Source organism: Somniosus microcephalus, chromosome 7 (genome assembly GCF_052327205.1).
Source record: "Somniosus microcephalus isolate GS21.2 chromosome 7, FLI_Smic_1.0, whole genome shotgun sequence".
Lineage (NCBI taxonomy): Eukaryota > Metazoa > Chordata > Chondrichthyes > Squaliformes > Somniosidae > Somniosus > Somniosus microcephalus.
In genome coordinates, this window is record NC_140993.1 from 248,578,150 (window position 1) to 248,805,079 (window position 226,930).

The window sequence follows — 226,930 nt, forward strand, 5'->3', positions numbered from 1 at the left end:
ATGAATCGATGAGACTACGAGCGGCTATTCTCACACATACCCTTGAAAGAGACATCCATTGTCTTGAAGACGTATATGGGGCAAAAAAGTATACCCCAGAGGGAAAATAAGGGTGCCTGTCGAATACAACGGCAAGGAAATACAGAAATTGTATCTGTACATACTGCAAGATGGTGGACCACCGTTATTGGGACGTGAATGGATCAGAAAGATAAGTTTAGACTGGCACTCCATTCAGGCACTGACTGTGGCCGGTAAAAAGGATGACGACGTCACACCTGGACGATTGTCAAAAATCTTAGCTAACGCCAAAGAGGTATTTCAACAAGAACTGGGAACTCTTAAAGGCGTAACCGCCTCGATAAAAATAGAAGAGAATGCAATTCCCAAGTTTTTCAAAGCAAGACCGGTACCATATGCAATTCGCCCAGCCGTCGAGGCAGAGCTGGAGAATCTGGAGAATGCAGGCGTGTTATCTAAGGTAGACTGGAGCGAGTGGGCGACACCCATCGTTCCTGTCATGAAGAAAACGTTAAACAATAAGTCTGAGGAGCCAAGGAAGGTTCGCATCTGTGGGGACTTCAAGGTGACGGTGAACCCAGTCCTTCACACAGTACAATATCCTCTCCCGAGGATAGAAGATATTTTCGCCTCACTATCTGGAGGGAAGCGTTTTACAAAAATTGACCTAGCACAAGCATATTTGCAGATGGAGGTTGAAGAATCCTCTAGGAAGTATCTCACGATAAACACTCACAAAGGTCTTTACCAGTATAATCGACTGGTATTCGGAGTAGCATCAGCTCCGGCGATATGGCAAAGAGCGATGGAACAAGTCCTGCAAGGGATTCTGGGGACTCAGTGTTACTTGGACGACATCCTAGTGACAGGTGAAGATGACAGTGAACACCTTGCCAACCTAGAGCAGGTGCTCACTAGACTAAGAGAACATGGGCTATGAGCCAATCGCCCCAAGTGCGAGTTTTTTAAGAAACAGATATCGTATTGTGGCCACGTGATTGATGAAAAGGGGTTACATAAGTCCCCTGACAAAATTGAAGCGGTAGTTAAGGCTCCAGCGCCTGAAAATGTGTCGCAACTGAGGTCATTCCTCGGATTGGTGAATTACTACCATAAGTTTTTGCCGAATTTGTCCACAATTCTGCACCCACTGAATGCCCTACTACAAACTGGAGTAGCATGGAAATGGAGCGATGAATGTAAGCGGGCCTTTCAGAAGAGTAAAGACCTAATCACTTCAAGAGAAGTATTGGCTCACTACAACCCATCACTACCGATAAGACTGGCGTGTGATGCGTCTCCCTACAGCATTGGAGCGGTACTGTCACATAAATTCCTTGATGGTTCAGAAAGGCCGATAGCTTTTGCGTCACGCTCGTTAACTTCAGCCGAGCGTAACTACGCCCAGATTGACAGAGAGGCCCTCAGCCTGGTGTGGGGGGTGAAGAAGTTCAATCACTACCTGCACGGTCAGAAATTTACTCTACTAACTGATCATCAACCTCTTGTCTCCATTTTCAACCCTCAGAAGGGCGTCCCGATAATGACAGCACAACGGCTACAGAGGTGGTCCCTTTTCCTAGGGGCACACCAATATGACATCGAGTACAAAGGAACTAAACAGCATGGGAATGCTGATGGATTGTCGCGCCTACCGTTGCCGATGGTGGAAGAAGCACCTGCAGTGGGTCCAGTGGAGATATTCCACTCGACCATAGTCGAATGTCTACCTGTGACGAATGCAAACATAGAAAAGGAAACACGAAATGACCCGACACTCTCCTGGGTCTATGATTTAACGGTGAAGGGATGGCCAGCACATGGCAAACCACTGTTGCCAGCATTTTCGCCGAGAAGAGAACAGCTGTCAGTGTGCAGAGGAACCTTGATGTGTGGATCCAGAGTAGTAATTCCACCCAAATTGAAGGATCGAGTGCTCAATGAGCTTCATGAGGGTCATCTGGGAGGGGTAAAAATGAAGAACTTAGCCAGAGCGTTTGTCTGGTGGCCGGGAATCGATAGAGAAATCGAAGAGATGACCAAGAGCTGTACAGGATGCCAGAAGGTCCAAAACGCCCCACCACAAGCCCCTCTACATCCATGGGAGTGGCCCTCATCTCCATGGCAAAGGGTGCACATTAATTTTGCTGGTCCATTTATGGACTCGATGTTTTTAATTGCGGTGGATGCACATTCAAAGTGGCCAGAGGTAATAAAAATGTCCTCAACCACCACAGAAAAAACTATCACAGTCTTACGAACCATATTCGCCAGAACAGATTTGCTCCGACAATGGACCACAGTTTGTGTCTGAAGAGTTCCGGAGGTTCTTAAAGAACAATGGTGTTAAGCATTACACATCTGCCCCATATCATCCAGCCACCAATGGATTGGCTGAGAGGTTCGTTCAAACATTCAAGAAGGCTATCAAGGCAATGTGTAATGAAGACATACCCCTACAACACAAGGTGGATAACTTCTTGTTTGCCACCGGAATGCGACACATGCGGTTACCAACCAAACTCCAGCCATGATGTTCTTCAATCGAAGACTACGATGCCGCTTGGATTTGGTTAAACCAAACATCAGAAGAGATGTGGAGAACAGGCAGTTTCAGAATATGAATGAAAGGCCGACCAGGAGTTTTAAGATAGGTCAACCAGTTTTGGCCCGGGACTACCGCACAGAGAAATGGCAGCCAGGAACGATCTGTACACGGCAAGGACCTCTAATGTATACCGTGGACGTTGGAGAGAGCATTGTAAGACGCCATGCTGACCAGATTCTAGAGTCACTGGAAAACATCAATTCCACACCACGATCCGATACACCTGGTGATGAAACCGAAGTACCAATTGCATCTACCTCAGAATCGGGAATATTGGAAGCAGACGAACCCAACAACGACGTTGATTCCGAATCAACTCTGCCAGAAGAACCTGATACCCCAAAGAGGCGTTATCCAGACAGAATCAGGAAGCCTCCTCAAAGACTGAACTTATAATTGCTTAACTTCAGCTAATGTATATGACAACTGTAATTGTAAATATGTTATTTAATTATTAATCGAATGTTATGTACCGTTTAGCTAAAAGGGGAGGAATTGTAGTGTATGTACTTTGCAGAAGGAACTATATTCTGCAGCCCCTGTATACTGCAGTACCAGTAGTGACCACCCCTGTATATAAGCCTGTGTAGTAACTTTGCATAGTTAGTTCCAGTTTGTCCCCACTCAGTAAAGACCTGTTATAACCAACTCCTGCAGTCCGTGTCTCAATTACACACGGACATAATAAGCACAGCTGTAGAAGCTATTCACAACAGTGAAAATTTCTTCCAGTAAGAAGGTTATCAAGGAAGAATCGAGATTCTTAAGGATGAAAATGGAGTTGAAACTGAGGAAGAAAATAGTTAGCTCACTAAAGATTACCAGAAGAGACTAGCAGCAGACTGCAAATTAGAGGAAGCTCTATATGAATATAGAGAAGGTCCCATTGTACTGGAAACAAGCCAATGTAATATCTATTAACAAATTAATTACAGATCCATTAGCCTTACTTTGGAATTGATCATTCGGAGCAAAGTTGAGGAGTACCTTTATGAAAATAATCTAGAAAATGACAGTCAGCATGGTTTCAGATAGGTCATATCCTGTCACACCAGGAAGTGAAATTCGAAGTCGATAATGGAAAGCTCCACAAAAGAATAACTCCAAAAATGTGTGGCTTTTTCCACCAGCGTAAGTGTGGCAGAGGACGCAACGGTGACCTCTGCTCCTGATCCCACCAGAGTATCAGGGATGGGGGGGCAGGCCACCTCATTTACATGAGTTTGTCATGTGCCAGTGCAACTATGGGTGCATCTTGGAAACCAAACAGAGGAAGGGGGCAGGAAAAGCGATGGTGGCCAGTTGTTAGTGCAGCAGCCGGCATCACTAGAAATTTTAGTTATTTCTTCGGGCCCAGTTTTTAAGGGGTGGGGGGCAATTTCAACGACAGAGCAGCAGATGTTATTGGGGGTCCAAGCCAGACCACCTCCACCAACGAGCACGATTCTACGCTAGGTTCATCCTAGCATTCCGGGAATTCTGCGGTCGGGAAGTCCATGCCGAGGAAATCCACAGTGCAGGAATTCCCTCCCCCAATCTTGTCCCTTCTGATGTCAGAGGTCATGTTTGAGGCAGACGGACTGTCCAATGGGGTGAGGGTAAATTCCACCATGGCCCAGATCTGCCTTGGGATAAGGGAAGAACATTCTTGTGTCCATGTAGATCCTATTATTGCAAAATTGCTAGTCTGACTGCGAGAATAGCATTGAAGAGACTGTAATAACCAACACTTTTAATTCACCTAAATTGAGTACATCATTAAATCTAGCTGTAGGATATGAACCATCACCCAGTTACATTGTTTGCTTAGACTATAGAAAATAATGTGCTGTACTAACATAATAGAAGCTTGAATCTCTTTCTCTGGCTGATGCAGTGGGCTGGGTTATTCATGAGAGAGAGCAGGAAACGTACAGACTGCAGGAAGTTTTGATCCTTCACTCATAGTGAAACCATTTGTTGGCGTGTTTTATGCTTTGCAACACCAGATGCCACTGTAAGCTCTAATTTAAAATCCTCCATCTCCAAAAATGTAAGTGATATACGTCAGCGTTCATTCTTTGTCACTCAGACTTGGAACTCCCTACTTAACAGTATTTTGGGAGTACCCTCACCACAAGGACTACAGCGGTTCAAGAAAAAGGGCCACCACCCCCTTCTCAAGGGCAACCAGGTATGGGCAATAAATGCCAACAACACCCACATGTCAAGAATTAACGACAAAAATCTTTCGTAGTGATGGTAGCATAAGACCAAAGAAGGTGTACACTTTGAGGGCCTCACAGATCTTGCAGCTGGTTACGATTGTTCGCCCCGCTCTTCCTCACCATCCTCATCTTCCTGCTTTGCTTCCTCCGCAGGTGGTTCTAAGTGTTGGCTCCTTTGCAGGGCAAAGTTATGGGGCAGGATTTTCATTCAGGGGTCGGGAAGGAGGCGGGACTACAACTTTCGGTGTTGTAGTCCCGCCTCCATCGAGATGCGGCCAATCCACGCGATTTTAACTTGATTGACCTTGTTGAGCCCGCCCAGCGGGCTCAGCAGGCCAATTAAGGGCCACCTGGCAACAGGTGACGTCACAGACTGAAATTTCATCTGTCACGAGGTTTTGACAGATGAAATATCAGCGTTTCACAGCTGTTTGAAGCTGTCAAACACTGACAGTCTTACTTCTAACGTGAGTCCTTCTCCACTGACTCAGTTAGAAATCTCTCCTGCACAGTAAGCTGAAGGCTGTCACTTTTGACAGTTCGCAGCCATTCTGCTTTCTGTGCCGGTTAGATGAGGGACTCCCGAGACCGAAAGGAAGGAAGGCTGAAAAGGTAAGAAAAGGTATGTAAAACTTATTTAATCACTTTAGACACACCAAACACACTTACCTTTGCACTCATGCACACATCACTCACCTGAACACCGACATCTCGACCCCTCCAAGTCCTTCAACCCGACAGCCCGCCTCCTCTAACTTGGCGTGGTTTGGAGCCGCAGGGAATCCCACACTTCAACATCAAAAATAGGGATTAGGCTAAAAACTGCCTGTTAACTACCTGTTAACAGGCAGTTAATTGGCACTAATCCCTTCACGCCTCGGGTAGGCGGGTCCCAGTGCGGGGCGGGTACCCGCCTCCTTTGAAACTGGCATGGAGGCGGGTTTGGGTGCGGGATGGGGTCGGGACCCCTGATTTCGGGATTTTAACCCCCCCGCACGCCTCCAATCCCGACTCCACGGCCCAATGAAAATCCTGCCCATGGAGTTTGCAACAGACCACTGCAAATTTGAGGACTGTCGGGGCCTGTAGTGCAGAACTCCTCCAGAACGGTCCAGGCAGCGGAATCTCTGTATCAGAAGGCAGATGGCTTGTTCGATCAGAGCTTTGCTGGACACACAACTCTGATTATAGTGCTCCACAGGTTCTGTACCCGGGTTCCTGACAGTAACAACATAAAGCTAATGTAACTCAAGAGGAAAATCCTGCCTACCATGTATGGCCCTGAAATTCCATTTTCACCATTTCGCTGGGGGTCCAACCGGTCTCCTGGCGGAGTTGCAGCCGGAGGACTGAGAGAGCCCCCTTGGAATTTCAGGGCCAATGTAAATATCACTGATTCCCAGGCGCACAATTAACTATTCTGGTTGCATAAGCCTGCAAGGAGAATTGAAAGCAAGAAGTAAAACGTGACTGTAATTCAATTTATCCTTCTGCTTTTAGATTTAGAAAGAAATCTTCCATGGGCATAAGTAGATGCCAAGAAACGTTAGTAACATCTGACTGAACTGAAAGCACAACCTATTATATTTACATAATAACAGATGTAGATGTGTTTCTAACACAATTTAACAGGTGTGATTATACTTGCGACACTCTGTTGAAGAACTGTGCATGGTTAACTAGCTTTTTTGCCACCAGTTTTTTTATCTCCCCCTCAGCCTTTCTCCTTTCCCGAAGGCATTGGGGGAAGAATTTCCATGGTGGTGGGGGCGAGGTTTCCAATCTCCCATCATTATTTCAGCGGAATATTGGAGGAAGCCCAAGAGAAACAGCGTAAATAGCTTTTTACCTACGTTACGCCGGAACAGCGGGCGAACCTGCAGGGAAACACCAGGCGATTAACTCCTTGCTGGCGTTCTGTACATTGCCAAAGGGACCGCTCTTCACATGACAGCCAGAGCCCAAAAGGCCGGACAATCACAGGGGAGGATCAGAGCAGAGCTCACTCCTGTCCCCACCAGCCAACAATACACATGCACTTCCAACAAGTATTGCTGGATAGTAATAACAAGCAGGAACCTCTGGTTTCCCCCCACCCTTCCCTTGCCCGAGGGCACCCAGGTCAATTTTAGCAAGCCCTACCGTCCCCCTTTGTTAAATCTCAAGAGTTTAATAACCTTGCTTGTATAACAATTAAAAGAGTACGCAGGAGACAGAGTTCAGTTAACAGCCATCTTTCCAGAGGATCTTCTCCACTTCTTGCACTCTATTTCCCATTGTGCATTGCACATCACAACTACGGTAAGCTATGTGGGACAATTCAAATACAACATTCAAAATACACAACATCTCCTCCCCTCTTACATTAGATGTCCCAATAGAACCACAAAATTTAAAAACACAATAATAATTCAAAATTTTTAAAACACAATTAAACACAGATAAAGGATAAGCCTCTGAACTATAAGTTCAAACGTATAGGGGGCCGCCGCTCTCTGGTAGGATACCGGCGGTCAACCTGGCTCTCCAGTTCATTGTCTCTCACAGGTGACGTCAACACAGGTGTAGGCGGCTGAGGTGCCTGTATACAGGTCTCCCTTGCTGATGAGATAGGGGCTGAAGCGGCTGCTTCCTCAGAAGGTGAGCCCCTCGGTGTAGAAGGCGGATGACCCACAGCGTCACTCAAGGCAGATAAACTGCTGTTGGTGGTTCAGTGGGTGTTGCTGCACTTCGTAGAAGCTGATCGGTGTGTCTCTTCCAGACAATGTCCTCGGGTGTCTGTACAGTGTAGGATACTGGACCAGTCTGTGCAATGACAGTAGCAGGAACCCACTTAGGTCCACCACTGCAGTTCCGTGCCAACACATGTTCACCTGGACTGAAGACTCTGTCTTTGGAGCGTTGTTCACGTCGCTTGATCTGCTTGTCCTGCTGATACTGTACCACGTCTTTCACCTTTGGCGGTTTCAGCAGGTCAAAGTTGGTTCGTAGCTCTCTTTTGAGCAGTAGAGTGGCAGGTGATGCTTTTGTGGTCGCATTTGGTGTGTTCCTGTAACTCAACAGGAAACTATTCAGGCGCTGATGAAGCATTCCTTGGCCTTGCGATGCCTTTAGAGAGTGTTTCATGGTCTGAACAAACCTCTCAGCTAGACCATTGGTCGCAGGGTGGTATGGTGCAGCCCTGATATGTTGTACGCCATTCACCTGCAGGAATGTAGCCATTTCTTGTGACACCCACTGTGGACCGTTGTCTGAGACAAGTTGCATCGGAGATCCAAATTGGCTGAACACCTCACCTAACTTCTCGATGGTCTTCTCAGCGGTGGTGGACCTCATTATAACAACCTCTGGCCACTTACTGTGCGCGTCAACAGCCACCAGGAACATTCTCTCCTCGAATGGACCTGCAAAGTCTACATGAATGCGGTGCCATGCTTCCTCCGGAAAGTCCCAGGGGTGAAGAGGTGCAAGCTGTGGCACATTACGAACTCTCTGACATGAGGAACAGGTTTTAGCTTTGTCCTCAATCTGTCCATCCATACCCGGCCACCAGAAGTAGCTCCTCGCTATTTCTTTCATACGAACCATTCCGCAGTGTCCGGAGTGTAGTTGCTGTAACACTGGTTTCCGTAGCGATGGTGGAATAACCACTCTCCTCCCCCACAGCAAACATCCAGACTGCACCGACAGTTCGTTTCTCCTTAAGAGATATGGTTTCAGGTTTGGGTCATCGCTGTCAAGCTTGCCCCTGATGATAATGTCCAGCACTGCAGACAACACTGGGTCATTTCTGGTGTTTCGTTGGACCTGTGTCGAAGTAACAGGTGCGTTCTCCACCTGCCTAAAATAGCAGATGTCCATGCTACGCGTCATAGGCTTGGTGACAGGCAGCGGCAACCTGGAAAGACCGTCGGCGTTGCCGTGCAGGTCAGACTTACAATATCTAATGTCAAATGTGTGTGCAGACAACAGCAGCACCCACCTTTGCATTCTGCTCGCAGCAAGTGACGGAATCCCTGTATGTGGCCCGAAGATGGTCGTGAGAGGGCGGTGATCTGTTAGTAGGGTGAACTGTCTCCCGTACAAATATTGGTGAAACTTGCGAACGCCAAAAACGATGCTCAGTGCTTCTCGTTCTATTTGGGCGTAGTTAGTTTCAGCTCTGTTCAATGTCCTAGATGCGAATGCTATCGGCTTCTCTTCTCCGTTTGGCATGATATGAGAAACGACCGCTTCCACACCATATGACAATGCATCGCAAGCTAACTGTATTGGTAATGAAGGGTTAAAGTGCGTCAAAGCCTCTGACTTCAGGAGCGTGTCCTTTGCTGTCATGAACGCCTCCTGGCACTTGTTAGTCCATTCCCACTTCTTGTCTTTACATAGCAACCAATGCAGCGGCCTCAGCATCGAGGCTAGGTTCGGTATGAACCGTCCATAGTAGCTCAGTAACCCTAAAAAAGAACGCAGCTGGCTGATATTTTCAGGTGCTGGGGCATCCACGATTGCCTTGGTCTTGGACGGTGCCTTGTGAAGGCCTGTGGCATCGATCACATGACCGAGGTACTCAACTGATGCCTGAAAAAAATCGCATTTATCCCTGCGAACTCTGAGTCCGTAATCCCTCAGTCTCTGTAGCGTTGCATCCAAGTTACGCAGATGGTCTTGGTCATCACACCCAGTAACTAAGATATCATCTAAGTAGCACTGGACTCCAGGCAATCCACTAAGGATCTGGTCCATAGCACGTTGGAAAAGCACTGGAGCTGATGTAATTCCAAAAGGAAGTCGACGATACCTAAATAGGCCCTTGTGCGTCACAATAGTCAGCATTTCTCGTGATGCATTCGCACCCGTACGACCAGATTTAGGAACAGCTTCTTTCCCAGGGCTGTCATCCTACTGAACTCCACAAATAAACACTAAAGCCTGCACATCTGCCGATGCACTTTATTATGGTCATATTTATGCTAATATATATGTACAAATGTATGTTGAAATGTTTAAGTGTCCTAATCCAAATTGTACACTCTCGGGAGCCGCAAGCCTACATTTCGTTGTACTGCACTTGTGCACTAACAATGACAATAAAAGTTGATTTGATTTGATTTGATTTGATTTGACAGAGGTCGATTGTACTAAACTTCTGGCCCCCAGCAAGTCCCGCAAACAAATCATCAATATGGGGAAGCGGATATTGCTCCACTGACAATACAGGGTTAACAGTTACTTTAAAATCTCCACATATCCTAACTCCACCCCCTTTCTTGAGCACTGGTACGATGGGCGTTGCCCATTCACTCACGCTGACTGGTTCTAGTACTCCGCTTTCAACTAGGGCTTCTAAGTCAGCCTCGACTTTTGGTCTGATGGCATAAGGTGCGGGTCGTGCCTTCATGAACTTGGGTTTGCTATCCTGCTTAATACGAAGCTTCACAGTAATATCTTTCATGCTACCCAGTTCTCCATTAAAGACTTCTGCATGTTTCTTTAAGATGGCGGGTAAGCCTGGATCATTGTGTGACATCATGTGGACTGACGACCAGTCTAATTTTATTTTCTCCATCCACGAATGTCCCAGCAGGGAGGGGTAGTCTCCTTTAACTACGTAGAGTGGTAACTTCCTAGTTTGTCCATTCAACTGAACTGTGACGTCAGTGATACCTCTCACGGTTACTCTTTCACCGGTATATGTCTTCAACGCTATGTTAGCTGGCTGAAGTGGAAGGTGCTTTAATGTCTTTTTGTAGACTGTCTCTGACATAAGAGATACTGCTGCCCTGGTATCGATCTGCATTCGCACAGGCTGCCCCTCTAGCAAGGGTGAGACCCAGTAGCCATGCGAATCCCCAGCTACAGTCAGCACGTTCAGTAATAGTTCCTCCTCTGAAGTGTCACTTGCCTCTGTTTTGCCCTGTTCTACAGAGCGGACATGCTTCCTTGTCTTTTGTCTGAATGTTTTTTTTCTTCCTTCCGTCTTTGACGTTTTCTCTGTGTCCTTTTTATTTCTGCATGCGCGTTGAATATGTCCCTTTTTACCACAGCTGTGGCAATCCATGTCCACACACCAGCATGCAGACGCAAGATGCCCCGTTTTGCCACAACGGAAGCATGGCCCTTGGCTCTCTGTTCTTACTTTGTGCACTTTTTCTGTTGCACCCAACTGTTGAGCTTCCTTAGCTGCCAATTCCATGGAAATACTGATTTCAATGGCCTTTTGTAGAGTCAGATTACTCTCCGTTAATAGTCTCTTCCGTATGGCTTCAGTTCTCATACCACACACTAGCCTGTCTCTTATAGTATCATTTAGCACATCATTAAACTCACAGTGCTCTGATAGTCTTTTTAGTGCAGCTATAAACATGGTCGTTGTTTCTCCTTCTTCCTGGTTACGCCTGTGGAACTTGAACCTCTCAGCTATGACTAGGGGTTTGGGTGAAAAATGCCCTTTTAGTATCTCCACAATTTCGCTATATTGTTTAGTCCCTGGTTTATCTGGATGCACTAAAGTACGCAAAAGATTGAAAGTCTTTGGTCCCATCACACTTAACAATGTAGGTACTACTTTATTCCCTCCAATGTCATTTGCTTGTGTGAAGTATTCAAATCGTTCTGTGTATGAGCTCCATTGTTCGACATTCTCATCAAATGGTCCAATGTTACTGATAGTTCCAGCCATTTTCCTTCTCTCAGGCTCCTAATTATCATTCACTAAGGATCCTTCCAATGTTGAACTCAACTAAAATCACTATCAGTTATTTAGTGCTTCAATTCACAGATCGTTTCACAGTTGAATAAATGTCCTTCCCGATTTACTCACTGCTTTCCCTCCCTTTCCTCAAGTCATTAGTACCTTATACACCGTCTCGTCTTCCCGCCATTTCAAGCTCCTTTATCCTCGAGCCAGCCTCACTTTAATTAACTTTCCACGGCAAAAATAACAGTTTTAAACACGTAAAACCCGACTATCTTCCGCACAGCAGAGCCACGTAAGTTCAGACGTCCTCGTCACCACTTTTGTTAAATCTCAAGAGTTTAATAACCTTGCTTGTATAATAATTAAAAGAGTACGCAGGAGACAGAGTTCAGTTAACAGCCATCTTTCCAGAGAATCTTCTCCACTTCATGCACTCTATTTCCCATAGCGCATTGCACATCACAACTACGGTAAGCTATGTGGGACAATTCAAATACACCATTGAAAATACACAACACCCTTGAGATCAGTCAACTCAACACAGACCAGGGCCTGAGCCCAGGATCTTGTTATACAATAAGGCTCGGCTGTCTTAACCAGCAGAGTAATTAAGGGGCCCATCACTGTTTTCTTTGCAAATGATTGCAGCTGATCAAGCTTTTTTCCTAATCTCATCCCAGGAGATATTTATAAATAACCTGGAGTTTAACTGTTTATATTGTAGCGATAGACTTAGATCCTCTGGCGCACAGTCAGGAAAAACTCTTTCCCCCCGTGACACCTGTGTATGTTTGATTTTGGTTGTGCTGGAAACGGAGCTGCCATTCCCTCTGGTTGTGTGCGCGGTGCTGGTGTAAATGTTTCCTGTCCTGTTCTGTGCCCCTGCCCCACCACCCTCACCACACACACACACACACCATCAGGGACTTCTCATTAACTGGACATGCAAAAGTTTGAACTGGCGTAGTTACTTTCGCTTTTCCCTCTCTTTCCTGAAGGCACTCATTCCCGTATTGTAGTAAGGTTCCACATACAGCAAAGGCTATGGGCCCCGACAACATCCCAGCTGTCGTGCTGAAGACTTGTGCTCCAGAACTAACCGTGCGTCTAGCCAAGCTGTTCCAGTACAGCTACAACACTGGCATCTATCTGACAATGTGGAAAACTGCCCAGATATGTCCTGTCCACAAAAAGCAGGACAAATCCAATCCGGCCAATTTCCATCCCATCAGTCTACTCTCAATCATCAGCAAAGTGATGGAAGGTGTCATCGACAGTGCTATCAAGCGGCATTACTCACCAATAACCTGCTCACTGATGCTCAGTTTGGGTTCTACCAAGACCACTCAGTTCTGACCTCATTACATCCTTGGTCCAAACATGGACAAAGGAGCTGAATTCCAGAGGTGAGGTGAGATGAGAGTGACTGCCCTTGACATCAAGGCAGCATTTGACCGAATGTGGCATCAAGGAGCACTAGTAAAACTGAAGTCAATGGGAATCGGGGGGGAAACTCTCCACTGGCTGGAGCCATACCTAGCACAAAGGAAGATGGTTGTGGTGGTTGGAGGCCAATCATCACAGCCCCAGGACATCGCTGCAGGAGTTAATCAGGGCAGTGTCATATGCCCAACCATCTTCAGCTGCTTCATCAATGACTTTCCCTCCAACGTAATGTCAGAAATGGGGATGTTCGCTGATGACTGCAGTATTCAGTGCCATTCACAACTCCTCAGATAATGAAGCAGTCCATGTCTGCGTGCAACAAGACCTGGATGACGTTCAGGCTTGGGCTGATAAGTGGCAGGTAACATTCGCGCCACACAAGTGCCAGGCAATGACTATCTCCAAAAAGCGAGAGTCTAACCACTGCCCCTTGACATTCAACGGAATTACCATCGCCAAATCCCCCACCATCAACATCCTCAGGGTCACCATTGACTAGAAACTTAACTGGACCAGCCACATAAATACTGTGGCAACAAGAGTAGGTCAGAGACTAGATATTCTGCGGCGAGTGTCTCACCTCTTGACTCCCCAAAGCCTTCCCGCCATCTACAAGGCACAAGTAAGGAGTGTGATGGAATACTCTCCACTTGCCTGGATGAGTGCAGCTCCAACAACACTCAAGAAACTCGACCCCATCCAGGACAAAGCAACCCGCTTGATTGGCACCCCCTCCACCACCGGCGTATCGTGGCTGCAGTGTGTATCATCTACAAGATGCACTGCAGCAACTCGCCAAGGCTTCTTCGGCAACACGACAGAAACCCTCAAACTCTTCTACCTAGAACTACAAGGGCAGCAGGCGCATGGGAACACCACCACCTCCAAGTTCCCCTCCAAGTCGCACACCATTCTGACTTAGAAGTATATCGCCAATCCTTCATCGTCGCTGGGTCAAAATCCTTCATCTCCCTCCCTAACAGCACTGTGGGGGTACCTTCACCACACGGACTGCAGTGGTTCAAGAAGGCAGCTCACCACCAATTTCTCAAGGGCAGTTAGAGATGGACAATAAATGCTGGCCTTGCCATCTACGCCCACATCCCATAAACGAATAAAAAAAAAGCAATTGTCTTCCCATATCTCATCCACCATTCACATGTGACTTTTGACAGTGAATGTTGGCAGCCTTGCCAACTGTGGAAGGCATCACAGCCAAGCCTCAATCTGCCTCACCTGTTATAGTTGTGCACTTCCAGCAGAGAGCACTGCATAGCAATCAACAGCAGGAGTCCTATCCGTTTTCGCCCTTTCCTGAACCAGGGACAGTGTAGCTAATTCTAGCACCCCTATCACTGGTCTCGTTAACGCACAGTAATTTTCAGATTCCCACTGACATTCTGTATTCTAGCCTCCAAACAGGGTAAATTCAGAGGACCAGTAGGCAAAACACACTGCACCAGTGCGATGTTCCCATTTCCAGCATTGTAACCTGTGCTAGTTGTTTCTGCAGGAGTTCTGATACCTGAGTTGGGAACTGGCTTGAAGTTATGAGACTTACAATATGAAGCAGCTAAACTACTATCAGTAGAAATGGTGTATTCGCATCATTTTGACTGTGTGCCTATTCAGCTCTCTCACACGATTAAAGTAACTTCTCCAAGTCGGGAGCTTGATGTCATCATGAACATTTACTGTTTAAACCAACACATTCGCTTGAGTGCCACAAGTACGGGTGAAGATTTGAGTCCTGCTCTGCTCATTTTCCAATCTGAGTTGCATTGAGTAGGGAGGTGCCAAGCAAAGACCAGGACATCTTCCAACCTGGAGGCGGGAAAATTAAATCAGAGGGTCGTGTGTGAGTGGTCTCTGGCACCATGGGATGCCACCTGCCTCGGGATTGCCATCTGCCTCGAGATGCCACCTGCCTCGGGTTTGCCACCTGCCTCGGGATTGCCACCTGCCTCGAGAATGCCACCTGCCTCGGGATTGCCATCTGCCTCGAGATGCCACCTGCCTCGAGATGCCACCTGCCTCGGGATTGCCACCTGCCTCGAGAATGCCACCTGCCTCGAGATGCCACCTGCCTCGGGATTGCCATCTGCCTCGAGATGCCACCTGCCTCGGGTTTGCCACCTGCCTCGGGATTGCCACCTGCCTCGAGAATGCCACCTGCCTCGGGTTTGCCACCTGCCTCGAGAATGCCACCTGCCTCGGGATTGCCACCTGCCTCGGGATTGCCATCTGCCTCGAGATGCCACCTGCCTCGGGATTGCCACCTGCCTCGGGATTGCCACCTGCCTCGGGATTGCCATCTGCCTCGAGATGCCACCTGCCTCGGGATTGCCACCTGCCTCGGGATTGCCACCTGCCTCGGGATTGCCACCTGCCTCGAGATGCCACCTGCCTTGGGATTGCCACCTGCCTCGAGATGCCACCTGCCTCGGGATTGCCACCTGCCTCGGGATTGCCATCTGCCTCGAGATGCCACCTGCCTCGGGATTGCCACCTGCCTCGGGATTGCCACCTGCCTCAAGATTGCCACCTGCCTCGGGATTGCCAACTGCCTCGAGATACCACCTGTCTCGGGATTGTCACTTGTCCATTTTCTGACCCAAAAGCTCATTTTTTGAGCATGCTCTCTTTTTTAATACATTAGGCAATACATGTCTACTCTTCTGTTATTTCTGATATTGGAGACCTGGCTCAAAAAAGGACAGGTTTGGGTACTAAATATTCCTGGATATAAGGTGCTCAGTGAAGAAAAAAAAGGAGGTGGGGTGGCAGCATTGATTAAGGAGAATATTACAGTGTTGGAGAGAGAGGGTGTCCTGGACGGGTCAAGGACAGACTCTATTTGGTTAGAGTTAAGGAACCATAGAGGTGCCATTACACTACTGGGTGTATTCTGTAGGCCACCAACTAGTGGGAAGCATATAGATTTGCAGGGAATTTACAGAGAGGTGCAAGAACTATAGCGTAGTGATAAAAGGGGACTTTAACTATCCTAATATAGACTGGGATAGTAATAGTGTAAAGGGCAGAGAGGGGGAAGAATTTCTTAAGTGTGTTCAGGAGAACTTCCTTGACCAGTATGTTTCCAGCCCAAAGAGGAAGGAGGCATTGCTGGATCTCGTTCTGGGAATGAGGTAGGTCAAGTAGAGCAAATGTCAGTAGGAGAACATTAAGGGAACAGTGATCATAGTATTATAAGGTTTAGGCTAGCAATGGAAAAGGACAGGAAGCAATCTAGAGTGAAAATACTTAATTGGAGGCGGGCCAATTGCAATTGCAGGTAAATTGGAATCAAAGATTGGCAGGCAAACTGTAATCTGCCTTTAAAGAGGAGATGGTTCAGGTACAGTCAAGGTACATTCCCACAAGGGGGAAAGGTAGGGCAACGAAAGCCAGAGCTCCCTGGATGACAAAAGAGATAGAGAAGCAAAAAAACAGGGCATATGACAGATGTCAGGTTGAGAATACAAGTGAGAACCAGGTTGAATACAGAAAGTCTAAAGGGGAAGTGAAAAAGGAAATAAGAGGGGCAAAGAGAGAGTATGAGAATAGACTGACAGCTAACATAAAAGGGATTCCAAAAGTCTTCTATAGGCATATAAATAATAAACAGGTAGTAAGAGGAGGAGTGTGGCCGATTACGGACAAAAATTGAGACCTATGCATGGAGGCAGAGTGTATGGCTGAGGTACTAAATGAGTACTTTGTATCTGTCTTTACCAAGGAAGAAGATGCTGCCAAAGTCATAGTGAAAGAGGAGGTCGTTGAGATACTGGATGGGATAAAAATAGATAAAGAGGAGGTACGAGAAAGGCTGGCTGTACTTAAAGTAGATAAGTCACCAGGACCGGATGGGATGCATCCTCAGATACTGAGGGAAGTAAAAATGGAAATTGCAGAGATACTGGCCATAATCTTCCAATTCTCCTTAGGTATGGGAGTGGTGCCAGAGGACTGGAGAATTGCAAATATTACACTCTTGTTCAAAAAAGGGTGTAAAGGGTACAATTCTAAAGGGGGGTAAGGATAAACCCAACAACAACAGGCCAATCAGTTTAACCTCGGTAGTGGGGAAGCTTTCAGAAATGATAATCCGGGACAAAATTAACAGTCAGTTGGACAAGTGTGGATTAATTAAGGAAAGCCAGCACGGATTTGTTAAAGCCATATCGTGTTTAACTAACTTGATTGAGTTTTTTGATGAGACAACAGAGAGGGTTGATGAGGGCAATGCGGTTGATGTGGTGTACATGGACTTCCAAAAGGCGTTTGATATAAGGCCACATAATAGGCTTGCCAGCAAAGTTGAAGCCCATGGAATAAAAGGGACAGTGGCAGCATGGATACGGAATTGGCTAAGTGACAGGAAACAGAGAGTAGTGGTGAATGGTTGTTTTTCAGACTGGAGGAAGGTATACAGTGGTGTTCCCCAGGGGTCGGTACTAGGACCACTGCTTTTCTTGATATATATTAATGACTTGGACTCGGGTGTACAGGGCACAATTTCAAAATTTACAGATGACACAAAACTTGGAAGTATAGTAAACAGTGAGGAGGATAGTGATAGACTTCAAGAAGATAGACAGGCTGGTGGAATGGGCAGACATATGGCAGATGAAATTTAACGCAGAAAAGTGCAAAGTGATACATTTTGGTAGGAAGATCGAGGAGAGGCAATATAAACTAAAGGGTATAATTCTAAAGGGGGTGCATGAACAGAGAAACCTGAGGATATAGTGGGGGGGAGGTTCCTAGAGAGCAAATAATAAAAATGACAACAGAGAAGGTCATAGACTTAGGTAGCAGTGTGGAAATTAAAAACCAGAGCGTGTCAGGAAGGGGCAGAAGGTATGGAGTAAAAGGTAAAGTAATAAAAAGGGCAAAAGCAGGAACTAAGTGTCACAAAACATATTTGAAAGTTCTCTATCTGAATGCACGTAGCATTCGTAACAAAATAGACGAGTTAATGGCACAAATAACTACATATGGGTATGATCTTGTGGCCATTACAGAAACATGGATGCAGGGTGACAATGCCTGGGAATTAAACATACCAGGTTATTTAACGATCAGGAAGGACAGGTAGGAAGGAAGGGGAGGTGGGGTGGCTATGTTAATAAAGGAAGGAATCACTGTAATACAGAGAAATGATATTGGGTCAAAAGATCAGGATAATGAAACAGTTTGGGTGGAGGTAAGGAATAATAAGGGGAAAAAAACACTGGTGGGCGTAGTCTATAGGTCTCCGAACAGTTGCAACTCTGTTGGACGGAGTATCAATCAGGAAATAGTTGAGGCTTGTAATAAGGGAGCATGTATAATTATGGGGGATTTTAACTATCATATTAATTGGACAAATCAAATTGGGCAGGGCTGCCTTGCGGATGAGTTCATTGAGTGTATTAGGAATGGGTTTCTTGAGCAGTATGTAACTGAACCGACCAGGGGGCAAGCAACCTTAGATCTGGTCCTGTGTAACGAGACAGGATTAATTAAAAATGTCCTAGTAAAGGATCCCCTTGGAATGAGTGATCATAACATGCTTGAATTCCATATTCAATTAGAGGGTGAGAAGGTTGGATCTCAAACAAGTGTGCTAAGCTTGAATAAAGGAGACTATGAAGGTATGAGAGTGGAATTGAGTAGAGTGGATTGGGAAAATAGATTAAAGGGTAAGACGATACATGATCAGTGGTTTACATTTAAGGAGTTATTTTACAACTTCCAAAAAAAATATATTCCACTGAGAAGAAAAGGGTGTAAAAGAAAAGACAGCCATCCGTGGCTAAGTAAAGAAATTAAGGATAGTATTCGACTAAAAACAAGGGCATATAAGGTAGCCAAATCTAGTGGGAGGATCGAGGATTGGGAAAACTTTAAAAGACAGCAAAAAATAACAAAAAGATTGATTAAGAAAGGGAAGATAGATTATGAAAGTAAATTAGCAAAAAATATAAAAACAGATAGTAAGAGTTTTTATAGTTATATAAAAAGAAAAAGGGTGGCTAAAGTAAATGTTGGTCCCTTAGAGGATGAGACCGGGAAATTAATGGTGGGAAATATGGAGATGGCAAAAACACTGAATGAATATTTTGTATCAGTCTTTACAGTAGAAGACACTAAGAATATCCCAACACTGGACAAACAGGGGGCTCGAGGGGGGTAGGAGCTAAACACGATCAAAATCACTAAGGAAGTGGTACTCGGTAAAATAATGGGACTCAAGGCGGATAAATCACCTGGACCTGATGGCTTACATCCTAGGGTCTTGAGGGAAGTGGCGGTAGGGATTGTGGATGCATTGGTAATAATTTTCCAAAACTCCCTGGACTCAGCAAAGGTCCCGGCAGACTGGAAAACTGCTAATGTAACGCCCTTATTTAAAAAGGGCAGTAGACAGAAGGCTGGAAACTATAGACCGGTTAGCCTAACATCTGTGGTAGGCAAAATATTGGAGTCCATTATTAAGGAGACAGTAACAGGACATTTGGATAATCATAATTTAATAGGACAAAGTCAGCATGGTTTTATAAAGGGGAAGTCATGTTTGCCAAATTTGCTGGAGTTCTTTGAGGAAGTAACATATAGGGTGGATAAAGGGGAATCAGTGGACGTAGTGTATTTAGACTTCCAAAAGGCATTTGACAAGGTGCCACACAAAAGATTATTGCTTAAGATAAAAAATCACGGGATTGGGGGTAATATTCTGGCATGGATAGAGGATTGGCTATCTAACAGAAGGCAGAGAGTTGGGATAAATGGTTCATTCTCGGACTGGCAATCAGTAACTAGTGGTGTTCCACAGGGGTCAGTGCTGGGTCCCCAACTCTTTACAATCTATATTAACGATTTGGAAGAGGGGACCGAGTGTAACATATCAAAGTTTGCAGATGATACTAAGATGGGAGGGAAAGTAGTGAGTGAGGAGGACATAAAAAACCTGCAAGGGGACATAGACAGGCTAAGTAAGTGGGCAGAGATTTGGCAGATGGAATACAATACTGGAAAGTGTGAGGTTATGCACTTTGGCAGGAAAAATCGTAGAGCAAGTTATTATCTTAATGGCAAGAAACTGGAAAGTACTGAAGTACAAAGGGATCTGGGGGTCCTGGTGCACGAAACTCAAAAGGTTAGTATGCAGGTGCAGCAAGTGATTAAGAAGGCCAATGGAATGTTGGCTTTCATTGCTAGGGGGATAGAATATAAAAATAGGGAGGTATTGCTTCAGTTGTACAAGGTATTGGTGAGACCGCACCTGGAATACTGCATACAGTTTTGGTGTCCATACTTAAGAAAAGACATACTTGCTCTCGAGTCAGTACAAAGAAGGTTCACTCAGTTAATCCCGGGGATGAGGGGATGGACATATGAGGAGAGGTTGAGTAGATTGGGACTCTACTCATTGGAGTTCAGAAGAATGAGAGGCGATCTTATTGAAACATATAAGATTGTGAAGGGGTTGGATCGGATGGATGCGGGGAGGATGTTCCCGATGATGGGTGAAACTAGAACTAGGGGGCATAGTCTTAGAATAAGGGGCTGCTCTTTCAAAACTGAGATGAGGAGGAACTACTTCACTCAGAGGGTGGTAGGTCCATGGAATATGCTGCCCCAAAAAGCTGTAGAAGCTACATCATTACATAAATTTAAAACAGAAATAGACAGTTTCCTAGAAGTAAAGGGAATAAAGGGTTATGGGGAGCGGGCAGGAATTTGGACATGAGTCTAGGTTCGGATCGGTCATGGCCCTGTGGGTAGCGGAGCGGGCCCAGGAGCCGTGTAGCCTGGTCCTGCTCCTATTTCGTGTGTCTAATTCTGTTAGATTCAGGAGATGGTTCTGTGATAGTAGATTGGCGGTTAGGATCAGATCAGCCATGATCTTATTGAATGGCGGAGCGGGCTCGAGGGGCCGATTGGCCTACTCCTGCTCCTATTTCTTATGTTCTTATGTTCTTATATGTGTGCACAAATCGTTGAAGGTGGCAGGATAGGTTGAGAAAGCGGTTAAAAAAGCATACAGGATCCTGGGCTTCATAAATAGAGGCATAGAGAACAAAAGCAAGGAAGTTATGATGAACCTTTATAAAAAAACTGGTTCAGCCTCAACTGGAGTATTGTGTCCAATTCTGGGCACTGCACTTTAGGAAGGATGTGAAGGCCTTAGAGAGGGTTCAGAAAAGATTTACGAGAATGATTCCAGGGATGAGGGACTTCAGTTACGTGGATAGACTGGAGAAGCTGGGGTTGTTCTCCTTAGAGTAGAGAAGGTTGAGAGGAGATTTGATAGAGGTGTTCAAAATCATGAGGGGTCTGGACAGAGTAGATAGAGAGAAACTGTTCCCATTGGCAGAAGGGTCGAGAACCAGAGGACACAGATTTAAGGCGATAGGCAGAAAAACCAAAGGCAACATGAGGAAAAACTTTTTTTACTCAGCGAGTGGTTAGGATCTGGAATGCACTGCCTGAAAGGGTGCTGGAGTCAGACTCAATCATGGCTTTCAAAAGGGAATTAGACAAGTACCTGAGGGAATAAAATTTGCAGGGCCACTGGGAAAGGGCGGGGGAGTGGGACTAGCTGAAGTGCTCTTGCAGAGAGCCTGCACAGACTCGATGGGCCGAATAGCCTCCTTTTGTGCTGTAATCATTCTATGATTCTATGATCCAGCAGTTTTTAAACTCAGTTTAGGTCAGGACCTGCTGTACCCAGGTACCGATCACCTTCTGAGCCATTCCGCCAGACTACCTCCGGAGTTAGGGCGGGCGTCCACCATAATGGCCATGGAAATTTGGCCCCAAAACACCTTTTCCCTAATCACCACCCCAGCCTCATCCCCAGCTCATTCTCTGACTGCTTTGGATCTAACTAAAACTGCCTGTGCTACTGACATCTCCAAACAGCTGGTTAGAGGTGTCTTTGACCAGGGTCTTGGCGAAGGCTGGATGCTTGCCCTTGTGGTTCCAAAAATCAGGCCAGGCAAACATTAAGGGGATGAAAATACAACAATCAAAGTGGGAACATATTTGAATGCCCGATAAAAATCAATAAAATACTTGTCAGCCAGTGGCTCAGTTGGTAGCACTCGCGCCTCTGATTCAAAAGATTGCGGGTTCAAGTCCCACTCCAGGGTCTGTGCCTCTCAGCACTGAGGGAGTGCTGCACTGTCGGAGGTGCCGTCTTCCAGATGAGACGTTAAACTGAGACCCTGCCTGCTCTCTCGGGTGGACATAAAGGATCTCATGACACTAATTCGAAGATGAGCAGGAGGAGTTCTCCTCCGTGTCCTGGCCAATATTTGTCCCACAAACAACATCACTAAAACAGATTATCTAGTCATTATTACATTGCTGTTTGTGGGAGCTTGCTGTGCGCAAATTGTCTGCTCTGTTTCCTGCATTACAACAATGACTACACGTCAAAAAGTATTTCATTGGGTGTAAAGTGCTCTGGGATATCCTGAGGTTGTGAAATGTGCTGAATCCTAACTCCAAAAAACGGGTGGGTTGGGCTCGTGTTGGTCACTTGGAAAACAGTGACAGGATCGGACAAAGTCAACATGGATTTACAAAAGGTAAATCGTGCTTGACTAATCTACTGGAATTTTTTGAGGATGTAACTGGTAGAATAGATAAGGGAGAACCAGTGGATGTGGTGTATTTGGACTTTCAGAAGACTTTTGATAAGGTCCTGCATAAGAGATTAGCGTGTAAAGTTAAAGCACATGGGATTGGGGGCAAGGTACTGACTTGGATAGAGAACTGGCTGGCAGACAGTAAGCAAAGAGTTGGAATAAACGGCTCTTTTTCCGAGTGGCAGGCAGTGACTAGTGAGGTACCGCAGGGATCGGTGCTAGGACCCCACCTATTCACAATATATATTAATGATGATCTAGACGAGGGAACTAGATGTAATATCTCCAAATTTGCAGATGACACAAAGCTGGGTGGGCATGTATGCTGTGAGGAGGATGCAGAGAAACTCCAGTATGATTTGGACAGGTTGGGTGATTGGGCAGATGCATGGCAGATGCAGTATAATGTGGATAAATGCCAGGTTATCCACTTTGGTGGCAAAAACAGGAAGGCAGATTATTATCTGAACGGCAATAGATTGGGAGAAGAGGAAGTGCAACGAGACCTGGGTGTCCTTGTGCACCAATCGCTGAAGGTAAGCATGCAGGTGCAGCAGGCAGTTAAGAAGGCAAATGGTATGTTGGCCTTCGTAGCGAGAGGATTCGAGTACAGGAACAAGGATGTCTTGCTGCAGTTGTACAGGGCCTTGGTGAGATCACACCTTGAGTATTGTGTGCAGTTTTGGTCGCCTTATCTGAGGAAGGATGTTCTTGCCATGAAAGGAGTTCAGTGAAGATTCACCAGGCTGATACCTGGGATGGCAGGAATGACATATGAGGAGAGATTGGGTCGATTGGGCTTATACTCACTGGAGTTTAGAAGATTGAGAGGGGATCTCATTGAAACTTATAAAATTCTAACAGGACTAGACAGACTAGATGCAGGAAGGATGTTCCCAATGGCGGGGGAGTCCAGAACCAGGGGTCACAGTCTAAAGATAAGGGGTAAGCCATTTAGGACAGAGATGAGGAGGAATTTCTTCACCCAGAGAGTGGTGAACCTGTGGAATTCTCTACCACAGAAGGCAGTTGAGGCCAATTCATTAAATATATTCAAGAAGGAGTTAGATATATTGCTAAAGGGATCAAGGGAGATGGAGAGAAGGCAGGAACAGGGTACTGAATTTGGATGATCAGCCATGATCTCATTTAATGGTGGAGCAGGCTCGAGGGGCCGAATGGCCTACTCCTGCTCCTATCTTCTATATGTTTCTATGTTTCTATGTGACAGACGTTAAAATGCAAAAATTCTGAAACATTCTATTTTTAACCACGTGGCTGAGTTTCGCAGGCCTCGAGAAACCCAGCTGCTTAAAGGAGGTGGGAAGGGCTGAATCCACAAGGTGAGTCATCTTTTCGTTGTTCCTTTTGAGGAACTGTGTGAAATAGAGGCAGTCTGACTGGCCGTGTCAACTCTCCTTCCATGGCTGTAACCATCTTTAGCCCAGCCGATAGGGTGGGTAGTCCTATATGGCGGGAGAGTTTTATGGGCTCCCACAACCCATACAATGAGGGTGGGCCACCCACACTCACCGGACGTGAGTATCCTGCTGGATGTCAACCCAGAATTCAAAGCCGGAGCTCAGACTCCACTCGCCGGGACTGTCTGGAGTGGGGTTTGAACGCTGCACCTTCTGACTCAAGAGGCAGGAATGCTCCCACTGCACCAAAGGCTCACTCCTCGTAAGGTGACTGCCTCTACAGCACTGCTTGTGGGCCAGGAGGAGCAGGAATATTTCCTCCACACCCAGATAGCTACCCAGTAAACCCCCTCCACCCCCACAATCTGTCTGCTCCCCCCTGACCACCATCTGCCCCCAATTCCGACCACTATCTGCCCCTGGACCACCATCAGACTACCCCTACAATCGGGACCCCTCAGACCACTATTGGACCTCCCCCCACCACAATTGAGACCCCCCAGACCACCATCAGACTACCCCTACAATCAGGACGCCCCCCCAGACCACCATCGGACCCCCCCCATAATAAGGATGCCCCCAGACCACTATCAGAACCCTCCACCATGTAATCAGGACGCCCCCCAAGACCACCATCAGACGCCCCCCCCCATAATCGGGATGCCCCCAGACCACTATCAGAACCATCCGCTGCGTAATCGGGAATCCCCCCCAGACCACCATCAGACCCCACCCACACTGCGATCTGGAACCCTCGCCACAATCTGGAACCCTCCCCTCGCGATCCAGAACCCCCCCTCCCCACACCATGATTCGGACCCCCCTCTCTCACTCCCCCAATACACCTAGCTGCTCTCATAGGCTTGTGAAGCAGGCTTCCCACCCAGGCTTCCAGCCTGTCAGTCAGACTGCCTGTGGGCGGGAACCCCACTTAAAGGGGCCTTGTAGTTAAATTCTGGAGGACATTTGGGAAACTCATTCTTCCGGATTTTCTGACCTCACAGAACTCGCCTCCAGGCTAAAATTCAGGCCAAAGTGTTAAAATACAGAACTATTTGGCCCAGATTTTACGGTGGTAATAACTGCGAAACTGTCACCATTCGCCGTCATTACTCCTCTGAAACTGACAGGAAGTTCAGGATTTAGCGCTTGCGCAGATAAACGCGGGAATCCAGGAGTTGCAGCCAGTCGTTCCCTGCTCCACCACAGGTCCTGTTGATTACCACCTACCGCCCTCCCTCAGCTGATGAACCAGTACTCCTCCATGTTGAACACCACGTGGAAGAAGCACTGAGAGTAGCAAGGGCACAGAATGTACTCTGGGTGGGGGACTTCAATGTCCATCACCAAGAGTGGCTCGGCAGCACCACTACTGACCGAGCTGGCCAAGTCTTGAAGGACATAGCTGCCAGAGTGGGCCTGCGGCAGGTGGTGAGAGAACCAACACGAGGGAAAAACGTACTTTACCTCACCCTCACCAATCTACCTGTCGGCGATGCATCTGTCCATGACAGCATTGGTAGCAGTGGCCACCGCACAGTCCTTGTGGAGACGAAGTCCCGTTTTCACACTGAGGACACCCTCCATCGTGTTGTGTGGCACTTGTGGTATCTTGAGGTGGCCATAGATGGAGACGGACACCGGTTAACTCCGTAACATGGTTTAATCAACACTTGCACATAAAAGCTTCTGCCATGAGGCAGCAAAAACAAAGAGTACAACCAGTACAGATCAGACTTAACTCAGGAGAGCCATTGCCACAGCACCACCTGGTGGATCAGGTTACTCATAACCTCCCAGGTTACTACACTCCTCCCCCCTTAAGATTGCCGTATGCAATTCTTAAACAATAACCCTTACTAGGTACTACATTTTAATTAACCAGTATGCTCTAACCATGGTTAACCCCTGACTAATTTAACAGGTTTGTATAAGTCTTTCTGGTTGCTTGCGAATCCTTTGTGAACGTCTTAATTCCACTTGTGGTGGATTCTCAGATTCATTCGCACTTGAGATTGGAGTAGTCTCTGATGTTGGTTTTACTCTGTCCCGCTGTGGCCTGGCAGTACCAGTGTCCACTGGCACCTTATAAGCCGTGCTGGGTCCTGGAACAGCCTCCTCTACTGCCCTTTGTTCCATCTGAGGCAGTTCCCCCTGCTGCCGGCTGAAAAGCTGATCCACATGCCGACAAACCCCTCGACCATCCCCTAGTAACACGGAGTACAACACAGGTCCTGTAATGTCCTGGATTAGTCCTGGTATCCATTTAGGTCCATAACCGAAGTTCCGGGTGTACACAGAGTCCCCTATGGCGAAATGGCGAGCTTTAGTATGTTTGTCATGGATACGCTTTTTGGTTTGTTTGTTTTGTCTCAACCTTGCTTTTGAGATCTGGGTGTATCAGGTCTAACGTGCACCGCAACTTTCTTCCCATCATCAACTCAGCCGGAGAAAGCCCCGTGGTAGCTTGGGGTGTTATACGATAACTAAACAAGGCTCTATTGAGCTTGGTCTCCAGGGTGTCACCTGAGCTCTTCCTCATAAGCTCCTTAAAAGTCTGCACGGCTCGCTCGGCTAACCCATTTGAGGCTGGGTGATATGGAGCCGAGGTGACATGTGTGATTCCATTCCTTACCATGAATTCTTTGCTCCCTTCACTAACAAAACACTGTGCATTGTCGGATACAATCATTTCTGGAATACCATGCGTGCTGAAGCTGTTCCTGAGACAATTCAGTGTGGCATCAGTTGTTGCAGAGCTCACTGGATAAACGTCGATCCACTTTGAGTGAGCGTCAACCAGCACCAAAAACATTTTGCCCATAAAAGGTCCCGCATAGTCTATGTGAATTCTCCTCCAGGGTTTGCTGGGCCACTCCCAGGGATGGAGTGGTGCCCCGGCAGGTGCTTTCCTCTGTTCCTGACATATAGTGCATGACTTTACCTTTGACTCAATTTCAGCATCCAAGTTAGGCCACCACAGGTAGCTCCTAGCCAGTCCTTTCATTCTAGTCATTCCTGGGTGCGATTGATGCAACTGTTCCATCAAAGTAGAGCATCCCCGCTCTGGGACTATGATGCGTGCTCCCCATAGCACACATCCATCTTGGACACTGAGCTCGTGCTGTCTCTGTCTGTACGGCGCGAACTCCGGTCCCTCACAGTGATCTGGCCAGCCTTTCAACACATACTCACGGACCCTTGACAGAACGGGGTCCTTGGCTGTCCAGCCCTGGATTTGCGCTGAAGTCATCAGGGGACTGATCTCCTGATCCAGCATCAGGACATGCTCCTCAGGGGAAGTACTGCGAGGAGATTTTGAGAGGGGCAGGCGGCTGAGAGCATCCGCGTTCCCGTTTTCCTTGCCGGCTCTGTACGTGATCACATATTCATAGGCTCTTAGTATTACTGCCCATCTCATTATTCTCTGTGATGCCATTTGAGGCACCGCTTTCATCTCATTCAGTAAGCTAATAAGAGGCTTGTGGTCAGTACTGATTACAAACTTCCTCCCATATATGTACTTATGGAATTTCTTTACTCCAAATATAATGGCCAACCCCTCTTTATCAAGCTGTGAATAGTTCTTTTCTGCAGCTGTGAGCGTGCGTGAAACAAACCCGGTGGGCCTTTCCGCTCCATCTGGCATGCGGTGGGCCAACACTGCCCCCACTCCATAGGGTGATGCATCGCAGGACATTATCAGCTCCTTCTTCTCATCGTAATGCACCAACACCCTGCTGGACTGAAGTAGCTCCTTTGACTGCTGAAACGCTTTCGCTTGCTCTGGCCCCCAACGCCATGGCTCCTCCTTTCTCAGCAGTTTGTGCAGGGGTGCCAGCAGCATCGATAAGTTTGGAAGAAACCGGTTATAATAATTCAGGAGCCCTAGATAGGCTTTCAGTTCAGTCACTGAGGTGGGTGCAGGTGCATCCTGCACTGCCCGCACTTTCCCTGGTAATGGAGGGAGGCCTGTGGCATCCACCCGATGTCCCAGGAATGTAACTTCCTTCTCCATGAAACTACACTTACTCCGTTTCAGGCATAGCCCCGCCTCTTCCAGCCGCTGTAGCACTTTGTCCAGTGTTTTTAAGTGATCCTGATCGTCACTTCCTGTTAGCAGAATATTATCTAAGTACACGGCCACCTTTGGAATGCCCTGCAGAATGCCCTCCATCGTCCGTTGGAATATTGCTGGGCTAGAACTGACACCAAATGGTAACCTGGCATACGTGAACAGCCCCTTGTGCGTGTTCACCGTGACAAACTTTTTTGATTCTTCATCTAGCAATATCTGCTGATACGCATGACTCATGTCCAGTTTGCTGAATCTTTCTCCCCCAGCGAGCGATGTTAACATGTCCTCCATTCTTGGAATGGGGTACTGTTCCAGTGATGATACTCTGTTCACTGTTAACTTATAGTCACCACACACCCTTATGTTACCGTCGAGCTTCAATACCGGGACTATTGGTGCCGCCCAGTCTGAAAATTTCACTGGTTCTATTACTTTGTCCCTTAGCAGGCGATCTAGTTCCGCCTCAACCTTGGTTTTCATTGCAAAAGGTACTGACCTTGGTTTAAAGAAACGAGGCGTGGCATCACTGGCTACATGAATCTTGGCTGTGGCTCCCCTTAAGGTGCCCAGTTCGTCCTTGAACACTAACTCATGCTTCATCAGCATTTCTTGCAGTGCCTCTGTACTGTCCTCCATTTTATTCATTGCCTGCCAGTACACACTCAACTCACTGATCCACCCTCGCCCTAACAGGTTTGGCCCTGACCCTGCTACCACTACCACCGTAAGCTCTTTGGTGACTCCTTTGTGTTCCACTTGTACTTTGGCCGCCCCCAAAATGTCCACCTTCTGTCCTGTGTAGGTTTTGAGACTAATGGGGCATGTACCTAGCTCTGGTACTTTTGCTTCCCCCCATAGCTTGGCGTACTCAGTCTGCGACATTATGGTTACACTACATCCGGTGTCAATCTCAAACTTTACTTGACCTCCGTTCACTATCAAATACTGAGTGAGAGGGGGTATGTTGGGCTTGAAGTGTCTATACTGTATACAGTGAAAACCTCCTCACTAGACTCACTAGACTCTTCCTCCTCTTGTATGTAATTTGCCCGCTTTGTGTACTTCTCCCTCCCCCCTTTTGCATGCTTTGCCCCTTTAGCACTGCTTCTCTCACTCACTGCCCTTTTACAGACTTTCTTTAAGTGCCCTATTTTTCCACAATTGTGGCACTTTGCCTTTGCAAACCTGCAGTCCTTTGCATAATGGCTCGTCCCGCCACATCGGTAGCAATCCCCAACCCCGACTGGTGGACTTTTCGCGCCAGCTTCCATCTTGAAAACAGCTCCTCCCACTGGTTTACTCCATTTCTCCTTGCTCATACTGTTTAAGTCCTTAATGTCCTTGTTAGCTGTCTCCATGGCTTGTGCTTTTTTAAGTGCCGTCTCAAACGTTAATCCTTCTTCTGACAGCAACCTTTGCTGTATGCTGTCGTCGTTAACTCCGCATACTAGTCTGTCCCTTAACATGACTGTGAGCACATTTCCAAAATTACAGTCCTGTGCGAGCTTCCGAAGCTCCTCCACATACTCAGTAACGCTTTCTTCCGGCCTCCTAATCCTCAAATTGAATTTCCATCTCTGTACTATTTCATTAGGTTTCGGATTGAAATGATTCTTTAGTAGACTCACCAACTCGTCAAAAGCTTTTTCTCCTGGCCGCTCCGGGCTCAGCAGATTCCTCATCCGTGTATAGGTTTGCGCTCCCACACATCTCAGTAAAATGGCCCTTTTCTTTTCAGCACTGTCCACCTCATTTGCCATAAAGAAATGGCTCAGTATTTCAATATACTCCTCCCAAGACTGCGACTTGCTGTCAAAAGGTGCCACAGAGCCTACCGTTCCTGCCATCCTTGGAGTCCGGTCACTTCAGCCAAAAAATCAAACTCCGTTTCGACTCCCGTGGCCTAGCCTCGTGCTTTTCCGACCAGTTTGCTAACCAACCCGAGCACCTCTTCCGAATACTCCCTAACTATGACTGATCCACCAAAACTTTTCTGTCCTTTATTCTCGTCGCCATATGTGGTATCTTGAGGTGGCCATAGATGGAGACGGACACCGGTTAACTCCGTAACATTGTTTAATCAACACTTGCACATAAAAGCTTCTGCCATGAGGCAGCAAAAACAAAGAGTACAACCAGTACAGATCAGACTTAACTCAGGAGAGCCATTGCCACAGCACCACCTGGTGGATCAGGTTACTCATAACCTCCCAGGTTACTACAGCACTAAATGGGTTAGATTCAGAACAGATCTAGCAGCTCAAAATTGGGCATCCATGTGGCACTGTGGGCCATCTGCAGCAGCAGAATTGTATACTACAACAATCTGTAACCTCATGGCCCGGCATATCCCTCACTCTACCATTACCATCAACCCAGGGGACCAACCCTGGTTCAATGAGGAGTGCAGAAGAGCATGCCAGGAGCAGCAGCAGATGTACTTAAAAATGAAGTGCCAACCTGGTGAAGCTACAACACAGGACTACATGCATGCTAAACAGCAGAAGCAGTATGCTACAGGCAGAGCTAAGTGATCCCACAACCAACGGATCAGATCAAAGCTCTGTAGTCCTGCCATATCCGGCCGTGAATAGTGGTGGAAAATTAAACAACTAACGGGAGGAGGAGGCTCCATGAATATTTCCATCCTCAATGAATGAGCCCAGCACATGAGCGCAAAGGACAAGGCATTTGCAACCATCTTCAATCAGAAGTGACAAGTGGGTGATCCATCTCGGCCTCCTCCTGAAGTCCCCACCATCACAGTCTTCAGCCAACTCGATTCACTCCACGTGATATCAAGAAACAGCTGAGCACACTGAATACAGCATAGGCTATGGGCCCTGAAAACATCCCAGCTGTAGTACTTAAGACTTGTGATCCAAAACTTGGCACGCCTCTAGCCAAGCTGTTCCAGTACAGCTACAACACTGGCATCTACCCAACAGTATGGAAAATTGCCCAGGTAAGTCCTTTCCACAAAAGCAGGACAAATCTAATCCGGCCAATTACCATCTCATCAGCCTACTCTCGATCATCAGCAAAATGATAGAAGGTGTCATCGACCATGTTATTAAGCGGCAGTAGTCAGCAATAACCTGCTCACCAATGTTCAGTTTGGGTTCCACCGGGACCACTCGGCTCGAGACCTCATTACAACCTTGGCCCAAACATGGACAAAAGAGCTGAATTGTAGAGGTGAGGTGAGAGTGACTGCCCTTGACATCAAGGCAACATTTGACCCAGTGTGGCATCAAGCAGCCCTAGTAAAACTGAAGTCAATGGGAATCAGGGAGAAAACTCTCCACTGGTTGGAGTAAGACCTGGCACAGAGGAATATGGTTGTGGTTGTGGAGGCCAATCATCTCAGCTCCAGGACATCGCTGCAGGAGTTCCTCAGGGCAGTATCCTAGGCCCAAACATCTTCAGCTGCTTCATCAATGAACTTCCCCCAATCATAAAGTCAGAAATGGGGATGTTTGCTGATGATCAACAACAACAACAACTTGTATTTATATAGCGCCTTTAATGTAGTAAAACATCCCAAGCCGCTTCACAGGAGTGTTATAAGACAGAAAAAAGAACACTGAGCCACATAAGGAGAAATTAGGGCAGGTGACCAAAAGCTTGGTCAAAGAAGTAGGTTTTAAGCAGCGTCTTAAAGAAGGAAGGAGAGGTAGAGAGACGGAAAGGTTTAGGAGGGATTTGAAAACAAGGATGAGAATTTTAAAATCGAGGCATTGCTTATCTGAGAGCCAATGTCGGTCAATGAGGGGTGATGGGTGAACGGGACTTGGTGCAAGTTAGGACACGGGCAGCTGAGTTTTCGATCACCTCAAGTTTACGTAGGGTGGAATGTGGGAGGCCAACCAGGAGTGCATTGGAATAGTCATGTCTAGAGGTAACAAAGGTATGGATGAGGGTTTCAGCAGCGGATGAGCTGAGGTGAGGGCGGAGACAGGCGATGTTACAGAGGTGGAAATAGGCATTCTTAGTTATGCTGTGGATATGTGGTCGGAATCTCATTTCAGGGTCAAATATGACACCATGGTTGCAAACAGTGTGGTTCAGCCTCAGATAGATGTTAGGGAGAGGGATAGAGTCAATGGCTAGAGTTCTATTCACAAATCCTCGGATAATGAAGCAGTCCATGACCGCATGCTGCAAGATCTGGACAACATTCAGGCTTGTGTTGACAAGTTTCAAGTAAAGTTCGCGCCACACAAGTGCTAGGCAATGACCATCCCCAACGAACGTCTAGCCACCGCCCCTTGACATTCAACAGCATTACCATCGCTGAAACCCCCACCATCAACCTCCTGGGGGGTCACCATTGACCAGAAACTTAACTGGACCAGCCACATAAAAACTGTGGCTACAAGAGCAGGTCAGAGGCTGGGTATACTGTAGTGAGTGTCTCACCTCCTGACTCCCCAAAGCCTTTCCAGCATCTACAAGGCACAAGTAAGGAGTGTGATAGAATACTTGCCTGGATGAGTGCAGCTCCAACAACACTCAAGTAGCTCGACACCATCCAGGACAAATCAGCCTGCTTGATTGGCACCACATCCACCACCTTAAACATTCACTCCTTCCACCACCGGCGTACAGTGGCTGCAGTGTGTACCATCTACAAGATGCACTGCAGCAACTCGCCAAGGCTTCTTCGGCAGCACCTCCCAAACCCGCGACCTCTACCACCTAGAAGGGCAGCAGGCGCATGGGAACACCACCACCTCCAAGTTCCCCTCCAAGTCATGCATCATCCTGACTTGGAAATATATCGATGTTTCTTCATCATCGCTGTGTCAAAATCCTGGAACTCCGTTCCTAACAGCACTGTGGGAGTACCTTCACCTCATGGACCGCAGCGGTACAAGAAGGCGGCTCACCACCACCTTCTCAAGGGCAATTAGGAATGGGCAATAAATGGTGGTCTTGCCAGCGACGTCCACATCCCATGAATGAATCATAAAAAAGGTTGCACTGTGGAACACCCCAGAATAGGCAATCAATTAAAATCACACTTAAGGATGAAAACTTCTCCTATTACACTGGACTATCTTTGTTAAACCGCGTTCCCCACCCCGCGCCCCCTACCCCACCCCACCCCCCATAACCCATCCCACCCCCCCATCACCTCCCAAAAAAGTTAAGCCTTGTTGAACGAGGTGTAGTTGGGTTTTTAATGGCGTATTGACTGTTGAACAACAGTTCTGGCCTCGAGAAACTAATTTTATATTTGTGGTATGTCAAATTTTTCCATTAATATGATTAAGAATTACATGGTTTTTAAAATAATCATTTTTTTAAGTTTGTTTTTGATATTTCAGCTTCTATCTTAATTCTATGTGTATGTCCCAATCTTTATTTCATTCTCTGTATAGTTTATAAGAAGTAAATTAGAATCTGTGCATTTTACTTCCTGGTTTGCTGTCTGTGAGAATTCTTCAATGTGATTGGCTGCTTATCCTGCTTGATGACATCACTGTTGCGGGGCACTGGAGATTCGCTTGATTTGGCGCCAGATTCAAACAAAGGTCAGGAGAGCTGAAATTCAGGCCACAGAGATCGCTAGATCTTTGTAGGCAGCTTTCTTTGAGGTCAGCGGTGAGCGCCGTCGCTTCGCTGCTGACTGCAAATTCTGTTCTTTTTGAAGTGACCTTTCTGTGCAAGCAAGTATTTCATATTCTCGTCATACTTTTTTCAAGTTTACTGAACAATTTTCTCACTCAATGTATGTTTCAGGTGAATTCTTTTCATCTTTTTTCACTAAAACCATTGCAAATGGAACATAAGCACATATCTTATCATGCATGTGGATCGACCCTGAATCATTAATTAATGCTGGGAGCTTCAAAGTGTAAAGCTCAGCAGATCTCGCTGTAACCAAGCTCAATGCTGGATAACCTTCCATCATAATAAGTCTGAGAGATTAGGAGCAGCATTACTGAGGATAGACCATCCTTCACTAATCCCTGTACAGTGATCACATCCTCTGAATTGGTTTCTTACCTTATATATTACACTCTTGCTGAGTAGATGATGAATTTTCTACAACTTTTGATACACTTGAGAGGAGATCATTTAAAGCATGCTCCAGTGCAAAAGTATTTTATTTGCAGAAATGTCATTTCCTATTTGTAAAATAGGACAGTTTAAGACGACTAAAAAGCTCAGGGAATTGTATTTATGTTGGCTAGATTTTCATAAATGCAAAATTAAGAAACAAATATTTTCAACAGAAAGAGTAAGGGTCGGGATTAAAAAGAAAAATACGTGTAATAAATTTAATACACGCACGGTTCCACAGAGATGAAAAAGGCAATATTTTCTTTAAAGTATAACTGAAGTGTGAGTATATTGTATTAGTTATACATGTTTCAAGCACTTATGATGTTTGGTCTATCCAATAATGTTATTTCATTTTCATAAGCAAATCATCTTGGTTGTTAGGTTTGTAACAAAAAAAAACCCTTCCCTAAGCCATTTAGAAGCTGAAATGCTTCTTTCCGTGGAAATTGCAAAACAGACCCTTTATACAACAGGCATGCGCAACAACTTGCATTTATATAATGGGGTAGAGTTTCCGCTTTGGGCGGAATCAGTGATCTGGACGCAAATTGCGCCCAAAATTGTGCCCATTTTGAGAAGTGTTTTTTTCTTCAAGTTCCCGCTCAAACTCATTTGGATATCGCCAAATGCAAAATCTGCCATGAAGCAGCGTTTTAAGACGTAATTTAAAAAAAATTGCTTTGAAAAGTTTTGAAAAGTATTCTTTGATATATTTAAGATTGGTAACTTGGTTTGATTAATACAGCCGAAAATGGGTTTATCACAAAAAATATGCACTTTTAATCAGTGTCAATCCACCACCTGTGAGTAACCTGATCCTAAATTACTGAAAATGACTTTTTAAAAATATATATATATTTTTTTAATTCATTCATTGAATCTGGGCATCGCTGGCAAGGCCAGCATTTATTAACCATCCCTAACTGCCCTGAGAAGGTGGTGGTGAGTCCAGGTGTTGTTGCATGCGGGCATGGACTGCTTCATTATCTGAGGAGTTGTGAATGGCGCTGAACACTGTGCGGTCATCAGCGAATATCCCCATTTCTGACCTTATGTTGGAGGGAAGGTCATTGATGAAGCAGCTGAAGATGGTTGGGCCTAGGACACTGCCTTGTCCTACAGAACCATTTTCCAGTTATATTGGTGTACAGTAGCCAGTTTCTTAGTAAATCAAAAAAAGTTTCATTCAAAAGCTTTTAATTAACCAAGGGGCATGACCAGCTTTGTGGGCGGGGCCTGCTTTTAGCGCAATGCTTTTTAAACTAGCGCAAAAGATTGCGGAAACTCTACTTATGCCTAACTTGCGCTTAAAATTCTGCGGTCTTTTGCGCCGGTTATGTCGATTTCTGGCGATGTGCGCCGAAAAAAACAGCGCAACCTAGCAGAAACTCTAACCCAGTGCACGTAGGACAGGAGGCTGCCAAGGAGCACGTTAGAATAGTTGAGCCTGGAGGTGACAAAGGCATGGATGTTGTCACAGGCAGAGTGATATCTCTCTGGCCTTATTATAGATTTAATTGCCGCTCTGCTGTAATCCTTGCTGCCAATTATAATTTGTACTCCATGGAATTAATACATTTTCAAACTGATTTTTGAAAATAGCCAACAAGATCTGACTCTCCAAAAGATTCCTCTATCTCAACCATGGGTTAAACTCATTCGATGCTGCTAAAGGGTTAATGATTCGGCTTTAATGAGTATGATACCAACACGGGGTGTTAGCAGGCTATTTGACTGTGTGGTGGGATGAGGATCGGGTATCAGAGCTGAGCCTGATCCTATCCTCACACAACATATGCACTTTCCTACACGGGTCACTAGATGGCGATCAGGAACAATGACCCCAGCTGATGCCTCTGTGCCCTCCCCCGCCGCCATTCCACCAGGACTCGGAGGTCAATTGCGGTGCCTTGCTCCAATCTTAACGCAGATGAGTTAACTCAGCTCAGACAGGGGAATTAATCCCGGTTCAAACCCCTCTCCAGCAGGGATTTGAGCACATAATCTAGGCTGACACTTCAGTGCGGTACTGAGTAGTGATATTCTTAAGTTGTCATACACTTGTGTGGAAACAATTCCACATATATCCTTGACCGTGGGAGCTTTTCTCTTCTTTACACTGGGCTGCAATACACGGTGCTCTAGAATTCCATCGACCTCATCCTTCACGCAAACTCCGATTCACCGGTGACAACAAAATGATTACAATGAAATCTGTGAATGTAAACCAAGCATTTCAACACAGAGAAATCATAAATCCAGGCAATAATTCATATCTCACACCGGAGGCAGAAGGTGATGCAATAAGAACAGCTTGTATTTATATCGCGTCTTTAACAGAGTAAAATGTCCCAAGGTGCTTCACAGGAGCGTTATCAAAATAGATTTGACACCGAGCCACATAAGGAGATATTAGGGCAAGGCTTGGTCAAAGAGGTAGGTTTTAAGGTGCATCTTAAAGGAGGAAAAAGAGGTAGTGAGGCGGAGAGGTTTAGGGAGGGAATACCAGAGCTTACGGCCTAGGCAACTGAAGGCACGGCCACCAATGGTGGAGCGATTAAAAACAGGAATGTTCAAGAGGCCAGAATTGGAGGAGCACAGATATCTCGGGGGGTTTCGGGGGCTGGAGGAGATTACAGATATAGGGAGGGGCGAAACCATGGAGGGATTTGAAAACAAGCATGAGCGTTTTAAAATTGAGCCGTTGCTTAACTGGGAGTCAATGTAGGTCAGCGAGCACAGGGGTGATGGGTGAACAGGACTTGGTGCGAGTTAGGACACGGGCAGCAGAGTTTTGGATGACCTCAAGTTTACGTAGGGTAGAATGTGGGAGGCCAGCCAGGAGTGCGTTGGAATAGTCAAGTCTAGAGGTAACAAAGGCATGGATGAGGGTTTCAGCAGCAGATGTGCTGAGGAAAGGGCGGAGACGGGCGATGTTACGGAGGTGGAAATAGGCGGTCTTAGTTATGGCGCGGATATGTGGTCGGAAGCTCATTTCAGGGTCAAATGTGACACCAAGGTTGCGAACAGTGTGGTTCAGCCTCAGACAGATGTTAGGGAGAGGGATGGAGTCGGTGGCTCGGGAACGGAGTTTGTGGCGGGGACTGAAAACAATGGCTTCGGTCTTCCCAATATTTAGTTGGATGATATTTCTGCTCATCCAGAACTGGATGTCGAACAAGCATTCTGACAATTTAGAGACAGTGGAGGGGTTGAGAGAAGTGGTGGTGAGATAGGGCTAGGTGTCATCAGCCTACATGTGGAAACTGACGCTGTGTTTTCGGATGATGTCGCCAAGGGGCAGCATGTAGATGAGAAATAGGAGGGGGCCAAGGATAGATCCTTGGGGGACACCAGAGGTAACGATGTGGGAGTGGGAAGAGAAGCCATTGTAGGTGATTCTCTGGCTACGATTAGATAGATAAGAATGGAACCAGGTGAGTGCGGTCCCACCCAGCTGGACGATGGTGGAGAAGCGTTGGAGGAGGCTGGAGTGGTCAACCGTGTCAAAGGCTGCAGACAGGTCGAGAAGGACGAAGGGGGATAGTTTACCATTGTCACAGTCAATAGGATGTCATTTGTGATTTTGATAAGAGCCACTTTGGTACTGTAGCGGGGCGGAAACCTGATTGGAGGGATTCAAACATGGAGTTCCAGGAAAGATGAGCACGGATTTGGGAGGCGACAACACGTTCAAGGACTTTGGAGAGGAATGGGAGCTTGGAGATGGGGTGGTAGTTTGCAAGGACGGAGGGGTCATGGGTTGTTTTTTTGAGGAGAGGGGTGATGACGGCAGCTGTAAAGGAGAGGGGGACAGTACCTGAGGAGACAGAATCGTTAACAATATCAGCTAACATGGGAGCCAGAAAAGGAAGTCAGGTGGTCAGCAGTTTAGTGGGAATAGAGTCGAGGGAGCAGGAAGTGGGTCTCATGAACAAGATGAGTGCGGAGAGGTCATGAGGAGAGATTGGAGAGAAACTAGAGAAAGATGTAAGTTCATGGCTAGGGCGGGGGGGAACCTTAGAGGAAGATTGGCCCGGTGGGCTACGGGAAGGGAAGGGAAGGAAGTGGCAGAGGCAGCTAATCGGCTGATCAATTGAACAAAAGCAGGAACATCTCCCTCCCAACCTAACATTTCAAATTCAGCTGCAGTTGGTAAAAGACAAAGATAGTAATCCCATTTCTACAATACAGTAAAGTAAGAGAAATTTTGAAATCACAGAGACTTGTTAATGCACAAAGAAACACATTTACGCCAACTGCATACTATGAACCCATGACCCAGCTATTGTAATAAGGTTCGAACCCATTTGGGGTGGAGTTTTACTCGGAGTGGGTTTCTGGCGGGAGAGTGTTCGGACGAGTTAATTCCCTGCCTATCAGCAGCAGCAGGAGGCCGTAGGCCAGGATAATTTAAATCCCATCCTGGAACAGGTGGGGAGAGGGCGCAGAGCGGCTGTCTGCTTGCAGGTAAGTGGAGGGAAGGGGTTTCGGGAGGGTCTTCTGAAAGGGAAGTGGGTGGGGAAGGGGTGGCTGGGGCAGAGGAGGCCACGACTTTCCACGTAGGGTCTAGGGGAGCACTCCTGCTCCTCCTGGCTCTTAGAAGGAAGGTTTTCCACTTAACCTTTTGGGCCTCTTCTTCCTTCTTTACAGCTTCACCTGGCACAAGCCTGCATTAAAATGCAATCAAGGTGCTATTGACATAATAGGACTTCAATTTGCAGAGAGTCACGAGGCCCCCCTTCGGCGGGCGCATGAGCCAAGTTAGCATCTCAGGTGGCGGGAACTGGGTGAATTCTGAGTGGCTAAGGAATGCCCAGTGTCTGCTGGGCGGGTAGAGTTAAAAATACACCTTGTTTTCATTCATGTGCAACTTTGTTTCTGACTCTCTATTTCCTGCCCAAGTGCATCCTCTTTTCCTTTGTGCCGTTCACCTTTAAAAGTTTTTGTGCATATATAGTGTTTCTTTCATTCATTCTCAGGATGTGGGCATCGCTGACAAGGCTAGCATTTATTGCCCATCCCAATTCCTGCCGAAATTGCTTCAATGTCTATACCAGGGATAGGGGAGTGGCGTGTCATCATCATTTCTTGGTTGCTGCTGCAAATTTGATTGGCACCAAAACCAACGATTTGGATTGTGAGCGGCGGCAGGAAACTGGGAGCGGCGAGTATTTAAAGAGGCCCCAGAGACCAGGTAGGCCTCAGAGCGGCGCGAGCGGTGGCGGGAAACTCGGAGCGGCGAGTATTTAAAGAGGCCCCAGAGACCAGGTAGGCCTCAGAGCGTACTAATCTCCAGTCTCAGAGAGGGAGAGAAGTAAAAAGTAATTGAAGTGTGACGTCACCAGAAAGCAGGTAAGTGATTGGTTGGTGAGTATTTCTCTATTTTTAAACTTTAACTCTGTGGTTTATAGTTTCTAAAGTCGCTGTGGTGTAGCGGGGACTGTTTGTAAACCAGGGCCCTTAAATATACCATTTAACTGTAGTGTAATTGGTGGGATTGATTTGATTTAATTTAATTGCAATTAATTCAAGGGTAAGCCATGGCAGGACAGCCCGGTGCCGTGGTATGCTCCTCCTGCGCTATGTGGGAACTCAGGGACACTTCCTGTGTCCCTAACAACGATGTGTGCAGGAAGTGTGTCCAGCTGCAGCTACTGGCAGACCGCATTGCAGTGCTGGAGCTGCAATTGGATACATACTGGACCATTCGCGAGGCTGAGGACGGCGTGGATATCACGTTTGATCAGTTAGTCACACCGCAGGCAAAGGTTGGACAGGCAGAAAGGGAACAGGTGACCAACAGACAGAGTACTAGGCACAGGCAGGTAGTGCAGGGGTCCCCTGTGGACATCCCCCTCTCAAACAGATACACCACTTTGAGTACTGTTGGGGGGGATGGCTTATCAGAGGAAGGCAGCAGCAGCCAACTTCCTGGCACCAGGAGTGGCTCTGCTGCACAGGACGGGAGGAAAAAGAGGGATAGAGCTATAGTAATAGGGGATTCTATTGTAAGGGGAATAGATAGGCGTTTCTGCGGCCGCAAATGAGACTCCAGGATGGTGTGTTGCCTCCCTGGTGCAAGGGTCAAGGATGTTTCAGAGCGGCTGCAGAACATCTTGGAAGGGGAGGATGAACAGCCAGTTGTCGTGGTGCATATAGGTACCAACGATATAGGTAAAAAATGGGATGAGGTCCTAAAAGCTGAATATAGGGAGTTAGGAGGTAAATTAAAAAATAGGACCTCAAAGGTAGTAATCTCAGGATTGCTACCAGTGCCACATGCTAGTCAGAGTAGAAATAGAAGGATATTTCAGATGAATACGTGGCTAGAGGAATGGTGCAAGGGGGAGGGATTCAAATTCCTGGGACATTGGAACCAGTTCTGCGGGAGGTGGGACCAGTGCAAACCGGACGGTTTGCACCTGGGCAGGGCCGGGACCGATCTCCTAGGGGGAGTGTTTGCTAGTGCTCTGGGGGAGGGTTTAAACTAAAATGGCAGGGGGCTGGGAACCTGAGCAGGGGTACAGAGGAAAGGGAAACAAGGATAAAAGCAAAAGATAGGAAGAAGAAAAACAAAAGTGGCAGTCAGAGAAATCAACGGTTTAAATCAAACATGGCCACAGTAAATAATAATTCTAATAGGTCTAAGAGCGTTAAAAAAACAAGCCTGAAGGCTTTGTGTCTTAATGCGAAGAGCATTCGTAATAAGGTGGATGAATTAGCTGCGCAAATAGAGGTAAATGAATATGATTTGATTGGGATTACGGAAACATGGCTCCAGGGTGGCCAAGGCTGGGTACTCAACATCCAGGGGTATTCAATATTCAGGAAAGATAGGCAAAAGGAAAGGGAGGTGGGGTAGCATTGCTGGTTAAAGAAGGGATTAACACAATTGTAAGGAAGGATATTAGCTCTGATGATGTGGAATCTGTATGGGTAGAACTGAGAAATACCAAGGAGCAGAAAACGTTAGTGGGAGTGGTATATAGACCTCCAAACAGTAATGCAGAGGTTGGGGATGGCATTAAAAGGGAAATTAGAGAAGCGTGCAATAAGGGCACAGCAGTCATCATGGGTGACTTTAATCTACATATAGATTGGGCTAACCAAATTAGTAACAATACTGTGGAGGAGGAATTCCTGGAGTGTTTAAGGGATGGTTTCCTGGACCAATATGTCGAGGAACTAACGAGAGATCAGGCCATCTTAGACTGGGTATTATGTAACGAGAAAGGATTAATTAGCAATCTTGTTGTACGAGGCCCCTTGGGGTGGAGCGATCATAATATGATCGAATTCTTCATTAAGATGGAGAATGAAGTAGTTGACTCAGAGACTAGGGTCCTGAATTTAAATAAAGGAAACTACGATGGTCTGAGGCGCAAGTTGGGTAGGATTGATTGGGGAATGTCACTCAAAGGGTTGATGGTGGATAGGCAATGGCAAACATTCAAATACCGCATGGATGAACTACAGAATTTGTTCATCCCAGTGGCATAAAAATAAAACAAAAAAGGTGACTCAACTGTGGCTAACAAGGGAAATTAGGGATAGCATAAGATCCAAGGAGAGGACATATAAATTGGCCAGAAAAAGCAGTAAACCTGAGGATTGGAGCAGTTTAGGATTCAACAAAGGAGGACAAAGGGATTAATTAAAAAAGGGAAAATAGAATATGAGAGTAAGCTTCCAGGGAACATAAAAACTGACTGTAAAAGCTTTTATAGCTATGTGAAGAGAAAAAGATTGGTGAAGTCAAGCGAAGGTCCCTTGCAGTCAGAATCAGGGGAATTTATAATGGGGAACAAAGAAATGGCAGACCAATTAAATACATATTTTGGTTCTGTCTTCACAAAGGAGGACACAAATAACCTCCCAGAGATGTCAGGGAACATAGGGTCTTATGAAAGGGAGGAACTGAAAGAAATCAGTATTTGTAGGGAAATGGTGTTAGGGAAATTGACGGGATTGAAGGCCGATAAATCCCCAGGGCCTGATAATCCACATCCTAGGGTACTTAAGGAAGTGGCCCCAGAAATAGTAGATGCATTGCTGATCATCTTCCAACATTCGATGGAATCTGGAACAGTACCCATGGATTGGAGGGTAGCTAATGTTACCCCACTATTCAAAAAAGGTGGTAGAGAGAAAACGGGGAATTATAGACCGGTAAGCCTGACATCAGTAGTGGGGAAAATGCTAGAGTCCATTATAAAAGATGTAATAGCAGAGCACTTGGAAAACAGTGACAGGATCGGACAAAGTCAACATGGATTTACAAAAGGTAAATCGTGCTTGACTAATCTACTGGAATTTTTTGAGGATATAACTAGTAAAATAGATAAGGGCGAACCAGTGGATGTGGTGTATTTGGATTTTAAGAAGGCTTTCGATAAGGTCCCGCATAAGAGATTAGCGTGTAAAGTTAAGGCATATGGGATTGGCGGCAAGGTATTGACTTGGATAGAGAACTGTTTGGCAGACAGAAAGCAAAGAGTTGGAATAAACGGCTCTTTTTCCGAGTGGCAGGCAGTGACTAGTGGGGTATCGCAGAGATCGGTGCTAGGACCCCAGCTATTCACAATATATATTAATGATCTAGACAAGGGAACTAGATGTAATATCTCCAAATTTGCAGACGACACAAAGCTGGGTGGGCGTATGTGCTGTGAGGAGGATGTCGAGAAACTCCAGTACGATTTGGACAGGTTGGGTGATAGTGCAGAAGCATGGCAGATGCAATATAACGTGGATAAATGTGAGGTTATCCACTTTGGTGGCAAAAACAGGAAGGCAGATTATTATCTGAATGGCAATAGATTGGGAGAAGGGGAAGTGCAACGAGACCTGGGCGTCCTTGTGCACCAATCGCTGAAGGTAAGCATGCAGGTGCAGCAGGCAGTTAAGAAGGCAAATGGTATGTTGGCCTTCGTAGCAAGATGTTGAATGACTTTTTACTCCATCTACACTGCACTGACAGATAAGACGATAGATTTCAAAGTGCAAATAAAATTGCAGACTTTATTGTTGCATAAAAAGTGCACAAACAAGGAAAGGGAGTGCACAGTTTTACTTGCATTAAAGCGTGACAAATCACAAGGTTGCAAGCACAGTGAACTGAGATATTTTGTGCAGTAATGACTCAGCATCTTCCAATTTTTTTAATCGCTTGCATTTTACACTGAGAAACAACAGTGAGCTTCCCTTATAAACAACCTCAGTACATTGTAAATGCAGTGGCGATTTAGCTAGCAGAAGTCTTATTTAAGATTGTCCCTCATGATCTATAAATAAAATTGATTAAATGAAAGAAAACTTTTCAAATTCACATCAGTGAATTCTTTGAATTAATCTTCTGACAAAAGGTCATCGAGCTGAAACGTTAACTCTGTTTCTCTCTCCACAGATGCTGCCTGACCTGCTGAGTGTTCCCAGCATTTTCTGTTTTTACTTCCAGTTTCCAGCATCCGCAGCATTTTGCTCTTGTCTCTGAATTAACCGCCCACTTCATATGGACTGAAGGAAAGGCGTTTAAAGAATTACACTGTTTCTCATCCAGAAGGATCATAGCATATTTGCAGATGGTGCCCTTGAAGTGCTGATGCATGCAGTGAGCCACAGGAGATTTACCCTCATTGACACTTATGAGAACCATCTCCTTGGAGGGAATAACTGGCAGAGTGATTGTTCTCCACAACACTTGGAGAATCTGGCTGGAAATGAGGAAGAAAATGGCAGAGCTGAGTAAAGGTGCCACAGTAACGGTACCTGGTAGACTTCTGCAACAAGCTTCTGAGCCAAATATGTCCGTCATATTGCAGGAATGACATATGAGGAGAGATTGGGTCGATTGGGATTGTACTCACTGGAGTTTAGAAGAATGAGAGGGGATCTCATTGAAACATATAAAATTCTAACAGGACTAGACAGACTAGATGCAGGAAGGATGTTCCCGATGGTCGGGGAGTCCAGAACCAGGGGTCACAGTCTAAGGATAAGGGGTAAGCTATTTAGGACAGAGATGAGGAATTTCTTCACCCAGAGAGTGGTGAACCTGTGGAATTCTCTACCACAGAAGGCAGTAGAGGCCAATTCATTAAATATATTCAGGAAGGAGTTGGATGTATTTCTTAAGGCTAAAGGGATCAAGGGGTATGGGGAGAAAGCAGGGACCTGGTACTGAATTTGGATGATCAGCCATGATCACATTGAATGGCGGAGCAGGCTCGAGGGGCCGAATGGCCTACTCCTGCTCCTGTCTTCTATGTTTCTATGTTAAAGCCATCCAGAATTCAATTTCTGATAAGTAGAAGGCATTAGGGTGAACACTTTAGTCATGGTAAACTGGACCAAAATTATTGACAGGGGAGGCGGCCTGGAGAAGGGAGGAGATCAGGAGAGGGCAGGCAATGGTCTACAGATTTTTCTATTGGTTGCAGTGTAAGGGAGATTAATCTTTAATACCTGGAGACTCCAGGACCAACCTGGAGAGTTGACAACCCTCAGGAAGCCTTGTCCATTTTAAGGGCTGGGTCTCAATTGCATGCTGCTGCTGAACAGGGGTCGATCTGCAGCTTGCCAACTCTGGACCAGTGCCATATCAGGCGGTCTGGAAGCTGAGCTGGTGGGCATGCATGCAGGTGGGTTAAAGTTGATGGGGTGGGTGGGGAGGGGGAACCAGTTGTTAAGTGGGGTGAGTCTGGCCCAGCAGTGTATTCTTGTGGAGTCCAGAGGAGCACTCCTGCTGCTGCTGCTGGCCCCACAGAAATCATTCTGAACTCACCTTTTTGGGCCATTTCTGTTTCACCTCTCCGACTCTCCTGAGGATGTTTGCCCCTTTAAGCTGCGGCAGGCATTTAAAGCCTCTGACACACCCAAATTCCAAAAGGGTGAGGTCCTAATCAGAGGAATTTGCAATGGCTGGACCTTGCTTGCATTACTCAACTCATTCTGGTCATTATCACCTTGCTGTTTGTGGAAGCTTGCTGTGCACAAATTGGCTGCTGTGTTTCCCACATTACAACAGTGACTACACTCCAAAAGTACTTCATTGGCTGTAAAGCGCTTTGAGACGTCCAGTGGTCGTGAAAGGCGCTATATAAATGCAAGTCTTTCTTTCACGCTGACCCCAGTAATTATACAGGGTCAACAGCTTTTACCTATAGAACGGCTTGGTTTATGTAAATTTAGCCACGGTAGTTGTATATTCACAGAATCACAGAATCACAGAATCCCCACAATGCAGATAGAGGCCATTTCGGCCCATCGAGCCTGCACCGACACATATCCCACCCGATCCCCGTAACCCCACGTATTTAATCCCCCTAACACTAAGGGTCAATTTATCATAGCCAATCAACCTAACCCGCACATCTTTGGACTGTGGGAGGAAACCGGAGCACCCGGATAAACATTATAATAGGAAATCTATATAGATATTTTTAGGATTAATTTAATATGGTCAATATTCTCTAATTTTATCCATTAGCACTTTAAATTATGCAGGAATGTTATTTCAAATGGCTGAAAATGAAGCAGTTTTTTTGCATTCTGGGTTTACGATCCTCCAGGGTTCTAATCCACAAAAGAATGCCAGTGTACGTTTTGGTCATTTTGAAATCCGCTTCAATGCACATTCCCTTGAAGCTCAGTTTCATCCCTAAGAGCGTCTAAAACAAAAGGCAATTCGTTCAAATCATTTCCCCCTGTGCAAAAGGATTGAGATAATTTAGTTCAGGAAGCACCATAAATTACTGCGAATATGCCCGCAGACCGTTTTCACCCCAGACTATCACTCCGTCCATTATTCTGTGCTGATAAATACACGTCTGGCCAATTTCAGCAAGTCCACTGCCTGAAAAAAATATCACCTCGTCTATTAGCACATCTGTATCATTATTACCGGACTCAAACATGTATCCGGCAACCATTTGCAAGTCACTGTTTGCTGCCATTAATCTACCTGCAGTTTGGTGATGCAGTGGGACTGATGTTGTGTGGGATTCATGTTGTAGGTTTATTGTGGTTTGCAAGCTGAAGCTGAGCGCTTGTCACGTCATCACAGGCAAAAGGCCTTCGGGTTCAGGTTACAGCTGCACCCAGTCCAGCTCCTGGTGTGTTAAATATCGGCGTTCTGCAACAACTTTATTGGACCAATACAGAGATGAAAACCAATATTTTGGTGCACTGTAGAGACAGCGAAATGTGCTTATGTTGATCTTTTGCGTAAAATAGAATTCAGAAAATCAGAGTGCTGAGTTAGTAACTTTAGAGTGTCGGAGGGTTGGGGAATGAAAAGTTCCTGTGAAGTTCCTGATATGGGTAAAGAAGGAGGTGATGTAGATATCTCTTGCATTGGTGGTTCAGTGGTAGAATTCTCGCCTGCCACGCGGGAGGCCCGGGTTCGATTCCCGGCCAATGCAATTATGTATTTTTATTTAAAAATAACCCGTGTTGGACTGTTGTACAAATTTCCTACACTGTACGACACCAGATTTACTTATATTTTTTAAGCTTCTGGCCATGCATAAAGTTATTACTCTATATTATTGGCAGATGAAATTCAACCCAGAAAAATGCGAAATGATACATTCTGGTAGAAAGAATGAGAAGAGGAAATATAAATTAAAGGGTACAATCCTAAAGGGGGTGCATGAATTGAGAGACCAAGGGGTATATGTGCACAAATCGTTGAAGGTGGCAGGGCAGGTTGAGAAAGCAGTTAAAAAAAGCTTACAGGATCCTGGGCTTCATGAACAGAGAATACAGTACAAAAGCGTGGAAATTATGATGAACTTGTATAAAACACTGGTTCGGCCTCAACTGGAGTATTGTGTTCAATTCAGGGCACCACACTTTAGGAAGGACGTGAAGGCCTTAGAGAGGGTGCAGAAAAGATTTACGAGAATGATTCCAGGGATGAGGGACTTCAGTTACATAGACTGGAGAAGCTGGGGTTGTTCTCCTTAGAGTAGAAAAGGTTGAGAGGAGATTTGATAGAGTTGTTCAAAATCACAGAATCACAGAAACCCCACAGTGCAGATAGAGGCCATTTCGGCCCATCGAGCCTGCACCGACACATATCCCACCCGATCCCCGTAACCCCACGTATTTAATCCCCCTAACACTAAGGGTCAATTTATCATGGCCAATCAACCTAACCCGCACATCTTTGGACTGTGGGAGGAAACCGGAGCACCCGGAGAAAACCCACGCAAACACGGGGAGAATGTGCAAACTCCACACAGACAGTCGCCCGAGGCCGGATTCGAACCCGGGTCCCTGGCGCTGTGAGGCAACAGTGCTAACTACTATGCCACCGTAATCATGAGGGGTCTGGACAGAGTAGAGAGAAACTGTTCCTGTTGGCAGAGGAGTCGGGAACCAGAGGACACAGATTTAAGGTGATTGGCAAAAGAACATAAGGCGACATGAGGAAAAACTTTTTTACTCAGCGAGTGGTTAGGATTTGGAATGCACTGCCTGAAAGGGTGGTGGAGTCAGACTCAATCGTGGCTTTCAAAAGGGAGTTGGACAAAAGAAAACATTTGCAGGGCTACGGGGAAAGGGCAGGGGAATGGGACTCGCTGAGGTGCTCTTGCAGAGAACCAGCACGGGCTCAACAGGCCAAATGGCCTTCTTCTGTGCTGTAACAATGCTATGATTCTATTATTCTATTCTTCTCTAGCACAGTCCAGAAGATGATAAAGTGCTTGGCATGCTGATTGCTCCCTTGGCAACGGATCTTCAATATGTAACCGAGGCAAAGATAAAAGGCCTGATTTTGCGATCCCAAACAAAATTGTGGTCCACATGCCCGTGGTACGGGGTTAGGCCATGCCGAATTTTACAATGCAAGGCTGCACAATGAAGATATCATGACTGTTCCCTTTGCAATCTCAGACTTGCCTCCGAATTTGAATAGGCCGGATGCACAGGAGAACCTGGCCTGGAGCACACTTGGCAGCGCAGTGTAAAATCTGGAGAGGCAGCAGCTCTTAAAAAGCTGCAGCTCATCATAAAGAGCGGAAGTTGTGGAAGAGGCAGTAAAGTTGACTCGTCGTTCACACTGGCACAGCAGAGACACCTGGTGAAACTGCTCCCTTTGATGTTATGGAGATAGAGGTCCTGCTGCAGCGAGTGCACCAAAGGAAGGTGGCCCTCTTTGGGGGCTGAAGGTCCCCCTCAGAAAATGCACAAGTGCAAGCTGCATGGAGCAAAATTGTTAATGGTGTAGATGCTCCCTCTACCTTGCTGTAGATGAGGAAGAGTTTGTTATCAGGAGCAAGGCGAATGTGCTGCTCACTTTTGCATATCTTTCTTGTGGGTTCCCATCAAACATGGCACACCTTCTGGGAAATAACATTTCAAACATTGTGCACACCCATTTCTACACACCTTTTCATTGTTTTCCCATAATACACAGAACACTTTTCTTGAAGGTAGAGGTGGCAGCTGAAACATCTCTGCTGTTAGGGGGTTTCTCAGTGGGGTCAACAGCCACGGGTAGAGAAGTTGGCCCTGTTCCACCCAGTGTTTCTTCTCCTTCAAATAACGTGGGCAGCATGGAAGGCTGCACAATGAAGGAAGCATGGCTTAAAGGCCACTAATTGGTCATGGAATTGATATGAAGAGCTTTTCCTCTTCATGAAGGCCATAGGGTTGCTATGAAGAAGTCTGATGCCCATGTGCATACCATTTGTGATGAAAGCATTGCCCCTTGCAAGCAAAGCAGTGGTCACCTTGCTGCAGACTGCCTGGTGTGGCAGACATCTCCTGGGTTGGCTTGGAAGATTTGCACTGTGTCAACTTCCACGGGAGGAGCCGTCCCTGATTCAGATGTTGTAAACCAGCCCGCAGCAGAGGGCGGTCTTGTGACACAGACGTGCCGAGTACAGGCCTTCTCTGACCTGTCCAGGTCAGGGTTCCAGGGTAGTGGCAAATATGACCAAAACGCCTCAGGGGCCATTGCACTGCATTTATTGGCTGCTCACAAGCTCCGCTGATGCAGTATGTTTGGAACCTCCAAGGGAACACCCATCCATCATCACCTTTTTGTAGGTTGCCACATTCATTGGCAGTAATCAGTAGATTAAAGAAGAAATATATTGGCAGGGGAAAAAAATAGGACATGCAGCAAAACCAATGAATGCACGGAGCAAAATGCAGCAAATGGTACAGGAAAACACTTTTAAAAAAAAGCCTATCTTCTCCCTTTAAGACGATCCGAATACTTCCATACACCCAGTTTTTATGGGTTAGGCACGTGCTCTGGTCACCCAATAAAGAAAAAGTTGGAGATGCAAACCTTATAAAACAATTTTAATATTTAAATGAGGCTGCCACGCCAATAGCACAGCCTAATTATTTGCCCTGACATTGCCTATCAGAAAGTCAGCCTCCCCACACATTAGGTATGTGAATTTTTTAACCCACACTTACTGCTTGTAAGGCCTGCTGCTGGTGGGGGGGCACACCAGATTTCTTAGGTCTCCAACAGCTACCTCTGTGATTTATCTTTAAGTATTTCTTAAAGTTACGATAGATACCATACTTAAGTCAGAATCATTCTCACCTTGTTATTAGAACATTAGAACACTTTTAAATACTAAATTGATTTTTCATAAAGTTACAAAAGCGACTATGTCATTGAAAAATTGGTGTTTTGCGATTCATTTTTATTATTAATAGAAGTATTTTAGAATACCTCTGGGGAAACTGGGTAATGTAACATTATTCAACCTTCCCATATCATATATACAGCACAGAAACAGGCCATTTGGCCCAATGAGTCCATGCCGGCAAAAGCTAATGTCAGAAGTTGGATTTAAACCCACACCCCTAGAAAGGGAGCAGAATTCACCAACTTTTTGCAAGGTAAGGATTAGTAGCCCTTGAATCTGGCACCTTAGACCACTCGGCCATCCTGACAACTGAAAACTGACAACATAGTGGATTGGCCCGAATGTCTCTTGCAACTGGCATATTGTCCTCTACATCTTTCTCATTGTGTTGCTGCTCCTCTGCCCGGCTCCCTCTGAATCACTCGTGCACCTTCCTCTTCATCCTGCAGGTAGGGTTGCTAACTCTGGTTGACCGTATTCCTGAATGTTTCATCACATGACCTCCTGCCTCCAACAGCCCCGCCCCCACGCTCCCACCACTGGCCCCCCCCCCCGACATGTCCATCCTTGTGGTGCACCACCTTCTTAGGCCAATTGGAAAACAAACAGGCTCTTTGTTACCTAATTGGATGATTCTTGACGGTCGGTCAAACAGCCCATTTATCCCATCTCCAATATTTTTATGACTAATAAATGAAAGTGTTCAAAGATAATGAAAAAAAAAAAACAATTTTTTTTCTCCTGGGTTGTTCGTAGAAGTGTCCTGGAGATGAATCTTTCATTCCAGGTGACTCCGGGACAATAGTGGAGGGTTGGCGACCCTACCTCCAGGACCTCCTTTAACCGCTGTTGTCCCCAGATTTTGTCACAGTGCTCGTTAGGAAGACTTTTCCACGTTAATTTTTCATTGAATTTCTTCTAGCAAATAGACAAGTACAGGGGAGACCTTTTCCTGCTTTGGTTGTGCTATGGTCTACCCTACATTCTAAACACACTATGGATTTTAGCCAGCATCAGACACTTTAGTAGTGATGAAAGCTGCTTGCGATAGCTCCAAAATGCTTAGTAGATGCTACACGGCAACTGGGAAATGCTCCTATTGAAAGCCATGTTATTATGACGAGCATATTGTGATTGTTGCCCATTAATTGGAATCAGCAGGCAGCAAACAAAGAGACTGCTGCAAACTGATATCATGGGATGGCTGATATGTCAAATAAATGACACCAGCAATTTTCAGCCTGTGAGTGGCGTAGTAATTCCTGTGGAGTAATATCCTTGGCCTTCACCTTACCACACTCTCAGTGATTGATTTCTTTTGTCCTATGCGACTGTAATAAATGCATCTGTGATTAATTGAGTCAGGAATGAGAACTGACTCCACAGAAAGAAATTATTTGTGGGCCCAAAAAAACCCCTAAATCACAACCTAAATAAAAGTATCAGAAATAATCACCAGATTGCTTTAAAATATACTGAAATGCATCCATCTATTAACCATATTGTTATGATTTGCCCTTTAGCGAATAATCCATTTTATTTTACTCTTAGACCAAAATGCAAACCATTGACCAGTACTACTGCCCTGCAATTGATATCAATATGCAACCGAAGAGAGATTGTTGTTAACTGAAATCATGCATCATAGGTAGCTGATATGTCAAATAAATAGCCAAATTTCATTTTTCTTTATATACGTTCCTAAATTCAATCAGCTGTGAACAAATCACATATCTCATTGAAACATATTAAATTCTTAGAGAGCTTGACAGGGTAGATGCTGAGAGGATGTTTCCCCTGGCTGGGGAGTCTAGAACCAGGGGTCACAGTCTCAGAATAAGGGGTCGGCCATTTAGGACTGAGATGAGGAGAAATTTCTTCACTCAAAGGGTTGTGAACCTTTGGAATTCTCTACCCCAAAGGGCTCTGGGTGCTCAGTCGTTAAGTATATTCAAGAATGAGATCGATAGATTTTTGAACTCTAGGGGAACCAAGCGATATGGGGATAGGGCGGGAAAGTGGAGTTGAGGTAGAAGATCAGCCATGATCTTATTGAATGGTGGAGCAGGCTTGAGGGGCCATATGGCCTAGTCCTGCTCCTAATTCTTATCTTCTTATGTTCTTAATCTTCTGGTTCAAAAATAAAATAGTAATCAGAAATTTGACGGTCGAGTTTGACCTTTGGGCAACTGATTGGCGGAGTGCATTAGTCAGCTGGTCATCTCCCATTCCAGCGGCAGCGAGACCCCCCCGCAATTTTGATAGCCCGGCTTCATTTAAATTTGGCAGGCGAGCTGCAGGAAGCCAAACAGGCTCGCTGGATTGAAGCTTCAAGATCAGGCCAGGGCAATCGCCAGCACGGTAAGTTGGGGGGGGTGGGGGGGTGCGGGGGGGTTTGCGATCGCGAAGGTTGGGGATCCCGGGGCAGCAGCGGCACACAGAATGCTCCTCCGGGGCGCACAAAAATAATTCGACACTTACCTTTGGCGAGCTTTTTCGCCCATGGAACTGGTCGGAGCCTGCCTGCCACACAATCCAACTAGTTCATACCTAAAATGCCGATTGGGGTCCTATTTATGTCACAGGACCCCGATTTCCACATTAAAAGGGGCCGATTGCCTGAAACAGGCGAGCACTTTGGACACCCGCCATTGGGCCCCTTTCAAAATGGAGTTCCTTAGATATTACATACCAGAATATATATGACTGCAAAACATAGGGCTTTTCTTATAATTACAATTTTTTTGATACACTAAGTAAAATATTAAATGTAAAGGCTAGATTTTCCAATCAGCAGAAATGTTCTTGCTGACACATGTGGGAGAGCGAAAACCTTGCCTTTCCGATTTCACTGGGTCCCTGGTCATAACGCGCACCTTGCAGTTTTCCAATTCGTATTGGTTGTCAGAGTACTTTCTGTGAGAGAGTTTCGTTAGACATGTACACTTAGTATCAATGAAGGTGTTGCAATGCTGCTCTCAATTTTTCATTTTCTTAGGGCGGAGGTCCTGTCCAGCATTTAATGCTCTCATCGAAATTGGGCATACGGCAACATTGAGGAAGGTCAACTGAACTATTCACAGCTGCCATTATGTCACAAATTGGTTCTGGTACACCTACCCGATAAAGACTGAAGAAACTGCCTCCACAGGCAGTCGAGGGCCGATTCCCTGATTAGGCACTCCCAGCGAGGAATGACGCTTGCACGGAATATTAGTCGGGAATTGCAGGCATGCAGCTTCTAAATGAATGAATCCTAAACCAGGCACTGTGCGCTTGCGATTTCCCGTTTCTCTCCTAGAGCGCCCAATCAGCCCTCCTCGAACAACTGTTGTGCTTCTGCCACCTGCCTGGTATCGGGGTCATCTGCCACCAGCATCAGGTGATTTGCCATCCTCTCTTGTACCAACCAAGTGAGACGTACATTGTTCGGGAGAGCCAGACTTCCATTTCCTTTCCCACTGAATAACAGCAGCAACATGACACAGTTGGCCAATGTCACCACTCCACACAAAATGCAGGGGGTTACTGATCACATCCACGTGGTCATCCTACAGAGCTCCTGTGTGTCAGTAATTGAGAATGCATCATGCAGTAAGAAAGAGCGACTCCGTCAAACATCAGATGAGAGACACCCTCTGCATTGTCATACACCTACACCCAGCCGCCTAAAGTCAAGAAAGAGCTCCATGAACAGTGTTGTTCCATTACAATCAACCTCATCTGAAGCCCGCATCGCCTTGTGGAAAGACCGGCTCGCCAGTCTTGAACAACCCCCAGCGATGGAAATTTTACTTGATGAAAGCCTTCACCCAGGAGCTAATTGCAACTGAGCAACCTGGAAGTGCCTTAACAGACTTAGGACCGGTGTAGGTTGCTCAAAGGTGTCACTAAGCAAATGGGGATATTCAACCAGCCCGACAACTTGTGAATGTGGAACTGAGGCACAGACTATGCAACATCTCCTGCAATGCCCATCGTTAGAGGAACCCTGCACTGTTGCAGATCTTGCTGAATTCAACAACAAGGCACAAAAATGTGTCCAGTTCTGGCTGGGCTATGTATAGACTGTCCGTGGACACGATAAGAAGAAGAAGCTAGGGTGTGTTGGCAGGATCTCTTGTTTGATGCACCTTTAAGTTTTTAATGTGAAAACAGGTCTAATATTATATATATAAATAAAATCATAGAATCTTACAGCATAGAAGGAGGCCATTTGGTCCATCGTGCCTGAGCCGGCTCTTTGAAAGAGCTATCCAATTAGTCCCACTTCCCCGCTCTTTCCCCATAGCTCTGCAAATTCATAAAAATATATGCTACGCTGCTGTAAGGTCATATATGTCAAACATTCAAATAGCTGTATGGCTGCATGACACCACTGGAGGGCTGAACAGAACGAGGATAACAGGTTCCAAGGACACACTTTGTGACGGACATATTTGGCACAGAAGCTTGTTGCAGAAGTCTACCAGGTACCGTTACTGTGGCACCTTTACTCAGCTCTGCCATTTTCTTCCTCGTTTCCAGCCAGATTCTCCAAGTGTTGTGGAGAACAATCACTCTGCCAGTTATTCCCTCCAAGGAGATGGTTCTCATAAGTGTCAATGAGGGTAAATCTCCTGTGGCTCACTGCATGCATCAGCACTTCAAGGGCACCATCTGCAAATATGCTATGATCCTTCTGGATGAGAAACAGTGTAATTCTTTAAACGCCTTTCCTTCAGTCCATATGAAGTGGGCGGTTAATTCAGAGACAAGAGCAAAATGCTGCGGATGCTGGAAACCGGAAGTAAAAACAGAAAATGCTGGGAACACTCAGCAGGTCAGGCAGCATCTGTGGAGAGAGAAACAGAGTTAACGTTTCAGCTCGATGACCTTTCGTCAGAAGATTAATTCAAAGAATTCACTGATGTGAATTTGAAAAGTTTTCTTTCATTTAATCAATTTTATTTATAGATCATGAGGGACAATCTTAAATAAGACTTCAGCTAGCTAAATCGCCACTGCATTTACAATGTACTGAGGTTGTTTATAAGGGAAGCTCACTGTTGCTTCTCAGTGTAAAATGCAAGCGATTAAAAAAATTGGAAGATGCTGAGTCATTACTGCACAAAATATCTCAGTTCACTGTGCTTGCAACCTTGTGATTTGTCACGCTTTAATACAAGTAAAACTGCACTCCCTTTCCTTGTTTGTGCACTTTTTATGCAACAATAAAGTCTGCAATTTTATTTGCACTTCGAAATCTATCGTCTTATCTGTCAGTGCAGTGTAGATGGAGTAAAAAGTCATTCAACATCTTGCTGCTGCCACAGTTTAAGTCGTTGCAGAAGTGCTCAGAAATCCCACCTTCATTCGTGTGGGGTCCCAGGAAAAGTCCCTCTGCACAGGCAGGCACTTGCCATACATACTAAATTGGGGCCAGATTGAAAGGTGCAGCAGAAACAAAGTCATTCACAGTTTATTAAATTAATGGGTGAAAAATCAGCTGGGCTCCATTACAGACGTTCTCCCTGCCTGATTTTCCTTTATCTGAGGAAAGAAAGACCTCAGAATGTCCCAAAGCGCTTTACAGCCAGTCGAGTACTTTTGAAGTGTAGTCACTGTTGTAATCTACTCTCGTCAGGCAATGGTATACACACAAGAACGAAAAGGGAAATTCTGCCCCAGTGCATCTTAAAACTACAAACTCTTCAAAAAAAAACTTCTGTTAGATCAGCAGTGGAATAACTAAAGAGTGACCAACTGCGCAATTCTTACAGTCTCAGTGTTTAGTTCTTTTTTTTTATTCGTATACGGGATGTGGGCGTCGCTGGCAAGGCCAGCATTTATTGCTCATCCCTAATTGCCCTTGAGAAGGTGGTGGTGAGTCGCCTTCTTGAATCGCTGCAGTCCGTGTGGTGATGGTACTCCCACAGTGCTGTTAGGGAGGGAGTTCCAGGATTTTGACCCAGCGATGATGAAGGATCGGCGATATAATTCTAAGTGAGGATGGTGTCTGACTTGGAGGGGAACTTGGAGGTGGTGGTGTTCCCATGCACCTGCTGCCCTTGTCCTTCTAGGTGGAAGAGGTTGCGGGTTTGGGAGGTGCTGCTGAAGAAGCCTTGGTGAGTTGCTGCAGTGCATCTTGTAGATGGTACACACTGCAGCCACGGTACGCCAGCGGTGGAGGGGGTGAATGTTTAAGGTGGTGGATGGGGTGTCAATCAAGCGGGCTGCTTTGTCCTGGATGGTGTCGAGCTTCTTGAGTGTTGTTGGAGCTGCACTCATCCAGGCAAGTGGAGAGTATTCCATCACACTCTTGACTTGTGCCTTGTAGATGGTAGAAAGGCTTATAGTGAGAGACTGTATTTAATTTAATATGAACACTGTTGGATTGACATTTTTAGTGTTGGTAACACTGTTAGCACAAAACCACGGACAAATAGAGAACAGTGTCCAGAGTAGATTATATTGATGGCTCGCCGATTAACCGACAGAATTTCTACCTGCTATACAGACAGGCCTTGATCCAATTGAAAGCCAATACACTTCATTTGCTCATTTAAAAATTTTTCCCCACATTCAACCATATAAACTGTTTAACCGGGAGGCAGCTTATCTTGCAATTTGAATAATCATTTATTTAGGTTTTTTTTCCTAACTGCATCTTGAATTGTTTTATGATGCACATTTTAGAACTAGATAATTAACTTATGTCTTGCTGAGTTTTTTAAAGTTAGATTTTTCTCCCCTTTATTGAGATTTCCTGCTGTTTTTGCACTGTTCCCCCACTTGTTGTGTGGCCTGCTGCCAAACCTCTGGCTATACGTCCTGTCACCTGCCACTTGGAAGCACACGAGAACTTGGGGTAACATATCCTCCAATATTACCTGTCTCTGTAGGGACCACCTCTCTGTGACAGCTCATCCGAGATGGAGGAAAATGGATTCAAAAGCCTCCATCCTACCGACCCATGATGCATTACATCAGTAATGAACATGCTCTGTCACTGGACTGTCTCGATGCTCTGTCACTAGACTTTTTTGCCATCCCATTCTGTGACTTTCACGTTATGTACTTGCTCAGGATTTTACCACTGGACGTGAAATTATCTGCATTGTTTTTGCAGAACCTAGTAAAGCTGATGTAATCCTGTTATGTGCATTAGTGGGGAGATTGAAGTTGGCAACGACAAATGATATTATTGCTTATGTCTATTCCAATGCGATCCCAGAATTGGTTTTAAGGTACATGGTTTCAATGCACACTTAATATGCTTGTACACTATGAATACAAAAATCTGCTTGCAGTCAATCCCAGCATAAGTGCCATGACTGACTTGCTGTCAGAATATCCAGAGTTTGGGGAGATTGCACCCATATTACTAGGGGGTGTCAGTTGCCACAGTGGCCACATTCCAAGTGCCCAGCCGGAGCAGAGGGGAGAGGAGAGACAACGCTGGCTGGCTACTCTTTGCTGTGTTGGTGCCACCAGTACAAGGGCAGTTTTGAGGGGGCACATTGACCCCATTGCATGGAGAGCTGATTCACCCAGTGATGCCATCTTTATATTGGGGGTCTTAGACCCTAAATACCAGTCGCCAAGGATACCCCAGGCTGGAGCTAAGGAAATTACTGATGTGGGAATTCCCTATCCCCTAGCCATCCCAACCCCACCCCATCCCCTGCTAAGTCATCTCAAACAATATCAAATAAAAGTATTACATGAAAATAAGCACAGATGTGGGGCTTTAAAAAGGGGATTGAATATATAAATATTTTAATTCATTTACCTATCTGGAAATTAAAAATCTTAGGTCTGCTCACCTTGATTCCGATTATTCACCCACCCTCCAACTGTGCTTCACCTGAAGACCACACTTGGTTTTGAGCCTCCCCCCTCCCCATGTGCTACACCACAGGAGAGTGACCTATTGTAAATAAATATACTGTATCATATTGTTGGATGTAAATTGATATGATTCTCCCTCTGGAATCTCACATTCACCTCATCGGTCGGGATTTTCCTCGAAGCTGCTCCCGCTCCGTCGCCTTAACTTTTGTGCAAGCCGGGTTTCCGCCGCACTTCCGGCAAAGTTACGGGGCAAAGCGGGAGCAGCTCTAGTAAGCATCCTGCATAGTCTCTTTTGACAAATATGTATGTAATGTACCTAGATTTCTGATACTGCTGCAAGTATGACTTGTATTATTTGCAGGTTCTGCAGCTTCTGGTATACCATAAATATTTGCCTTTAAGAGGAGCCATTGCTTTCTAGCCAGAAAACAATGCGGGGGAGGGAAATCAATGATCAACACATAGACATCATCGGAGGTGTTGCTGGTTACACACAATTGCCTTTTACACATAATTTCTCTCCAATGCAATAGCCGACCCTCCTCTCTGATAGAACCCAACGGTTGCTTGGACATGCTGGACGATCAGATAGCAAGGTCAACATTCCAGCATCAGCATTCTTGCCAGTAGGAGCTTGTTCTGTTGAAAGTCACATCTCTGCTTGCTCCGGTGGAATAAGCACCTATCAGCAGATCAGCTGGCACTGGAACGGCTGATCGTGCAGCTTATCTGCTGGCCTTCTGGCTGACAGTGGGGTCAGGTTGGGTTGGGGTCTGCTTGAATGCAAGGTCAAGTTACGGTGAGAGTGGATGCTGTGTTGAGGTTTGGGGTCTGTGGAGAGCGGGGGGCTAGGGGTTGGAGATGTGGATTGATTTACAAAGGATACAAAATCAAAAAGACACCCATTTGAACGCTTGGAATGGTGAACAGGCAGGCACGGTTCCCTAAATCGAGTAAATGGAGTCCTGGGTTTGTGCCAGTACAATCTTTGCAATGTTTTCATAGGGGCATATGATAAACCACTCAAATCAGAATTCACAACATTTAAAGCAGTACCATATCCAAAGCTTTTCTCTCAATCTGAGCTCAGGAATTGGGAAGTATCTTGGTGAGAACATTTCTTTACCCATTGGGCAGATTGTTTTGGCTTCATTGTTACTGGATAGAATTTTTCTTTCCTGAAAAATTGGTGAGAAAATTGGAGATTCGGAAGAAAAGTTTTGCCGAATGTGATTAGAAAATCATGAAAGTAGAAACTAACCAATTAGAGAGGATATAAATGCAGAGACTTAAAACATTTAACCATTGAAGAAGAAAATAGACAGACTCAAGGGTCATAATGTAGATATGGGTCATGCCAGACACAAGAAATATTATAAAGGCATTTTCTCCTTTGTACTAATTCTCCCTATCCTCTCTCTTTTTACTCCCTTCTGGAGGGGCTTCCCACTATTGTGCTTTGTTCTTTAGCCACGGCGCTCAGCCAAGCTGAACTATTGAGTTCTCTGGCTCCTGTGAATGCTGCCCTGTGGTCAACTGACAGCACAAGGCCAAAAATCCTCCAATAAAAGCCTTACACTAAACATCCGTAAGACAAAGGTCCTCTACCAACCTGCCCCCACCACACAGTGCTGCCCCCCGATTACCAAAATCCACGACAAGGCCTTGGACAACATGGACCACTTTCAATACCTCGGGAGCCTACTGTCAACAAGGGCAGACGTCGACGACGAAGTCCAACACTGCCTTCAGTGTGTCAGTGCAGCCTTCGGTCGCCTGAGGAAGAAAGTGTTTGAAGACCAGGACCTCAAACCCAGCACTAAGCTCATGGTCTACAGAGCAGCAGTGATACCTGCCCTGCTGTATGCCTCAGAGACATGGACCATGTACAGCAGGCACCTCAAAGCACTGGAGAGGTACCACCAACGCTGCCTCCGCAAGATCCTGCAAATCCATTGGCAGGATAGGCGCACCAACGTCAGTGTTCTTGCTCAGGCCAACATCCCCAGCATCGAAGCTCTGACCACGCTCAATCAGCTCCGATGGACGGGTCACATTGTCCGCATGCCCGATACGAGACTCCCAAAACAAGCGCTCTACTCGGAGCTCCGGCACGGCAAGAGAGCCCCAGGTGGGCAGAGGAAACGCTTCAAGGACACCCTCAAAGCCTCCTTGAAAAAGTGTAACATCCCCACCGACACCTGGGAATCCCTGGCCCAAGACCGCACAAAGTGGAGGAGAAGCATCCGGGAAGGCACCGAACACCTCGAGTCTCTTCGCCGGGAGCAAGCGGAAGCCAAGTGCAGGCAGCGCAAGGAGCGCACGTCAACCCAAGTACCCCACCCACCCGCCCCTTCAACCACCGTCTGCCCCACCTGTGACAGAGACTGTAGGTCCCGCATTGGGCTAATCAGTCACCTGCGAGCTCATTTTTAATATGGAAGCAAGTCATCCTCGGTTCCGAGGGACTGCCTAGGAAGAAGAAGAAATGATGGATCTGGGGCGCAGATTGTGCACAGGTGGCCCAGCTGAGTCATGACTTCTGGTGGGACCAGCAAATGTAGGGTTCCTGCTCAGAATCCCACTGGCTGTCAATTCCCAACAGGGCCTGGGCAGTAGGGAGCAGAGCAGCTGGTCATCCCAACCCATCACAAATAAGAAAGGCAGGACTAAGGGGATGGAATTCTCAGGTCAGGGATATCCTTGACGCCCGAGGCCCTAACCCCCAAGCGATCTGGCCTCCGGATGAACCCGACAACCAGCGAAAGTGGAGCCCACTTGAAGATCCAAGCCACAGTGCTGTTGGTGGCATCGAGGCAACGAGCATTTACCACCTGCGCCTCCACCCCTCCCTCCCCCGCCCCAGTTGGTGCCTGAGATCACTTATATTGGTCGAGACACTCACTGAAGATACTTAAATCCGTTGACCCCCATCCTGGCCCTGGACACTCTGGCGAGGTCAGATGTGGAGATCACCAGCACCCAACCTGCGGCACAAACCAGTCCAGCTGGGCTGAGGATTTTCAGCCCCAGACCCGCCCTGTTGGTATTTTCTTTCCTGAAGATGGATTCTTCCATTAAATATTCTTTCTCATGCCCCAGGCTAGGATTTACAATATTCCCAAGGAAAATTGAATTCAGGCTGTCTGGATTAGTGTTTTAATGCTGCACTACCATAACAGCTGCAAACTCAAACTGTAATGCATCATTCAGTGCTCAGTAAATGTGTATGAAGGTTTGATTCATGGTGCCCAATTTTCCCCTTAGCCCTCTGCTCGAACGTAAATGAAATGGAGCGCACCCAAGGTGTCTTCTAACCGAAGGCAGCAGAACCCACCTGTATTTTCAGAGTTCAGCTATTTCACATAGGGTGGGTGCCCATTATGGAAATTAGCTGATGGACAAGAAGCAATGGGAAGTGAGGGACGTGATGTTGGGCTGGGGAGATTTGCTGAGTGGAGTGCCCCGGGGATCAGTTCTGTGGCCCCTATTGTTTCAGATCTACATAAAATGATCTAGATTCAGAAATGCAGTGTAACTGGGCCAAATATGCTGATGATATTAAATTGGAGAGTGGGAGGGAGCAAGCGGGTCTGTGCAACAGCTGAGGAATTACAGAAGGCTCTCGACAATATTTGCAAATGGGCAGCACTATGGCAAATGGAATTCAATGCAGATAAGTGCAAGATCTTACACACTGGGAGAAGAAAGTGGGGAATGTAATGAATGGTGTTGCACAAGCTAAGGGAGAGGTTTAAAGAAATCCGGTAGTCATCATAAACTCTATAGTTCTGCCCATTTACAAGTATTGTCGAGGGCCTTCTGTAATTCCTCAGCTGTTTCATCAGACCCTGTTGCTCTCTCCCATCCTTCAATTTAATACCATTCGCAAATTTGGCTCAGTTACAATGCATTTTTGAAACTAGATCATTTAGATTGGTAGCAAGATCTACACTGACTATGTCGAGTCATCGCAGAGCAGTAATTAACAAAGTAAACATAATGTTGTGCTAAATAGTCAAATCAATAGAGTTAACATCAGGAGTGAGGTAAAACTAGATCCCTAGCGTCAGAGGATTGAGTTATGAGGAAAGGTTTAAAAAGATTAGATTCCTCAGCCTTGAAAGGAGGCATATAAGATGGGATCTTATGGGGGCATATTAAATAGCATAGGAAAGGTTAATCCTGAGCAAAATTTCAAGTTCAACCACAACTGCAAGATGAGAGGGCATTATTTAAATTGATAAATGACAACTTCAGGACAGATGCCAGGAAGCATTTCTTTGCCTAATTAACGGAATGGTCTTCCAGGAACAGTAGTGGAGGCAAACATCTCTGGATTCAGTTAAGAGGCAATTGGATGCTGTCTCTCTCTCTCTCTCTCTCTCTCTTAGGCAGTCCCTCGGAACCGAGGATGACTTGCTTCCACACGAAAAATGAGTTCTCAGGTGACTGATGAGTCCAATGTGGGACCTACAGTCTCTGTCACAGGTGGGGCAGACGGTGGTTGAAGGGGTGGGTGGGTGGGGTGCTTGGGTTGACGTGCGCTCCTTCCGCTGTTTGTGCTTGGCTTCCGCTTGCTCCCGGCGAAGAGACTCAAGGTGTTCAACGCCTTCCCGGATGCTTCTCCTCCACTTTGTGCGGTCTTGGGCCAGGGATTCCCAGGTGTCAGTGGGGATGTTGCACTTTTCCAAGGAGGCTTTGAGGGTGTCCTTGAAGCGTTTCCCCTGCCCACCTGGGGCTCTCTTGCCGCGTCGGAGCTCCGAGTAGAGCGCTTATTTGGGAGTCTCGTATCGGGCATGTGGACAATGTGGCCCGTCCATTGGAGCTGATCGAGCATGGTCAGTGCTTCGATGCTGGGGATGTTGGCCTGAGCGAGAACTCTGACGTTGGAGCGCCTATCCTGCCAATGGATTTGCAGATGTCTCTGAAGCATACAGGAGAGCGGGTATCACTACTGCTCTGTAGACCATGAGCTTGGTGCTGGGTTTGAGGACCTGGTCTTCAAACATTCTCTTCCTCAGGCGACCGAAGGCTGCACTGGCACACTGAAGGCAGTGTTGGACTTCGTCATCGATATCTGCCCTTGTTGACAGTAGGCTCCCGAGGACCTCAGCCTTGAAAGAAGGCATACAAGATGGGATCTTATGGAGACATATTAAATACCATAGTAAAGGTTAATCCTGAGCAAAATTTCAAGTTAAACCACAACTGCACAATGAGAGGGCATTATTCAAATTGGTAAATGACAACTTCAGGACAGATGCCAGGAAGCATTTCTTTGCCTAATTAACGGAATGGTCTTCCAGGAACAGTAGTGGAGGCAAACATCTCTGGATTCAGTCAAGAGGCAATTGGATGCTGTGATGGGCAACTGTCAGCTCTTTGGAAAGATGAGCTAGATTGGTTGAATAACCACCTTCAGCTGTTCTTTTCTTTGTGATCTATGTGACTTGGATGAGTACAAAAACAAAGATCACTTAAAAAAAGTAAACAGTTTTTTTGTGTGGAGTTTTTGATTAAATCTGTATTATACAGTATATAGACCAATTATTTTTCCTGTTACTCCTGCCTATCAAAAGTATGATGTCAATCCTATGGTTGACGAGCAGAAAGTTTGGACTGATAAACACAAAATGAAGGTTGGGGATATCAATGATCACTGCATGAACAATGAAACTTAAACCCTGCATAAACATGGTTCAAGTAACCTTCTCTTTGACACAAGAGAGTTCTTCCTATTATGTACCTGTCTCACTTGGGATCTCCAATAGCAGAGCTGAGGGAATAGATTTTCACATCTGGGTACTGTGTACTGTTGTGTATATACTCAGAGCAGGTATATAGGGATGCTTGTCTAGATTATCACGAGATAACCCTCATACAGTATGGCCTCAGGCCACCACTTGCAAGAGTCATGATCTTCTAATACAACAGGAAGCAGGATTTGATGAAAGTTGAGTTATCTCCCAGTGTCTTGGAACTTGAGCTCGATGCTAGTCCCTGTTTCATCCAGGCTTATAACTACCTCTGACACGAGGACCCGAACACCAACAACATATTAACATGCATGTAGGCTGCCCAACCTATAAAGCTCACTTCAAGATTGAGCCCTCCCTACAAGAAAAAACATTTTTATTAACTTGCATATGTCAGTCACTATATTCTTAAAAGGTTTAATCTTTGTTATTGTTTGGATTCTGCAATGTGAATCATTACTACATATCTCACTGCTGCTAGAGTTAACCCCCAGACAGCAGTGTCAGTTACTTTAAATATTAAATCTCCAGGAGAGCATCAGGATAGTTGAATTTAGAGGTGAGATAGGCATTTTTTGAGAGTTTAAGCAGCAGAAGGACTGAGGTAGGGGCAGAGATGGACAATGTTACAGATGCAGAAGTAACATCTGTCTTTGTGATGGAGAGGATATGGGGCTAGAAGCTCAGCTCAGGAACACGTAGGACTCCGAGGTTGCGAACAATCTGATTTAGCCTGAGACACTGGCCGGGGAGGGGGGATCAATTAGTGGCAATGATACGGAGTTTGTGTTGGGGTTGAGAATGATGGCTTCAGTCTTCCCAATATTTAACCAGAGGAAATTGTGGCTCATCCAAGATCCAAGACTGGATATCGGACAAGCATTTTGACAACACCCAGGAAAGGCAGGGATCGGGAGAGGTGGCGGAGAGGTGCCTTCAGCGAACATGTGGAAGCTGACCCCATGTCTGAGGATGATGTCGCCAAGGGGCAGCATGTAGACGAAGAAGAGCAGGAGGCCAAGGATAAATCCTTGGGGGACTCCGGAGCAACTGGGTGGGAAGAGACAATTCGACAGGTAAGAGTGAAAACAAGTGAGGGCAGCCCCACTGAGCTGGATAATAGAGTAAAGGTATCTGAGGATGGTGTGATTGACTCTGTCGAAGGCTGCAAAGAGTAGGAGGATGGGGTGGTGGAGGGGGGGTGGTGGGGATAATGCGCCACAGTCACAGAGGATGTCACTTTGGTTAGAGCCATTTTGGTGCTGTGGTGGGAATGGAAAATTGATTGGAGGGAGTTGCAGGTAAGGGTAAACCTCATTGTCCCCCTTTTTATTTCGGTGACCAGAACTGGATAGAGTACACAAGATGTCTTCCAACAATGAATAATATGGGATTGAAGGATAAACAGGTCTTTAGGAAATTTGTTCAATTTACTATGGGTCAAGCAGGGAGAAACTTTATAAAATCATTTATTAGGCAAAGAAATGAGTCCATGATGCATCAGATTGTGGAAGGAACACCTGCCTAACCAATATTTTGTACAAATTTGACGTTATTTCTTTACTCTTACTCCATGCACTGGCTTATCATACTTTAATCAAGTATATTTACCTATCATTTATTAAAAATCTTGCATCTGTGAGCACTTCCTATCAGCTTTTTCCTATTATAAATATCTATGTCTGTATCACATTGCTGTTTGTGGGAGTTTGTTGTGCGCAAATTGGTTGCCGTGTTTCCTACATTACAAAAGTGACTACACTTCAAAAGTACTTCATTGGCTGTAAAGTCCTGAGGTCGTGAAAGGCGCTACAGAAATGCAAGTCTTTCTTTTCATTTATAAATGGAAACTGCCTATGTAAACTGGTCACGCTGTAATGACATCCTCCTGCAAGTGGTGGCACTGTGTTCCAGCTCCTCTGGCTGTATTGCAGGGACACCCCTTTGCTCTAACCAACTCTAACTTCTCTGCTTCCCACGTTGCTGTAAGTTCTGCTGTTAAACTGCAACGATTATTTTTGTGGAGCTCGGAGGAGCACTCCTGCTCCCCCCAACCCACAAAAATAATTAAAAACTTACCTTGGCTGGGCCTCGTCGGCTCTGTCGCCCTAGGAACTGGTCGGAATGTGCAGGGTGCGTGCTCCAACCAATTTCAACCAAAAATGGCAAGAGAGGTCATGGGACCCTCATTTGCATATTAAAAGGGACCTACTGCCTGAGACAGGTGGGCGCATCGTGAGGCAATGCATTTCCCCTCCTTGCAAAATGTTGCCGGCCTATTCGTCGGCGTTAACGGGATGGTGAGGCTCCCAACCCCATTTTACTGGGCCGTTAACGCGGTATAAGTGAAAGTTAACCCCAATGGCTTTGAACTTCTTATCGTGTCCAGAACTGGACACATTTTTGCGCCTTGTTGTTGGATTCGGCAAGATCTGCAACAGTGCAGGGTTCCTCTAACGATGGGCATTGCAGGAGATGTTGCATAGTCTGTGCCTCAGTTCCACATTCACAAGTTGTCGGGCTGGTTGAATATCCCCATTTGCTTAGTGACACCTATTAAATCCGTGAATCTTAAGGTATGGTGTTCTTCAATAAATAGACGGAGACTGCAGATCAACAATCAACAGGTGTTTACTGGATGAGGGTAGTCTAGAAACTAACAGTACAGATGCCTGCTCAGGGCTTATATACAGGTGTGGTCACTGCCGGTACTACAGTATACAGGAGCTGTAAAAGTAGTTCTCTCTTAAAGGTACATACACTACAATTCCTCCCCTTTTAGATTAACAATACCATAACATTCAAATAACAGTTAACACTTTTAACATGCACAGTAACTGAAATAGTCCATTTATAGATTCAGTCTTTGGGGCGGCTTCCTGATCCTTTCTGGATAGCGCCTTTCCTGAGTGTCCTGTTCTTGGTGCGGAGGCGATTCTGGCCCCCTGTCGTTGGTTAGTTCATCAGTTTCCGATGCTACTGTTTCTGGGGTAGATGCTACTGGTATGTCGGGTTCATCACCAGGTACGCTAGACATGGGGTTGACTCGTTCCTGTGACGCTAGGATCTGGTCGACATGGCGTCTCACAATGTTCTCCCCGACATCCACTGTGTACATTAGTGGCCCCTGCCGTGTGCATATCGTTCTGGGTTGCCATTTCTCTGTTTGGTAGTGGCGGGCCAAGACTGGTTGTCCTACATTGAAGCTCCTTGTCGGCTTCTCATTGATGTGCTGGAATTGCTTATTCTCAACATTTCTTCGCACATTTGGTCTGAGCAAATCCAGACGAGATCTCAACCTTTGGTTAAAGAACATCATGGCCGGGGTCTGGTTGGTGACTGCATGTGTCGCATTTCTGTAGGCTAACAGGAAATTGTCCACCTTATGCTGCAGTGGAATGTCGTCATCGCACATGGCCCTTACTGCCTTTTTAAAGGTTTGTACGAACCTCTCAGCCAATCCATTTGTGGCTGGATGATACGGGGCGGATGTGTAATGCCTTACCCCATTCCTTCTCATAAATTTCCGAAACTCTTTGGACACAAACTGTGGTCCGTTATCAGAGCAAATCTGCTCTGGCAAGCCGTTCCTGGCAAATATGGTCCGTAGGACTGCAATCGTTTTCTCCGTAGTGGTGGAGGACATTTTGATCACCTCAGGCCATTTCGAGTGCGCATCCACGGCTATTAAGAACATTGAGTCCATGAATGGACCAGCAAAATCAATATGCACCCGTTGCCATGGAGAGGAGGGTCACTCCCATGGGTGTAGAGGGGCATGTGGTGGTGCATTTTGGACCTTCTGGCATCCTGAGCAGCTCTTTGTTAGGTCCTCGATTTGTTGATCGATCCCCGGCCACCACACATAAGCCCTAGCAAGGCTTTTCATTTTCACCCCTCCCAGATGGCCTTCGTGAAGCTCATTGAGCACTCTCTCCCTTAACTTGGGTGGAATTACCACTCGGGATCCACATATCACTGTCCCCTGGCATACTGACAGCTGTTCTCTTCTGGATGAGAATGCTGGCAACAGTGAGTCGCCATGTGTTGGCCATCCCTTCACCGTCAAATCATATACCCAAGACAGTGTCGGATCATTTCGGGCCTCCTTCTCTATATCCGCGTTAGTTACTGGCAAGCGTTCAATTATAGTCGAATAAAATATTTCGACAGGGTCCACTGCTGGTGCTTCCTCCGCAGTAGGCAGTGGCAGGCGTGATAGCCCATCAGCGTTTCCATGCTGTTTCGTGCCCTTATACTCTATTTCATATTGGTTCGCCCCTAGAAAAAGGGACCATCTTTGTAGCCGTTGCGCAGTCATCACCGGAGCGCCCTTCTTTGGATTAAACAAGTGGTTGGTGGTCAGTCGGCAAGAACTTATGGTAGTAGTTCACCAGCCCGAGGAACGACCTCAGTTGTGACACATTTTCCGGTGCTGGAGCCCTGACTACTGCCTCAATCTTCTCAGGGGACTTATGTAACCCCTCTTCATCAATAACTCGCATTTGTGGCGATTAGCTCGTAGCCCATATTCCTTCAATCTAGTGAGCACCTGCTCCAGGTTGGCAAGGTGATCACTGTCATTTTTGGCCGTGACCAGGATGTCGTCCAAATAACACTGGGACCCTGGAATCCCTTGCAGGACTTGATCCATTGCCCTTTGCCAAATAGCCAGAGCCAATGCTACCCCAAACACCAGCCAGTTGTATTGGTAGAGACCTTTGTGAGTGTTGATCGTGAGGTATTGTTTCGAGGCTTCCTCTACCTCCATTTGCAGGTACGCCTGGGCCAGATCAATCTTAGTGAAGCGTTTTCCTCCAGATAGCGAGGCGAAAATATCTTCAATCCGCGGAAGCGGATATTGTACCGTGTGAAAGACTGGGTTCACTGTCACCTTAAAGTCCCCACAGATGCGAACCTTCTTTGGTTCCCCAGGCGTATTACTCAACGACCTCTTCATTACAGGAACGATGGGTGTAGCCCACTCACTCCAGTCCACTTTGGACAGTACTCCTGAACGTTCCAAACCTTCCAGCTCTGCTTCGATGGCTGGGCGGATCGCATAAGGCACCGGTCTGGCCTTAAAAAACTTTGGGCTTGCATTTTCCTCTATTTTAATCGTTGCTGTTATGCCTTTTAGTGTTCCGAGTCCCTCCTGGAACACTTCTTGTGCATCAGTTAGCATTTTTGACAGTCGTCCAGGTGTGACGTCGTCATCCTTTTTGGCCTCTACCGTCAGTGCCTGTATGGAATGCCAATCTAATTGTATCTTCCGGATCCATTCACGTCCTAGTAGTGGTGGTCCTCCATCTGGCAATACATATAGGTCCATTTTTGGTATTTCCTGGCTGTTGTATATCACGTTCACCCTTATTTTTCCTTTGGGGTGGACTTTTTGCCCCGTGTACGTCTTCAAGACAATCTCTGTAGCTCTCAAGGGTATATGTGAGAATAGCCGCTTGTAGTCCCTTCGGTTTATGACTGTTAGGGCTGATCCTGTGTCCAATTCCATTTTCACTTGGACTCCGTCTATCTTGAGCGTGACCCAGATAGTCTGGTGATCCTCCATTTTGATTACATTATGTAGTTTCAGACAACCCAGCTCCTTGCTTCCGGAGTCTGTATCACTTTTCTGTTCGTCTGAACTGCTGTCCATCACCTTATGTACCTTTTTGTACTTCTCTTGTGGAGATTTCTTGCTGCTGGTTTTCTTCCCCAACCTGCAGACTCTTGCTATGTGTCCTGCTTTTCCACACTGTCTGCACACTTGGTCCTTGAACCAACAATCCTTATGGTCGTGTGTTGTTCTGCCGCAGCGATAACACTTCCCTGCTCCATATGACATTTCATTGGTGCCATATTCTTGCGGTCTCCATTGTATCTCTGCAGCGTCCCGTGCGGCTGCTTCGTGTGATACTACCATGCTGAAAGCCTTGTCCAGCGTAAGATCCTTTTCTGATAGAAGCCGTTTCTGGGTTCCTTCACTTTGAAGCCCACACACAAACTTGTCCCTTAAAGTATCTGCTAGTTCCATTCCAAACTGGCAGTGTTTCGATAGCTTGCGCCGTTCCGTTAAATACTCAGCATTACTTTCGTCTTTATGCTGGTTCCTTTTGTGAAACTTAAATCTTTCTGCTATCAGCAGCGGTGTGGGGTTTAAGTGGTCCTGTAGGATTTCCACTATGTTTTCGAAATCCTTATCCACTGGCTTCTCTGGGGTTATTAGGTTTCGCAGTAAGCCATATGTTTTTGCACCCATGGAATTCAACAAAACCAGTGCTTTCCTGGCATGTGGCACTTCATTCGCCTTGCAGTACACCTCAATGCGTTCCACATATGTCGCCCAATCTTCGACTTCATTGTCGAACGCTGTGACACTGCCACTCTTCGGCATCCCTGGGTGTGGTTAGACTGGCTAAAATGGCGTCTCCCGCGCTCTCCCTTCTTCTCCGCTGGCTCAAAATGGCATCTCCCACGCTTCCCTTTCTTCCCGCGCTCGCCCTTCTTCTCCGCTGCGGCTTCAAAAATGGCGTCTCCCGCGCTCTCCCTTCCTCTCCGCGGCTCAAATGGCGTCTCCCGCGCCTCCTTTCTTCCCCCGTGGACGCTGCTCAGCCCTTGAGCCCTGGCTGCGCTCTGCGCGTTCTCCTGTGCGCCTCTCTCGTTGCCGCTGCTCGGTCCTGAACCCCGGCTGTGCTTTACCCTCTCTCTCTTTTTGTTTTCCGCCGATGCCGCTCGGTCTTCAACCCCCGGCTATGCCCTGTGCGCTTTACCCTCTCTCTTACCCCGTCGACGCTGCTCGGCCTTTTCTGTGCCGTCAGTTGGCTCCAGCCGCCACTGTCCGGGAAGGGTCTGCGCTGTACCTGTTGCCAGCCTGTTGCTGGATCGTTGTGGCTGGAGAACCAAGCCCAGCTCTCAACAGCCTCCCCTGCGATGCTCACTCTCTGCCAGATGACTGGGCGGTTGCTCGTGGTCGACGCCCGTGCTTCTGGCCTCGACTATCCAGGAGCGAATCTTTGGGAGGAAATGCAGAGTTGCAGGTAGGTTCGAATCGACCTCGTCGCCACTATTAAATCCATGAATCTTAAGGTATGGTGTTCTTCAATAAATAGACGGAGACTGCAGATCAACAATCAACAGGTGTTTACTGGATGAGGGTAGTCTAGAAACTAACAGTACAGATGCCTGCTCAGGGCTTATATACAGGTGTGGTCACTGCTGGTACTACAGTATACAGGAGCTGTAAAAGTAGTTCTCTCTTAAAGGTACATACACTACAACACCTTTGAGCAACCTACACTGGTCCTAAGTCTGTTAAGGCACTTCCAGATTGCCCAGTTGCAATTAGCTCCTGGGGGAAGGCTTTCATCAGGTAAAATTTCCATCGCTGGGGGTTGTTCAAGACTGGCAAGCCGGTCTTTCCACAAGGCGATGCGGGCTTCAGATGAGGTTGATTGTAATGGAACAACACTGTTCATGAAGCTCTTCCTTGACTTTAGGCGGCTGGGTATAGGTGTATGACAATGCAGAGGGTGCCTCTCATCTGATGTTTGACGGAGTCACTCTTTCTTGCTGGCTACCATTCTTCTTATATCAGGGGGAGCGATACCCGCCAGGATATATCGGCTGTTGGAGTTTGTTGGTTTTAAGCAACCTGTGATAAATCGGCAGCTTGCATTCAGAACGGCATCCATCTTCTTGGCATGAGTAGACCTTTCCCATGCAGGGCAGGCATATTCGGCAGTGGAATAGCAAAGAGCAAGTGCACTGGTTCGCAATGTTTTCGGGCTTGCTCCCCATCTTGTGTTCGTGAGCTTAGGGGTACTTAGGAACTGGGGACTGATTATGTCTCTATGCTCTAGTCTGCTTATTGCCTGCCCTCTCTCTGACTCCTGGTTCTCCACTTGGTGTTGACTCCCTGGGCAGGATTTTCATTGGGCCGTGGAGGCGGGATTGGAGGCGTGTGTGGAGTTAAAATCCTGAAATCGGGGAGCACGAACCCATCCCGCCCCCAACCCGCCTCCGTGCCAGTTTCAAAGGAGGCGGTTACCCGACCTGCATTGGGACCCACCTCCCCGAGGCGGGAAGGGGATTAGTGCCAATTAACTGCCTGTTAACAGGTAGTTAACAGGCAGTTTTTAGCCTAATCCCTATTTTCATTCTTGAAGTGTGGGATTCCCGACAGCTCCAAACCATGCCAAGTTAGCAAGGCGGGCTGTCGGACTGAAGGGCTTGGAGGGTTCGAGATGTCCGGTGTTCAGGTGAGTGATGGGTGCATGAGTGCAAAGGTAAGTGTGTTTGGTGTGTTTAAAGTGTTTAAAGAAGTTTTATTTACCTTTACAGCCTTCCTTCCTTCAGGTCTCGGGAGTCCCTCATCTCACCGGCACAGAAAGCAGAATGGCCGCGATCTGTCAAAAATTGCAGCATTCAGCTTTCTGTTCCAGAGAGATCTCTAAATCACCCTGAGAGGAAGGAATTAACTTAGAGTACAGATTGTCAGTGTTTGACAGCTTCAAGCAGCTGTTGAACGCTAATATTTCATCTGTCAAAAGGTCTTGACAAAAGAAATGTCAATCTGTGACGTCACCTGTTGCCGGGTGGCCCTTAATCGGCCTGCTGAGCCCGCTGGGCGGGCTCTGTTGTGTCCGTGTATAATAAGACACAGACTGCAGGAGAAACGGTACAACAGGTGTTTACTAAACATGGCTCACACTGGAACTGATCTGTACAGATTACTACTCAGTGCTACATACAGGTGTGGTCACTGCCGGTACTGCAGTATACATGAGCTGTAAGAGATAGTTTCCCCCCTTAAAGGTATATACATTACAGGCTCAACAAGGTCAATCAAGTCAAAATTGCGTGGTAACAACAAAAAACACTGGAAAAACTCAGCAGGCCAGGCAACACCCGTGGAGAGAGAAACAGAGTCAATGTTTCAGGTCGAAACCCTTCGTCAGAACTGAGAAAAATAGGCAGGAAATGAAACAGATTACAAGGCAGTTTGGGGACGGGGAAATGGGGGAGGGGATGAAAGAAGAGACATTAAGAGATATTCAAGGTGAGACGAGATGGTAATAGGACAGGTAAAGAAACAAACAATGGCTCTAGATGAAGTGTGAAGTGCGCTGGCAGAGTGAGAGACAGCTGCCATGTGGGAGAGAAAAAAAAGGAAAAGTCACAAACCAAAAGTGTGGATAAAAAATATAAAAATATAATGGGGCCGAGGTTATGATCTGAAATTGTTGAACTCGATATTGAGTCCAGAAGGCTGTAAAGTGCCTAATCGGAAGATGAAGTGCTGTTCCTCGAGTTTACGCTGAGCTTCCGTAGAACAATGGGTTGGCCACAACTCGCGTGGGTTGGCCACAACTCGATGGAGGCGGGACTACAACCCCGAAAGTTGTAGTCCCGCCTCCTCAATGAAAATCCAGCCCCCTTATGTCCAATGCTATTGGGGAATCAATTATTTCTGGAAAAATGCTTCATTTTTTTAATTAAACTATTCCAGGAAGGTGGATTATTCACGTACAGATTAATGAAATGCCAGAGGCGGCTGCTGTGTGTTAAAGGCTGCAATAGTCGCCTGGAGGAATCTGGCCTCCCCAACTCAAATCCTCCTTGTGCACCTGATCCCATAAATAGCTCCAACATTCCTTAGACAAGAACAAAACCTGCAATACTGTTGATAGTACCATAACATAGCATTACTTAAAATATTACTGCATTTACAGCTAACACTATCCATGAAACCTAAAAACAAACTTTTTAAACATATTAAAAGGGATGCATTGCATTAGTCCCTTTTACTAAAGGAGGCATCTTCGGCTGAAATTCAGCTTCCATATTACATTAGAAATAGGAGCAGGGGTAGGCCAGACGACCCCTCCAGCCTGCTCTACCGGTCAGTGAGATCAGGGCTGACCTTCGACCTCAACCCCATCTTCCATAATCCCAACGGCAGCAGATGTGAATTCTTATCAATTTTAACTACTTTTAATACGTTTGTTCCCACAGTCTTCACTGATGTTTTTTTTTAATTGTTAAATTACGGACTATTTTTTGAGCTTATATACGAAAGCTTTTTACGGATTGTGAAATTCAGCTATTTCATTTCTTAAACATTGATATTTCAAAACGAATTCTGGGCTGGGAATAAGGTGCTCAACAATTTTGATGAAATTTAGTTTCCAAAGATGGGTAAATATAAATGACTGTGCAATGACACCAAGAAGCGATCTGCCCAGTGCTGGGGCTGAGGACCAGATCAGACAGTCTCGCTGTTTCTAAGGCAACAGATCTGTTCCAGATGATCGCACATAGCCAGGGGGCGGAAGGTGTGAGTATGTCTAAGAGACTCGCGAACATCAGGCTCAGTGCTCGATCCGCCCCGAGTGTCGCTGCAGGTGGGTGGTTCTGCTTCAGACTCCAAGCTCGCTCCTGTTGGTTTGTTTTATGTTGCTGAAGCTACCGAAAGATGGATAATTACTTATTATGATCGGTCACAGGCGAGTGTTTAAATCTAGAAGTAGCTGTAAGAGATTTGTTTTAACAATAGGTGTCCCCTCCCCTCAGATATATGTTTTTATATTACTGTTGTCAATGTATTTTTTTTATTTTGTCTGAATGTTTACATTCTTTAAAATTGAGGCAACACTTTTTTTAAAAAACATTTTTATTTTTATTTTGTCTGAATGTTTACATTCTTAAATTGAGGCAACATTTTTTTAACTTGGTAATTTGCAATGAACATATTTCTTTTATAATTTGAATGATGGATGTGTTTGGAAAGTGTGAGCTGTTAATTACTGGAAAGAAAGATTCTGCGGACTTTCACTGAGTCGTATTTCTCTCCGTGTGTTTCCAGGTTTCAGTGAAAAGTGTAATGTCACTGAACAAATCAAATCAAGTCAGGCCACTCACCTCTGAAAATCTAGCCACAGTTTCCAGCAACAAACAGGTAACTTTTATAATGTTCTGTCTAAAACTCTATTTCTCTTCCCCACCCCCCATATATTCCAAGGTTTATTGTTAAGTGCTGTGACTGAGATCTCCATAATTGGTTTCATGAGGTTCGGGTGGCGATGCCTGCAGCAACTCTGCAATTAACCAGCTTGGAAGGTCATTTAAGGAAACCGTGTACCATTGGTTGTTTCCTCCCTCCCCCCCTTCTGCTTCATGTACCCTGTTAATTGCAGATGAGGTCCTAATCTGGGCAAGTCTGATCACGAAGTATTTCTTCTGTTATTTACAAGTACTGTAGCAAAATATTATCGATGTACCAAAAATACATTATACATATATGCATAACAAACACCCACAGCCACATACACACAAACACCAGCCCATGCAGAATCATACAATCTTACAGCACAGAAAGAGGCCATTCAGCCCATCGTGCCTGTGCCGGCTCTTTAAAAGAGCTATTCAATTAGCCCCAGCCCCCTGCATGTATTTATCCAATTCACTTTTGAAAGTTTTTATTGAATCTGCTTCCACCACCCTTTCAGGCAGTGCATTCCAGATCATAACAGCTCGCTGCGTGAAAAAAATGTCTTCTCATCTTGATTCTGGCTCTTTTGCCAATCACCTTAAATCTGTGTCCTCTGGTTACCAACCCTTCTGCCAGTGGAAACAGTTTCTCCTTATTTACTCTATCTTCATGATTTTGAACACCTCTATTAAATCTCCCCTTAACTTTCTCTGCTCTAAGGAGAACAATCCCAGCTTCTCTAGTCTCTCATCTGAAGTCTTTCATCCCTGGTACCATTCTGGCAAATCTCCTCTGCACCCTCTCTAAAGTCTTGACATCCTTCCTAAAGTGTGGTGCTCAGCATTGGACACAATACTCCAGCTGGGGCCTAACCAGTGATTTATAAAGGTTTAACAGAACTTCCTTGCTTTTGTACTCTATTACTCTATTAATAAAGCCAAGGATCCCATCTTCTCTTTTAACAGCCTTCTCAACTTTTCCTGCCACCTTCGAAGATTTATGTACATACATCTCCAGGTCTCTGTTCCTGCACCCCCTTTAAAATTGTACCATTTAGTTTATATTGTCTCATTCTTCCTACCAAAATGCATCACTTCACACTTCTGTGTTAAATTTCATCTGCCATGTGCCTGCCCATTTCACCAGTCTATCTATATGTTCCTGAACTTTGCTACTATCCTCCTCACTGCTTATGACATTGCCGAGTTTCGTGCCATCTACAAACATTGAAATTGCGCCCTGTATGCCCAAGTCCAGCTCATTAATACATAACAATAGAAATTAAAATCGGGCAGCCAATCTGCAACGCGAGTCTTGCGCCCGGGCAGCAAGTTAAAAATCTAGCCCGAGGCCTGTAAATTTAAACCTGCGTCCTCCAGTTCTGTACTCGTAGTTGAAATAAAATAGCGACATCATTTATTCCTTTCAACATTTCATGGACAGGAGGTGTGGGGGTGCACTTTGTGTGTGAAGTTGAAGAAAACTTTTTTAACTGAACTGACGTTGTAAATCTTTCTCGTTTAGGAAAGTAATTCCTCTTTAATATTGCACACAGAGCCAAATATACTCCAGGATTTAAAAAAAGACTAAATTCATGTCACTTAGTATTATGATAAGCAAATGACAAAATGCCTCTCAAATGTTTAGAACCAAGAAATTTAATGTCCACCCCAAAATAGTGACAATTCTATTATGCAATCTAAATGTTGTAACCAATTAGAACAGTGTCAATTTCCCCTTCCATTATCTTTCCCTTAAGCCACTGAGTTTGAACTATTTCCGAAACTTAACGCATTGAGCCTGGTGCAGTGTCACATCGTCACCCTAAGCCTCTTGCTGTCATTGTACCAGCGCGCTGCCCAGGAGATGGAGCATTTGCATTTTCCTGTAATTATTTTTAAATTGAAATTAAATTTGAAATGTCATTGATTAGTTTAAGGGAGAGTTTCATGGTTGTAACTCATAGGCTTATGTGATACTACTTGTCCATTTTTAGAAGGACTCCCTCTGTTTTTGCAGTGCGCTGAGAGTTTGTGAAGCGTCTGTGCTGTGCAGAGCAAGCAGCTGTTGCTGTATAAGTGGCAAAAGCCACGGTGTCATTGTTTATGAAGTTGTTTGTATAGAAAGTGTCACGAGTGAGACATATGGGCCCCCATTACAAATTCAACAAAAATTGTATTCAAAAGAACTCCTGCACAGTATTCCAGTGTTCCAACTTTGTCATTTCATTAAGAATTTAAAACAAAGCTAGCTTAGTAATAAAGTTTTGGTCTGGGTTGGTGATTTTGTTTTTTGAGCAGAAAACAGTAGAAATGCTACTCATGGGACTGACTGTCATGTGTGTCAGAGGTTGCGAAAGATTAATTGTGGTTTTCGGTTCCATGCTGTGTAACTCTAATATCTGTTAAAGTTTGTCGTGGTGGAGCAGTTTTCATAGAATTTCCTCTAACATCCCACAGTGTGGATTACAGCGGATTTTAAAAAAATACAGAAATATAGGTTTAATGGCCAAGGCCAATAATGAAGTCAACACCAAGACCGTAAAGTTCAGTAGAGGGGTATTTTGCTTTTCACTGAACTACAATGATAAACCTTTCTAGTTTATTAAAATCAATTTTAATTAAACTATACACACACACATCAAAATAGGGCTCTGGGAGGAAGCTTTCCTCTGTACACTATGCTACAAAATCAAAACCCTGTTTATAAAGAGCTAGTTTATGTTTTCCTGCACATGGAATGCAGAGGGATCGTCCTCTAGGTCAGAAGACCAGATAAATCAGGGAAACAATGGTTAAGCGACAACAACTTTGGGTTTCGAAAACTGAGTCTCATTCACCCATCACCCCTGTGCTCGCTGACCAACATTGGCTCCCGGTCCAGCAACACCTCGATTTTTAAAATTCTTATCCTTGCTTTCAAATCTCTCATAGCCTTGCCCCTCCCTCTCTTTGTAATCTCTTCCAGCCCCACAACCCTCCGAGATCTTTGCGCTCCTCCAATTCTGGCCTCTTGCACAATTCCGATTTTCATCGCTCCACCATTGGCAGCCGTGCCTTCAGCTGCTTAGGCCCTAAGCTCTGCAATTCCCTCCCTAAACCTCTCTGCCCCTCTAGCTCTCTCTCCTCCTTCAAGATGCTCCTTAAAACTTGATACGCTTATCAATTACTTCATAAAAGGTGATGAGTCGAAGAAGAGATGATGAGTCGAAAGAAGAGATGAATAAGGCTTTTATTAGCTAAGAAGAGACCATGCTTCTTCGTGAGTGACTGAACAAGTCTGAACGAAACCCACACAGTGGTGGGTGGAGTCAGCTGAGGCATGCCTCCATACACAGCGCCACCCAGAGGTGGCAATATACAATACAGTGGTTTACCACATTCACCCCTTGTTTAATGTGAAGTCCGGCGGGGTGAAGGGTACTACAAGTTAAGTCTATCAGGAGGCCTTGTCTGACGTCCTGATCGTCGTGGTGGCGGCGGTGGTGTTGCAGCATCCGACGTCGGGTCTGGTGTCTGGGTGGTTGGCGAAGATTCCTGGGGCTTTGGCATGCCGTCTGCAGGGGTTGGGTTGGGAGGGGTGGTGGGGGATAACAGTGGTAAGGGGGATAACGGTGGTAAGGGGGATAACGGTGGTAATTCAGGGGTACCCGAGGGTGCAAGATCTCGTATGGAGACCGTGTCCTCCCGCCCGTCTGGGTATGTCACCCAGGCATACTGGGGGTTGGCGTGTAGGAGGTGCACCCGCTCGACCAGGGGGTCCGTTTTATGCGTCCTCACGTGCCTCCGCAGTAGGACGGGCCCAGGAGAAGTCAACCATGCCGGTAGCGAGGTTCCCGATGTAGACTTCCGGGGGAAAACGAACATTTTCTCGTGAGGGGTCGCATTAGTGGCAGTACAAAGCAGTGACCGAATGGAGTGAAGCGCTGCAGGGAGGACCTCCTGCCAGCGGGAGGTCGGAAGGCCCTTAGATTTTAGTGCTAAGAGGACTGCCTTCCAAACCGTCGCGTTCTCCCTTTCCACCTGGCCGTTCCCCCGGGGGTTGTAACTGGTGGTCCTGCTCGTGGCGATACCTCTTGTTAGCAGGTACTGCCGAAGTTCGTCGCTCATGAACGATGAGCCCCTGTCGCTATGTATATAGCTGGGGAACCCGAACAGAGCGAAGATGTCATTCAGACACTTGATGACCGTGGTACTGGTCATGTCTGGGCAAGGGATGGCAAAGGGGAAACGGGAGTACTCATCAACTATGTTGAGGAAGTACACATTGCGGTCAGCGGAGGGGAGGGGCCCTTTAAAATCGACGCTCAGGCGTTCGAAGGGGCGGGTGGCCTTGATCAGGCTTGCTCTGTCCGGCCTATAGAAGTGCGGTTTGCACTCGGCGCAGATTTGGCAGCTCTTGGTCATGGTCCTGACCTCCTCGATGGAGTAGGGCAGGTTACGGGATTTGATAAAATGGAAAAACCTGGTGACCCCCGGGTGGCAGAGGTCATTGTGGAGGGACTGCAGCCTATCACTCTGCGCGTTGGCGCATGTACCACGTGATAGGGCATCTGGGGGCTCATTGAGTTTCCCTGGCCGATACAAGATATCATAATTGTAGGTGGAGAGTTCGATTCTCCACCTCAAGATCTTGTCGTTCTTGATTTTACCCCTCTGCTTATTATTAAACATAAAAGCTACTGAACGCTGGTCAGTGAGCAGGGTAAATCGTTTCCCGGCCAGGTAATGCCTCCAGTGACGCACCGCTTCTACAATAGCCTGGGCCTCCTTTTCGACGGAGGAGTGTCTCGTCTCGGGGCCCTGGAGGGTCCTTGAGAAAAAGGCCACGGGTCTGCCCGCCTGGTTAAGGGTCGCGGCTAGGGCGAAGTCGGAGGCATCGCTCTCCACTTGGAAGGGGATGGACTCATCCACCGCGTGCATTGCGGCCTTCGCGATATCGTTCTTGATAAGAGTGAAGGCTGCACACGCCTCTGGTGTCAGGGGGAAGGAGGTGGCTTTGATGAGGGGCCTGGCTTTGTCTGCATAGAGGGGCACCCACTGGGCGTAGTAGGAGAAAAACCCCAGGCATCTCTTCAGTGCTTTTTGGCAGTGGGGAAGGGGTAGCTCCATTAGGGGGCGCATTCTGTCGGGGTCGGGCCCGATGACTCCGTTCTCCACCACGCAGCCGAGGATGGCCAGGCGCTTGGTGTGAAACATACATTTTTCCTTATTGTACGTTAGGTTCAGCCGTTGGGCCGTACGGAGGAAATTTGCTAGATTAACGTCGTGGTCCTGCTGGTCGTGGCCGCAGATGGTGACGTTATCCAAATAGGGGAAGGTTGCCCGCAGCGCGTTCTGGTCAACCATTCGGTCCATCTCCCTTTGGAAGACCGAAACCCCGTTGGTGACGCCGAAGGGGACCCTAAGGAAGTGGTAGAGGCGGCCGTTTGCCTCGAAGGCAGTATACTGGCGGTCCTCATGGCGGATGGGCAGCTGGTGGTACGCTGACTTAAGGTCGATGGTGGAGAATACTTTGTATTGCGCAATCTGATTGACCATATCAGATATGCGAGGGAGGGGGTACGCGTCCAGCTGGGTGTACCGGTTTATGGTTTGGCTGTAGTCGATTACCATGCGGCGTTTTGCAGTGGTTTTAACGACTACAACCTGGGCTCGTCAGGGGCTAGTGCTACCTTCGATAATGCCCTCCTTCAAGAGCCGCTCCACCTCAGAGCTGATAAAAGCTCTGTCCCCGGCACTGTACCGCCTGCTTTTGGTAGCGATGGGTTTACAGTCGCGGGTGAGGTTAGCGAACAGGGGAGGGGGGGGGACTTTTAATGTGGAAAGGCTGCAGGTGGTTTGCAGCGGGCGATTTAAAAGTTGTTGGTTGCAGACTGTGAGTGGGGGGAGGGGTCCACCGTATGCTAGTGTGACACTCTTAAGGTGGCACTGAAAATCCAACCCTAGCAGGACGGCAGCGCAAAGACGGGGCAGGACTAGCAGTTTAAATTTTTGATATTCAGTGCCCCCTACTGACAGGGTCACCACACAGTAGCCGCTGATGTCCATTGACTGGGACTTGGACGCCATAGAAATGCGATGGTGCGTTGGCAGAATCGTGAGGGAGTGGCTACGTACCGTGTCGGGGTGGACGAAACTCTCTGTGCTCCCGCTGTCGATCAGGCAACTGGTGGCGCGGCCGTTTACCGCGATATCCATCATGGAGCTGGATAGATGGTGAGGGTGGCCTTGATCCAGCGCCACGGAGGCCAGTATGTGGCTTAGTGAGTCACTATAGTCATCCGCCGAGACGGTGGTCGGTTCCGGTGACGAAATGGCGGTTGAGTGCGTTGGATACGATGGCGGCGGATGCCATGCGGCCGGGGGTACACAAAATGGCGGATAAGATGGCTGCTCCCACGGCCCGCACGCTGCGCTGCTGGCTGGCTTCCCCTTGCAGGCGTTAGCGTAATGGCCTTTCTTCCCGCAGCCCGAGCAGGTAGCTGTCTTAGCTGGGCAGTGCGCTCTGGGATGTTTTAACTGGCCACAGAAATAGCATTTTTGGGCCTGGTTACTGGGCATCGAAGCAGTTCTTACCGGAGGCTGCTGTCTCGGTTGGGTCGCTGCAGCGGTTGGTGCCGGGGGCGGCGGTCCCGTGTCCCACGGTTTCGATTGCCATGTCTCGGCGCCGTTACGGGGGTATGCCTCGAGGTTTCGGTGGGCCTCCTCTAACGAGAGCGCAAGGGCAATGGCCGTCTTCAGGTCGGGTTCCTTGCTTTCTAGCAGTCTCTGCCGGGTGTGGTCTGACTGGAGGCCCCTGACGAAGGCATCACAGGCGAGTCCCTGCACGTGCTCCACAGCCGTTACCGCTTTACAATCGCAGTCTCTGCAGAGTGCCAGTAGCGCCCGTGCAAATGCCCCTACCGATTCTCCCGGTTGCTGCCTGCGGGATCCCAAGAGGTGTCGGGCGTAAATTGTGTTCACTGGGCGTGTATATTGCCCTTTTAGTAGCTCGAGGGCCGCCACGTACGTATTAGAGTCCCGGATTAGCATATATACTTGATGGCTCACCTGGGCGGTCAAAATTTTCAGTTTGTGATCCTCCTCTGTAACCTGTGAGATTGCGAGGAAGGATTCAAAGCAGCTCAGCCAGTGTTCAAACTTGGCTGATGCACCCACATCTTGAGGGTCGAGGTCCAGGCGTGGTGGTCTGAGGGCTCTCAGCAATGTCTGCTGTATCCGTTGCTGTTGTTGCTCCTCAGGTGTCGCCATTTAACTTTTAGCTAATAAAATTGATACGCTTATCAATTACTTCATAAAAGGTGATGAGTCGAAGAAGAGATGATGAGTCGAAAGAAGAGATGAATAAGGCTTTTATTAGCTAAGAAGAGACCATGCTTCTTCGTGAGTGACTGAACAAGTCTGAACGAAACCCACACAGTGGTGGGTGGAGTCAGCTGAGGCATGCCTCCATACACAGTGCCACCCAGAGGTGGCAATATACAATACAGTGGTTTACCACAAAACTTACCTCTTTGATCAAGCTTTTTGTCACCCGTCCTAATATCACCTTGTGTCAAATTTAGTCTGATAATGCTCCTGTGAAGCACCTTGGGACGTTTTACTACGTTAAAGCGCAATATAAATGCAAGATTTTGTTGTATATTGTAAAGTTTTATTCACGGTGCTCATGATACACCTGAAGTCATTATTATGCTACAGGATTAACAGCTTACTGTTTTTTTACAGTCTTATCTGGTCTTAGGCTTTCAGGATAGAGAGCTTTAGTATTGTGAATTTCTGCTTATCAAGGTGAGGACTCTTAGTGCTCAGGAATTTTGTGTTTCAGACATCCAGAGAACGATTTTCAACAATCAGCTGCCCATTTCTTACCTGAAAAGTGGCTGCTGGCAATTGGGAAATGGGAGGTGGGGCACCTTGGCCACCTCATTTACGCCCAAGGCCTACCTGATGTAATTTTCAGATGGGCCTGTAAATGGTCAAGTGGCACTGTCACCGCACGTAGCTACTTAAATATTAAAATTGGGGCCCTACACAGATTGCAGGACCCCAATGGACAATTTTCAGGCACAAGTAGACAGAGAGAGGGTGCATTCCAGCTATTTGTACCAGGCATTGAGCGGTCTAACCAGTGTTCCTCAAAGGAAACGCTGGAAGCTCCTTTTAAAAAAAAAAAAGACATTATAAATCTTTATTTTAGTGCGGCCAGGAAGGAGCAGGAGCACAACCGGCGAGCAACAGCCGGATGCTCGTTTAGCGCCTGCAGCTCTCCGGCAGCATTTAAATGAGGCCTGAACCCAAAAAATGGTTTGGGGCCTCTCCACACCGGCCTCGAGTGGGCAGCGCAGCCACTCCACCGAGTTTACGCCCGCTTTGGGTGGAAGTCTAAAAGATTTCCCCTCGCCCACCCCCTCCCTCCCAGTGTCGAGCATTTCCCACGTCTGGGATAAGCCCAAGCCAATCCTACCATGTTTCTGAGGAAGTATGTGGTCAACCTACTAGAGGTAGTGACATGCATTAGAGAATTTTGTTTGGTAACTCACCAACTACAGTTCAATAACCCCTGCCAATGTTGGATATAGTCGAGCAGTCTGTGCCACCCAGTCATTGAACCTCTTCCAGCACTGTGTGGCAGTCCTTGGGATGGTGGCGGTCCTGATCGCGGAGGGTGAGGGTTCCAGGGGAGGCAGCGGCCCGGATTATTTATGCGGGCTAACGGAGAAGCGAGTACAAAAGAAATTTGACACTTGCCTTTGGCAACAACATGCACTTCTATAACGCTGTGAATGTAGAAAAACATTGCATGATGCTTCACATAGTCATATGGGGGTAAAATGGATGGCAAGCCAAAGAGAGAGATATTTGGTGGGGTGACCAAAAGCTTAGCCAAAGAGGTCAGTTTAAGGAGAGTCTTAAAGGAGGAGCTCGGCAGACAAGCAAGACTAAGATCACACTGCTACTAAACCACTCGGGATCAGTCCTTTGAGAGAATGCAAGTACAAACTACCGCTTCCAGGGAACACGTAGCAATTGCTGTCAACAAGCACTCTGAAAAATGTGCTGCGTGTCTTATTTAAAACGGTATTTAGATTAAAATTAAGATTATATTGATCCAATTTAATTGACTCATTCTTACACGTTGGTCATTCACATGCATCATTGCTGGCCCCAATTGAAGGCAGTGCACGGTGTTTTGCAAATAAGTAATTTTTCAAAGAATATTTTTCCTTCCCTTTTGGTCTTTCCAAACCACATGCCCGCCTGTATTCAGGAGAATGACTCCGGTTTTGATGAATGCTGCTTTCAACTGACCACCAGAGGGTGCTTGGGATTGGGCATGATTCTGTTGCCGATTATTCCTCTCTTTTTTTTTGAAAAGAGCTGGCAGAGAGAAAAGGCTGAACATAAAAAGAAAATGAAAGAAAGACTTGCATTTATATAGCGCCTTTCACAACCACCGGACGTCCCAAAGCGTTTTACAGCCAATGAAGTACTTTTTGATGTGTAGTCACTGTTGTAATGCGGGAAACGTGGCAGCCAATTTGCGCACAGCAAGCTCCCACAAACAGCAAGGTGATAATGACCAGATAACCTGTTTTAGTGATGTTGATTGAGGGATAAATATTGGCCAGGACACCGGGGAGAGTTCCCCCTGCTCATCTTCGAAATAGTGCCATGGGATCTTTTACGTCCACCTGACCGTATCAATACAGCAACTTGAGGAACATTTCCAAAATTAGGGATTACACACAACTTGCCATAAAGATTGGTACTTGAATGCAGTCAAGGAAAAATAAAACCCACTGGAGGAAAAATTTGGTTGTCTTGCGCCTCCTGTTAGCGCCCCAAGAGGGTGCAAAGCAACTAGCGCCCGGGCGCGGCGCCGCCAACGCCTCCCGCGAAATTCAGCGAGCGGTTAGGTCCGGCAGAAACCGTTAGCGCCCCGCGGTGCTGCGCCGCCGGCGATGAGATCATCACCGTGCACAGCACCCCGCTTGCACCCCGGCCACGATCTTCGGTAACACCCCCTGACTTACCACCGGACGCTATGTCCAACAGGGTCAGGGGTGTCTACCTGCAGCCGAGGCGGTGCTAATGAAAGGCGAAGTGCCGGGTGGCCATTTTTGTTGCTGGCCGCCTGCCAGCACGTGCCCCCGTTCCATCCCCAGCCTCCTCTGCAGCCCCCCCGCTGAGTGCCGGCTGCGCTCCGTGAACCCTCTTGAATGCTGGGCTCTTTTGCCCGCAGTCCGATCCCTGGTGCCGAGCTGGGCCCCAGGTGCAAGGCCCCTCCCCTTTAAGAAGGGGAGGAAGGCCTGTAGTACAGCGGCGCGTAGTGCCGTGATATTCCCTCGCAGCGCCCCAAGAGGGAGGCGGGGCACTTCTAGTAGTTCCTCACTTCCCTCTTGGGGTGCTACCAATGAATTTCGTCTGCGGGGCGCTAATTTTTTCGGGGCACCAAAGGTAAGTTTATAAATTTTTCTAACTTAGCCGGTGAACCTTTGACCCTTGAGGCCTTCTGGCTGTTCAAGGTCCAGAATAGAAAATTTCACGCACACCTGGGTCTAAGCAGGCACAGAAGAGCGCCAAGAAAATCAGCCATTGCTACAAAAGCTTAAATTAGTGAGAATTCAACGTAACACCCAAGAAGGGATAAATAATTGGCTGAAGTGCTGGAAATAGCAGGATGTGATATTGGGTAGGAGGAAGTATTGAGTCGTGTGTCCCGTAGAGCAGTTTTGGGACTCCTACTGTTTCTAATCTGGAATGATGATTCATTCAGATTAGTCAAATTAATAGACAATACCAAAATAGAGAGGGTGGCAGTTTAATCAGAACACAACAATAACAACTTGTATTTATATAGCGCCTTTAATGTAGTAAAACGTCCCAAGGTGCTTCACGGGGGCGTTATCAAACAAAATTTGACACAGGGCCACAAAAGGATATTAGGACAGGCGACCAAAAGCTTGGTCAAAGAGGTAGGTTTCAAGGAGCGTCTTAAAGGAGGTAGAGCGGCAGAGAGGTTTAGGGAGGGAATTCCAGAGTTTAGGGCCTCGGCAGCTGAAGGCACGGCTGCCAATGGTGGAGCGATTAAAATTAAAAAGCCAGCTAAAGGCCTACAAAATTAAGTGGATAAAATATGCACAGGGGAAGTCCAGTGGGAGATGACATTCAACATAGATAAGTGTAAAGTACTACATGTAGGAAGAAAAAATGGATGATGTATGTAGTCCATGAATGTTGTCAGATTGTCAGATGGGTAAAGTTGAAAGCTATTTGATGAATCAGCACTTAATGAATCCCATCATTTCAGAGTGGAACCAACAAAGCAAGTAGAAAAAAAAGACAGACTTTCATTTCTATAGCGCTTTTCACGACCTCAGGACATCCCAAAATGCTTTAGTCAATGAAGTACTTTTGAAGTGTAGTCATTGTTGTAATGTAGGAAGCTGAACTATTTCGCCAAATCGGTAGAGTACAATTCGGAGGATGTCATGCTAAAACTATACAGTGTTCTGAACAGACTGCACTTTAGGTACTCTGTCCAGTGAGATACAAGGAAGATATTCGTCTGAGAGGGATGCAAGGTATAGCTACAAGGCAGCATCAGAGAGCTGAGTTTTGAGGAAAAGTTGGAAAAACTTGAACTTCTGAGCCTTGCACGCAGGCAACTAAACGGGTATACGGGACAGTAAATCGCATAGGAAAAGTAGAGCCAGCATTCTACTACAGTTGGACGAGGGGGCGGGGGGAGGTACAGATTCCAACCGATGAAAGGAAAATTTAAGATAATGTCAAGAAGTTTTTCACACTAAGGGATCAATTTTGACTTTTGGCCGTGTGCCTGATTCCGGTGGTGAAGAGAACCCTGCGATTTTTGAGGCCCTGGTCTCATTTAAATTTGGCAGGCAAACTACGAGGCAGAAAACAGGCGTCCTGATGTAGCTCGCCAGATTGAGGTCTCGAGTTCGGACCAGGGCGACCGCCAGCAAGATAAGTTGCGGGGGAGGGTGGGGTGGCAATGGCCCAGATTATTTTAATAATTCGACAATTACCTTTGGCGGGCCTCTTCTCTTCCATCACCCCTAGAACTGTGCAGACTCTGACCAGTTCCAACCAAAAATGGCAGTAGGCATCCTATTTATGCTGTAGAACCCTGATTTCCACGTTAAAAAGGGTCTATCACTTGTATCAGGCGGGAACTTTGGACCCCGGGCGGTAGGCCACTTTCAAAATGGAGCTGGCTGCATCGCAGGTGTTAAGGGGGCGTTAAGGCTACCCACCCCATTTTGAGGCCGTTACTGACCCGTTAACGCCAGGCGAAGGCAATCAAAATTGAACCCTTCTGTGGAGGGTGGAAGAGCTGAAGATGAGGAACTCCTGCAGCGATGTCCTGGGACTGTGCTGACTGACCTCTGACAACCTCAACCATCTTCCTCATCAGTATCTACCATGTAATCTTGTCATTTTTTGTTCCATATTATGTCTGTGTGCTGCCAACCTCAACACTTCCTGCAGGCATTTAGTACATTTTCCACAGGATACCTCAGAGGCTTTACGTCAACAGCCAGATGAGCCACATGTGCTTACATTAATGCAGTTAACACAGGATCGGGCCAGTACAATTAGGGCAGGTCTAATCACCCGACATTGTAATTGAGTGGGCGTCATAAATATGTTTTGTGTTTTAACATCAATGTTAGACTTAATAGCTTTTGTCTTTTCAATTAGGACTATTGTTGATAAATATGGATTAATTGCAAAGTCAGTTCTACTATCAATGTGAAAGATGGCATACACCATACATAATTAATTCATATACTTGGTACAACCTCAACTTGCCTTTAATGTAGTAAAACATCCCAAGGTGCTTCACAAATTCACTCTCTTCATTTGGGGCCTATGACTTTCTTAAATGTCCAGTTGTCTGAACAACGTTTTCATGGAAGTGACTTTCCACCTGTTGCTAATATTAACACCGATTTACTGCCATATAAAAAAATGAAATTCTAGACATAAATTAATTGAAACCACACTGTTAATGTGTTCATATGATATGATATGATATTTGTGTGTAATTTTAACAAAGATGTTGACCTGTTTATTTTAAATGCATTGAAAATAATCTTCAGCCAGAAGTACCGAGTGGATGATCCATCTCGGCCACCTCCTGAGGTCTCCACCATCACAGAAGCCAGTCTTCAGCCAATTCCATTCAATCCATGTGATATCAAGAAACGGCTGAGCGCACTGGATACAGCAAAGGCTATTGGCCCCGACAACATCCTGGCTGTCGTGCTGAAGACTTGTGCTCCAGAACTAGCCGCGCCTCTAGCCAAGCTGTTCCAGTACAGCTACAACACTGGCATTTACCCAACAAAGTGGAAAATTGCCCACATATGTCCTGTTCACAAAAACTGGGACAAATCAAATCCAGCCAATTACCACACCACCAGCCTACAATCAATCATCATTGAGAGAGAAAATGATGGAAGGTGTTGTTGACAGTGTTATTAAGCGGCACTTACTCACTAATAACCTGCTCACCAATGCTCAGTTTGGGTTCTGCCAGGACTACTTGGCTCCAGACCTCATTACAGCCTTGGTCCAAACATGAACAAAAAGCTGAATTCCAGAGGTGAGGTGAAAGTGACTGCCCTTGACATCAAGGCAGCATTTGACCGAGTCTGGCATCAAGGTGCCCTAGTAAAACTGAAGTCAATGGGGATCAGGGGGAAAACGCTCCACTGGCTGGAGTATTACCTAGCACAAAGGAAGATGGGTTGTGGTTGTTGGAGGCCAATCATCTCAGCCCCAGGACGTCACTGCAGGAGTTCCTCAGGGCAGTGTCCTAGGCCCAACCATCTTCAGCTGCTTCATCAATGACCTTCATTCCATCATAAAATCAGAAGTAGGGATATTCACTGATGCTTGCACTGTGTTTAGTTCTATTCGTAACTCCTCAGGTAATGAAGCAGTCCATGCCCGCATGCAGCAAGACCTGGACGACATTCAGGCTTGGGCTGAAAAGTGGGAAGTAACATTCGCACCACACAAGTGCCAGGCAATAATCATCCCCAACAAGAGACAGTCTAACCACCTCCTCTTGACATTCAACGACATTACCATCGTCCACCATCAACATCCTGGGAGTCACCATTGACCAGGAATTTAACTGGACCAGCCACATAAATGCTATGGCTACAAGACCAGGTCAGAGGCTGGGCATTCTGCAGCAAGTGACTCACTTCCTGACTCCCCAAAGCCTTTTCACCATCTACAAGGCACAAGTAAGGAGTGTGATGGAATGCTGTCCACTTGCCTGGATGAGTGCAGCTCCAACAACACTCAAGTAGCTCGACACCATCCAGAACAAAGCAGTCCGCTTGATTGACACCCCATCCACCACCGTAAACATTCACTCCCTCCACCACCGACATACCGTGGCTGCAGTGTGTACCATCTACAAGATGCATTGCAGCAATTTGCTAAGGCTTCTTCGAGAGCAACTCCCAAACCCGCGACCTCCACCACTTAGAAGGACAAGGGCAGCAGGCGCATGGGAACACCATCACTTCCAAGTTCCTCTCCAAGTCACACACTATCCTGACTTGGAAGTATATCGCCGATCTTTCATCGTCGCTGGGTTAAAATCCTGGAACTCCCTCCCTAACAGCACTGCGGGAGTACCTGCACCATACGGACTACAGCGGTTCAAGAAGGCGGCTCACCACCACCTTCTCAAGGGCAAATAGGGATAGACAATGGGATTTCAGCGCAAAATGCTCATTTAGGCAAAGTTGCAGATGGTTCTAGTTTTCCAACGTAGGTTTAGAAAGGTTTATAAAGTTTTTACTCTTGGTGGATTGAAAAGAGGAATTAGGTCGATTACCAGCTGGGCAGATGCAATTAATTTTATCCATATTGTGCTTTCTGAATAGTTACATGGTAAGCACAGATCTAAAGGAAGATTGTATAGGGCACACTGACCTCCGCTCCTCCCCTCCCGATGTGCACACCCATTGCCTGAAGCCTTGTTTGAGGAGTCATGGTGTTAGATAGGGAATTTCAGGATATTAACCCAGTGACAATGAAGAAACACTGATGCATGTCAGGATGGTGTGTGACGTGGAGGGGAACTTGGAGGTGAAGGTTTTCCCAAAATATTGCTGAATTTGTCCTTATCGGTGGTAGAGGTCACAGGGGAAGGAAGTACGGTTGAAGTAACCTACCTAATTGCTTCAGTAAATTGTAACTGCAACCATAGTGCATTGGTGGGAAAAGGTGTGGATATTGAGTTCAGTGGCACTGGGGCCGATTAAGCAAACTGCTCTGTCCTGGATGGTGTTGAGCTTCTTGAAGGTTGTTGCAGCTGCAGTCATCCAGGTGAGTGGTGAGTGATCAATCACAGTCCTGACTTGAGCCTTGTAGATGGTGGTGAGGCTTTGAGGAATCAGAAGGTGAGCCACTCGTCAGAGTATCCAGCCTCCGTCCTGCTCTTCTGGATACCATGTTGACATAGCTGGTGCCGTTAAGCTTCTGACCAGTGGTGACCCGCAAGATATTGATGGTGGGGCTCTCGGTGATGGTTATCCTCTTTAAGGTTGGGGGAGATAGCTGTCCTTTCTGTTGTTTGTGATGGTCATTACCTGGCACTTGTGGCATGAATGTTATTTGCCACTTGTAAGTCTAAGCCTGAATATTATTCATGTCCTGCAGTGGGCTGTTGGAGGAGTTGTGAGTGTAGCTGAGCACTGTGGAATTATCAGTGAACAGCCCCACTCCTGACCTAGTGATGGAATGAAAGACATTGATGAAACAGTTAAAGATGAGGAACTCCTGCAGCAAAGTCCTGGGTGTGCAATGAGTGACCTCTGACAATCAAAGCCACCTTCCTTTGGGTCGGGTGTGGCTCCAGCCACTGAAGAGTTTTCCCTTTGACACCCATTGAGCACAGTTTTTGACATCATATTCAGTCGAATGCTGCCTTGATGTTGAGGGCAGCTACTCTCCCCTCCCCTTTGGCATTCTTGCCTCCATGTTGGGATCAAGGCTGTGATGAGGTCTGACACTGAGTGGTATCGGTGGAAGCCAAACTGAGAGTCAATGAGCATGTTGTTAGTGAATAGGTGTTGCTTGATGGCACTATTGATAACTTCTGCTATCATTTTACTGATAACTGGGAGGAGATTGATAGGGCAGTAATTGTCCACGTTAGATTTATCCTGGTGTTTTTTTTGTGGATTGCACATACCTGGACAATCTTCCACATTATAACTTAGATGCCAATGTCATAGTCATACTGAAACAGCTCAGCTAGGGGAGCCACTCGCTCTCGTGCACTGAAGACAGATGTCATCAGGGCACATAGCCTTTGTGTGTCCAATGAGCTAATTCACTTCTTAATGTCAGGTGTGTAGTGTCCGTGTGTAGATAAAGACACTGAAGACAGGAGTTGGTTCATAGGTATTTACTAAGCAAGTCTGGGGGGGGGGGGGGTTCTAAAGGATATACACAATACACAGGCTTATATAGCCCAAGTGGCAATTACCGGCATTACGCACACCTGGGGCTCTTAAAGGCACATACACCACAATTCCTCCCCTTCTAGCTAACTAGTACATCATATTTTAAGTAATTATTAATTACATGTTATATGCAAAATAATATACATTGCTGTATTAATTAATTATAAGTTAGTCTCTCAGGAGGCTTCCTGACTCGGTCCGGATAACGCCTCGGGGGTGTAGTAGTTTCTGGTGGTGTAGTAGGTTCTTCTGGCAAGGCTGATTCGGCTTGAAGGCCAGTGTCGGGTTCATCGGGCTCCAGTATCACCGGATCGGAGGTAGATATGGGTATCTCTACTTCATCGTTAGATGTATAGAGTGGTGGTGTAGGTTGTCCCTTTTCGGATGACTTGATGATTTGGTCAGCATGGCGCCTTATTATGCTGTCTCCGATGTCCACGGTATACATCAGTGGTCCTAATCGTGTGCAGATAGTTCCAGGCTGCCATTTCTCGGTACGGTAGTCCCGGGCCAAAACCGGTTGGCCTATCTGGAAGGCCCTAGTTGGCCTTTCATTCATGCCCTGAAACTGCCGGTTCTCCACGTCCCTTCGGATGTTGGGCTTGACCAAATCCAGCCGGCATCTTAGGTTTCTATTGTAGAACATCATGGCGGGAGTTTGGTTAGTAACCATATGCGTTGCATTCCTATATGCAAATAAGAAGTTATCCACCTTGTGCTGAAGTTTTATGTCTTCATTACCCATGGCCTTGATGGCCTTCTTGAAGGTCTGGACAAACCTTTCAGCCAATCCATTGGTGGCGGGATGGTATGGGGCGGACGTGTAGTGCTTTACCCCATTGTTCTTTAAGAACTTTCTGAATTCTTTGGACACAAATTGCGGTCCATTATCAGAACATATCTGCTCCGGCAGCCCATTCCTGGCAAATATGGTCCTTAATACTGTGATGGTTTTTTCCGTGATGGTGGAGGACATCTTTATTACCTCCGGCCACGTGGAGTGTGCATCAACTGCGATTAAGAACATTGAGTCCATAAATGGACCAGCAAAGTCGATGTGCACCCTTTGCCAGGGAGATGAGGGCCACTCCCATGGATGTAGAGGGGCCTGTGGCGGAGCATTTTGGACCTACTGGCATCCTAGGCAGCTCTTGGTCATGTCTTCGATGTCTCCATCGATACCTGGCCACCATACAAACGCCCTAGCTAGGTTCTTCATTTTCACTCCACCCAGATGCCCCTCGTGAAGCTCCTTTAGCACTTTATCCTGGAGTTTGGGTGGAATCACCACTCTGGATCCACACATCAAGGTTCCTCGGCACACTGACAGCTGTTCTCTTCTTTGTGAGAATGCTGGCAACAGTGGTTCGCCATGTGCTGGCCATCCCTTCACTGTTAAATCGTAGACCCGTGAGAGAGTAGGGTCATTTCTTGTCTCCCTTTCAATGGCAGAATTTGTCACCGGTAGACATTCCACTATGGTAGAGTGGAATATCTCTACTGGGTCTACTGTAGGTGCCTCTTCTATCGTTGGCAACGGCAGGCGCGATAAACCGTCAGCATTCCCATGCTGTTTTGACCCTTTGTATTCAATGTTGTATTGGTGTGCCCCTAGAAAAAGGGACCACCTCTGTAGTCTTTGTGCCGTCATAATGGGGACACCTTTCTTAGGGTTGAATATGGAGATGAGGGGTTGATGGTCAGTCAGCAAGGTAAATTTTTGTCCGTGTAGGTAATGGTTGAATTTCTTCACTCCCCATACCAGGCTGAGTGCTTCCCTGTCTATCTGGGAATAGTTACGCTCAGCTGAGTTCAATGAGCGTGACGCAAAAGCTATCGGCCGTTCCGAGCCATCAGGGAATCTATGGGACAATACCGCTGCTATGCCGTAAGGGGATGCATCGCACGCCAGTCTGATTGGTAGTGATGGGTTGTAATGAGCCAAAACTTTCTCGGACGTGATTAAGTCTTTACATTTATGGAAGGCACGTTTACAGTCTTCGTTCCATTTCCAAATCACTCCTGTGTGTAGAAGATCATTAAGAGGGTGTAGAATAGTTGATAAGTTCGGTAAAAATTTATGATAGTAATTTATTAATCCCAGGAATGACCTCAATTGTGAAACATTTTCAGGTGCTGGGGCTTTTATAACTGCTTCAATTTTTTCAGGTGACTTATGCAACCCTTCCTTATTAATTATGTGGCCACAATATGATATCTGATTTTGGAAAAATTCGCACTTGGGGCGATTTGCTCGTAGGCCCCGTTCTTTCAGCCTAGTGAGCACCTGCTCCAAATTGGCAAGGTGCTCGTTGTCATTTTCTCCTGTTATAAGGATGTCGTCTAGGTAGCATTGAGTCCCCGGAATCCCTTGCAGGACTTGCTCCATAGCTCTTTGCCAGATAGCTGGAGCTGATGCTACTCCAAAAACCAGTCGATTGTACTGGTACAGGCCTTTGTGTGTGTTTATTGTGAGATACTTTTTAGAGGTCTCCTCAACCTCCATCTGTAGATATGCCTGTGCCAAGTCAATTTTTTGTGAAACGTTTTCCTCCGGATAGTGAGGCGAAAATATCTTCTATCCTCGGAAGAGGATACTGTACCGTGTGAAGGACCGGGTTTACAGTCACCTTAAAGTCCCCACAGATGCGAATTTTTCTCTGTTCCTCAGAGTTATTTTTCAATGCTTTTTTCATGACTGGAACGATGGGTGTTGCCCATTCGCTCCAATCTATTTTGGATAATACGCCTGCCTTTTCCAAATTCTCCAGCTCTGCCTCGACTGCCGGACGTATTGCGTATGGCACCGGTCTTGCCTTAAAAAATTTTGGAATTGCTGCATCTTCCACTTTTATTGAGGCGGTGATGCCTTTCAAGGTTCCTAGTTTCTCTTGAAACACTTCTTTGGCGTTGGCCAAGATGTCTTTTAATCGTTCAGGTATGATGTCATCATTGTTTTTTTCCTTACTGGTCACCGTCAGTGCCTGAATGGAGTGCCAGTCTAAACGTATCTTCCTTATCCATTCACGTCCCAACAACGGTGGACCACCATCTTGTAGAATGTATAAATACAACTTTTGTATTTCTTTGCCGTTGTATACCACAGGCACCTTTATTTTTCCTTTGGGGTATACTTTCTGCCCCGTATATGTTTTTAAGATAATGGATGTGTCTTTTAGAGGTATATGCGAAAATAGCCTCTCGTAATCTCGTCGATTTATTACGGTTAGAGCTGATCCTGTATCTAGCTCCATTTTAACTGGGGACCCTGCTATTATGAGGGTAACCCAAATGGTCTGGTAATCTTCATTGGCAATTACATTATGTAATTTGAGAGAGCTTAGTCTCTTGTTCCCGGAGTCGCTATCGCTCTTCTGGTCTTTGGAGCTACTGTCCGTCATCATTTGTACCTTTCTGTGCTTTTCCTTATTGATTCTTTTCCCATTAGTGGATTTTTTATTTTCAGATCGGCATACACGTGGAATGTGTCCCATCTTTCCACATCGCCTGCATGCTTTTTCTTTGAACCAGCAATCCCTCTGGTCATGGTTGGATCTGCCGCAGCGATAACATCTCTCTCAACCCCGTGTCATTTCATGGATGCCGAAGTCCTGTGGCCTTTGCTGTATCTTTGCCGCTCCTATTGCACTGAAAGCCTTGTCCAGTGTTAAATCTTTTCCAGAAGATACCTTTTTTTTGTGTTTCTACACTTAGGGGATCGCAGATGAATTTGTCTTGCAGAGAATCTGCCAGTCCTGCCTCAAATTGGCAGTGTAGGGTATCAACAATCTCCTCAAAATTCTTGTCCATCGGTTCGGCTGGAGTGATTAAGTTGCGTAACAGCTTGTATGTTTCTGCGCCCATTAGATCCAGAAGCACTGAAGCTTTTTTTTCATCTTCTATTCCATTTGCGGTGCAAAACACCTCCACTCTTTCTACATATGTGGTCCAATCCCCTATCTTGTTATCAAAAACATCAATATTGCCAAAGTTAGGCTCTGTTTCGTTATCAAAAGCATCAATATTGCCAGACTTAGGAATTTCAAAAAAGATATGGCACTTCCCGCGCTTTTTTTTTTCTCTCTGTAGCAACGATATGGCGCTTCCTGCGCTTTCCCGCCGCTGCTACCGATAACAATGCTGTTTTACTGTGGTTTCTGTTTATTCACTGTTGGAGACTCGTTCCCGACGGAGGTCTAAACGCTGACCTGCTTGCCGCGCTGGCCGTCTCCTGAGTGCACCCTCCCAGTCCGTTATTGCTTGCCTCCGATTTCGCTGCCTGTCTCAGCTGTAGAGCCCGCTGGAGCCCCAGCCTGACGCCCAGGAAGGATTAGCGCAGTACCTGCCACCAGCTTGGCCAGCTGGTGAAACCACAGTTTCTATTACTTCCTTGAGTCTTCTGGACGCTGGAGGAATCGATGTCCTTGAGGTGCTGCCGAATTGCAGGTAAGTCCGTTTCCACTTCGTCGCCACTGTAGTGTCCGTGTGTAGATAAAGATACTGAAGACAGGAGTTGGTTCATAGGTATTTACTAAGCAAGTCTGGGGGGGGTTCTAAAGGATATACACAATACACAGGCTTATATAGCCCAAGTGGCAATTACCGGCATTACGCACACCTGGGGCTCTTAAAGGCACATACACCACAATTGCTCTTAAAGGCACATACACCACAAGGTGCAATAAACTGAATTGGCTGGATACTAGTATCTGTGATGCTGGGAACCTCAGGATGGAACCAAATCCAATTGTCCACTTGGCACTTTTGGCTGAAGTCTTTTGCACTCAAGTGCTAGGCTCCATTATGGTTGAAAAGAGGGCGATTCATGGACCACCTTCTATATTTCTCCTTTTAGTTGCCTTGTTTTCCACCACCATTCTTGACTGGATATGGTACGGCTACAGAGCTTTGCTCTGATCCATTGGTTGTGGGACTGCTTAGCTTATAACCTTGCTGACATTGGTGCTTAGCATGCAGGTAGCCCTGTGCAGTGAATTCAGTAGGTTGACATCTCATTCTAAGGTATGGCTGGTGTTGATCCAGACACTCCCTTATGACTCAAAAGGTCAGTAAACATGACAGAGAAAATAAAAATTACTGGCCTGTTCTGAGTGCATTGTGTTGTGTCAAAATTTCCATTTGCATCATGAGAGGAAGACAGATTGGATGTAAATTCACACTTCCATCATGGAGCCTTTAATGAATGAAAAATCCTTTAGGCCCTGGTGACCTTTGCACTCAAAGTCCTGATATGTGCTCCCGTTGGGCAAAGGTCCGTGCCAAGAGAACAAATTCATAAAATATATACTTCAGTATCAAAAGTGATGAATAGGACGACACTGTTGCAGCAACCCCGTTCCATGACTCGATGGCCCGTAATTTCCGACAGGAGGCCTCCGCACGCAGGAAGCCTCCTATCGTAAAAAAATCTACGCACTTACCTGCGGGCTCCCGAGGCGCGGACACTTCCGTTCCTGGGCCTCTCCACAGTCGAAATGCGCAGGGCCCACTTATCCCAGAGGCGCATGCGGTTCGCAAGCATCCCTGGCTTCACGTGGGCCATGGGGAGCCAATGAAAGAAGGGAATCTCCCTTCATACTTTTAACTGTCAGACCTGTCAAAAGTATGAAAGGAGATCACCCCAAAAAAACACTAAAACATTAAATAGGTTTAAAAAAATCACGTTTTTAAAATGAGTTAAAATTACATTAAATTAAATATTTTAAACAATTATTTTTTTCAAAAAGTTAAATTTTTAACAGTTTTTACGGGGCTAAAAATAAACTTACCTTTTTAAAAGTATTTTTAAATTATAAATGAGTGGAACATTTTTTCACTTTTTTAAACTCTTATGCCAGGCTAGATTTCTAAGGGTTTTCAGTTCTTGACAGATCGGAAATGTCGGTTTTCAGCGCATGCCGCTGAAAACCGGCATTTCCGATGTCCCTACGGGTGTGTACACAGCGCGTACACACCCGTAGGGATCGGAATATACGGGCCAATAAATGCAGCACTTGGTGTTCTGCTGAACTACACTGATCAGAAAGATCTCGGATTTAATCTGTGGTCTATGATGTGTCAGTTGAGAGTGGCAGTGGGACACTGCGGTTGGCTTCTGTGTTTATCAGGCTTTATGCTGCACTGTCGGAGGTGCCGTTTTTCGGTTGAGACAGTAAACCAAGGCCCCGTCTGCTCTCTCAGGTGGATGCCAAAAGATCCCAAGGCACTATTTCGAAGAAGAGCAGGGGAGTTATCCCCGGTATCCAGGTCAACATTTATCCTTCAATCAACATCACTAAAACAGATTGTCTGGTCATTATCACAGTGCTGTTTGTGGGAGCTTGCTGTGCACAAATTGGCTGCCGCATTACAACAGTGACTACACTTCAAAAGCACTTCATTGGCTGTAAAGCACTTTGGGACGTCCTGAGGTCGTGAGAGGTGCTATACAAATGCAAGTCTTTTTAGGAGTGAGAAAATAAGGTAGGCTCTCCAATCTATCGAATAACCTCTGCTGGAACATGTGTGTGTATGTTTGTGTGTGTGTGTATATAAATATTGACTTAGATTAGGACCAGACTTAACTGTGGTGCTGCCAATGGTCAAAAACCCTCTCAAAAATAGTGGCTACTTGAGTGAGGTATGAGGTGCTGTAGAAGTACAACTCGGAATGATTCAGTGTTCTCGGGACAGGAGGAGTGAAAACTGGGGGAAAAGAACTACACTGTTGTGAGAAATGGTGCAATGTACTCTGACGTTTTTCACTGATAACAGTCAATAGATCAAATATAATTTTAATGTTATCTTTTGTTAAGTTAGTGCTAATACAAGAGTCCATATGATATGCATTATAAAATCAGTAAACACACATATTTTGAATATTTCTCCACAGGCAGTACAGACGAAGAATGTATTTCCGATTGGAGCAGAGAGTGAGGATGGTGCAGAAGACAAGTGGAAGGACTATGTGCGACAGCGAAGGATCTCACATAAACATATACCATTTAAAACAGATGCTGAGCTAGGTAGGGTGACCTTAGATTTACTGAAGTTCTAGTCAAATTATTCAATCTGCCACAACAAGCTGGGGGGGTGCGGGGGAATAAGCAGACTGCTTCCTGTGGTGCTGCCTATGGTCCACCAGAGTTGACTGGAAGCAGTGATCCACCAGTTTGTTGGTTAATGTCCTTCTAAATGATATCTTTCATTAGGAATACAAGTACAAAATTTCAAGAAAGCAAATATTCATATTTCTTTTATCGGGCTTGTGTTGCCAATGTCTTTCTGTGGAAACAGAACTTGGGCGTGGGTGTAAATTGGGCACTAATATGCTACCACCCGTTTAATGCCCGGCAGTAAAAGTGAAAATTCACCCAGCAAACTCGTAGGGTACGTCTTGAGGGAATGGGGGAAGAAATAGCAGATGTCTTAGAAATTGTTGGGGGATTCTCTTCTTTGGGATGGATTTCTGCCCCCAGCCCCAACCCATTTTCTTGGGATGGGGCTTATTAAGTGTGGTCACGGGGAGTGGTGGTAACACGGGTGGAAGGGCGGACAATCCGCCAGGACCTGGGCCCCACCCATCCCACCGGTACCATTGGCATGCGGCAGGCAAGGAAGGAACTGGCAGCAGCATCCCTGGTAGGGGTGAGGGCAAGGAAACCAGGCAGGATCACAGAGAAAAATCCTTGCTTCCTATATTTCAGGGTTCTACTGAGAGTGGATGGGGGTGAAATTCAACTTGGGGTGTGGGAGGGCAAAATGGTGGTAGAAGTTTGGCCAATTGGTAGCAGGTTGACCTCACTGGAAAAGAAAATCGGGCGAGCTGTATAATGGGCGGAGGTTAAATTACTGTCCGTTTTGTGCCCCTGTCGAAATTGAATTTCACCCCCCATGTTTGCTGAAGGTCTGGAGAGTGAAAAAACTGTTACCCATTTTCAAAAAGGGAGACTGAGCTAACCCAGGTAATTACAGGCCATTTAGTTTAATATCATGGTAAGAAAAGTACTGGAATCTTTAAAGACTAAAGTTGAAATTACTAAATTTCTACATGAAGTGAAAATAAATAGGAGCAACCAACACAGAATTCAGAAAGGAAGATCGTGTTTGACAAACCTGAAAGAGTTATTTGAGGAGGTGGGAGAATTTCAGTGAATGTGGTGTTTGGGGTGTTGCTCAGATTTCGCTAGATGTTCGAAAGATCGAACAAATAGGTTTGCAATTTTCCTTTTAAGGTTCAAATGTAAGTTTTGGTCTGAACAAACACACAGGTAACAGATTTCGTGTACAAAGATTTATCTTTAATAAATGCTTAACAAACACCGTTCATTATTTAAAGTACAATTCCAAAATATAAGACTCACAACTTATATTGATATTACCCTGATTTGGTCCGAGGTGATCAATCTCTGTCCAAACCTCTACATAGGGTTTCTGTCCCCAGGTCCCTGCTGTCGAGTGTTGCTCCTAGGGTCCTCTCTTCCTATCTGGGGTTTTTCCTCCTGGTTTATACTATCCTACTATAATCTGTCCCATCTCTTTGGTTACACATTTGTTACTGTCCCTGCATCCTGATGATTAGTTTACCCTATTCCACATCCTGTCTCATCTCCTTGATTAGTTTACATCTTACTTCATTTAACTGGCGTCTGTAGTGACCTCACCTTGTGTCTGACGAGGTTACCTACGAGTCCTCTGTTTAGAACATTCCTGAACCTCTGCATTATTTTTCCATTATCCCTTACACATGGTGATTCCTTCGCTTTATTTCAGTTTTCTTACATAGCTTCCATTTCCACAGGGGACTTTCAGAAAGCCCTTGACAAGGTGCCACACAGGAGATATTGGGGAAGATTAAGGGGTATGGAATTAGAGGAAGGGTAGCAAATTGGATTAAAATATAGTTAGAAGGGAGGAAACTGAGATTGGGAGATAAAAGCAGTTTCTTGGAGTGGTTGGAAGTGGGTAACGGTGTCCCACAGGGTGTTGTTCTGGGACTGCTTTTGTTCACCGTGTACATCAATGATTAGGATATCGGACTGGAGGGAGTGGTGTCCAAATTTGCAGACAATACTAAAATAGGAGGTATGGTGAATAATTCTAAGGACCAAAGGAAAAAAGAAAGACTTGCATTTATATAGCACCTTTCACAACCACCGGACGTCTCAAAGCGCTTTACAGCCAATGAAGAACTTTTTTTTTTGAAGTATAGTGACAGTTGTATTGTGGGAATTGCGGCAGTAAATTTGCACACAGCAAGGTCCCACAAACAGCAATGTGCTAATGACCAGATAATCTGCTTTTGTTATGTTGATTGAAGGATAAATATTGGCCAGGACTTCTGCTTTTCTTCGAAATAGTGCCATGGGATCTTTTACGTCCACCTGAGAGAGCAGACAGGGCCTTGGTTTAACGCCTCATCCAAAAGACAGGGGCCTAGAAATTGGGTTGGGGTGCCAAAGTGGTGCAAAAGTCGCCTGAGCGCAGGATTTAGTGCAGCGTTCGAGGCTTCAGCGATCGTCAGATATTCAGTTTCATTGCCCCTCGAGGGACACGGGGCGAGGTGCTCCGCGTCCCTCTTAGGGCGCTGAAACTGAATATCGCAGCGCAACGTGCCGCAGCGGTACTGCAGGCCTTCCTCCGACTGTTAAGGGGGAGGGGCCTGCAACAGCGCAATCCCCGCTCACAAGTGCCGGCAAACGAGCCCGGCACCAAGGAGAAGTGCCGGGCTCTCGGGAAACAGCCGGCAATGCCGCGGGGGAGAGGGGGGGGTTAGGAGGCCGGGGATGGAGGTGCTGGCAGGCGGCTGCCCCGCACCTCCACCTTAACTTGCGCCGCTGCAGTAAGGCCCCGTGAACCGGGCACGGGTAGCGAACGGTGCAACTGCAGCGTTCGCTACCAAATATCACGAACGGGGCACTGCGCACACCGATGACATCATCGATGGCGGCGCAGCGCAAATGGCTAACGCCACCATTAGCGCCCCTGCTGAATATCGCGGGAGGCGCAGCCAGTGGTGCTACAGCCACTGACTGCCTCTTTAGGCGCTAACAGGTGGCGCTATTCACCCAATTTTTCCCCCAGGATGTCCAACTGCACTGCACTGGAGAGTCAGCCTAGCTTTATGTGTTCAAGTCCCTGGAGTGGGATTTGAACCCACAACCTTTTGGCTCAGAAGCAAGTGTGTTACCAACTGAGCCACAGCTGACACAAGTTGTTAGCAGAAGTTGTTAGGTTAATTAGAATGGGCAAAATGTGGCAGATGGAATTCCATATCAGTAAATTTGAGGTGGTACATTTGAGTTAAAAAAAAAAAATAATAATTACACTCTGAACGGAGGAAGGCTGGTTGATGTAGCAGAACAGCGGGATTTGGGGTGGGGGAGGGCGGGGTGTTGCTCAGGCTCGCAGACATGAAAAACAGTACCTCAAGTCGATACGGCTTTATAAATAAGGCAAATGGAATATTGGGTTTTATGGCAAGTGGTGTAGAATATAAAAGTTGAGGTGTAATGGCGAATCTATATGGAACCTCAGTAGGACCACAGTTGGAATACTGTGTGCAATTTTGGACTCCACACTATAGGAAGGATGTTGAGGCAATCAAGATGGTACAACACAAAATGCTGCCTGGTATAAGAAAATGGAAGTGCGAACAAAGGCTTGAAACATTATGATTGTCTCTCTATATCTCTCTCTCTCTCTCACCTAAGCCACTTCTGTCATTCTCCTGCTTCACTTCTCACTTTCCTGCACTGCTCATTCCATTCTTGTCTTTTTTTTAATCGCGTCTCGATTTGTAACTTGGCTCAGTGGTAATACTCTGCCCACTGGCTCGGAAGGTCATGGCTTCAAGCCTTACTGCTTTGAAGTCTTGGCAGGCTGGAAAGCATTCAGGAGGTGGCCCAGGCAGGAAGTGCCCGTGGGTCGTAATATTGGTGCTGGCCATTGCGTTTTCGACGACTCTAATATATTTGGAAGCATTCCATTTGGTTCCCAGTTGGAGTGTGGAATATTTATTTGGGCTCTTTCTCCTTCCCTGTTTATATTTTTACAGCTGGGCCCGGCTGCTCCTCTCCTTGATCGTGGTGCTAAAGTTCATTTCAAAGCTCTGGTGATTTCCCAGGCGCTGGAATAGTTTGCATTGGTCTGGTTTTTAACCATTCATTGCAAACTACACAATAGCAGATGAAAATAAATCAGCTAAAATAGCCATTAAAATACAGAAAACTAGACTTAAGTTGCTTGCTTTAAATGAACAATGAAAAACAGTCTGCTCAAAAACTGGACTATCCAGCGGAAACTGGCTGGTGGCAACTCCACTCAGTACAGATGTTACTCTAACTGGTCTACAGCTCCTTTATTTAATATCAGGACAACATCTGCAATAACTTGGGACTCGGGTGCAGTTTCTGTATGTGTGGAGCTCCTAAAACATTAATTAACCAGGGTCTCATCTCTATTCTTTAGGAATTTGAGGTGTATCTCATGGAGATAGTTTGGTCATTTTATGGGTCCATGGTGCCAGCAGGGAGCCTCACCCACCAGCCATGCAAATCAGAAACTCAGATCATTAGTAGTTGGGATATTGTGAGCGGTGTGAATTTTCAATCTATGCTGCTAGTGGATCAGGCTCCCAGCCAGCGATAAGGATGATAAAATCGCTCCCTTTATGCCCCAGTGAGTGTGGACCCATTTTATTCTGTGCATTTGTTGGTAATACAGTCCCCACAGCTTATAACGGGTGTATTTGTGCGAACGTGATTTGCCCGTTATACGCGATGGCCGGTGTAACGTTGTAGCGCTATTATTATATAATGTAGAATGATGTAGAACTGGAATCAATGATGTAGAACTGGAATCAATGATGTAGAACTGGAATCAGTTTGGGTGGAGCTAAGAAACAGCAAATAAAGGAAAACATTGACGGGAGTTGTGTATAGGCCACCAAACAATAGTGGTAATGTAAGGCACAGTATCAATCAAGAAATTAGAAGTGTATGTAACAAGGGCAATACGGTAATCATGGGGGGACTTTAATCTACATATTAACTGGGCAAATCAAATTACCACTAATGGTGTGGAGGACGAATTCTTGGAATGCATGCGAGATGGTTTCCTGGATCAGTATGTGGAAGAACCAACCAGGGAACAGGCTATTCTGGATCTGGTACTGTGTAATGAGAAAGGGCTAATCAATAATCTTGTGGTAAAGGGACCTTTAGGAACAAGTGACCATAATATGATTGAATTTTACATTAACTTTGAGAGTGATGTAGTCCAATCTGAAACTAAGGTCTACAATCTAAACAAAGGAAACGACAAGGGTATGAGGGACAAGTTGGCCATGGTAGATTGGGAGACTACACTAAAAGTTATGAAGGTGGACATACAATGGCTAACATTCAAGGAAATAATGCATAATTTGCAACAAACGTATATTCCTCTAGGGTATAAAAACCCAGAAGGAAAAGTGATCCAACCATGGCTTACAAAAGAAATTAAAGCGAGTATTAAGTCAGAGGAGGAAGCTTATAAAGTTGCAAGAAAAAGCTGTCAGCCTGAGGATTGGGATCATTTTAGAAATCAGCAAAGGGGGACCAAGAAATAGATAAAGAAAGGGAAAATGGAATATGAGCACAAACTAGCGAAAAATATAAAAATGGATTGTAAAACCTTCTATAGCTTTTGTGAAAAGGAAAAGACTGGCGAAGGTAAATGTAGGTCCTTTACAGTCAGAGACGGGAGCATTTATAATGGGGAATGAGGAAATGGCAGAGAAATTAAATAAATACTTTGTTTCTGTCTTCACGGAGGAAGACACGAAAAACCTCCCAGAAATACGAGAAAACCAAGGGTGTGGCGAGAATGAGGAACTTAAAGAAATTATTATTAGTGAAAAAACAGTACTAGCAAAATTAATGGGAATAAAAGTCGATAAATCCCAAGGACTGGATGACCTACATCCTAGGTTTTTGAAAGAGGTGGCCATTGGGATAGTGGACGCATTGGTTGTCATCTTCCAAAATTCTATAGATTCTGGAACGGTTCCTGCAGATTGGAGGATAGCAAATGTAACCCCGCTATTTAAGAAAGGAGGGAGAGAGAAAACAGGGAACTACAGACCTGTTAGCCTCACATCAGTAGTTGGGAAAATGCTGGAATCTATTATAAAGGATGCAATGACTGGGCACTTAGAAACTAATAGTAAGATTGGGCAGAGTCAACATGGATTTATGAAAGGGAAATCCTGTTTGACAAACCTATTGCAGTTCTTTGAGGATGTAACTAGTGGATTAGACAAAGGGGAACCGGTAGATGTGGTGTATTTGGATTTTCAGAAGGCCTTCGATAAGGTCCCACACAAGAGGTTGGTGAACAAAATTAGGGCACATGGAATTGGGGGTAATATACTAGCATGGATTGAGAATTGGTGAACAGACAGAAAACAAAGAGTAGGGATAAACGGGTCTTTTTCAGGATGGCAGGCTGTGACTAATGGAGTACCGCAAGGATCGGTGCTTGGGCCCCAGCTATTTACAATCTATATCAATGATTTGGATGAGGGGACTAAATGTAACATTTCCAAATTTGTTGATGATACAAAGCTAGGTGGCAGTGTCATTTGCGAAGTGGATGTGAAGGGGCTTCAAGGGGATCTCGACAGGCTCAGTGAGTGGGCGAGAACATGGCAGATGGAATATAATGTGGATAAATGTAGTGGTTAGCACTGTTGCCTCACAGCGCCAGGGACCCGGGTTCGAATCCGGCCTCGGGTGACTGTCTGTGTGGAGTTTGCACATTCTCCCCGTGTTTGCGTGGGTTTGCTCCGGTTTCCTCCCACAGTCCAAAGATGTGCGGGGTTAGGTTGATTGGCTATGATAAAAATTGACCCTTAGTGTTAGGGGGATTAAATACGTGGGGTTACGGGGATAGGGTGGGATATGTGTTGGTGTAGGGGTTATGGGGATCGGGTGGGATATGTGTCGGTGCAGGCTCGATGGGCCGAAATGGCCTCTATCTGTACTGTGAGGTTTCTGTGATTCTGTGATTCTGTGAAATGTGAAGTTATCCACTTTGGTAGAAAAACCAGAAAGGCAGAGTATTTCCTAAATGGTGAAAGATTGGGGAATGCAGATGCTCAAAGGGACCTGGGTGTCCTGTACATGAGTCACCTGAAAGTGAATGTGCATGTGCAGCAAGCCATTAGGAAGGCAAATGGTATGCTGGCCTTCATTACAAGAGGATTCGAGTACAGGAATAAAGAAGTCTTACTCCAATTATATAGGGCCTTGGTGAGGCCACACCTGGAGTACTGTGCACAATTTTGGTCTCTTACCTAAGGAAGGATATATTTGCCATAGAGGGAGTGCAACAAAGGTTCACGAGATTGATTCCTGGGATGGCGGGACTGTCGTATGAGAAGAGATTGAGTAAACTAGGCCACTATTCTCTTGGATTCAGAACATAGAAACGTAGAAGCTAGGAGCAGGTGTAGGCCATTCGGCCCCTCGAGCCTGTTCCGCCATTTAATGAGATAATGGCTGATCATCCAAATTCAGTACCCTGTCCCTGCTTTCTCCCCATATCCCTCGATCCCTTTAGCCTTAAGAAATATATCTAACTCCTTCTTGAATATATTTAATGAATTGGCCTCAACTGCCTTCTGTGGTAGAGAATTCCACAGGTTCACCACTCTTTGGGTGAAGAAATTCCTCCTCATCTCAGTCCTAAATGGCTTACCCCTTATCCTTAGACTGTGAATTCTGGTTCTGGACTCCTCCGCCATCGGGAACATCCTTCCTGCATCTAGTCTGTCTAGTCCTGTTAGAATTTTATAAGTTTGAATGAGATCCCCTCTCATTCTTCTAAACTCTAGCGAATATAAGCCTAATCGACCCAATCTCTCTTCATACGTCATTCCTGCCATCCCAGGTATCAGTCTGGTGAATCTTCGCTGCACTCCCTCCATGGCAAGAACATCCTTCCTCAGATAAGGTGACCAAAACTGCACACAATACTCAAGGTGTGGTCTCACCAAGGCCCTGTACAGCTGCAGCAAGACACCCTTGCTCCTGTACTCGAATCCTCTCGCTATGAAGGCCAACATACCATTTGCCGCCTTAACCGCTTGCTGCACCTGCATGCTTACCTTCAGCAACTGGTGCACAAGGACACCTAGGTCTCATTGCACTTCCCCTTTTCCCAATCTATTGCTATTCAGATAATAATCTGTCTTCCTGTTTTTGCCACCAAAGTGGCTAACCTCGCATTTATCCACATTATACTGCATCTGCCATGCAGCTGCCCAATCACCCAACCTGTCCAAATCATACTGGAGTTTTTCGGCATCCTCCTCACAGCACACACGCCCACCCAGCTTTGTGTCATCTACAAACTTGGAGATATTACATCTAGTTCCCTCGTCTAGATCATTAATATATATTGTGAATAGCTGGGGTCCTAGCACCGATCCCTGCGGTACCCCACTCATCACTGCCTGCCACTCGGAAAAAGACCTGTTTATTCCAACTCTTTGCTTCCTGTCTGCCAACCAGTTCTCTATCCAAATCAGTACCTTACCCCCAATCCCATGTGCTTTAAATTTGCATGCGAATCTCTTATGCGGGACCTTATCGAAAGCCTTCTGAAAGTCCAAATACACCACATCCACTGGTTCTCCCTTATCTATTCTACCAGTTACATCCTCAAAAAATTCCAGTAGATTAGTCAAGCATGATTTACCTTTTGTAAATCCATGTTGACTTTGTCCGATCCTGTCACTGTTTTCCAAGTGCTCTGCTATTACATCTTTTATCTCTAGCATTTTCCCCACTACCGATATCAGGCTTACCGGTCTATAATTCCCCTTTTTCTCTCTACCACCTGTTTAAAATAGGGTTACATTAGCTACCCTCCAATCCATGGGAACTATTCCAGATACTATAGAATTTTGGAAGATGACCAGCAATGCATCTACTATTTCTAGGGCCACTTCCTTAAGTACCCTAGGATGTAGATTATCAGGCTCTGGGGATTTATCAGCCTTCAATCCCGTCAATTTCCCTAACACCATTTTTCCTACAAATACTGATTTCATTCAATTCCTCCCTCTCATTAGACCTTATGTTTCCTGACATCTCTGGAAGTTTATTTGTGTCCTCCTTTGTGAAGACAGAACCAAAGTATGTATTTCATTGGTCTGCCATTTCTTTGTCCCCCATTATAAATTCCCCTGAATCTGACTGCAAGGGACCTATGCTTGACTTCACCAATCTTTTTCTCTTCACATATCTATAGAAGCTGTTACAGTCAGTTTTTTTGTTCCCTGAAAGCTTACTCTCATATTCTATTTTCCCCCTCTTAATTAATCCCTTTGTCCTCCTTTGCTGAATCCTAAACTGCTCCCAATCCTCAGGTTTGCTGCTTTTTCTGGCCAATTTATATGTCCTCTCCTTGGATCTTATGCTATCCCTAATTTCCCTTGTTAGCCACGGTTGAGTCACCTTTTTTGTCTTATTTTTATGTCAAACAGGGATGAACAAATTCTGTAGTTCATCCATGCGATCTTTAAATGTTTGCCATTGCCTATTCACCATCAACCCTTTAAGTAACGTTCCCCAATCCATCCTAGCCAACTCACGCCTCATACCATCGTAGTTTCCTTTATTTAAATTCAGGACCCTAGTCTCTGAGTCAAGTACTTAGAATTCTTCATTCAGATGGAGAGTTATCATATTATGATTGCTCTTCCCCAAGGGGCCTCGCACAACAACATTGCTAATTAATCCTTTCTCATTACATAATACCCAGTCTAAGATGGCCTGAGCTCTAGTTGGTTCCTCGACATATTGGTCCAGGAAACCATCCCGTATACACTCTAGGAATTCCTCCTCCACAGTATTGTTACTAATTTGGTTAGCCCAATCTATATGTAGATTAAAGTCACCCATGATAACTGCTGTGCCCTTATTGCACGCATCTCTAATTTCCCATTTAATGCCATCCCCAACCTCAGCATTACTGTTTGGGGGTCTGTATACAACTCCCACTAATGTTTTCTGCCCCTTGGTATTTCTCAGCTCTACCCATACAGATTCCACATCATCAGAACTAATATCTTTCCTTACTATTGTGTTAATCTCCTCTTTAACCAGCAATGCTACCCCACCTCCTTTTCTTTTTTGCCTGTCCTTCCTGGATATTGAATACCCCTGGATGTTGAATTCCCAGCCTTGGTCACCCTGGAGCCATGTCTCTGTAATTCCAATTACATCATATCCATTTACATCTATTTGCGCAGCTAATTCATCCACCTTATTACGAATGCTCCTTGCATTAAGACACAAAGGCCTAGAAATTCAGCTGTTTGCGCCAGCCGTTAGCGCCAGATTTCCGGCGCTATCCACTTAGCGCCCGGGCACCGCCGGATCTGCGCCTACGCCGAAATTCAGCTGGGCTTTAGCGCCGGCGCAAAGTGTTAGCGCCCGCTCAGCTGCGCGCGCATCTTATGACGTCATTCCGTCGTGCAACGCCGTTTGTGCGCCCCAAACCGGAAATTCAGTGGCGCCCGGCCGATGTGGCCGTGGCGCTGCTAAGAACTGTGAAATGGAACTCAACAGAGGCCCTGTGGGATTCGGGGAGCGCTAATTAAAGGGCACATCCACTCACCCATAAAAGCCAGCCATTTCGCTGCAATGACTTGACTGGTTTGGATTTCTGCACAGAGAGCAAGGCACAGAGATTACTGATTTCGGACACCATAGGAGAGGTATTTTTGGCTTCTAGCCAGTGCTTTGACATTTGCATCCTTGTGATTTTGCTGTTTGGAACTTTGTAATGGGGGCTGCATGGGGGGCCAACCCTCAGTTCCTACATTTTGTGCGAAGGGCTCGCAGACGCTTTGAGAGAGGGCCAGGCATGCCTAGACGCAGAGGGGCCATTAGGCGTCGCCAACGTAGGCCTTACCCAGTCAGGCAATACCGGGAGCAGGTCTCATATCTCACCATGACTGCGGCGCATTGTGTTAAGAGGCTGCGCTTCAGAAGGGAGGTGGTTGAAGAGATCTGCCAGCTGCTTCATGCAGATTTGCAGCCACAGCTCATGTCCAGGGCGTCTCTCTCGGTGGAAGTGAAGGTCACGGTGGCTCTCAGCTTTTATGCAAGCGGCTCCTTCCAAGCCGCTGCTGGGGACATCGCGAACATCTCCCAGTTCGCCGCGCATCGCTGCATCTGACAGGTCACCGAAGCACTTTTCGCGAGGAGGCACCAATTCATCTCCTTCCCCATGACCCAACACAAGCAGGAGCAGCGTGCATTCGGATTTGCCAGGATCGCGGCCTTCCCCATGGTGCAGGGCGCCATTGACTGCACGCATGTGGCTATGCGGGCACCTATCCACAATGCCGAGCAATACCGCAACCGGAAGGGCTACCATTCCCTAAATGTGCAGCTGGTGTGTGACCACAGGCAGCGCATCCTAGCTGTCAATGCCCGCTTCCCAGGAAGCAGCCACGATGCCTTTATCCTGCGCCAGACTACTGTGGCTGACATGTTCCAGGCACAGCCTCCACCAAGGGGATGGCTTATCGGGGACAAGGGCTACCCTTTGTGCAGATGGCTCATGACCCCGCTCCGCGCGCCCAGGACCCCAGCGGAGCTGGCATACAACGAAAGCCATCAAGCCACAAGGAACCTAATAGAGCAAACGATAGGCGTCCTCAAGCAACGGTTCCGTTGCCTGGATCGTTCGGGCGGGTCTCTTCAGTATTCGCCGGATAGAGTCTCCCAGTTCGTCGTGGTGTGCTGCATGCTCCACAACCTGGCTATCCGCAGGACTCAGGCACTGCCACCTGACATTGCCCCACCACCTCAGGAGGACGAGCAGGAGGACCCTGAGGAGGAGGAGCACCAGGCCAGGAGGGAGCGACAAGGTCCAAGGGCCGTCCGCCGGGGGCTTATTGCTCGACACTTCTAGGCCCCCTGTCAGGGAATGGCCTGGCCCACTGAACGCAGCCGCTTCGCAAGCCCTCAGCCGGTTAACCCAACAACCACTTGAAACATGACACCTGCACATGGTGAATAAATAAACATCTTCATTTCAAAAACTCAGGGCCCTTCCCACATGGAAGAGCAAAACAGAGAAGACCCCCAAAAAACAGTAACAAACTTCTGTCACTCCCAAAACCTGGGGAGGACTAACATAACATCACCATCCAAATGGCCTTCGTCACTGGCCTAACAAAAACAAGCCCCCCCCACAACACAAAGACCCCCATAAAACCAAACCACATAATGGCCCCCAGAACAGAAGCCCCCGCATCACCCAAACCCTCGCTCAACACACTCTATTCGGTGTGGCGAGAGGGCGAGTCTGGCGACAGCCGTCTTTTGCCCCGGCCCGTCCTGCTGCTGCGCCTCAAGCTGGGCCGTGAGGCTGTGGCGAGGCTGGGGGAAGGATCCTCAGGGCGACAAGGCGTCTCGCCAGATGCCCTTGGGGGTCGGCCTACACGAGGGCGGGCCCGGGAGGGGCCGGCTGGTGGCTGCTGCAGCTGTGGGTGGCCCTCTTCACTGGCTGCAGTAGCTCCTTGCACCCTGGCTGGGGGAGTCGCAGGCTCGCCTGCACCAATGGGGACAAGGTGGGTGATGCCAGGCGCGCGCTGGTCGCCAGACACACGTGCACTCGGCCGGCCTGGCCGGGGAGCAAGCGCGCCAAACTGTTGGTCGCCAGACCGGTGTGCGGCAGCAGGGCGGCGGCTGGCCTGGCGACGCCTCCGCGCCAGTGCGAGGGTGGCAGAAGTCAGTGCCCCAACTGCGCCGGCATGTCCCCGCATCTGCAGTGCCATTGTCTGCACAGCACCTCTCAGCTGGCGACTGGCGTGCTGCGCTGCCTCGAGTTGTTCGACCCCCCTCTCATGCGCTGCCACAAGGAGCTCCACCCCCCTGGCGTGCGCTGCTGCGAATAGCTCTAGGCCCCTGGCCTGGGATTGGCCGAAAGCCACCACACTTTGAGCGAGGCTTTCGATGGCGTGAGGCATCTGTGCCACCACCTCCATGATTTCGACGTGCCGGCGCTCCGACGCCGCCGACATCTCGTCCAGGAGGCGCACCTCCTGGGCGACGTCCGAGTCCGGACTGTAGGGCGCCTCCACCCTCTGGCCAGAAGGCTGGCGTGCCGCCGGAGCGTTGCCGCGTGCGGCCACGCCACTGGGAGCAGGTTCTGCCCTCCCCTCCACCGCCTCCCCCCTCTGGGCAGAAGGCTGGTGTGCCGCCGGAGCCTTGCCGCGTGCGTCCATGCCACTGGGACCAGGTTCGGGGCTCCCCTCCCCCGCCTCCCCCTGGCTCTCCGGCACGCCAGACGTCTCCCCTTCATTGCCATCTCCTGGAGCGGAGGAGGGTTCCCCCAAGGTGGCGCCTTCCTGCTGCTCCTCGACGTCCTCCTCCTCCGAGGGCCTGGCTGTGTGGGCTTCAGGGAGCACCTCCTCCTCACCAGCTGAAAGCAGGAAGGCACAAGTGTAGCTTTAGAGTGAGGACAGGCCGACAGCGAGGGAGGCCGCACTGGTGCATTATGCGCATTTTTCGGCCAGTGGGGAAGGATGTAGATCTGATGCGCGAGGGCAAGGAGAGAGGTGCACCCGGTCCTGTCCTTACCAGTGGGTTCCAGTATAGGGTCGGCGTCGCCGAGCGCCACAGGCCCAATCACCGGGTGACGCAGCAGTCGGGCCACCCTCTCTTCCAGAGCCGTTAGCTCCTGGTAATCGCGAGGGCCTCCACCAGTGACACGCAGGCTCCTGGCGTTCCTCGCCAGCTTGGCCTGCAAGAGAAAGGAGGGCGTCTAAGTACAGTGTGGTGCCCCGTTGCTGTGTGTGAGGCCTCCCATGGTGGAATAGCTTGCACAATGTGGTGCCCCATTGCTGTGTGTGAGGCCTCCCATGGTGGAATAGCTTGCACAGTGTGGTGCCCTGTTGCTGTGTGTGAGGCCTCCCATGGTGGAATAGCTTGCACAGTGTGGTGCCCTGTAGCTGTGTGTGAGGCCTCCCATGGTGGAATAGCTTGCACAGTGTGGTAAGTGCAGAAAGAGCTATTGATTAACATGCAAGTGCCATTGCAGCGGCAGCAGGGCTGGGCATTAGACCTTGGACGTCCCTTTGGCCCTAATGGGAGGTGCACATGCAAGGATGAGGGGGACATTGGAAAGGGTACTCACCTTGACCAGCCGACATAGGTCATTGTATTTCTTGCGGCACTGGTCCGCACTCCTGGGAACATCGGAGTTGGAGGAGACCCTCCGGGCAATTTTGGTCCACGCCTCCCTGAACTGGCTCCTGGGAGCCTTCCTGCCACTAGCCGGGCACACGACCCATCTTCTTTTGCGCACCCCATGAAGGAGCACACCCAGCGCATGCTCAGAGAACCGCTGGGCTCTTTCACGGGCCCTCTCCATGACCTCCAGGCGTTGATATGGCACACAACCAGTCCTGAGGCCTAGTTGCAGGGCTACAGCATGCAGGGCGTGGCTGCAGTCAAAGTTGACCCTTCCCCCTTTAAGAGCTGGCCGGCGTCAGGGTGTCTGCTGACACTCACCACATGATCGCACCTGCGCTGCGCCCGGAATCGGCGTTATCAGGCTGCATCGCCGGATTAGCGCCTGAACACAGGGTTCCAACGCCTTTTGCAGCGCTCGGCCAAAAAGTTGGCCAAATCTACTGAATTTCGGCGAGCTCGCCTGCACTTTCCGGCGGCCGCTAAATTTGACGAGCGCCCGACTTTAGCGCCGCAATAGCGTCCGAACTGAATTTCTAGGCCATAGCATTCAGACTTGTTTTTTTAACACTCTCCTTAGTCCTTTTAGAATTATTATTTACTGTAGCCCTGTTTGATTTACACCCTTGATTTTTCTGCCTGCCACTTTTGCTTTTCTCCTTCCTGTCTTTTGTTTCTATCCTTGCTTCCCTTTCCTCTGTCTCGCTGCACAGGTTCCCAACTCCCTGCCATTTTAGTTTAAACCCTCCCCAACAGCACTAGCAAACACTTCCCCTAGGACATCAGTCCCAGTCCCGCCCAGGTGCAAAGAATGAGAGGGGATCTCATTGAAGCATAGAAAATTATTACAGGGCTTGATAGGGTGGATGCTGGGAGAATGTTTCCATTGGCTGGGGAGTCTAGAACCAGGGGCCACAGCTTCAGGATAAAGGGTAGGCCATTCAGGACTGAGATGAGAAGAAATTTCTTCACACAGATGGTGGTGAATCTTTGGAATTCTCTACCCTGGAGGGCTGTGGAGGCTCAGTCATTGGGTATATTCAAAACAGAAGTCGATAGATTTCTGACTAGTTAGGGCTTCAAGGGATATGACGATAGGGCTGGTGAATGGAGTTGAGGCAGAAGATCAGCCATGATCTCATTGAATGGCGGAGCAGGCTCGAAGGGCCGAATGGCCTACTCCTGTTCCTATTTCTTATGTTCTTATGTTCCAGCAAGAACATTCCTTCTGTGTAGTGACCTTTTGTCCAGTTGTTTCCACTCTGATCTGCAGCACAAACTGTAACCCCACACCCCTTAGAGGGGATTAGAAGGGTTTAAGTACACAAAAGTTAATTGAACTTATATAGGTTTGTTCTTTCATTCCATGCACCTTAATGAGGTGCCAACTAGTGAGTAAGCGCAGCTGTTTCTGCCCAAATTAAATTTAAGTTGCTGCAACCGGCAGCCTTGAAATTGGTGTTAATGCAACTGGATAACGGTTACCGCTTTTTGGCTAACATAAGCAACTGCCTGTTTTAAACGTGTCCGTTTTAAGCGGTGGGGACTGTACATGCTTTACTAATGTCTCCTTATAGCCTAAATCAGAACAACCGAATGTGAAACTTGTCCTCAGTCTTCGTGGAGAATCCATTTTACAAATCTGGCATTTTCCGGATCCTCTATAATATTTCTATCCACCTTGTCATTTGTAAGTCTTATTTGGACTTTAACACGGTGTCCACAGCCCACGTAGGTAAAAATGCCTGGTTCCCTATTGCTGCTATCTACAATTTTGACATTTTAGTTATCCTCAGATGACTTTTGTAAGACTCCCATTTTTCTCTACTTGCTGTTTCCTGTATCTTTTATGTTATGTTACACCTTTTTTTCCCAGTATGAAATATATTCTTTCCACATCACTTAAAATGCTCTTGAAACTTTTCCTGATATTGTTTTGCAGACTAGATTCACCAAAATCAGGTGGATGTAAACCTTACCGCTCCACAATTGTGACAATCTGTCAGAAACTGTACTCAATTAATCTCATCATTCGATTTCCAGAGACCACGGACTCAGCCACATATATTGGCTTGAAAAGAAATACAGATGCAGGGCAACAAATAGTGACATCGGATCAGCCTCCAGCGGCAAACAGTGAGCCCAAAAGCACCAGTGCTTCCCCCACCGCAGCTTTCATTCAGTATTTTATCATAACGTCAAAGAGAGGCAATGATAGCAAGGTAAATTTTTTCCCGTTACTTTGGTTTGTGAAAGCATTTTATGTAATGTGTTGGAAAATTTTATTTAATCAATCTTTTTTCCATAGCAACTGAAGTGTTGGAATATTACTATATAACAGTTTACCTGCCTACAGCTGACTCCTTTCCTCCGATGTTTGCAGATGTAACTAATGAACTAACAGGGCGTGCTGAAGTAAAACCAAAGAGGAAGGGCTGTTCTGTTTGTGGGTTTTGACACCCTCACTGACCCTTCAGGTATCAGGCATAGGCAACTGATAAAATGAACACTGGGCCTTCTAAAATTCACACCTTCGTGTGAGCTTGCCGTTGTCGTTAGATTGTGGGTACAGGCAGGACAGTCCCACTGCAATGCCATGAAAAAAATCCTGACTGGTCTCCCAACTGGTGTGATTCTGCTCCTTGTCTTGGGGCCCTGGCGAGGACTTACACGGGACCGGTGCCAGCACTGCTCAGGCGCTTCGTCCGCATAAAAAGAAATCAAATAATGACATTGGAGCATCCTCCAGCCGCAAACAGTCAGCACAAGACCACTCGTTTTGAGTGTCGGCTGTGGCTCAGTGTGTAAAGTCTGTGTGTTCTAGTTGTAATTAATAACACACAGGCTACAAGCTTAAAGTTCAACAGGTCTTTACTGGTTGGAGGTCAGGACGATCTGCAATACATCTTACTACACAGTGCTTATATACCGGTGGTCACCACTGGTATTACGTATACAGCAGCCAGAGAAAGTAGTACATCTCTTAAGGTGGAACAGGCTTAAGTTCTCTTAAGGTGGAACAGGTTACATACACCACAATCCTCCCTTTTTAGCTTAATAGTCATATCCCCATTTAACATAACATCATAACATATATACATATATAACTTCAGGTATAAACAGTTCAAAGGTTCAGTCTCTCAGGAGGCCTTCTGATTCGGTCTGGATAACGCCTTTCAGTGGTCTCTGATTCTTGTTGCTGAGGTGACTCTGCTTGTTGGTTCCCTATGTATTGGACGTCATCATCAGGTACAGTCCCTGCTGAGGTAGATGCTTCAGGTTCATTAACGTCTTCCACAGTTGTCTCTGTCGCAACCATGGGTTCGACTCTTGCTCTTGATTCTACCAATTGATCCGCATGACGCCTTATCACATTGTTACCAATATCTACTGTGTACATCAGAGGTCCTTGTCTGGCCCGAATTGTTCCGGGCTGCCATTTTTCGTTTCCATAGCCCCTTGCCAACACTGGTTGTCCTACTTCGAAACTTCGCGTGGACTTGTTATTAATATGCCGGAACTGTTTGTTTTCCACTTCCCTCCGCACATTTGGTTTTAACAAGTCCAACCTGGACCGCAACCTCCTGTTATAAAACATCATGGCAGGACTTTGGTTAGTCACTGCATGAGCGGCGTTTCGATACGCCATTAGGAAATTGTCCACCTTGTGCTGTAGCGGAATCTGATCATCGTTCATGGCCTTTATTGCCTTTTTGAATGTTTGGACAAATCTCTCGGCCAACCCGTTTGTCGCCGGGTGATATGGGGCAGAGGTATAATGTTTCACCCCATTCTTCTTTAAGAATTTTTGGAATTCTTCCGACACGAACTGTGGTCCGTTGTCCGAACAGATCTGTTCTGGCAATCCGTTCCTTGCGAATATTGTTCTTAACACCGCAATTGTCTTTTCTGAAGTAGTGGTATTCATCTTGATCACTTCTGGCCATTTGGAATGTGCGTCCACCGCAATTAGGAACATGGAGTCCATGAATGGACCAGCAAAGTCAGTATGTACGCGTTGCCATGGGGCTGAAGGCCATTCCCATGGGTGTAGTGGTGCGATCGGAGGTGCATTTTGCACTTTTTGGCACCCAGCGCAGCTTTTCGTCAACTCCTCTATCTGTTGGTCAATACCCAGCCACCATACATAAGCCCTAGCAAGACTTTTCATCTTAACTCCCCCCAGATGACCTTCATGCAGTTCTTTTAGAACTCTTTCCCTTAACTTGGGAGGAATAATCACTCTTGTCCCGTACATCAAAGTACCATGGCAGACGGACAGCTGGTCTCGCCTTGCCGAGAATGCCGGTAACAGAGGATCACCACGTGTTGGCCATCCTTTCACTGTCACCTCGTAGACTCTGGACAGTGTCGGGTCATTCCTGGTTTCCCTTTCAATACTTGCATTGGTGACTGGTAAACACTCGATGATGGTCGAATGAAATAACTCAACAGGGTCAACTTTCGTCGTTTCTTCTTCTTCAGGTAGTGGCAGGCGCGACAGCCCATCAGCATTGCCATGCTGCTTCGTACCTTTGAATTCTATTTGATATTGATGTGCCCCTAGGAAAAGGGACCATCTCTGGAGACGCTGTGCTGTCATCACTGAAACACCCTTCTTAGGGTTAAAAATGGATACCAACGGCTGATGGTCTGTCAGAAGTGTGAATTTTTGGCCCTGCAGGTAATGATTAAACTTCTTCACTCCCCATACAAGGCTGAGAGCCTCCCTATCGATCTGTGCATAGTTGCGCTCAGCGGAGGTCAATGATCTGGATGCAAACGCGACTGGCCTTTCCGTGCCATTTGGCAACTTGTGTGAGAGTACTGCCCCAATACCATATGGAGAAGCATCACAAGCCAACCGAATAGGCAGTGTCGGGTTGAAGTGAGCCAACACTTCCTCTGAGGTGATCAATTCTTTGCTTTTGCGAAATGCCTTCTTACAGTTTTCGCTCCATTCCCGTGGTACCCCCTTCTGTAAAAGAGCATTTAGCGGGTGCAGTACCGTGGATAGATTTGGTAGAAATTTAATCAATCCTAGAAACGACCTCAATTGAGAGACATTATCCGGAGCGGGAGCCTTTACAACTGCCTCTATCTTGTCAGGAGACTTATGAAGCCCCTCCCGGTCAATGACATGACCACAGTACGAGATCCGCTTCTGAAAGAACTCACATTTCTGCCGATTAACTCTAAGTCCATACTCTTTCAGTCTGTTGAGCACCAGTTCCAAGTTTGCGAGGTGTTCTTCATCACCATCACCTGTAATCAGAATATCGTCCAGGTAACATTGTGTGCCTGGAATTCCCTGTAATACCTGCTCCATGGCCCTCTGCCAAATTGCTGGAGCCGATGCCACTCCAAAAACCAGTCTATTGTACCGGTACAAACCTCAATGCGTGTTGATCGTGAGGTATTGGCGTGACTCTTCTTCAACCTCCATCTGCAAGTACGCCTGCGCCAGGTCTATCTTGGTGAAGTGTTTCCCTCCAGACAACGAAGCAAAAATATCCTCAATCCGCGGAAGCGGATACTGCACCGTGTGAAGCACCGGATTAACGGTGATTTTGAAATCTCCACAGATGCGAACCTTCCCTGGTTCTCCTGGCTTGTTGCTCGAAGGACGTTTCATAACGGGAACAATGGGCGTAGCCCACTCATTCCAATCTACCTTAGACAGTACACCTGAACGTTCTAGCGCTTCCAGTTCCGCTTCTACAGTAGGTCGTATTACATAGGGTACTGGTCTGGCTTTAAAAAATTTTGGTTGTGCATGTTCATCAATCTTGATGTTTGCCGTAATTCCTCTCAGTGTTCCCAGTCCCTGCTGGAACACCTCTTTAGCATCATCCAATATTCTGGACAATCGTTTAGGTTTGACATCTGTTTCCCCGGAATCTACCGTTAGTGCCTTCAAGGAGTGCCAGTCCATATTCATTTTCCTAATCCACTCCCATCCCAGTAGTGGTGGACCTCCTTCAGGTAGCACATATAAGTCCATTACTTGGCTTTCTTCGCCCTTGTGGACCACTTTTACCTCTATCTTTCCAATGGGGTACACTCTTTGCCCCGTGTATGTTTTCAATATAATCTCCGTATCCCGTAGGGGAATATGTTGGAATAACCTTTTGTAATCTTTCTTATTCATGACCGTCAATGCCGATCCAGTGTCCAATTCCATCTTTACTTGGACTCCTGCTATCTGAAGAGTGACCCAAATTGTCTGGAGATCTGCATCCTTACCAACGTTGTGTACTCTTAAGCTACCCAGTTCATTACTGCTAGCGTCTGAATCTGACTTCTGTTCGGTCAAACTGTTCTTTGTCACCTTGTGTACCTTTATGTATTTTCCTTGCGGTGACTTTTTGTTGCTGGTCTTCTTTCCTGACCGGCATACTTTAGCTATGTGGCCAAGCCTGCCACACGTTCTGCATTCTTGGTTTTTAAACCAACACTGGTTCTGATCGTGCGTTGTCTTTCCGCAACGATAACATTTTACAGTACTCGAACCCAATTTATTTGTACTGAGTTCCGGTGACCGTAGCTGCATTACTGCCGTGCCTCTCGCTGCGGCTTCGTGTGCTGCTGCCATAGTGACCGCTTTCTCAAGCGTCAGCTCATTCTCCTCGAGCAATCGCTTTTGTGTATCTTCTTTTAATAAACCACACACAAATTTACCTCGTAGCGCCTCTGTCAATCTCGTTCCGAATTGACAGTACTTTGCTAGCTTACGCAATCCCATTAAATATTCAGCATTGCTTTCATCCTTCAGCTGCCTTCTGCTGTAAAATTTAAATTGTTCCGCTAGCATCAGCAGCGTGGGGTTTAGGTGATTTTTCAGGACAGTAACAATCTCCTCGAACGTCTTATCCGCCGGTTCATCTGGTGATACAAGGTGTTTCAATTGCCCGTATGTCTTCGCACCCATTAAGTTTAATAATGTTAGTGCTTTCTCTGCATCTGGGATTTTATTTGCTTTACAATAATTTTGTATGCGTTCTACATACATAGCCCAATCTTCGATGTCACTATCAAAGGTATTAATGTTCCCATGTTTAGGCATCGTTGCAATTTAATTTCTTTTTATTTTTATCCAAGATGGCGGCTTTCGCGCTCTTTTCTTCGTCCTCCGCCTACAAAATGGCGGTTTTCCCGCGCTTGGCGGTCTTCACCCTTCCCCCAACGCTGTCTCCGCTTCACCGCCGCTCTCGCGCCTTCAGTTGCCCCCAGACGCTGCGCCTTTTTAGCCCGAATGCGGCCCGGCCCTTATCTCCGGTCGCGATCGATCTCACCGCCCTTATTCCTCCATCTTCCCTCCCCGTCTGTACAGCCAACGTGGCCGATTTTCTGGTCGCGTCGCTGCCCGGCTTACCCACTACCGAGGTAGAAAGAAGATAGCTGACAGCCGCTGATGGAGGCTTCGAGTTCAGGGTGTCTTCTGCACTCTGGTTTCTCGATGTCTGCCGCGCGACGTGTCTTCCAGCAGGGTGATGAGGGTGGAAACCTCTCTTCGACGTCCGTTCAGTGGACGAAGCCGCCGTGGATATAACTGCCGCAGGGTAAGAATCTGACTCGTCGCCACTGTAAAGTCTGTGTGTTCTAGTTGTAATTAATAACACACAGGCTACAAGCTTAAAGTTCAACAGGTCTTTACTGGTTGGAGGTCAGGACGATCTGCAATACATCTTACTACACAGTGCTTATATACCAGTGGTCACCACCGGTATTACGTATACAGCAGCCAGAGAAAGTAGTACATCTCTTAAGGTGGAACAGGCTTAAGTTCTCTTAAGGTGGAACAGGTTACATACACCACACAGTGGGTCGCACTCTCGCCGCTGAGTCAGAAGGTTGTGGGCTCAAGTCCCACTCCAGAGGTAGGAGGGCTCCAAATTTAGGGGGTAATTTTAACCTAAGCTGCCGTGAAGTCAACAGAGAGTAAGATCGAGCAGGATGTAAAACGGGCAGTCAACCCAGCGGGTTATGTTAAAATAGCTCCCTAAATTCTGTTTGGGGCCGTAATGAGTCTGCCATACAGTATTTCAGCAGGCTTTCTTTGCACTGGCCAGCCAGATTGAGGTGTGTTAAACACCTCGGGTGTGTTGCATATCTCGGGCTTCTGCCCTGATAATTCAGGCAGCGGGTGCCCAAGCACTCCAGCCCTTACATTATCGGCCCCTCTATGTCCCCGGATATTAGTATCTATGCTTCTTATTCTGCACTGAGAGTTGCCATTTGTGATTCTCTTGATTCACAACAGCAGTTCCGATCCAGAATAATTCCGTACTCGGAGTCTGGGATGATTTGTACATTTATTGTTCGTTTTACAGCAATGTCAGCATTCTCTTGGAGGAGCTATCCCACCAGCAGATTCTAGAAATAGAAACATAGAACAATAAGAGCAGGAGTGGGCCATTCGGCCCTTTGAACCTGCTCCTCTATCTCAAAAATCCTGCTCTTCTTCCCTTGGTGGCTTAGTGGGTAAAGCACTACCCAGTATTATCCGAGGCTCTGGCTCCTGATTCAAAAGAAAAAGAAAAATCAAAATTATTCCATTATAAGAACTTACGATCGTTTTCAACTAAGGTTTTATCTCTATTTACACCTTCAGTGAATGACGAGCCCAGTTTCCGATCATGTGTACATAATATGGGTAGGTATATAAAGTATGTTTTATTTTTAATCTATTTTCAATACTGCAGCATTAATGTCACTTGGAAGAATATGTCTACAGTTATCCGTATCAAAAAACCTCACTTGGAGGGGCAGCAATTGCCATCTTAGAAACCATGTGACCAGTAAAATAATATTATTGATAATTATAAATCAGGATATTTTAATCAACTTGGATGTGCAACAAAGAGCTGCTGTGTAAAGTGGCATCCCCATGAGTATCTAATGGTTGCTACTTGAGCAACTTTTTGATATGGAAGTGAACAGGCCGAATGTTTGCTTGAGGGTGGGGGGATGGGGTGGATAATAGCAGTTCAAAAAAAATAAGAGAAAAAATATTCATAATCTGCTTAATGATCAAAGTCATCACTCTGTACTATGTTGATGTATTGGTGGGTGGAGGGAAAATTGATCGTTGCTCTACCTGCTGTTAATGGGATGTGGAAGGTGCAGAATGGCTGCCATCGCATTCAAACTGTGTGAAGCACTTTGACACAATTCAACATGATGAGTGCTATATAAATGCAAATATTAGTATTTATAAAGAGGTGGAGAAAAGATAATATTCAAAATTGACAAGAGGAGGAAATAAGTTGCCTCCAGCCCACCCAATACTGTATAATCTCCACTCTGCATGTTATGTTTGTTTTTGATAAGCGAAGAGGATTTGTTCCCTCAGTCTCTTTGTTTTCTCCAATTAAATATTGAGAAGACCGAAGCCATTGGGTGAAAAATTGAGTTGCGCCCCCTTTGGGGCGCTAACTTCGCCGGGGCGCTACTTTTAGCACCCCGAAAAAATTAGCGCCCCCCCCCCCCATGGCTGAAATTCATTGGTAGCGCCCCAAGAGAGAAGCGGGGTGCTACTAGAAGCACCCCGCCTCCCTCTTGGGGCGCTGCGAGGGAATATCACGGCGCTGCGGCACGTCGCGCCGCGGTACTGCAGGCCTGCCTCCCCTTAAAGGGGAGGGGCCTAGCACAGCACGACCCGTGGCCCAGCTGGGCCACCAGGGATCGGATCATGGAGCGCAGCCGGCACTCCGCGCGCGGGGTGCTGCAGAGGAGGCCCGGGACGGCAACGGGGGCAGGTGCTGGCAGGTGGCCAGCAACAAAAATGGCCATCCAGCACCTCGCCTTTAATTAGCGCCGGCCCGGCCGCAGGTCGGCCCCCCTGACCCCGTCGGACATAGCATCCAGCGGTAAGTCAGGGGGCGCTACCGAAGATCGCGGCCAGGGCATTGCGCACGGCGGTGATGTCACCACCAGCGGCACAGCGCTGTGGGGCGCTAACGGTTAACACAGCCGTTAACCTCCCGCTGGATTTCATGGGAGGCGTTGGCGGCATCACGTCCAGGCACCAATTGCTTTGCGCCCTCTTAGGGCGCTAACGGGAGGCGCAAAGCAACCGAATTTTTCCCCCCATTGTCTTCGGTCCCCGCCACAAACTCCATTTCCTAGCCACTGACTCCATCCCTCTCCCTAGCATCTGTCTGAGGCTGAACCAGACTGTTCCCAACCTTGCTGTCATATTTGACACTGAAATGAGCTTCCGACCACATATCCGCGGCACACCTAAGTCTGCCGATTTCCACCTCCGTAACGGTGCCCATCTCCGCCCCTGCCTTAGCTCATCTGCTACTGAAACCCTCATCCATGCCTTTGATACCTCTAGACTTGACTATTCTAACGTGCTTCTGGCTGGCCTCCCACATTCGACCCTACGTAAACTTGAGGTCATCCAAAACTCAGCTGCCCTGTCCTAACTTGCACCAAGTCCCGTTCACTCATCACCCCTGTGTTCGCTTACCTACATTGGCTCTCGGTTAAACAACACCTCCATTTCAAAATTCTCATCCTTGTTTTCAAATCCCTCCATGGCCTCACCCCTTCCTATCTCTGTAATCTCCTTCAGCCTCACAACACCCCGAGATATCTGCGCTCCTCAAATTCTGCCCTCTTGAGCATCCTTGATTATAATCGCTCCACCATTGGTGGCCGTGCCTTCACAGATCACAGAAATCACAGAAACCCCACAGTGCAGATAGAGGCCATTTCGGCCCATCGAGCCTGCACCGACACATATCCCACCCGATCCCTGTAACCCCACGTATTTAATCCCCCTAACACTAAGGGTCAATTTATCATAGCCAATCAACCTAACCCGCACATCTTTGGACTGTGGGAGGAAACCGGAGCACCCGGAGAAAACCCACGCAAACACGGGGAGAATGTGCAAACTCCACACAGACAGTCGCCCCAGGCCGGATTCGAACCCGGGTCTCTGGCGCTGTGAGGCAACAGTGCTAACCACTATGCCACCGTGCTGCTTCTTTTGCCTTGGCCTTAAACTCTGGAATGCCCTCCCTAAACCTCTCCACCTCTCTACCTCTCTTTCCTCCTTTAAGATGCTCCTTAAAATCTACCTCTTTGACCAAGCTTTTTGTCATCTGCTCTAATTTCTTCTATGTTGCTTGGTGTCAAATTTTTATCTTGTAACACTCCTCTGAAGCGCCTTGGGCTGTTTTACTATGTTAAAGGCGCTATATAAATACAAGTTGTTGTTGTTTAACGATTAGTAATATTAATGTTAACAGCCAATAAACATCTGTAACCTTTTGTTTTTAGATTGATTTGGAACTCTTGAATACAATGCTGGAAAATGGAGCAGATATCAGTGCTACTGACAGATACGGACAGGGCGTTTTGCATGGGGTAATGTGAACTTGATGACGTGATTCATTTTAGAGAAAGTATTTTCACCGCTAACCGTGTATTGCATTTAATAATTATGATTAGTGTAGCTTTTTTAATTGTGGCTCTAAGTGCTGCATTATGATTTTAATAGATATAAATGCTGTCTCACGGGAAATATTGTCTTTTGCTAATTGATGTTCATCATCAAACCACAACAGCTTGCATTTATATAGCGCTTTTAATTTAATAAAAAGTCCCAAGGGGGCAAAAGGAGATCTGTGAATGCATTAATACAGAGTGATTCAACAAGTTGAAGTCAGAACCCTGTCTATCATCATTAAAGTGTAGTTAACAATAATTGTGGATAATTGCCCTTCTGCAGATATTCTGGAAAATCTATTCTTGTCTGTTAAATATGTATCTAATGCATGTATAAAAATAATTTCCCCTTCTTTATCAGTCATATTAGCACATCACACCATCTCTTACGCAGTCAGTCATAATAGCAGACAATTTAAATGGAACATTCTCAAATAGGTACATCTTTGTATATTTTAGGGAAGTATACTTGGTCAGCCTTGACTTCACTGCTACAATGTACAGTAACCTTGACACCACATGTGTGTTCATCACTAACTGGCACTTATAACACTCGGTAGCATGCAAGCGTGGAATTTAGCAGTATGTTGGCTTATTCTTTCAAATCCGGTTAAAATTTCAGACAAATCTGACCTGGAGAAGAGTCAAACTAAAACCTTCACAGTCTCACACAATAGTAACAGGAAAAGACCTATTCGTGACACCATCAGCTTTGTAACCTTATTTTAGTCTGCCATGAGAATCTACTCATTACCTGTACGTGGTTTAAAAATGGCACTTGCTTAACAGTCTAACTACATTTCGTACCTCTGTCAATAGGCGGCCCGGACATGGCACCCTGATATTGCCAGATTTTTGATCGAGAGACATGCTGACGTTAACAAGCCTGATAACTATGGTATAACCCCACTGCACGTGGCTGCAGCAATAGATTACCCTGAAATGGTTGACTTTCTTCTGGACTGTGATGGTAAGATAAATGTTTCCAGCAGTAGCTATAATATGATAGCAGTGCTGTACAAGATTACTAAAGGAGGAAAGCTGTGTTCTTTAACCTGTCACTCACACCATGACAAATATGTATACCTGCTGGGGCATGTTGACCCAGCTGTTTCATTATTTATTTCACGGTGTCCTTGGGTTTCAGGACTGCAGCTGTTCACACACTGTGAAGGCCTCACCCTATCTGCCACCTCTGGATGTTAGCTGAGAAAACTTTGGTTGGCCTGTGCCCTAAATAGGACCTACGGGTCCTGCTGTCCATTCCATGGTATGCTGGCCTTCATAGCGAGAGGATTCGAGTACAGGAGCAAGGATGTCTTGCTGCAGTTGTACAGGGCCTTGGTGAGACCACACCTTGAGTGTTGTGTGCAGTTTTGGTCGCCTTATCTGAGGAAGGAGGTTCTTGCCATTTAGGGAGTGCAGCGAAGATTCCCCAGACTGATACCTGGGATGGCAGGAATGACGTATGAAGAGAGATTGGGTCGATTAGGCTTATATTCGCTAGAGTTTAGAAGAATGAGAGGGGATCTCATTGAAACTTATAAAATTCTAACAGGACTAGACAGACTAGATGCAGGAAGGATGTTCCCGATGGCGGGGGAGTCCAGAACCAGGGGTCACAGTCTAAGGATAAGGGGTAAGCCATTTAGGACTGAGATGAGGAATTTCTTCACCCAGAGAGTGGTGAACCTGTGGAATTCTCTACCACAGAAGACAGTTGAGGCCAATTCATTAAATATATTCAAGAAGGAGTTAGATATATTTCTTAAGGCTAAGGGGATCAAGGGATATGGGGAGAAGGCAGGGACAGGGTACTGAATTTGGATGATCAGCCATGATCACATTGAATGGCGGAGCAGGCTCGAGGGGCCGAATGGCCTACTCCTGCTCCTATCTTCTATGTTTCTATGTTTCCATTGAGTAAGGACAACCAGATTGAAGGAAGCGGGGCGTGCAGGCCAGCTTAGCATTCCATGATCATTGCAACCTGATGAGCCTTGCATATCTACGGCCTGCAAAGGATCAACCGTGCAGTATGCAGATACCCTGTGTCCATACAAGAGTGTGCTCTTGAGTTGTTGCCAGTTGGTTGGTAGAAAAAGAATCAGTGATGTTTATGCTGGTGCACCAATACACTGGCTTTTCTGCTGTGTAGAACAAAATATTGTGCGAAGATAATGTGATATGCACAGTAAGAACAAAACATAGCCACAATACAGTAACCTGGATCACCGGAATACATATAACTGTATTCATCCTTTGTTAGCGGACATTGAAGCGAAGACGACTGGAATGCTACAGACGCCAGTGCACTATGCTGCTAAGTATGATGCTGCTGATTGCCTGAACTGTCTGTTGAAACACGATGCTAGCATGAAAGCTCGAGACTACAAACAGCGAACCCCTCTGCAACTGGCAACAGAGCTCGGTAAGATTCACCATTTATTTTTATTAAATTGGCACCTTAGGCATGATCTTTCCCATGCCCGACAGCACTAGATGTACCGCTCTGTTGGCAACAAGTACACTGCCATGCAAAATATTTATTTTCTTATCATTTTCATTTGATCTGAGTATCTGGGCCTTCACACCTTGCTTAGCCTGCTGCTGGGGGATCCACCTAAAACTGATCCGCCTTCCTCTCCCAGCACGGACTTGTGCTACTCACTAACGGCACAGGTGAGGTGGTGCTCAGAATCTCCGTGTTCTTTAAACTCTCCAACATTAGGTGCGACCTAGAATAAAACACTCAATTTGTTCAATTTGAGCAGCTGTGGAACGCGAGGCCTTAAAAAAGCGAATTGTTTTTTTTTCAGAACTTTTTACTCCTGTTTGTTAACCCATTTTGGAGGGGTAGGAATATTCACAGCAGCACCAAAGAAATGTTGCCGTAGCACTTTCTACCAAGTTATTGGAATCTGTCGACTCTCTCTTGGCAAACAGAAGCAAATAAGCCCCCTAACACTTATTTCAGTTATCCTCCTCTGATTTCCTGTGACTCTCGGGGGCAATTTTAACTTTAAAAGAAACGGTTGAGTTTGGAGCGTGGGGGTGGTTAAATAGTTAAAAATCAGATTCCTGACCTGAACCCACCCATTTCCGGTGGGATGGAAAGCAGGATGGGGGCGGGCATCCAACCCGCTCCAGGATGCGGGATGTCAATTTAAATGTTATAATGAGGCCGGAAGCCTCTTTCTTAACCACCATTTTGTTTTTAACTGCATCTGAATGGGTTTTACACACTTCGTAAAACCCGGCAGTTACAGCAATGCGAGGACTGCTGGATCCAGGAAGTAAGAGCCTTTATGCCTACCTCCTGAATCCAGGATCCCTACCTAACCCACCCCCCACGATCGGGGACCCCCTCACAAGGCCTCTGATCACCAACCCCCCGTCCCACCACTGATGATGCTGAGGCCAGCCACTATCTCTCCTGTTCAGACCAGCTTGTTGTTCAAGTTTGTACAGCGCCGCTCAGACTAACGTCCATCTTTTCCAACACCAGAACAGGTGGAAACTCTAGCAGCAAGTTGGGAGTAAAAGAAGCAGCTTCGCTCCCTTGCTGACCAACTTGCTGTGGCGCCAAGAAATAGGGAGGGCGGGGTCAGAAGAACCCTTGTGGAATTTGTAAAAATGGACAACTGCTAAAAATGGCTCAACTCCTTCTGATAGACGAAGGCACAGGACCAGAAAAGGGGGCACAAACTCATCCCGCCCCAAGCCCATTTCCCAGGAGGCGGGTACCCGACCTGTGCTGAGAGTTGCCTCCCCGAGGCGGGAAGGGGATTAGTGCCAATTAACTGCCTGTTAACAGGTAGTTAGCAGGCAGTTTTTAGCCTAATCCCATTTTTTATCCCTGAAGTGTGGGCTGCCCGATGGCTCCAAACCACGCTGAGTTAGCGAGGTGGACCGTTGGGCTGAAGGACTTGGAGGGTTCGAGATGTCCAGTGTTCAGGTGAGTGATGGATACATGAGTGCAGAGGTAAGAGTGTTTGGTGTGTGTAAAGTGTTTAAAAAGTTTTACTTGCCTTTACTTACTAATGCAGGCTTCCTTCCTTCAGGTCTCGGGAGTCCCTCAGCCCACCGGCACAGAAAGCAGAATGGTTGCGAGCTGTCAAAAGTTGCAGCCTCTGCTTTCTGTTCTGGAGAGATCTCTAAATCAGCCTGAGAGGAAGGAATTAACTTGGAGTACAGCTTGTCAGTGTTTGACAGCTTCAAAGAGCTGTCAAATGCTGATATTTCATCTGTCAAAAGCTCTTGACAGATGAAATGTCAATCTGTGATGTCACCTGTTGCCGGGTGGCCCTTAATTGGCCTGCTGAGCCCGCTGGGCGGGCTCAACAAGGTCAATCAAGGGAAAATCGAGTGGGTTGGCCACAACTCGATGGAGGCGGGACTACAACCCCAAAAGTGGGAGTCCCGCCTCCTACTCGCCTCCATTGATAAAATCCAGCCCATGGGGCACAATCTTGCCAGCCCTGGGGAGGCGGGTTTGGAGGCGGGACTGCCGGGAAAAAGGCAGAATCTGGGGGCAGGTGCCCAACCCGCCTCCGTGCCATCTTCCCAGGAGGCGGGTAGCTGACCCGCGCCGGGTCCCATCTCCTGGAGGCGGGAAGGGGATTACAGCCACTTAACTGCCTGTTAACAGGTAATTAACAGGCAGTTAAGAGGATTATCCCCATTTTTCCAACAGAGGCATGGGTTTCCCGACGTCGGGAAACCCCGCCAGGGTCACCGAGGCGAGCAGTGGATCTACGGGGTGCAAACGTGTGCTATGAAGGTAAGTGATGGGTGCAAGTGTAGAGAGGTAAGTATGTGAGGTGAGTGGAAAGTAATAGAAAATGTTTACTTACCTTTGTTTCTTCCTGCAGGCTTCAACAGTTGGATGCGGAGAGTCTCGCATCTCCGTGGCAGAGATGACAGATGGCTGCTGCATTCTCCGATGCAACAACCATCTAATTTCTGCTCACAAAACAGGTTTGATGAGTCTTGAATACAAGGACTCATCAAACAACATAGAATGTCAATGTTTGACAGCTTCACAGAGCTGTCAAACGATGACAATTCATCTGTCAAAAATTTTTGACAGATGAAATGTCATACGCTGGCGTTCTCTGTAACCAGCTTCCCCTTAATTGGCCTGCTAAGCCCGCTGGTCAATCAAGGAAAAATAGTGTGGGTTGGCCAGAAGTCGATGGAGGTGGGACTAAAACCCGATAAGCAGCAGTCCCACCTCCAACGCGCCCCCATTGACAAAATCATCCCCATGAGTTCAAATCCCACCATGGCAGCTGGGGAATTTAAATTCAGTTAATTAATAAATCTGGAATAAAAAGCTAGCATCAAATATGGGGACCATGTAACTATTGGACTGTCGTAAAAACCCATCTGGTTCACTGATGTCCTTTAGGGAGGGAAATCTGCCGTCCTTACCCGGTCTGGCCTATATGTGACTCCAGACCCACAACAATGTTGTTGACTCTTAATTGTCCTCTGAAATGGCCTAGCAAGCCACTCAGCTGTGCCAAACCGATGGATCACCACCACCCTCTCGAGGGCAATTAGGGATGGGCAATAAATGCTGGCCTTGCCAGCGATGCCCGCATCCCGTGAATGAATCGTTAAAAAAAAGTCAGTTTCACATGTTCACCACTGTCTGTGTGAAGTAGCTAAATCTAAATGGGTTACCTTCCCCTTTCTGACCCTGAGTCAATGTCCCTGATTAGAGTTTGTGATTCTGTAAAACAATTTATTAGGAATTGTTTGTGTGCTTTAGGATGTTTGAAAAATTCAGTGAGGTTTCCCATAAGCCTTCTTTTCCTCTGGTCTAAACATTCCCAGCTTCCTGGTCTTTTCTTGTAGCTCAGCTGTCTAATCCCTGTGATCAGTTTAGTTGTTGTCGTATGTACCTTTTCCAAAAGTTGGGGTGACCAGAATTATGCACAGTACGTCAGATGGCTACAAACTAGTGCTCTAAATAAGCTCCATGCTCTATCCCTTTGACTCAAATTAAAGTCATTGATCTTAATGATCTAAGATTAAGATCTAAGATCTTGTTTGCCTCTTTTATTACTGTCACACACTATACTGGTGGTTTCAACAATTGTCCACCCTCTCATATGTTGCATTCTGTAGTATACCAGCATTCATTTTACATTTCCACGAGTTATTCCTCTTCTCCATCTCATCATCTTGGACTTGTTTGCGGTTAATTGCATTTGGCACTCGTCAGCCCAATTCCCCTCAATCTATCCAGATCCACCTGTAGTTGGTCCACTTGCCTCCTGTTATTTGCAGCCTCCCCCATGTACATTAATGGCCGGTAGGGATACCAGCATTAAAGAAAGTGTAATTACACAGAGTGCCTGATGTGCACTGAGGTATGCAGTGTGTGAATGTACAGAAAGCACGAGAATATCTGGTACATTCAATATACTAGTGTAAAAATGGCATCGCCTGACCACCTCCCTCCACCCCGCCCAGGTTTGTAGGTCATGGAGACTTACATAAGTATGTAATTTTGTGGACGAGTTTAGCGTAATACAATTATTGGTGGAGCCAACCCTAAAAAAAAAATTGGAATGGGAGTCTGTGCATACTTTCAATAGCTAACTCAAGTATCCTGAGGTCTGGGATGGATTAAATTGTAAATATACTGCAGTATTTTCTGTTTCTACCTAACATTCCTCTGCTCACTAAATCGTTCTCTTTCATGATGTTCCCTCTCAGATCGAACTGAGTCAGCTCGATTGTTACTACAGTTTCAAGCAGATGCAGGAGTTTGTGATAATACAGGACAATTATGCCTGACATTGATGGCTGCAAGCATGCCTCAACTTGTGAGTAAATCGAAATATTAATTTAACATTCACATGTTTATCAAAAGGCGTAATATAATGGCCCGGATTTTGCGGTCAGTGGCCACTGGCCCCGAAGAAAGCTGCCCACAAAGATCTTGAGATCTCTCTCTGTGTGGCGAGCAGTTTGGCTTTTTCGACATGTAGTTGAGATCCGTGTAGTGTAGTGGGAATCCCATAGTGTGAGCTGCTGTGCTGTCAACAGTCACAGTGCAGAATTCTCACAGACGGGGAACCAGGAGGTTAAGAAACTGCTTTTATTCTGACTTTTTATAAATGTTAGAGAGAGCAAAACAAAGATTGTGGCTCTCACATGGGGAAAAGGTAAACCTGAAATAAATATGAACAAACTTAAAAAAATTTTTTTTTTTAATTTCAAAGTTTCTTAAAAATTGTAATTATTATTATGTAGAAGTTTGACACTGCACAAAGTTAAAATTAGTTTTTCAGGGCCAGATGTTTGTTCAGCAGTCAATGCGCTGTTAAAACCCCAGTTACACCTAATCCAACAAGGCCTAACATTTAATGGAGTATTTAACAGTGATATTACCGCAGAAAAGCCCAAGTTTTTGTCAATTTCACTGAATTCCCTGATTACCCTGATTGCCAGCTATGGGGGAAGGGGGTTCCTGGAGGCCACAGCGCAGCCAGTGTTGGAGCAGTGAATGACTGACCGCAACTCCAGGATTTCCACATTAGGATGCACATGCGCGAAATTCTGAAGTTGCGGTCAGTTTCAAAGGGGTAATAATAGCGAACGCTGTTCGCTCGCTGTTATTGCCCACTGCAAATTCCGGGCCAAAGACATGATCCTGCTCCACTCTATCTCAGTGATCTTCTACCGCCATACGTCTCCTCGTGCGCCTTCTACTCCTCTGAATCCAGATTACCGTTCATCCGCCTCCTTCGACTCCACTTCCCAAGGCTGATCTTTCAGTCTCTACACCGCTCTCCTCTGGAATTTTCTCCCAAAAACATTTGCCCTACAACTGCCCTTCTAAAAATCCTGTTCTTTTAGTGCACTTTTGTTCTCCCCCGACTAAATTTCTCACTTTTTTCTTCCTGATTGCCACTTTTTTTCTTTTACATGACCAGTGCTATATAAGTGAAAGTTGTTGTTGTCCCCCACTTCTCTCCGACCCCTCCATGGTCTCTAAATTTTCAGACTGCTTGTCCAACATCCAGTACTAGCCGAGCAGAAATTTTCTCCAATGAAATATTAGGAAGACCGAAGCCATTGGCCAGAATTTTCCGTGGGGTCAGCGGGCAGGATTGGTGGCGGGTTGGGTGGGAATGTGTTTTTTTTTACAGCAGGTCAGGACCCCGCCGTCACGCGCATTTCCCAATGTCGAGTCTGTCGGCGCTGAGCAGACCCAACGGGCAGCGGCGGGGGACTCAATTAATCTCATTAACATCTAGTTGACAGATCATTAACAGACTTTTTTAACTTACCTTTTCACTTTAACTTCATGGCCACGGGAACCACGATGTTCGGGGTCCATGGCTGTCAACCTGAGGTGGGAGTTCTGTGGCCATTGCTCCAGCTGATTACTTGACAGCTTCAAATGTACAGTAAAAGCTCCCACCTGACAGATCATCACTTTCCTCAGCCACAAGCTGTTTCTCAGTCCATTTCCAGCAAAGATTCTGCAGGCTTTCCACTTTCCACCCAGTATCACTTCATTGGAAGAACTTTCTCACCATTGACAGATTGCTTCTGTCATCTGTACTTCACCTGCCATCTATTCCATCAACAAGGGTGCCCTTTATACTGTCTCAGCTTGGCCCTCAGAATCAGACCACGATTAGCCCCAACACCAGCAGCACCAGGAACACCAGCAGCACCAATAACAGCACCAACCTTCTCCGCAATGCAATGATGCTGCACAGGACAGAGGGCATCAGCACCTGAGCACGTTGCTGCTTGGGAGGCCAGGGATGGCCTCATCATGGCCAGATTTACTTCACTTGATGCTGTACACCCTGGCTGCCACATGATGCACCAGGTTGGCACCACCCCACACCAGCACCATAAAGCATCCCTACAATGTCCAAGCCATTTCTTTCACACTCATCACCATTGCGGAGGGTACCGTTATGTCTCACCATTCATTCTAACTCCCTCAGCCACTTCCAAAGGTGCACACAAATCTGTCCAAGAACGCAAAGTGTTGAAAATAAAGGTTTGAATGTTTGACGACACATTAACAGAAACTTTACATGAACATTGGATAAAACATCCAAGTGCTACCCTTGTTATTAGTTGGTATGATTGGACTAGGATGAGGGTGAGTGTGAGGGGTGGCTAGTGAGATGGGGAAGTGATAATGTAGATAGAGAGGGATGGGTGGAGGTGCAAGGTAAGTTGGTGTGAGTAAGGATGTGCAGGAGTAGGGTAGGGAAGGCAGAGTGATGGGGATGTAATGAGAGGCACAGCAGGATGAAGGTGAATGTGGCTTTGTACTAACGTTTTGTGATCTAATGAGATCATTGAAAGGTTTGCGCCACTGCACCCAGGTCCTCCTGACGATATCCCTGCTTGTGCCCTCCTGTGCAATGTGCAAACAGGCTGTGTTGATCTCCTGGGGAGGTTTCTTCTGCCCATCGGAAGGGAAGAGGACCTCACTGTGTGCTCTGACTCCCTCCATAAGCATATGGAGGGAGTCATGGGAGAACCTGGGTGCAACCCTGCACCTCTGCAGTCATTGTCAGTGTTTGCAGCACTTCAATGCTGTAGAACACCGACAGCACAAATGTCAGGATAAAGTTGGCCATGGTCCCTTTAAGGAAACCGGCTGATGACGCGTCCTGAAATAATGTCACCAGACCCGCTTCCTCTAATTGGCCCGGGAAACGCGCTGGGCAGGCCCCATCAACAAATAGTCATTTCACAGAGCGGGATGGAGCCATCAGCGGGGCCGCAACCCGCCACTGACATCACCCGCCATGGACCCACTGAGGTAAAGAAAATCACAGCCATCGGCTTCAGTCCCCGTCATGAACTGTTCCCTAGCCACCGACTCCATCCCTCTCCCTGGCAACTGTCTAAGGCTGAACCAGACTGTTCGCAACCTTGGTGTCATATTTGACCCCGAAATGAGCTTCCAACCACATATCTGCGGCATAACTAAGCCCGCCTATTTCCACATCTGTAACTTTGCCTGTCTCTGCCCCACCTCAGCTCTTCTGCTGCTGAAACCCTCATCCATGCCTTTGTTACCTCTGGACTTGACTATTCCAACGCACTCCTGGCTCGCCTCCCACATTCTACCCTACATAAACTTGAGGTCATCCAAAACTCAGCTGCCCATGTCCTAACTCGCATCAAGTTCCGTTCACCCTGTGCTTGCTGACCTACATTGGCTCCCGGTTGCGCAACTCCTCGATTTTAAAATTCTCAACCTTGTTTTCAAATCCCTCCATGGCCTCGCCCCTCCCTATCTCTGTAATCTTCTCCAACCCCGCAACTCCACCCCCCCCCCCCCCCCGAGATATCTGCGCTCCTTAAATTCTGTCCTCTTGAGCATCCCTGATTATAATTGCTCAACCATCGGTAGCCGTGCCTTCTGTTGGCTAGACCCTAAGCTCTGGAATTCCCTTCCTAAACCTCTCCGCCTCTCCACCTCTTTTTCCTCCTTTAAGACGCTCCTTAAAACCTACCTCTTTGACCAAGCTTTTGGTCACCTGCCCCAATTTCTCCTTAACGTGGCTCGGTGTCAAATTTTTGTTTTATAATACTCCTGTGATGCCCCTTGGGACATTTTATTACATTAAAGGCGCTATATAAATACAAGTTGTTGTTGTTGTTGTATGATTCCACCAGATGGTGTGGCACTGAGACATACTGGTCAGGAAGGCCTCAAGTTTGGTCCCCTGCTCTGTGCTGAGTTACTTAGGGTGGCAATGAAGTGCTACACTTGGTTTCCTACATTACAACAGTGACTCCACTTCAAAAGTACTTAATTGGCTGTAAAACGCTTTGAGACGTTCGGTGGTCATCAAAGGCACTATAGAAATGCAAGTCTGTCTTTCTTTCTTTCTTCGTGTACCTGCGGTGGAGGGGGGGGAAATGAGCCAGGTTTGCTGCACCTGCTTGTTGTCCAGTGACCCTTGCTGCTGGGTGTATACGTGTAGTCAGCTAGTGCCCACAGTCTATGAGTACACAAGATGAACGGCTCCTTGGGTTAGGTACCAGAGTGCTATCAGCACCCATGGAATTGTACTCTGGCGTGAGAAGCCACCTTCATGAAAGGAAGGGAAGAGGAGAGAAAGTTGGAAAGATTTTTATATAATCCCAGAACGTATAAAGAAAGAAAGACATACATTTATATCGTGCCACGACCTCAGGACGTTCCGAAGTGCTTTACAGCCAATGAAGTACTTTTGAAGTGTAGTCACTGTTGTAATGTGGGAAGCACGGCAATGATGAATAAAGCATCTTTTTTGCTGAATCCCATAGGCAGAAATGGCCTTGGATCAGTTTCTCATTAAGGACAAAGCTAACCGAAAACAATACTTCATGCTGAACATTCTGATACCCCAACCTTCAGGTGAGCTGACTCATCAATTAAATTAACATGTTGTTTTACAGCTTGACTCATACAAACAGGCTGAGCCTAGGCTGAATACTCAGGACCCATGTGCAAGTATTTTGGATCTAAGACTTCCACAATTATCAGGGGACATCTGAACAAGTTAGACTAATGTCCAATCTAATATATAACAGGGCGCTCTTAGTCACACGGCAGGCCTCCGATGCAGGCTCCACCTGCATACTTACCATAAACCTCTTCTTACAAGTATGGATGAAGTGTGTGATATAACTGTAGTACCACTTAAACTGCTTATTTAAAACACATGGGAAGCAGGTCATTCACAATTTGTTGGTGAACTGTGCAGTCCATGTGCTGTGCTGTGTAAGATCAGGATCACAGGCTCACACACAGATTACCCAACAGGGCTTTAGAAGTTGTAAGGCTTTTATTAAAGAGCTACAGTTTTAAAGCATAATCAGGTATTACATATGGTTTAAGCTGAGTATAATAGACATACAACCCGTGACAGTGGGAGCGATCTATGACTCCTGAATTGGAATGCCATGACCGGACGGACGGGGAGGCAGTACGGTGGTCTCGGATTGGGTGGATTCCTGGAGTCTGCTGCAGTGGTCACTTCCGTTGGGTCACCTCTCAAGCTGTTGGAGGTGTGAGGCTGTGAGCCACCTCCGAGGCTAAACTTGATCAAGGTGTTAGGCCGTAGCCACCTCGGGGAAGCCTTCGCCCATAACTGCCTGATTTCCTCTCTTGGTCGTCTATATTTATATTTATTTCGGTGGGCTGGTAATCACCTGGTGTCAATCATTTGATCCCCCATCCTATTGTCCAATTGTGAAGTGGGAAGGCATCCCTCGCCGTCCCTTTCTGCATGGCTGACAAGGCCTCCCTCTTATCTTTCTGAGGAATGTTTTGTTATGTTTCTTTAAGGACATTTTATGACTTTTCGGCTCCATTTTTGTCTATTATCCCCCACCCTGTTTTGTTTTGCATTTTACGATTCCCTTCTCACTTCTATTTGTCTTTTGATGCTTGATATTCGACCTTGCTGGCATTTCTGCTCTCTGTTCCCGGCTGCATGGTGTCAGTCTCTGTTCTAAGAATTAAAACCCATCTTTGACTCTAACAGCTATTTCTTACAGCTGTGCTGCTTGCCCAGAAGCATCTTTGTTGCTCGTCTCTGAAACCTCTCTAGTGGATCAACAACTTTTTCCAAGACAAGGTGCCCAAAATTGCATGCAAATTTCCAACAAGTGGCTTCTTCAGGCATCTAGAATAACTTGTGTTGACTGAAATGCATCCCTGTGCATGGATAGCTTTGCTGATCAGAGCTACACATTAGCTGGCGACTTTCACTGAACATTCAGCAGCTTCAAATCCTCTTTTCCACCTTTGCTGATGGCCCTTTGTGTTGCTCTTTGTGACCGGTGGGTACTGCATAGAATCTTTGTTTTGATTTCCCCTCACTTCACCATTGTAATTTAGTATTTTGTTTTAAGCTAATTTTGTTTCAATATTAGTTTGGGTAGGGCCAACCCAACCTGGAAAACAATTTAGTGGTGTCGGGGCTTTAAGGAGTGGTACTTGATTGTGCCTTGGTGAAGCGAGGCTTGCCTGACTCTGCATTTGACCAGCCCACTTCACAGTAGGACCTCTTCATTGTGTTGCCTTCCAGGACTGGTGGGTCCTGCATGGAATTTTTAGTTTGACGCCACTGATTTCACAATTTTCATTTAATTTTGCTACATTCATTTATTTTTGGTTTAAATACCAAGACTGGGAACTCAACATCCAGGGGTATTCGATATTCAGGAAAGATAGGCAAAAAGGAAAGGGGGGTGGGGTAGCATTACTGGTTAAAGAAGGGATTTACACAATTGTAATGAAGGATATTAGCTCTGATGATGTGGAATCTGTATGGGTAGAATTGAGAAATACTAAGGGGAAAAAAACATCAGTGGGAGTGGTATATAGACCTCCAAACAGTAAGGTGGAGGTTGGGGATGGCATTAAAAGGGAAATTAAAGAAGCGTGCAATAAGGGCACAGCAGTCATCATGGGTGACTTTAACCTACATATAGATTGGGCTAACCAAATTAGTAACAATACTGTGGAGGAGGAATTCCTGGCGTGTTTACGGGATGGTTTCCTGGACCAATATGTTGAGGAACCAACCAGAGATCAGGCCATCTTAGACTGGGTATTATGTAACAAGAAAGGCTTCATTAGCAATCTTGTTATACGAGGCCCCTTGGGTCGGAGAGATCATAATATGATCGAATTCTTCATTAAGATGGAGAATGAAGTAGTTGACTCAGAAACTAGGGTCCTCAATTTAAATAAAGGAAACTACAATGGTCTGAGGAGCGAGTTGGGTAGGATTGATTGGGGAATGGCACTCAAAGGGTTGACGGTGGATAGGCAATAGCAAACATTCAAAGACCGAATGGATGAACTACAGAAGTTGTTCATCCCAGTTTGGCATAAAAATAAAACAAAAAAGGTGACTCAACCGTGACTAACAAGGGAAATTAGGGATAGCATAAGATCCAAGGAGAGGACATACAAATTGGCCAGAAAAAGCAATAATCCTGAGGATTGGGAGCAGTTTAGGATTCAACAAAGGAGGACAAAGGGATTAATTAAGAAAGGGAAAATAGAATATGAGAGTAAGCTTTCAGGGAACATAAAAACTGACTGTAAAAGCTTTTATAGATATGTGAAGAGAAAAAGATTGGTGAAGTCAAGCGTAGGTCCCTTGCAGTCAGAATCGGGGGAATTTATAATGGGGAACAAAGAAATGGAAGACTAACTAAATACATATTTTGGTTCTGTCTTCACAAAGGAGGACACAAATAACCTCCCAGAAATGCCGGGGAACATAGGGTCTGATGAAGGGGTGGAACTGAAAGAAATCAGTATTTGTAGGGAAATGGTGTTAGGAAAATTGATGGGACTGAAGGCCGATAAATCCCCAGGGCCTGATGGTCTACATCCCAGGGTACTTAAGGAAGTGGCCCTAGAAATAGTAGATGCATTGCTGGTCATCTTCCAGAACTTGATAGTCTCTGGAACAGTACCCATGGATTGGAGGGTAGCTAATGTTACCCCACTATTCAAAAAAGGTGGCAGAGAAAAAGTGGGGAATTATAGACCGGTAAGCCTGACATCGGTAGTGGGGAAAATGCTAGAGTCCATTATAAAAGATGTAATAGCAGAGCACTTGGAAAGCAGTGACAGGATCGGACAAAGTCAACATGGATTTACAAAAGGTAAATCATGCTTGACTAATCTACTGGAATTTTTTGAGGATGTAACTGGTAAAATAGATAAGGGAGAACCAGTGGATGTGGTGTATTTGGACTTTCAGAAGGCTTTCGATAAGGTCCCGCATAAGAGATTAGCGTGCAAAATTAAGGCACATGGGATTGGGGGCAAGGTATTGACTTGGATAGAGAACTGGTTGGCGGACAGAAAGCAAAGAGTTGGAATAAACGGGTCGTTTTCCGAGTGGCAGGCAGTGACTAGTGGGTACCGCAAGGATCGGTCCTAGGACCCCAGCTGTTTGCAATATATATTCATGATCTGGACGAGGGAATTGGATGTAATATCTCCAAATTTGCAGACGACACAAAGCTGGGTGGGAGGGTAGGCTGTGAGGAGGAGGTCATGAAACTCCAGTACGATTTGGACAGGTTAGGTGATTGGGCAGAAACATGGCAAATGCACTATAATGTGGATAAATGTGAGGTTATCCACTTTGGTGGCAAAAACAGGAAGGCAGATTATTATTTGAATGGCAATAGATTGGGAGAAGGGGACGTGCAAAGAGACTTGGGTGTCCTTGTGCACCAGTCGCTGAAGGTAAGCATGCAGGTGCAGCAGGCGGTTAAGAAGGCAAATGGTATGTTGGCCTTCGTAGCAAGAGGGTTCAAGTACAGGAACAAGGATGTCTTGCTACAGTTGTACAGGGCCTTGGTGAGACCACATCTTGAGTATTGTGTGCAGTTTTGGTCACCTTATCTGAGGAAGGACGTTCTTGCCATGGAAGGAGTGCAGCAAAGATTCACCAGGCTGATACCTGGGATGGCAGGAATGACGTATGAGGAGAGAATGTGTCGATTGGGCTTATACTCACTGGAGTTTAGAAGATTGAGAGGGGATCTCATCGAAACCTATAAAATTCTGTCAGGCCTGGACAGACTAGATGCTGGAAGGATGTTCCCGATGGTCGGGGAGTCCAGAACCAGGGGTCATAGTCTAAGGATAAGGGGTAGGCCATTTAGGACTGAAATGAGGAGGAATTTCTTCACCCAGAGAGTGGTGAACCTGTGGAATTCTCTGCCACAGAGGGCGGTGGAGGTCAGTTCATTAAATATATTCAAGAAAGAGTTGGATATATTTCTTAAGGCTAAAGGGATCAAGGGATATGGGGAGAAGGCAGGGACAGGGTACTGAATTTGGATGATCAGCCAGGATCTCATTGAATGGCGGAGCAGGTTCGAAGGACCGAATGGCCTATGATATGCCTATCAATTAGTCCAATAAAAGGCGACGAGTTAAGAACGTAACTGAAGGTTTTTATTGGCTAAATAACAGAGCCCACCCTCGTGGGTGATCCGATCCAACAGGGAGGAATACTAGCCAGTCAGCTACCTTTATACCTGGGCAGGTAATGGGCGGAGTCGGAGGTGGTCAGCCCAGGTATAACAGTGCGACAAGAGGCGACCTCGTGTAGTGATGTGACAGTGAGAACAGTGAGAACAATATACAGTGATAACTATAACAGTGGTTTACCACATTCACCCCTTGTTTAGATTAGAGTCCGACGGGGTGAAGTGTATTACCAGCTCTGGTATGTCAGTCTGTCCGGAGGCTTCGTTAGCCTCTCCGATCGTCGCAGCGGCGGTGTTACATTATCCGGTGTTAAAGCTGGTGTCTGCGTAGTCGGCAAAGGCTCGTGGGGTTCCGGCATGCCGTCTACCTCGGCTGGACTTGGGGGGTTGGGAGGGGGGGGTGAGGGTGCGAGGTCTCGTAAGGAGACAGTGTCCTCCCGTCCGTCTGGGTAAGCCACATAGGCGTACTGGGGGTTGGCGTGCAGGAGGTTCACCTTCTCGACCAGGGGGTCCGTTTTATGGGCCCTCACGTGCTTTCGCAGCAAGACGGGTCCCGGAGAGGTCAGCCAGGTTGGTAGGGTGGTTCCCGTAGTCGACTTCCTGGGGAAGACAAACATTCGAGCATGGGGGGTGGTGTTAATGGCAGTGCAAAGTAGTGACCGGATGGAGTGCAGCGCAATCGGGAGGACCTCTTGCCAGCGGGAGGTTGGGAGGCCCTTAGACTTTAAGGCTAAGAGGGTGGCCTTCCATACCGTCGCGTTCTCTCTTTCCACCTGGCCGTTCCCTCGGGGGTTGTAGCTGGTGGTCCTGCTTGCTGCAATACCCCTCTCCAATAGGAACTGACGGAGTTCCTCGCTCATGAAGGAGGCGCCCCGGTCACTATGTATATAGCCATTCGCCTCGAAGGCGGTGTACTGGCTGTCCTCCGGGCTGATGGGGAGTTGGTGGTAGGCCGACTTGAGGTCGATGGTCGAGAATACGCGGTATTGTGCAATCTCATTGACCATGTCCGATATGCGGGGGAGGGGGTATGCGTCCAGCTGGGTGTATCTGTTTATGGTCTGGCTGTAGTCGATAACCAGGCGATTTTTGTCGCCGGTCTTGACTACCACCACCTGGGCACGCCAGGGGCTGCTGCTCCCCTCAATAATGCCCTCTTTCAGGAGTCGCTGCACCTCAGAGCTAATGAAGGCTCTGTCCCCAGCGCTGTACCGCCTGCTCTTAGTAGCGACAGGTTTGCAGTCGGGGGTGAGGTTAGCGAACAGGGAAGGTGGCGGTACCTTGAGGGTGGATAGGCTGCAGGTGTTACGCGGTGGGCGGTTTAACTTTCGCTGGTTGTCGACTGTGAGTGGGGGGAGGGGTCCACCGTATGCTAGGGTTACACTTTGGAGGTGGGATTGGAAGTCCAGCCCTAGTATGACGGCAGCGCACAGCTGGGGGAGTACGAGGAGTTTAAAATTTTTATACTCTGTCCCTTTAACCGACAATGTCACGACACAGTAGCCGCTGATGTCTGTGGCGTGCGACCTCGATGCCATCGAGATGCGGCTGCGCGTTGGCAGGACGGGGAGGGAGTAGTGGCTCACCGTGTCTGGGTGGATGAAGCTCTCCGTGCTTCCGCTGTCGAACAGGCAGGTCGTGGCGTGGCCGTTGACTTTGATGTCCATCATTGAGCTGGCCAGGTGGTGCGGGCGGGCTTGATCCAGGGTCACGGAAGCTAGGGTGTAGATGAGCGCGTCGTTGTCATGACAAGATGGCGGCGAAGATGGCGGCCCCCGTAGTTCACATGAGGCTCTGTTTAAATCGTTTGCCCCGCACAAAGATGGCCGCCCCTGCTGTTCCCATGAGGCTCTGCAGGCTTCGGCTGCCCCGCACAAAGATGGCCGCCCCTGGTTTTCCCATGAGGCTCTGCAGGCTTCGGCTGCCCCGCACAAAGATGGCCGCCCCCAGGGTTCGCATGAGGCACTGCTGGCTTCTGAGGATTTGCTTCTGCAGGCCTTGGAGAAGTGGCCTTTCTTGAGGCAGGTTTTGCAGGTCGAGTTTTTGGCTGGGCAGCGCGACCTCGGATGCTTCTCCTGGCCGCAAAAGAAGCAGCCAGCGGCCCGATCGGGGTTGCCTGATGTCGGGGCCGGTACCGGGGCTAGCGGGCCCGGTCGGATCCGTGATGCAGACGCTGAGGTAGGTCCCGGGGGCAGCGCTGTGAAGGGTGGTGGGGTGGGGGTCGGGCCCGAGTCCCAGGGTCGCGAATAGTACCTGGCAAACGCTTCCTGGTCTTGCTGGGTGGCCTCTAGGGTGAGGGCGAGGGCTTCGGCCTTGTCCAGGTCTATGTCCTTAGCTTCAAGCAGTCTTTGCCGTGTGTAGTCGGAACGTAGGCCTCTCACCAAGGCGTCGCGGACATTGTCTTCCATGTTCGCAGTAGCCGTCACCGCTTTAAAGTCACAGTTCCTGCCGAGTTGTCTCAGCGCTCGTGAAAATTCAGCTATCGATTCTCCTGGCTGTTGCTGGCGAGATCTTAAGAGATGCCTAGTGTACATGTAGTTTACCGGGCTCCGGTACTGCTGTTTCAGTAGGTTGATGGCGTCGTCGTACGTAGTCATGTCCTGGATGAGTGTATATACTCTCGGGCTCGCTTGGGCTTTCAGGACTCTTAGTTTGGATCTCTGAGGGACGACGGCTTCCTCCAGGTACGATTCGAAGCAGTCCAGCCAGTGTTTGAAGTCGTTGGCTGAGTTTGGTGCCTGTGGGTTTAGATCCAGGTATGGTGGTTTCAAGGCTTGCAGCCAAGCCGGCTGGTGTGGCCCGTTGTCTGGAGGCTGCTGTTGCTGTGCTGCTGGGTGAGCTCCTTGCTGTTGCTGTTCATTATCAGACATCTTTAAAATTTAGTCAATAAAATTGATATGCCTATCAATTAGTCCAATAAAAGGCGACGAGTTAAGAACGTAACTGAAGGTTTTTATTGGCTAAATAACAGAGCCCACCCTCGTGGGTGATCCGATCCAACAGGGAGGAATACTAGCCAGTCAGCTACCTTTATACCTGGGCAGGTAATGGGCGGAGTCGGAGGTGGTCAGCCCAGGTATAACAGTGCGACAAGAGGCGACCTCGTGTAGTGATGTGACAGTGAGAACAGTGAGAACAATATACAGTGATAACTATAACAGTGGTTTACCACAGCCTACTCCTGCTCCTATCTTCTATGTTTCTATTATGATGGGCCTACCCAACCCAGAAAATGTAATGGTGTCACCCCTTGATGTGTCCCATTGACGTGAGGCTTGAGTGACCCTGTGTTTACACTGATACAAAAAGAAAATACTGCAGATGCTGGAAATCTGAAATAAAAACAGAAAATGCTGGAGAGACTCAGCAGGTCAGGCAGCATCTGTGAAGAGAGAAACAGAGTTAACGTTTCGGGTCGATGACCTTTCGTCAGAACTGGAAAAAAGCAGGAAATGGAACAGATTTTTAAGCAAGTTTAGGTGCTGGGAAAGGGGGGAGGGGAGGAAAGAACAAAAGGGAAGGTCTGTGATAGGATGGAAGGCCGGAGAGATTAAGAGACATTAAGAGATATTCAAGGCAAAAGGAGTTGGTAATGGGACAGGTTAAGAAACAAAAGATGGCTCTAGATGAATTGTAAATTGCGCTGGCAAAATGAAAGACAGCTGCCATGTGGGAGAGAAGAAAAGACACAAACAAAGGTGTGGATAAAAAATATATATGTGATAGGGGCCGAGGTTATGATCTGAAATTGTTGAACTCTGTTGAGTCCAGAAGGCTGTAAAGTGCCTAATCGAAAGATGAGGTGCTGTTCCTCGAGGTTACGCTGTGCTTCCGTGGAACAATGCAAGAGGCTGAGGACGGTGAGGTCTGAGTGAGAATGGAGCGGAGAATTAAAGTGACAGGCGACCGGAAGCTCGGGGTCCCCTTTACGGACTGAACGGAGATATTCCGCAAAGCGGTCACCCAATCTGTGTTTGGTCTCCCCAATGTAGAGGAGACCGCATCGTGAGCAGCGAATACAGTATACTAAATTGCAAGAAGTACAAGTAAATCACTGCTTCACAAGGAAGGGGTGTTTGGGGCCCTGGATGGTGGGAAGGGGGGAGGTATAAGGGCATGTGTTGCATCTCCTGCGCTTGCACGGGAAGGTGCCGGGTGAAGGGGAAGGGGTGTTGGTGGGTGATAGAGGAGTGGACCAGGGTGTCGCGGAGGGAGCGGTCCCTTCGGAATACTGAAAGGGGAGGTGAGGGGAAGATGCGTTTGGTGGTGGGATCATGCTGGAGGTGGCGGAAATGGCGGAGGATGATCCGTTGAATGTGGAGGCTGGTGGGGTGAAAGGTGAGGACAAGGGAAACTCTATCGTGGTTCCGGGAGGGATGGGCAGGGGTGAGGGCAGAAGTGCGGGAGATAGAACGGACACGGTCGAGGGCCGTGTCAACCACAGTAGAGGGGAATCCTCGGTTGAGGAAAAAGGAAGACACGTCGGAAGCACTGATATGGAAGGTGGCATCGTCAGAGCAGATGCGGCGGAGACGGAGAAACTAGGAGAATGGAATAGAGTCCTTACAGGAAGCGGGGTGGGAGGAAGTGTAGTCCAGGTAGCTATGGGAGTCAGTGGGCTTGTAGTGAATGTTGGTCACTAACCTATTCCCAGAAATGGAGACGGAGAAGTCGAGGAAGGGAAGGGAAGAGTCAGAGATGGACCATGTGAAGGTGAGGGAAGGGTGGAAATTGGAAGCAAAGTGGATGAAATTATCTAGTTCAGGACGAAAGCAGGAAATGGCACCAATACAGCCATCAATGTACCGGAAAAAGAGGGGGGGGGCCTGAGTAGGACTGGAACAAAGAGTATTCCACATATCCCACAGAAAGGCAGGTATAGCTAGGACCCATGCGGGTTCCCATAGCAACAGCTTTGATTTGGAGGAAGTGAGTGGAGTCAAAGGAGAAGTTGTTCATTTTTGAATGTGTTTACACTGGGGTACCGCAGGGATCGGTGCTCGGTCCCTTGCTGTTTGTGGTCTACATTAATGATTTGGATGTGAATGTAAAAGGTATGATCAGTAAGTTCGCAGATGACACAAAAATTGGTGGGGTGGTAAATAGCAAGGCGGGAAGCCTCAGGCTACAGGACGATATAGATGGGTTGGTCAGATGGGCGGAACAGTGGCAAATGGAATTTAACCCTGAAAAGTGTGAGGTGATGCATTTTGGACGGACTAACAAGGCAAGGGAATACACAATGAATGGTAAGACCCTAGGAAAGACAGAGGATCAGAGGGACCTTGGTGTGCATGTACATAGATCCCTGAAGGCAGCAGAACAGGTGGATAAGGTGGTTAATAAGTCATATGGGACACTTGTCTTCATTAGCCGAGGCATAGAGTATAAGAGCAGGGAGGTTATGATGGAGCTGTACAAAACGCTGGTAAGGCCACAGCTGGAGTACTGTGTGCAGTTCTGGTCGCCACACTATAGGAAGGATGTGATTGCTTTGGAGAGGGTGCAGAGGAGATTCACCAGGATGTTACCTGGGCTGGAGCGCTTCAGCTATGAAGAAAGACTGGACAGGCTGGGGTTGTTTTCCTTGGAGCAGAGAAGGCTGAGGGGGGACCTGATTGAGGTGTACAAAATTATGAGGGGCATAGATAGGGTGGATAGAAAGGAACTTTTCCCCTTAGTAGAGGGGCCAATAACAAGGGGGCATAGATTCAAGGTAAGGGGCAGGAGGTTTAGAGGGGATTTGAGGAAAACTTTTTCACCCAGAGGGTGGTTGGAATCTGGAACTCACTGCCTGAAAGGGTGGTAGAGGCAGGAACCCTCACAACATTCAAGAAGCATTTGGATGAGCACTTAAAATGCCATAGCATACAAGGCTATGGACCAAATGCTGGAAAATGGGATTAGACAGGGCTTGATGGCCAGCGCGGACGCGATGGGCCGAAGGGCCTCTTTCTGTGCTGTATAACTCTATGGCCTAGAAATTCAGTGGGCTTTGCGCCCAGTTTCCGCCCAAAGAGGGCTTCTGCGCCACTAGAGGAGCTTGCGCTGATATTCAGCGCTGCGTTAATGGCGGCGGTAGCCGGGAGCGCTGCGCCGACACCGATGATGTCATCGGTGTGCGCAGTGCCCCGGTTCCGCCCCGCTACTGGCCCGACCCCCATATTTAGTTGTGGCCGCCTCTTCCGCAGCGGCCGCAAACAACGTTCAGCAACCGGGGCTGTCCTGCAGCCTTATTGGGGCGAGTTAAGGCGGAGGTGCGGCCGGCCGCTTTTTCGGCGGCCGCCTGCCCGCACCTCCTTCCCCAGCCTCCTCCACCACCCCCCCCCCACCCCGCGGCATTGCCGGCTGCTTTCCGGGAGCCCGGCACTTCTCCGTGGTGCCGGGCTCATTTGCCGGCACTAGCGAGCGGCGATCTCGGAGTTGCAGGCACCTCCCCCTTAAGAGAAGGAGGAAGGCCTGCAGTACCGCAGCGGGTGGCGCTGCAGCACCTAGCGCGCCGGAATTCAGTTTCAGCGCCCCAAGCGGGGGCGGCCACACCCTTGAATTGCGGCCGGCTTCGACTTGGGGCGCTGAAACTGAATTTCCGGCGGGCGCACGTGGCTCCGCGCGCAGCGGTAACTTTTGGGCGCAAGCCAGCTGGCGGGCCCAAAGTGAATTTCTAGCCCTATGACTCTATGACTCTATGCCTGTTGCAAATTAGGTCCTCTTTGTTATCTTACCGCCTGTGACTAGTGGGCAATGCACAGAATTTTTGTTCTGATTTTCCTACTTTCATCTAATTTGGTTATTTCAGTTACATTTTTCTTAGATATTTTTTGTTTGAGAAGTCCCTGTAATTTTAATGGTCTCACCCGTTAAAAGGAGGTGTTTAATGTACCCTGACTTGGTAGAGCTTTTCCCAAACTCACAGGCCCATTGGCTTATCTAAAAAGGACCTCTTCATTTTATTTTCTTTCTGCAGCACTCGCACGCAATTCCCCATTTGTGAAGTCAAGGGTGCAACCCGCTCCCAGGCCTTGCCATGCCACGTCTGAGACAACCAGTAGGAGGCGCATTGACGGGAATGACTCACATTCCAGTCTTATTTTTTCAAACCCTCCATCCTTCCTTTCAAGGAAATGCCTCTCCAGTAGTCCGGTTGTGAGTGGGAATCTTCCATGCTTGGAAAAACACCAAAAGGATAGAAGATAACACACAATGCTGGGTCTTCCAACGGATTGGAGAGTTTGCCCAGTGCTAAACTGGGCCGCGCAGACAAGGAAGGTTCCTGCTTCAATCCTCGGCCTATACCGCATTAGCGACACTACAATTGCCCTGAACATCCCTGAGTCTGAGAATGGAAATTCAATCAGTGTTCTTGCTGCTGATTGTCCAACGGCTTATGTTTGAAGTATGAATATGTGGGCAGGACCAGGCTCGCTTGTGAAGCCCCAATGTTTGCTCACACTCATCAGCAAGGCTCACATATGAACAAAATAACCGCTTGGGTGCAGTACTGGAGGTCATCTGGCATCTAAGGAACTGAAGCATAGCAATGTATTAGCAACCTCAGGAGAAGAGCAGATTAAACTGTCGAGGATTAAAACGGAAAATGGTTCAGAGCTGCAAGAACTCAGCAGGCATTATGTGTCCTGAGGAATAATAACACCTTAGAAGTTAATTATAATATAAATATTGATCTAGAAAGTGAAATTTAATAGAAAAATGCATTTTGTAACATACAGTAGATGATACACTTTTTGCAATACACAGATTTCAATATTTGAAATCTCGAGGTAAAATAATTCATTTGAATTTGAAAGGTGGTGGTTGTTGTTATGTTTGCTGATCAGGTTTGTTCTGACTCATCAAGCTGGTGTTCCAGATAGTGGCTGACTGCTAGTTGGGAAATAAGCATCTAGCGGCCTTTGTAAGGTGCCAATCTGAAAGGAGTTCCGAAAACAGGTGTTTCTGTGTCGGTTCTAATCCGCCTCAAGATACAATACTGGAAGTCAGTCTGGAGTATTGGCAGCAAAAATGAAATAAGCCAGCAAGAAGCAGAAAAGTGAGAGATGTATAAATGATAGCGAAGCTGCCATTTGTTCTTGGCTGTGACCAAAATGAAGCTGGTGTGGGTAATGTTTATATTACACCTTGATATCGATCACCAACACAAATCAAATTAGTCCCAAAATTCTACAACTGTTCCAGCGAATTCCTGCCATAACGTCACAGAAGCCATAATACGTCGGGCACAGTCTCCAGGATGGTCTTGTGGGGACGGAGCCTCTGCCCTTCCCTACCAGGCCATCGACGTAAGTGGGTGGGACCAGGAGCACCGTATCCTGAAGTGGGTAGTTCCCGCGCCTTGACCCTCAGTCGGGACCCGATGTAGGGTGAACTCCTGTGTGCCTGGTGAGCTGAAGTGCACCTCACTGACGGGGGTGGACAAGTATCTCACCTGGGAGTCTAGGCCATGTTAAGGGGCTGAAATGTTTTTGTTGTATATTATACGCGACCTCTGATATTAAAGGGCACTCAAGGCAGCCTCTGGAGCAGGGCGGAGGGGTGGGGCTGGGGGGCAGCAAACTTCAGCCAGCATTTCCAAGCTCTTTAGCCCCAGAAGTGCCCCAGATGTATTTCCAAAAGACCTCCTACTCACGGGCCTTCCCCTTCCTCACAAACTTAGGCAGGTTCAGGGACAAAGCCAATACTCCAGACTGATTTTCAGTATTGTGGACAGATCCTGGCACTTACACTGGATTGCCCTCCTCCACCCTGTAGAATTTCAGTTTCTTTAACTTCGCCTTTTCACTCCGCTTTGCAGGTGCACAGTCATATGAACCTTCAGAAGCCCAAAGAATTATCACGTTTTCTAGATTTCTTCTTCTTTCTGAAAGTGGTTCTCCTCATGGCAAATCCTGTCACTATTACACCACAGTGTACACACTCTGGGATGTCACTGGAATTACCCTGCAAAACTCACTTAGTAATGGCATCATTTAAAATACACCAACTTTTAGCTTGGATTACCTTTGAAGTCGTAACATAGGGTCCGAGTAGTGACGCACCATACTGAGTAGTGAAAAGAAGTGACGAGCTTGGAATTCATCTGTTTATTATAAACTAGCTGGGGGAGCCCGGCTTTGCCAGGGCTGTTTTGGGCCAGGCGGTTTAAATCGAGTGCCAGGCTTTGGGGCCTCTCTGTGTCCCTCTGTGAATCTGCTGCCGGGCAACATTTTAAATCGAGTCCCAGGCTTTTGGGCCCTGTCTGTGTCCCTCTCTCAATCTGCTGCTGGGCAACATTTCTACCTTTTAATACCTTGAAAGATGAAAGTGAAAGTACTTATAAAACATTTTTGGTAAATCTTATGTTATTTTTAAAAGAGATACTAACTTTTTCAAAGCTGGATCAGCAGAGTAGTTTGAGCTGGAAGTAAATGGTGTTTTTAGCTTGAGACAATGGATGCCACATCCCTGAGATGAAAACGATTAGTCCCGCCCACACACACACACCGATTGGCCAACCATCAGGGGACTGTACTGCAGGATTGGTCAATCGTGACGGCACAGGATTGGTCGAACCTTGACGTCAGTCAATCAATGCTAAGTAGCAGATAATGAGTTTAATTTTGAAGGTTTTTTGCATAAGGCGCGAACAATTTTCGTCCGACCGAAAAGTAAATACGCTTACGACCGTCCCGGAACCGTAAGCTTTCTTTGGAGGTAACGCGCGCGTAGGTACGCTCTATAACTTTCGAGCGCATAGCCGGACAGACGCACACCCGAGGACAGAAGGACAGACAGACAGATAGACAGACAGATCGATTCGTTTATATGTATATATAGATGAACTGAAACCCTTGCTTAGCAGAGATGTTTCACCAGTAGAGGTAAAGAATGACGACTGGATGCTGCACTTGTAGCTTAACCGTATACTGTAGTAACTTATACAGATCACAAAATGTTGCACTCGATATTCAGTAACACTGATTTTTTTTTTCAAAATCTCCTTTGAAACAGAGAGCAATAACAGTCGCGCCAAGTCCTTAGTAAGTATTACCTCAGTTTTGATAAATAGAGTGTTATGCCAAGGTTCTGGGAAAAGCCTCTGTTCTCACTGAATGGTTTGAGCCCAGATCGATTGTTACATGAGGCTTCTCAAGTCTAACAATCAATCACTAACTCATACCTATGAGCTAAGAATAGCCCAAGATCTTTACTGGTCCTGATCCTAATGCTGCCTCTTTTAGGATTTCACTGGGTTCACTGATGAGTGCCTTGAAGTTCTATTACATCTTTAAATTGGAAGTGCAGGCTCATTAATCTGGGTAGTATTCAGAGGTCAGGCACAGGCTGGTTGTTCAGATGTAGAGTGAACAATAGATGGTGAACAGAATAATGAGTCGCAGAATGCTGCCATGAATCAATGCAAGTGGAAGAGTTGAAATGTTTACTGTAGTCATCAAATTTTAATGTCACTATTTTTCTGCATGAAATGAATTTCTCTTTAAAAAAAACTATTTTTTAAAAATTGATCTCCCTAAGTAAAGGTCACCAACTGAAGACTGCTCCTGTTAAGCACCTTGGGAAGTTTTACTAGGTTGAGGTGCTATATAAATACAAGTTGTTGTTGTACTATAAGGCTATCATGCTTGAGAGAAGATGGCTAGAAAATGTTGCTGTGTTCACAGGAAATAACTTTTGCACTAGAAAGATTTTTTTAACAAATGAACTAGTTTGTGTAAATAAATGTTGTATTTTTTTAAACTATAATAAACAGAACCTCCTGTCCACTACAAATACCCTTTCAGCATTCAATATCAGAACTGACTTTTCAAATTTATTAAATAGGTAAGAATGTGGAACTCACTACCACAGGAAGTGGTTGAGGCAAATGCCTTAGATGCTTTCAAAAGGAAACTAGACGAGTACATGAGAGAAAAGGGCATATGCTGAAAGGCTGAGGTGAGGCAGATGGAATGGGAGGAGACTCGTGTGGAGTATAAACACCAGCACAGACTAGTTGGGCTGAATGGCCTACTTCTGTGCTGTATATTTGATGTAATTCTATGTAACTCAGTTGAAAGCATGATAACAATATAATGTCCCGGAGTGATACAGTATTAGCTGGGTCATCATGGTCAGGCACCAAATGGAGGCTAAACACTTTCTCATAGTAAGAGATGGAAGCTGATGGATGAGTCCTGGGGCCAGTCATATTGCTAATGTAACTTCAGTGCAGTTATGGTGTAAATTTGTTTCTATGTTTCTAAATACAACCTGACACTGGAGCGAAGCAGAGTGAGAATCCATGGAAGAGGTAGTCTCACTCTGCTTTGCTTCAGAGCCAGTTTGGGCTTTGACATTCGATTTATACTACACAAGTTTATCGTCGGTGTGAAGTTGAAACTGCTTTGCACCGGTGCTGAGGTGATCGCGTGCATGAATCGTAAACACTGCTCTTGTGCATCTCCTAGTGGCTGGTTAGGGCGAATCATTGACGTAGCCTGCCTCTCATTTGGGGAATGGGAAGGCAGTGAATTTTCATTTTATGTCTCCAGAGTTTGGTTTCCTCTTTCATGCCAAACAATTCTGTTACCCTCAACAATTCTTAACTTTCTATGGAGCCATCCAAATCCATCTAAGACTTGAATACTTCCTCCCATATATTTGGAGGTTCTTCAAAACCTTTTCTCACACTCCTTGACATGATACCAGAAAAAGTTTCTTCTGATCGGTAGCTTCTTACTTCCAACTTTTCACATTGTTCTCTCTGTCACAGTCTTGCTGGTCTTTGTACGGATACTACGATAGTCACTGCTCTTCTGAAATCTCCTCTCTGTCTTGTTCCTCCTTAGCTCCATATACACTGTCTTACATGCTCTTCCGCCCCTCTGCACCCTCATTGTGTTGAATCAAGGTACCATTCACAGTCTCCTCCACAACTCATTCTCTGCTGGGACCACTAAACTGTACTCATTGAGCCTTCCCTTCTTTCTACAATATCTGAAACCCAAATTTGGCATCACCTAACCACTAGTTCTTGATTTATCCTGTCTCCTCTCCTAATTTGTTTTAACCTTGGTCACGTCCTTCACAATGGCCATTGGTTTGTCTACAAGGTTCCTTGATTAAAAATAAAAATTGCTCAACATCCACGAGATACTTAGAGTTATATGGTTTCATGTGCTGGGTACAGCTTGCAACATGTTATGCAGTGCGCAACACAAATTGATGAGTGCACATGGTACTATGGTATCTGACAAGTCACGGGGCTTTATTTGTTTGAAAATGTGGCACAATGCTGTCAATATTTCATTGTAATTTTTTTGGTTATGATTTTGTTTCAAAATGCAGCAAAATGTAAAATTCTTCTTTCTACCATATATAATTGTGTCTTTCTTATGTTCGCATATTGTAAATTCAACTAAATTACATTGCATTTGTGAAATGACCATATAGTGGATTGTTAATATATTAACACTAAGAATAGAGATTTCTGAGAGTATCTTTAACACTCAACAAGCAAAGGCTAAGTAAGTCTGAGGCTGTGCCATTCATTAGTCACTAAAATGCTTCTCTCTGTTTGCAAATATGATTCAGCTTGAAGTGATTGTTCAATATCGACAGCTGGACCTTATCATGCATCCCGTCGTGCAGAAATTAATTAAAGTTAAATGGAAACACTTTGGAAAGTAAGTGTAATTTCCTCCACTTAATCATTGGGAAGACTGAAACCGTCATCTTTGGCCCCTGCCACAAACTCTGTTCCCTAACCATTGATTCCATCCCCCATCCTGGCCACGGTCTCAGGCTGAACCAGACTGTTTGCAACCTTGGCATCCTACTTGACCCTGTGCTGAGCTTCCGACCCCATATCCCCTCTCCATCACCAAGACTTCTGCCCACGTAACATCGCCCGTCTCAGCTCATCTGCTCCTGAAACCCTCGCCCAGACATTTGTTACCTTCAGACTCGACTATTCTAATGCTCTCCTGGCCGATCTCCCATTTTTCCACCCTTCCTAAACTTGAGCTCATCCAAAACTCTGCTGCCCATCTCCTAACTCACACCAAGTCCTGTTCGCCCATCATCCCTGTGCTCGCTGACCTATATTGGCTCCCGGTCCCCAAATGCTTTGATTTTAAAAATTCTCATCCTTGTGTTCAAATCTCTCCATGGCCTCACCCCTCCCTATCTCTTTAACATCATCCAGCCCTACAACCCTCCAAGAACTTTGCGTTCCTCCAATTCTGGTCTCTTATCCATCCCCCACTTCCTTCACCCCACCATTGGCGGCTATACCTTCAGCTGTCCAGGCCCTAAGCTCTGGCATTCACTTCCTGAACCTCTCCACCTCTCTCTCCTCTTTTAAGACTGTCTTTAAAACCTACCTAATGTCTCCTTCTTTGGATCGGTGTCAATTTTTGTCTGATTAATCCTGTAAAGCACTGCGGGACATTCTACTACGTTGAAGGCGCTATATAAATGCAATTTGTTGTTGCTGTACGCGTAATGTTTCTATTATCATTATGTGATTAAACTTCTCTGTTATCTGAGTATAAGAGGAAGTTCACAATTTGTTTTTTTTTTAAGGAACGGGGTGACGATAATGTTGACCCTAAATATCATCTTCATTATTTTTTGGACTTCTTTGGGACTCAGTTCATCGCTGTCAAATGCCAAACAACTAAGTTACCAACTGCCTGGTGTAAGTACAGTGTTTCTACTTCAACTCAAAAAATATATCAATTCAGAATCAAATTATTTATGTAAAAAGAAACTGGGGCCGATTTTACTTTTGACGGACAGTGGGAGAAGCACTTGCGCATCTTGCCCGATGTCCTTGCCGAGAGGCCATTTTGAGGGCCGGGCCGAGCCTCATTTCAATGTTGCCGGTGAGCTGCGAGTGCTGTTCTGGAACCCGCAGGTAGCTCGCCAGTTGGGGGGTAGCGGGCATTTCAGCGGTTCCAACGTGGAGCCCAGCCAGAAATTTTATCCTCGAGGTGGTGGGGGGGGGGGGGTGGGGGTGGGGGCCGGGGGGGTGCGGACACGGCTGGCCAGAAGATTTTTTTTGGGGGGGTGCCAGGAGAAGCATTCATGTTCCTCCTGACCACCACAGAAATCTTTATCTGAGGGGTTTTCAACGGTCCATTTGAGGACCGCTGGTTGGGCCATTCAATGGTGGTACCAGAGGAGGACCATGTGCAGTTCACGCTCTGCCCAATGGTTCCTCAGAATTGCGTTGGGATCCTGCGTACGTCATAAGATCCCGATTACCATATTACAATTAAGCTCCTGCGGAGTCCCTCGGGTAAATATTGACGGGCAGGAATGGGGCGGTAAGTGAATTTTGGGGCCCCTGTCAGGCAGAGGGAGTTAAAATCAACCCCATTATCTTTTAGACTGCAACAACTGCACATACAGATTGCATACGTATAGTATGACAAACTTCTGGTTTCACTCAGCGTGTACAAACAAAATTATGTCATGGCCTACCACAAAAGTTATGTTGCTGGCTAGCTAATCTCCTCCTCTTCAGTATCTGTGCTGTAGTTGATGGCTTATCCTGACTCCATTTGCTTCAACTAATTTGGTTCCCAGGGCTCTGCTCTCCATTCCACTCTCTTCCTTCTCCCGATCAATAATCTTCTCCATTCATGATCTAACCCTGTCTACATATTTGCTAATTAGCTCACTGTACATTCATCAACCTTCTCCAGATTGTGTGCCTTCAGTGCATGCAATTTTCATTCTTTCTGTAGTGCAGTGGTTGAATCACTGCATCAATCATCTACGCCCTTTAATAACAAAATGGTAATCCTGTCTTTTTCTATTCTTCAAATAGACAGTTCTTTTATACCTTTCGCAAGTCCAAACAACAGCTGTCATATTGTATGGTTTCCACCCTTAGTTCTTCTTTTTCAGTGGTATTCTTTGCTTCATTGATTTCTCTGATCTCAAATGGAACTCCCACGTCTCCTCCGTGGCTTAAAAAAAAGCTTGCTTTCCTCTTTTGCAACTAAACACTTCTTTTGCATCCAAATCTGTCCAAGATTTAAATATTACTCCCATATCTAGGGCAGATCTTCTAACATGTCTTTTACATGCCTGGGCAGGATGCAAGAAATAGCTTGTCAACTGATAAGCAATCCTCTCTCATCTTTCCAACCATTCCCTCTATCCATTGCAACCTTTCTTCTCTGCCTGTATTTTACACCTTGTCCTCCTGATCTCCAAATATGCTATGCTACAGGTTTTTCCTTCTTACTGCATCCTCACCGTGTTGAATTTAAGACTCATTGCAGTCTCCTACTCTAATTAATCCTTTCCCAAGACGTAAAAGCTGTGGAATTCCTTACCCTCCTCCAATCTTCTGTTCCTTCTACAATCTTCAGACTTTTAAAACCGAATCCTGGCATAAAATCTTTAATTGTCGTTGGTATGTGAGTGACACTGGCAAGGCCACATTTATTGCACAACCCTAGTTGCCCTGAGAAGTTTTAGCTGGGCCACATTCTATAATTGTTTTTCAACTGAGGGGCTTATTGGCCTTTTCAGAGGGCATTAAGAGTCGACCACATAGTGTGGAAATGGAGTCCCATGCAGGCCATACTAAGTAGGGTTAGCAGATTCCCTTCCCTGAAGGACATTAATGAACCAGTTGAGTTTTTAATAACAATCGGCAGTTTTCATTATCATTTCTGGCTCTGGCCACAAATTACCAGCTTTTTATGGATTTCAAATTCACTTCTTCCTGACGTACCTCATTTTCTTTCCTGCTTTTTGCAACCTCGGTGGTACTATGGGCCTTGGCCCTTCACCAAGATGTTTCAATCAGAAGTCTAAAAGTTAAAGCATTAATAACACTTTTTGAAATCAGACATATAGAAAGAATTCTGATTTACTTCAACATTCTTCACCCCTCCCCCCACCCCCCTGCCCCCCGGCCACCCTCATCCCTATTTTTCTTCAATTTTGAAATGTTGCTATTAACCTGAGTGTTAAATACACCATTGGGAGAATTGGCTGGGATGACTATTGAACCCAAAAATGTGAGGGAGTTTAATTGACCACAGGGAAGATGCAATCATAAGCCTAGTGTACTTAAGTGAAAATGTCATTTCAAATATATATGTTAATTCAGTTCCTTCAAATGGTCAAAAAATTGCTCACAGAATTCAAAAGCGGTTGGGAGGATTTGTTGGGAGGATTATCTAACTCATAGGATGAATGATGAATGGGTCGATGTGAATGTCAGAGTTTACACAGTCCTGAAATAGGTTTGGCTTGGAACACACATACTTTGACACATCATGTAACAGGAAGTATTCGTGATATAGAATAGCATGTGTGTTGCATTTAATGTGTGGATTCTGAAGCCATAGAAATACAGGGTGGAAAATCGTAGCTGAGGAATAAAATATGCTAAATTGTTAGTCTCTTGTTCCTTTTGAAGATGGTTCTTTCTCTTACATGGTATGAATACAGGATTGGTGGAGAATTCTTTTTGCTGTCATAGCAATCGGACTCACTGGCTATCAGGTTGTAGAGGAATTCATTGAAATCCATTCTTCAAAGACAAAGTTTTCTCGCTGGAAGGCGTGGAGAAGCCAGGAAATAATGAAGGATCTAAATCTGTGCCACCCACGATGGCCAGAGGTACACAAAATGACTGTATGAATCTTCTATGGGAAAGAGCATCTTAAGTATTAAAAAATAAACTCCATAAGTAAATTTCCTGTAAATAATTACTATGCAACAGAAAAGTTCGGTTAATGTTGAATATGCTATTTAACTCTTGCAATGCCATTGGCAAGTTTACTCAACCCAGTACTATTGAGCTCCAGAGGTAGCTATCTGTGTTTGACCTTGACATACCGATCATGTAAATCTTAACACTTGCCGCTTTTGATTGGCTTTGATACTTTTCTTTCACAGCAAAGGACCTCAGTGGTGCCTCTGTCTACGTGTGAGGTGTGACCAAAATAATGGAGCAAATGATAATCATAGAACTGGGGTGTATAAACAAACATGTTTAAAAGAAGCTTTTAATTAGATCAGTTACCTAACATATCAGCAGATATCTTCATGGGCCATTGTTTTCATAAATGTGTTATTATGCTGCTTCTAATTTCATGTTCACAGTTGAAGCATCACCTGTTAATAATTTCATGCTTAATGCTAGAATCTGTTTACAGCTACTGATTATCCAATGCTAATTTTCCTTTTACTGACAGGAGGAGTCATATCTAAAGAAGCAGCTGGCTGCACTGGAAGACTTACATCCCCACTATTTTAATGATTTTTGGTAACGCTATTAATTAAAGCTCTTCTAGTTGTACAATATGCATTAGTTGGATATTAATATGTGGTCCCCAGTCAACTATTGACTATCTTCCGTGGGCTGATAATAAGGGCCCCACGCCTGGTGTAAGTGGGGCAGTAGCAGCAATGGGTGACGCACCACCCCGTTTACACTGGCGTGCCAGCTGCCGCCACTTTGGGTGAGATAAATGGCCTGAGCACCAGCCTGTTTCAGGTGGGGGAGGCCACTTGTGATATGCCAATCGAGGTCCTATGACATACATAGGACCACGATTGCAATTTTGAGGGGCAAATGCTTGGAGCTTGCACTGCCAACACTCCGCAGTAAGACTCCAATTTGCATAAGTTTATGATGCTCCCACCTTCTTTAGGCAGGCACCTCATCCATCTGCAGAACTCTGCTGGTTAATATCGACAATGGTTGGGATCTGAGCAGGTAAGCAACCTTCTCATTTTTAACAGATTACCTGCCCAGTTTCCGCCAGGCGAGTAGGGTTAACATCGACCTCAAGTCTGTAGAAATCCTTTTTTATGACATGGGTACATTGATCAATTATTTGTACTTTCAACTTTGTTGAGTTGGGGAATGTTACTCAAAGGGTTGATGGTGGATAGGCAATGGCAAACATTCAAAGATTGCATGGATGAACTACAGAATTTGTTCATCCCTGTTTGGCATAAAAATAAAACAAAAAAGGTGACTCAACCGTGGCTAACAAGGGAAATTAGGGATAGCATAAGATCCAAGGAGAGGACATATAAGTTGGCCAGAAAAAGCAGTAAACCTGAGGATTGGGAGCAGTTTAGGATTCAGCAAAGGAGGACAAAGGGATTAATTAAGAGGGGGGAAATAGAGTATGAGAGTAAGCTTGCAGGGAACATAAAAACTGACTGTAAAAGCTTTTACAGATATGTGAAGAGAAAAAGATTGGTGAAGTCAAGCATAGGTCCCTTGAAGTCAGAGTCAGGGGAATTTATAATGGGGAACAAAGAAATGGCAGACCAATTAAATACATACTTTGGTTCTGTCTTCACAAAGGAGGACACAAATAACTTCCCAGAGATGTCAGGGAACAGAGGGGGAGAAATTTGGTTGTTAGCGCCATCGATTAACGCCTAAAGAGGCCGAGAAGTGGGGCGCTAGCCAATTTCCGGGCGGGCGCAAGGCGCCTAGCGCCTCACCCCATATTGAGCATGCATTTAGCGCCGGCGCTAAATCTTAGCACCCGCTCATCGGCGCAGGCTGATTATGACGTCATTTGAGTGTGCAACGCCTTTTGGGCGCCCTGGACCAGAAATTCAGTGGCGCCCCCCTCCGTAGCGCCTGGCGCTAATAGTGACAGCTTACCTGGGCCTTACCAAGTCACTCTCGGGCTGGAGGAGCGTTATTTAAAGGGGACTGGTGTGGTTTAAAAGCGGCAGCCATTTTTGGAGCACAACTTCCTCGAGAGCTACAAAGAGTTGCTGAGCTGCACACTGAGAGCCATTTGACCACTGAGCCAGCGCAGGCAGACGATCTTCAGCCTTCTGACCATCAACTTGCTGTTGGTGAGCCTTGACAACGGGGGACCTTCCTGTGGACACTTATTATGGGGGCTGCATTGGAGGGGAACGTCCTGCTGCTGAATCATCTGGAAAGGGCACTGAGACGCTGGGAGAGGGGGGCAGGCATGGCCAGACGGAGGAGGGCCAACAGACGTCGCCACAGCAGACCTTACGCTGGCAGGGTTTTCCGACAACGGTTTTCCTACATGAACATGCCGGAGGAGCAGTGTGTCAGAAGGCTGCGATTTAGAAAGGAGGTGGTGACTGAGCTGTGCCAGCTGCTTCAGCCAGATCTGCAGCCTCAGATAAAGTGCAGGGCATCTCTGTCGGTGGCTGAGAAGATGCCTGCTGGCCTGAACTTCTACGCGAACGGCTCTTCTCAGGCTGCGCGTCAGAGGCTGATCAGAAGTAGCTTCTAGGCCCCTCTCACGGAACGCTTACTGCCATTCCAAGAACAGGAATGGAACTGGTCTGATACCCCCAAGCCTGTGAAGGGCAAGATGCATGTAAATAGCAGGCATGGCCATTGTAAATGAAGAAAGTGTTTCATTACACAAAATGTGGTTCCTTCAAACATGAGAAAGCTATAGCAACAGAAAGCAAAACTAATACACTGACACATAACTGCCTCTCACACCCGGGAGACTGTCCAAAACATAAATCACATTCCGATCATCTTCCTTGGCCTTGATTCCACTGCGCCAACCAAAGCATCCAATGCCCCATCAGTGAGGCGTTCCGCCCTCTGCCTCACCCTTTCCATGTCTTGCTAGGCTGGTGCGCCACAGGTAGGCTCCCACCGCTTTGAAGGCCTACAAGGCAGTGAGTGTGTCTGGTGATGCCAATTGACCTGCCCCTTTAAGAGCTGGCCGGCGCCAGTGTGTCTCAGGGAAAGTGATTATTGACAGCACCCTCGCTGTGCCCCGCTGCCGCGAAATTGGGTTGCGCCGCCGGGTTAGCGCCTTAAGAGTAGAGTGCAGCGCCTGATTTAGCGCTGCAATCACCTTTAGGGGCGCTGCAACCCAATATCGCGCTAGGTGGCGCTAAATTGCGCCTGGCGCTAAACTTTGCGCATTGCCAGGACTAGCGCCCCCAAACGCAGCTATACCGAATTTCTAGGCCATAGGGTCTAATGAGAGGGAGGAATTGAATGAAATCAGTATTTGTAGAGAAATTCACGGCATTGAAGGCCGATAAATCCCCAGGGCCTGATAGTTTACATCCAAGGTACTTAAGGAAGTGGCCCTAGAAATAGTAGATGCATTGCTGGTCATCATCCAAAATTCTATAGACTCTGGAACAGTTCCCATGGATTGGAGGGTAGCTAATGTTACCCCACTGTTCAAAAAAGGTGGTAGAGTTAAAACGGGGAATTATAGACCGGTAAGCCTGACATCGGTAGTGGGGAAAATGCTAGAGTCCATTATTAAAGATGTAATAGCAGAGCACTTGAAAAACAGTGACGGGATCGGACAAAGTCAACATGGATTTACAAAAGGTAAATCGTGCTTGACTAATCTACTGGAATTTTTTGAGGATGTAACTGGTAGAATAGATAAGGGAGAACCAGTGGATGTGGTGTATTTGGACTTTCAGAAGGCTTTCGATAAGGTCCCACATAAGAGATTAGCGTGTAAAGTTAAGGCACATGGGATTGGGGGCAAGGTATTGACTTGGATAGAGAACTGGTTGGCAGACAGGAAGCAAAGAGTTGGAATAAACGGCTCTTTTTACGAGTGGCAGGCAGTGACTAGTGGGGTACTGTAGGGATCGGTCCTAGGACCCCAGCTATTCACAATATATATTAATGATCTAGACGAGGGAACTCGATGTAATATCTCAAGTTTGCAGATGACACAAAGCTGGATGGGCGTGTGTGTTGTGAGGAGGATGCCGAGAAACTCCAGTATGATTTGGACAGGTTGGGTGATTGGGCAGATGCATAGTAGATGCAGTATAATGTGGATAAATGCGAGGTTATCCACATTGGTGGCAAAAACAGGAAGGCAGATTATTATCTGAACGGCAATAGATTGGGAGAAGGGGAAGTGCAATGAGACCTGGGTGTCCTTGTGCACCAGTCCCTGAAGGTAAGCATGCAGGTGCAGCAGGCGGTTAAGAAGACAAATGGTATGTTGGCCTTCGTAGCGAGAGGGTTCGAGTACAGGAACAAGGATATCTTGCTGCAGTTGTACAGGGCCTTGGTGAGACCACACCTTGAGTATTGTGTGCAGTTTTGGTCGCCTTATCTGAGGAAGGATGTTCTTGCCATGGAGGGAGTGCAGCAAAGATTCACCAGACTGATACCTGGGATGGCAGGAATGACGTATGAGGAGAGATTGGGTCGATTGGGCTTATACTCGCTGGTGTTTAGAAGAATGAGAGGGGATCTCATTGAAACTTATAAAATTTTAACAGGACTAGACAGACTAGATGCAGGAAGGATGTTCCTGATGGCGGGGGAGTCCAGAACCAGGGGTCACAGTCTAATGATAAGGGGTAAGCCATTTAGGACAGAGATGAGAAGGAATTTCTTCCCCCAGAGAGTGGTGAACCTGTGGAATTCTCTACCATAGAAGGCAGTTGAGGCCAATTCATTAAATATATTCAAGAAGGAGTTAGATATATTTCTTAAGGCTAAAGGGATCAAGGGATATGGGGAGAAGGCAGGGACAGGGTACTGAGTTTGGATGATCAGCCATGATCTCATTGAATGGCGGAGTAGGCTCGAGGGGCCGAATGGCCTACTCCTCTTATCTTCTATGTTTCTATGAGTTTAAAAATTTAAAGTCATAGTTACAAATGATAATGTATTATATAGGGGTGAAAATTGATAGACAGGATGTACTAGAAAGGCTGGGTATGCTTAGAGTGGATAAGTCGCCCGGTCCAGATGGCTTGCATCCCAGGTTGCTAAGGGAATTGGGAGAGGAGATAGCAGAAGGGCTTGCCATAATTTTCCAATCTTCCCTAGATGCAGGGGAAGTGCCTGAGGATTGGAAAGTGGCAAATGTGACACCATTGTTAAAGAAAGGGTGTAAGGACAATCCTAGTAACTGCAGGCCGGTCAGTTTAACATTAGTGGTGGGTAAAGTTTTAGAAACAATAATTAAGGAAAAAATTAACTGGCACCTGGAGAGGTTTAAACTAATTTAGGAGAGCCAACACGGATTTGTAAAAGGCAGACCATGTTTGACTAATCTAATTGCAATTTTTGATGAAGTAACAGGGAAGATTGATGAAGGGAATGCAATGGATATTGTCTGCATGGATTTTAGGAAGGCATTTGACAAAGCATCACATAGAAGGCTGGTTAAGAAAATTGCAGCTTGGATAAGGAATTGGCTTAAGGACAGAAAACAGCGAGTTGTGGTAAATGGCTGTTTTTCAGACTGGAGGATGGTAGACAGTGGTGTTCCCCAACGGTCAGTGCTGGGGCCACTGCTTTTTTTGAGATATATGTAAATGACCTGGATATTGGAATACAGAGTAGAATTTCTAAATTTGCCGATGACATCAAACTTGGGGGTGTGGCAAACAGTGATGATGATATCAATCAACTGCAACAGGACATAGAAAGGCTAGCAGAATGGGCAGGCAAGTGGCAGATGGAATTTAATACAGAGAAGTGTGAGGTGATGCATTTTGGCAGAAACAACAGGGAGAGGCAATATACACTTAATAACACAGTTTCAAAGAGTGTACAGGGATAGAGGGAACTGGGAGTTAATGTGCATAGGTCCCTGAAGGTGGTGGGACATATTGAGAGAGTGGTTAGCAAAGCATATGGGATCTTGGGCTTCATAAATAGCAGTTGACATAAATCGTGCCATTCATGTAGAAATGACTTATGAAATATACTGGGCAGCCTGCTGGTGGCGCTGTCCAGGGAGAGTATAAATACTCGGGCACGGGCCCAGCTTGCTCAGGGACACTTTGTAAACAGGAACTAGTGAAGGATAACTAGACTTCCATGTTGTGGAAAAAGTCGATTGAAGCCTTGTTTAATACTTTGAGCAAGTGCCTAGCAGTTTTCTTATGTCAGAGGTATTGATTAGAAAAGTTATGCTGAACCTTTATAAAGCGCTGGTTAGGCCACAACTGGAGTATTGCGTCCAGTTCTGGTCACCACACATTAGGAAGGATGTGAAGGCACTTGAGAGGGTACAGAGGAGATTTACCAGAATGGTTCCGGGGATGGGGGATCTTAGCTACCAGGACAAGTTGGAGAAGCTGAATTTGTTTTCATTAGAGCAAAGGAGGTTGAGGGATGATTTGATAGAGGTGTACAAGATTATGACTGGTTTGGATACGCTAGACGGGGAAAGGCTGTTCCCACTAGTTGATGGTACAAGGACTAGGGGACACAGATTTAAGGTTTTGGGCAAGAGTTACAGAGGGGTTGTGGTGAGGACCTGGAACTCGCTGCCGACGGAAGTGGTGGAAGCGGAAACACTCAATGCTTTCAAGGGGAGACTGGATAGGCACTTGGGAGAAATAAACTTGCAGGGCTACGGGGATAGAGCGGGGGAATGGCACTGACTGGATTGCTCTGCAGAGAGCCGGCGTGGACTCGATGGGCCAAATGGCCTCCTTCTGTGCCCTTATGACTCTATATAGTTGAACTGATTGAGTTGAATGGGTTTGACCGAGCAGCAATGACAGTCGGGGAAACCGAGAGAAGTTACTGTGCTAAACAGAGAAGGAAGCTGAATTAAAATTCATGGGTACAATTGTCAATGTTAACATAGAGGGCTTTAGCAATCCCCTTATTTGAACTGATTTTATTATATCAGCTCCATCATTTGTGAAGGACATAGTGACTGTTCCTAGCCAGTTTCCTGACAATGACATCAGTGCTAGCCATTTAAGGAAAAATGTTCAAAAAAAATCAACAGAAATTGGCTTAAAAATATTATACAGGTAGACTATCCCTTATCCGCAATTCCGAAATTCGAAAACCTCTGAAAACCGAAAGTTTTTTCGTGGAGCGTAACGAGAGTATTTATGGTCTATATTTATCCCACTATTTAATTTACCAAATTATTACTGTACAAATAAACTGTAATACTATTTATAGTCTTTATTTATCCCACTCAGTGTGAATATTCATAAGATTCGCTGCAGAAATATTAATGTGTTTACTTACGGGGTGCTGCCCAGACCCCCGCTAGGGTGTTACATACTGATTCTGAATACCATTCTGAAATCCGAAGAATTCCGAAAAACATCTGGTCCCAAGGGTTTCGGATAAGGGATAGTGCACCTGTAATTAGTTATCTGAATTTTGCAACTGATTGCTTTTAAGAGGGGCACTGATGGGGAAGCTGCAGCAACCGTGTTGGAATTTGGACCCTGGTCTCCACTAGCATCTTCACTCAGGTTTGTCCTGGAAGGATGTGTGCCAATCTTTGTCTGGTTACCTCGAAGAAAGAGAGATAACTGAGCAGGGGTGTCTTCACCTATCACTCGAGCACTGAATGAGAAGGGGAGTGGCATTGATGAGAGTCTGTGGAGATGGATGAGACTTGGACAGATCCACTGTCCTGCTTGAGCTGGAGATCTGGGATATGGGCTCTTAGTTGATACAAAAATGGAGAGGGGTGGGAATTATAACGAGAGGTGTTAAATTAAATACATTTGCATTTTCAGTTACAAATCATTAAAAGTATATATATGTGATATATATCAGTGTCCTGGCCAACATTTATCCCTCAACCAACATCACTAAAACATTTATTTCATTGCTGTTTGTGGAAGCTTGCTGTGCGTAAATTGGCAGCTGCGCTTTCTATGTTACAACAGTGACTGCACTTCAAAAAGTACTTCATTGGCTGTAAAGCGCTTTGGATCATTCTGAGGTTGTGAAAGGCGCTATATAAATCCAAGTTCTTTCTCTTTATTTTGTGTGTTCAATGTTTTTAGTAATCAGTTGTTTTTCTGGGGATAGTGATGTTCAGGTACATTGATCATTTATTTATACTTTCAACCTCTTCTTCCTTTGCTTGACCTGATACCTGGAGCAAAGGGTGGGTGCGCAGCATGTTATACGTGGCTGCTGCCAATGCCTTCTGTAACTGGCTAATGAGGAGTAGAGACACTGCTCAGGTGCAATTCTCCTCTCCAATTTCCCCTCCTCTCTATTGGGAAAGACTGCAGTCTCAGATTGGCACCTGGCCAGTTAACATAATTTGGATTGAAAACTAAACAGAGTAGGACACAAGCTGTCCCTGCTTTGTGGCACTGTTAGTATGCTAATTCTGAACACCATCTGTACTTGCTTATGCTTATCATCATTGACATGATTGTTGCCATTCTTTTTTCTAGGAATTTGTTTGACTGGATGGTTTATCTGCTGCTCTTTGCTCTGATAGCAACTTACGCGGCTGATCTGTCAATGCACAATGAAATGATGCACACTGCGCATATTCGACTGTTTGCTGTGACCATCATATTCCTTTGGCTTCGGCTCATGAAACACGTCCGAGCTATCAGGTATGCAGCCCACCTGTTTGTTCTTTTCCCTCAAATAAAAGATGGCGCTAGGTTATGATGTTACTTTTCTTGCCAGCCCTTCTTACTGCAATACACGTTAGGTGATGCACAAGGTAATGCAGGTGTGAATTTTATGCATCACAGTCTCTTCTGCATCTTCTTCAGTTTATTTAAAAAAAACTTAGTCCAGTTTGAGGGTTCGACTGCTCAAATTCACGTTTGAAATTTGCCGTCTTGATTTTGTAACTATTAATCTCTAAAACATTAAACTACATCCACTGCACAGATAGAATGCAGCACTGATTTGAGGAGGTCTTACCAACCTGTCTTTTTTCACATTAACCACTCTTTCCCCTTCCCCCTCACAAAAGTGGACGTGTGCAATTGGGTGAGAAGAACAGGCTTAATTGTGTAGTGTCCCCTTCCTCCATGGTCACATAGGCTGCAGACACATGAATGACTACTTGAGTAAGATAGTTAAGGATTATCAGTGTCTATAAAACCATCCCTCAGCATGGGTCACTGGCTTTAGGTGAGGAGCAGAGACAATTTATCCTGTGCCACGTGCTGTTCTCCGCAGCATGTCTTGTTCCCGAGCTTCTTCAGCTGCTGCAATTGAGCCAAAAGGTGCATATCATTCTGTTCTTTTAAAACTATTTCTCTATGTTTGGAGTATTTTTGCAATTGAGAATATCAAGCAACGGGTAAGACCCCTTTAATTGCCGAAAGACCGATTTTGTAATAACCTTTCAATATGTCTATCTGATAACATGTGTAAAAATAGTGTTTAAGTAATTTAGTGTGCAATAACTAATCGCAGGTGATTCATCTTCTTTCGCTGGGAGAAAGTGGTTCCATGTGACAACACATCTGATCATGAAAACTTAATTTAGGCCCATTGGATGAGATGGTTCAGTTACGAGTGTGCTGAAATCTTATCAAGGAAAGAAGTGTCGTGCTGTTTGCATGGGATCTCCGTTACATCAACACCTGAATGGTCCTGGAAAAGAAGGAAGTGTGGGGTAGAAATTGGACCGCATTTGCACACATTTTACAGGGATAAAAGGGGCACAGTTTGGTCCAATTTCGGGGACCAACAGTCCTGCACCCCAAAGTCGCATGAAAGATGCCCAACCCGATATTGGGCTGGGCTATTTTTCAGGCATCCCTGGCGGCCACCTAAAACATGCATTAGGGCTTTACATATGTAAGTGAGGGGCCTAACACCAGTTTTAGACCCCCTCTGAAATTGTATTCCGATGAGCGGAACGGATTGTTTAGCGGTTGCTGCGGCCTAAGCAGCGACTGGCAGCAAAAAGTCATTTTTTCCCCGAAATTTATTCTTGAGGAGCCAGAAGACTGCTCCCCCAACTCCACAGTACTTGTGTTCGCCCTCGCACCCCGTTGTCACTCACCCAGCACCCAGGACTTGCCTTGGGGCCACTGCCGGCGAGGCAAGCAGCCTGAAATCCATCGAGTTAAAACGCCACCAAACCGGACGACAATGAATTCCTACCCCTATATGTGTGGACGGTGTTAAGTATGTGTATTGTATTGAACAATTAACACAAAGACTTAAACGTATAACTCAAACAGGTCTTTACTGGTTGGAGGTAGGGACTATACGTAGGTCTTTACTTCATGCCCACAGGCGGGAACTGAGGGGAGATCAGTACCCACAGTACTATTTATACCCCTATGGCCAGGAGTGGTACTGCGTATCACTACGCCCTACAAGTAGTGCAGTCCTGTCCATAGGTTCAAAGTAGCACACATATTACATACACAACATTCCTCCCTTCCTAGCTTTACAGTCATCTCCCCATTTAACATAACGTAATAACATATATACATATATAACTTCAGGTTTACATAACAGAATAACATAGATACATAGATAACTTCATGTCAAAACAGATCACAGATTCAGTCTCTGCGGAAAACAGTTCACAGATTCAATCTCTGTGGTGTAGTCGGTTCACGTTGCTGGAGTGACTCATTCAATAGTCCTTCCATGGATTTAACAGTTTGAACTTCCGAACTGAATTGGCTCCGTTCGGAGGGACCACGTGTGTGATCTGGTAGAGGTAATAATGGTTCAGATGGGTCATCTTCTGTTTCGACTTTTCCTTTTCTGCTTCTTGGAGACTCTCTGGGCTCCGCTGCCAGCTGCATGCGCAGTTCCTCCTTCTCTTCCTCCTTTTTCCGTAGTAGAGCCACCTTCTCCCGATGTTCCGTAGACTTTCGGTGCTCCATGATTTCTGTATGGTGGGAGTCGAAGTTACAAGTTGGGCAGGACAGGACATAGTAATATTCGGTGTCGTCCTGATCTAGGCCAGCGAGAGGGTCTTCTATTTCCTCCATACCCAGCTGGGCGTTAGCCAGCTTTTGTTCCAAGTCCAGACATCTTTCCTGAAGAGACTTCTTCATGCGTACCTCTTCATCCAGCTTTTTCTGGGCTTTCAGCAAGTCGTTTACTAATGACCTCATTTGAGATTTTACTACTTCAACTTCTTTTGGAGATTGATTGATCGGACTATTCAATCCCTCTACTGGAGCAGCTGTTTCAGCGGTCTGTTGTTCTACGTTGACGTGAGTCAGCGTACTTTTGGCATCCAAGGGCTGCTCTGTTGCAGTCATCTCAGTCTGTGTTGCCACCTCAGCTCTTCCAATAACCTTTGAGAGCTCCGAACCCCTTTCGTTTGAATATTGAAGTTCGTGTTCAAGTTTTTTTCCATTTCAGAGTCCTGTCCTTCAGCATATGCAGGAGTTGGCTGACCGTTAACTCCTCTGACATCAGACGTTTTGTGTGCTCCTGCTCCATTTTCTCCATCAGCTGCTTCTGTTGTCTTTCCAGATTCTCCAACTCTATATCAAAGAACTCTTTCGTTGCATTCAACTCTTGCTCAAAACGGCGAAGCATTTGTTCTAATTGCTGTTGTAGTTTGAAATGGAGTTGAGTTCGAGCCCGGTGTCCCTCAGAAATGGGCACATCAGTAGACTTGCCAGACTCAGAATCCACAGTTAAACTATGTTGTTGTTGCTCAGTGGAATTCTGTGCTGAAACTTTGTCTTTTGCACCTGAGTTGGGCTTACCATCATCCGTTCCAGAGTCTGGGCCGACTATCTTCACCGAGTTCTCACTCGTTATTGTTTGTAGGAAATGCCAGTCCATATTCATTTTCCTAATCCACTCCCGTCCTAGTAGTGGAGGACCTCCTTCAGATATCACATATAAGTCCATTATTTGACTGTCTTCGCCCTTGTGGACCACTGCAACCTCTATTTTCCCGATGGGGTACACTCTTTGCCCCGTGTATGTTTTCAATATAATCCCCGTATCCTGTAGGGGAATATGTTGGAATAACTTTCCGTAATCTTTCTTATTTATGACCGTCAATGCCGATCCAGTGTCCAATTCCAGTTTTACTTGGACTCCTTCTATCTGAAGAGTGACCCAAATTGTCTGGAGGTCTGCACCCTTACCAGCGTTGAGTACTCTTAAGCTAGCCAGTTCATTACAGCTTAAGCTAGCCAGTTCATTACTGCTAGCGTCTGAATCGGACTCCTGTTCGGCCACCTTGTGTACCTTTGCGTATTTTCCTTGCGGTGACTTCTTGTTGCTGGTCTTCTTCGCTGACCTGCATACTCTAGCTATATGTCCAAGCCTACCACAAGTTCTACATTCTTGGTTTTTAAACCAACACTGGTTCTGATCATGCGTTGTCTTTCCACAACGATAACATTTGCCAGAACTCACACCCAATTTGTGTGCACTGAGCTCCGGTGACCGTAGCTGCATTACTGCCGTGCCTCTCGCTGCGGCTTCGTGTGCTGCTGCCATAGTGACCGCCTTCTCAAGCGTCAGCTCATTCTCCTCGAGCAGTCGCTTTTGTGTATCCTGTTTAAATAAACCACACACAAATTTGTCTCGTAGTGCATCTGTCAGTCCCGTTCCAAACTGGCAATATTTCGCTAATTTACGCAATTCCAGCAAATATTCAGCATTGCTTTCATGCTGTAGCTGCCTTCTGTCATAAAATTTAAATCGTTCCGCTAGCATCAGCGGCGTGGGGTTTAGATGATCTTTCAGGACAGTAACAATCTCATCGAACGTCTTATCCGCCGGTTCATCTGGTGATAACAGGTGTTTCAATTGCCCGTATGTCTTCGCACCCATTAAATTTAATAATGTTAGAGCTTTATCTTGGTCACGAATTTTATTGGCCTTACAATAATTTTTTACTCTTTCAACATATATGGCCCAATCTTCGAGGTCACTATCAAAGGTGCTAATATTCCCGTGTTTAGGCATTGTAGATTTGCAATTTCTCAGATTTTATTTTCTTTACTTGTTATCAAAGATGGCGGCTTCCCGCTCTTGCCGTCGTCCTCCGCCCACAAAATGGCGGTTTTCCCGCGCTTGGCGGTCTTCACCCGTCCCCCGACGCCGTCTCCCTTCAGCCCCCGAGTGCGGCCCTTATCTTCGCCGCGATCGCCCGAGTGCGGCCCTTATCAGCGGATGCGATCGCTGGATCGCGAAGTGGCTCCCGACCGAAGCGGCTCTTGCTCGCTCCCTCCCGGGCTCTGGCTTACCCGCTCGCGCGTTTCACCGCGGCTCTTATCAGGGATTGCGATCGCCCTTATCTTCTCCAACTTCCCCAGCCCTGTCTTTGCAGCCAACGCTGCACGGCTTACCCCACCACCTAGGTTGAACAAGGAAACTGCAGAAAGACTTCTGTCAGTCGCTGGAAGCTGTCAGGATGGCTGCTGCACTCCAGTGCTCAGTCGCTGATGGAGGCTTCAGAGTCCTAAAGCCTGTCGCTTCTAGTGGGGTGGTGATGTTTGAAACCTCTCTTCAACTGCCGCAGGGTAAGAACCTGACTCGTCGCCAGTGTTAAGTATGTGTATTGTATTGAACAATTAACACAAAGACTTAAACGTATAACTCAAACAGGTCTTTACTGGTTGGAGGTAGGGACTATACGTAGGTCTTTACTTCATGCCCACAGGCAGGAACTGAGGGGAGATCAGTACCCACAGTACTATTTATACCCCTATGGCCAGGAGTGGTACTGCGTATCACTACGCCCTACAAGTAGTGCAGTCCTGTCCATAGGTTCAAAGTAGCACACATATTACATACACAACAGACGGGTTGGGGGAAAGAAGTAGAGATGTTGGCAGCCACATTGAAGGAATCATTAGACCTTAGCTGACTGAACTCCTGCTGTTGGCCACCTTGCAGAGTAACGCGTTGGTTTTTACCAAATGCCTCGAAAAATGAGCCCCAAAAAAGTAATTAAGTTGTACCTTAGGCGCATAGGGGGAAAATTGCTTTGCTTTCTATGTCTAACAGAATGGTTTTACAGTCTTGCTAGAAATACCAGACTAGAGAAACTGTTCATGAGCATATTTATGAGGTCACTACACATAGCAACTGGAACAATCCTCTGTCCATTGTTTACTTTGGAGTCACAGTCAATACACAGTATGTGTAACATTTATGGACAATCCTAATGCATGGTTTAACATATTGATAACATATCCCTGGAATTATTCCATTTTGTTTTTTTTGCATGTCTTAATATTCTTTTGCAATTTGCTAGTTGGTCTGAAAAATTCCCCGCTCACTGGTTTCTTTTCCCTATATCCCAAAAGCTCTCTGTGTGGAGCTGCTGGAGACCAGACTACAGCTGAAGATTACAGTGTGGCCTTTAAAAGACAGACTGCTTGCAGCACCGTCTTCAACTTCTAAAAGCACAGCACATGCCACCCTATCAAGTATTTGTCACTGCTTACCAGTCAATCAAAATGTGTGAAACACATCATCCATTTGCTAATGGAAAATATTCTCGATGTGTAATCTTTGACCCTCATGAAATTAAGTTGCTGTGCCACTGGCAACTGTATATATGTATAGCCAACACACTTCTCTACGTATATGTGTGTGTGTGTGTGTATATATATATATATAAAATGATATATACACACGAGTTAACGTTTCAGATTGATGACCTTTCATCAGTTTCTCTCTCCACAGATGCTTCCTGACCTGTTGAGTATTTCCAGCATTTTCTGTTTTTATTTCCGATTTGCAGTATTTTGCTTTTGTGTCCGTACATACGCACACAAGTGTCAATTTCCTGTAGCATTGCTTAGGGTTAATCAGAATGGGGGAGAGGTTAAATTTACGGCCTGTATAATGGGCATCAGGCCTCTAAACTTTGGATCACAATCTGCCGCGGCCGATCTGGAACTAAAGTGCGTCGGATGCCATATTTGTGAGGGTGCCGGTTAGTTCCCTCAGTAACCCCTAGATGGCACCTTCACTTGTTTGTTTCCCTTTGCTAAATTGTTACTAGTTTACTTAACTGCCTTTTATCAGGTTTATTGGTTTCACCTGTTTTTGCTTGTATTTAAGTTCTGTGGTTTCTTCCCTCTGTGCTCAGTCTTGACAAGCCGTTGCCTAGTGGTAGCTTGTCTTGAGCTCCTATGTTTATAACTGTTTATCTGTGTGATTCTAGTAAAGTACTTTTATTTAAGACTGCATACCTGCTTCTCGCCTCGTCTGTCTGCACTTGGGTCCAGAACCAGCCTCGCCCTGACAATATTAGCTCAGGTGACTTAGAGTTGTCCAGGTGCCTGCCTGAAATAGGTGTTAGGCTCCTTAAATATGCTGTTCGAGGTTTTTGTAAGTTCCTGAATGTGAAATTCAGTTGGAAATGGGCATACATGCTTCACCACCTTGTACCAGATCGTAAGCGTAATGAAATCTGTTTGTCTTGCCTGTATTCGTTTTGCACTCATGTATATTACCCTCCCCCACATGGTGTATAGTTTCACTTCCTCTTTCCTGACTGACCTGGAAGGTTCCAGGTCTTGGCTCTTGGCTCTGCCCCTGACTTCTCTTACTTAAAGATCTCAGGATCTGTATGACTCATTCCTGTGAGCCAGTCGGTGTGTTGAGATGTTAGCTCTGATCTTAGTGATTAAAAGCCAACTTGTTAAAGTCTATAACTTCTAGTTTTGTGGTTATTGAAGGCACATCAGTAAGTAACCTAACCAGTGACCCTGGAGGCTGCTCAGAAAAAGGCCAAAAGAAAACAGGAGTACTTCTTCTGGGCCCACAGAAGAAAACTCCGTCCCACTGCCGAAACATTTGAGGCCCCCTCTGGGATCGTTTGCCACCAACCTGCCGGCTGGTTCTGCATAAGAGCTGCGCGAATTCCCGCACTTCCCCAACGGCGAGGTGCAGCCGGGCATCCTCCCAATCTCTCCGCATTCTCCATGGATGCCGATCCCAACCCCACCACCAGGATAATGTGAACCCTTCATCAGAAAAATAAGATGGTAAAAATATTATGCGGACAACTAGGAGGGAGAGGAGTAAGAACAGTGAAAGAGAGAAATGAGAGAGTGCAAAGAGGAAAAGAGAAATAAAGAGGGTGAGGAAGGCTGATACGCTGAGCTACAACAGCACATCTAGGTGAAAAAGCTCCAAACTTTATTTAAGCTGTGTTCTAGTGCAAGTAACTGAGAGCTAAAGAGACAAATGTTGTGCAATGTGGGGGGTTTAGAAGTAGAGAGATCCTGTTGGGAATATATGGGATACCATGTTGTGAGGAGTGGATTGAGAGAACCTGTTGAGGGGAGTAGACTCTACTGAAGGAGAAGGGGAGAGACACCCTGTTGAGCAGTGGAGGCCTTTGGAAGAAAAAGGGAAAGAAATCCTTTTGCTGGGGACATCTTGGGCTTCGCTGGGTGTTGGAGGGACAATCGCTGTTTTGGCACAGCAGGCCCACTTATAGAGCACCACATCCTGTGACTCATTGCGAGCAATGCCACAGAATATCCATTGGTTTAACACACACATTTTATGTAAATTTGATTTTTCTCAAATACTGTTCTTGACAACGGAAGCAGCGTTACATCAATAATTGCTATTTTAAAAGTTTTATTTTACATTGAGTTACATCAAGTCTACAGCACCAAAACAGGCCATTCAGCCCAAACTGGTCGATGCTGGCATTTCTGCTCCACACAAGCCTCCTCCCACTCCTCGTCATCTAACTGTATCAACATATCCTTCTGTTCCTTTCTCCCTCATGTGTTTATCTAGCTTCCCCTGAAATGCATTCATCCTATTCGCCTCAACTACTCCTTGTGGTAGCGAGTTCCACATTCTTGCCACTCTGGGTAAAGAGGCTTCTCCTGAATTCCCTATGGGATTTATTGGTGGCTATCTTATATTTATGGCCCCCAGTTTTGGTCTCCCGCACAAGTGGAAAGATTGTCTCTATGTCTACCTTATCAAACCCCTTCATAATCTTAAAGACTATTAGGTCACCTCTCGGCCTTCTCTTTTCTAGAGAAAAGAGCCCCAGCCTGTTCAGCCTTTCCAGATAAGTATATCCTCTCAGTTCTGGTATCATCCTTGTGAATTTTTGTTGCACCTTCTCCTGTGCCTCTATATCCTTTTTATAATACGGAGACCAGAACTGTGCGCAGTACTCCAAGTGTGGTCTAACCAAGGTTCGATACAAGTTTAATATAACTTCTCTGATTTTCAATTCTAGCCCTCTAGAAATGAACCCCAGTGATTGGTTTGCTTTTTTTTATGGCCTTATTAACCTGTGTCATACATTTGCGTATTTATTTGTATAACATTGTTAATTTTCTGGTTTAGGGCCCTGGGACCTTTTATTGTAATGCTTGGGAAGATCATCATTGACCTCCTAAAGTTCCTCTTTCTTTATGGAGAGTTTTACATCCCTTTTGCATGTGCGTTTTGGATCATATTTGGTGGTAAGTCTTGTGTTTACCTGCAGATCATTAAATGGAAATCGCATTTTATCATTTTGTTGAGACGAGGGGACAAAATGGCTCTTAACAAAAGACCAGCATAAGAACATAAGAAATAAGAGCAGGAGTAAGCCATACGGCCCTCTTTAAACTAAAAAAAGGGGATGAGGGGTCAGGTGAGGGGAAATTTAGAAATCTAAAGAGAAAGATCAAGGCAATAGAGCAGTGCAGCGATTTGGGTACAAATAAGCAGAGTGTGACAGGAAGGGACAGAGAGTTTAACTGTAGCAGTGCAGCAGAGAATAAGGTCAAAGCAGGGAATAATGGTAAAACATTTTTTAATTAAAGGCTCTTTGTCTGAATGCACGAAGCATTCATAACAAGATAGGTGAACTAGTGGCACAAATAGAGATAAATGGGTTTAATCTAATAGCCATTACAGAGACGTGGTTGCAAGGTGACCAAGATTGTGAACTAAGTGTTCCAGGGTACTGGACGTTTCGAAAAGGCAGGCAGAATGGAAAAGGAGGTTGGGGGGGGGGGGGGGTGGTGGGGGAGAGGAATGTAGCCCTGATAATAAAGGATGACATAAGGACAGTAGAGAGAAAGGATCTCTGCTCGGAAGATCAGGAAGTAGAATCAGTATGGGTGGAGATAAGGAATAACAAAGGGCAGAAAACACTGTTGGGAGTAGCATATGGGCCCCCTAACAGTAGCTATAACGTTGGACAGAATATTAATCAAGAAATAGTAGGAGCTTGTAACAAAGGTAATGCAATAATCGTGGGGGACTTTAATCTTCATACAGACTGGACAAGTCAAATTGGCAAAGGTAGTCTGAAGGACGCGTTCATGGAATGCATTCGGGACAGTTTCCTAGAACAATACATCATGGAACCAACCAGGAAACAGGTTATTTTAAATCTTGTATTGTGTAATGAGACAGGGTTAATTAGCAATCTCATAGTAAAGGATCCTCTGTAGAGCAATCCAGTCAGTCCCATTCCCCCGCTCTATCCCTGTAGCCCTGCAAGTTTATTTGCCTTGCCTAAGTCTGAAACTAGAGTCTTAAACTTAAATAAAGTCAATTACATAGGTATGAGGGGCAAGTTGGCTAAGGTAGATTGGAAAATAGATTAAAACGTATGGCAGTAGATAAGCAGTGGCTAGTATAAACAAAACTCCAAGGGGGAAAGTGATCCATCCGTGGCTAACTAAACAAGTTAAGGATAGCATTAGACTGAAAGAAGAAGCTTGTAATGTTGCGAAGAATAGTAGTAAGCCTGAGGATTGGGAGAGTTTCAGAAACCAGCAAAGGATGGCCAAAAAATTGATAAAAAGGGAAAAAATAGAATATGAGAGAAAATTAGCAAGAAATGTAAAAACAGATTCTACAAGTATGTAAAAAGGAAGAGAGTAACAAAAGTAAACGTTGGTCCCTTAGAGGCTGAGACAGGAGAAATTATAATGAGGAATAAGGAAATGGTAGAAACATTAAACAAATATTTTGTATCTGTCTTCACAGTAGAAGACACAAAAAGCATACCAAAAATGGTGAAGAAGCAAGGGTGAGGAATGTAATGTAATTAATATAAGTAGAGAAAAAGTACTAGAGAAACTAAAGGGACTAAAAGCCGACACATCCCCTGGGCCTGACGGCCTCCATCCTAGGATTCTAAAAGAGGTGGCTGCAGAGATAGTGGATGCATTGGTTTTGATCTTCCAAAATTCCCTAGATTCTAGAACGTTCCCAGTGGATTGGAAGGTAGCAAATGTAACACCGCTATTCAAGAAAGGAGGGAGATAGAAAATCGGGGAACTACAGAACAGTTAGCCTGACATCAGTCATCAAGAAAATGCTGGAATCCATTGTTAAGGAAGTGGTATCAGGGCACTTAGAAAATCATAACATGATTAGGCAGAGTCAACGTGGTTTTATGAAAGGGAAATTGTGTTTGACAAATTTATTAGAGTTTTTTGAGGATGTAACTAGCAGGGTGGATAAAGGGGAACCAGTGGATGTAGCATATTTGGATTTCCAAAAGGCATTCGATAAGGTGTCACATAAAAGGTTATTACACAAGATAAGGGCTCATGGGGTTGGGGGTAATATGGATAGAGGATTGGTTAATGGACAGAAAACAGAGAGTAGGGATAAACAGGTCTTTTTCAGGTTGGCAGGCTGCAACTAGTGGGGTGCCACAAGGATCAGTGCTGGGACCTCTGCTATTTACAATCTATATTAATGACCTAGATGAAGGGACCAAGTGTAATGTATCCAAGTTTGCTGATGATACAAAGCTAGGTGGGACAGTAAGCTGTGAGGAGAATATAAAGAGTCTGCAAAGGGATATAAATAGACTAAGTGAGTGGGCAGTAAGGTGGCAGATACAGTATAATGTAGGGAAATGTGAGGTTATTCACTTTGGTAGGAAGAATAGAAAAACAGAATATTTTTTAATGGTAAGTTACTTTTAAATGTTGGTATTCAGAGAGATCTGGGTGTCCTCGTGCAAGAAACACAGAAAGCTAGCATGCAGGTACAGCAAGCAATAAGGAAGGTAAATGGTACAGTATGTTGGCCTTTATTGCAAGGGGGTTGGAGTATAAGAGTAAGGAAGTCTTGCTACAATTGTACAGGGCCTTGGTGAGACCACACCTGGAGTACTGTGCACAGTTTTGGTCTCCTTATCTAAGGAAGGATATACTTGCCTTGGAGGCGGTGCAACGAAGGTTCACTAGATTGATTCCTGGGATGAGAGATTGTGTCGAATGGGCCTATACTCTCTGGAGTTTAGAAGAATGAGATGATCTCATTGAAACATACAAGATTCTGAAGGGGATTGACAGGGTAGATGCTGAGAGGTTGTTTCCCCTGGTTGGAGTGTCCAGAACTAGGGGTCACAGTCTCAGGATAAGGGGTAGGCCATTGAAGACTGAGATGAGGAGGAATTTGTTCACTCAGAGGGTTGTGAATCTTTGGAATTCTCTGCCCCAGAGGGCTGTGCATGCTGAGAGTATATTCAAGGCTGAGATCGATAGATTTTTGGACTCTAGGGGAATCAAGGGATATGGGGACCGGGCGGGAAAGTGGAGTTGAGGTCGATGATCAGCCATGACCTTGTTTCTCAATAATTAACAAGCTACTGATGAGGTTGCAAAAGCATGACCGTAAAACGAGTAAGTTCTGCGAATACGGTTTCATTAGTGGGCCATTAACAAACGTTCTCCCATTTCTCGTTAAAAGGGCAATTTCAACCCTGTCACCAGAACACTGTAAACTACTTATGTTATAAGGATTATAGAATCATGACTCACCCAGAAGGGAGGAAGTAATTCAAAATGTAAGGGTATAAAAAGATGTCTCAAAGAACAGCAGTGATAGGAGCAGCTTTATATGTCAGGAGAATTTAAAAATTAAGGAAGATTCATTTGATATTCCCGGGGTAGACAAAAAGCGAAATGGTCCAGTTTGAGTTAACACGCAGGTGGAGGATAGGATTAAAAATCTGGATATGCTACAGACTCCATGGGTAGAATGATGACTGCAGATTATAAAATAAGATAAGAAGGATATGTAAAGACTAGAATATAGTAATAATGGACAACTTCCATCAACCCAACTTAAACTGGGGATGCCTTAATGGAAGTAATGCAACAGAATCAGAACTTGTTACCTTTTGTCCCAATGGAGCCATTTTTTTGTCTTGCTACCGCTCATTTAAACCTGTTAACAGGGCAGCAGCGAGATGAAAGTTGGCGGGGGGCGGGGGGGGCGGTGGTTGAAACGCAGACTTAACGCTGGAGGTCTGCTTGTCTGCTCAGAGGGTGGTGAATCTTTGGAATTCTCTGCCCCAGAGGGCTGTGGAGGCTCAGTCGTTGAGTATATTCAAGACAGATCAATAGATTTTTGAATATTAAGAGAATCAAGGGATATGGAGATCGTGCAGGAAAGTGAAGATGAGCTAGAAGATCAGCCATGATCTTATTGAATGGCGGAGTAGGCTCGAAGGGCCAAATGGCCTACTCCTGCTCCTCTTTCTTATGTTCTGATTACATAGGATATATGGCACAGAAACAGGCCATTCAGCCCAACCAGCCCATGTTTATGCTCCACCCGTCTTTCCTCATCTAACTCTGTCAGCATAACCCTCCATTCCCTTCTCCCTCATATGCTTATCTAGCCTCCCCTTAAATGCATTTATACTGTTCGCTTCACCCAATCCCTGTGGTAGCGAGTTCAACATTCTCACCACTCACTGGGTAAAGAAGTTCCTTCTGAATTCCTTATTTGATTTCTTGGTGACTATCTTATATTGATGTATGGGCAGAGCTCGATTTAAGTGGCCAGAGCTCTTGCCGGAAATGGGCTTGCACTTAATTAAAATATTCAGCCAAGGGGTCAAGTGACATTGTCAGGGCTCCCAAGCCATTTTCATGTCAATCCGCACTCCAGCGCTACTCCCACAACCCGCCCACAAGCCATGAGCACCACAGGTCAGGCGCCGGCCATTATGACACGATTTAAAGGGATACTTGCCTGCTCTCATTTAAAATGCTGCTAACGTTTGAGAGACATTCTGCTCGTAGCTTACAGGTTTTTTTGGCTACTTTGATCACTTTAAAGTGCTTGTAATAGCTGTACAACCTTCTGCAATCTTAATGCAGTTTTTTCTGCATGGGGATCCTTCTGGCAATTCCACTCTAGCTTGAGGAGTAGGAGCAAATAGAGCTGCAGGGAGACCAGATAGAAGGAGCCATGATTCCTGTGGTGTATGTAACCTGTACCACCTTAAGAGACTACCTTAAGAGATGGACTACTTTCTTTTGGCTACTGTATATTGTAGTACCGGTGGTGACCACACCGGTATATAAACTCTGTGTAGTAATTTGCTAAGCAGTTCAGCCCTGACCTTCGATTAGTAAAGACCTGTTTAAGTTATTCTTGTTGTCTGTGTCCAGTGATTTAGAATAAGCATATCTGGGACACTCAGACTCAACAGTGGCGACGAGTCCGATCTTACCCTGCGGCAGTTTTGCATCCAAGGCAGCTTCGTCCTCAGAACGGGCGTCGAGAAGAGGCATCCGCCCTCATCAGCCTGCTGAGCACCGCATCGCACGGGAGGCATCGAGAACCCGGGTTGAAATTACTGACCACGAAGTCCTCCATCAGCGACAGGCAGTGATCATCCTTCTACCATGGTGGTACGGTGGTGGGTAAGCCGATCTAGTGACACGGGCAGAAAGTCGGCCGCGTTGTCAGTGGAGAAGGGGAGGGAAACCGGAGGAAAAAGGGCGGAGAACTCAACCGCAGCCGGTGTAAAGGGCCAGGCTGCAATCGGGGCCGAGAGGCGCAGCGACAAGGGCAGCGTTAATGCCACGAGAACCGCGGAGAACTCGACCGCAGCCGGTGTAAAGGGCCGGGCTGCAATCGGGGCTGAGAGGCGCAGCAACAAGGGAAGCGTTAATGCCCACGAGAACCGCGGGGGAACAAAAGCAGCGTCGGGGAAATTAAGAACCGCTGGGAGGCGAGAACGGCAACAGCGCGGTAATCGCCATTGTAGCCAGCGGGGGAAGAAGACCAGCGCAGGAAGCCGCCATTGTAGTCAGCGGGGGAAGAAGACAAGCGCGGGAAAAGCCGCCAAGCGCGGGAAGCTGCCATTTTAGTAGGCGGGGGAAGAAGACAAGCGCGGGAAGCCGCCATTTTGGGAAAATAAAATATTTAAAGAAACTCTCAAGGATGCCTAAACACGGTAACATCACTGCTTTTGATAGCGACGTTGAAGATTGGGCCACGTATGTAGAACGCATTGGAGTTTATTGTACAGCAAATGAGGTACCAGATGATAAGAAAGCAATAACCTTATTAAACTCAATGGGTGCGAAGACGTACGGGTTATTGAGGCACCTTGTAACACCAGATAAACCGGCGGATCAGACTTTCGCGAATATTGTTACTATCCTGCAAGAACATTTAAACCCCACGCCGCTGCTGATAGCGGAACGATTTAAATTTTACAGAAGAACGCAGCTGAAAGAGGAAAGCAACGCTGAATTCTTAATTGAACTGCGCAAGCTATCAAAGTACTGTCAGTTTGGTACAGGACTAGCAGACGCTCTGAGAGATAAATTCGTGTGTGGATTACTAAAAGAAGGAACTCAAAAGCGACTGCTAGAGGAAAAGGACCTTACGCTTGATAAAGCTGTCACCATTGCAGCATCGCACGAGGCCGCAGCAAGAGGCACCGCGGAAATGCAGCTAAGGTCATCGGAACTCCGCACCAATCGAATGGCATTGGGTGCAGTAAAGTGTTATCGTTGCGGAAGGACAACGCACGATCAGAACCACTGCTGGTTCAAAAATCAGGAATGCAGAAAATGTGGCAGGCTAGGTCACATAGCTAAAGTATGCCGGTCAGGAAAGAAGACCCGCAACAAAAAGTCACCGCAGGAAAAGTGCAAAAAGGTACACAAGGTGACAGAGACCAGTTCGGATGAACAGAAGACGGATTCAGACTCCAGCAGTAAGGAACTGGGTTGTCTAAGAATACATAATGTGGGTAACACAGCAGACCACCAAACTATCTGGGTCACACTTCAGATAGCAGGAGTCCAAGTGAAGATGGAATTGGACACTGGATCGGCATTGACGGTCATGAATAAGCAAGATTACAAAAGGTTATTTCCACACATTCCCCTAAGGGATACGGAGATTGTATTGAAAACATACACGGGGCAAAGAGTATACCCCATCGGAAAGATAAAGGTAAAGGTGGTCCACAAGGGTAGAGAAAGCCGAGGAATGGACTTATATGTGTTACCTGAGGGAGGTCCACCACTACTGGGACGGGAATGGATCAGGAGAATAAATATGGACTGGCATTCCTTAAAAGCACTAACTGTAGATTCCGGTAAAAAGGACGATGTCAAACCTAAACAACTGTCCAGAATATTGGACGATGCTAAAGAGGTGTTCCAGCAGGGACTGGGAACACTGAAAGGAATTACGGCAAACATCAAGGTTGAAGAACATGCAAACCCGAAATTTTTCAAAGCTAGACCGGTACCTTATGCGATACGACCTGCTGTGGAAGCTGAGCTGGAGGGACTAGAACGTTCCGGAGTACTGTCAAAGGTGGACTGGAGTGAATGGGCTATGCCCATTGTTCCCGTCATGAAGTGTTCATCGAGTAACAAGCCGGGGGAACCGGGGAAGGTTCGCATCTGTGGCGATTTCAAGATCACTGTTAATCCGGTGCTTCACACGGTGCAATATCCGCTTGCACGGATTGAGGATATCTTCGCTTCGTTGTCTGGCGGGAAACACTTCACCAAGGTAGACCTGGCGCAGGCGTACTTACAGATGGAAGTTGATGAAGCGTCACGCCAGTATCTCACAATCAACACGCATAAGGGCTTATATCGGTATAATAGACTGGTTTTTGGAGTGGCATCGGCTCCAGCGATTTGGCAAAGGGCCATGGAGCAGGTATTACAGGGAATTCCAGGCACACAATGCTACCTGGATGACATTCTGATTACAGGAGATGATGATGAGGAACACCTTACACATTTGGAACAGGTGCTCACCAGATTGAAAGAATATGGACTTCGAGTTAATCGCCAGAAATGTGAGTTCTTTCAGAAGCAAATCTCGTACTGTGGTCACGTCATTGACCAGGAGGGGCTTCACAAGTCACCTGACAAGATCGAAGCTGTTGTGAAGGCTCCCGCTCCGGAAAATGTATCCCAGTTGAGGTCGTTCCTAGGGTTGATTAACTATTACCATAAGTTTCTGCCAAATTTATCCACGGTGCTACACCCGCTGAATGCTCTTTTGCAGAAGGGAGTGCCATGGAAGTGGAGCGAGGACTGTAAGCGGGCCTTTCACAAAAGCAAGGCATTGATCACCTCTAAGGAAATGTTGGCTCACTTTAACCCAACGCTGCCTATTCGTTTAGCTTGTGATGCTTCTCCATATGGTATTGGGGCAATGCTCTCACATAAGTTGCCAAATGGCTTGGAAAGACCAGTCGCGTTCGCATCCAGATCATTGACCTCCGCTGAGCGCAACTATGCTCAGATAGATAGGGAGGCTCTCAGCCTTGTGTGGGGAGTAAAAAAATTTAATCATTACCTGCAAGGGCAAAAGTTTACGCTGCTGACAGACCACCAGCCATTGGTTTCCATTTTTAACCCTAAGAAGGGTGTTTCGGTGATGACAGCGCAGAGGCTCCAGAGATGGTCCCTTTTCCTAGGGGCACATCAATATCAGATCGAATTCAAAGGTACAAAACAACATGGTAATGCTGATGGGCTGTCGCGCCTGCCACTACCTACAGCGGAAGAGGCACCGACAGTTGACCCTGTCGAGTTATTTCACTCGACCATCATCGAATGTTTACCAGTCACCAATGCAAGTATTGAGAGAGAAACCAGGAACGACCCGACACTGTCTCGGGTCTACGAATTGACAGTGAAGGGATGGCCAGCTCATGGTGAACCACTGTTACCGGCATTCTCAGCCAGACGAGAACAGCTGTCCGTCTGTCAAGGAACATTGATGTATGGAACAAGGGTGATTATTCCTCCTAAATTAAGGGAGAGAGTTCTAAAGGAACTGCATGAAGGTCATCTGGGGGGAGTCAAGATGAAAAGCCTTGCTAGGGCTTATGTGTGGTGGCCAGGTATCGACCAACAAATAGAGGATCTGACTAAAAGCTGCTCAGGGTGCCAAAAAATTCAAAATGCACCTCCAATTGCACCGCTGCATCCATGGGAATGGCCTTCAACCCCTTGGCAACGTGTACATATTGACTTCGCAGGTCCATTCATGGACTCCATGTTTTTAATTGCGGTAGACGCACATTCTAAATGGCCAGAAGTGATTAAGATGGCGACCACTACCTCGGAAAAGACGATCGCAGTTCTAAGAACGATATTCGCAAGAAATGGATTGCCAGAACAAAGATGTTCAGACAACGGACCGCAGTTCGTGTCAGAAGAATTCCAGAAATTCATGAAGAAGAATGGGGTGAAACATTATACCTCTGCCCCATATCATCCGGCTACAAATGGGTTGGCCGAGAGATTTGTACAAACGTTCAAAAAGGCGATAAAGGCCATGAGCGAAGACCAGATTCCACTACAACACAAGGTGGACAATTTCCTAATGGCATATCGAAACGCCACTCATGCAGTGACAAATCAAAGCCCTGCCATGATGTTCTATAACAGGAGGTTGCGGTCCAGGTTGGACTTGTTAAAACCAAATGTGCGGAGGGAAGTCGAAAACAAACAGTTCCAGCATATAAATAACAAGACCACTCGGAGTTTCGAAATAGGACAACCAGTGTTAGCCCGGGACTATAAGAATGAGAAATGGCAATCTGGAACAATTCGTGCCAGACAAGGACCCCTGATGTACACGGTGGATATTGGTGAAAACGTAATACGACGTCATGCTGACCAACTTGTAGAATCGAGAACAAGGGTCGAACCCATGACTACGACAGAGACACCAGTGGAAGAAGTTAGTGAACCTGAAGCATCTACCTCAGACGCCAATGTACCTGATGATGTCCAATCCATAAGAGATCAACTAGATGAGTCACCCCAGCAACGAGAATCAGAGACCCCTGAAAGGCGTTATCCAACTCGGATCAGGAGGCCTCCTCAGAGACTGAATCTTTGAACAGTTTTGCATGAAGTTGTATATATGTTATCCATGTTATGTTTAAATTGGGATGTACACTGTTAAGCTAAAAAGGGAGGAATTGTGGTGTATGTAACCTGTACCACCTTAAGAGACTACCTTAAGAGATGGACTACTTTCTCTTGGCTACTGTATATTGTAGTACCGATGGTGACCACACCGGTATACAAACTCTGTGTAGTAATTTGCTAAGCAGTTCAGCCCTGACCTTCGATTAGTAAAGACCTGTTTAAGTTATTCTTGTTGTCTGTGTCCAGTGATTTAGAATAAGCATATCTGGGACACTTGGACTCAACAATTCCTACCCTCCCAACAGAACGAATAGACCCAAAACAGCCTACCCACACTTACCTGAGCAGTGCAGAAGTAGGCCGCACTTTTCTAGAGAGGCTGTGCTGTGTCACTTCCTGCAACAAGACCTATAACCAGCAGTCACCGCGAGGGCAGCATTGCCTGCTGCAGTTTAAAGTCACTGCAGCCCTGAACCTCGTTGTCTCTGGCTTCTTCCAGGCTGCAACGGGGGGCTATCAGTAACATCAGTTAGTCTGCAGTTCATGCTCGCATTAAGCACGTGACTGATGCCATGTTTCCCAAAGCAAACCCTTTCATCACGTTCCCCATGGACAACCAGAAACTGCAGGATCGCATTGTGGGGGTTTTGTAGATTGCAGGAGGCGGTTGGGGGGAGCTATGGTTAGATCTACTTCTGGCCCCCAAATGCATCAAAGGGACATAGCTCGGGGAGTTCCAGGGTTTCTCCAGTGCGCCATCTCATTAGCCCATTGGAACTGATGCCTGCTGAGAACAGGTGTAGGTTCCATTGTGTGTCTAGTAGAGACTCCAACCTGCCGGAGGGAGCAGGTAGCAATCCTGGAGGGAATGGATTACCTTGCAGGGATGGCCCGATAGTTCCTTTAGGAGCTACGGAGTTGGGGGGCTGCTCTGTTCCTATAAGATCCTTCCTGGGCCTCGGCTGCTTTGTTGGAGCTGGTCCAACATTTTGGGCCTCAGTCTGAGTCGGCGCCCCACTGATGCACCCTTACAGGTACAATGTGCCTGCCCCAACCATGCTAATGATCACACCCCCAGAATTCAAGACACAGGCGGTGGTCTCTACTTTGGACGGCTGTGGGTTCCACTCCACCACACTTGTGGCAGTGGAATGGGCCCTTCGGAACTTCAGCCCTTTTATAATTGTGAAAATGAACAATCACAGAAGACACAACTAACTGCTCACGGTGTTTTCCGCTTTGTATATCTTTTCCCAATGATTTATTATCTTCCATCATTTCCTTGCTTCTAGGCCTAGTACCAAATATGACCACTGTGCCCCAGATGCTGTTTACTGTCTTTCGTATTACGCTGGTTGATGATTATGGGTTTGATGCTATGTACGCAAGGGACCCAGTAATGGCGTACTTTCTCTGTGGAACATTTCTTGGGGTCTCGAGCATTCTTTGTATCAATCTTCTCATAGCACTGCTTTCAGACACCTTCCAAAGGTAAGACTTCATGAAAAATATTTAAGACGTAACAAATAATGTGACTTCCTTTGGTGAGTCAGTGGGTAAATGCGTGTGGTTTTGCTGCTGTTAGAGATATAGATCAAGGGTGGTGGCATGACAGGTCTCAGAATCTGTGGGGTAGAGGAGGGAAAATTATCCAGGTTTCCTGATCCTGATCACGTCAATGGACTTTAGTTGGACGTTCATAGGCTAACCAGTGTGGACAGGATCAAGCTAGACTGTAGTGCCCTCATAGTGGAATAGCACATCACACTGCCATCAGTATAGCTATTAATATCCTAGATAGTTCAGGGAGTGAGGTTGAGAAAGGTGCAATGGGTGAATCAACTCGCAAGTGGAGGTGGCAGGGTGCGAACCTATGCCATATGTCACAGGTATAGACAAAAGGTTGGCATCTTAATGGACCTGTCTTCATTCTTTGCCACATTCTTTGACTCTGCCATGAGTAGATGCAACAGCTGGTGGACAATATGCAACAGCGAGCCTCCAACATCATTGTAGACCTGCTGGAGGGACTTGTGGAACTGCAGACTTTTTCAAGGAGGCTTTGAGGGTGTCCTTGAAGTGTTTCCTCTGCCCACCTGGGGCTCTCTTGCCGTGTCGGAGTTCCGAGTAGAGCGCTTGTTTTAAGCCTCCTTGGAAAAAATGTAACATCCCCACCGACACCTGGGAATCCCTGGCCCAAGACCGCACAAAGTGGAGGAGAAGCATCCGGGAAGGCGCCGAACACCTCGAGTCTCTTCGCCAGGAGCAAGCGGAAGCCAAGCGCAGGCAGCGCAAGGAGCACACGTCAGCCCAAGCACCCCACCCACCCGCCCCTTCAACCACCGTCTGCCCCACCTGTGACAGAGACTGTAGGTCCCGCACTGGACTCATCAGTCACCTGCGAACTCATTTTTAATGTGGAAGCAAGTCATCCTCAGTTCCGAGGGACTGCCTAAGAAGAAGGAACTGCAGAGTGTCATCAATTGAGTGACATTTCCATGGCGATGGGCAGAGGAGCCCCAAAGCAAGGAGGGAGCAAGTGCCAAATCGCATTTTCTAACATGCTATGACTGGTGCCATTGAGACCTTGGGCATCCAGCTACTGGAGTCATTCGCTGCCAGATTTGACAGCCTGGTAGGTTGTTTGGAGAGTACCATGTTGATGAGGGTTATCCACATTGGAGATGCCCTACTCATATTTCTGAGGTGCCCATCATCAGGGCATGGCAGGAGAAGCGCCTTCCTCTCAAGGTACATCCTCCCACTTTTGCAAGGCTTCTCAAAGGATTGAGAAAGTACCAGAAAGCGGATAAGCATTGGGCACGACTGCATTATCGAACCACTCCAGCTGTTGCAGGGACATATCTGACCCAGCACCCAGCATTGCCTCATTGCTTGCCCCAACATCGCGCCTTGGAAAATTAGGCACGTATAAATCGAGCTCATGAGGCTGGGGGTTCAATTTTCTGACCTGTGGACTGCACGGCTCATCGCCGACCATGAGTTCAGAACTGTAGGGAGCAGTTTCAAAATTAATAAGCAAAATTCGAGCCAAGAAGAATATTTTCCAAGCACTGCACAATGTATTTGTGGAACATGCTCCCAGTAAAAGCAATTCCTTCTGTGTCAATTGGCTCTTTCAAAAAAGATCTGGAGAAATATTTATAAATGGGTTTGAAGGTTACGGGGTAAGTATAAGTTAAGATGGTTAAATACTCTATGGGATATGATGATGGGTGTGTTCTTGGGAGGTGGGGTTGTCTGTGTTTGGTAACGCTCCTGTGAAGTACCTTGGGACACGTTAAAGGTGCTATATAAATGCAAGTTGTTGTAGGAGGACAGGATTGACAAGTAGAGGGGTGAATAGATATTTTAGATACTGTGTTTGATTACCTTTAGGGTTTAGGGAGTAGTTACGCATAATTTTCCCTTGGGAGATTGATTGGGGGGTGGGGGGAAGGATTAGAGTCTGTGATATGTTAGATTGTACCTGCTCTTTGGAAAGAGTGAGGACTTTTGGCCGATGCTTTCTTGCAGTCTTCTATTGGTCGTTGATTTTCTTGACGTGGCTTGTGTTGATCGTTGATGGTTCTTATTTCAGAGTTTACGACAATGCAAATGCAAATGCAGCCATGCAACAGGCTAGCATTATACTTTACGTTGAAGACCATCTCAGTCAGAAAAGAAAGAATACGTTTCAAGAATTTATTCATGAGTCATGTGCACCTTTAGAGGTATTCTTTGACGATGATCTGACGATAGATCAAGAAGATGATCTCAAAAAAGTCACCGTTCAAATAAAGGTATTGTGAATCCTTTGATGCCGTCTTATTTGGTCAAAGCGAGTGCATCAAATTCTTGAAACATCTGCACCATAAATTAGAGTAAGGGGCAATTGGATGCAAGTGTGTTAGCAAGATTGTCCTTTGGGAAATGATTTTATATCAAGTCCAAACTGATGGGCTGAGGGAGTGATGGGTTATTTTATTTGAGGGCTGCAGACATCTCGCATGAAATAAGGCAGTCTGAGAATCTGAATTCAGTTTTTTTTTAAATCTAGAAATTAAAAGCTGGCATTAGTAAGAGTGACCGTGAAGCTGTCGGATTGTTGTAAAAGCCCAACTGATTCACCAATGCCCTTTTAGGGAATGAAACTTGCCATCCTTATCCAGTCTGGCCTGTCCGTGACTGCAATCCCACACCAATCTGGTTGACTCTTAACTGCCCTATGACATGGCCTAGCAAGACCTTTAGGTGTATCAAATCACTACACACTGCGGTTCACAAAAGAAGGCCCACCAGCAGCTTCTCAAAGTAATAAGGGATGGACAAATAATGTCCGCCTTGCCTACAATACCCACATCCCGAGAATTAATTTTAAAAAGTTATATACTTGGGCAACTGAATGTTTTCTTGGAGAGAGACGAGATTCAGGGATATGGTGAGAAGGCAAATAAGTGGGTTTGAGATCGGTGAAAAGGAGATAGGCTTTGTTGGACCTATTGGCCTTTGCTTATATTCAGAACAGTTCTTATATTCTTAGTCCCAACCCAGGTCGTAGTGAGCACAGGTCCACAGCACAATATTGTTACAATGTGGTACTAAATTGGCAATCTTACTGAGAAGCTAAAAGGGCAGCTGGTGTGGAAAATGAAAAAAATCATATTGTGGCGGAGCCACTAAGGGACTCCGATCAACTGTATACAATTCCCTTTAACAATTTGTTAACTACAGCCTGAGTCTGTATCTTTGTATATACTGTTTGCATGTACAGAGCGCTGTCCCTTTAAGAGCGCGGGCAAACGCGATGACGTCATGCCATTCATCACGTGATCCCCCACCGGCGGGAAAAACGTGATGACGTCATGACACCAGCCACGGGACCGCCCAAGCAGTCCTCGTGGAGCCTCCTAACTGACTAGACCTGTATTCGTAGTTCTCGTGCATTTGTTTGTTAAACTCAGTTAGTTTTACATTAAACATCGTTTGTTTGATCGCCTGAGTCGACCTCAGTCTCTTGATAGGAACTAGACATTCCTATATTGGTGACCCAGACTTTTGCGAACGGTTTTCGCAGAAGGAACGAAGCATGGAAACAAACGCCGTTGCATTGAAGCTACCGCAATTCTGGGAGCAACAAGCGACCTCGTGGTTCATCCAGGTCGAAGCCCAGTTTGCACTACGGAACATCGTTGCGGATCAGACCCGTTACTTTTACGTGGTCTCCACACTCAACAGCTCCACCGCCTCGCGGATCGTCTGCCTGCTTGAGAACCCCCCGGACGACCGCAAGTATGAAACAATCAAGGCGCGGTTGTTACAGGTCTTTGGGCTCACGAAGGCGGAGCGCGCCCGCCGACTGCTCGCTATGCCCGGCCTCGGGGACTCCAAGCCGCCTGAGCTCATGAGCAAAATGCTCACGCTCCTTGGCTCCGAACCGGAATGCTTCCTCTTTCGGGAGCTCTTCCTCAGTCAGTTACTGGGGCAAGTACAAACTGCCCTGGCCAGGTCCGAAGTCACAGACTGCACAGTGCTTGCTGCCAAAGCAGACAAGATTTTCGCGGTGACGCAGCAATACTGCGCTGCCACGAAGCACCCATCCCCCACAGACTCTGTCCCAGCTCCTCAATCTTCGGGGCTGTGCTTCTACCATGCGCGATTTGGCGCGAAAGGCAAATGTTGCCGCCCTCCCTGCAGCTTCTCTCCCAAAAAAAACCAACTGCAACCCTGGCAAAAGAAGAACGGGTCTGACGGGTGCCCCGCGGCTGCGATGGCAATCTGAAATGCTGGCAAGCTACTGTTCATCACCGATTCCATCTCTGGTCGGCAATTCCTATGCGACACCGGCGTACAGTGCAGCATTCTACCCGCGTCCGCAATTGATGTACAAGCTGGGAGGCACGGCCTCTCCCTCGAAGCAGCTAATGGCGGAGCTATCCGGACTTTCGGCAAACGGCGGGTCCAGGTGTGCTTCGGCGGCCAGCAATTTGTTTGGGAATTTGTTACGGCCAAGGTTTCACAAGCCATTCTCGGTGCGGATTTCCTGTGCGCCAACGGCCTCCTGGTCGATGTGCGGAACCGGCGGCTGATCAACGCGGCCACGTTTCACTCTATTCCTTGCCACCGTTGTAACACCACGTCGCGCACCGTCTCCTGCGCTTTCCCAACTCCGGATGAGTTCGCTCGCCTGCTAAGTGAATTTCCAGACCTGACCAGACCTACGTTCTCCTCTACGGCCGCGAAACATGGTGTGGAACACCACATTACCACCACCGGCCCCCCGGTCCACGCGCGGGCCCGGCGCCTCGAACACGGCAAGCTGGCGGTCACGAAGGCGGAGTTCGCTACGATGGAACGCCTGGGGATTATTCGCCGGTCGAATAGTCCCTGGTCTTCGCCTCTCCACATAGTACCGAAACCTGGCGGCGGATGGCGGCCATGCGGCGACTATCGGCAACTTACTGACGCTACCACTCCTGATCGATACCCAATCCCCCACATGCAGGATTTCTTTGCCCATTTGGCTGGGAACACCATGTTTTCTAAGGTGGATCTGGTCCGAGGCTACCACCAGGTCCCGGTACACCGGCAGGACGTGCAGAAGACCGCAGTCACCACCCCATTCGGCCTTTTTGAATTTTTGAGGATGCTTTTTGGGTTGAAGAACGCCGCCCAGGCCTTCCAGCGCCTCATGGACTCCGTGCTGCGGGACCTCAAGTTCCTTTTCGTCTCCTTGGATGACATCCTCGTGGCCAGTCGGAATAAGGAGGAACACATCGCGCACCTACGCACACTCTTTCGACGCCTCAGCCAACACGGCCTGATTCTCAACCCGGCCAAGTGTCAGTTTGGTCTGCCCCACATTGATTTCCTGGGACATCGCATTACATCGGAGGGAGCGGTGCCTTTGCAAGCGAAGGTAGAGGCAGTGACATCCTTTCCGCGCCCGCAGACCACCAAGGCCCTGCAGGAGTTCCTCGGGACCACCGTTTTGTGCCTAAGGCAGCTCTGCTCATGCAGCCCCTGTATGAGGCCCTCAAGGGCAAGTCTGGCAACGATCTGGTAAGCTGGACGGTCGACATGGACCGGGCGTTCGTTGACACAAAAAGTGCCCTAGCCAACGCGACCATGCTGGCGCACCCGCTGCCAGGTGCCACCATCGCCCTCACCACCGACACGTCAGACTACGCCATCGGTGCAGTGCAGGAACAGTGAGTAAATGGAACGTGGCAACCGCTGGCGTTCGGCAGCCGTCAACTACGGCGAAACAAGCGGAAGTACAGTACCTTCGACCGGGAGTTGCTGGCTCTTTTTCTGGCCATCCGCCATTTCCGGTTCTTGCTGGAAGGACATCCCTTCACTGCTTTTGTGGACCATAAGCCACTAACGTTCGCTATGGCCAAGACCGCCGAACCGTGGTCAGCCTGACAACAACGTCAGCTAACGTTTATCTCCGAATTCACTACTGATATTCAGCACGTGGCCGGTAAAGACAACCTGGTGGCAGATTGCCTCTCCCGTGCGACCGTTCAGGCAGTCCAGCTCGGCATCGACTATGCCCTCATGGCTGCGGATCAAGCCTCGGATCCAGAGTTGCAAGCTTACCGAACCAGTTCCTCTAGCCTCCAAGCGGCCGACGTCAAATTCCATGCCGTAGGCACCACGCTACTTTGTGACGTCTCCGTAGGAGATCCTCGCCCTATCGTGCCGGTCGCCTGGCGCCGCAAAGTTTTTGACGCCATACACTGGTTGTCACACCCTGGCATGAAGGCCTCGCAAAGGCTGATGTCGTCCAAGTTCGTTTGGCGGGGCATGCATATGGATGTCCGCGACTGGGCCAACACCTGCGTGGTCTGTCAAAAGGCCAAGGTGTAGCGTCACGTCAAAGCTCCATTGGCCACCTTCGCTGTTCCGGAGCGACAGTTCGATCACATGAATGTGGACCTGGTGGGGCCACTTCCACCTTCTCATGGGTTTACACATATCCTTACGATGGTAGACCGCACCACTAGATGGCCAGAGGCAGTTCCCTTGTCATCCACCACTTTGGCAGACGTGGCCAGGGCATTCATCTCCTCTTGGGTCGCCCGTTTCGGGTTACCGGCGGACATCTCTTCTGATCGTGGACCGCAGTTTTCCTCTGAACTCTGGAACGCAGTGGCTCAGGGGCTCGGCATCAAGCTACATCGCACCACAGCCTACCATCCACAGGCGAACGGCCTGTGCGAACGATTTCACAGGTCGCTCAAAGCCGCACTGAGGGCCAGCCTCCAAGGCGCTGGATGGGTTGACAGGCTACCATGGGTCCTGTTGGGTCTTCGCACGGCACCCAAGGAGGATCTTCGCTCGTCCTCGGCAGAGCTCGTCTATGGCCAGCCGCTACGCGTACCAGGGGATTTCCTTCCGACTCCAACAGAGCCATGGTCCGCATCCAATCAACTCGATCAGCCACTAGGAGGCAGCCAGGTATTTTGCACCAGTACCAACGTCGCATCACGGCTTTCAGAGCTCCCACGTCCCAGCAGAGCTGAAGAACGCCGAATATGTGTTCATCCGCCACGACGCTCATCGGGATCCGCTCAAGGCCCCTTACACTGGTCCTTTCCGCGTGCTAGAGCCGGGAGACAAAACTTTCTCGGTGGATATCGGAGGTAAACCGGGCCACATTTCGGTTGACCAGTTGAAGCCGGCACACTTGGACCTTGACCGCCCAGTCGAGACCGCACAGCCGCCAAAATGTGGTCGACCGCCCACAGTCGCCGTGCCAGATCAAGCGCAACCGCCCGCCGTCCAGCAGCTTCCACTTCAAGTGTACAGAAGTCGCTCTGACAGGCTTGTCAGGCCTCCTCGCCGTTTCACTTTTTCGGTTAAAGACAATTCTGGGGGGGCGTATGTGGTGGAGCCACTAAGGGACTCCGATCAACTGTATATAATTCCCTTTAACAATTTGTTAACTACAGCCTGAGTCTGTATCTTTGTATATACTGTTTGCATGTACAGAGCGCGGTCCCTTTAAGAGCGCGGGCAAACGCGATGACGTCACGCCGTTCATCACGTGATCCCCCACCGGCGGGAAAAACGTGATGACGTCATGACGCCAGCCACGGGACCGCCCAAGCAGTCCTCGTGGTGCCTCCGAACTGACTAGACCTGTATTCGTAGTTCTCGTGCATTTGTTTGTTAAACTCAGTTAGTTTTACATTAAACATCGTTTGTTTGATCGCCTGAGTCGACCTCAGTCTTTTGATAGGAACTAGACATTCCTACAATATCAGTTCAGTTGGAGATGTTCTTATGAGGTTGGGCACAATGTACATTGTTGGGGCAGAGCAGAGAGAAGGTACATCTGACAGTGCTATACTTGAACCAGCAGTAATCCATGCTGATGCTAGGGTTATTTTCCCAACACTGAGAATAACATTTTTTCCTCTAGAATCTGCTGTAGAGAATTCAATGGATAAGAAAATCGGGCAGGGTGCAAAACAGGCAACCGATTCGCCATCGATTGTTTTGTATTACTGCTAAAGTAAAGTGAAGAAATTCACCCCCTTTGGCCGCGATTTCCCCAACCTCGACGGGTCCAGTGCGGCCGGGGTTGGTGGCGGGTCCCGACCTCGCTGCTGGCTCCAGACCGCACTGTAGAATGATTTTCCCTGATTGGGCTTGTCAAGCCTGCTCAGCGTGTTTGCCGGCCAATTTAAGGAAATAGATCTGATGATGTCATTTGATGATGCGTCATCAGCCAGTTTCCTTAAAGGGACCATGCGCAAATTGATTTTGACATTTGTGCTGTCAGTGTTCTACAGCATTGAGGTGCTGCAAACACTGACAAGTGCTGCACAGAGGTGCACGGCTGCACCCAGGCTCTCCCATGACTCCCTCCATATGCTTATAGAGGGAGTCACAGCATGCAGGAGGTCCTCTTCCCTTCCCATGGGCGGAAGAGACCTCCCCAGGAGATCAACACAGCCTGGTTGCACATTGCACAGGAGGACACAAGCAGGGATGTCATCAGGAGGACCAGGCTGTAGTGGCGCAAACCTTTCAATGATCTCAGTAGATCACGAAACGTTACTGCAAAGCCACACTCAACCTCATCCTGCTGTGCCCCTCATCACATCCCCATCACTCTGCCTTCCTTACCCTACTCCTGCACATCCTTACTCACACCAACTTACCTTGCACCTCCACCCATCCCTCGCTATCTACATTATCACTTCCCCATCTCAGTAGCCACCCCTCACACTCACCCTCATCCTAGTGCAATCATACCAACTAACAACACACAAGGGTAGGCACTTGTGTGTTTTATCCAATGTTCATGTGAAGTTTCTGTTGATGTGGTGTCAAACATTGAAACCTTTATTTTCAACACTTTGCGTTCTTGGACAGATCTGTGTGCACCTTTGGAAGTGGCTTAGTGAGTTGCAGTGAATCGTAAGACATAACGGTACCCCCCGCAATGGTGGTGTGAAGGGAATGGCTTGGGCATTGTAGGGATGCTTTATGGTGTTGGTGTGGGGTGGTGCCAACCTGGCACATCATGTGGCAGCCAGGATATACAGCGTCAAATGAAGTAAATGGCTATGGTGGGGCCAACCCTGGCCTCCCGGGCAGCAATGTGGTCGGGTGTTGATGCAGCATCAGTTGATTGCGGAGAAGGTTGGTGTTGTTGTTGGTGCTGCTGATGCTGCTGGTATTGGGGCTGATCGTGGTGGGATTCTGAGGACCAAGGTGAGATAGTTTCAAGGGCAACGATGCTGATGTAGTTGATGGCAGGTGAAGTTGAGATGACCGAAGCGATCTGTCTTTGGTGAGAGAGGTTGTTCCAATGAGGTGGCACTGGATACAAAGTTTACTCCAAACACTTGCAACCTGCATAAAGCTCAATCTGTCTTCCAAATGCAGTTAGCAACAGCTTCTGAGCTTGGAAAGTGAACAGCTATGAGATGGGAGCTTTTATAGCACATTTGTAGCTGTCAAGTAAAGAGATGATTTCATGGTAACATAACTCCCGACCTGCTTACCTGACGTGACCCCCGAGCAGCGTAGGTGGGTGACCTTGTAAAATGGTACGGTGAGCTCAAAATACTTTTTAAGTAGCTCTTAACAAGGTCATAATGACCTAAATTGCCTCCCTCGCCACTGCGTGTCCCGTCAGTATTTTTTATTCGTATATGGGATGTGGGGATCGCTGGCAAGGCCAGCATTTATTTCCCATCCCTAATTGCCCTTGAGAAGGTGGTGGCGAGCTGCCTTCTTGAACCGCTGCAGTCCGTGTGGTGAAGGTTCTCCCACAGTGCTGTTAGGGAGGGAGTTCCAGGATTTTGACCCAGCGACGATGAAGGATCGGCGATATGCTTCCAAGTCAGGATGGTGTCTGACTTGGAGGGCAACTTGGAGGTGGTGGTGTTCCCATGCACCTGCTGCCCTTGTCCTTCTAGGTGGTAGTGGTTGCGGGTTTGGGAGGTGCTGCCGAAGAAGCCTTGGCAAGTTGCTGCAGTGCATCTTGTAGATGGTACACACTGCAGCCACGGTATGCCGGTGGTGGGGGGAGTGAATGTTTAAGGTGGTGGATGGGGTGCCAATCAAGTGGGCTGCTTTGTCCTGGATGGTGTCGAGCTTCTTGAGTGTTGTTGGAGCTGCACTCATCCAGGCAAGTGGAGAGTATCCCATCACACTCCTTACTTGTGCCTTGCAGATGGTGGAAAGGCTTTGGGGAGTCAGGAGGTGAGGCACTCGCCGCAGAATACCAAGCCTCTGACCTGCTCTTGTTGCCACTGTATTTATGTGGCTGGTCCAGTTAAGTTTCTGGTCAATGGTGACCCCCAGGATGTTGATGGTGGGGGATTCGGCGATGGTAATACTGTTGAATGTCAAGGGGAGGTGGTTGGACTCTCGCTTGTTGGAGATAGTCATTGCCTGGCACTTAAGTGGCAGGTAACATTCGCGCCACAGAACGGCCCAAGCCTGAACGTCGTCCAGGTCTTGTTGCATGCGGGCGTGGACTGCTTCATTTTCTGAGGAGTTGTGAATGGCGCTGAACACTGCAGTCATCAGCGAACATCCCCATTCCTGACCTTATGTTGGAGGGAAGGTCATTGATGAAGCAGCTGAAGATGGATGGGCCCGACATCTGGGAAAGTCCCTTGACAGCAAGTTCCCGACCCACTGTCAGAAATTTTTTTTTCCCATGCAACCCGCCACCAAAGGCGCCTGCTGACCCCCCACCCCCTGCCACCCCGGATAATTCCCCCCTATATGTTTAGCAAGGTGAGGGATGTTGGTGCTACAGAATGAAATGTCAGTCACCCAGTCACAGTACTGAGCACTCGTTTGTTACTCCATAATTAGATGCAGAGTAAAGCTCCCTCTATCTGCCCCAACAATGTTCTTCAGTCTCAACCTTAGGAGAGCACCATTTCCGTTTCCTAAACTACTTAGCCAGCCTCTGGTCTCTGAGAGAGGTGTTTAAGATGAAAGGCCTAATCCATTGCATAATCCAATTTCCCCAATATTTTTTTTAAAAACCGATCTGGAAGTAAGTACTCACCATTCTCAATACTTAATCTACTAACTCTGAAATATATCCCTGTTCAGGAAGATTTAGATAATCTCACAAATATGATGCAAATGGAAGAATGGGAGAAACCTGATTATGAACAGAGTCCTGTACTCAAACGCTCTAGAAAGATTTTGGGCAACAGCCGTAACCAAAGTGAAGATCGACGTTCGGAACAGTAAGTAGCTGTTCCTAAATGTTCAATCTATCTTTTGATTCACACGTTACTGCACAGTCGTATTGAGTTCATAATTGCTCATTTAGAATTGAACAACCCCCTTCTGGCCAACACCTCCTGGAACAGGACCTCCAGAGCAGCATATTGAAATAATATTCTACAGTTTTGCCTTGCTGCAGCCACATAAGAACATAAGAACATAAGAAATAGTAGCAGGAGTAGGCCATTTGGCCCCTCGAGCCTGCTCCGCCATTCAATAAGATCATGGCTGATCTTCTACCTCATCTCCACTTTCCTGCACTATCCCCATGTTCCTTGATTCCCTTAATATTCAAAAATCTATCGATCTCTGTCTTGAATTTACTCAACGACTGAGCCTCCACAGTCCTCTGGGGTAGAGAATTCCAAAGATTCACCACCCTCAGTGAAGAAATTTCTCCTCATCTCAGTCCTAAATGGCCGACCCTTTATTCTGAGACTGTGACACCTGGTTCTAGACTCCCCAGCCAGGGAAAACATCCTCCCTGCATCTACCCTGTAAGAATTTTGTATGTTTCAATGAGATCACCTCTCATTCTTCTAAACTCTAGAGAATATAGGCCTAGTCTACGCAATCTCTCCTCATAGGACAATCCCCCCATCCCAGGAACCATATCTCCCCTTTAGAACCAGTACAGTTTTAAGATGACTCGAGGCCCTTTAAGAGTTGCTGGCATCAGATAAACTGCCCTCGAACCCACCGGCCCCCCTCCCCTCCCCACTATCCCATGCACACTCCTTGTGCTTTGTGCACTACATGCTGGGACGCTGTGATAACTTGTAAATGAGATGACCACACGTTCTAACGTGAGCTCAGACCTCACACTCCATACAGTACCAGAAGACTGGTGGTCTCACTGCAGCTGTGCCAGGACTGCACTATTGGCCCCATGAAGACATAAGGGTAGAGTTTCCGCTTTGGGCGCAATCAGCAATCCGGGCGCAAATTGCATGCGAAATTGAACTACTTTTCTGAAATGAAGTTATGGTTCAAATTTCCGCTCAAGCTCATTTGCAAAATCACAAACATAAAATCGGGTAGTGTTTTAGAACGTAATTGGTTTCCCCCCCCCCCCCCCCCCTTGCATTAAAAGATATTCCTTGATATATTTAAGAGTGGTGACCTGGTGCAGTTTTATTAATACAGCTGAAAATGGGATTATCACAAGAAATAAACATTTTTATCAGTGTCTAGTCCACCATCTGTGAGTAACCTGATTTTAAAGAACTGAAAATTACTTTCAAAAAACTATACAGAAACGTTTACTAGTTTCATTGGTGTACAGTAGTTTCTTAGTAACTTAAATATTTTTTAATATTTATAAGCTTTTAAAAAGTGCCTATTAGTGCCCTTGCACCTAAAATTTTAAGAGTCTCCTCTAAGGCCCGCAATGGCAGAAACTCGCCACACTCATTAATTCGATCTGGAGTCGTGGCCCATTTTGTGGGCAGGGCCGGCTTCCAGCACGGCCTTTCTTTTTAAACCAGCGCAAAGATTGCAGAAACTCGATTGTCGCTGGACGCAACTTGCGCTTGAAATTCCTCGATCTTTAGCGCTGGTTTGGCCGAGCTTGGGTGAATTGCGCTGGAAACTCTAGCGCCACCTAACGGAAACTCTACCGCATACAGCCTATCTAATCAGGTCACAATTTAACGGCTCGATTGAAGCAAATCAGTTTTCCTCTGCAATGAACCGCTTCCAGCCTCTGAGGTACATCTTTTGGCAAGTCATCGATAAGTTTCATCCCAGTTCTTTTTCTTCTTTTCCGAACTTCAAGCTAACATCTTGCATGTACTTTTTTTTATTACATACTTCAACTAACTGACACAGCTGAGTTAACTGTTGGATTACTGTCTAAATTAAATACACTCCATTTAAGCACCTTAATTTATAAGGATTATTAAACCATTACTTCATGCAGTCTGACTAATCTGCCATTCTTCATCAAGATTAGAATTCCAATTAAAACAGTACAAAGACGTCAGTAAATTTTAATTGTCTGACTAACTTTATTTCAGTACATCTTTCACACGGGTATGACCATGTCCAACCAGAGAGAGCATAATCGTCTTCCCTTGACGTTCAATGGCATTACCATCAATGCTCCCTGTAAGCAGCGTGGGGGCACAGCGCTCCAGAGGTCCTGCACAGCCGACTTTTCAATAGGAAAACCGCGCATGCACGGTATTTTGAATGGGCTGTGTAGCCCAATTTTTTTTAAATTACAGAGAACATTAATTACCATTTCTAAGTCCTGCGCCATCAATATCTCGGGGGGTGGGGGGGGGGGTTCACAATTGACCAGAAACTCATTTTGCTACCCCTAACACAACCTCCTCCCCCGCCCCGCCCCGTCCCCTCTGAAATGAAAAGAGAACTCTCTTTCATTTGAGTTGTGCCCACTTCATTCATCACTATGCGCAGGGTTCAAGTCCAGTTCACGTTCCAACCTGCTTTATGTGCAGAAGTTAACCATTTAGTACTGGATTTACTGTAATGTTTCCTACAAGGTACTGATTTTTTTCTGGTCTGGGAAGTGGGGAAGGTCGCAATCAGCAGAGGGGAGAGAGAGTGGCCACGGTCGGCGGGGGGGGGGGATAGTCCGAAGGCTTCCTTGGGGGGACTGTGAGGTGCACTCCTGGTTGGCAGCTCCTGCCTCCCTTTCACTGCTGGGTTTCTGGACCTCTGGGAAACCCATGCAGCAGCAGTGAATTATAAATCAGGCTCCCAACTGCATTGTGGGAGTCCAATTTAAATATGTTAATTAAGTGCCCTGCCACTCCATGGCTGGACACTTGGGCGCCCCAATATCTGCCGGGTGCATGCATAGCATGTTGGGGACGCGTTCCCCGTATTTAAGCCTTTAACAACCACTCCCTCAGCGCCCCCCCCCCCCCCCCACCTCCCCAGCACCACCCCCGTCACTTTCCTGCCCGTCGTGGGGAGGGGGTTAATATCGAGGCCATTATTTCTGGCCACTGGACCTTCCCCAATACTTGGGAAGACCTGTACACGTCAGTGATTGGAGAACAACATCGGTGGCCTTTACAGACAGCAAGTGTTCAACAAGCCTGTGACCAGAAGCAACAGTCCAGCACACTGCAGGGGAACTAGTGAATACCATTCTTTACTTGCGCATCCAAAACAGCAGCACTGCCTCATTTACATTACACTGTCTCTTAACACTATGGTGCTTCATTTACATGACATTGCTGTCCCATTAAGTCATCCTCAGTTCTGAGGGACTGCCTAAGAAGAAGAAGAACAATATCTTCTTCTTAGGCAGTCCCTCGGAACCGAGGATGACTTGCTTCCACATTAAAAATGAGTTCTCGGTGACTGATGAGTCCAATGTGGGACCTACAGTCTCTGTCACAGGTGGGGCAGACGGTGGTTGAAGGGGCGGGTGGGTGGGGTGCTTGGTTGACGTGCGCTCCTTGTGCTGCCTGTGCTTGGCTTCCGCTTGCTCCCGGCGAAGAGACTCTCATCCTCGGTTCCGAGGGACTGCCTAAGAAGAAGAAGAACAATATAGTACTTCATTAACTACACAACCTAATTTACATTACACTACCCTATTAACAATGCAGTGCCTCATTTAAATTGGAACACTTTATTTAAGTTGCATCTTAATTTATATTCCACCACCTCATTTACTTTACACCATTTTATTTACTTTGCACCATCTCGTTAACTTTACAATATCTCATTAACATACAATGCCTCATTTACTTTATATAGTGCATTCATGAAAGTCAGGGCTGCTGTTGTCTGTGACGCTGTAATTTAAAGAGAGCCATAACATTTATTTTCTTCTTTTTCAGAAGCACGTCATCAAATCTAGCAATACATGAAGAGATTGCGAACCTACACCTGAAGGTTTCAGCCATTTCTGAACAACAGGAAAATGCAACTTCAAAACTCAGCAGCGAGTTACAGAGAACACAAGATTTGATCAATGAAATCCTCAGACACATTGGACCTGGTAAGTTGATACAATTAGGGAAAATGATCTGCAAGAAAGATGCTGTTCACTTATTAGCAATAATTACTCTGAATACCAAATATAAAGGGGGAAAAGTTGGGTTGCTTTGTGCCTCCCATTAGCGCTAACGGGGCGCAAAGCCGCTAACACCTCCCGCCAAATTCAGCGGGAGGTTAGCGATGGCGGTAGCGCCCTGTGGCGCTCTGCCATCGGCGATGACGTCATCGCCGTGCGCAGTGCCCCGCTCGCGCCCCGGCCGCAAACTTCAGGAGCACCCCCTGACCTATCGCCAGATGATATGTCCGACAAGGTCAGGGTGGCGTTTTTGCAGCCGCGGCGGCACAAGTTAAAGGGCAGGTGTCGGGCAGCCATTTTTTGGGGCCGACTGCCAGCACCTGCCCCCTTCCCCTTTTTTATTCAGGGTGCCGGCTGTGATCGTTCATCCCGGCTCTCCTCTTGAGTGACTGGCTGCTTTCCCGGCACCCCGCTCCCCGGTGGTCCAGCAGGGCCCCGGTGCGCACAGCGCTAGGCCCCTCCCCTTTAATCGGGAGGGAGGCCTGAAATACCTGGGGCGACGCGCATGGCGCTGTTGCACGTAGCCCCGCGATATTCAGTTGTAGCACCCCAGGAAGGAGGTGGGGAGCTTCCAGTAGCGCCCCGCCTCCTGCTTGGGGTGCTACCACTGAATTGACTGTGCAGGACGCTAACCTTTTCGGGAGCGCTAAAAGTAGCGCCCCGGCGAAGTTAGCACCCCAAAGGGGGCACCACCGAATTTCTCCCCCAAAGAGTTTAAATGATTTTATGACAAATAATGGGTCCTCTAGAGTGATTACAAGGCATAAACTTATTTGGGTTTTGGATAGTATTAAGACCAAGAGAGAACTTCAAGGCACCCATAAAAGGTATCTGAATCCCAAAATAAGAGGACTACCAAGAAACCATGCCCATGCACCATGTATTGATAATTTTTATAATGCACTAGTGGATGTCCAGTAGTGTTGCACGTGGTGTGTTATTTGGTTAGCTTACTAAGCACCAACAATAATCATCATAACCAATCAAGTAGAATCAGAGGGGTTCCCTTCCTCCACATCAGGATTTCTCTCCCTCTCTCTCTTTCACCCCTACCTGCTCCTCTGGGTTCCTTTCCTAGTTCCTTCAGCAAGGTACTTCCCCCTCAACTGGTTTTCTCTTGCCATTCCTCAACAGGGTCTTTCTCACTCCCTCATTTTTTTTCTGTTCCTTCAACTGGGTCATTCTGCTTCTCCCTTCCCCCTTCCAACAACTTCTCTACATGTGTGTCTCTCTCTTTCTGCTTCCCAAGGTGTGACGTTGCTAAACTAAAAATAAGTAAAATCTGGAGTCTGATAATTGGAAATAGACTCCTGCACATGTGCATATAGGTTATGTGAAGAAAGAGCCAAACCATATGGTAGTTCTTGAAAATTGTCTTTTTCACAGCGACGGACCCGTGCACATGTTCATTTTGGAGCATGTCTCTTTATTATATTTGTTATGTAAAAAAAAAAAACATTTTTAGTGGAATATAGTAGGTAGGTTAGGAACAGTCATGGTAGCTGCATCTTAGAGATTTTTTTGCTAGAATATGATTGTGTAGAAATTATTTTGATGAAATATGTTTGGGGAAAAAAATTAAAATTGGGCAGAAAGTTTTCCATACTATGATTAAGAAATGCGAAAGGTAGAAAGCAACAAATTAGAAAAGAGAAAATCACAGAGTTTGAGGAAGAGAAAATTAACGGTCAAACACAACGGTCAAAATATGGATGACAGAATGCATACGACATGAAAAATGTCATTATTAACATACTATGGGATTAGTAGGACCATTTTGCTGCGTTAGTTTAGCCACCAGTCACAGTGGATTTTGACATCAGGATGCGCCATGTCATAGAGTCATAATCATAGAGTCATAATGGCACAGAAGGAGACCATTCGGCCCATCGAGTCCGTGCTGGCTCTCTGTAGAGCAATCCAGTCAGTCCCATTCCCCCACTCTATCCCCGTAGCCCTGCAGGTTTATTTCCCTCAAGTGCCTATCCAGTCTCCCTTGAAAACATTGAGTGTCTCCGCTTCCACCACTTCCGTCGGCAGAGAATTCGAGGCCGAACCACTCGCTGCGTAAAAAAGTTTTTCCTCACACCCCCCTGTATCTCTTGCCCAAAACCTTAAATCTGTGTCCCCTAGTCCTTGTGCCATCAACTAGTGGGAACAGCCTTTCCCCGTCTAGCCTATCCAAACCCGTCATAACCTTGTACACCTCTATCAAATCACCCCTCAACCTCCTTTGCTCCAATGAAAGCAAATCCAGCTTCTCCAACCTGTCCTTGTAGGGAATGTCCCCCATCCCTGGAACCATTCTGGTAAATCTCCTCTGCACCCTCTCAAGGGCCTTCACAGCTTTCCTAAAGTGTGGTGACTAGAACTTGACGCAATCCTCCAGTTGTGGCCTAACTAGTGCTTTATAAAGGGTCAGCATAACTTCTCTACTTTTGTACTCAATACCTCTATTTATGAAGCCCAAGATCCCATATGCTTTGTTAACCACTCTCTCAATATGTCCTGCCACCTTCAGGGACCTATGCACATTAACTCCCAGGTCCCTCTCTCCCTGCACACTCTTTAAAACTGTGCCATTAAGAGTATATTGCCTCTCCCTGTTCCTTCTGCCAAAATGCATCACCTCACACTTCTCTCTATTAAATTCCATCTGCCACTTGTCTGCCCATTCTGCTCGCATTTCTATGTCCTGTTGCAGTCGATTGGTATCATCCTCACTGTTTGCCACACCCCCAAGTTTGGTGTCATTGGCAAATTTAGAAATTCTACACTATTCTAATAGCCAGGTCAAAAAAGCAGTGGCCCCAGCACTGACCCTTGGGGAACACCACTGTCTACCATCCACCAGTCTGAAAAATAGCCATTTACCACAACTTGCTGTTTTCTGTCCTTAAGGCAATTCCTTATCCAAGCTGCCACTGACCCACCTATTCCACGAGCCTCAATTTTGTTAACCAGCCTTCTATGTGGTACTTTGTCAAACGCCTTCTGAAAATCCATGTAGACAACATCAATTGCATTCTCTTCATCAATCCCCTCTGTTACTTCATTAAAAAATTTAATTAGATTAGTCAAACACGATCTGCCTTTCACAAATCCGTGTTGGCTCTCCTTAATTAGCTTAAACCTCTCCAAGTGCCCATTAATTTTTTCCTTGATTATTGTTTCTAAAACTTTACCCACCACTGATGTTAAACTGATCGGCCTGTTGTTACTAGGATTGTCCTTGCACCCTTTCTTGAACAATGGTGTCACATTTGCCACTTTCCAATCCTCCGGCGCCTCCCCCGCATCTAGGGAAGATTGGAAAATTATGGCAAGCCCTTCCGCTATCTCCTCCCCCAATTCCTTTAGCAAACTGGGATGCAAGCCATCTGGACCAGGCGACTTGTCCACGCTAAGCATACCCAGCCTTTCTCATACATACTGTCTAGCAATTTTCACCCCTTTAATTGCTTCTACCTTTTCCATTTCTACTGATATTTTGTCAGCATCCACCTCCTTAGGAAACACCGATACAAAGTACTCATTGAGTATTCTAGCCTTGCCCTGCGCCTCTAAGCATATATCACCTTTTTTGTCTCTAATAGGCCCCACCCCGCCTCTTCTACCAGCATGTATACAGTAAGTGGGTAGTAAGATTTTTGGGTTCCCTTTTATGTTAACTGCCATTCTACTCTCATATTCTCTCTTTGCAAATCTTATTTTCATCTTCACATCCCCTCTCAATTTATTGCATTTGGCCTGGTTCTCCCTTGAAGAATTCACCTGACATGCATCATACACCCTCTTTTTTTTGTCATCATCTTCTCTATCTCCCTCGTCATCCAAGGAGCCCTTGCTTTGGTTCCCTTACCCTTCCCTCTTGTTGGAATGTACCTAGCCTGTACTTGGAACATCTCCTCCTTAAAGGAACATCTCCTCCTTAAAGATTACCCATTGTTCCGTTACAGTTTTTCCTGTCAGTCTTTGGTTCCATTTTACCCTGGCTAGATCTTTTCGCATCCCATTGAAGTTAGCCCTATTCCAGTTTAGAAGTTCCACTCTAGATTGTTCCTTGCTCCTCTCCATTGCTAATCTAAATCTTATGATACGACAATCACTCGTACCCAAGTGTTTTCCCACAGACACTTGGTCGACCTGGCCCACTTCATTCCCCAGCACCAGATCCAGCAATGCCTCCTTTCTAGTTGGGCCAAGAACATATTGGTCAAGGAAATTCTCCTGAACACATTTGAGAAATTCCTCCCCCTCCTTTCCCTTTACCCTAGCATTATCCCAATCGATATTTGGGTAATTAAAGTCCCCCAATATCACCACAGTATAGCTCTTGCATATCTCTGCGATTTCCCTGCCAAGTTGTTCCTCTACCTCCCTCTCACTATTTGGAGGCCTATAGAGTACCCCCAATAGCGTGATCATACCCTTTTTGCTCCTCAAGTCTAACCAAATGGATTCTGTCCTTATCACCTCAAGAACATCCTCCCTTTCCAACACTACAATGTCTTCCTTAATCAGCACTGCCACCCCACCTCCCGTTTTTCCTTCCCTATCTTTTCTGAACACCTTGCACCCTTGAATATTAAGTGCCCAGTCCTCCCCATTTTTAAGCCACGTTTCCATTACTGCCACAACATCATATTGCCACGCGGCTAATTGTGCTTATAGCTCATCAACCTTATTCATCACTCTTTGTGTGTTTACATACATGCATTCTAAACCCATTTTTGAATTTTTCTTAGTCTGCTCCTATCTAATTTGGTACTACTACTGCCCTAGTACTATCTTCTCTAGTACTATCCAACACAATCACTATTTTATGCACCTTATTCCTTTTTTCTACTCCTATATGCTGGTGCCCATCCCCCTGCCAAGCTAATTTAAACCCTCCACAACAGCACCAGCAAACCTCCCGCGAGAATATTGGTCCCGGCTCTGTTGAGGTGTAACCCATCCGGCTTGTACAGGTCCCACCTTCCCCAAACGGTCCCAATGCCTCAGGAATCTAAAGCCCTCCCTCCTGCACCATCTCTCCAGCCACACATTCATCTGTTCTATCCTCCTATTCCTGTGCTCACTACTAGCACGTGGCACCGGGAGTAATCTGGAGATTACTACCTTTTGAGGTCCTGCTTTTTAATCTCACTCCTAGCTCCCTATAGTCTGCCTGCAGGACTTCATCCCTCTTTCTGCCTATGTTGTTGGTACCGATATGGACCACGACCTCTGGCTGTTCACCCTCCCCCCTCAGAGTGTCCTGCAGCCGCTCAGTGACATCCTTGACCCTGGCACCGGGGAGGCAACATACCATCCTGGAGTCACGTCTACGGCTGCAGGAATGCCTGTCTGCTCCCCCAACTTTTGAATCCCCTATCACTATTGCTCTTGCGCTCTTTTTCCTCCCCCCCCCCCCCCCCCCCCCCCCTCCCTGTGCAGCTGAGCCACCCGTGGTGCCATGAACTTGACTCTGGCTGCACTCCCCAGAGGAACCATTACTCTCACCAGTACTCAGAACAGAATACTGGTTGGAGAGTGAGATGCACTCCGGGGACTCCTGCTCTACCTGCCTGGACCTCCTCTTCTGTCTGGCGGTCACCCATTCCCTCTCTGCCTGCATACTCTCAAGCTGCGGGGTGACCACCTCTAGAAACATGCTATCCACGTAACTCTCAGCCTCGCGGATGCACCGCAGTGACTCCAGCCGCCACTCAAGCTCCGAAACCTGGAGCTCGAGTTGCTGTAGCTGGCGACACTTCCCGCACATGTGGTCGTCCAGGCTACGTGAAGCGTCGAGGACTTCCCACATGGCACAGGATGTGCACTCCACGGGACTGAGCTGCCCTGCCATGCCTCTATTTAATAGACTAATCCAGCAGCAATAAACTTAAAACTTAACAAAAAACACTCTCCAGCTACTCACCAATCAGCTCTTCCCTCGATTTAATAGGCTATTAAATAACTTAGCAGAAATAAACTTATAAACTTAAAAAATACACTCACCAGCTAAAAAATATACTCACCAAATCAGCTGCTTCCTTTGTGCCGACGTCACATTTTTTTACTCTGACGTCACTTTTTCCAAAAACTGCCTCTGTTGAGTTACTGCCGCTTGGGACTGCGACTGCTCCTGTGCTCCCACCAGGTCCGCTCCTTCCGGTGCTGCTCCCACTCTCGCCGCTCTTTATACCACTGCTCCTGCTCTCGCCGCTCTTTGTGCCGCTGCTCCTGCTCTCACCGCTCTTTATACCGCTGCTTCCGCTCTCAGCGCTCTTTGTGCCGCTGCCCCCGCTCCCACCGCTCTTTATACCGCTGCTTCCGCTCTCGGCGCTCTTTGTGCCGCTGCTCCTGCTCTCGCCGCTCTTTATACCGCTGCTCCCGCTCTCGGTGCTCTTTATACCGCTGCTCCCGCTCTCGGTGCTCTTTATACCGCTGCTCCTGCTCTCACCGCTCTTTATACCGCTGCTCCCGCTCTCGGTGCTCTTTATACCGCTGCTCCCGCTCTCGCCGCTCTCTATACCGCTGCTCCCGCTCTCGCCGCTCTCTATACCGCTGCTCCCGCTCTCGCCGCTCTCTATACCGCTGCTCCTGCTCTCGCCGCTCTTTATACCGCTGCTCCCGCTCTCGGTGCTCTTTATACCGCTGCTCCTGCTCTCGGCGCTGATTGTAGTTGGTGAATGATGAGATCGACACTGAAGGATCAATGGTTGAGCTGCTGGCCAGCAGTGATGCTCTTTACATAGAGAGAGGGGAACTTGAATGAGGAATGTCATGATTGATCATTATTGCAAGCCTGCTGACAGGCAGACAAAATGGTACTGGCTAAACTGGAGTTTGCTGAGAGCATGTTTTTTATCTCTGACTTTTTGTAACCTTTGACCAATACCTTTTTTCTGGTCGGTTTTCTCAAAGTACTCAGTTTGCCTCAGTAAGAGTAGATACTCAATTGCTTTGAGAAAAGAAGGTTTAAAATTTCTAAAAATACTAGTCAATGTCCTATCATGTTGCACATGGGGAGTTAAGACCAGGTCTAGTTTACAGTTGAAGTGGGGTTAGAAGCCGGGGTGGGGGGGCGGCGGTCAAGGATATTTAGACCGGCTGTGCAGACATATGTCAGTCATTTTAAGGTTATACTTTCTGTTCTTATTTTTATACTTCCATTATAAATTCCTATGTCCATATTTATAATAGAAACTGCCTTTGTCTCCCTGTAATGCCACCCTCCTGCCAGTGGGGGCGGTGCAATCGTTCCACTGGCAGCGGAGCAGGAATTACAGTGTGACAAGTTTATATAGACAGTTCCTAATGTAAATGTGGTCGAAGGAATTTATAATGGAAAAACTTGACAGAAATATTACACACAAGAGTGTGTGGCGGGGGGGTGGGGGGGGGGGTTCCTCCACAATCCTTCCTGAAGTCGAGCGTGTTGGCAGCAGATACGGCAGCAAAATGGGCCGGTGAGGTCTACCATCGCTTCACCACCTCGATTGAGATTTCCATCCCCCTGTAGCTGCCAGGACTGCCACTGCCTGCTCCTTCCCCATCCGCTGTATGCACATGATCGTGCGGGAGTGGGGGGAGGTGGTGCGGTCCAAATCTCGGCTGGTTTTCTGCCTGTATCCCCAGCACTTCACAGAACCACTATGGGGAACGGTAAAAACGGCATTGAGATGCCTCCATGGAGCGAGAGGACCATGCTGTGGTCTTTTCTTCCTTCACTCTATCCTTAATGCCTTATCCCTTAAAGGGCCTGGTCTTTACGGAGGCTTCCAGTGGGTCTTGGTTTCAGATCTTTGGGCTGATTCTGCCCCTTTAAGGTCCCTCACTCAATCTTCTGCTGCTTCAGCACCATCGGAGTTTCTACCTTTGCACTGGTGAGCTCCCTCTTTACAGCGAGAATTCCCTGGAGAGCCCGTTGTACATATGCAATAAGCCCCGATTATGTCGCCACCAAAAATTCTGGGCCATTGTTCTCTCTGCTCACTCAGTAACAGCTCATATTGCTGCCTTTCTGTATTCAATAGCAGCTTTCAGTACACACATTGTTCTCTTTCTATTCAGAAACAGCTTTCATTACACACGTTGCTCTGAATTTATTGACTAGCAGCTCTCGTTGCACGTGTTTTCCACGCTCTGTCTATTCATTAACAAATATATTGGCCTGGATATTCCATTAGGTTCTCCCAATCTCCCTTTGTAATGTCGGCAGGAGACCGGCAGTGCCCCTATAGGAGCAGAATAAACAGCTGAAAGTGGCCATTTCACCATTTTCATGGGGTTCTGTCCGTCTCTTGCAATGTTACAACTGGAGATCAGGAGAACCCCCAAAGATTTCAGGGCCATTGTTCTTACTGGAGGTAGACTGGCACAACAGAGATTAAGTTTTGCCTGGAATTTCCGTGGGGGTTCTCCCCATCTCCTGCCTTATCTCTGGCAGAAATCCAGGAAAAATAGGGCAAATGGGTATTTCTGCCATTTCTCCGGGGTTTCCACTCAAGTTACAATGGGGGATTGGGGGAACCCATGCAGAAATTCCAGGTTTTTGTGTCTAGCTTTCATCAGAAGTTGTAATTGAAATACTTCATATTTTTTAGTTTACAAGTGTAGCAACGAATTAAAGTCACAAGTTTTATTACATCACTATGTTAGGGGGCACAATAAGTTGTCCTGCATCTGTTTTATTAATCCAATCTGAAACAGTTTTGGTGCAGAGGAGATGGGTAATTTAAAACAATATTGAGTATTTTATATATATCAGCGAATAATATTCAACGCTATTTGCAGCACACCACATACCAATTTGTAAAAGTTCTCCAACAATAAACATTGCTTTTTGTGCTTTCTCTCTTTACTAAATTACCCTTAGGTACCACTGGGACCCATTCATCTCACGAGCCATAAGATGATGCCCAGGAAAGCAGTCAGCAATGGTAAATAATGTTTAGTTAGTCATTTGCATTGTTCCGTGCTCTGTAGGGCTGTGCAGAGTTGGGTTGTTGTTGACTACCATTTCTCCAGTGATGTGCCTCAATAAATCCGAGACTCGATGTTAGCGAAACAAAACAAGGCTTTTATTGACTTAGAAGGTAACACACAGAGGAGAATGTATCTTCCATCCAGAGGTCTGCCGTACTGGATGTGCTGCAGGCTGGGCCAGCTTACATAGGAGCCAGGTATGGGCGGAGCCCTACACACAGTACAATACAATGGAAATGAAACTGAAACCAACCACAGTCACAGGCAGAGAAATACTGATGAGTGATGAATGGAATATTTCATCACATCCAGCATCCAGCAGAAGTCTCATGTATGAGATCGCAATCTCTTTCCCTCCTGCTTGATCATCGTGCTCTCATGGTATGCAGTATGCAGGGTCCAGTTTCCCAAAAGGCAGAGCAGCACAGAAAAGGCCCTCTCTGTTGTACATGCTACTCTGCCGTAATTTCTTCTTATACATGTGCATTCCAGCAGTTGGGTCATGCATGCTCGGAAGACAGCATTCTGGCTTTGTAGAAAGTGCATCCCATAATCCTTAGGACCCAGGAACCTATTTCAGTAGGATATGCTTGCAATGTCTCCACAAATTCGATCCAACCATAGTAGATGACAACTGGATGAAGTGCAGCCAAACAGACACTCTACTGCACACATTCTGGTCATATTCGCTCCTCCACCCTCTCTGGATGAAAGTCTGGAAGGCTCCTTGATGGTCCTCCAGACCCCCCCCATGTCTTCATGGCCTGCTTTTCCCTACAGAAGTGTCCCCCACAGCCCGTCAGCTTGTCTCATTCTTGCTTTTAGTGGAGGCAAGGTATATCCACGTATGTGGTGCAACATGAGACCCTCACAACAAACACAAGGATAAAGCAACTGTGGGACATTTGCCATTCCAAACGAATAATACATAGGATGCACATGGAACTGGGGAAACAATACAAGGTGTGAGCCCCATTTCTGCAGGCCCACCCCACCATTGAGCCACCTGACTCCACCCAGATGAGAGGACCAAAAACCATCGGTTGACCAAAGAGAAGCCTGCCTCCTACTGCCTACAAAAACACACTGTGCAGCTGCACAGCTCCCAAACATTGTCCTCACCCAACTCAGTACTCAGCCAACCTTCTGACTCCATCATCATCCCACAACCTAAGCTTCCCTGTATCAAGGAAAATATTCTGAACTTGTCGACATGGTGTCAATAAAATGTACTGAACTCTGATAAGATACTCGCTGCAAGTACCATATAATGGAATCTTTAATATGCCATGACCAAAGAAACTTTACTAAATTCAATCCAAAAAAAGACATGAAAAAAGGAAGCCTTTGGCAGACATATGAGAACTGGTAGATTTAGTATTTTAAGGTATGAAAGAATTGTAGTGTTTGGGCAGTGATACTGCTGTTTGGCACACACACATATACTCTGGTATGTGTAACTGGTAGTGCAGGTTTTATGACTGATGAGCATGCTGTGGAATGTTACACCACAATGCAACCGATTTAATTTAATCCATTATCTGTCATGTACCCTCTGTGAGGTAATCAAATTATAATTTAAGACCTGATCTTATCTTGCCTCTCTATATACGGGTCAATGCACCTCAATGTATCGCCTAAAGTAACACTCCATTTTTGTGTGACTGACTGCGTTTTTTTCTTTTTCTTAGAGATTCCTTTTGCAAGTGAAGCAATTAATTCCTCAAGGTGATGTGAAATAAGCACTGTAGCATTCTATTCAAAGTGGAAACTGGATGCGAAGCCTGATCAAAAAGCTGCTGCTGCTGAAGTATCAACATAAATTATTCTGTAGAAACATGTTACAGAGAAACATTTTATTTGTGAAGGATGTTGACATCAGTGTCAGAACTCAAAGATAAAAATTAACTCCTAAAAGATTTACTAATTACAGCATCATACCTTACTAAGTTAACCTTTCACTTACTGTATAAACATCTTTTGATTTTAGGTGCATGGCATTAATCTAGTTTAAGCTATGGGACTTTGTTCCCAGACTGCAGCAAAACAATTAGTCATATTTTTGCAAGAGAATTGCAGCTTCCAAAGAGGTTGGGGATAACTTTGACTTCATGCGATAGTGTAAAACGGGTGCTAGCGAATCGCCAGCCCATTTTACAACTCTCCCGATTTTTATTTTCATTGACTTTAAGATATGAGATAATTGGAATTTCTTGCAAAAATAAAATTCTAATGTAAATTTTCAAAGATACTAGGAACATAAGAACATAAGAAATAGGAGCAGGAGTAGGCCTGCTCCGCCATTCAATAAGATCATGGCTGATCTTCTACCTCATCTCCACTTTCCTGCACTATTCCCATATCCCTTGATCACCTTAATATTCAAAAATCTTATATGCATCTTTAATGAGAAAAAGCTGGGTCCCAAAGTTTTAAATGTAAATAAATTTGTGTTTCCGTGAGAATGGGCACTATGTGTGCTTGGTTATGTTTTGTTGAAAATGAGGATTCCTGTTACAGGAAACTTTGTGATATCCGGCACCGACGGGACCGAGCTGTTGCCGTCCCATCAAAACTGCCGGACAAACCAGCGCTAATGTTAAAACATACGGAAGCTTTTGAGCTCCGTATCTAGCAACAAACCCTGTTGCTTCTTCTAAACAGTCGGCCGTAGCTTGCAAGCGTCTCTGTAGCTAAGCAACAGCTTTAGCTAGACCTTGCAGAGCCTGACTAGTGGAAAAAAAAGCAACGAAAAGAAAAAAAACTTACTGAACCGACTCCTGAATTTTGCCAGTGGATCGAGCATTCCGGACAGTTAACCTCCGGATAAACCAAAGTTTCCTGTACTCAGGGTCCCATGCATTTGATGATACTGCTGGAAGAAGCCTCACTACAGAAATGTCTAAAAATTGTTGCGCACCAACCTTACACCCTCAGATAAAAGTACCACACAACAGAGTTTCTGGGGGAGAAATTCGGTATAGCCCCGCTTGGGGCGCCAAAACTTTAAAAGTTGAAGAATTAGCGCCAGGCGGTAATCATTGTCGACTCCCGAGAAATTCATTGTTCGTGCTCCAAGAGGGAAGTGGAGCGCTAAATCAAGCGCTACACTCCTAACTTAGAGCGCTAACCTCTGAGAGCGATAAAGAAGGTCATGCGTAGTCCAAAAGGCACTCTTTCATCACACAGGCTGCTTCCATCTCTTAAAGGGAAGGGCCAATCGCACTGTATAACCTCATAGTTATCAGTGGTGTTTTTCAATGCGACCTGGGCGACTGCCATTGCAGCCCCCATCACTTTCAGAAAGTGCAGCATTTGGAGATGTTTGAGGAAAAGGTGTAAAAAAAAAAAAAAAAAAAAAAAATTTTCGTAGGCAGCAGACTGGTGCAAGTAACAAACGGTGCAATCACGGGAAGTGCCTTTTTCGCGATGTTCAAGTGACACGGAAGCATTCCCTTTAATTACCGCTCCTGCAGCGCACTTCCAAGTGCACAATGCTTCCTCTTACTGGCGTTGTTGGTGCGAGGCGCTAAAGCAGGGGGCAAAAGGAAATTTTGCATCGGGGATGTTAACGGAGCGTTGCACATGCATTGACGTCACCATGTGAGAGGCGCTAGAGGCCTAGGCATTAGCAGTTAGCGCCAGCGCTAATTCGCCAGTGAAGGTCGCTAACGGCGTTGGATTCGCCACGGCCGGGTGCTAACCCCTTAGCGCCCCCGCCAGGCACTAAGCTACCAAATTTCGTGGCTTCTGTATTTGCATAGTGCTACACAAATAGAGCTGTGTCAATAAGTAGCATTTGGAGTGGGATTTTGGTAATTGTATAATGCCAGGCTACAAGCACAGAAAACTCCAAAACATCTCCTACAACGGAACATCACCGGGTTTCACGGCAAGAAGGCAAAAGAATGATCTCACTGGGGTCCTTTGGTTGATGGCCTTAGTTTTCAGCAAGCAAATGATTATTCTGACTATAAAATAAGAGAGTTTTATAGCCCTGTCTTGCCATCCCTCTGAAGAGTACCTTGGCTTTAGTTATGCGCACTTAAGAGTTAAGGGCATTGAGGTGCCCTGAGGAGACCTCCCAACACTCAGCTCATTGTGTTCAAATGGTGAGGAAGTCCCATAACAGTAGAAACCAAGGCAATTTCCATGAGAAAAGGAAGCTGCAGAAACAGGTACAAAGTTATAACAGGTTTGCTTTGGTTATGGCCTCCTTATTGTAGAAGTTGTGATTACTAAATCACCTATCAGAAGGTGGCTGTAAACTTGGAATAAAGTTGCCTTCCCAATGAGCTGGATTTTACATATATACGACATGGATACACAGATATTCCAAACCATTACTAATTAAATGCTTTATTTAAATAAGATATGCTGGCCTCTTGCACATCGCCAGTTTTCATTGCGCTACAATTTGCAGCCATGCTTTCAGCTGCCTAATATGTATGAAAAATTGTGTATAAAGCAAGTAAATTAGTGACTAATAAAGCCTGTTCCACCTTGAATTGTTTGTCAGTATACTGTACCTCTAAAGAGTAGTTTAGTTTTCGTCATGTTAAGGAAAGTGGCATGGGAAACACATACTAATTTAATACAGGGATATTTCATATAGAAGATCTCTGAATTCCCCATTTTGCACAGAAGATAAATGCACTCGGTAGGACACTATATGCACCAGGAAAGCCCCAGATTCAAGCCCTGGTTTATGCCGCATCAGCTGGGGAAGAAGACCAATGGGAAGAATTTCCACGAGAGTCCTCCCACTTATCCATCATAACTTCAGTGGAAGTGCTGCGGAAACAGCGGCGAAAAGACGTAAACACTATTTCTCCAGGATTTCTGTGGCTATTATGGTGGATGAGTGGGAGAACTCCCACCCAAATTCACGCCCTTAGTCCTCAGTTACAAATAATTACTTGGTTTTTCAACTGATTTATTTGGATGTTGATGACATCAATGTTGCTGATGGCATCAATGCTGCCGGTTTCATCAGTTTTGCTGAGGCTTGCAGTTTTAATGATTTATCGATTTTGCACTAACTTTTCTCAATTTCTCCCTTCTATCCTCATAATCCTGTGCATTAACAAAATGATTGGCATCATGGTGACGTTACTGTGAAAATTGCACAGCAAGCTCCCACCATGTGATAATGACCAGATAATCTGTTTTTGTTATGTTGGTTGAGGCATAAATATTGGCCAGGACACCAGGGATAACTCCCCTGCTCTTCTTCGAAACAGTGCCATGGGATCTTTTACGTCCACCTGAGAGAGCAAACGGGACCTCGGTTTAATATCTCATCCAAAGGACGGCACCTCCAACAGTGCAGCACTCCACTGGAGAGTCAGCCTAGATTTTTGTGCTCAAGTCTCTGGAGTGGGACTTGAACCCACAACCTTCTGACTTCGGTGACAATATTTAGTCAGAGGAAATTTCTGCACATCCAGTACTGGATGTTGGACAAGCAGTCTGACAATTGAGAGACAGTGAAGGGGTTGAGAGAGGTGGTGGTAAGGTAGATCTGGGTGGCGTCTGCATGCATGTGGAACCTGACATCGTGTTTTCAGATGATGTCAGCGAGGGGCAACATGTAGATGAGAAATAGGAGGGGGGCCAAGGATAGATTTTTGGGGACACCAGAGGTAATCGTGCAGGAGAGGGAAGAGAAGCCATTGCAGGTTATTCTCTGGCTACAACTGGATAGATAAGAATGGAACCACGCAAATGCAGTCCCATCCAGCTGGAGGCCGGAGGAGAGGCGTTGGAGGATAGTGTGGTCAACCGCGTCAAAGTTTGCAGACAGTTTGAGAAGGACAAGGAGGGATTGTTTTCCATGGCCACAGCCACATAGGATGTAAATTGTGACTTTGATAAGAGCCGTTTTGGTACTGTGGCGGGGTAGAAACCTGATTGGAGGTATTTGAACATGGAGTTCTGGGAAAGATGGGTGTGGATTTGGGAGGCGAAAGCACGTTCAAGAATTTTGGTGAGGAAAGGGAGGTTGGAGATGGGGCGGTAGTTTGCAACGACGGAGGGGTCAAGGGCAACGTTCCCGCTAAGCTGCATGGCTGCGCAGCTGTCTAACGGTCCCACGCAGCCCGGGACCAGCATTTCAAATGTGAAATTTCACACATGCGCGAAACTTTGAATGGGCTGTGAGCCCCTTAAAGGGACCACGCAACGAAAAAAAAATTGGGGGGAACATTGGTCAAGGTTTGGTTTTTCGAGGAGAGGGGTGATGACAGCAGGTTTGAAGAGATGGGGGACAATACCTGAGGAGAGGGAACCGTTAACAATATCAGCTACCATGGGGGCCAGGAAGGGAAGTTGGGTGATCAGCAGTTTAGTGGGAATAGGGTCGAGGGAGCAGGATATGGGTCTCATGGACATGACAAGCTTGGAGGGGGCATGAGGGGAGATAGAAGAGAAACTAGGGAAAGATGTGAGTTCAAGGCTAGGGCAGTGGGGAACCTCAGGGGAAGTTTGGCCCGGTGTGCTAGGGGAAGTGGCAAAGGCAGCTGAACAGATTGTCTCAATCTTTGTGACTAGGAAGTCCATGACCTCCTCACACTTGTTGGAGATGAGGGTGGCAGAGGCAGGGGAGAGGGGTTTAAGAAGACAGTTTCTGGTAGAGAAAAGAAGCCGGGGGCTACCTTTGCTTTCCAGGATGATCCTGGAATAGATGTCAGTTTTGACAGAGGAGAGCAGGACCCAATAGTGCTTTATGTGGTCCAGCCAGATCTGGCGATGAATGTCTAAACCAGTTGTCCGCCATATACAGGAAACTCTCTTTTTACCAGCACCTAAATAACCGGAAATCTCTCTTAACCGGCAAAATTCAGGAGTAGGTTCAGGTAAGTTTTACTTCATATTAGTGGCCATGTAACCAGGGTTCCTGGATCTGTGGCCGTGTAACCAGGGTTCCTGCACCTGTTGCCATGCAACAGGGACACCTGGATCTATGGCCGTGTAACCAGGGTTCCTGCACCTGTTGCCATGCAACAGGGACGTCTGGATCTGTGGCCGTGTACGGGGCTCTCGTACCTTAGTAAGTATACCTCTCTGTAATCCGAACTTTTTGATCAACCAGCACCACGTCGGCCCCGTCGGTGCCGGATAAAAAAGAGTTTCCTGTACATTCAAGTCTGCGTCCTTTGGACTTAAGGGAGCAGGGATGAGGGCTGTACCAGGGGGATCGGCCAGGGTGAGAGAGAGTAATTGTTTTAATGGGGACTAGGGCATCAAAGGTGACGGTGAGGGTGTGGTTGAGCAGATCGGTAGCTGCAGAAATGTGGTGAATGGAGGGCCAAAGGGTAGACAGTTGGGATTTTGAAAGCACAGTTGTAAGTGAATTCAGAGAGAGCTTTTTCCAGGGACGGAGACAGAAGGAAGTAGGGTTGGGAGGCGGGAGGGGGATGTGTTTTGTGCAACCAATATTTTTAATACCTATGAAGGTTGAAATGATTGTGGATATGTTATTCAAAAGCTTAATGCACTCGCAGCAAATTGCTTTCTCCACTATTTTAATGCACACAACAGCCTGAACTGGTTAATACCTCTATCAAAATAGTGGAGAGACATAGGGGTGAAAATTCGGTTGCTTTGTGCCTCCCATTAGTGTCCTCACTAAGAGGGCACAAAGCAACTAGCGCGCGGGCGTGGCGCCGCACACGCTTCCCACGAAATTCAGCGGGAGGTTAACCGGCAGCGCCCCGCGGCGCTGCGCCATCGATGACGTTATCACTGTACGCAGCACCCAGCCACGATCTTCGGGAGCGCCCCCTAACTTACCGCAGGACGCTATGTCTGACGTGGTCGGGGGGGGGCCTACCTGCAGTTGGGGAGGCGCTATTTAAAGGCGAGGTGCGGGGCGGCCATTTTTGTTGCTGGCCGCCTGCCTGCCCTCCCGTCCCCAGCCTCCTGAACCACGCCCCTCCCCCCCCCCAATACCCCGCAGAGTGCTGGCTGCACTCCAAGAGCCCGGCACTTCTCGTGAGTGCCGGGCTCTTTTGCCGGCACTCCCGATCCCCGGGGCCCAGCTGGGCCCTGGGTCACGCTGCGCAAGGCCCCTCCCCTTTAAGAAGGGGAGGAAAGCCTGCAGTACCGCGGCACATAGCGACGTGTCGCAATATTCCCTCGCAGCGCTCCAAGAGGGATGCGGGGCGCTTCCAGTAGTGCCCCGCTTCCCTCTTGGGGCACTACCACTCAATTTCTGTTGCGGGGTGCTAATTTTTCCGGGGCACTAAAAGTAGTGCTCTGGCGACGTTAGCACCTCAAATGGGGCACGACTCAATTTTTAGCCCATACTGTACAAAGGCTTTGATTTGCATAATATTGTGCATTTCAATAATTAATGCAATGTAACATAATATTATTGCAATTTATGCCTGAACAGAGGTCTTGACTTTCAACCATTTCATGGCAGCCATGGCTTTCATTTCAATCTGGATAAAAGTGTACAATGTGCCAAATATGACAGTATACTGTAGAAATAGATAAGGACAACATATTTGTCTAACCAGTTGATTTACAGTGTGAGTGCTTCCTGTAGAATTGATCAAATATATGCTTTATAATGCTCAGTATGTGGGCATTTGGGTCTTATAGCAGGCACCAGGGCTCAGAGCACAACCATGTCTTAAGAGCAGGGTTTAGGTTTCAGAACAAGGGCTATGTCTGCAAGTGCAGGTGCTGCCTGATAGAGCAGGGGTTGGGTCTGACAGCAGGGGCCATTTCTGACAGCAGATGGCGGGAGGAATCGAGTCAAGTAACAGCAGGAGCATCACCTGCTAAATCCACCATCCTGCTTCTGGTAGGGTTCTGCTGATACTGCGAAAGCTTGACTGCTTGTTCGAAAACTAATGCCAGGTCTGAGTAGAAACAACTCTAGCACCATTTTTGTTTCCATTTTCCCTTGAATGCTGAATGTATTTCTCTCCATTGTAATGCAGCAGGCCCTTCCGCATACTGTATTAACAAGCTATTAGCGAGTTTTTTCTTCAGGACTTCTCTCTTAGTTGGCCTTTTGGCACAATGGGAACGGTAGCATAGCATACTGGACTAGTAATCTAGGGGCCTGGACTAATGATCTGAATGTGGTTGACTCTTAACTGTCCTCTGAAATGGCCTAGCAAGCCATTCAGTTGTCAAGAAGGTAGCTCACCACCACCTTCTCAAGGGCAATTAGGGATGGGCAATAAATGCTGGTCTTGCCAGCGCCGCCCACATCCTTTAAATGAATTTTTTTAAATCCAAAGAAGGAATGCAAATAATAGCATAAATTATGCATTTGGGAATCTGTTTACAACAAAGATCAGCATTCCTCACAGGTTACTCACATCTACATTTATGCAATACTTTACTCTCTGAAGAAAATATACCCCTGTAGGAATCAACGGATTCCTATCTAAATCACTGAGGTCGAGTCAGTTCAGTAAATTAACCGAATTAAATTAAACTGGTGAACAAAACAAAAACATGCAGGAGCAACAGCAAACAGGTCTATGCAGTAGCTTGTTCCACGAGGTCTGAACTCAGAACCTCCCACCTCTGACGTCATGACGTTTCCCGCCACTCGGGGCACCACGTGACCAACGTGATGATGTCATCGCGTTGTTTCAGGGTTTTTACAGAAAGCTTGTTTACACTCAGCAAACGGACATAGGTGCTGTAACATTGCTTTAAAGACAGTTATTCATTTGTACAGGAGTTCATTGGTGGTTTTACCACACCCCATTGTTTTTAAAAAATTTCTTTTACCTTTTCCACATGCTATGTTTTTTGTCTACTATTTGTTTTTTTGGGTTGAACATTGAACTTCAGCGAGACGGTGAGTGGGGGGGGGTAAACCGGGCATTACCGAATCGGGTGGGGTGTATACACGACCGCCCAGTTTACCTCCCCCCACCACCGCCACCTCACGCCGTCAAAGTTGAAAGTTCCGCCCATCATCTTATTTCCCTTTGACTTTCATTCCATAATTTCCTGTTTGTAGTTCTATCATTCAAATTTACCCTCATTTTATTTCACCTAAGTCCTTGTGCTGTTTGCAGAAAAGAAAACAAATAGGAAATAAATCCCATCCCCTTCCGTATCCTTGGATTCCATTCCTTGGATTCCATTCCACAAGGCCCGCTCCATAGGGGCGCCAACTCTCGTAGGATATATTCCTGGAGGTTTCATCTCATGAACTCCCACCTCCAACTGACCCGCCCAGTTGTAAGGGGTGGTGTTTGGGGTCAGCTTCACCTCTGACTTATGAGCGGTTCGAATCGCTCCCACTCCCTTGGTTCTAGACCTTGGACTTATTTGGGGGTTGTGATAAAAGTGCAGTAGACAACTGATTTTGGTGCAAGAACTTTGAATTTTATTTGAGAAAGAAAATACAACACAATAGTCTTAACACTCTAATAAAATGGGGAAACACTTTGACATACATGCGGGAATTACAGTAGAAAAATACTTCACCCCTCCCAATCCCACCTTACTAGCTAAGTTGGACTCTAAAGGACCAGGGATAATGCTCACCAAACGCAGGAATCGTTTACAGAGTGGAAAAACTTGCGAATCTTCGGTTTTCTTCCGAGTTGGTTTTCTTTGGTCACGGTGGCCCAATATTACCCGGTTGGCTGATGGTAATGTTCGGTTGGTTGTTTTGTAAAGCCCTTGTTGCCGCGAGGTGTCCGATGGTCACTGAAACTGTTGCTCTGGTTTCTTGTGTGTTACTTCGAGAGAGAGAGAGAGAGAGAGAGAACTGCTTTGAGATGCTTGCATTTACTGAACTCGAACTTGTATTATGTGTGCACCCCGGCTCCGGCACCCGGAGAGGTCTGTACCTGTCATAGCGTGCTCCCACTTTATGACATAAGGTGGGCCCGCTGCGAAACGGACGTGTGCACCCCCCTTGAATGATTCCAGTGTTCTCCACCCTGTATACCGGTGCGGGTCGGGCTGTCCCACTGTAAGGGGTTTTACTGTGTGGGTGTCTTGGGTTCGTCAGTTATGCCTCTGACTACCCCCTTTGAGCGGTTCGAATCGCTCGCCCCTTTTGAGTTCTGACCACCGGACTTATTTGCAGGTAGCGATATAGAAAACGAGCAGACCAGTGGTTTGGTGCAAAGAAAAAAACCAAGATTTTATTACCAGAGAACGATTCTATACAAAGGATAATATGGATGCAGTACACTTACACTTAACAGGGATGGGAAATAAACGGCACATCGAGGGAAAATGACTAAAATGACAATTTTAGCAATCCCCTTAACTCCCACCCTCTAAACCTCGCTAGGCTATCTTATGAGGGGTCAGAATTCCATGCTCACCAGTCCGAGTCGTTTAAACAGACGAGAATCTTGCTTCTTTGCCCTGCTGCCTTTCGATGCCACGTGGTTTCAATGCTGCACAGGGTACCGTCCAGGTGAAAATACCCCAGTAATAAAATAGTCTCTGGCAGGGTATTTCACCTCTCGGGACGGGCTCTTCTTCGTAGGTCCTCTTGCTGGGGTGGTGGCAGGCAGGGCGCGAGAGGAGAGAGAGAGAGAGAGCATGGCTTCCTGAGGGGTTATAGTTATACTCCTCTCGGTAGCCCTTATCTCACACGCTAAATCAGCTCATCCTTTGTCTGATTTGAGCGGGTTGGAATTGAACAAAAGGTGTCGGTCTGACCCCCACATGCAGACACAAATTCCCTGTTCCGACTCCCACCACTTATCCCAACATACACTCACTCCCACTTGGGTCCCTGTGATCGTCCAGTGGGTGTCGTTCCCTAGTCATTCCCAGTTGGCTGTACGGTCCCCTATGTCCCTGCTCAGCTTCCTGAGCCACCACCACCTATCCAGGGGAATCTGTCCTTTACATGTGAGACACACACGTGTCCCCCTCAGTGACACTGACCCTTGTGGCCACGACCTGTACCCTGGGGCTCGGGATGGAGGCCTCCCCGTAGGTGAACCCGGTCTGGCTGGAGTATTGGGTCGAGTTAGACCCCAACCACCCTGGCCACCTTCGCTCATGGAAGTAAATAGCGAGCTCCTCCACATCCCGTTCGCCACCCCCAGCGGTAACGATCGGTGCTCTCTCTCCCGAGCAGCCATAGACGTGAGAGTCCTCCACGTCACCTCGGTCACCGATGCTCACCCCTACCAGGGCAAGCAGGAGCAGAAACTTTCCCATGCCAATTTCCTTTCTGTCGGGACACACAAAACAGATAGCCATGTCCCGAGAAGGTTCTCTGGCTTGACACAGTTATCGGGTCTCGAAAACTTAAACTTATCATAACTAATTAAACAAATAGTAAATCTAAAATTATAAAACACACTTAAAATTCAACAGAGAAGCTATGTACATCCGCTGCCCGTCTCCGGACGGCCAGGTTAATTCCTGTTTGGCCTCTGTCTTTTGTGGCCTCTGGGCAGCTTGTACACCTGGGCGTAGGGTGGCCTGTGCCGTCGGACCCGAAGAGTCCTTCTTAATACAACTGGCAGTTTCCCTGAATCCCAGATGATTGGGGGAATGTGCTCTCCTGTACTGCAGCACACTACCCCCTTCTGTGTGGCTGCTGAGTCCCTGTCCTGTCCTCTGGGTTCCCCGCAGCCTGAGGCTGCAAGCTGGGGATCCCTCTTGCTTTCCTTGCCCATCACTACCTCTCCTGTGAGTCCCTCACCGTTGGAGGCTGCAGACTGGGGATCCCTGTCCTTAGGCTGATCCCTGACCTTGGGCATTCCTTTTTGGGTTGCGACCCCTTTAGGGCTGAACCGTTTAAACTGGTACACTGGTGACCATGGTAGTTTAGGCTGTGGTATGCGAGGAGACCTTCTTAAGGCTCCGGCTACTGGGGGTGTGTCCCAAATAATTGGTGGGATGGCCCCTTCAGTGACACAAGCCACTGCCCCACCGGTGCGGTCTGTAAGTCTGCCACAGCTGCTGGCTGAAGATCTCTATCTTTAACCTTATCCTTTGCTTCCTGACCCTCCTCGTCCCACTCCACCCGGGTTTCCCCTGGTGCCATTGAACAGACCATGCCTCTGGCCTTAGACAAGGCTTGGGTCAATTTTTTTAATCCTTTCTTCGCAGGGACCGTGATCAAAGTTTTCATAACCCCTACTTCTAGCTACCTTATGAGCTATTTTAATGTCCCTTAGCTGACCCTCCAAACCGTCAGCTCTCGTTGTTAATCTTGCGTTCTCCTCCCGGAAGGCCTGCTCATTTAACCTGGCCTCCGTAACCTGGCACCGCAGGTATTCCTCCATATTACGGGAGGTCTCTTCCTGAGCGCGTCTTTCAAGGGGACACAGGTAGACAGGCTGCGCTGGTTCCAGTCACAGGTCTGGGTTGTGTGGGGCAGATGGAGTTAAAACACCAGTGGCGGTGGCTATCTTCCCTGGGCCATTTAATAAAACTCGGAGTGCAGCTACTATTGAATCAAGCGTGGGGGGAGAGGTTGGTGTTTCTGCTTTTGGGGCAGGAGCTGGGGAGTTCTTTCCTACGTTATCCTTCCGCGGATTCCTACAGTCCCTTCTCCAATGCCCATTCTTCCCGCACCCGAACAGTTACGCTTCGTGTCGGAAGGGTTACCCCCATCCTGGTGCCATTCTTTCTTATTCTGGCTGGGTTTCATTTCATGTACTTTTCCTTTTGGTGGGTGTTCTTCTATCTCTCTACCACTCCGGTAAGCCAGGGTCAGTTGTCTGACCACTGTCTCCTCCGTGACCTGGGGGCCTTTTGGGTCAAACCACAGCTCAGCCTTGGCTCTGATCCGTGGCAAGCTGTTTGCCACCAGGCTTCGGAGCCAGTGGGCCTGCTCGTCCTGATTCAGGTGAGCCCGGTTGAGATCCCCATTACAGGCACTCCTGTACACAGGCCACAGTCGATCTGCGAAGACCTGTGGGGTCTCCCCTGCTAGTTGTGTTGTCTTCTCCACCCGGGAGAAAGGACTACCATCGTTCATACCCATGGCCTCCAGAACTTCCTCCCGGATGGCAGCGTACCCCCTTGCCCTTTCTTGCTCTCTGCAGAGAGGGACTGGTACAATTTGCCATCCAGAGAGAAAAGGAGCATTTTGGCCATCTCGGAGTCATCGCACTCGTTAATGCCTGCTGCCTGTTCCACCTCCATGAAGTGGACTGAGGGGTCTCCCTTGTGGGTGAGTTTGTTCAGGTAGCTTACCATAGCCCTAAGCTGTTGGGTACCATGGGGAATCATGAATTGGCTTTCAAGGGGCCCCTGACCCCCACCACCACCGGGCGGGCCAAACTTTTGCTGCCGGACCGGGCACATCGGCCCCGGCCCCGACCTTTCCTGCTTTGGCTCGCCCACCTCTCCCTGCTGCCAAACCAAGTTAAAACCCGGCGCCACAGGTGGTGGTGGTGTGCTCTCCCTGCCAGCCTCACAAATCGCCCATCCCTCCTGCTGCCTAACCGGGTTGGTCCCCGGCGCCACAGGTGGTGGTGGTGTGCTCTCCCTGCCAGCCTCACAAATCGCCCGTCCCTCCTGCTGCCCAACCGGGTTGGTCCCCGGCGCCACAGGTGACGTCTGAACAGTTTCCCCTTCTACTTCCAGGTTCACCTGGGCCGCACCCGGGCTTATTAGGCACACCATGCCTTTTGCCCTGGTTTAAACTATCGATCTGCTTCTGACAGGGGCCGTGATCTCCCGCTTCAAACCTCCTAGTGCTCGCTATCTTATAAGCTGCCTGTACATCTCTCAACCACTCCTCCTGTTCTTTTACTTGCTTGGCAAGGCGGGCGTTCTCTTCTCGTAACATTAGTTCATTACCTTTTGCCTCGGTGACCTGACACCGAAAGTATTCCTGTCTGTTCCTATGCTTTTCCATTATCTGAATCCTTTCCCGGTTTTAGGCGTTTAATTCCTCCAATAATCCTTCCCCTGCTAGAGCCCTTGCTTGAGACAGCTGAGCTGATTCCCGCAGCTCTTCTGTTAGTGCCTCAATGCGCTTATCTAAAAGCTGGATCTGTCACTGGGAGCAGACCAACCATATAGCCTTCTCCACTGACTTTTTATGATCTTTGCTCTCAGTCCATTTGGCTGCAGCATCCATGGGACGCTCAGCATGCAACAGACTGAGCACTCATTTCTTGGTGATATTCACCTTCTCAAATGCATAATAGGAAATCCTCTCTTCCATCTTCGTCCTTTCCTCAAAACAGTGTCTACTGCATCACATCCCTTTTGCCAAGGTCCTGCCGCAGTCACCATTATGTAAGGGGTGGTGTGTGGGGTCAGCTTCACCTCTGACTTATGAGTGGTTCGAATTGCTCCCATTCCCTTGGTTCTAGACCTTGGACTTATTTGGGGGTTGTGATAAAAGTGCAGTAGACAACTGATTTTGGTGCAAGAACTTTGAATTTTATTTGAGAAAGAAAATACAACACAATAATCTTAACACTCTAATAAAATGGGGAAACACTTCAACATACATAAGGGAATTACAGTAGAAAAATACTTCACCCCTCCTAATCCCACCTTACTAGCTAAGTTGGACTCTAAAGGACCAGGGATAATGTTCACCAAATGCAGGAATCGTTTATAGAGTGGAAAAAACTTGCGAATCTTTGGTTTTCTTCCGAATTGGTTTTCTTTGGTCACGGTGGCCTAATATTACCCGGTTGGCTGATAATGTTCGGTTGGTTGTTTCGTAAGGCCCTTGTTGCCGTGAGGTGTCCTATGGTCACTGAAACTGTTGCTCTGGTTTCTTCTTGTGTGTTACTTCTTCTTCAAGAGAGAGAGAGAACTGCTTCGAGATGCTTGCATTTACTGAACTCGAACTTGGAACTCTGTACTTCTTGAACTCCCACCTTGCTGAACTGTTTTCAACTGTTTGAATTGTTCTGCTGAAAACCTTCCTGACGAGTCTTTCAAACTTCTTGACTTCTCTGTCTTTAGAAAACAGGCTTTCAATTACACTAATTGGGGGCCTCCTAATCTTAAGTTGTTTAAACGGTTTCGGGATGGCTTCCTGAGTTGTTGAAGTAGTTTAAAAATGTGAGAAGTCGTTTCGGGATGGTTTTCCTGAGCTGTTGAGCTCTTATCTAATTGTATTGAATTGTCCTCAAGCTTTGAGTTTCCTTTGGGGCCTGAGATTCTTTGTAGGTTGGCTAAACGATTTGTTTTATGCATGTTTTTGGATGGGTCTTGTGAGGCTGTTCTTCCGTGGGTCTGTTGTTAGCATGTAAATTTCTTGATAGGGGCTGAGTGACGTTTACAGTTCCTCCAGGCAGTTTGGCTATCTCAAAAACTCAAACTGTCTGCTGCATAGGTAGATCCCAAATTCTGTAACAGCCTTTTTCCAAACATGCCTGAACATGTCCTTTTTAAAATACCAAGTCCGTTTTTGACCTTGAATCTCCTCGTTAGGCCCAACATGCCCTTTTATAACGCCTGACATTTTTAGCAAGGGTCCAAAGTCATTTTCACAGAAATCACAGAAACCCCACAGTGCAGATACAGGCCATTTCGGCCCATCGAGCCTGCACCGACACATATCCCACCCGATCCCCGGTAACCCCTACACCAACACATATCCCACCCTATCCCTGTAACCCCACGTATTTAATCCCCCTAACACTAAGGGTCAATTTATCATAGCCAATCAACCTAACCCGCACATCTTTGGACTGTGGGAGGAAACCGGAGCACCCGGAGAAAACCCACGCAAACATGGGGAGAATGGGGGATCTGTTAATTTTGAGAACCTTACACAGTCAAACAGTCTTTTTCCCATCGCCAATATGTTTATCTATATATATAAACGGATCGTTCTGTCTGTCTGTCCTTCTGTCTGTCTGTCCTTCTGTCTGCCCTCATGTGTGCGTCTGTCCGGCTATGCGCTCGAAAGTTACAGAGCGTACCTACGCGTGCGTTACGTCGAAAGAAAGCTCACCATTCCAAAACGATTGTAAGCGTATTTACGTTTCAGCCGGACAAAAATTGCGCCCGCGGTATCCAAAAAACGGTCAAAATTCCACTCATTAGCATCTCATTATCCGCTCATTAGCGACAGAGTGACTTCGAGGTCAACCAATTGTACGCCGGGTTCCTGGCACATGCGGGCGGGCTCTCCTACAGCCGAGTAACGGGACGATTGACCAATCCTACGCTTCGGTGACCTGACGGTCGACCAATCGGTGCATCTGTGGGCGGGGCCTTATCGTTCTGAACCGAGGTGAGTAGCCGCCATCTTGCTTCCATTCTTTTTCCCGCTTTCTGCGTCTTTCTTTTCAAATATACATTTCCAGCAAAAAAAAATTGTTTTTATTAAATTGTTTTTTTAAAAACTTCATTCATTTGTAAATATTTTCTCTTAACTGAACATTCTTTTTCCTACCTTTCCCCGTTTTTGTAAGGCCTCAGAACCTAGGCTCAAAGCCTGGGCCTCTCCTGCCCAGCCACGCCGGAGCTAGGTAATTGTCCCACGGCTTCTGCTAAGCTCCCCCACCCCCCCACGCGGTGTCACGTTACCTGGGGCAACGGCGTCAGCCACGAGGGTCACGGGACATACAGGGTGTGCGCGCAG

At 46.7% G+C, this 226,930-nt stretch overlaps 1 protein-coding gene and 1 non-coding gene across 2 annotated transcripts; both read left to right on the plus strand.

The window, feature by feature from the left end:
- The first annotated feature begins 46,551 nt into the window (after positions 1-46,551).
- trnag-gcc (transfer RNA glycine (anticodon GCC)) lies at positions 46,552-46,622 on the plus strand. Its single transcript has one exon. It is a non-coding gene; the product is annotated as a tRNA-Gly (tRNA).
- A 27,663-nt stretch (positions 46,623-74,285) lies between these two features.
- On the plus strand, positions 74,286-213,902 carry LOC147115212 (uncharacterized). The gene is made up of 21 exons (XM_085993576.1): positions 74,286-74,375; positions 97,832-97,964; positions 114,243-114,421; positions 123,498-123,584; positions 124,485-124,635; positions 125,935-126,096; positions 130,398-130,507; positions 134,985-135,075; positions 149,700-149,728; positions 152,283-152,374; positions 153,276-153,390; positions 156,171-156,341; positions 156,920-156,990; positions 164,880-165,047; positions 173,737-173,855; positions 184,871-185,069; positions 187,180-187,381; positions 196,179-196,318; positions 200,180-200,340; positions 209,285-209,348; positions 211,086-213,902. Exons 1-20 carry the CDS (start codon positions 74,301-74,303, stop codon positions 209,317-209,319), a joined length of 2,490 nt encoding a protein of 829 aa, XP_085849702.1. The 5' UTR covers positions 74,286-74,300; the 3' UTR covers positions 209,320-209,348; positions 211,086-213,902.
- The last annotated feature ends 13,028 nt before the right edge of the window (positions 213,903-226,930 follow it).

What these genes read in the sequence shown, in the direction of transcription:
- LOC147115212 (XM_085993576.1), top strand. Translation starts at nt 74,301, where the DNA reads ATGTCACTGAACAAATCAAATCAAGTCAGGCCACTCACCTCTGAAAAT. An exon ending in GCCACCCACGATGGCCAGAG is followed by an intron (nt 156,342 to 156,919) that starts GTACACAAAATG and finishes TTTTACTGACAG; the next exon opens with GAGGAGTCATATCTAAAGAA. An exon ending in GTTTTGGATCATATTTGGTG is followed by an intron (nt 173,856 to 184,870) that starts GTAAGTCTTGTG and finishes CCTTGCTTCTAG; the next exon opens with GCCTAGTACCAAATATGACC.